The sequence below is a fragment of the Idiotropiscis lumnitzeri genome, chromosome 7 (assembly GCF_059441095.1).
Source record: "Idiotropiscis lumnitzeri isolate Australia: NSW breed Sydney's pygmy pipehorse chromosome 7, RoL_Ilum_1.0, whole genome shotgun sequence".
In the NCBI taxonomy this organism is placed as follows: domain Eukaryota; kingdom Metazoa; phylum Chordata; class Actinopteri; order Syngnathiformes; family Syngnathidae; genus Idiotropiscis; species Idiotropiscis lumnitzeri.
Window position 1 is genome coordinate 6,617,505 of NC_142397.1, and position 280,794 is coordinate 6,898,298.

Sequence of the window (280,794 nt, forward strand, 5' to 3'; positions counted from 1 at the left end):
TTCAAATTGTTAGGGTTTTGAGTCAGTTTCAATTTCGGTATTCCAAAACAAGGTTAGGGTTTCAAATTTGGGTTCAGGTTTCAAGTTAGTTTTGAAACTGGGTTAGGGTTTCAATGTAGGGCACTAAATTGGGGTTTAAAGCCATTGTCAAAGTGTCAAGGAAGTGTTGTAATGACAAGACTTCAAGAAGAGTTTGAATTCAAAATTAGGGTTTTAACATGGATTAGGGTTTCAAATTAAACCCTGAAACCTGGATTAGGGTCTCCAAAAAGGGCCAGGGATAATTTTTCATCATATTCATACTCATTGCGTCCTCATATTAACGACTGTCAATGGCACAGTTCCTAGACTGTACAAAAGCCATTCACAGGGAGGGGGGGGCATATCGAAAAACAAAACATGACATCATCGCAAACACTGGCGCCACCTAGACGACTCTATGTGGTATGACACATGATAAAACAGGAAATATTCTTGCAGCTGTCTGTACCATTTGGTAGAAGAGCTCCATTTATGAATCAGACTGAAGCGGCTTTCTGAATTTTTTATTCATCTCGCAACCAAGCATTCATCACGTGACATTTTTAGTTCTCATTTTTCACGCCCGTATTAACAAATATGTACATGGGGAAAAAAAGCATTGTAACAATAATTATTCCCCATAATAACAATTAATTTAATCATAATAAATACTCATGAGCACAAAGAGGTCGTCCCATACATATAACACACACACACGCACATATGGATTCTCACACACACACACACACACACACACACCCCCACACACACACATATATTCACACTCCCTTATTAGCACAGTAGTGCAACAAGTCCAAAGTGATTTGTCAGCTGCAAGGTGTCCACCAACAAGGCTCCTAAAGTGCCACTGGGACTGAGACGGTACCGAGGGGGATACCACGGAGAGTGGGTTGCGGGTCGTAGGGCTCTGAATGGTCTCGTGAGGTTGACGCTGAAAGTTGCGTCAGTCTTGAAAGGCCGTGATGAATCCATGCGGTCAGTTGAAGCGATCGACAGAAGAAAAGTTCCAGCTCGGGACTTTCGCCACATATTTTAATGGAATGGACGAGGACGGGGTCGTAGCGGGTGAAAAAGGCAGAAATTTTGAAGATAGTAGTTAAAATGATGAGTTGAAGTAGTACACAGGTAGAAGTTAATTTAAGAGGCGCGTTTTTAAGAAAATAAAGAATATTTAGGATAACACTGGAAAGAAAAATTGGAATGATATAAGTCGGAATTTTTCCATGAAAAAAAATCATGTGGATGTGATATCACGCTTGCTATTCATTGTCTTTTTCTCTTAGAATTGGTAACAGCATGTTAAAGATGAAATTCTTCCATTTTATTTAAAATAAAAATATTTTATTCCTGTAAAATTGTTTTCCATGTAATATTAGGCTTTTTTTTTTCAATGTAAAATTTGGACTTTCATCTTGTAATATTAGAACAATTGGGGTAAAATTATGCCTAATTTAAAACGTAATATTGCAATTTTATTCTTGTAAAATTTAAATTTTTTCTCCTCATGGTAAAAGTTTATTCTCATAAAATTACATTTTCCGCATATTTTTTTTCATGTGAATGTCGGATTTTTTTCTATTTCATTCCAACAAAATTATTTCTTAATTGCCTCACACATGACAAACGTATTTTTGCAAAAGTGTGACTTTTACTGGTACTTTTTTCATCCAAATATTATCACTCCATTCTTGAACAATTACGTTTTCCCCATGATATGGCTTCTCGTCAAACTGCCATTGTTCTTGTAATATTTTACTTCATTTTTTTTTAGAAAAGATTTTAAAACTTGAAATCGCTCTCCTCCAAAAGGATCAAAATGGAATGAGTCCATTCGAGTTCTCAGTGGCGCAATGTCAAACTTTTGTTTACCTCCAATAATCATGGTGAACACTTCACAAAGTGAGAAACTGCCTTTTCACACTCATGTATGACATGGGGGGGAGGAACTAACTTGGATTTTGCTTCATGAGCCAACAAGTCCATTGGTGGTGCCCGACCGAGAAGGTGAGTGCGGAAAGAGACGTCACGTGGATGAAGGGGAGGAATCATTTGGTTGTTGTCTTTTCTGTGTGAATGATGCAAGCAGATGCAGTGTGAGTTGACTTGTTGTCGGAATGGCTTTTTGAGGCGTTGCGGTAGTGGTCAAGTTCGTTGGGGGAATGGTCTTCACAACTTAGAAGGACGAATGACTTCCTGTAAGTGTCGTCGCTCGTTTACGGTACAAAAATCCGGCTGCTCGTCGCTATGTGTACTGTTGCCCGCAGAGGGCGGCCGGCTGCATCTTCCCGCAAAGAGGTACCGTGTTGTCCAAACTCTGCCCCTCCACGTCCAGGTCCATCAGGTTGGGCCGCGTGGCGCCGCTCCCGCCGTTCCCCGACGCTGGGGGGCTATCACAGCCGCCACCCGGCGATGAGTTCAGGGTCCCGGACAGCGAGCCCAGCCTCCACGGGTTGGCGCGCGTGCGGGTCGGGGCAGGTCGGGGACGGGCGGCGAACTCCAGTGTCTTGGGTCGCTCCAGGGGGCTGATGAGGCAGAGGGGGGCCGGCGCGGGGACGGGGGGTGCGGGGGCCTTTCGGCGCTGGGGGAGAGGGAAAAGGGTCGAGGGGTCCGGCAGGCGAGGGATGTCAAGGGTGTCCAGAACACCTGCGGTGTCACAAAGCAAAGCAGGCACTGCGAGTCATGAACAGCAGATCATGTTTCTTTTATCATGGCGGAAACCTCGTATGTCCAAATATGGTCAAAATATTTTTTTTCACAAATCACTACTAATGGTCCGGCCTCACTTCGTCTGTAATTTTTTAGAGAGTATTTATATGCAGTACATACGTACATAATTGTTTTGTATTTGATTAAACATCAAACGAAAACAATAATAAAATTTCAAAATTAAGCCAAATGACTGAATTAAATTAAGAAATGAAATCATTGCAATAAAATAAATAAATTGCTCCGGTGATTATTTTTAAAATTCCAACTTAATTCTCATAAAAATACAATTGTACGTTCATTAAAATAAAACTATTTTCTACTAATATTAGCATTCGAGGCCTCCTATGAAAATGGCATTCTCACTTTGCTGTGAAAAAAAAAAGCAAGGTTGTCCGACAAGAGTTATGAATTGAAACAAAAAATAAATGAATCATTTAAACACTGCGCTTTACCTTTGTTTGCTTTGATGACGTTTGCCCCCGGCGGAGGAGGCATGGGCATGCTGCCGTCAGACGGCGTCCTGCGGTGGACAAAAGTCTGCGCCCGGGGTCGTATGGCGCCGTCAGAAGGGGTGCGTCTGTGCCCCCTGTTGACCGCCATGGCGGCGGACACGTGGGTGGGAGTGAGCGACTGGTTGGGCTCCTTCTTGAAACTCTCTGTCCGCAAGTCCAGCAGCGGGTTGAGGGAGGAGCCTGCCGGGGGCGGGGCAAGCATTTTGCCCGGTGTCAATGGGTAGTCGTCCGGGTCAGAGGGGAGGAGGGACTTGGTGGAGTTGCAGTCAGACAGCGAGGACAAGGAGAGTAGCGTGACGGATGGGGAAGGTTCCAGGGAGGGCAGCGTAGAATCGTGATGGCGGCTGAGAGACAAGGAGAGGTTTCTACTAGGGGGCGACGTGCTGCGACGGAAACGGCCCGTGCGCTGGAAAAGATTTTCCTTCTTCTTTCTTTGCTCCTCTCTCATGTCCTGCTCGTCCTGAAGCACCTGATGAGGACAACCACAATAATTATTATTAATATTATTATTATCATTATTACTATTATGTTTGCTTTATTACCATTCGAATCATCACCCAAGTACAGTTCAGTTCTATTGAACTTTTAAGTTCAATTGCATTTGCATTTGTTTTGAAACAACACATTTGGGAATAAACAAATGCCCGATCACACACACAAAAAAATATCTATATTTTTGTTATTTTTCATGTTGCTTCAATATGTGTATTTTTGACCAACTTTAGCGGGAACAATCATAAAAAACTACTTGGAAGTGGAATACATTTGTTTTAATATACTTTTTAAATCAAGTCATCAATAAGTGGATTATTGCCCAAATTTAAATAAGAATTTGAATTCATAAAAAGTCTATTAAAATTTTTTTTATAAATAATTAAATACAAATTTGAAGGTAAATCCTTGCCTTTTATATTAGCAAAAAAAAAAAATCCTGGTTAAAAAAAATTCAACAGAAAGCGTTTTAAATTGGGGTTTTAAACTCGGGTTAGAGCTTTAAAATAGGGTTTTAATGAAGTTTGCAGTTGTAAACTTATAATTGTGGCTGTATTCACAACTAACCAATTTATCTTGGCCTAATTTTGTACATTTTTGCGTGAAGACTTTTCACATCCTCACAATGTAGATTCCTTACCTGCAGTCTGCCCAGCTGCAGCAGGTCTTGGCCCAGCCCCACGGAGGCCAGCAGCGAGGCACAACCCAACAGCAGCATGTCGCTCTTCTTCCTCTGGCTGCAGCGTCTTAGCGAGTCATGGTGGCTTAGCGCCGTCGCCGTTCCCACACAACCCTGAGTGGAGCTGGCGCCCGATGAACCCAGCGTGGCGGAAGCGGCACAGGAACCCGGGGTGCTCCACAGGGACCCCGAGTCGTCGGCCGCCCCATTGCTGCTCGTCTCGGAGGGCTGCAGGGAACCCGGCGACTCCTCTAACTCGCAGCATTCCTCTGAGGGACACAACGGAGGACGTGAGGGGGGGGGCAAGTTGGTTGAGAGCACCTCGGTTTCAAATCAAATCAGCGACTCACCCATCTCACTGAGGCTGGAGAAGCCCACCGTCATGGGTGCGTGCTTGGGGGATTTTCCCAGATTTGGGGCACTGGACGACCACACTTTGCAGCCCTCGCTTAGTGATTTCAGTCTGAAAAGAATGCAGAAAATATATCTAAAAACAAATTACAGAAAAACAATTTGAATTTGATCACAACGTACAAATAGTGTGAGATTTTTTTTCAATTGTTCAAGCTACAGCCGAAACACTTCAAAGGTGGTCTGGAAATGATCATGATGATCTGTTTTGGGCAACACGTTAAAAATAAAGAAATTAGCAATACTGCATAAAAATGCTTTGAGTGTTATATATATTTCAGAATGTAATCTAAACTCAATAATTTTAAAAACAATGGGAGTTAATCGATCCAAACTAGAGCAACAAAATTTTTTTTATGTTGTCACGTTAATTCCCGTTCTTTTGAATTCCAATAGACATCCATGGAAAGTAATTTTTGAAGAATAAATTAAAAGCTTTCATTTTCACGCGTCCAAACACTTTAGTCCACCTACTTCTCCTCTCCCCCGACCCTCTCCCTCTGGTGGGTGGAGCTGGGCCCCCACGTACGTCCTTTCTTCTTGCCGGCCGACACGTCTTCCTTTTTGCACACGGCGCTGCGGCCCCACGTTTTGCTGCCGTCACTCGGGGTCACTGTCTCAAACACACACACACGCGCACACACACACACACACACCCCGGAGACAATTTAAACACAACCACATATACACAGCCGTAATGCTCGATAATGGTGGTTGCCAAACTGCGTTACCACTCGTAGTACTCAGTGTATGGTACAGTTATTGGCAATGAATATGTGAAATCACATCTTAAAAGCCCAGCTTACAAGCAAACACTGAAGGGCAAATCAGTTGACCCAACACACCCAAGTGCCTGGATCATTGTGTACAAAAAAAGCCCAAAAAGTCTGAATGTTGGATCAAATTTATCCAAGTTGTGGATTGGTCCATTTATGACCCAAATTGTGTTATTTTTGTTTAGTTTTTTTTTTGTTTCATTTGCATTTAAATTTTTAAGACAATATATTTGCATGGAAACTGTAAGTAATGTTAAAATGGCTTAAACAAATTCTACTCTAAAAAAGAAATTGGGTAAAAAATACAACTGAAGCTTTCTGGGAAATTTTGTACAATATATTTTTTTTTAGGTTGGTTTGTGCAAAATAAGACAGCTGGTTGGGTAAATTTAACCCACGTAGTTAATTGGTCCATTTTTGACACAAAGTGGGTTATATGTAAAGCAACTGTTCTTAGAGTGTAGCAACAAAACTTGTAAAACTGTATCTAGTTAGGAAGTATTTTTTGGAGGTGGCACGAGTTGTCAAGAATTTGTGAATGACTGCTCTATAACATTTAAGTAGTGTAGAGTAGATGGTCAGGAGCTCACATCGTATGGCTCGAAGGCGAGGAATGACGCCCGGGCTGGCAGGTGGCGTGGTGCTTTCGCAGCCCTGCGTCTTCCTCTTGTCCACGCTGGGGGAGGCCTGAACCGTGATCTTGTGCTCGAAGCCTGAACAAAAATGTTACGATACACTTTTTAGAAATACAATCATTACCACACAATAAAGCCAACACAATTTCTGCAGATAAAAATATAAAACACAAGAGAAATAAACTACATCCATCCATTACAATTAAATAAAATACACTAAAACATATTTGCTAACAGCAATAAGACAGTTGTAATAAGAAAAATTAAATAAATGAGAATTGAACGCAATCAAAATTAATACGTCATGAAATGATTTACCATCAGCTTGTATTAAATTTAATTTGAGTGTATGTAAATTTGTTGACCTAATTGTATTCAATTGGTTGAATTAAATTAAGTTTAAACAAACTGAATTTGGAGAGACGATATCTATATGGGAGTAAAAATTAAATAAACTAAATGTCTTATTAAAATATAATTAAATAAATATATTCAGATTACAACACAAGAAACACAAAGAAATAAAATGAAAGTTGAATTAATCAAATTCAAACGTTGCCATTAAAAAATAAATGACATAAATATGAGGATAAATGGTTTGGATTATGGATAGATGGATAGTCCATTCTTAAAGGAACTACAATTTGTTTACTAATCAATCAAAGGAACTACATATTTTAGAAAAAACAAATTATATTTTCAGAGCTTACTGATGAAGTCAAATAAGTTATTTTAGGGATCAGGCACAAAAAATAATTTTATCAGCAATAAATTAGTGTATCGTACTAAATTTGTTATTGAACTGAAAAACTGGGAAACGGGAATTTATTCTGAGCTTGTTCGTTTTGGGACATTGCTGTCAGTCGAGATGCAATACTCGGTCACACCCACCAGAGGGCAGGCTAATACTGTTGCCGTCCCGACACAGCTTGAGCAGCCTGCTCTTCTTAAAGTGTCCCTTCCGCTTTTTCACGCTGGGCTTCTCCTGGTACATCTGGTGGATGATGATGTTGAGCTCACGCTGCACGATGTCGATCTCGCGCTCGGCCAGCTCCTGCTCTCGCCTCCTCAGCTGCTCCTCCTGCTCCCGTTGCTCCTCGGCCGCCCGGGCTAGCGCCTCCTCCCAAGACCTCAGCTCCTGGGGAGAAAGAAAAGTGCTTTTTTTTTTTTTTTTTTACCCCATCTGGACATAAATAGCGCCTTCTCTGACACCTCTGCCTGCCGATTGTTTCGCATTATGTTTCTAAAAGTGACAGGGTGAGATTTGCGGGGTTCGCACCTTCTCCTTGGCCCGAAGCTCGTCAAACATCTGCTGGATTTCCAACCTCCAGTCTTCCTGAAGGGAGTGGAAGGACTCCAGGGGCATCTGGAACATGGCGGACTGCTCGATGGCCAGCAGCCGCCGCTGGATGCTCGTGAAGGAGGGCCTGCTGTGGGGGATTGGGCTCCAGCATTCTAGGGCGCGGGGGACACAAATGCACAACTGCATTAGCTCATGTCAGGGGTGTCTAACTTGTTTTGGTCTTGGTATCTATCCATCCATCTATATATTTATATATATATCCATCCGTACATCCATCTGTCCATCCAGCTAATATTGTTGTATATTTACGGTATGGTCCATCCATTAATTCAGCTCTACTGCCATGCATGTGGTGGTGAGGTGGTCCAGCTTACCTGCTAGGAGCTGAGCAAAAGGTTCAGGGCACGTTGACGGAACAGGAAGCGTTAGCTTGTTCATGGCCACACCGTAAGCCACAGCCAGTGCATCTATTTCCTTGTAGGGAACCTCACCGGTGAGCAGCTCCCACAGCAGCACGCCAAAACTATGACAAAAGACACAACATGAAGCTCAAATGTGGCGTAAAAAGAGAAAGAGGAGTGCAACACCCACCTCCAAATGTCGCTGCTTTTGGAGAACAGGGATAGCTTGATGACTTCGGGTGCCATCCAGGCGTACGTGCCCGCTGCGCTCATCTTGGTGGTCTGGTGCCATTCTCGCGCCAAGCCGAAGTCGGTGATCTTCAGGGTCTTCCCGCTTAGGTCATCACGCTCCACCGGCTCCAGAATGAGGACTGAAGGTGAGGAGAAAATGCATATTAAAATGTACAATTTTAAATATACATATTTTTGAAATGCATAAAAATATAAACAAAACAATTAAAAAAATAAAAATACATACATTAAATACAAATGCAGAAAAACATACTAAAGAATTAAAATGACAATGTAGAAAATACATTTTGAAAAGCTTAAATGTATTTGAAAAAGAAATCAGTCAAATAAAAAATATGAAATGAATGGAATCGCCATTCATCCGCTCTAGCTTCCCCCACAAAAAATGTTTTTATAATAAGAAAAATAGAATTCTATAATATTGTGCTTTAAAAAAAATTCTATAAAATGTAAATAATTCAAATGTTTGTGTCACAATTGCTTCAATTTGACAAACAGTGTGCTGTCCTTCTGATGAGTGGCTACCTGGGGGCAGTATAATATAGAAACGAACTCCTCAGTAAGCCGAATAGTAACTGTTCTTTGCAGAGGATAAATAATACATGCCCATGAAATAAGTTATATTATCTGCCTGCTTGCACTGTTCCACCATTTGGGCACAAATATCCCCTCAGGGATTACAACACTGCCAAAGAGATGCTATTCACTAGCCCATCTATGGCGTTTTTCATTGTTTGTTAGCATTAAGCTAAACTGACTTCGCTAAGGCAAAACTATTTGGTTGTTAATAGACATTTCTCTTAGTTTTATGCTTAGTTTGACCGGAAAAATCAGCTGGGAGTGTCAATATACCGCATGAAGCCTGTTTTTGATGACATTGCATTTCTTTAATAAATAAAAAGATGACAACCAATTCATCCTTGTTTTTGTAAGTTGCAAAATAATGCTGACGCAGTACAGTTCACCACTGCAAACGGCAACGCCAAAAACAAGGACTCTCGTGTCGTGTGTTTGTATGATGTACTACCAGCTTTTCCCCCTCATCCCCTCCCCGCCTCATACTGTACACCACGGAGGACTTCTTCCTTCATTTCCGCGTGCGAGTCGGCTATGGAAATATTTGGAGTGTACACACTTGGCAAGTACTGGGAGGCAGGTGGAGGCTGGCTTCCCGCTCTCACTCTTATCTGCAGGCTTATGCAAAGGGTGGCAGAGTCTCTCTCTCTCTCTCTCACTCTCTCTCGCACTCTCTCTCTTATACACACACAAATAGCAGAATCTTTGTTTACATACACACGCTCTCCTCAACACACACAGCAAAGCCTTTACGCGATAAAAGGTGTGCCTCTCTGTCCACAAGCTCTCGGAGAAACCTGTTTTCGCTTTTGACAGTCAATCCATTGCCAGATTGTGAATCATGAAAAAATATGCTGCATGGCAAATGTACGACATTGTGCACTTGACACCTTTACCAGCATGGCAGTCATTGAGATCAACAATTGCATGTAAAATTGTATTCTGTACAGTGTGATTGAAAATTTTATTTGATTTTATTAATTTTGATACAGGGCAACACGGTGGACGACTGGTAAGCATGTTCGCCTTCCTGTGTGGCGTTTGCAAGTTCTCTCCGTGCCTGTGTGGGTTTTCTCCGGGTACTCCGATTTTCTCCCACATTCCACATTCTCCCATAAACTTAATTAGGCCTGCAATGAATGATTATTTTAATAATTGACTAATCCGTACGCCACCCACCCTAGATTATTTTGTTGATTAGTTGATAAAAATAAATACATTTCCATCCATTTATTCAAAGCAGTAAATTATTTCAAATTGACAATGCAGAAAATGCACCAAAAATGTTTTTATTATGATTCAGTTACTGGTTTGGTCAATAACATGCCAGAAAATTGGCAAAAATGTTGATTGTTTTCCAAAGTAAAATCAAATGTTTGAAAACATCTTATTTTGGAATACACACAAACACACACACCCAGAAGGCAAGCAGTCTGCTTCTATGAAGATTATTAGTCATTTATTAAATGATAAATCTAATAATAATACATCTCTATTTGTAACAAAATATGAAGATGAGCAAGATTTCTTAAGCATTCCATCTCGCTGACATAAAATATTTACAATTCGATTTTTTCAGGTGTGGCACATTAGTATAGTGGCAGGCTTTTTTGTTTATTTTTCAACTTTGGATTTTTGCTGCCAGAGTGTTTTGAACAAATACGAACTACACAAACCGGAGAAAAACCCGATGATTATGTCCTCCATGTCAGCATTTGCGAGCATCTCGTTTATTAATACCAGCAAGTCCTCCAGCCATCCTTTCTATTTTCTGCGAGAGACAGCTGATCTCCTCCTTGGGGCTCGATTTCTTGTCGTATGAGAGAGACGTGTTTGCATGTTGACAAGGGTGTGTCCACCTGCCCCGCACGCTCTGTTTGGGGAAGGATGCCCTTCACATGCACTGTGAAGAAGAAGGCGGAGCGTGTGCATGCAGGCCTCACAAGTAAGGTGATGGAGGGGGAAAAAACCTATGAATTAATGTGCGAGTCCGTGCGTGAGTCATCATTGTTGTATTTTCACACGTGGAGAAAACATATTTGCGTCTCAATACTGGAGTTTTTTTTTCCAGTTTTCTAAAATTTGTAGAGTCATTGTTTGCGCAATTAAAAAATATTCCGAGACTTTAGGCAGTTTAGGTGTGCGCGAGGGAACGACATGTCAAACAACTTGTTGTTTTGGTTAAAGTGCTGTGTCATCATTTTGTTGTTATGGTAACAAGGGCGGAGGTCACACTAGTTAAATGAGCATGCGTGTCACAGAAAGAGCGCTTCTCCTGTTATTGTTTGCTCCTTTAATTTTATGTAATGGATGTTTTGAAAACAATGTAATCAAGAATTTGGAGTAAACTATTATGAATGTTACACCCTTAATACTGGAATGACAAAAACATGAAGTATTTTCTAAATTATACAGTCACAACAATTAAATAGAATGTAAATAAACAGTTTTTGCAGCATGATTTCCTACATTTATTGTGCTGCTCCTTCTCATGTGTGCGCTTTGGCCACCAGGTGGCAGTGGAATGCATGTGCACTTAGGTAAACAAAGATTGTCATGACTGCTTAATAAGCTGCAGTAATATTAGTCTTCTATCAAAAAGATCAAAAAAATATTTCTCTGAGTATTGTTCTGTCTCATTTGTATTTATTGTATGTTTAGTTTGATAGAAAACTTCAATAGGAGTGGCAATTAACATTCTGGAGCATGTTTTTTTTTTTTAATTGTTTACTAGCTGCCAAATTGCTGCTTGTGAAGGCACTACTGTAATTGCTTTTAGATGTATTTTATTGAATATTGTAGCATTGGGTACTTGACACTGTACATGACAATTTGCTCAAAAATGGAATGCCAAGATGCTGAGCTAAAAAACCTGCTATTAAACCAATTTAAAACTAACTGAATTTAAAAATTAAAAATAAAATAATTTACATATTTTTCTTTGTTAAAAAAAAAAGTAACAAAAATGCGTTGGGTTATGAGGCTGGAACGGATTCATGGTCAGTTCATTTCAATGGAGAAATCATTATCATCAGCCTCCCCTCCCGTCAGTCGGCCCACTGCACAGATGTTGCCATCCAGGCTCCCATCAGGGCAAACCAGACAGCCAAAAACGTAGAAGGGGGTGCAAAAAAATCTAAAGAGGAGTAAAGAAGCGGTGCTCAGGTGGGAAGACGAGGATGCAAAAGAATTTGGCGGCTTGACGGCTACAATGAAGAGGATGCGAATGAAGGCTGGAGAAAACAAGGCCAAGGAAGGAGGGCGAGATATCGCAGCTGGGAATCGGGGGCGAAGCAGAGGAGAAGGGCAAGAAAAAGAAGGAATGGATGTTGAGGCAGAGAAGGGACGTGCACGAGCAGAAAGGAGGACATGATGAGGGGATGAAAAGATGCGGCCTCGCAGAGGTAAAAAGGCGAAATGACTGGAGGGAGAGCTTTTGTCCTTCTGCTGCAGTACTGAGCAAGATCGTGTCTTTGTGCCTTAATGACGCCTTTCACTTTTCTGCTCAAGCCTTTCCTCACTTGGAGTTCGAGCCGACAAACAAGCAAGAAATATATATGCCCTAGAATCAGTGGGACAAAATATCAACACGCTAAGGTCGCAAGTCACATTTTCTCATTGAAATTAATGGGGATTATAAATTTGTTCCATCTTCCCCCAAAACTGACAAAAACTTGTAGTTATTTTTAATAGGAAAAATAACAGTTTTTTATATTTTTTATATAATTGTGTTATGTAATCAAATATTTAATGTTCGCATGGTCAAAATGCTGGTGGAATTTTGTGGATTTTCAGTTTAATTAATACCCATCTGTATTATGTTGTGATTTTGTGTCTAATTGTTCTTAATTGTGAATTTTTAAATAATAATCTCTCATTTATCTTAAATGAGTTTCTTATATTTATTTTTGTATTATGATGAGTTGGATTAATCATTTAAAATTGCAATTTCAATGAGTAAAAAATAAACCGGAAACATTTATTTTCTTGCCTCTGTTGTTGTTTCACTGTCCTCTTAAGGTACACTGACCACCGAATGCGACAGAAATGGATCATGGCAAAACAATTAGTCAGCACCTCGACCAACGTGCTGCAACAGAAGAACTTTGACCCTGTAATGAGTTTTGAGGGAGCCACAGGTCTGCGGACCAAATAGTACTGGAAGTGCTGTATTGCGGTATTGTCATTACATCGTGTACTACTTCCAGACAAACCCATTAGAGGCATCTTGTGGGTCGCTTCCCATGCGGTGTGTGTTACTGATACCCAGGCTTGGCTCCACATGGACCAGCACCAAGCGCTGAGGCTCCGCTCCGGAGCGCAGTCGCTGTTGCACACTCTCGCCCTGCAGTCATTCACTTTGTCTGCACACAAATGCAGCGGCCAGGTTCGTGTGACGAGACCGCCCCCCGCTTGCTGAAGACATGGGGCTTTTAAATGAGGAGGCTTCTTTTTGGCGCTTAAAGTGATGGAGTGTGTGGTTTGGGATGGGTGAAAGGACACCACTTTCAATTGAGTTTATTCATCTTAAATTCTCAACACAGAAAAATGGAGATAGTCGATTATTTTAAGATGACAGATTACGCCAGTGAGAACTAGACTTTTTAAATTAAGTGCAGAAATTTATAAAGAAAAGGCAAATATGAAGGCAAATATATTCTATAGATTATTGTGTTCAACACCATGCCAACATCCCACAAATTAAGGTTAAGAGATTGATTCAGATTAAATTTCATAGAGTACATTTTACTCTCCAACTACTACCGTATTTTCCGGACTATAAACCGCTACTTTTTTCCTAGATTTTGAACCATGCGGCTAACACAACGGTGCGGCTTTTCTGTGGATTTTTCTTTCACCAATAGGGGGCGCTCTATAGTTTAGAAAATACGCTAAATAAATCTCAATTTTTTTCTCTTGGGTCTGTTCTGTTTTAATTAGCAAAGTTGTTGCCGTGTTAAAAGGCACCGTCAAAAAAAGTTGCTACGTCTTATATAGTGGTGCGCCGTAAAATATCATCCCGGTCTAAAAATTGTCAAATTTACACCTGAGACGAGGAAAAATATTCAGTGTAAATTGAGCCCACTGGAGTTCTCAGTAGCTCAATTGCTTTCCAAATGCCCCCATGCGTGTTGCTAAAGGTGCAGTGAGCCGGCAGGATGCCCGGCACCCGTTTGGCCTGAGTCGACACTCACCGTGCCAGGCTGCTGGCAACAAACAACAATGCCCCTCTAATAGAAGAGTAAACATTTTAATAAGGCAGGAGGTGCAACAGAGAGTGAAGGTGAAAGATCTTGTGCACCTTGCATACTTTACTGGAGAAGAATAAAGAGAACAGACTACATTGAGCATCGACAGACCTCCATCAAGGCATCAGTGCCAAATTGAACACCGTCATAAGTACCTATTTGGGGTATACTGTATAGCTTAATTCCATCCATCCATCCCTTGAAGACAATCCTAGCTGACTTTGAGGGTACACCCTGGAATAAGTCACCAGGCTACACAGAAACAATTCAATTCACACTCATATTCACGCCTGAGGGCAAATTTAAATTTTCAAGGAAATGATCTAACAGTATTGTCCTTTTAAGATGTCAAGATTGACTGAGCCAGGATTTGGACTGCCAGCCTACTTCTGTATGTCCACTAGTGTTGGACACAATCAGTTTTTCTATTTCAAAAATGGAGCATGAGAATGAAAGCAAATGTGTGTCACAATTCTTCCATGTCCGCAGGGAATCTGGTCTGCACTGCAATGCAGTAAAGAGATAGGGGGGGGTTGTTTTTTTTTGGGTTCCAATCAAATGTTTATTGACCAGTGGAGAAAATAATCACAGTAAGTGTGTGTGTGTGTGTGTGTGTGTCTGTAATGTGTTCTGCTATTGTGCACTTGCAGCCAATGACTGGTGTCAGTGTCACTCCAACACAAGTATATTCGGTGGTGTGATTCAAACATCTGTTAAAAGCCTGCTTGTGTTCACGCAGCGACAAAACATCAGGACGCGGCTTCTGAAAATTTGATGCAAGGCCAACACGGCACCAATACTAATACAATTTTCAATCACTTTTTAACTACCTACACCGCCTGGCAAAATATTAAGACCAGTGCGGCCAACGGCTTTATTTTAACTGTAGACTGAAAACAACAAAGAAGACTGAAGTCCTATAGAGCAGGGGTGTCCAAAGTTTTTTCCGTTGAGGGCCAAATAAGTAAGAAATGTGCCTTTGTCACATGGCGGCTGGATTACTGTAATGCACTTTATTTTGGAGTCAGACAATCCTCCACCAAGCGTCTCCAGTTGGTCCAAAATGCTGCCCCTACATACCTCTTAATTGACTAATTGATCATCCAAGTGGTTTTGATATAGCCCAAAACATGCCCTTATTTTTTCTTCTTCTTCTTTGAGTCCTTAAAATGATGATGAATTGTCTTTCTTTTTTTTTTAAACAATTCTTTCTCACACCGTGTCCCTCATTGTGGCCTGTGGCATGCTTCACAATGATACCCTACACACCAAAGTCAAACTGGTGTTATACATGTCCCCATTGCTGCATTCATCCATCCCTCCCCCCATCCATCCATCTCTCCATTCCCTGTCAAGCCCCCAGGGGGTTTTCTACATTCCTACATTGCTCCTTGCTTGCTTGCATCCATGCCTTCACTCTCTCATTCCCTGCCTGAAGTCGCCCATGGCTGCTTCTTCTTCCTCCTTTTCCTCCTCCTCCCCTGCAGTGACTCCTCTGCCACTGGGAGCCATGCTCTCTTTCTGTCTTGGGCTGCGGTGTGAGAATGGGGTCATTGTTGCTCAGTAGCGATGTGTACATGTGTTTGTGCTGCGTGCGTGTGTGTGTGTGTGTGTGTGTGTGTGTGTGTGTGGTATGGAGAGTGTGGGCTCCTGCTCTAGCGCCAGTGTGTCCTGCTGTCCGACCTCCATGCGCACACAAGGCCACATACTCAGTGCACTGTACTGGACAAGCGCACAGACACGCCTTAATATGGACGGTTGTGAATACACAGCTTGTCTTGTAATTGTTCTGTAATCCACAAGGACAGTGATACTAGACACTAATAGCTCACTGGGTAAAATGAAGCAGCATTCTACTCTATTGTATTGCATGAAAGATATTTAAGTCCAACCTTCATTTTTTTTTTTAACAGCAGAGGCGAAATATACAGGGAAGCTGTATATGGAAATTGCATACGAATACACTCCATATACAGTCGAAAAGATATGAAATGGTCAAACACTCAATTAAGGGGGTGGAAACTGAGGTCCACACAAGAAGGCTTAGGCCAAGATTCAAACACAGAACGTTTCTATTACTGAAATATAACTAAAATATATCTTGAGTATTTTTTCCTGGTCACATGACATGTTTTGCATGCGCCCTTGTTGCTAGGCAGAATTCACATGGCTCAATCATAACTTCCCCTGAGGCCAGTTAATAATGGCCGCACGTTTAAAACCTAAAGCACCCAATGGTGCGTTGTAAAATCTCAAAACAAAATTGAAATAATAAATAATTTTCCTGGTCACATGGTCACTTGGATGGGCCCTCCGGCATAATCTAAAAGCAGTTGGGTTAAATAATTATTAAATTATTAAATATTATTAATGATTATTATTAAATAATTATTAATAACAACATAAGGATATTATCACAGTTAATTGGAGCAAATGTGTTATTTCACAAGTGTGTATCAAACTGGTAGACCTTTGCATTAATCGGTTCCCAACGAGTAGCATTCCGCTTCAAAAGGGTTGGTCACCCCTGTTGCTATAACTTTAATCCACGACCATAAAACGGTTCCGTGTCAAAGACCGAGATGTGACAGTGGTCGCAGTCCCATCATTTCTAACTTGCACTCGTCCAAGTTAGTCATCATGTCACCCTCCGCCACTCGCCGAGGGATTAGCTGCCGGGACCGGCCACCCCCTCTAATCCTTTTCCTCAACAGCCCCACTCTTTATTCTCATAGCCACAGCCAGACGCAGCCACGGTGTATTTTATAGGCCTTTCGCCATATCTCGTCTCACTAATCTGTTTAGCAGCTAATAAAGCACTTGTTGGCACTGTTGCCGTTGTTAAGTATTAACCGAAAGAGAGAAAAACAGAAGGCGCCGATTACATTTCATTTGTGTTTGTTCCAATGAAATGACACTATTTAAAAAAAAACACACTTGACAAGCCTGCCTCGAGACATGAGGGCTCCCTCTATTCAGATGATTGTTGACTATGTAAACACGGCTCCTATTTGAAGCGGTAAAAACAGCATGCGATGTCAGCCTCGCTCGCTCGTCTAGCCTCATACGTGCAAACACGCATCTTGTTGTACACTTTGTTGTCCTAACAATTGTGCATGTTCGGACATGTGTATGTCGACAGTGACCGAAACCAAGAAAGTGTGGCCATTGTAAAAGTTTCAGTAATGGCACAGGCAAATATTAGGTAATATTTGATCACTATTTACTTAGGACGAACAAAAAAGCAATAAGGGCAAGTGCAGACACAAAAACGGAAATTTGATATTTTTATGAATATTTGAAATACGCCTAACCATCCGTTTTTTTCGAGTCGTCGTCCTCATTAGGTTCACAGGGGAGTTGGAGCCTATCCCAACTAACTGAGCTCGTCAGCCAATTATAGAACAGATATTGAGAAGCAACAATTCACATTGACGTTCGCATCTCTGGCCAATTCAGAGTGTTCTGTAAATCTAAGATGCATTCCGAATGTGCCCCTATTTTTTTTGTACAGCTCGTAGCCAGTTGACCTACTAGGCAAGATAGGCTTAAGTGCTGTGGCCTCTAGGGGGCGCCACAAAATCAGGGGCGAAATTGCATTATTTTAAAACTATACTTTCGTTGCAAATGATAACACCAAAAAAATTCAAGGGAGCCGAATTTGTTGATATGACCCAAGAAACCTTTGTAAACATTTCAAAATGACCCTAGATCGTCCAGGGCAAGGAGAAGGAAGGCAAAAAAAGGGTTGGGCTGACTGGTCCAGCTAAATGGGAAGGGTGTACCGGAATGGGCGCGTGGTGTATAATATGAATTGAATGAATATGAAGTGTTTCAACCTTTCAATGACACATATGATGAACTACAGCCATGTTGTTTGACATCCAATTCATATGAAGTAATACCGTGTGCAGGTGTGTAGCAACAACGAGAGGCCTCTTTATGCAATCTAGATGGACCGGTGCCCTACGCTGTGAGAAACCCGAGGCTGATGTGGGTTCAGGGTGACAGGTAAAGCATGACCACGGGGCCAATGACTGGCCTGCTCACAAACATGATGTGACATCACTCTAAAGAAGGTCATGGTAATCAGATTATCCCCCGGCCATAGCCTCACCAGGTTAAAACGGCAGACTATACAAACATACACTGGCATGACTTATAAACTACGAGGGGATAATTTTAGAAGAAAGCTTACTAGCGAGCCAAAAATAAAGCACAGTTAAGAAAAACACACACACACAAGCATTCAGTCAATCAGTCGTGCCATAATTGGCCTTGATGAGTTCTTTAAAGAGGCACGGAAGAAGGACGCATCAGAACACCAAGCCCAAGGAAGGTATGGGGAGAGGCTCTGGGGTTGCTCTATGAGTGGCGCACCCGTGCCAAGTGGTTGGTAGTTTCAAGAGGACACCTGAGAGCACTGCACCCGCACAATGAGCTGAGGTGTAACCCAAAACGGAGATGAACTACTGTTTACCAACTGCATTCGCCTTCTCTTGTTCTTTCCCATCAGTCGCCTCACTCGCGGTTCAAACATCCCTGCGCTCGATGGAACACAAAGACTTAGTTACCTTCTACATGGATGTTTTTTTAATATCTTAATTGATTTTTTTGGAAATATGACTTGCACCAAACTCAAATCTGAATATATGAGAGGCAAAATTGCGCTTGGCTGACTGAACCACTTGAATTCAGTTTCGATTATAGTCGGCTACAACAACAGGAATAAGGTTTGGTGTGTGGAGACGTCATATGCCCAACGTCCTCATGAGTGTCATGGGTAAAATGAGCCAATCATTGCTGATTTTGGGTGACTTAATTGGTCATCAGCCAATCGCAGGGCAAATATGGTCAAATAGTAGTGGCGGGCCGTGCATTTCACACCTAGGCCTAGAATAAATCCCCCTCATATTACCATCATTTATAACACCCCGGCTGGATGAATAATATACAGAAAGACACTTGCTCTAGAGCAGGGGTGGGCAAACTTTTTGATTGGCGGGCCACAATGGGTTCTAAAATTTGACAAAGGGGCCGGACCAGGAGCAGATGGATGGAGTGTTTTGGTAACCTCATCTCATCGGAGAAAAAACAATCATTTAATTTTAAATGAAAGTAAACAAAAGTGTTACAACAATATGTATGTCTTTGAAAAACCACAGTATTTAGAAAATTAAACATTAACAAGGTTTATTCATTTAATTTTTTTCAAGTTCGGCGGGCCAGATTAAACGTTTAACGGGCCGCATGTGGCCCCCGGGCCATAGTTTGCCCACGCCTGCTCTAGAGAAATGACTATGTTCACACCTGGCCCAAAAACGAACTGTGATTTGATTCAAATGGATCCAAACTCATAGCAGAGTGAAAGCATCCTTCATTTCGCAGTCTTTTTCACCGTCCCCGCCAGGCAATGCCAGACAACGAAGGCAAATGGAGTGGCTGTGATTCATTCTTCATGATTCACGTGTTTAATGATTACAACACACACACATTTTAAGCAAGAGCCAGGTGGGTATTTAGAAAGGGACCAAGCTCGGACTAAAAAATAGCAGCATTTCTTTTTCAAGTAGACAATAGTCGAAATCAGGGCATTGACATTTAACGCAGCGGCCGATAGAAGCTAGAAGCTGCATGACTCAGTGGCACAGAAGCAATGCCAATCCGTTGATGTCACAATGGATGCCCACCCGTGCTGTAAATGGAGCAGTTAATATGTGAAGTTAAAGAAATTTAAGAATCAAAGATGCAAATGATGCAGAGGATGGAGACCTTTTTCCCGCAGATCAGCAATTTGAGTGTTTATGCTCCTCTTCAACCGTCTCTCCCTTTATAAGGAGCCTTTAGTCAGCATCCTGTACTCTCCACCCACACTCGCACACTCTCCATCCCCCCACCAAGCACGTCAGAGGAGATCAACGCACGCCGTCTGAGACGCATATCTCTCATGCGCTTACATGCGTCCACGCTTTTGTGCCATTTGTGTGATGCACTAACAACTGCAACTGCGTCTTTAAAGCGGCAAGTAGCACAAAGGACCAAAAATAGCACAGTGAGTTGCAGAGCAGAACTGCTCTCCTTGAGTAAGAGGAGGAGGAGAAGGAGCAAGAGGAGGAGCAGAGAAAAGATGGCCAAAGGATACAAAGTCTACAAAATACACGCTTCCTGACACTTAGGAGGATGTTTCAAGATCTCCCTTATATTTGCAATATCAACATTGTGTCTTCACAAATTTACTAACGACATATTAAACACCCCATATATTTTTATTAATGTAACTAGAGTCTGTAATGGTAGTGGTAGTGTAGTGACATATACATATATACATATATATATATACATATAATAAATGTGGGCACCTGCGCGCCTATTATGGGTGCAGGCTACAGCCCTGGCATCTCACTGTGCCTATTAACAATTTATGATATGAAAATAGGTACAAATGTAGCTATTACGAGGACAAACAGAGCACATCACAGACATGATCATATCTTCACCAACAATGAGTATACCTCGCACCAGATGGCATAATACCAAGATGGAAAATAGAGACAACAAGAAAGAGTAGCGGTTGAAGATGAGATAATAGAATGAAATGGACGAAGTGAGGCCACTGCTCTTAAGAGCAAACGCTTCTTCTTGCCCTTTAGTGAATGAGTTGGGAAACAACATAATACAAACACTCCCAATTAGTTGCATTGCTATTTGCTTAACTGAAACCGTGCATTATTATCTTTGTAAAAACAGACTTTTTGATACAGCTTATATCAGATCTCAAGAATTGTGTCCAGAGAATGCAAAATGGTAAGAAGAAGGGAGTGTACATTAATGTGTGGCTCATAGGGGTCAGTCTGTGTCTGTGTGCAATTGTGACCACAGACTGGGCATCAAGACCACAAATATGTCACTAGGGCAGGAAATCAATTCAGCTATCTTGGTTGCATTGTTTAAGACTTCCATCATGTAGCCTACTAGTCAGTAGACAGTAAAATACAAATGTATATAATTCTGAGCAATCATAACCACAGATGCGCAACATAAACCCACTTTGCCTGGTTGATCTTATTGAGTTTCCCCCCATTTTCTGAAGCTTTAAGGCTTTTCTCACAACAAAGGCATGAAAAAGACAAACTGATTTGTACTCACTATTGCTGGACTTGAGGTCTCTATGGATGATGGGGACAAACGCCTGGTTGTGGAGGTAGTCCATCCCGGTGGCAATCTGCACAGCCCAGTTCACCAGCACCCTCGGGGGCACCTTCTTTCCAGCCAATGCTCGGTTGAGGGCCCCACCTCTGGCGTACTCCATGACCAAGCACAGGTTGGGCTCCCGCAAGCAGACCCCGCGCAGTGCGATGATGTTGGGGTGCCGGAGCATCCAGAAGAGTCTGGCCTCCTGGCGCACGCTCTCCGCTGTCACGCTGATGTCTTCGTCAGGGTCTTGCCTCGCAGCTTTGACCGCAACTTCCTCCCCCTGCCAGACCCCTTTGTACACCTTCCCAAATCCGCCCGCTCCGATAACCTCCTCCAGGAGCAGTTCTGAGAAGTCGACCTCCAAAGGACACTCACCCACATCTACGGTGAGCTGCTGGTAGTTGGGAGCGTCCCCCTTTGTCACGTAGTTGCAGGGAAAGATACCCACCTTATCCTGGATCTTGCCTGTCCACCAACCTTCATCCCCAGAAACTTTGGAGTCTTTGGAGAGAACTTCCAGGAGGTCCCCACGCCTCAAGGTTAACTCCTCATCTGCCGTAGCCTCGTAATCGAACACCGCCGTCCAGTAGGGATTGGGCGCCGTGCAGTCGTGATGAGAGTCCGGAGAAGCGAAGGATGAGTTCCAGCTACTGCCGTTCTCCACTTGCATGACCGGGGCAGGGCACATGAGTGGTGGCGGGGTCATATTCGGCGACATGGAGGATTCCGTGGGAGGGATGAGGCTTGGGGGAGGTGGGGAGCAGCAGCCCCCACAGTTGGTGCAGGACAAGGGGGGCGCCGTGTTGCTCACTCTGCCGTACGGGTTCATGGAGGCCGGACTGGCGTTGGACACTGCAAGCCTGACCTCTGTCAACTCAGGCACAATACACAACGCAGGCCCATCAAGCGATGCGAGGTGTCCTCGACCATCAGTAGCGGGGTAAGAGGGATCAGTGGATCAAAGAACTGGGAGTGCCGCCCCCCCATTCCCGCATCTTGTTGTTGAAACAGGGCCAAATCCCGTTTCCGCTTGTGGCTGCGCGTTGGGTTGTGCAGCGTGCGGGGAGAGCATGTATTCCCAAAAGGGTCAGGTCATTCAGGGACAATGCACATTAAGTCAAACTTGAAACCAATGAGAGTATCCCGAAAATCTGATGGATTATCTTGTAGAATTTTATTTTCTCTGTAAAAACTGCATGTGTTGATTTATAAAGGCATAACTCTTACCCCTCATAAAACTCTGGCTCGTAACGTCCTACCATTACCATTACAGTTAATAGGTTAAGCTAAATGGCAATTAGGCCTCATGTTGTTGCCTGGATGAATTTTCCAATAATTGTGAGAACCCAAATAGGGCTGTCATTAGATTGGGTTTGCAGGAGACTGACTGTGGTTAGACTACCAGTAAAAATGACAGACCCTGACAGAGCCTAGTGCAATCCTCTGAGCGGGGGTCCTCATTATCCAGTGTAGACGCTCCTCCCCCGTCAGCCATCTCTATGAATATGGGCTGCTTTCTCTCTATACAGCGCGGCATGGATGGTTAAATGGATGGATCACTTTTCAGTGGCCTACATCCCTAAAGTCCGGACCGGACTAAATCCTGCATGCATGGCCACTCTGCTCAAACGACCACCGGACAGCCTCCTTCAAAAAGGGGGTCCGCTCATATTAATTCATTCAGTCCACAGCTGGAAAAGCATGTCAGTGCGGACACAACAAACCCAGTGATGATGGCGAATAGATGGGGATGGGAGGCTTTCTCATTTTAGTGTTAGCTTATCCATCAGTGGGGGAGGAGGAGGGAGTCTTTAAATGTCTAGGGGCTTCATAAAACGGCTGACACTATCACAAGATGAAAAAAAATCATTAGCAGCATCAATCTGCACTATAAATAAAGGCCACGCTCCATAATAAAATATTTCAACAATAATAGCGATATAGGCCACATCGGAAGGGTTGCACAATGATAAAAGCAAGTATTTACTGTAACCCAACCTGCACCGTGGGCATAGCAACATCCATCGACTTGTTAAGGGCGTCAAGCTGCATCTCACTGATCCTCATCACCCGTACGTCAAGGCTCGGTGGAGACTCTTGTTTTGCCAATCATCCAGATGTCTCAATAAAGCTCCATCGGTATTTAGACACATCAAGCTGTCAAATACACCGGTCGAATCACTCGGCGTCTGATATAATCCAGTCCGGTTGACGTGCGCTCGGCACGGGGAACAAGTGTCCAGCCTGTCCTGACCCACGGAGCAGAAAGCTGTCGGCGGGCCCAGTTTGTGTGCATATAACCCATGAAGAGTGTGCAGTAGCCGGGCACACAAACCGCGGTGGAGGACGCCTTTAGTCGGCTGGAACCGGAGATACACACTGAGTCGCTGGCGCTGCTAGTGGCAATGACGTCCCGTCGCATTATGGGTAATGTAGTTCTCAAGCCACTGTCGCTGACCTACATCAACGTGACAGCTCATGAATCATTAACGTGGCACAATAATAACGGATTACTGCTAATTGGCTCGGTTCTGTTTCATTGCCAGATTGTATGAATAGAGCGTCTCGATATTGAAATGTTCGTATCATCGTTTGAAAATACATTTTTTAAAATAAAATATAATAAAAACTAAAATAAGCCATAAAATCCTAATTATTCCAATATTTATTTTAGCATAACGTTGAACGTTTGTCATATTATTTATAGACGGTATGAGTAGAACTGTATTAATAGGGTAACACTGTAAAATATTTTTGCGCGACACTGAACTCTGGTGTCTACAGAGTGTAGTACAATCTCATATCTGTACTAGACATGAGGGAATCGCAGAGTAAGTCACAACACAATATGTTTGCGATATTTTGGTAACGGGTGCTATAATATCACGATATATCAATTAGGCAATAGAAGGTTGTGAAAAGATTAAATTCTTATTTCAGGGGCAACTTCATTGTCGGGAGGTGACGTCGTCATACCGAACACAATACTCAAAAACGCATCTTTGTATATATTCGGTATGCCCTTGTTTTTTTTTTTTTTGTGATTATTAATCTTTGAACATAGATCTATTTTTAAGTGGGATACTAAGTGTGAAAAAAGGTTTGAGAACCACTGCGCTACAACCAGTAGCTTTATGAAGGCACCATGAAGCCCAACAGTGTGCCTTCCAACCACAAGATGTCGCTATTGACCGATATGAGCACTAAACGATCAATTACTGTAATTAATTCGTCGAGTGGTTCTAATACCAATCGTTCTTATTCATGTGAATAACATGCAGATATTTTTTGCACTAAAAATAACTGATGGTGCAAAAAAAGTGCAATTTCCACTTCTCATTTCACAGAAGGCCATTTATTGTCCACTACACGTCCCAGCTCATTAGTGCTGCCCCTTGGCCGTGGGCTGAGTCTGCGCATGCGCAGTGACGTCGAGCACCGCTCTGCTCCGCCGTGGTTTCGGTTGAGCATTCTTGGCAACGTCTCGCTCAGGGAACAGCAACTGAAGGCTGCTTATTTATTTTTTCTTACCATGTCAGGAGACTAAATTCAATGCCGCTCGAGCCGGAAGACGACCCTCGTCGCAATTTTATAAAGGTAAGATCTCTTCTCATTGCTCTTTATAACAGTTTCAAGTGGTCCGGCTGGGTTATTTTTAAGCGGTGAAAAAAAAGTGGAGAGCGGTATTAGCGAGCTAGGCAAACATTGAACTCGGGGAAGCTGCCCGAAGCCGCCAACTTTCAGTCAAATGATACTCGTTGCGTCTTTACCACGACTCGGACGTTCCACTTGGAAAAACGTTTCAGCGGCTCTTCACGTCACTTCACTCAACCCACAGCGGGTTACTCAAGATAATAGCCTGTCGCTTACGCCGGCGACTTTTATTAACTGCCCTCATAGAGCCACCCAGGTCGTCGTTCTGCGCATGCTCACTACGCTCTGCAGATATTCCGTTTGTAGTTCTCACCACCTGAGTTCGTCACAACCGTCAGGTTCCAAGCGGACACGGTAAAACTACAGTATCAAGACAATGGGAGCTTTGTTAGTGGTGGGGGCGCAGGCTTCTTACCCCCCCCCCCCCCCCCCATTCCCCAAACGCGGACGAGCTCTCCATGTAGAGTAGTAGCTTGTGCTGCAGTCGGAAGTTGCCTGTGGCAGTCGGCGTGGGAAATGTGGTTCGACGTGCTTGCCCAAATGTTCATGTGGTCGAGCCAAACGCGGCCCGTTTTACCTGGATGCCTTCGTGCAACATGTTTCAAATGGGGAGCATTTCTCACGCTGTGGCGTGTTTGGACGTGCACGACACTGTGCTGTTGTTGAAAGACGTCTGCGCTTATGTATACAGCATACAGAATTAAACGTGAATTTGCCAAGTTAGTCACTGACTATTATGGTGCTGCCAGCGTTATAAACGATCTATACTGGTTTATATAAATATCAAAGTCTCATTGCGACTTCATACATGCATTTCAGATCCGATGTGCGTCAGAAAGATTCCACGACTGCTGGTTTATAATCTTGGATAAAAATCGTTTCATGTATCATTCTGATAGAACTTTAGGCTTTGTAGCTTTTGCATACAACTGATGAAGCAGCGATGTAAATTGCAAGAGGTTTTTCTGTGCCACAACAGTTTATTCCAGTGCAGCTCTCTTGGATGTCTTTTGCTGGCTTTGTGCAAACGCATGCTACTATTAGGAGTTCAACGTTTATCATCAGTGGCGGTAGCCGACCTTGTGCAGCGTGGGTTTTCTGGAACAGATCCTATTTTGATTATCTTTGCCATGAATAGCATAATTTGTACTTTGTGTTGGAGTATTATGCGTCTCAAACTGGTGCTGAACTTGCATTCAGGGACAGAAAAACGTAACTAACTTTTTGAATTTTGCAACACTCATACAATGTCAGTTGGCACACCACGGTTAAGAGAATCATATGATGACAAAAACCGCAACGCCTTGGGTGTCAATTGTAAGCCTATTAACACAAGTGCCCAAGTAAAGTTGAACATTTTTGGAAACCGCGGCAGGAAAAAACAAATTCAACAATCAATAAGAGTCCGAATATTTAAATACAGAATGCCTGAGTCAAGCATACTAACCACTACTTGACCATGCTGCCTCTCCAGTAGCACGACAAGTCGTGAGTTGTGTTGATTCTTTTAAGTTACACCGCACAAGATGACTCTTTGCCTATAAAAAAAATATGGAACGTAATACACGTGCAGTTACATGAGGGAGTGCAGCAACAAGTTTGTGGTTGGAACATCAGATGAGGATGGTGGTGATGATGATACACTAGTGCAGGAAGGCTCTCTTAAACGCTATGTTCTTACTGTGAAAATTGATTTTTACTTTTTATGAAAGGAAAGTCTGTAGGCAAAAAGTATGTGTTGTTTAACGTACAGTACAGGCAATGTATTAAGCAACATTTGAACATTATCTTCTGTCTTGCAAGTAAAAGTTAACGTGTAATATTTAGACATTGGAAACTGTGAAATTGTCTCTTTTTAACATTTCCGTTACACAATTAGAAAATGAAAAACTATTACTGTAAGTAAAGCAAAGTTTTTTTTCCAAACATAACACACACAAATTACAAATACTTTTTACTGCAACAATCGAATAACTCAAATAATTAGAAATACAACCTTTTAATTTTGGTTAAACTCCCTAAATTGACCAGCTTTAATACATTCAATTTCCACTGTAGTTTTTTCCCCCATAATAGCGTTGTGTAAGTTGTTCAAATTAACACCGTGAGTGGCTCTGTTTTGGCGAGGTGACCCGGTTCTCGCAGTTACCCTGTGGAAGGTAACAGGACCCGAAGCAGCTACATGGAATTCATTCATAATTAATCCATAAATGTTAGTCACACCTGTGCTTTTTTTTTTTCGGACATGTCCAAATCTCCTCATAGAAAAAGTCTCTAGAAAGCTTTGGTTATGTAACCAGAGGGAGCAGCCATATATCCTGTAAAATATCAAACCAATGAAATAGCAAAATACAGCTGCAACGTTCACTAGTAGATATCTCTCTTGAAACAAAGCACCTTGTCATTAAGAAAATGGAAGCTGGGCCACCCAAGTTTCACCTGTAAACATGATGTGAATCACTGACATGTATGCCTGGCTGGAGGTGACTCATCCGCTTTTGACTTTTTTTTGTTCTTTACACAAGCATTTCCGTCGTTGTCATTCTGTGAGTGAGCAATCAAATCTCTCCAAAGGGGGAGCCTTGTGAGATTTTCCAAGGCACGACAGCATTTTGGCACTAGGGCCACATTGAACTTTCCCTCCCAGACCATGACTCTGGCAGACCTCCCGGTGTTTGTTAAAATTAGACTGTTTTATCCTTGGAGGAGACGTCTTAGTTAAATATTGCATCGTAGGTAAATGAAGGCTAATGGAAAAGTGATAGGGAGAAAGGCCACACACACTTAAATTCATCCGCAATCCATCACAACTATGACAAAATCTTTCTCAGGCCTCGGATGTCATCTGGACTGTGTCATTGTAAGCTGACAGCTGCATCGACTACATGTGTGTGTTGTGTTATGTGCGCGACCAAATGTGATCTGCTGTAGATATGTCATTTTAAGATTTTTTTAAAAAAGTTTTACCAGAAGCTCGGTGGACGCCTGTTTAGTACATTAATGATTAGTAAACTGATTTACAACATTTATACATACTTAGTGCAGTGAAATGACCATGCAACTTCCTTTTGGGGTCTAAGAGCACAAATGCAATACTAATCAGAATACACTGTGAAGACGTGTGCCCCGCGTAGAACATATTACGATTTATTACTTGACTTCCCTATGTTTAATAAACTTTGACAAATTGATGATGCACATACCTTTGGATAAACACCTGTCATTTACCGTCATATCCTTTCTCAAGATTTATGAAGACCATAATGTGATAAGGGGATTATTACCACACTGTTGTGAGATGTGCTTGCATGAACAATGAGGCCCACGTTGTTTTGAAATGTAACATGAAATATGCTGCAGTACCATCAGTCTAATGTGAACAGGTTGTGCCATTCGAAGCAAACGCACTTGTACAACCGAAGGTGTAATAGCTTTTGCCATTATCAGTATTGGTGCAAGCCTGTTCCCACTCTCTGTGATGTAGTCGTCCCCCTTAAGGCTCCTATCTAGAAATCAGCGTGCCCCGGTTGTGTCAACAGGTACCTGATTTACACAATGAGACGTCTCTGCTTTACAGCTTCCACTGTAACTATAAAGCATTGGCCAACCAGACAAGTCATCGATTAAGCTCTTTCAGCTGGGAAAGGCTTGAAAGTTCCTCCCATGTGTTGTTTGCTAATCTGTGTGGAGGAGGATTGAGAATATCACACTTCTTGTATGTAAGTGACCTCAACAGGCCCTTTCTTCACTAATCCAAATATAAAGGCCAGGGACGGTATGTTCACTGTGGATGTGAAAGTGAATGGCTATACCAGACGTGGCAAAAATCCCAGACTGCATCCTCCTTCCTTTGACTTCCCTGTTTTCGACTGGGGTAAATATAGCCTGTTGCACCTCGATGGAGGATAAACACAGATGTCGAAGCGGCGTTTCTTGCCACAGCTCGGCCTCGTGTCCTCCCACTGGTCAGCTCCGGCCGCAGAGTCAGAGCCCTCCATCCGTCGACAGGACACTTCAAATACAAAACCAGGACTTCTGACTGAAATATAGGGCAGATGTGCATCCAAAGCGAACATATATATACACTACCAGACGAAGGGTCATTTATTTACACAGGGCTTCCGTACAATAATGCTACAAGAAGGTCCCCATTGAACATTTCCACAGGCAGGGCAACTAATATAACGCTCGCCAGCTCCATAACGTTAACGTTTCATATCTCCATATATCGCCACATATTTCTTCATAATGCATGCCTCTATCATGTGGGAATATTGACGTCAAAGGCACCAGAGATCATTGATGATAAAAGCAGCAATTGTCCATTCATTCTGCAGGAAAGAAGCCTTGTTCTGGAAGCTTCCAAAGCATTCATAGAGTCATTGCTATGAATTGTCACAATTTGGGGGTGCATGTGTCTCTTCGCTGTCTTTTTTTCATTGGCCTGTTGAAGTACGTAAGTGTTCTACCTGCTTCAGAGCTGACCTGAGGCTTTAACAAAGAGGAAGCGGGTAACAGGTGGCCCATGTGTTTTTGTATGCATGTGAGGGAGTGTCTTGCTATTTTGCAGTTGCGACTCTATGCCAAAATAGTCCTGGAAGGAGGAAATCCTAGATGGCATCTTATTCGGCCGCCATCTGTTTTTATGGCCGAGAACAGGAGTGAATTAACCCAGAGTCGGACATGCACACGGACTCGCATCCTGAGCATTTAATCCACATTGCATCCAAAGATCACTTTCAAGCTTTAATTTTAATGTCACTATTAAACCCTGGTTACAGTCACAGACTATTCTTCTTCTTGTCGTACTCTGGTTGGTTATGAGAAATGATGCTGCTTTATTGCCATGCATAATTGCACCGTGCTTATCAGTTTTTGCTGGTTGGTTGAATAAAACAATTACGTTTGAAGAGATTAAAACAAAGACAGAGGGGGAGAGCAGAGTGTTATTCTGTTTTGTCTTTCATATATATTGGCGGCAACATTCCTATACAAGAACTGGCAAAAAAATGTAGATCCTTTATTGGTGTGGTACACTTCTTTAATATGCACTAAACTAAGGCTGTAACAATGAATCGATAAATAATAAGAAAAGCCTCTTGAATCGATCCAATGTCGTTAGATGTTATTCAATGAAGTTTTCAGTGGTTGCAGTTTGTCTAAAGTTGCAGCTCAAAGTTGTCTTACTTTGAACATGTGAATTGTTATGCTCACCCTGAACACATTTTTGTTTCGCGCTGCGAAGCAATAACGACCGCATACTTCATAGTCCCTTGGTGTGAAATAGCATTAGTGTTTTATTTCTCTTCTACTAGAGGTCAAGCTGTTGGACAGGAAGTGTGTGTGGTAAGATGTGAATCACAGGCTCTGCATTAAAGAGAGCAGAGCTGTGTCCTAAAGATTGAAGAGATTAGTCACAGCCAGTTCATGACCGGATGTGAGTAAAACACAGAAAAATCTCTTTGGTCTCTAGTGTGATACTACTCCTCAGATTCCTTTCTAAACGTTCGCTCACATCACTCTGCATTCACTCACCTACAGGCAGTCGCGGGTTGCGAGAAAATGTTAGAAAAAAAGTGCAACACCACCCGCAAATATCAAGTTGTGTGTTCAACATTTGTGTGTTTGATTGCTTTTTCGTCAGCATCAATTTGAAACATTTCATGATGCAACATTAAAATGAGTTTTCCCTTTTATTTGTGCTGGGCGTACAGTCGTATGGTCGCTTCGCCTTTTGACAATTCCCGTTGCGGGTGACTCGCAATTGCGGACTGTTAAGCCATTATTTTAGTGCTAATTGAATGTAGCATGCGCTCATTCCACAAATACCTCATGTTGAACTATGTGGATTTACTCTATAAGAAAGTAAATTCTCCTCCTTCATTTCCAAATCAGATTTGTCACTGTCATGCAGGCCTTTCCTGCCACGCTTCCACAGAAGCGCCATTGATGCACTGAAAGAGTATGGTATGTTAATGCATATGGATGTTTGCTGCTGTGAAGGCGTGCTTCCAAAGAGAGCCTTATTTAATTTCATGATCCTATTTTGAAAAGCAAGCCCATGGAGATAATGGAAAACCCACACAGCATGACAATTGTCAATGTTGTCGCCATGATTGACTTTGAAATAATTGTACGCTGCGGACATATTGTGGGAACATTGCATTCATGCTCCAATTTCACTTTAGTTCCTGTTGCGCTTCATTCATTCTATAACAAATAAGACTATCTTGAGGTTTTGTTTTCCATGAAGAAATTCACTGTGCCCAGTATTATTTTACTTCTTGGTGTTATAATGAATTTATTGAATGGTAAGAGGGATTTAAAGCCGAGAAATGCGAATAATAATCTATCACTTGGTTAAGTGGTTGTTTGGAATTTGGTCAATTGCGTGGCATTGATTGCTTATTAATTGCGTCTCAAAACAATTAAGGCTTAAGGGGGTGCAGTCGAGCACTACTTAAATAGACTACATTGTGTCGACTATGGAAAGTCCTCCACTATGACTCAAATATTTTTCAGTTGTAAACTGCTTGGTTTCAGCCTCAAAATACAGTACGTCCTCACTCCGACCGCCATAGACGTATGTTCCCCGACATTCCTCCGATTCACTGACTTAATCACATTCTGACTCATCCAGTCGTATTAGGACACCTTCATGGCTTAGTAAACAGAAGATGTAGAAGTCTGACAACAATTCACATAACACCACTGCAGGGTCACGACGTGCTACACTACTGTAATTGAAAAAGGAAATCGTCTGAGGAGGAATGCTTTTGCAATACAGTTGTACTGAACTGCAGTTATTTGATTCTCAAATTGTTCGTCCGTCTTTGTGACAGTGAAGATCCCTTAGCGTGATTTGTGTTTGGGTGAGTGAATCTACCATGGAGTGTTGGATGAAGGGTTGAAACTGAGTGAAAATATCCAGTTGGATGATTTTTTTTTTTTTTTCGGAGGCATAGTTACAGTGGAGTTGGTCAGACATAAACCGTTCCTTCTATCTTACTGCACAATGAATTCCCAACTAGACTCAAACTTTGTGCTTCTTTGAATGGGAGAAAAAGCTTTCTTAATTTCCAGCAGTGGAGGATGAAGAAACAAGTGACACAATTTTGGGTGTATCTTAATGCAACACAAGGCCTCACTATCATCGTGGGAGAAAAACTGACAATTTGGAGTCGATGAGAATGTGGTCACAGTCGGAAGCAGAGTTTCTATCCAGGCCATGTGATACCCTCCCTTCCCCCTTTTGTGTGTTTTGCCCATGAACTCTGCAACCAAGTTGTGATTAGATAACCCTCTGCTTGTGTATGTTAGGTAAAGCGTCACCTGAGAAATGACAATGACGAGACCAAACCATGGAAAAGGAGCAGGATACAAAAAAGCAGATGAAGCAGTGTGATAGAAAACACTGTGGATATGGGATTCAACCCTCTCTAGTGTTTGGTAGATCCTCAGAGGGGGGATCGAGTGTGTGGAGTTTGTGTGAGCGTGCGGGTAGAAATACACCGCCTATTGTGCGGCTGTGTCTCTGGAGATGGTGTGTATTGCTGAATGGATTTCCTCGTTGCAATGAGTTTGATTAATGAAAAGGCAAAAGGGGGGGAAAACAGTGGATGTTTTGTCCGTGCATGCTAGTTGGAGACTGTATGTTTGCTGAAGGTCATTGCTATCAGCTCACCGCTGCTACAAACCTGTTTGATCCACTTGTTGTGCCCAAAACGTCATTTTACCTTCCTTCTTTCCCCGATCAGCCCAGACATATTTCTTGTATGCAGTTGCACTTGACATACTGTGAATGTGCACACTCGCATGCAGAGGTGTCAACACTGGGCTGTTTTTCCCTATGGTTCCCACGTCGAAATCCGACAGCAATGCCGGCAGCCGCACCGGGAGCCTGCAGGCTGCATTTTTTAATTTCAGTCCAGCTTGGCTCATTCCCCTTGTTTCCATGATTGGTACCTTTTTAAAGACTATCGCAGGTCATCAAACATTTCCAGTCTATGCCTGGAGAACAAGTAGGCCAGTGTCTGCCTTCCAGAGCACACACACACACAAACACACGTGCAGCTGAATGTGGGCGTACATGCATGCACGGCTGTGCTGGAACCACACCCTGGACACGCTCTTAACCAAACACCGAGAGAATGAGAAAGGACCTCTGGATATATTGATGTATTGAGCTTGTTGTGACAGCGCCATGCAACTGGCCGGGCCTGCAAGAGAGAGATGAGTGAACATGACGGAACTCCAGCAGTGCAGCCGCTCGGAGTAGAGCCATTTTTTTTGCTCGGCTGTTATTGCTGGCCAAATTCCTCTTCAGAGATGCCTGTCTAAATGCCTGGGATAGTTTTAAAGGGCTGAGATCTGTACAACTCATTCTTAAACTCCTCTTTGTGATTGATTCGCTGACCTTGCAACCAACGAGCATACATAAATTACATCAGCTGCATTAGAACCATATGGCGCTTTTAGGCCGATATTGACCTCTGGAGTTTGATGCCTAAGAGTTAGTCGTACCTCATCCGGCATTGTCTTTTGAATAGTTGCTGCGATTTGAAAGGAACCACACCTTGCTCGTCTAGGCCTCTTTGAGATGATTCAAAGTATATTTTCTGACGAGACTGTTTTCATATGAGCACACCGCCTGCCGCACATTTGTTTTGCCTAATCCTACACGTACTACTAAAAACTAAGCCTGATATCCCGTGGGGACTGACCGATTGTATCGATTTGATTTCGATAGCTTAAGAATTTCGACTAAAAGTCCCAGTGCTGCCATAATACAACCCTATAATGCACTACTGCTGTTTTCTAAGCTTGGTACTTCTAAAGCATAAAAGTATTGGGGCACTATGATAATAGGTGTTAAATATCATGTTTCAGCGATGAAATCTTCTTGAAAGACCAGTTTGTGGATCATATGAAGTATAACAGTTACTTTACCATAACAAATAATTGATTAACGGCTTCTTTTCACAGTCAATTTACTGTTGAATGTGATCATTTTACAACACCATTAGGACAATTAATTTTGCGTAGAGCCTTAATAGAGCTTATCTGATGAGGCACCCAAGAAGCTCAAACATTTGTATATTAAAAAAAAAACATTATGCAGTGGCCTTTTAAGAATTACTCCTGGTGATATTTGCGCCGGTGTATTTCACTCTCTCCTTTCTGGCTGCTTTCTTAATCGTTTCTCTTTTCTCACAGTGTCAGTTTGTACAGTGCTGTCTGCAGCTCTGTTTCAGCGTGGTCTCAATGGACCTACTGCACTGTGTTTGCTCTTACTCGAAAGTCTTGCTGGCAAACAGCTCCTCTTTTCTCAGGGGCCCGGCACCATGCTGGATCAGAGCCCTGCTGCAGGACTGAAGTTTCAAGTCTGTGTATTAAGTGTGAGTGTGTAAAGCTCACATGCCATTAAAAATAGTGACATTGATCTAGATAGGTCATTCTTTTCTTAGTAAGAATATAAACAAGGGTCCCCACAGGCACTTTTAAGTCGTCAAGGTACCTCAGTTTTATTATTTTTTTTTCAAATGTTGAATTTAAGTTGCTTTCACTTCAAACAGCTAGACTGGCACACTGTCGCTACGTCATGTTGTGCCGTTTTAGCCACGCCCCCCCAAATCATCTTTAAAAAAAAAATCCTAAAGAGTTTTAACACCATATTGCCTAAACTTAGTCTTTGAACATGTTTTCAGCAAGTATTTTCAAACATATTATTTATTTAGAAAAACACCGCCACGTACCGCTTCAAATAACTCCATAACTTTTGAGGACCGGCAACCGCGAAGGGGGGGGGGGGTGGAGGAGTGTTGCCGAATAATAAAATGCAACAACTAACTCAAATACACTGTACATTTTTATTTTCACTTTAATATGGTCACTATGGTGATGCCATAGACGGCACAGAACAACGATAATGTGCATGAACGAGCACCACAAAAACAGGGGGTATTTTATTAACATGAAGCCACATTTTCTGACTGCAGCGTGGGACCACTGCTTTACGGGGTCTTTAAAATGTGCTGGAATATAACTCACACCGTCCATCAATGAACAAGGGCACACCTTGTACATATTGCAAGTCAATGACAGACAGGGTTTTGTTCTAATTTGACAAAATTAAGATGACACACTTGAGAGGAAAAGCTTGAAACGGTAGCCTGTAGATATACACTAACGTGGTCACATGTTAGAGGAGGTGTGTGAGGAAAGACAGCAGCAGGTCTTATAAAAAGAAAGATGCACCCCAGGGCAAGGAACACTCGGCCTGTGTGCACTGTGATTCACTGTGCTCTAAATGTCCTTTCAGATTAAGTTGCATGTCTTTTCTATTCAGTATAACCCTCATTGTTGTCCAAGTTTTCCGCGGGACTTGAAAGTGTTCCTCTTGGCTGGTGTTGGCAGACTGAGAGAGGCGCGAGGGAGGCGATTATTAGTCTTTGGGTGTGCTTTAACCCACTTAGCACACCATCTCGAGGTCTCCTGCCAAAACGGTGAGATTAGTGCTTTAAATCCTCCTCCCGGAGTGAGCTGATAGGTTGTTTTTCCCAGCTGCTCCGCCCGTCGTACTCTCCGGTAATGCTCAAGTGTCACACGGTGTATGTTACTTCAGCATGACGTTTTTATGCAAGTGTGGATCTGCACATCTTTCAATGAGTTGGGGAGATGTGCGTGAACTGAAAGCAATTTCCTGGTCATAAATAAATCACAGCAACCCTGTCTCTGTTTGAAGTGAGTGTCCCGGCACCACTGTAGCATGTTTACTTGCCCCCCCCCACCCCTCCACCCCTCCTTTTAAATTCTGCTCTGCTGGGCTTTTGACCCCCAGGGCTCTGAATGCGGTCCACTCACAACTCTCGCAAGTTCATCCTATGCCAGCGTTGCACGCCTGTTTCCCCCAAATTATTCTGAGCATGCTCCCTCCCTTAATAAAACAGGCTCATGCAGCCACGTTCCTTGCATTCTTGATGTGGTCCCCACATGGACTTGGCTTGCTCTTAAAAAAAAAAATGTAGAACGCAGCATCTTTTCAACAGGCCTACAAGTGGAAGTGAAAAGCAAAGGTGGAAGTTGCGAAGGGAAATGCTGGTGTCTACTACAATTCACGAAGTCTGAACTTAGAGTCAAAACACATGGTGGTTTTTGAAGAGGAAATCTACAAGTAAAACAAGTGATTACCTTCTTAAATTAAAGGACTCCATATTAAGCCTCGGTCTGTCAAAGAGTCCGTACTTGGAGTTAAACAACCAACATTTTTTTCTACTCTGCTATGATGTGATAGTCCATTGCATTTTTCAATACACTGCAGCTTTCACAACCTTTTGTACACCGCAGGCCAATTTTACTTGCTGTCTTATATAAAGGAACAGGCCTAAAAACCAAAAGAAATAATTTAAAAATAACTCACTATTACACTAATTGGGTTGTAATTAGTGGAAGTCATGCGCAGGTGTCTCTTTAACAAACTGAACAATCTAAGGTGTTTTTTGTGTGTATGTAAATTAACAAAGAAGAAAATGATTCCCCATTAAGACTTGGTGACTGTGTAAAAATGCCTTAAAACCTCAGAACTTTTTCTTTTCCCACTGAGAATAGTGCACCCACTTTTAACTAGTTGAAGAAGCGCACCTGCTTCTTTCGTTGAAACCATCGTGAATTGCAGTGTGTTGATTCTGTAATTGATAATAGCTCTTATCAACTGAAATGCAAACACTTAATTATTGCTACGGGGTTCTCATCATGAATGAATGAATCATATCAAGCAACTTGCCCAGAGTTAGCCTCGTATACTCATGCAAATTGCATCTCTTTCGGCTTGCTAACGGTTGAGCTGCAGGTTATCTGAACCCACTTGATTTCTCTGCTAATCGGTTTTCCTCTCAAGAACATGCAAGCTGAGTGGAAGCGGGTTGGCAGAGGGCATGATAAAGAGCCCTCGTTTCACCGTCTCTCAGTGGATGGTACAAAAACTGTCGTGATTTGTACCTATTGTGCATTCGTGTGTCAAGCCTCTACAGTTGCGGGGGTGTGATGCTTGAGCAGTGGCCCTGTCATTGTAGGTTTATGTCTGGACTAAACCACCCCTAGCCCCCCCATGACAGAGCATACTCATGGTAGAAACGGGGTCAGCCACTCTTGTCTCCATTGCTGTACTATTTGCTCTCTGTCAGATTTGTTCTGTTGTATAGCCCCATATTTCCCTGATCTACTTGTTTAAATGATTCACGTGCATTTGTCTCTTATATTCTCTCCTCATCTCAAATATTTGGTCTGGGTACCTCCCCTCCGTGTCAGTTAGGAAAATAGAATGTTAATAATTATGACGAACAAAGACTAATTCTGTCTTTTAAAGGCCGCGCATGTCTGGAAGGGTATGATGAATAACTTAGCGCTTTTACCACACACTTTATTGAAGTTGTTTTGAACCGACTGATATGTTGTTTGTGGTCCAATAAAGATTCTGTCATTCAACGGTCCCCAACCATTGGAATGTGGACCAGTACTGGGCTCACTGGGCCATTTGGTACCACGGACAGGGATAGAGACTGAACAAAGAATAATAATTGATCTGTAGAGTCTGTAAAAACTTGTATTTTCAAAATCATACAAAAACAAAATTACGGAGGAGACTGGACTTATGTAACACACTTGGGACGTCATCGTCTCCTGTTACCCCAAGATGGGACTGGCTCGTTGATGCGAAACAAGCATAATGCTGTGTTGTTTTTTTTCTATGCTAGTCCACCAAAAGATTGTGTTAGGTGAAACTGTACTACGTGAAACCAGTCCATAGGACAAAAATGGCTGAGTACCCCTATGCTACTACCATCTCATGAAAGATTTTTCTTACATTTATGTTGTAATGTTCCACACATGTCATAAAGCACGATGATGTTATATCTAATTCTTTTGTGATTTTACTCTTTTATGACTACCAAAGACATCTACACTCAATAACCTTTTCATAGACAGATTCTTGGATCTTAAAGTCAGAATAAATGTTGACTTTTTGAGACAATGGTGTATAATACTGTTGGTTTATACATACCACATGCTAGGTTCCTTGTTTACCCAAGGAAGGCCGTTGGAAATGGGGAATACAAATACTTCCCAGTCTAACTGTCGTCAGAAACTGGCCAATTGTCAGACAGGAAGGTCTGGCCTGACTATGGACCCAAACTTCCTAAAATACAGCATGTATTGCCATAACATTGAAATACATTCACTGATAGGACAAAACAGAAAACCCTTTGGCAAGAAAGTCGGCAAGCCTAAATAATTTAAAATGGAACTTTTTAACTCATTGACTGTCAGATATTTCCAAAGCAGTTCGTTCTCTGTATGGCCAGACGTTTTGGAGCATTTTGACTGATCTTTCAAGACCTTCCTCTCCATGTCACATTTTTCGACGAGCCATTGTCACTTTTCACAACTTTGACAGAAATAAATATTCTCTTCTTTCAAGTTAATTCTACCTCATACTGATGTCTCTGAAAAGTTTAAATTGGCGCTCGTGCCCTAGCCTTGGGATTTAGGTTCCAAGTATATTCATTGTCCTCAAGTAAAATCCTCCACCTTCAAAGGTTGAATGAACCCTTCTTATCTCGGGAGTTTAACAGGCCTGCACCTGCTCCTTGTACTAACACCTGATCCAACCACCTACCACACCTTCCCTCCACTTCTCAACAAAATACAACAAATTTTGTTTGAACTATTAACAGGAGACAAACTAAAGTGGAACAACAAAAAAAAGCATACACCCTTTGCTAAAGAAGTGAAGTCCACCTACCATCTGTTTAACACGTTTCAGTGTTTTTAACAGGACTAAGAAACCACAGCTCGAAGTGGTTCGTGGGTGGCTGCGGCCAAAGCCTAATAAGATGCCTACATGGGCAGGGCATACATGTTTGTGCGTGTGGGCTTGTTTGCGCATGGTGTGTGCGCGTGTGTGTGCACACAGCTCAAAGTACATTGTTGTTTGTTGTTGTGTCACACACCCAACAAACAGCTTGTACACACAGGGAGATCTGGGATTCACTGTGTGTTTGTATTTCCTGTCTGTCTGTCTGTCTTGGAAAGATGCCATGACAAAGTGGAGAGAAATTTGAAATCAGCTTCCTGTTCATCATGGAAATGGCTCTTTGAAAGAGATCGCAGCTAACATCAGTAAAGAAATCGTCCACAACTGCTTTAAAGATAGCTTTGCGACTTTGTGAGGCAGCAGGATTAGTCATCACAAGGTAGAAATTCTGTCAGCACGTCTACTTGGAAACATTATGTTAGCCATATACACATTTTTTTTCTAAAGTCTTTATATTGCCGATCCAGAACCACATGTAAGCTATCACCTGACTTATTAAGCAAACACATTCTGTACACAGGAGTTTTTGCAGTAAAGTACATTTTTGACAAATTTTACGCTAAAAAGACTAGATTTGGTCCCAGAAAACCAAGTATAATTTGAGAGTAATATATTCAGCCTTTATAATATTGTCTGCTGGGACCAAAATTTAGTCTTTTTAGAGTAAAATGTAATCTGCAAAATTTCCGTTTACATAACTATTATTAGGCACCCATCGTATGCTCAGTTGGTAAACCAAAACAACTAAAGCTGGAACTCTTTGTTTTGTGAAATCTATAATGACTCACAGCATAGTGGAACTAGCTCACCTGGTTTTCTCGCCCGCCGCCCTTCCTGTGAAGCGTATGTTGCTACAACGAAGCTGTATTTCCTGTTTTGCTAGGAGCCCGCCAACAGATAGCATTGTTTGGGGTCGTGGACGTGTATACTAACTGCTGCTTCTTCTTTTTTTTTTTTTAAATCATAATTTATTTCATCCACAAGCTTTGATCCACATTTCAGCTCGCTGCCCAAATTGATATGGTTTTGTCCTTAGTGTCCTGTCATTTGGCTGAACCTTGCTGCTTGTTGGCTCTACAATGGATCCTCTAAATTAAGCCACACAAATAACTTCATGTCGCATATGACCTCAAGCCGATGTCAGCATCAGGCTTCAGGACTACGTAAGCCGTTTTTGTGATATCATATCAGAATGGTACCAGTAAGGGTAAAGAACAAAGTTGCAATGGTGTGCCATATACATTACGCCGCCGTCTCTGATTGACCTCTATCTTTGCTGACACAGCAAATTTCCTCATTGTGGGACTAATATCTTTATCTTTATCATGGAATCTGAAATCGTATCGTTTTCCAACATCGGAATGTGTTTGACTATCATTGTTACAGTGTTGATCATTATTGCCAATTTAGAAATTGTTTATAAATGCAAAAGGATTGTTTTGATCCTCAGTGGTTTCCACTGTATGTCAATCAGTTGTTTAGGAGGCTTTTAGCCAAATCTTTGCTTTTCTGCAGGTCGACAGTAGCTGGCATCAGAGGAAACTGTGGGCCCCTTAAGTCATTTTTTTGCCCTACCTATTTACCAATAGGGTCAGCGGACATTCAGCAATATTTATGTTTCAAGTGAGGGTTACTTCATTAGGACAAGTAGTACAAACCCTCACCATCTCCAATGTCACAGTTCAGAGAGGTCCTTTCACGCTGGGGGGAGGGTTGTAAACTGATCTACCAATAATCAGCTGGTTTGTTCCTTTGAGCACTCACAGTCTTAATACAATAAGGTCCCAACTGCCTCTTGTGTCAATGGTACCATTTGTAGGGGTTGAGGGGGGGGGCGTGTCAAAATCAAATAGTGAGAGGAGAAACACTGGCTGCATTTGTGTGTAAGGCCTTCTTTGTTTAACCGCACTGTTGGTACACACATTCATGCGCACGCTCTCCTTGATCCCACCGCTCGTACAGTATGTATTTGTTGATGCATCATTCAGAGTAGGTGGCTACAACGAGGACAACCGTGTCACTTCTCATTGATCAGCAAAGATAAAAACAACTAATGGCGAAGTCATTAGCGGTGGTGCCCAAGGCGCTGCGCTTCTGTCTCATGTGATGCTTGATGAATTAGTGTTGTCCCTCACTTGCGCAGGCATCGTAATTATGTTTAGAAAAACGCCTAGTTGATTAGTTGGATGCATTCATTGATTCAGATATCATCTTTATTGTATGAAACTCATTTCTAGTGTGTGTAAAAGTGATGATTTTTCTTAGTCCCTTTACTCACCGTCCCTTGAAAATATAAATAAATAAATATGACTTCTGAATGGGACACACCACAGAGAAGAGAGACGCTTAAATACATGAAAAATAAAGCCCTTCTCTTTGCTCCGTTCTCTGTTGTGGGCGTGTCCGCTGAATGGGCTACCACCACACCCGCTCAACTGTCAACTGTAAATCAAATATGACATTGCGTCCTGGAAAACTGGGTGCTGCTTTGTTGAGCAACTTACTCATGCCTACACACAATTTTTTTGATTTACCCATGCACCAAAATCAAGAACTGAAATAATGAAAAAACTCGAAAGTCCCACAATTGAGTACTTCATTATTCTCTCTCTCTCTCTCTCGCGCTGCACATAATTTCAACAATCTTTAAGCACGTGTATAACAGCACGGCTGCCCAAGTCTGGTCTTCGAGAGCCCCCTATCCAGCCCGTTTTAGAGTTCGCCCTCTTCCAATGCACCAGATTCAAATGATCGGGATCGTTATCCGGCATCTCAGAGCTTGCTGATGATCATTTGCATTTTTTATTTTAATTATTGCATTTGTTGGTTTTATACTCAGTAACGAGTAACTAAGTTAACTAAGTGAAAGGAAATGACTGATTTGGTGGTTTGGAGTGTCTTGGACATTACTAGAGCAAGTTCTTAGCCTTAAAATCCCATTTTTGGCTCCTTTCTTTCCCTGCGCTGATTAAATAATCTGATGGGGCCGAATGAAAGATTGTGCTTTAGGAATTTTTGATTAAGGCTTGACCCTGGCTCGACCTCCTCCTTATCCGGTCCCAAGAAGTAGAGAGATGGTAGTCCCTTGCTTGGACAGTCTGAGGGAGGGGGGCCTGCTCAAGTGAGAGCTTACATCTGGTAAATCCATTGGATTGTACTCTATATCCAATTTATTTGGATTGCCCGGATCAAAATAATACAGTGCCATTAATTTTCTTTATTGGTCATTTTTTCAAGGCTGTAATTTGCGGCGCACTTGAACCGCTCAGGCCTATGCTGAAGTGTTCCATTTATCACTTCGGGTCAACAAACGATTGGGAACATCTGTCACAAGAACCCAGTATAGCGCCACAAATTGCAGCCTCCAAACAGACCGTTAAAATAAATGATGGCCTCAGTCAAGCTGATTTAATATCACCGTATTATCCTTCAGCGGTATTTCTATGTCTATGTAGTATCCAAACCTCACGTGATAATCATTACTTGACCTCTAGGTGACTTCAAATGTTCAGAAATTAAGTGTGGCTTTTAGTGGATTTGCTCATTAGTCCCCAGCCTCTGTCTCTCAAGAGAATTACGTTGTCATTCTCAGATTTCCCCAGCATCCCTCGTTTAACGTTAACATCTCCTCGTGTCCCCATCGGCGGCCTCCGCTTCCTGAGGCCTCGTCATTAGTTAGCCTCATTAGCCTGTCACTGCTCTTATTCGGTTACAGGAAGAACCTTGAAACAACTTGCAGCACCTCACACACGGACATTTCCGCTGTAAAACCATTCTTTTTTTTCTCCTTCAACAAAATAGCATGTGTTTCAACGGGCAGAACTGTTCGTTATCATAGCTTCACGTCAAGTCGCGTCACGCTGTCACATTCTTTTCGCGGTCCCGTCATGCTGATCACAAGTTAGACGATATTGTCCGGAAATACATCAGTGACGGCGGTTTGAATTTTGAATATTTTGGTGACTTTTCGAGAATATATTTACAGTTGTGCAATTTATGAGGTTTTACTGTATTTGGAAATCCCCTGGAAGGTCATTGATATTTAATGCGAGGCTGATCCGATCTGTAGCAAGAGGATGTTTTGATTCATTTCCCAGTCCAAATATGCACAATGACGTTTCTTGTAAAGTGTTCACCAGAGTTGAAGATTTATATCTTGTGTCTTGTGCAAAACAGCTGCAAAGACATTTTACATGGCTTGTTTGTTGCCTGAAATTTGATGATGCCTCCAACAGAGGTTCTCATATCTATGGGTCATTCCAGATCGACGTTTGCATTCTCATATCCAGTGCCTTGTGTCATGTCGGCATTTTTTTTGTTACCTAGAGCCTGTGAAATCAACCATCTCCTCTAATTCCTGTCAGTGTGTTGGTTTGTGAGGGAATTATGATTATCGTGCAAAGATTGCACTCTGATTATTCAAATATTATAGCAGATTACAGCTTGCGGATTTTTGAATGGTGAAGGCATTGTCGGTTTATCTCGGAACATTTTTGTTTGCTTTCAAGCGTTAATACTCTTTGATGGCTCTGCGGGGAAAAAAAATAACCAGCTTCACCATCTCCTGCTGCAGTACTTGTTGATCTCCCAAACTTGACAGAGTGAAAATGACAGCTGCATTGAAGTAGTTGTAATGCTGTCATGAACTTCCCTCAGAACGCTCATCATCTTGTCATGTGAGCTACTATAAGATCATGCCCAAATACTAATACACATCTCACGCACGGGCTTTGCTTTCCTGTCTTTTCGTGAGATATCTGTATTAACCAACAATTGGCTGTACACATGCAAATATGTTAGTCTTTGACACCCAAGCTATGTACTTGCTTACTGAATTGTGCATTTTTCAACAAATAGTTTGTTGTATTGTATTAAAAAATTTGCTCAGAGATAATTTCGGTGAGGGTTGACTGTACAATACTGTACTGTAAGAGATCATAGGATACTGTATACCTCAATCTGAATATATTTCAGGCGACATGGCCCCTACTCGACGGCCCGCACGTTTTATGTCAGGCTGATGAAGTGATGGTGGTCTCTTCGTATGAGACGACTTGTACAGGCATACAATATCAGTACAGAAAATAACGGTATCGCTGTTGGGGGATTTCCACAATTATTTACATAAATTGTGACTTCAATGCTGCCTTCGTAATAGACTGAGTCTTGTAAAGTCATTAACGGCATCTGCTTAAGACTAGAAATCTTAAAATAAACTGAGACACCCCTGTACTATTTTATCACGTGTTTATTTTTATTACACTGACATTAGATCTTTTTACTCAGCACAGCTTCACATGAAAGGTACAGTAGTTAGCATGCACTACTGGGTTTTCTTCAATGGTTGGAGTGTAAGCACCCCCACCCCCACACCCAACGTCTACCGCCACCCCGCCTACTACTCGGCGCGCAGTGGCTGGTTTGCGTCCCCTGAGACGTCTGCATGAGAGTTGCAACAGCTGTGATGGTGTACGTCGCCCCCAGCGCCCGTCAAGAACGCTGCTACGCGAAAACGCATTTAGTCCCTCCGCACAGGGGCTATGAGCACAGCTGGGGGGCTTATAGCTTGGCTCCTTTATTGTCTGACCTGCATATGTGTTTGCATTGTCAGCTGGCATTTCACTATCTGTATTATCATTATTGTCTTTTGTTTTGATCATGCTTATCTTAGCTAAGATGTTCTCGAAGAGCCTTCACTAGTCATTCAGTGAGTCTGGTCTTGCTGTGTATTGTTTAACAAGAAAGATATTTCATGGGTGGGAGCAGGAGAGTCTTGCTTTATAATTAATCAATTGTATTTTCATTTTTAGGAGCGTTTTCCAGTCTAGGGGGAAAATGGCACAATGGGAATTTCACCAGCTGCTTTTTTGATGGACGTGGGCAAAAATGAATTTTTGTGAGTTAATCGTAGCTAATTATATCCATCCATTTTCAATAGCGCTTGTCCTCATTAGAGTTGCGGGTGAGCCTGGGGGCAATACTCTGGTCTAGTTGCCACTCTAGCCAGGCACATACGCAATACAAGAAGACAAGTATTCCGACTCAACTTCAAATGTGTGTATGTACCATTTCAGAGACTTCATTGAACCTAATGTGGCTGTTTTGGGTCATTTGCTAATAGTTTTGCTACCATAATAGCCCCATATAAACTTGACATAGATTCGTGTAAGTTGATATTCAAACCTACATCCTGTTGACTGTGAAGCAGTCATGCTAATAATGAAGCACCGTGCTATGACCCTTAACTCAACTGATAGTGAAATAATTGATTTTGTGTATATATAATTGTATCCCACTTTGATATATTGCATTTTAGTTATGGTTCAAACTCTTAAGTAAAATCTCTGTTGCGAATCTTGGCAGAGATCATTTTTTTCCACACAATAATAATGATACTGCAGACTGACACGCCATTTCGTGTTGAAATAAGTTGGTGCGATGGCTCCATAGAATACTGAAAATGTTGAAATTTCGTGATTGTTCCACCATAAAAAAATAGAAGATAAATTGTTGATGTGCAAGAAAAATATTTTTGCAACAGAAACATCAATTCCACAGAGGAAGCTGATGGTTTGTCAATGCTCAGGAATGTGTCAGACGCTTGTCAGTCTTTCAAGACAGAACGTTGTTCTTACCTTCAGAAGCCACGACAGGCAGCTCCCAGACAAAATCTAGATGGTAATCACGGTCTGTCTTTTCAGCCACCTGACGCCAAGCGACTTGCTTTGATGGCCCGAGAGAGGGGTGTTTGTGTGGGTGTTCACTGACATATCTTTCTGATGACTCACGACCTTTTATGCACGTAATAATGTTGAATGGGAGGAATGAAATAATTTGCGCATCATGGTTTCATGATCCAGTGCCCATTGGTATTGTTGTGCTCACCTTGTCCATGAGGGGCTGTGTAATACAGACTTACAACCATCGAATACTACATCAAGAGTTTCACAGGTGACCTAGTTAGCTGCCGTAATATTAGCCGTTCTACACAGGGGATAAAGAATATATGCCTCTTAAGTATTATTAAATTGTCTGTCCACATTGGTTGCTGCAACATTTGTGTTCACATATCCATTGCTTATGAAGTTAAACTGACGCAACATTGGTCGTTAGCCTGTCTATTGCGTTTTTGCATCATATGTTAGCATTAAATGTAATTGTCTTGTTTTCTGTGTAAACTTCACAGGGAATTGGGAGTGGCACTAAGCGGTTTGAAGCAGCCACTGTTTATTGAATTGGTCACTATCTGCCTCAATTTAAAAAAATATTTTCTTGCAACTCAACAAAAGATTGGTCGTGTCACCTGTAGTAAATTGAGGTGCCGATGTAGTTTTTAGAAGACTGACTACTGAGATAAATGAACTTTTCCCACAATATTCCTATGTTATGAGATGCACCTTTATATGCATGATAAAGTCGCTATAAAAAATGTATTCTCGCATTTAAAAGTTTTCTTTGTAACAAACAAATTAGCCGTAATAGACAATAAACGCCCCTGGACAATTTGTGAGAGTATACTGTGAATAAGAAAATGTTGAAATCATTCACAAAGACGTACAGTCTATGGGGCGGATGTGACTGTCTACTTAGATACTGATTGGATAATTATTGGGGAGGGGAAAACGGGTGACCTCCAGACATAGCCAGGTTCCTTCCATGCTAATCCCCCGTACTTACTCTGTCAACAGGTCCACGTTGTGCAGATGTAAATTGCAAAGCCGGCACATTCAGCTGTCTGCGGAGCGTGGCATATGGCTGCCTAATTCACTGTAAGATGCGAGACAACCATCTATAGAAATGCCAGGAATTTGCAAAATTGGATTATGTTATTTGAGCAAAAACAAGTAGCAGATGCTTGCATCCCGCTGATGAGTACACGGCCCTGAGCTTTTCCACTTCTTTTAGCTCATTTAGACATGCCTTGCTGCCTTGCCGGCACGTGGCTGTGAGGAGTGTCGACCGGCGTGATTACAAGTCCTGCTCAAACTGCGTTTTTGCTGTATGTGGGAGCTTTGCCGCAGTCTGCTGCATTGTGAGATGGCCACCTTAATGTGCATCACAGCAGTGCGTCTTATAATTTATCACGCTCAGGTTGCGTGCCCCGTTTGCCTGCGGCCCGCCGCCTACACCGCACGGCCCTCCGCAGCTACCCGTTTCTATGGCGACGCTAGCGGCATAATGGTCGTACAGTGACAAGCAGCCTCTCTGAGTGGTTTTGGTGAAAGGAGCACAGTGTATTGTGGATTACTTCATCAATGCATTTATCCTCTCATCTTGCCCACAGCGCACTCGCAACCACTGGAGCTTTCACTTCATAAAATAGTAATTATTCAAAATTATGTTATGACCTTCATTTGTTTTATCAGAAATGCATACATCGCTTGGATAAAGCTTTGAAGGGTTGACCAAAATATGAAAGAGGGGTTGAGCAGATGAGGGCAGAGAACAATGAGCACAACAACAGCCTTATGATAGTTGCAACAACAATACCATAATTCCGACTTTAATACTGTGTTTGAGACGTCATGTTCCGACTAAACATACAAGTTCATTTTACTTTGTTACCAAAAATGGAACTTACTCGTAAACAGAGCCTCCATCATCCCTGTAGTTGTATTGCTCAGATTGGTTTGAGCCAACCAGACCAGTTCCTATGTTGCAATATGTTCTATTTTCCAGTTATCATTCTACCTTTTGTCTTTCACTTGTTTCACTAACGTTTCACTTTGGCCGTTGCGCTGTAATCAAAAGCATGACGTCTGGTTAGATGCAGGTTAGGTTTGCAGTGGCCTTTCCCCTCAAATGACACTCGCCTCTCTTTCCATCCTAATTTAATTTTAATGAAGCTCATCCCCACGGGGGAGCAGAGCCACGTGCCGTTCACTTACACGACTCGAAGGAAGCAAACGAGCCTCCGTCATCAGCCATTTAAAAACCAGGCTGCAATGACAATGGCTGCGGCGGAGGGGCCAGAAAAAGGCATCGGAAAGGTGTGAAAGTGTTGAGATTGTGAATGGGGTTGCCCGCCTCTCTCCATTGGGGGTTCCCTCCCCCTTTTACACGTGCTACTACAGCATAACAAGCAAACGCCGCTGCTTTATATTCACCCATCACGTTTTTTTTTTCCCAAGGCCGGAAATCAATATGCTTTTATCTTTTATCTTCCCTCTCTCTCTCGCTCACATTCACACACACACACACACACACCCACACACACCCCCACCCCCCCACACACACACACACTGGAGAGGAATACTCTAAAGAGTTGTTTGCCGAGTCTCATCTAATTCATAAACGGTGTGCCAGTAGTGTGAAGATGCAGGCGCCCTCGCTATCAAATTATTCCGTTGAAATGTGTATGCGGTAGAGATTAGTCGGCTCTGGCTGTATTATAGTTCTTTTACCCTTTTTATGCAAATGTTCCTTGACATGTACTGTCCCATAAAGAAATGCTGCAGGTTTTATTTAGACACACCTCAGCAGTAGCAGCCGCATTCTCATACCAGTAAACAAACAGCACTTCCGGAATGTGATGATTCATGCTTCGGTTTTAGGTCAATTCATTGGTATGCTGTGAGGCCCTCGACGCTAAGTGTGTCCTTGGTGAGGGGATTGCACACGATTGCAATTTAATGAGGGGCTTTCACGCGTCTTTTTTTTTTTTTTTAAGAAACCTCAAATTCAATTCAATTCGTCATAAAAAATTCATATGGTAATTGAGAAATTGTAGTCAATTTTTCTTTCTTCATGTGGTTGAACATTTATTTTGAAGGATGATGTGGTTTCCATTCTTCCTACCTTTGAGCGATTTGAATTCACACAACTGGTTACTTCTTTTCTTTCATCACAGTCCAAAAATAAACCTCAACTTTGCCAAACTACTTTTGTCTCACGTCTTATGCGCCCCAAACTAATCCAAACGCTTAAGAGGTTATCAAATTCATTGACAACTATTTTGATAATTGAGTAATCGCTTAGAGCCATAAACAACGACTACATTTTCATGTAGTCAACATTCGGGTTAAAGTCAAAATTCCGATTTCTGAAAGATTCAGAATAACGCGTTTTCATGAATGAGAGGATGGAATTAATCCTGCATTTGAATAACCTGATATGAAACGACAACGCACAAACGTGATGCAAATGGACTTCATTTCCACTTGTCAATTTCTACCGCCAATAAAACATTATATTCATGTCATTCACCACAGGAATGAAGCCGTCTTGTTTCCTCCTCACTCCAAAAGTGTGCTTTGTGATGATTTTTGAACCGTTTTTATTACACCAAGTTTTCAGTTATTGACAGTGCTTGCTTATAACTGCTTTGCGACAAGGGCACTCCCAAAATCATTGACCCCCTTAGACCTCTCTACCACAGCTAAAGACACTGTTATTAAGCTTGCTGCTCTCGGTTAAGTGAGCCCCTATTGATCAGTATTGATTGGAAGTATATTTGCCAGACACTGATGGGCCTCCCCCTCAGGCTATAATGTCTGGTGATTCCGACGACCCCCCTCGCTCTATTGTATGCCCTACTTGTATTGTGGATGTCCTCCCCCTTCTATTCATTGAGCCCAACTCAAGTTCTAAACCTGCTTCACAGTTTGCTTTACTTAGCCCTTTTAGTACTGTACAATATCAGTCAAATAAGTTGGAGTAGGCACCTTTTGATCTTTGATTTTTTTTTTTCTCCCTCATTTGGAGTTGTTTGTCGATTGCTGAATATTTGTATTCGTATTCGAAGTCCATGAAATGAAGTTTTGTGTGCAAGTCTTGTGTTTACAGAGCGTATGCAATGCCTGCCTCGGGCATTTTTGCTCAGGCCCTTTCCAAATGTCTTGTGTCTTCATATGCGTGTGCACTGTGTAGCCGCATTGTCTGGACGAGCTCTTACTCAATCTTAGTTTTTGTTGTTTATATCACCTACAGTGTTTTGTACACGCCATTAACACGTCTACTATACTTTTCAGCACAGTGGTGCCTTGAGTTAAGTGTTTAATTTGTTCTGTGACAATACTCATAGGTGAAACACTTCCATCTGAAATAATCTTTTCTTATTGAAAGTTATCGTGGTATTTACATCTAGATGTGTTAAACAACAGAGCACCTTTTGTTTGTCACCACACATTTTTCAAAAACAATAAGGAACTGACCTTGCCGTTCCAATACTTTTGAAGGGGACTGTATCGTGTGTCTACATGAGATACTGCACCATTTGTGTTCAATCCAATGTTTCTAGTCCTCCATTGTTTTTTTGTTAGCATGTCTCTGTCAATGCAAAAGCTTTCATTTTATCTCTGACTTAACAAGTAAAATGAAACGGTGCCATTGTGCATCAATACAGCATATCTACGATCTCCAACAGAATGTAAATGTATTGATGTTTGCTAATTTAGTCAAGTTAAAAGGTGTTTGAACGTCCCCACAAGTGGTCAAGAATACAACACAGTGCAATTTCAATTGCTTTATTAACACAAAAGCCAGTTAACTTGCCGCTGTCACTTTCTGACGCCCACGTCACTCACCAGACCAGCTAAGCACACCCTGTAGAATGTGAGGATGGGGACCCCAAATGGACAAAAGAAAAATGCTGGACCTCACATAGGTTGATTGTCAATAAAAATATATATCTGTATCACATCGATGATTGGCATTGGTGGAATACTAAATTCCAAAATCTTTTACCATATTCAGAATGCCAAGTTTAAAACGCATCTCTTCCTGCCTACTCTCCCACAAGCGAAGTTGGCATGAATGTTTGATGTGCAGTTGCCAGGCTGCCCGCCAACACTGTATTGTCATTTGTCATATAATCTCCTCCTGTCAAATCACCTGCGCCGCCATCTGTTCCTTAAACCAGTTGCTGGATCTTGCAATTATCATTTAAGCCTCTACACGTTTCATTTTTAGAATTTAATACTGGAATATACAGTATATTAGTTTGTGACCTCACCTGCCCTATCATTAAGGGGAAATGAAATTACATTTGACCCAAACAGTCACTCACACTCAACGATTAAGTGATTAGATTATGGTCAATGATCTTTCTGGTCTCAGATCTGGCCAGGTGCCGGATCGACGTTCCTAGCACATACAGTGGCAACCTCTGACCCCAACCACTCACATCCTCCCTGCCCCGTTCACTCCTTCCCTTTATTACTAATAACTGACCAGTGTAATTACCAGCCATGCTGGTCATGCTTGTGATGCACGGAGCCTCAAGCATGTCAAGGGTTTTGGAAGACAGCAGGAAAATGGAGGCACTTTCCTATTTGCTTTATGCCAGTAATTAAATCAAATGAATGTGCTTCATCTTGCATGTGCTCAAGTTTGGCCCAGATCTTATTTCCCTTTTGTCTTGGTTGAATGGTTTTAATATGTTACTCTGAACAAAGCATGTCATTAGACACCAACTGCCAAATTCAGAATTCCATAAGTATTTCATAACTATGATGAGAACGTCAGCATTTTCGTTTCCTTCCATAAATGAAACAATCCTTAATATATGCTTTGTGGAAAGACCCGCTCCGTTACTCAATGCACACGTCAAAGCCTCGCCACATAACATCACGCGAAGCTTTGTATGTTGGGTAGGAGCCAAGTTTTGCTTGTGTTGTTAGTGGAAGTTAAAGTTGATTCAATCAAAATAAGCAATTATCAAAACATCTGTCGACCTCGTTTTTGTCCTGTTCCCGGAGAAAGCCCACTGAAAACAGCCACACCACCTACCGAGATTCGAACCTTAGAACTAGGAGGCGGACATGCTAACCACTAGGTCGCCATGCTGCCCCGATCAGAGTCAGTTCAACCAAAATGCAATTTAATATAAATGTTAATCAAAGGTTGTGTCTTCTGAAGCAAAATAGGGCAGCCCTGGCATCCAGTAGCTATAAACATAACATAAAACATGCTTTCATTGGTTGTTCAGCTACAGTTTAACAGTACATGCAGGACAAAACAGAGAATCTCATTCTGTTGGAAATAATCATTGGCCAGAAGATTTCTTGTGTCTGACTTAATTGAGCGTGTGAAAATAACTGTCTGGCAGACAAGTCAGGTGCACTCCTCTATCATGAGCTGTCTGCTTCAAACTCCCGTGACAAGAGGTGATTGGTAAAGATGAGACCACGCTCACCCCCGTCGCCCTTCTGTCTCTCGCTCCGAGGCACATAATGAAGCCATTCTGAGGTGCCTGCAGCTGCGTTAGGATAATCTGGGATTGAGGCTGATACTGGATCACAGGACTGCTGTCAGGATGAGCAGAAAGTGTGATCAGAGTGGGAGCCTCTTGCCTTTGCTTTACCATCGGCAAAATCTTTCATCTGTAAATGACTTTTTGTTCACAATGTGCGTATGTGTTTGAGTAAAGCTGTCATGGGACCAGAAGTGACTTGGCTGTCGACACATAGAGTGCATTGCTCATCAAAGTGCACAACAAAGCTCTTTCATGTCCTTGATAAAAACACAAAGCGCACTCTTACTTAACTAGTCAACCTTGAAGTCGATGTCGGTGGAGCACACAATAACCACAGCCGAGGATTTGATAGACCTTCAATTTGCTGTTAAATGACCGGAACAAACAGTTAAGTAGACTTGTTCAGGGTTTATTTTATTGGGGATGTGGGGGGAGGGTGTTTGCCCCAAGTTGTGTTAGTTGGGGAAAAGGACTTTAAAATTGTGAATCAATGTACACCTCAGTGAAATTCAGGTTGTTCAGAGCTACTCGGAGATGTGAACTCTGCTGAGGACATGCAAGTCGAGAAGGAGACCGCCACTAAACCAATAAACGACAGAACACGCACCTCTCTCGCCTGAGTCTTAACACCTCCAGATTTTCACATACAGATGCTTAGTCACGACTACGTGCCGCGCTGCTCTTTTTGGGTTCTCTCCATGTGGATATGTGGCTGTGATAGCCGAGCGATGTTGTGCGTTCACTCTGCAGTGGGAAACCGTGCCTGTAGGGTATGTGAACGTTTTTGTGTGCGTGCACGTGCACTTGAGTGCACAGTGTGACTGATAATAACTTCCCTTGTCAGCTTCCAGCAGCTTAGTCTCGGCGGGAGAAGTCCCACGTCATAACGCTGCACCTTATCATCCTGTCTGTCTTGAGCTCACCGTGTCACTTTGTTTAACTGTCATGACTTGCTCTTTTCGGAATCGGTGCTCAGTTTTCCACCAAAAAGAATTAAGATCAAGAGAGCTATGCTGCGCTGCATTCAGAGTGAATTAAACTTGTGAATGCTTATGTTACGTGTGTTTTTCTTTCTTCAGGTCTTTATTGGACTTAAAGCAAACTAAAGAGGACGAGGAAGAGGGCTGGTCCATCACAGATCAGTGAAATGAGCCCCGTGGAACAGTGATGATTTTGGACGCTGGATGCTCTAGTGCAGACAGCACAGTGTGTGTGGCGCTCCTTCCTCTCCGTTTCTTGCATCCCTCCTGACATGGGATGCCAGCCCCCCACCCGCCTGGTCTCCATTTTGCCCTGAGCTCCCTTGGGGCACCATGAACAGCTACAGAGACAGAGGGGTGACCTGCACCTCCTCAGACCTTCTGGACGGGGGAGGTGAAGGTGGGCTGCCTCAGCATGCGGCGTATCGTCACACCGCCAATGGCCACCCGGTCCACATGGACCCGGCCATGCAGCTGCGCGTCTCGGTACCCAAAATGGGGGTCCGCGCTCGGATCGCCGAGTGGCCCCCGCGCCGGGCCCAGTCCAAAGAGTCGCTGCTTGAAAACGGCCAAATGGGCGGCCTTCATCACAACGGCGACGACTGCTCCACGTCGGTATCGTCATCGGCGCTGTCGTCGGATGTCGGTTTGGTTCGAGGCGGAGTGGCCCGATTGCCAAGGCGGTGGTCCAAAGATGTGGAGTTCCGAGGTGGAGCATTTGTCACTGAGCGAGGTTCACCTTTGAACCTTCGTGTATTCCCTCCGCTGAGACAACGCTCCAACAGTGAGGTGACGCTGAGTGAACAGGATGAAAATGAGGTGAGACTGCTTCTACTGTTCAGAGTGAGAATTTGGGATGGGCAAGATGGCCTTGATGTAAAATCTTTTTTTTTTCACTAAAATCCAATTTTAAATTAAATGCAACAAATGTCTGTGCGGTTAAGTGGTTCAGGACATCACAAATATGGTTATAAATTTTGGGTCGACCAATTTTTGCTATCATCTTAGCAGAGTTCCCCAATCTTTTATTCCCCTAGCCCTAAAATGAGCATTTTTACTTGAAACGTTTGCCGCAAACATGAATCCATCCATTATCCAAACCGCTTATCCTTATGAGGCTTGCGTGCATGCTGCAACCTATCCCAGCTGTTTTCGAGCAGTAGGCGGGGTACACCCTGCCACTCAATGGCAGAAAACATTTTAAAATAACATGAAGCATCTAACTGCATGGCTTGGCTTAAGAGTATTTAAACTGGTTAGTCTTTCGTTTTATACAAAATGGTCACAAGAGGGTTGTAAGGCTACGAAGTATGTCGACTGAATCTCGTCTCAGTTGGCAGCCATTTTGTTTGTGTAATTAGTGCCCATGATGTGCTCTGAACTTCGGAATTAGCTAAAATAAAATGTGAGCCAGCGTAGCAAAACAAAATCACACTGACCCATATTTCAGAAATGAGATTTTGGCATAATCAAAAAGAGAATGATCTCAGCTTTGATTATATATCAAGTCATCCATACTCATTACATCATTACTCACCACATTCTCGCCACAGATTGAATATGTAGATATGGCCTGCCAACCTTTAGAGTTGTGTGCCTACGCCGACGCTCAGCTAGGAGGGTCATGGTCATCCGGTGAATTCCTTGTGTGTGGATGACAAAAAAAAACAAAACAACAAGGACGCCAGGGCATTGTACTGCTTATGAAACTAGGAGTTACCTTTCATATTTTCACTTTTCACATTTTTTTTTTTTGGAACGTGAATTAATCGCTAAAATTGGTTAATAGCTCACCCCAGGTAAGAATATATTATTATTATTATTATTATTATTTTAATATTAGCTTTGCTAGCTCAAAACCAATAGGGCAGGGTTGTCAGATTCATTTTTGTCGCAGCTCACGTTGTAGTTTGGGTAAATAAATGTAAAATTGCCTCATATAACATATCTCTTTTCACTTTCCACTATCTCTTTTGACTTACATCTCATACTCCAAAATGTCATGTCTTAAACTTGAGTACCACATTTTTTAAGTTTGGGATACGAATCTCAGCTCTTTTATGTGTGGAGTTTGAATGTATTTTATTTATTTATTTTTCGTTCTTCTTAGGTTAATTAATGTCTTTACATTGTCCATATGTGTCCTGCCTCTTGCCGAAAGTCAGCTGGGAGCACTCTCTGTTCACTCGCAACCTTCATTTTGACAAGCAGTCTAGAAAATGGATACTCATGTTATAGGTGAACTATTCTCTCCCGTTTCCACTCTTAAGGTGGAGGTCCGTGGCGCCGGAGCGATGGGGACCTTGTTCAGAGAGTACGGCAGCACCTCGTCCATCGACATCCAGGGGATCCCCGAGCAGAGCTTTTTCGACATGCTCACCCAGTTCCACCAGGAGAGGCCCGACCAGCGCAGCTCAGCACCCTCACGCCTCAGAGAACTGCTGCGTACTACGGACTCCCAACCCACCGGCGCTCCTTCACCCGCATCCACGCTGAGCGGGGACGAGCGGAGGAAGGACGGCGGTGAGCGGGTGAGGAAGAAAAGTGGTGGCACGGAATCTGCACTGGGGACCTCATCGCTGTTCAGGAAGCTTCGGAGCGTTAGTCGAGCGGAGCAGGATGGCGGCAAAGGAGAGACGACTGAAGACGGAGGTCGGGGTTCATCTGATCTCCCTTACAAAGCGTGGGTGTGCCCAAAGAGCTTTGTCCACTACGATGCGCAGAGTATCCTGTTTGACCTCCACGAGGCCGCAGCTCAGCGCAGTTACGTGACCCAGAGGAGGAACACGGCTACTGGGGCATCCGCCGCCTCCGTGTCTCTTTCTGCGTCGAGGTCCTTACCTCTGAGCGGTAATGAACCTGTATATGCCAGCATTGAGGACTTAACTACGGGCCTAAACCATAGCACAACCACACCCTCTATGGTTATGGACCCCACGGATGTTCTTCCCGGGACGCATGGCTCAAGCCCGCTGCTCCTCAGCTGCCCGCACTTCCTCAACGAGACAGGGGGCCATGGGGAACGGAACATAAGCTTCCTCAGCTCATCGGCCGAGCGCGGAGAAGAAGGAGTGCGGGGTTGGTTGAGGAGGAGCAACGCCAGCGTCTCCGTGGTGGAGATGCCGATTGAATTGCAAGTCACAAGACTGGAGAGACTAAAAGAGTACAGCATAGAGCACGTTGACCTTGGGGCTCGGTACTACAGGGACTATTTCCATGGGAAAGGTAAGTCAAAGAATTGTGTTTAGAGGGACTGCAATAATAAAACATTCCAAATCATTTTTAGACGTACTTGTGAAATTTGACAGTGTCGATGCGGTTTTGTTCTGCCAGTGTTTCCCCACTGACAGCCGCACCAGCTCATCGTGTGACAGTTAATATCCAGCTGGGCCTGAGAACTGCAAAGTGAGCCAAGCTGGCAGCTCTCCCAGATTTTTTTTTTTTTATATCACACGTCAATCCACCACCAGACTGTTGGCAAACTTAAAGTTGATGATACCACCGGCACTTTTAACAGCACGATTACTGAGACAAATTAACATTGAAACTCCATTTGTTGATCATTGCAGAAAGTACTGGATGTTCCCCAAAAATTATTTTGAAAATATTTTGAAATACGAATACCTATGCGAAAGTCCAGAGGTGTCAAGATCCAGTCCTGGAAGGCCGCTTTCCTGCATGCTTTCAATCCCATCTGACTGCAACCCACCTGATTCAAATGATCAGCTAGCTCATCAGCAAGCTCCGAAGAAGCCCGATAAGTATGGTGCTTATTTGAATCAGGTGTGTTGTAGCCGGCAGAGATGGAAAACATACAGGACACCGAACCTCGAGGACTGGAATTTGACACCCCTGCTATAGACAATAATGTGCCGTGTCACAGTGGTTGGGAATTACTGCCCTAAGCAAATTACAGTGCAGTGAAAAAGCTTCATGGTGAAAAATAAGTATCAGTCAATATTTCAGCAACAATGCCAAATTGTTTTATTCGCAAGACTTGTTAAATGTTTTATATGCGCAATGCCTGTGACTCGACACACATTTTCATTTTTGCCTTCCACTTTGACTGTCCAAATCTGCTTCCCAGCTGGGTTATTTAAACTGAGTTTCCTAGAAATTACACACTGCCACATTCTAACACAAAATGCCTCTTCATTGCCAGCAAATGTCATTCTTCAAAGAGAGAAGGAAACAATCTTCAAAGACAGAAAGGAAACCATTTCAACACAAACCAATTTTAATGTCAAACTTAGTCTTTTTAGATCATTTTTTACGCATTTATTTTGTGGAACACCCAGGTTCACAGTGTGCATGCAGACATCTCTCATCATCACCCCGTATGACGGTGTGCATAAAACGTCCCCACGGCAAACATCATCTGGCAGCATCCTAATTAGTGGCAGATGTTGTTGGGAGCGTATGTGTGCGAGTAAGCGTGCGGTATATATGCGTGGTAAGTGAAACGGCACCCCGAGGCCGCGCAACCGCATAAAGGTTATCATTCCAAAAATATGTTCCTCCTCTGACTCGGCTGTCCTGCGCGTTATGTCTGTGCGCCTTGCGTGCGTGTCATGACGGCCCGTCAAAAATCTGACATTTCACCATAGGACGACTTGGAAGCTAAGCAGTTCTGACTCGTATTCAATGTGTTCACCATCCCGGTTGTCTGCTAGTCAGAGTTGTTGTGGAGGAACACTTGTCATGTAAGATTCCTACCCGACCGTCTGGAGAATTGCTCTTTCAACTCCCTCTCTGTCTGTGGTGTCGGCATTAGCGGGGCTTATGATGCCCTGTGAAATGTGCGGTAGAACAAGCCACAGAATGTTAATTTGTGTCCTGTGGCAGCACGTCTATCGTTTTGCTGGTTTTACAAGGCTAAAGACGTGTTTATTTCTCGTAGTCCAGCTTGTGTTAATTGCATAACTCGGTTGAAAAATGTGATACATTTCTCATAGTAACGTTTGGGTGTTAATACTCACTCGTTATTTGGTTACCCCAAGCGCTGTCAAAAGTATTCCTAAGTGAGATAGTCAGCCACTAACTTTTTCTCCAGGACAACACACATCATGTGTATGAGGTTACAATTATAAGAACCTGAAGTACCTTGAGAATTGTTTACACCACTTTAAACACAATTTCCTTTTTTTTTTAAATTTTCAAGGTTCTGCCATGTGTTACAGATTTCCCAAGTGGAAAATCACTACTACTAACCCCACCAAGGAAATATTTTAAAGACTTATGATGTTCTGCTCTTTGTTCTCCACCAGAAAACTCAAACTATTTTGGTACTGATGAAAAGCTGGGTCCCGTGGCCGTGAGCATCCGCAGGGAGAAACTAGATGACACCAAAGACCTGAAGGACCAGTATCAGTACCGCCTGATCGTGAGAACCAGCGAGGTAGGTGCAACCTCTATTTTTTATATTGCGACAAAACCCCAGTTTGTACTTACTGAAAGTGGAAAGGCACCATAGACTGTCTTGAAGGCAGGAGGACATTCCAAACTCATGACAGAAAAGAATTCTCCCATAAATGCATCAAACATTAACATCAGCACACATCCAGAAGAAGAATGGGGGCAAAGTCACATTGCTATTTTACTTGATTGTACAATTAGTGGTCTACCTGGTCACCTTTTGTTATAATGTAAAATTCAAATGCTTCCCTTCCTTCCATTCTGTAAATTTTCATAGTATTAGTGGTTGGGATATTAAATATTCAATGAGTTTTTATACTGGACTTAACAAATAAACATAATTTAATGTCCTAAGGCTTTTGTATCCTGCTGGATATAAAGTATATAAAATGATTGTTAGTGTTTAATATTTTTTCTAAAGTGTTTAAAATTTGTTTAGGATGTTTTTTTTTTTATTATTTCAGCAAAAGCATTCTAATCAATGTCCTTATAGAAATAGTTTGAAACAATACAAAGAATGTGAAGGTGTTTTTACTGAAGTTTTTGCCGTGGTATCGTTTCAGTGCAGGTATTGCGGTACTTTATGAAGGTGAAATATTGAAGTCAAAATTGTGATATAGTGACGCCACTTTCTGGGCCATTATCATAAAATAAAAGAATCCAATTATTGTAGTAACAAACAATATGCCTGCTTGCTTGTGCGGCGTGATCTTATATTCAAATACTGATGGGCAAACATTGAGTGTAGTTCCTCGAAATGTATGTCAGGACCATCGTGAACCCATGACCCCTTGTCACCCGAACTGGCTCACCATGGCTGTTCTTGTTATTGTCGCTTTTTTCATTGGCAAAAGCAAAGTAATTTGAGGCCAGTCATTGTTTAAGTTGTGCTAAGTCGAAACCACAGTGTGATGTAAATCAACTGCTGGGCATGCATTGTTAGAGCAGATTCTTTTGATTAGGTTACTGCCACACAATACAAACTGAAACAAAAAACATGAATGCTAACACTTCCTTTCTCTGTCACTGAACCTTAGGTTTTAAGGTTTAAATATTATATCATTGAGGAGTCAGTGTCCACTTTTCCAACGTGGTCGATCGACTCATGTCGCCTGACCTGGCGGAGCTATTCCTAGAAGTACAGTAAATAGACAAAACCCATCGTTCTCCAAAGTCTTGTCTTTTTTTGTTTTGATTTTGTGTCTACAAATGTTGGAGAATGCACACTCTGCCCACACAGGGAGGCCAGAGCCGATTCCAACTCGCTAGCTGCCACGTAGTCAATTGTAATACTAAAGAAAATATTCGCCCCACGCATGCAACCATATTGCACAAAGTGGGAGAGTACAGGTACTGCACAATGAAAATGATAAAAGAGCTGTACTGCATGGAAACGAAGCAGATCACCCAAGTACATATTTTGGAATCCTAATGTCCTTTTGCCATGTTGGTTTTCTAAACCACCTGTCGGACTGTGTCGCAGTCAAGCCAACAAACAGCGTGTTGTCCGTGTGGCGACCGTTGTGTTGTCTTTAGATGGATTACATGGCTGACTGGCCTCATCACCTTAGCTGCGCGACAATAGAGCCGCTTCGCCATCAAAGTACACAGAGCTGCAGCGGTTGCTAGTCCTGCTGTTCCCACACGCACACAAAAAAAGAGCAATAGATTGCAGACTTTATTCTTTCTGACTCGAGGCGCAGCTGCTCTGAAACATCAATCCGCCTTTAGTCTTCCGTTAAATTCTCGCTGCAGCAGCGCTGACTCAGCAAGGTGGGCCAACTTCCTCTTTTCGTCCTCGCTCGCGCCCACCTACAAACCTTTATACACGCAACCCTCTGAGCTAAGTTCCAGAGCCTCATGTGAGCCAGCCCACAGTGCATTTTTGAGGGAGAGGGAGAGGGAGAGGGAGAGGGAAAATGTTGCTTTAGGCCTGCAACGTTCTGAGCAGTTGTCAGGCCATCCGTCATCCCGTGGACCCACTTCAAGCTCCCAGGCTTCTAATCAGTCCTTTTAGCTCCTTGGGCTGCAGCTGCCCTTTCCCTCCATAAAAAACATTCAGGGGATCGATATGGCAATCCCCGTTTCATAACATCTTATACTATTGCCTTCACGTGTTGACATTCAAGCGAGGCATCACTGTAATCCATCAAAATGAAAGCAAGTCGTTGATTGAGCCAAGTACGACATTTTAGAATGTGAATATTTGCCTGCCTGTAGATACTGTAGTATAGGGATTGTCAAAAATAATTGACTAATAAGAATAGTTTGATTTATTGAATAAACACGCACGCATAAACACATACTTTACATGCACATTTATTGTATTTTCATTCATGGAGGAAGCACTTCATCACCAAGCCGTCGAGTTAAACTTGTCAATTAGTGTGCAGAACTGTGCATTTGGCGCGTGCAGTGGAAACACCACAAAAAAGAGTGTAATGTCAGTGGAAGTTTTCCTGCCAAGTATGCTAAGAAAATATGAAAGTATGTGATGTTATTTCCTGTATGCTTCATTTGCACACAGCTAGTGACACTGCGAGGATCCATCTTAGAGGATGGCGTGGCGTCAACGGGGAGGCACGGCACCATGCGTGGCCTGCCACTCAAGGAGGTCCTGGAGCAGGTGGTCCCGGAACTCAGCGTCTCCTGTTTGAGGCTTGCGGTCGGCACGCCTAAAGTCACAGAGCAGCTCCTTAAGCTGGATGAGCAAGGGGTTAGTATACTCAAAAATACTGTAAATGTGACAGTGATTGATGTTACACTTTAAAGGAACCATGGTGTTCTAAGTCAGTTCATGTAAAGCCTTTACAGTATAACGTGATATACATATTAATATTATTAGGGTGTGGTGTTTTTGTGATTGACTGTATATCAAATAAAAACATCTGGCCTTTTATTTAACAGAAGATAAATTACAAATGTATTTTTAAACAACAGTTCCTTTACTTGCAAGAATAAACCTTCAAGCATTACCAATTTTATGCTCTCATTTGTTTGCTGGCTGCGTGAGAATTAACATGTGCGTTTGTCTTCCTAGTTAAGTCAGAAGCACAAGGTCGGTGTTCTGCTGTGCCGTGCGGGCCAGAGCACCGAGGAGGAGATGTACAACAACGAGGAGGCATCACCCGCCTTCTCTGCCTTCCTGGAGTTGTTGGGCGAGCAGGTGCTCCTCAAATGTTTCAGCAAATACGCCGCACAGCTCGACACCAAGAGTGAGTACCCAGAAGAAATTCCAATTGTGCCTTCATTCAACTACACACACATTAATTTTACGTCAAATTGACACTGCTTCCTTGTTGCTGCAGCTGACTCAACCGGCACCCACTCCCTGTACACGACCTACCAGGGCTACGAAGTCATGTTCCACATATCCACCATGCTGCCATACATGCCCAACAACCCACAGCAGGTAAGACATCGTCGTGTTCTGCAGTGTCAAGATTGTGCAGCCGCCTAAACCCCTTCAAAGTTCAACTATGTCGTCTTTCGTCTTTGTTTTTATGATGTGTGACGAGCTCACACACCTTCATTCTTTTTAACTTCTGGATTTCTTTCATAGTATTTTTCTTTTGTAACGATCCTAGTTTTAGTCTGCATGTGGCTTGGCTTGCGGGTAAGAAAACAATCAGTGTGTGGTTATTTTTTGATCATTTACATAAGTGGTGTTTGCATGTCAGGCACACATGGGGTGGATGTGCTTAAGAATAGACTTTGATAGTCTATCTGGGCTTAATAACATTATGGAGAAGTGATTTGTTCCCTTTGCGTAATATTTTGCAAATGGACATTATTGTGGAGTGGAATTTGATGACTTCCTTTATATTCACTTTAAATAAATTGTTTACAGCTATTAATAATTTTGAGTTTGATATATGTGAACTATTACAATCACTCATGAGATGGTGGTGAATTTCTAAACTGATTTTACTCACAACAGAGTAAATAATTAAACACAAATTCCTTCCATTCATTATTAAAACAACTTATACCAAAAACACATTTTATTTGTGTTTCATGATTTATAAAAAGTGTTCAAGTTAATATTTTAAGAGTGCGCTTTGATTTATTCTTCTAGTCAAACAAGGTTTATTCTTTCAATAGCAGGTCCTCCCTCCACTTAAATAAATGGCACAATATCTCCATCCAGAGGCTTCCACAGTGTAGTAGCATATTCACGTTGCTTCTTCAGACCTGTAGGTGGTAGCATCTGACATGCTAAAATAATCAGGAGTGGTTGAAGACATGCTGCAAAGATCTATTTGAAACAGTGGAGAGAAAAAATTGATGATAAATTCTGATAGTTTTCTATTAATATTCTTTTAAAAAAATCCTGTGTATTTAAAAAATAATAATGGTCATTTTAGGCAAAGAAAATTAAAGAAAATCTGATTAAATGGCATTACTGAAATAAACAAATGTCAGCATCCTTCACAAATACATAAATCTAGAAACGTTATTATGGTAAAAATGGCAAAAATGACATTATTATTGTCTAAAGGATGCTTCTGTGTATGTGTATCTGTAACCAAACAGTAGGCAGCATTACATAATTGCTACTTTTACACTTCCATCGGCAGATGAACAGGGGATTGGCAAGCACCACCACAGACACAGCCTGGACGTCGTTCCGTGTCACATACACACACACAGCTAGACACAAATAGCCCACACAGAAAGTGGGAAAACAAATTACATAAAGAGCTGTTATGAGGGGATGGTGGGACCCAAGTCCCCTCGTCAGACTTGGTTCCTCCCTCTGAAATTTGCTGTGTGTAAGCTTTACATTTTTGTGGTATGTTATTCATATTTAATCTCCCGTCTTCTCCATAGCTTCTAAGAAAGAGGCACATCGGGAACGACATCGTCACAATCATCTTTCAGGAGCCTGGAGCGTTGCCATTCACCCCTCAGAATATCCGTTCACACTTCCAGCATGTTTTTGTCATTGTCCGTGTGCATAATCCCTGTTCGGAAAACACCTGCTACAGGTAACGGTTTTCTATAACAGTACATAGAATAATGTTTTGAAATGGACTCAAATTCAGTCAGTCAACAAACATTACAGACAACCAACAACATCAAAAACCTTCTACATATATTTAAATGTAATACAATTCAACAGACAAATCCAAACAAACTAAATTGATCAGCAGAAACTGAGCACAATTAATCAAAAGAGCATTGAGACATGTGTCTTTAAAAAATTCCCAGAGTGGGATAGTTGACGTTATCACTAAGATTATTCCTTAATGGTTCTACATTGTTACTTTTTCCCCCCTTTGCTCCAGTTTAGTGCACTTGTAAAATCATCATCATCATTATTTATTCGGGTGTAGTACATTCCAGATAATGCAATTATACAATATTCAGTACATAGGGGGAAAAGGAGTAGGCTGAAGCAGAAGCTTGTAAATGCCTACCCCACCACACATACTACAGGATATCAGGGGTATCTAAACTTTCTCCATCAAGACTAGCGTATTTGCATGAAAAACAAATACAAATGTCGCACATGAAGTAGAAATGAAAATAGAAAAAAGATTCATCCCTGCTGTACAGATGTCAAAAGCCATAATACAATTAGAAAAAAAAGACATTTCTACTTGGAAAAAGCCCGGAGCTATATCTTATGTATCTTTAGCATTATTATTATGATTTATATAAATAACGTATTGTATTTTTATTCAATCATTTTTATACATTCTATTAAAATATTTATAGAGTTGTTTTGATTGATGAATATTAGCATCCCTTTTAAATCAACATTAAAACCATTCCATAAATTAACACCACTTTGAGTGATGCATGTTCTTAAGGGTCATTGAACACACTGACCCTTCAAATGAAATGCTCCCCTTAAAAAAATGGTAAGTATACCCTCTCGTTAGTAAATAACTGTTGATATTTCTGGGAAGTTTGTTTCTTCTTGCTTTTTTAATATTAACAATAATTTCAGTTTTACTCGATCTTCAAGTTTTGGCAAGTATTTGTGTCATATCATTGTGAAGAAAAGACCAAATCTTGACCTCTCTACCGTTTGTCTTTCGTCAGTGTTGCTGTGACAAGAATGAAGGACGTGCCTCCTTTTGGCCCACCCATCCCGAGCAGCGTCACGTTTCGTGACTCGGACACTTTTCGGAACTTCTTGCTAGCCAAAATCATCAACGCGGAAAACGCGGCGCACAAGTCTGAGAAGTTCCACACCATGGCAACGAGGACGAGGCAGGAATACCTGCGCGACCTGGCGGAAAACTACGTCAGCAGCACCCCTATGGACTCTGCCGGGAAACTGAATAATCTCATCTCCCTGGCGTCTAAAAAACGCGAGCGTTCGAAAGCGCGAGACGCGGCCGAGCTGGGGGCCGCCGGGGCCGTCGCTTGGAGAGTCCTGGCCCAGGATTTTAGCGGTGGCGGCGCTGAGCTTCGCTGCGCCCTTGGCTTTTCCGCCGAATACGTCCTCCTGGTGGACTGCTCCACTAAAGAAGTGGTGTTCAACTGCTTCTGCGCCGACGTGATCGGCTGGACTGCTGAGCGCTTGGCTTTGAAGATCTTCTACGGCAGAGGCGACCACATTGCCGTGCGCGTGCCCGAGGGCTGCGCACAGGACATCAGGGAAATGGTGCAGAGGTTGAAGGTGAGGAATATTCCTCGAAGCATGGATGAAATTAGAGCCAGTCTTTCTTGATGTTCTTTCGTGGATCACTAAATTAAGTATTGGAGAAAAATATGGTATTCACTGAGAGATGAAAATGCACTGTTGGTTTGGAATATTGAGGCTCCAGAGTATTAATAATACAGTATGTTTTTCATCCATCCATTATTAATACGCAATAAAGAAACAGCACAAGTAAAGTCAAACATCCAAAATCAAAAGCTGTGCAAGTAACTCAATTTGGAATTGGACTAAAATAAAAGTCATGCATTTTCATTTTCTGTTTTGAAGTCACAACAAAGTAGCAGGTTGACCAGGATAGATGTGTGACCATCATTATGTTCCACTAGAATGCTTCAAAAACTTCCAAAGCCAGTTCAAACATTGTATGTTTATATCCATCCATCCATCTTGTGTTATCAATGAACAACTTAAGCCTTGAATGAATATAAAAGTATGCAAGAAGATTGAAGATGATAAGCTTCCCAGCTAATCTACATTATATACCTGGCCTGTTAAATTCATATTGAGTAACTAATTACTTAACACGAATCAAGCAATGAAAATGAAAAATAAAAAGATAGGATTTAATAGCACTCAGAATTGCGCAATTGCATGTGGACTCTGATGAGGGGCCATTTACCTATTACGATAATCCTTGCGACATTTGATGAATTTAATGGCCAGAAAAGGAGATTTCCTTGAGTTCTAATCCAACAGAAAAAGAAATTAAAGGGAAAATAAACCAAGCAAGTTAATCTTGATACAATTTGCAAATATTCGCTGATCAAGGTTACCGACAGACTGTTGACGTACGTTGCGGGAAAATGTGAAGTATCACAGTATTATGACAAAAACTGTTATTTAAATGCCTTGTTTTGTTAATTTCAAAATTAGCATGCTTCCTCTCGTCTTCAGTCACTAACTGTGGGATGCGAGACGGTGGATATGACGCTGAGGAGAAATGGACTAGGCCAACTGGGCTTCCACGTGCGCTTGGACGGCACCGTGGCTGAGGTACTTTTAGCTTAGACGTTTGCTTGTCAAGAGTCCGAACATGCTTCGGATGTAACCCCAAGTGGTGTTGCCATGCAGGTGGAGGAGTACGGCTTTGCCTGGCAGGCGGGCCTGAGGCAGGGCAGCCGCCTGGTGGAGATATGCAAGGTCGCCGCCGTGACGCTGACTCACGAGCAGATGATTGACCTGCTCAGGACGTCGGTCACCGTCAAAGTGGTCATCATCCCCCCGTACGAAGAGGGCGGACCGCGGAGGTGAGACAAGAGCATGTGTGGTGGGCTCATTTTTTTTGTTTCTAAGTTTGACGTGTGAAAATGTGCGCAATACGGACTTTACCATGCGTTGTAATTCATTGCTACGACTTTTCAGGGAATATATTATTATTACATTTTTATGAAAACCTGATGTAGAAAAAAATGGGCTGATTCAGAATCAGCACCAAAACCATCATCAAGGAAAATGAATTTGAAAAATGTAAAAAAAAAGAAATGTTGACCACTGTAAATAATAGCGTAGAATAATATTATCCAAGGTAATTTGAGCAAATTTGTAGTTTAAGAAGTGTATTTCTAAGTTATAGCCCGTCACAATAATCACTCGAGCACCGTGCTACCATTTTTTTCTGCCAAAACCACTATCAAAAATAATAATATTCACTCAATTTCAATGCCATTCAGTCCAATGCCCATCCTTACTCTTGACGCAAACACACAAAAGCGCGGCTGAGATGGTGGGCAGAATTTTGTGTGGGAGGGTGCGAAACGAGGAAGCGAGCAAACAGGCACAAACTCTGATGTGTGGAGGGAAAGCAGCAAAAAAAAAATGATTGCATTTGGCATTCACTTTAACCTTCAAGCAAGCGTATTACTTGAGTTTCTTTTAACTACCCGCATAGTTGTGTTCAACCCACATCCAGTCTGCTCTTGGTGATAATGAATAAGATAATGAGAATGAGTAATGTCTCTTGATGCTGTCAAGTGGTTGCAGGTTGAAGTAATGGCATGTGTGAGCATGTCTGCATGTGTGTGAGGGAGACTCTCGAATACAGTCATTGCAGTTTCATCGCTTTAATCTTCGAAGCCGTTTAATTACGGCAACTTTCAACCCTTCAACACACACACACGCACACACTTTGTGGCATTGGTACAGCTTGTAATTAAGAGTCTTGTATTCCACTCTTGTCTCTCTTGCTCGCTCTGCTCTGCTCTCTCTCCTCCCGCTCATTTGCCGTTATGTGCAAGCCAAGCCGATCGCATGAGATTAAGGACTCGAATCCACTGGAGGGAGGGGGAGAAAGGCAACTAAAAATAAATAATATAAGCGAGTGCGAGATGCGATTAATTAAAAAATGCTTTGCGGGAAAAGGGGGAGGAATAACGGGAGAGGAAGGCGGAGCGGCGAGAGGCGGACAACGTGTCTCAACAGCAACGAGCGATGGTGAAAGGGAGTGGGCGGAATGGAGATAGAGAGAAGAGGGAGAGTTGCCTCCGCTCTGCCTCGGCTTCTGAGGCTGACGGATACAGCAGAGGAGAAGGTGTGATAGATGGCGATAGCGGTTTTAACCTTGCGCGCATGTTGGGGGAGTGCCAGCTGTGTGGGAAGCGACCGTCGGTGCGCGCACGTGTAGGCGCTTTGGGTATGTATTTCTTGGACAAAGCAGGGTAGGGAAATATTACAATGTCGCTAGACTAGTCTTTGAAGGCATTTCTTTTTATGTAGTGCATGTTATCTTTTTTTTTTTGCATGATGCATATTAGAAGGCTTAATTTAACTAAGCACTTGAATTAATCAGGGCAAATGTCCAGCCAAATAGTGATGTGGATCACTTGCCAAATGGGATTTAAATGCATCATTTTTGGAACGATTAGGATAATCTCAGCAGAGAGAAAATGCAACTTGTTTGGTCAGAACAATCTCCACGTTTTCTCGAATGAAGTCACTTGTCGCATGTTGTTTTCGTGCCAAGCCCCTGTAATGTTCTTCTTGAGAATTGAAACTAGTTCAAACTGAATCAAGAGCACCTCTGCTTTTGCAGCCGAGAATTGCACTCCCATTTTTTTCAATTACTTCAAAGCAGCAGCACAGTGATGTGATGGTTAGCAATATCGGAATCACAGTCAAGAGGTCTAAGGTTCAAATCTTGGCTGTGGCTTTCATGTGTAGCGTTTGCATGTTCTCCACGTGCTCGCTTGGATTATCTCCTGGCCCGACTCCCTCACACTTTCCCAAAACAACGCCTGTTAGGTTCATTGAAGATGTGCATGTGATGCAAATGTTTGTCTCTTTACGCCGTCAGATTGCCAACCACTCTACGGTGCACCTTGCTTTAATCTGTTTTAAAAATATCGAAAACTCTTCCTCACATTCATTAAACTAGTAGATGACACATTAAGAGCTAAATCTCTCGAGTCCCAAACTACTACTAAATAGTTACTGCTGTTACACAATTTATGAACGAATATAAATGAGGCGTGTTCAAGCAAGGGGACCTTCTTGTTGAGATGTACAACTCCGACATGGGAGCTCTGACCGATTGTTCACAATTATTGATGAAAATCAATCTTACTTTTCTGTTATTTAACAAAATCAGCATTAGTCTGATTGTGACCATGCACACGTATGAAAAAATATCTCCTATACTGTTTATACTGACTGAAGCCTTGTGTGAAGAGCTCTTTGATTTGATTGCACCACAGTTCGCACACACATACTTGACCTCTGTCTCTCAGTAGACCAGATGGAGTCCTGTTGCGCCAATAATCAGTTTCCGCTCAAGTGTCAGGGGAGCTCATTAGTAGCCGCCATTCTGTGTCTCCTCTTTTCTACAACATGATTGTGAGTTTTAATATGCAGTGCAGGTCTTTAAAGAAAAGGGAAACAAATGGATTTGAGTGTAATGCTTATGAATGAGTCGCTCTGTTTTGGGACTGCTTCAGGGGCTGCACGGAGGAATATGAGATGAAGACCATGGAGCAGAAGCCTGACGCTGAGCCTTTGCCCGCGGGCTACCGACCCTCTCCTCGCTCGGGTTGGCGCTGGGATAGCCCGCCCGTTCCTCAGGGGCTGCACGGCACCCCCAATCCACAGCGATGGGCCCCCATGGGCCCACCACCACCGCCCCCGCTGCTGCGTTCCTCCCACAAGGCTTTGATGCCGGTTCCCTATAGGGAGTCTCAGCAATTCAACTCCAAGAGGTGAGAGAGACGCCATGATGCTACAGTAATGTTCACGATGAATGATAATAGGCAACAAGTTGAACTTAGCACGAGGACCAACATGTGGTTATGAATGGTAATTGTGTACTACTTAACAATGAAGGTTGTTGGTCTCAGTGTGAGTTGCCATTTAATTTTGGCGAGAATCCACTACAAATTGGCCTCATAAAAAAAATAACAAAATAAAACTGAAAGGCATGGTTCTGATTTGCGTGCTTGTTTTTTTGTACTATATGGATGGATGGATCAAGTAAAAAAGACTTTCCATGCTGTCACTCGTTGCAGCCAGCCACGTAACGTTATGTTATGCAACTTTATCGCACATCATGTTGAGAAACTCGAGCAGTTTTTTTTTCGGTTTTATCAATTCAATGTTTGGTTCACTTCTCCACTCTCTCTGCTGTGTGTTTGCCCAGGCCGGTCAGCTACCCGGAGAACCATTACAACATATCACCTGCAGGTGGTGACCGAATGCTGCCTTACAGAAACCCTTCTGCCAGCTTTTCGTCGCCTTCTTCGGGCCTGGTGGGCCTCTCCACCATGGGGCCACCTGGAATCACACCAGGGCCTTTTGTGCGCTACAAACCTTCCCCTGACAGGTGAGTGGATGTACACATTCTCTACACTTACATTATGTCACAAGTCAGTCAAACTAACTGCCGTGCACAGAGATGGAAAAACATCAGTTTCTAATATTGCAAATGAGTGTTATTAATTCTCTGGGGACTCGGTAAGGTACAGGTTTTATTCAACTATGATGCAAAAAGGAAGTATCCTGTATGTGTTTTGCATCAATTATATGTGTTGGCAATGTTTATGATCTTCTGTGCAGATACGGCACCGGACAGCGCGCTCTGCTGCCCTACGAGCCCCACTTCAGCATGGACATCATGTCCAGTGGAGAGTCATCGTCCGGCTTCACCAGTCAGGAGAGCACCATGGAGCGCTGCGAAACTGGTACGTTGTCCCATGGAGTTGTTGGCCTCCCATTATGAATGCAAAACAAGTTGTCGATAGTTTAATTGTATAATGTAGTCAAAAAGTCAAAGGGCAGAGCTGCAAGAGTGTCTTCTGATCACCCTCGCCTCTAAGTCTGGATTTTTTTTTGTTTTTTGGGCGGCATGCTTTTAGGTACTTGGAATTTTATTGATTTGTTGTTGTCATGTTATGACTTTATGCTTCGTTTTTTGTTTAACATCTTTCCCATAAAATCAAGATTTTCTTTTCAACTTGATATCAACTTGAAATTAGGAATGTGGTTCACTAAAACTCTGTAGTACCTGATGAAGTTCTCTTTGGTTTCATTTGATGTGGTGCTGTTTTTGTGTTTTGTGTGCAGAACCCCTTTGGCATGTTCCGGTGGCAGCGTCCAGGGTGCAGGCTGGTGGTGGTGGAGGAGGCCAGAGGAGACTCAGACAGGACGTCCCAGGGAAAGACTCACCAAACAGACACTCCAAGGTTTGATTCAATATTGTAAGAAGTCACTCTGTCACCTTCCTTCCGTCACTTCCCCTGTGTGTGCGCACCACAGGGTGAGACCCAGTACTCCAGCCCCTCCAGCAGCAACACACTGTCCAGCAACGCCTCCAGCAGCCACAGCGACGAGCGCTGGTTCGACGGTGGACCGGCGGGGGACAGAGGGAACGGGGGGTTGCCGGTCGACCCTGCCGAGCCCGATCCGGACCATCTCAATAAGGGTGGATCCAACGACAGCGGCATCGACGCGCCGGCCTACTACCACAATCACAACAATCGCCATGTTTCCAGCGGACAATCTCACAAGCCCACGCACGGGGCCGTCCTCTACAATCAGGAGCTGTCTGTGGGAAGAAGTGGGCGGGATGCCAAAAAACGGGAGGAGTCACCCGTTTCGGCTGTGGGCAATCAGAACAAAGGGTATCGCACTCGGACGTTCCCGCCTCCTAAATCCAGTGCTGAAAAAATGGATGCTTTCAAACCAAGGTAAGAAGACAAGTCACTGTGGTTTATTTGATGCCTGCCTACTCTACCTCACGCACCTACGATTGACCCTTGCGCAGATACCGATTTGGGCTTCAACGGGAAAACTGCGACCTTTGGCATTCTTAATGGTTTTAAGGCACCGCGCACACATTGGTGCAGGCCTTTACGTTCTCGTTTGGTACCCAGAAACTTTTTGTCATGAAAAATGCGGTAGGTCACATTTTTGATTGGCCGTTCCATAAGTGCTTTAAGGTTCACGTGAGATTCAAATCATATTAAAGCCAGTTGCAAACAGTTGGCCACTCAGGAAAAGTAGTTGTGGAACATTTCTCACTGTGCGACAGTTCAGTCAGTCAGCCTGGTTGATAAGGCTTGGTGTTCATTTTTACGTGTATTCAAGGTGTGGTGTTGTGTTCCAGAGCCTACACACCTCAGGGTTACAAGACGCCCGCGGCGGACAAAGCCCGGCCCATCCGTGCATCGACCACCACGCCCACTTCGGCCCACCTGAGCGCCATTCCTCTCTCTAGCTCCGCCCCCAAGGCCTTTTACGGAAAGAGCAGACAAAGCACCGTGCAGCCTGAAGACGTCAGCCCGTCACCTTCCAACGCAAACACCTCGTCCAGCTCCGACAGCAGCAACAGCAAAATGTACGTTGGTTATTCTACATTAATAACCTTCTATCTTATCAAATAACGTAAGCCACACTGTTGAATTGCTTTTGTGTGAAGGTTCGCAATGTGATGCCTTGAGATGCAAGTTTAGTCTATTTTGTGACTATGCTCGTTACTCTAAACACTGGTATCGCAAATCATCTGTCGCCACTGAAATGAATGAAAATGACATGAGGTACTCTTTTCTGGGTGTCTAGTTACTCAGCATCTGCATGTGGTTTTTGACATTTTTAGTCAGGTGGACATGAATTCGAAGAACGTGTTCGGGCAACCGCGACTGCGAGCGTCCCTGAGAGACCTGCGCTCTCCACGGCGGACATACAAGAGCACCATCGAGGACGACCTGAAGAAACTGATCATCATGGACAACCCCGGAGAGTCTCCGCAGCGGGATCCGGTGAGGACCACACACTCGTACGCACAGTTGAACCAGTCTCTAAAATATCATGCAAAGTGTGTCTTGAGAAAATTAGCTTCTGCTTCTGGATCAAATTACACAAAAGAGACAAAGCTAATTATAATAAATTGAGTGAAATTGTGACACTGTTCTCCGCCGCAGTCCCCCAGGCGGACGTTGCAGCGCACCTTTTCCGACGAGTCTTTGTGCAGCGGTCGCAGAGACGCCAGCTTTGCCAACTCGGAAAGCCAGTCCACCCCCATCGACATGCTCTTCACGTTCACGCTGCCCACACGCAAACACTCGTTCTCCTCCAACCCCACACAACCCAAGAAGGGTGAGTTGTAGTAGTTTGGGGCCTAATTGCCAGAGTTTGTTGTACTCACAGCAACATTTTCCCTCCAGTGCCACTGTCTGGGTCTGAACTTTCCCTTACTGATGTGAGAGACAAAGTCCCCCCGCTGAGGAGACTGGATCCCGGACTCATGCCCCTGCCTGACACGGCCTGTGGACTGGAGTGGTCCAGCCTGGTCAATGCCGCCAAAGTCTACGAAGGTGGATACTTCACCTGACGTAACGTTAGCGGACAACAATTTGAACTTTAAATCCAATCATTTGGTTTCTACTTACAGCACAAAGAGCCGTGTCACTCTTCTCACTGACGGAGACACTAGGAGGTAGCGTGGACATGAGGCCCGCTAGCAGTCCTGTGCCCTTTCCTACTCCTCAGACACCACGGACCACACCCACCTTCAGCAGGTACCATACATTTCTGGACGGCACTCACACTCATTGCACACATTTCTCTTCTTGACCGCTCGCTAACGTGACATACACTTTTTGTTTTTGTTTTTTGTTTTTTTTTCCCCAGCGACGAGGTGCCCAACGAATTGTCTGGGCGCCTTCACCATCTGGAGGTGATGTTGAAACAGCTCAACAACGACCTCGAAAGAGTGAGTCATTCTTTGGTACACCAGAAATGTTCACGCATCAATGATGAAAAATGACATGCATGTGAATCTTGTATGCTGTCTCCATATCATGTTGAGGTGATATTCAGTCAAATCCATAAATCCAAACAATTGAATGAGAAGCGACACTCAAGTGTTCGTCCATCGTAATACTCTATAATATCGCATATGTGTTGTCTCAGGAAAAGCACGACAAAGTGGCGCTCATGGCCGAGATGGCCAACCTGCGCGAGAACAACCATCGTCTACAGGAGGAGAGCGTGACGGCCAGCGAGCAGCTGCGCAAGTTCAACCGACTCTTCGGCCACTTGGGCGAGGGCGAGCGCACCGTGCACCCCGCCGCGCACCAGGTCCCGCCTAAGAGGGAGTGAATGCGGCTGGACTGCCTTAAAACTGGAAACATTTCCCCGGCCTCCTCCCCATTCAGCCCCATCCCTCTGAGCCTCTTATTTTTCTAAGTATTTGATGTATGGTTCCTACGTTGAAGGAGATTGTTTAAATCACCTGGAGAGGCCTAAACACTGTTCCTGCAAGCCAATCAGCCAAAAACACCATGATGGACTCCCACAATGCACTTGAAGTCCCGGAAGCTCTACACAGTCTTAAGTACTGTACATATGACGCCTGTGAGGTACATGCTCGCCTATCTCTAATTTCTATAGTGTACTGATTGTTGGACTACAGGAGTGTGTATGATGTGCGTGTGTGTTTATACGACAACTGGGTGACGGACAAACTATGGAAAAATTGAGGCCCTCATCGTTTACACTAAAGGACCATTAGTACTGTACATATTTGTAATGGATACAGAGTTCCTGGAGGTGGCAGTAGTGTGAGCGTTTCAAAGAAAACACTGAGCAGCGCTGCCGAAACGCAACTGCTAACACATTATTTTTCGCTTCTGTTTCTAACGTTTTTCTAGCTTTGAGTGCTAATTAGCCGTTTAAGTATCGCGCTAATGCATAGCCACCAAGCTAAGTGGGCGACTTTCAATGTTTTTTTTAAGGTTTTGCACTTAAACTAGCTGCCTGGTGAAACAGCAAGTCCCACTAATGTCTTTTAATTTTATTGTTGAGCAGTCTTAACATTTTCGTTGGCTTTGCGCGAAAACTAAATGGCCAGCTCAGTAACACTTCCAGCTAATGTCATGATTCTTTTTTTATGAATCTAACACAATATCACAAGCCAGACAAGGTGACTTACAGCATTTTCAATGGCAGTAAGCGCTAATTAGCATTTCCTGCTACTGTCAATTTTCATCCTTTCATCATTGAGCTTAGTGATTAAGCGCTTGCGAACGCTTTACATGATTCATTTTGCCGCGTTTCATCATCTTTTTAATCATTGACCCACTCGCTCAATGGCTGCTTGCTAGCTAGCTGCCCGATTAGTTTGCTTCCATATTAATGTCTCGTTATCTTTTCATCTTTGAGCTGAGTGGTGTTTAGCGCTTTGTTTGGCTTCGAGGGCTAACAGGCGCTCTCCGTAATGAGCATTAATCGCCAATGTCTTCTCATCCTTTTTTCCCTGATAGACGAGCCCATCTCAGTGTCTGTATGGTCGCTTAGTCAACTCATAATTGGCTGCCAGGATGGCCGAGTGGTCTAAGGCGCCGCGTTCAGGACCCAGTCTCCCCAGGAGGCCTGGGTTCGAATCTCAAATTTCCCCATTGTGGGACTAATAAAGGGAATATTATTATTATTATTATTATTATAAGCGAGTGACCGTTAGCATTACCTTAGCATTTTCGATGGCTTTACGCATTAACTCGCTTTTTAAAATCAGCATGTCATGGTAATGTTCTAAATGTAATTCTTTTAATCATCGAGCTAACACATAACTACAAAGCCAAGTGGATAACTTTAACATGCTCAGTGGCTTTGATGATAATTAGCATTTCCCACTATTGCCTCAACTGGTGATTTTTTTTTTTTTTTTTTGTGTGCTAACTAGCTGCCTGGCTAGTTAGCTTCTCCTCCAATGTCTCCTAATCCTTTAATGTTTGCGTGAACTGGGTGACCTTTAGCATTTTCAGTGTCTGAGTGCTAATTGACATTTCTTGGTATTGTCTGTTTATCACTGAGCTAATTTCAACTCCAAAGTAAGTGAACGAGTTTGAATGTTTTTCTTTAGCGTTGCACGCCATCTCACCAAGCGGTTAATTAATTAGTTTCCCACTCATGAATAATGATCATCATTTGTTAATTATTGAGCTAACATGTCAACATTAAACTTAAGTGGATGACTTGCACATTTTCTATGGAACTAGCAGCTTGGCTATCTGCTAATGTCTCTAAATTCTTTTATACATTGAGCTAATACATAACTACAATCAAGTCTTATCCTTCTATGCCTTTGAGCGCTAATTATCATTTCCCGCTAATGTGTCCGCTTTATCATCGAGTTAACGCGCCAAAACCCATGTTGATGTTAAGCTAAACTAAGCCAGGCTGTCACTTCCTTTTAAAACCTCATTCTTTCTCCTTCGTTATCTCATAGATGCATATCTTTTCTTCCCAGAATTTCAAGCTATTTCTATACTAGTCTTTGTACAACAACAGGAAAAAAAATCTCAAATTGTGCTGTTATCTTTTACTGTACACGTGGGAGACAAAATAGTCCCGTTCCATCGGTGAAAAAAAAAAAATGTATATACCTGTTGATCTATTTTTCATACAGAAAGACAAGTTTGTGTTCTGCAGCTGCCGGTACTTTTTGATAACTCCGATAAGACTGTTTGCGATGACTGGAACTGTTTGAATACTTGGCTCAGGTTCATAATGATGCTGGACCTAAATGCTACACCATCAGAGGTACTGTTAAAAAAAAAAAAAAACATGTCTCGCTCTTTATTCGCCATTGAGGCTTTCCCTTTAAGGCTTCTTCTAGCTGGAAATTTGTGAAGTTGAGTTTGCCCTTTACAGAGTGGTTTGAGACTGAGAGTGCAAGTGTAAGTGGCCCCTTAAATCAGGGGTGAGCAACCTAATCCGGCCCGCCGTGCAATTCTGAAAATCGGAGCAGGAACTGACAAAGCTCAAATGCATTGAACCCACATGCTCACCATGAATAAGTCTCGGTTCCCACCCCTGCTTTAAACTCTTTGGACGAGAAGTCAATCTTTTTTTCCTCCATTCAGGTGTCTCGTCTTGTTTTCCTCATGTAAAAAAAAAATTGTTTTTCTATATAGAATTGCTTGTTTTTATGTATGATGAAGCTATTTATAGCCTACAGCGATCCATGTTGAACAAATCAGTTATGGTTATAGTGTACAATTTTCCTTTCCGTTTTGATTATTTATTTTTGTTGTAACGCGTACAACGTTGAGGATGTGACGAGAGGGTACTACGTTTTATTACATCTTAATTTTTCTTCTTCCGTTTGCTCTGGGCTGTAATAAGTGTACATTTAAAGTGTAAATTATGTTTTCATTTTATATAAAATTCTAATTAATTCTGACATTTTTGTGTGCGTTTTCCTTGTTCCCAAACAGACATTGGCTTTATCACAATTGAAACCTGATTGGTTTTGTTTCTGTTTATAAGTTTGGTCCTCCAGCCAAAGATGCCATCAAAGAGCAGCAATTGAGATGTTCAGTCAAGTGGAGTCAAGTGAAAGTTAAACATCAAGATCATGATTCTGCACAGCTGTAGTTTTTTTTTTTCCCAATCTGAGCTAAAACATTGCTGAACGTAAAACAGCTTCCTCGATTTTAGCGCTTTGCATATTGTCAATGACATGGCAGGGTGAGAACAACTCCGGGTCCCGATTTACCTTACAATTAATAAACACAGGATCCATCCATTGTTAAATAGAAGCATTTTATTTAGTACATCTGGAGAGTATTAACACTTGAGAACAAAACTGCTGTAGTTGACCAGGAGAAGAAGAGAGGGAGCGTTCAAGAACCGCACATGAGGCACTCGTCTCTGTTCTCCAGGGAGCACACCATGGCGGCAGTGTTGCGCTCCTTGGCGTCTTGCTCAAAGGTTTTCTCGGTGGTGCCGTTGGTCAAGGAGGACGCCTCCTTCAGCTTCTCCTTGTCCAGCGTGAACTGGATTGGGTTGGCGGCAGGCTTGGTGCGCAGGTAGTACATGCCTGTCTTCAGACCCTGGGACCAGACGGATGACAAGCAGACATTTTAAAGTTCAAAGTTTCAGTTATACGTTAAAAAGACAGCATTTTAGGAGAGCTAGATCTTAAATATAATTATCTTCACTCAATGTGGAATATGGTTTTATCTGACGACTAGTTCCCCCCACACACACACAGAGCCCCGTCTCGGTGCACCTACAGAATTGGGATGTGGTGGCACCCCTGTTGGCTGCGAAAGCCTGCCCTCTGCAGGTTCGATTGTCATGCTACTGTTTTTTTTTTGTTTGTTTGTTTTTAACCTTTACGCTTCCTATCTTTAATGTTTTATCTGTGAAAATGGGCCCTGTAAAAGGTGATATGGTGGACATTCGTTTAATATCCCACTGTTGGGTCTTTGTGTTTCTATGCTTCCCAGACATTTCATTTCGTTGCACCTGTAGTACTACAAAAAGTGATTCTGATTCTCTTCTGTCACAGAAATAGGCAGTGTTCTAAATCAAACAAGAACTACGACCCAATCATGTTTCAGTTGAATGGCTCAATAAGTGTTCCCTCTGCTTCTTCATGACATACCTGCTTCCAGCCAAAGAAGTGCATGCTGGTCAGTTTGCCGTAATTTGGCTCTGCGATGTGGATGTTGAGCGACTGGCTCTGGTCGATGTAAGCCCCTCGGTCGGCGGCCATCTTGAGCACCGTCTTCTGGGAAATCTCCCACACAGTCTTGTACAGCTGCTTCAGGTCATCTGGGATTTCCGCAATGTCCTGGAAAGAGTGAAAACCCAAAACTAGGATTAGTAAAACAGTAATTCCCTTTATATATTGCAGTTTTGAGGATATTTACAGTTTTCGTACATTCCAGAACCCTCTATCATATGACACAGAATATTATAAGTAATACTTTGTGGTAACTCGTACCTGTATGGAGCCACTGTGAGCAATTAGCTGGTTCTTCATGTCCTCACCCCACATCCCCCTCTCGGTGAGGTCCTTGAGCAGGTGCGGGTTGACACACTGGAACTCGCCGGAGAGCACCCTGCGTGTGTAGATGTTGCTGGTGTAGGCCTCGATGGACTCGTTGTTGCCAAGGATCTGCGCGGTGGAGGCAGTGGGCATGGGTGCCATCAGCAGGCTGTTCCTCACGCCGTGCTTGGCGATTTTCTCCTTGAGCAGCGCCCAGTCCCACAGCGACGTTGGCGTCCGCTGCCACATGTCGTACTGCAGGATCCCCTTGCTGACGGGCGAACCCGGGTACGTCTCATAGGGGCCGTGCTCGACGGCCAGCTCGCAGCTGGCCTCCAGTGCGGCGTAGTAGAGCGTCTCGAAAATCTGGATGTTGAGCAGCTGCGCCTCAGCGCTCTCGAAGGGATGCCGCATGAGGATGAAGGCGTCGGCCAGCCCCTGGACGCCGATGCCGATGGGCCGGTGGCGCATGTTGGAGCGCTGCGCTTCGGGCACCGGGTAGTAGTTGATGTCAATGATCTTGTTCAGGTTCTTGACGATTACCTTGGTGACTGCTGCCAGCTTCTTAAAGTCGTAAGTGTGCTCGGGCGTGACGTACATGTTGAGTGCCACTGAGGCCAGGTTGCACACGGCCACCTCATCCTCACTAGTGTACTCCACGATCTCTGTGCACAGGTTGCTGCACTTGATAGTGCCAAGGTTCTGCTGGTTGCTCTTGCGGTTGCATGCGTCCTTGTACAACATGTACGGCGTGCCTGTCTCCGTCTGCGATTCGATGATGGCGTACCACACCTGTTGGGCCTTGACCACCCGCTTGACCCGTCCCTCTTTCTCGTAGCGCGTGTACAACGCCTCAAACTCGTCGCCCCAGCACTCGTCCAGGCCGGGGCACTCGTTGGGGCACATGAGCGACCAGTCCTGGTTGCCCTCCACCCTCTTCATGAACAAGTCGGGGATCCAAAGGGCGTAGAACAGGTCTCGAGCGCGCTGTTCCTCTTTGCCTGTGTTCTTCTTCAGCTCCAGGAAGTCGAAGACGTCAAAGTGCCACGGCTCCAGATACATGGCGAAAGCGCCGGGCCGCTTGTTGCCACCCTGGTCCACGTAGCGCGCTGTGTTGTTGTAGACGCGCAGCATGGGCACAAGGCCGTTGGAGTTTCCATTGGTGCCGGCGATGTAGCTGCCCGTGGAGCGGATGCAGCTGACTGCCACGCCGATGCCGCCTGCCGACTTGGAGATGAGGGCGCACTGCTTGAGAGTGTCATAGATGCCATCAATGCTGTCGTCCTTCATGGCCAGCAGGAAGCAGCTGGACAACTGCGGCCGGTTGGTGCCGGCGTTAAAGAGCGTTGGCGAGGCGTGCGTAAACCACCTCTCCGACAGCAGGTTGTACGTCTCGATGGCAGCGTCTATGTGCGTGCCGTGGATGCCCACCGCCACCCGCATCAGCATGTGCTGCGGGCGCTCCGCCACCTTGCCGTTTATCTTGAGCAGGTACGAGCGCTCCAGGGTCTTGAAGCCGAAGAAGTTGTAGGAGAAATCGCGGTCGTAGATGATGGCGGAGTTGAGGCGGTCCTTGTGCTCCAGGACAATGTTCAGCGTCTCCTTGGAGATCATGGGCGAGTGTTGGCGGTTGAGTGGGTTGACATAGTTGAAGAGGTCCTCCATGACCTCGCTGAACACCTTCTTGGTCTCCTTGTGCAGGTTCGAGACCGCAATGCGCGCCGCCAGGATGGCATAGTCGGGGTGTTTGGTTGTGAGCGTGGCGGCAATCTCTGCCGCCAGCGTATCCAGCTCCACCGTGGTCACGCCACTGTACAGGCCCTGGATCACCTTCATGGTGATCTGGGCCGGGTCCACGAAGTCCGAGTTAAGGCCGTAGCAAAGCTTCTGGATACGAGAGGTGATTTTATCGAACATGACGCGCTCTTGGCGGCCATCTGGAACACAACCATACAGTCGCCATTACAGCACAGCTAACTGATAGAAACTCAAAAATTTCCCATCTTTGCAAAGGCTTGACAACGGTCACTAATTGTTTGCAGTTATTCGTTTTATTTTTAACATTTACTGCAATTTTTCAACTTGTACTGACTTTTCATTCAATTGAACCCTGCACCTCTGCACTGTGATGCAATCGTGTTGTTAATGGCATGTGCAGCTACATCTTCGAATCATTTTCCTTAATTTAACACATTGGTGAATCGAAAATCCATTTCAGTCAAATAAACCTGATCAGGATACACAAACTTGGTAGTAGAGAGAAAAAAAATCGCTCATTTGGGACTTTGGGGTAATTTTAGGAAAGAAGTTCAAATTTGAGGTGAAAGAATGACATTTAAGGGTAAGCGCGTAAGGTTTAGTGTAAAGCTATTCCAAGGTATTGGTTTCGTGTGCGCATGCGCGTCTTTACAAAAAACAGTTTGGCGCCAAATATGACAAAGACATCGGGAAAAATGAGCGAGAACGGCGCAGAAAGGACGCATAACACCAACACCTAAACGGGTTAAGTTTGTTTCTGTTAATTTCGAGCAAGTGTTTGCTCAGCGTAATTTAAACCAAATAGCAAACTCAAATTGACTGTTGTGTAATGCTAGCAAACACTGCATACACTTTACAAGCTCGATCTTGCGTGGGACAAAACATCTTAACCGCGAAGGGACAACGATACAAAAAGATTATTTTTTGTCTCGCAAGAAGTACATTAGGGAGCAACAAAATTGAAGGCCTCGCGAGACAGCAACTAAACCGTCCGGTTGGCACTCACCTCTCTTAATCACGTGCATTTTGGCAGCGTGTGGTGTCGTTCTTCCCACAAAGTGCCAACTGAGTCGTGATGTCCACGGCGTCAAAGTTTGGTTCCGGCCGACGAGTGTCGAGGGTCCTTGTGCAGAGACAGCGCGGGAAGTTTTGGCCACTGATCCTGCAAACTCCCGCTAACGTCACCTTTGTCGAGAAGGGAAGGGGAGTGAAGGCAGGACTGGTCCAACATATTGACCAATTGCCATAGAGAAAGTCAAGGCTCGGAACGTACGCGCCAATCAGAATGGTCTTCTTGTTCGACTGGCACATTGACCAATTGACATCGAGAAAGGGGCGGTTGTTAAAACTGGCGGGCCAATCAAAACCTTTAAAATTGATTTCCAGTTCCGGTTGTTTCCCGGATTCAATTATGGCGGGTTTGAAAATAAGTAGGTCAGAAACAAAATGGAAGGGAAATGTATGCAGGATGGAAAGTGCCAAAATTAAATTCATAAATACACCATGAAATGTTTAATAGAAATCGTCATTTCAAAAATGGAATTAAATAAATCAGCTAAACAAATAAATGCGCAATCAATTAAATATTAAATAAATAATTAAATGTTTCATTTATTAATTCAATGCAAACACACACATTGATAGATAGATAGATAGATAGATAGATAGATAGATAGATAGATAGATAGATGTATTTGCATCTCTGAACATGATAGTTTAAACAAAAATATGAGGGGAGAAAAACCATCTGATATAACCGTGTCTGACTTTTTGATCATCACAAATCGGCTTATTTTATTAGTGTTTAAAATCAAATAGTGGGTGGCGGCGGACTATGCTGTTAAAAAAAGTAAAAAGTCACTTGAAAACGAATTGTAAATAAAGGTTTAAAGATAAAACTGGAATAGGACCAAAGGATACTGAAGGGAAACGTGTCATATGGCAGTCAAAGGGGCTACCTACACTTACATACCAGATGGCGGCGGTAGTGCTCCAAAAACATTGTTAGCTAACCGAAATTTATACAAAGAATAACGTCATCAAAACCCGGAAGTGACTGTATTTGAAACTCCTGCGCTAACCGTAAAAACAGTTGGATTTTATTCATTTGTTGTGGATAATTTGCAAGACGATAATGATATACCTCGACGGGAATGAGTTGTTTCTTTCAAAACAACATGTTACGTGAAGGTAAACTTGAGCGTATCACCGACGTAAGGCAAGTCCCGCCTCATATGTTACGTGCTCCCCTCACGTGCTCAAACTGCGGACACGTAGTTGTTTGACTTGAAATTCGCTGACGAGAAAACCTCCGCAGCCGCTCTCATGTCCAAATCCTCCCGGCGGCACGTGCACTCGCGGCAGGGCAATGGCCGTGACCATCTGCTGCGGCTTTGCCTCCTCGGTGTGTTTGTGGTCGCGCTGGCGCTCGGGTTATACCTGACCAGCATCCCATATACGGACCGCGAACGGGTTGCAGATCTCTACAATGATAAGGTGATCATTTGTCATTTCAAACATACGATGTGTCTTTTCTCATAACCTGAAAGTTTACTCTGAAGCTTTACTAATATAAAATGCAATATGTCTCTTAAAATGTATAAATTGCACGTCCAATCTGTCACAACAGCTGCATGATCCATGAAGGGACTAATACTTTTCCTGGTTCAATTAAAATTGTTATTTAAATTAGCTTTGTTTTTAAACTGCTTTTATTGTTGGGTCATGAAGAGACTTAAGATGACTTAGTTGTAGAATATGCTTTAAACATGATGAGCTTTGTGTCATCATCAGCTTTTAACAAAGAGACTGTAAGGGTCAATGAAAGCCACAAAAGTGGACGTCCTATTGTGAATTTTGCACGCAAATTCAGAAGATGATCAAATGCATTCTCTAGGTTAAAATATGACCTATGAAAGGCAGCTCGGGCCCTAATTAACCTTTAGAGATTATAATGTGTTTTTTGTTCATCTTGAAAACAAACTTTTTGGGGGGAAGCAAGGTTATAACGCAAAATAACAAACTAAAATTTAAAATATATTTTCGTTAACAAAATCAAAATGAAAATGCTTAAAAAATGTTAACTAAAATTGTATCTTAATTTCGTAATAATATTATTACAGTGAAAATATTTGTTTTCATCTTTGGCAATTTCATACATTAGCTTTCGTTTTTTTTTTTTTCGGGTGGCTAATACTGACTACTGTCCATCTGTAGCTACAGAAGAAGCAAGATCAAACAGTTGTTTGGTTTACTTTATTACACAATACTTAATCTTGCAAAGAGTTGTTATATACATTAATTAGTGTAATGGTAACACTCTTATGTAAATTTAATCTGACATGTTGAATTTATTCTTGTTAAATCATGTTTTGTTGCCTTTCCAGTTGTACCACAAACATACAACATTCTCTGCTTCTCAAATCCAACGACTGACCTCCCAAGTGGATGGAAGGCGCCTATGGGATGCTCACCTGAGCCCTATCCTGATAGAGAGGCTGCCCGGGTCACAGGGCAGCAAGTTTGTGCGGCGGGTAAATCTCATTGGATTTTTGTGTGGGTGAAAATCGGTTTATTTCCAGAGGTCAATATTATTATGGCATTAGTGTTTACATATTTTTTACATAATCATAAATACTGAAATATATATAGATACAAGTGCAGTAAAAAATGTTGTTGTTTTTTTGGCCATAGCACATCATAACCACGCTGTCCTCGCTGTCCGCCGAGTGGTTCATAGACCTGGACCCCTTTCTGTCTGCCACCCCAAAAGGGCAGTTTTCCTTCACCAACGTCATGGCCATTCTGGACCCTTACGCCCCTCGCAGGCTGCTGCTGTCGTGCCATTACGACTCCAAGGCGCTGCCTCCGGACAGCCGAGACCCGCGGAAGGTGTTTGTCGGGGCCAGTGACTCGGCGGTGCCCTGCGCTATGCTCCTGGAACTGGCCACAGCTCTGGATGATAAGCTGAAGTCTTACAACAAACGAGTACGGGTCACTTGTGTGTTTTTAAACATTTGTAACATTCAGGAAGTTAACCTATATGGTAATATAACTTTCTCACCCTCGGGACTGCACGGTGGACGACTAGTTAGCATGATGGTCTCACAGTTCAGAGGTGCAGGGTGTATCCAATAATGGATGGATGTCTCTCCCATCTTCTCCTTCTGTTTTCTTTCCACAGAAGCTTCCAGTCACTCTGCAGCTCGTCTTTTTTGACGGGGAAGAGTCATTCGATAAATGGACCTCCACCGATTCGCTCTACGGCTCCCGTCACCTGGCCGAGCGCATGGCTGCCACGCCCCACCCCAAAGGTGCCCCGTATACCACCCTCCTAAATTCTGTGGTGAGGAATACAGCATTCAACGCTCTAATTTGCAGTTTATGGTTTGCGCCCACATTGTGTTGCAGATGTTTTTCAGAGGTCTTTTTTTTAGAATTTTTACGATATACTGTGGTGCTTTGAGTGACCCGATTAATGTTTTTCAAGATGCTAGCCAGTGTTTGGCCCTTACTACAGTTTACTGAGGAGACGTGACCATCTCCATTTAGTTCTGTGTGTTATACTGCCACCGTGTGGCCAAGCCACACACAACACAAGGAGCCGCATAACGTCCATTGATAATAATGTCATTACTGTATGTTTTTGTAAAGTAAAATATATGATTAATTTAAAAAGAGTTCACCATAAGGAATAAAGTAACTTGTGTTTTCTTGGATTAACACAGAAATAAAGAAACAAATTGAGAGAACATGTCACTGTTTTACTTTACTTTATGTTTTAATTTTACTGTAAATAGATCTCTTTTTTTGCCTATAAAATTTTTTGAGCGGGGCGGGCGATCTTTGAATATTTGTGTACTACATTAAAGCTCAAATTGTCTTCCCAGGACCTCTTCGTGCTGCTCGACCTACTGGGTCTTCCCAATCCACTGATTGTGAACCACTTTGAAAACACGGAACGCTGGTTCGACCGCTTGATCGCTGCAGGTACACACACGAGGGGTGAGGGGGGGTCGGCAACTAATCTAAGCAAATCTAATCTATACGTACATTCTTCATGGGTCTCTTGCTGACAGAGAAGCGCCTCCATCGTCATGGTCATCTGGCGTCGCACCCCTTTGAGCAGACGTACTTCAGGAAGGACGTGCACTTTGGATTGGTTGAGGACGATCACACACCCTTCCTTCAAAGAGGTTAATGTCTATGATGCACATGTCTTGATGAACGAAATTGGTTAGAAAATGTCCAAAATGATGTCTCTTGTGACTTGACACGTTTCCGTTTGCGTCACCTGCAGGCGTGCCTATTCTCCACGTCATCCCCACCCCCTTCCCCAACGTCTGGCACACCATGGACGACAACAAGGAGAACATCCATCGTCCCACCATGGAGAATCTAACCAAGATCCTGGTCGTGTTCATTGCTGAATACCTGGGCTTATGAAGGCCACTTCTCATCAGCTCTGAAGGAAGACAATTGAATTTGCACGTCAGTGGCGAGACGCCGCTGAAAGAGGAAGTAGTCCTTAATGGAGCAACAAGGACCGGAGTGAGAAAATGATCCTGACTGGACACCAGCTAAAGATCTACAAACTGATTTGTCCTAGGTCAAGTATTTCTTCTGCTGCCTAAATGTTATCAGAGCTGAATAACAATTGTTCATTTCTTTTATCTCGATTAACCCTTGGCTTTACACTTCATCCCATGAATATGAGACGCACTAATGAAACTTTTTGGGTCAATGTCAAAACACTGAAATGCATTTAGGGGGGAAATGATGGTGCATTTTACCTGCAAGAAATTGTGAAATGCCATGATTTTTCACATTTAATCTGATTTTATTTGACCGGAATTTTCCAAACTGAGGATGGTAACTACAATACATGATAAGGCATGGGCCGATAACCTGTTTCATGGCTAAGAGTGGTTTTAAAAAGTCGAGGCTTCAATAACCGCCGATGTCTAAGCAAGGCGTTGTATTATTGGCTGCTTGTAGAGTTGAGCAACAAACCATGGGGAGGATTACAGGAGGAGCGAGGGAGCAAGACAAGCGGGACTGCGGGTACTTGTTAGCCCCAAGGTCAACATGAGTAAATCTAAAAACAGCTCACCAGTGATGAGACACCGTGACTGTGAAAACAGAATGAAAATCAAAACAGAAGAATGGTAACATTTGAACATACACCTTCCTTCTGTTATATTTTAGATTTCATGTAAACGATTAATATAGAAAAACTGCTGTTATTTTCACAAATATTTAAAGAAAAGGTTAGACTTAGTACCATGATAGCATATTTGCTCGCGGTTGTCGGACCTTTGTATCGACCCATGCCTATAAGATGTATTTCAGTAAACGCAGGGACCACGTTTCTATTTCTGGTCAAAGCTGGAAAAGTGTGGGGGACCATGGGTTCTTCAGGGTGTCGCAGAAGTCACTATACATTTCCTTTTCTGTATTTTGTTTCAGGTACATTCGAACAAACGTGAACGTCAGCATTTGACAGATTAGGCTTTGCACTGTTTAAAAGTACACCATCTTTGCCAATTGACAGTGGGCTGCCTGAAAAGTTTTTCTGTCCTCGACTGCTACGGTATTTATGTTGTGCTTTTCGCAACAGGATTGCTACTATCACTGTTGATGAAACTAGAAAAGTCAGGCAAAGTGTATTTGGAGGGTTGCACTGGAGTGAACTGCATTCGGGCACAGAAAAACATTTTTCCTGATCTCATAATGATGGGTTTACGAAAACTAAAGCTGTAAAATGCTGATTGCCTCAAATGAACTCCCTGAAATTAAATAGAAATGTAGAGTAACTTTTGGCTCATCCTGTACTACTTGTTGTATGCAGTATGTACTGTAGCGAGTATGATTTTGAGCATTCAGGGAGTGAAGTAATGTTTTGAAATAAACTTTATAAGCCGTAAGGGAAATGTAGTGGAGGTGTTTGTCTGTCAAAAGCAACACACAGTTAAAAGGAGGTCTTTACTTTCTTCTTAGCCTTGTTTGTCATTAGTCCACAGATGATGGAAATTTAGTGGTACAACGGATCGCATAAGTCACGGTTAGGATAGGATCACGGATTTTGAGTCACGGATTGTTTTTTAATATCTGCCCGCCCACCAAAGGAAAAGATGAATCAAACTTTGTCTTAATTTATTTGATAACACACTTTTGCCCATTAAAAAAAACAGCTAATGTCTAATATGGCCGTTGGATTTAAGAACGCAATATTAAGGCTGGCTACATTCTTCATATGTGGTACAGTGTATAAAATAATATAAGCTAAATAAAATAACTCAATATGCAATTTAAGGCACATTGCCTTCCTTTAAACACGGAGAGTGCATTATACAGTAATCTAGATCCACAATATTGAAAAAGTTAAAAAAAAAAAAAAAGTAAGACAAAGAACAGCTGTAGTGCTACCAGCCGGGCACTTGTTAATGCTAACAAGTTAATGCTAACAGCTAGCTGCTAGCTTCGAATGGATGAAGGTTGTGTCGTAACATACAATGACTACGTCACTCACTAGAGATTTGTTCGCGTCCTAATTTAGCGGCTGCATATGATTTTGGGATGGCGTTGTGTTGTGATTTTATCAAGACGAAATGTCAAAAACGGTAAATTCGGCATTACGCCACCACGAGGGCCAACTTCAAAGTAAAATAGATGAACTAAAATACACATTAATGGCAAGGAGAATATTTTTGATACAAGTTACGTTAAATTTGCTAATTTCACATGGCACACTGGCATTTGTTGGGAATCTCAAAGTTACAGATCATGAAAGGGGAAATTAAAGAAAATAACACTGTAAAGTCATATAAATGTACTTTATTACATCGTCGTGTAATATAAAAAATAGAATGCATTTAATACAAAAAAAGGAGAAAAGACAAGTTATCCCTTTTCAAACACTCAGATTATCAATACATTATCTTTGGTGAATCCTGAAGTTGTGTGTTTGTGTGTGTCAGGTAGAAAAGTGAAAATTCCCAGACAAACAAATGTGCATTAGCCCACACGGGCTGTCGTGTCAATGTGATTTTGGTTAGAGAAGGCTCGGAACACCAGACAAAACATATTTGACATACAAATTTATATTTCCCTTTAATCCCTTATTTCTTTGAATACTCCATTTAACAAATGATTTGTCACGCGATGCTACCAATTTCTTTTCCTAACATTTGATCTGATGGGTGACCACTTAAACTTTTGCCATTTATTTGAGCAACTGGTAAAAATTGCTATACTTTTCTCAGAAATCTGCCATTTTTACTTTTCAAATTAAACACAAAACACCGATGGATATATAAATTTTGGATTAAATGTACGGACAAAACAGCCTTTTTAAAAAAAAAAAATCTACAGACCCCTGCTCAAATGCCATCTTATCGTAAGATAAGAAAATCAACCAGACCAAGAAAAACTATTTAAAAACTTGTGGTTTATAACCTGTACAACTGAAGTCGGCTGGGCACGTGAAGTAAGAATAACAGAAATAATGTTGCGCAAGTGTATACACCCTGTGAGATGTGGATGAGTACAAAATCAATCACATTCAAACCCATGTTAAATGGGAAACTGCATACTCTTGCTTCCATTTCAAGTGCCAAATTCTAGATTTTTCTAAAAGGAATTATGGCCAAAATGTTCAACTTTTTCATCGAACAATCACAAAATTTTGCAAAAACTTGTGGGTGTGGTCCTGGGGCCTAAAGGCTAAGTGGAGGAAATTATAAACTGCTCGAAGTAGCAGATAGCAGTCAGTGTTACATGGTTCAATTGAGTTGCATAGATTAAGATCACATTAATGGTGTAAAATTTTGAAATGATTTATCTTGGTCTCATTTCTTATATCACAAAAACGTGACATTCGAAGAGGGGTACGTAGGCAATTTCCGCTGTATGTTACCATAAAAGAAAAACACGTCATCACTGTAACACAACACTTGTTGTGTTTTTCTGTGTACCATAAATGGCCAAAAGGTTCCACTGCTGACAAAGGTTCACGTGACCATTTCAGACTAGAATTGTAGAAGTTTTTCCACAATTATACGGCCCAAAGTGATCACAGCCAAACACTGTCCTAGCAACACGGCGTAAACATTGTATGAATGAAATGTGCAAAATATACAAAGAAAACAAATGAATACATTTTTACCAGAAATGAAAACCACACATGAACGAGTGTATTCTAACCAGTCCCGTTCGGTTGCAGACATGTCAAAACATTTTATTCGAAACGTATAAGCTTTAATATAAGGCACTTATCGTTGTCTTTTAGTGTCATGCAGCATCATGATGTCAAGTTCAGAAATGTAAAGCTTTCATTGTGCTCCCAAGTTTTTTTTCCAACTTGAGACACATTAGTGTCCTATAAGTGTAAAGAATTGCATAGTTAATGTTGTTAAAATGGAGGGCAATTGTTATCTAAGTGGTAAATGCAGCTCATCAAATACAACTGGACGTCCCTGGAAGCTTTAAAAACATACATATAGAGTTTCACATAAAAAAAAATCTGGACTCCTTGCTGGTACATTAAAAAAAGAGGAGAAAAAAAATTTGGGGGGGAAATTTGAAGCAACACCCAACTATTTCAAGACCTGTGCCTTTCCCAGATGGTCTGGTGAATAGTTTACTGTGCTGCCTCCAAAACTAACGAATGACGGCACTGCCAAAAAAACAAAACAAAAAACCCCCACAAACATCCACAGTGCAAGTGGAGTGAAACATTTGCACCAGCTGCGAGGTCGTGATCATTCGTTGCGCGGCATCGGCCAATAATTTAATCTGGATCAAGTTTCCAATTAGAGAGCTTTTCAAAGTGTGAGCCGCCCAAGGACTTCAGGGAAGGGAAGAAAAATACAGTATTTGAAAACCTGTTACATGAGCTAACGCAAACAGGACTTGTTTTTTAAGTTCCTAAAGTGGGAGGAGAAAATTCCAGAAAACAACGATTCACACAAGGTTAAGCCGGTTTCACGAAAAACGTCACAAACATGATTGCTATGACTTAATTGTGTTGCTAAAAGGAAACCGTATTACAAAATGGAGCAATTTCACAAATGTCCTACCATTTTAATTGTCTTGCTAAAATGATGCAAGATGCGTGCAATTATTTTGATGTTAGAGCCACTTATATATTTTAAAGAAAATTCTCAGATTTGAAATTTCCCAAACATCTAGCAATGATTTTCAATTAATATGTTCCTCCAATGAGTGGTTATGAATTTTTGTGATGTCAGAACTATATATGTTAAGGAAAATTCTTAAACTTAAATTTCACAAATGTCCTTGCAACGACTAATGAGTAGCTAAAATGAGTTGGTCCTGTATTATTAAAAACAGCAAGCAAATATATATTCAGACATTTTAAAAAGATATAATTAACTAATTGTGATTACTATGGAGAAGCAGTCACTTGGGTATTCTTTGGTTACTTGGCTAACAGAATCACAAAATTCGCAACAGTCTTAAAATGAAACAAGATTACTAAAAGCAAGCGGGGACCCCATGTTGATTACAGGGAACAAGTCCCGGTTGACGAAACTTGACAAGTATTTCTTTTTAGTTTAAAATGTCTTATCCTAACTAGAATGCTGTGTTGCATTGTAGCCAAAGGTAGAATCCTGGTCATAATTGCGCCTTTTGGTGCTGTAAGTCCTTGTTGCAGCACAAGGAAGCCATATGGTTAACTCGCGATATTTCACATTCGTTGCCATGACTACTACTATTAATGACGGTTGGCAAATATTTGTTGGTGCATTAACACCACCTTCTGGGCAAAGGTGGTAATGCACCAAAAGTATTTGCCAAATGCTCCAAGAGTATTTGACAAATACTTTTGGTGCATTACCATCACCTTCTGGGCAATGGCAGTAATGCACCAAAATTATTTGCCAACCACAAAAGAAAGCCACCATGAGTAGGGAACGGAGATTTGGGGTGCCAGTCCAAGCGCTTAATTTCAGATATACAAGTCGCCCTTGAGTATTAGTCACAGGACTAGCCTAACTATTAAAAAAGATATAGTCTGACAAAATACGGTATGACAATAGCTGTATAAATTTAGAATGTCGAGTATAATGCAGGTGGGGAGGAATGTTGTCTAAGGGGAGGCTCACGCTTTGAAAAACACTGCTCTTGAAACTCCAAAATTTTCTATCAACATGAGGACGTTGACTTTGGTGTAGCTGATGTAGGATGGCTTCAAGCTCACTCAGATTCTAGGTGCATTTGAGTGTGAATGTTTGTCTTTATGTGCCTGGTCAGTGACGGCCTATCAAGCCAGGTTGTTGTCTGCCTTTCGCCCAAAGTCACCTGGGACAGACTCCAGCTTTCACATGACCTGGATCAGCATAAGCGGTAGAAAACACACACATGGCTGTGCCATGTTGTCCATTAAAGATGCAGAAGCGTCATCTTATAAGTGCCAGCTGAGGCGGCGATGGTCATACAAAAGTGAACAGGTCAAGATAAACTAACAGGGACCATTTCATTGTTTTTGGAGACGTGTGATAGTTTTTTTTTTTTCAGATGTGGTAGGTAAACAAATCTACAAGCCCAGCTCATCATCCACGGGGACAGACTGAAGCTGAGTCAGTATCTTGGTGTCCCCGTCGATCTCTTCGGGATCCCCTAGTGGGGATCTGGTGTCCTGCTCTGGAGACGTGCTACCCAGAAGCAGCGCTTCACCACCCGGTAGACCCAACAGAGCTGGATCTACATGTAGGTCCCCCTTCCCTCGGCCATCAAACAGAGTCAGACCAGCCGAGGTGGAAAGAGGGAGGGGGCTCCAGGCCGACTGGGACAACTGCATGTTGGACGTCAGTCCCCCGCCGTACATGGGACTAAGGGCGAGCATGCTCTCCGGGGAGAGAGCATTGGGCGTGGTAGGGGTGACCGACGGGTCCAGCGTAGTCGAGGATGAAACGGCGGACGTCTGGGTGGCTCCACTTCCAGTCTCCGTGGTGTAGTACGGAGCAGGTGGATTGAGGAAGTTCAACGGAGGCGTTGCGAGTATGTTGGTGGGCTGATCTGGCGTTGTCGATAGCTGGGAGGTTACCGGAACGTTTGAGGGAGAGAGACCAAGGCTCACACCATTTGTGGGAAGGGGGGCTGGGTCAGAAACTGGTTTCAGGGGCAAACTGGTGAGTTGAAAGCCAGCCGGAATGGTCAGAATCAGCTTCCCTTGCTGGACACTCAAGTAGGGGCTTCCACCAAGAAGGAGATTACCTACCACAGATGAACATCAGAGATGGTTAGCAAGATTAAGATGACCAGCATTATTACTAGAAGTAATTATGTGTGAATACTTTTCTTTTTTACTAAGTATATGCAGTCGTGGAGGCAATTCGAAACTAGCCAATTGAACTTTTGGTACCTGGTTGTCATCAGACAGTGTGAATATGCAAGTCGCTATTGAATTGTGCGTTCACCTTGAGGTGCTGAAGGTAGCTGAATGATCCCAGAATTGAGCAGATGCATACCGGGGGTCACATTGGTTGCTGGGCCCACACTCTGAATGGGTCTTAGTTCGTTTATCCTGAGAGGACTTTGATTTAGCCCGCCTGGTGCTGAAGCCAGGATCTGCATGGGTACTCCGGCTGAGGTCACGGACAGGGTGGGACTGGCAGGAACCACCTGAGGGAATGAGATGGCGGACGGTGTGTGGATGGACGAGACCGGCACCAGCTGGGGCACAGATAGCGGGACTAACTTTGCTGGTGCGGAGGCTTTCGCCTGCGGTACTGGAACCACTTGTGTTGGGGAGGATATGGAAATGATCTGTTGTGTCTGGAGTTTTGCAGGTGAGGAGCTGATGGTTTGGGCCCCGATTTGCCGTGTTACTTGGTGTGGGAGAGGAGTACCGGGTACCTGTGAGATGGACACGATGGTTGTGGAACCATCAGCCAACGGTGTAGAAGCATCCCGCTGCCGGTTCATTGTGGGAATGCCTTGGAAGTTGATGGTTGGTGACGTGAGAGGAGAAACCGGGACTAGTTGAGAATGTTGGGCCACCTGTGCTACGGAGGAGTGCTGAACCAACTGAGATACGGGTATACCTTGGATAGAAGGTACAACCTGGGGCAAGGAGAACACCTGAGGGGTTGAGTTACTGGAGTTGATCAGTGAGCTGGAAGGGTTTATCTGAGAGGCTGCAGTGGAAAAGACAACATATTCTCCTTGCTGACTTGGGAGAGACAAGGCAGAGCTCGAGATGGGCAAGGCTGCTGATGGGAGGGCCGCCTGGCACTGGGGGGTTTGCGTAAGAACCAGCGAAGGAAGGCTGGTTGGCGGCGAGGGAGACAAAGACAAAGAAGCGCAAGCTGTGTGGCTCCTTTCTTGTTTTATGATGTCTTCTGGCACGGCGATGAAATCCATCGCATTGCTACTTTGGCTCTTGGATTGCACCGGAAGAGTGATGACTGACGTTGGGTTGGAGACTGGCGAGGTGTTGGTGCTAAGGACAACTGCTGGAAGACTGTTTGGCTTTGTGACTATCGGCAAAACCTGCTGATCTGCCAAGGGAACTGCTTGCTGAGGAGCCTCGGGTTTGGCTAGAACCTGAGCCCCGTTCAGTATCAAAGGAGAGCTAACCACCTGACTCAGAGTGACTTTCTGGCCATCCCCCACGCTCAACCCGTTGATGATGACACCAGCGCCAGCACCGGAGATGAGGGAATTACCGTTGAACAATAACGGTTGCGAAGCTGTCAGGAAGCCTCCGGAGCCATTGATGATGAGCTGACCTGCCGAGGTGCAATTGACGGCTGAGAGCGAGATGACAGAGGCCTTGGAGGCGACGGGCTCGTCCGCTTTGTCCGGGGTTTCGCCCATGGGGCTCGCCTCATCCTCACTGCTGTGATTTCCATCAGACTCGCTGAAACACCACAGGAATAAACAACGCAATTTTAGAGAGATAGGCCTAACAAGTAATGTGATTATCACTAAGGCTGGATCGAAAAAAACATGCTTGGAATTTAATAGCTTCAGATCAGAACCAGGTGCAAAACTTGACTCTCCACATACAGTACAATGTTTAGCTCAAATCTCAACAGTCATTGTAAATTAGACAGCCACTCAAATTTCCCTCAATAACTGCAATATTGTAAGTAATAATTGTTTCATAAATAGCCATTTTTGTGTAGATTTTAATAGAATAAACGTAATAACATGATATGCCAATTGTAACATATTACACTACAAATAGATGTGTTTTTTTTATTAGTGTATAACAAGAGCAAAATGTTCACAATTAGAAAATTGCAACAATGTTAGACACGGGTTTTATATTTTCCACAACAGTAAGAAAGTGTGGTCACTAAAGAAAATGAAATTTAAAAAAAAAAAAATTAAATAAAAATGAGAATAGGATGTGGTTATCTTACTACAAAAGAAAAAATCCATAAAAGGTTGCCACTTAGTAAAAACCCTGGTCAGACAACCCTTTCTTTCGGATTTTCTTCTGTTTTCAAAAAGGACATAAAATCATTTATCCAATGAATATGTGAAGGAGCATTTGCAGAGTTCCAGTGAAAGCGACAACTTCCAATCTCATAACTGAATATTGAGAATAATCTTCCGGGAGATAGATAGATACACAGATGATTTCTACTAGAAATAATGAACATGCAATTCTTATGAATGAGTCACATCATTAGCTATGTCATCGCTCCCTCTATCCATTTTCGATAGCAATGCAATAGCAATCGTCTTTAGAACTTTATGGCTGCCCATACAGGGTGTAAGAGTGTCCAATACTTGCGCTCACAGAAATTCTGCTTGTAGTGTCCAAACACACATTTAGAATAATTTAGTGCCCCAACTACAATAATGCAATCAATACTCAAAAGGTGGATTTTGTGATTCAGCTCTTGTATTGGTTCTCATTATATTATCTACCCAATTTTGTAACTTATAAACTAGTTTGGATCTTTCTAGACCAGGCGTGGACAAACTACGGCCCGGGGGCCACATGTGGCCCGTTAAACGTTTTAATCCGGCCCGCCAACTTGAAAAAATTTAAATGAATCAACCTTGTTAATGTTTTATTTTCTAAATACTGTGGTGTGTCAAAGGCATATATTTTGTTGTAATGCTTTTGTTCGCTTTCATTTAAAATTAAATTGATTTTTTTTCTCCGAAATGGTGAGGTGACCAAAACACTCCATCCATCTGCTCCTGGTCCGGCCCCTCTGTCACATTTTAGAACTCATTGTGGCCCGCCAATCAAAAAGTTTGCCCACCCCTGTTCTAGACTGTTGGTTTTGGTAAAGGATATCTTCCAGCCCACCACAAAAACCTTCAATGATAAGATAAGGTTGCTTTTATCTGTTCACACCTCACCTCTCTTACTTGGCGTAATGCATTGTTTTATTCTAACAGATCTTGGCATGTTTGGAAAGAAAAGGCGCGAAAGAGTGCTGAACTGAAAACCATGACTTGTTATTTTGTTTTAGTTTATTTGTTTGTGTTTTTTGTTTATTATTATAATTTAATTCTATTTTCAGTACAGTGTTAATATTGGAATCCATTATTGTTGACGACTATAAACTAGTTTTGATCTTTTGTTTGGAAAAGTACATATCTGCCGGACCACCACAAAAAGCTCCATATGATAAGATAATGTCGCTCTTATCTGTTAACATTCCAGTGGTGGAAAGTAACGAAGTACTTCATTACTGTACTTCAGTAGACTTCTTGTCAGTGGCAAAATGGCCGCCCCTCTGAGATGTACAAAAACTGGTGGATTTTACTGCTTAACTCATATTCCACAAACGCAATATTAATCAGAATTTTGTGCTACGACTAGTGGGGCTGCATAAAACATACTCCTGTTAAAAAATAGTTTGGGTTGACTTCCCCTTTAAGTAAAGCAGTTGAATCAGCACTCCTGATTCGAGGATCTATTAGTTCCCCACGAAGCATTTAGACCCCTCAGGTCATCCGTGACCGGTCTATTGTGCATTCACAAAACCAGAACCAAACAACGTGAAGCGTTTTTTTTTAATTTATTATGCACCTCAGTCCCCACCTGGTGAACAAACTTCCTAAATATAAATACCTGAGTTCTGCTCCTGCTGTCAGTTCATTCAAATCAGGGCTAAAAAAATTTTTGGGACTGCAGCATTCTTATGAACTTTGCTCTGATGATTGCACAATATTTTATTTGCCTTTTGTTTTTTTAATACTCTTTTATTGTCACTTATGTATTCTCCTATTTTAATTCCCATTTGTCATTTAAAAGTTCTTGTGCTTTTTTTTTTACTAATAATATTTTTGATTAATGTAGTTATTTGCCATTGATTTGTGTGCGTGTAACCCATTTTCTACCCTGTTTGTACTTTTTTACTTTCACGTGAAGGAGTTAAATCAGTACTTTGACTTACCGATACCTTTTACAAAAAATATTTGTACTTCTACATAATTATAAAGTTTTAATCAACTTACTGGTTTATAAATGTTCGGTTTTAATTTCAAATAATTATTCAAGTACATATTTTATAGATTTTTTTTGTGTGGAAGCAATTTACCAGTACTTTTATATTTCCATATTGAATCACTATGCTGAAGTTTAAACTGCATAATGTTCAGGTGGTGACAATATGAAATGATGAACACTTTGGTCTACAAGTATTTTTTTTAAGCCGATAGGTGGTGTGAAAACTTTTCTCCCCAAACATCACCTTCACTATTTGTCATGCACATGTAACGTGTGTGTGCCGGTCAGATAAGAGTGTGTTCTTCAGGACACTTGAGCCATGACGCTTCTCACATTTCATAACAAAGTAACACGCTCTGCTGTCACCTCCTCTGCCCAGCGTGTATTGACTTAAGTCGGACAGGCTTTGTTTACATACAGGAAAAAAAGGAGGTCAACATAACTCGAACTTGATATGGATTCGTGTGTGCGTGCGTGTGTGTTCTTGCCTTTTGCAGTGCGTCCCAGGCGGGGTTCTGTCTCTCTGCCGCCGGTTCTTGAACCAGTTGCTCACCTGTGTGAGGGACAGCCCGGTGACTTTGGCGAGGTTCTTCTTCTCGTCCGGCGTGGGGTACCTGTTGCTCTTGTAGCACTCCTTCAGGGCGTTGCGTGACTTTTCCTTGAAGCAGTAGACCGTTTCCTCGCCGTCCCATATGGTCTTGGGCAGCGGGAACTTCTTCCTGAGCCGGTACTTGTCCACGGCGCCCAGGCTGCGGCCACGGGACCTCTCCGCTTCCTTGTAGCGGGCTCTCAGGTAGAGGTCCTGCAGGAAGACGTGGTTGGACGGCTGGAAATCGTGGCTCTCCAGCAAAGCGTAGAGATCCTTGAAGTGTTCCCTGTGGAACGCCACCAGAGCCTGGGCCTTGAGCAGGGTCTCGTTGCCACGTAGCAGCTCGGACGAGGGATGGATGGTGGAGAGGAATCTCCACAGGCGATCCACATTGCCCGCCTGCAGGAGGGCCTCGCACAGACACGAGACCTGCTCCGTGGAAAAACTCACCGCGGAGAGCTGGAAAGTTTGGAGCAGGCGTTCGGCGACTTGCTCCGCGTCTTTCTCGTCCTCCGCGGCGGTGGGCTCTTCTGCGCTATTGTCGGATTGTTCTGTGGACTCCAGAGACAAGGAAGCCATTTTTTACTTGAACTTTTTTTTCCCCTTCCTCCTCCTCCTCCGCCTCCTCACTCCCCTTTCTCTCCTGCACCAGTGGAGCCGAGCGTTACAACCTAGCGAGGGCGCGCCCCCTTTCGCCTCTCCGCAAGCCCAACAAAAGTTCGTAAATAAGATTGTAAATCATTCATCCACCCACTCTGGTTTTGTTTTATTAATCAAAAGCGTTTTTCTCATATTCCTCTTTTTCTTTTATTCTTATTTATTACGCATAAATAAACGTTTTCATCCACTTTGCTTATTGCGCATAATTTTGCCACTTTATTCTTTATTCTAACAAGAGATTTTATTAAAAGTCCCGAGACTTGTTTTGCATCACGTTCTGTGATGTTTTAATGGTGTCACAAAATTTTCATTCTTATGTTACCTATTTGATATGGTCTTAATTTATAGCTTATATGTGTGGCCAAGTTCGTTCACGATACACGTATGTAATTCTTATGGAAATATTTAAAAGGTCAAAACAAAAAATATTTTTTTACGGTTGGTTTATTTACTATTGTAGTATTATAGAGCGCCATCGTGTGACATTTACAATAATTACATTTCTCTACTTCGATTGGGTATCAATACATCAACTACCTTGTAATGGGCGGTTTTGCATTCCACTTCCGCCACATTTGGTCCAACTGTTTGTACTCTTATGTGATTGGTTGCCTGAAGTTAAAGGGGCAGGTACATAGTGACGAAAACCGGAATTGTCATTACCAGCTAGCACTACCCGCTATCGACAGCTGACACATCGCTTGGGGAAACAACAACGTGCCCTATAGAGTCACCAGTTTTGATACACTGTACAACGCAACCGCGGGTGCGCTCAAAAGAAACATTAGTAAGTAACTATCATTAAAGTTAAACCATTTGTGCATTTTTCGTATTTCTTTGTTACCGTTGTTAGTCACCCAGCTAACACGTCCCGTGGTTTGCTGTTAAACGTAGTTTGCTATTAAATCAATACGATAGCAAAATGTAAAATAAGTACTACTATCATAACCATGTAAGAGTTGAACTATAACGTTTGCAAAAAAAGAGAAAAAGTAGGTCGTACAAAAGTACAATACAGTCAAAGTTAAAGCGCTAGCTAGTAGGCGTTGCCGTCCTTTTTACTTCATTGCGTTAAATGGAGACAGCTGCATCGTTTGGTTTTTGCTATGAAGTCTTGTATTAGTTTGCCAATTGTTATTTTTCTTATTCCAGATTCTCAGCCAGCATCTGCGTCCAAGGAGTCAAGAAGATGGATGATTCAATAAGTGTTATTACCAATCCCTCTGTTAACGTGCGCCTTACGACCACCATATCCTCCTTTGTGGTGAACCGAAGGTTTGATAGAGGGATCTCCATTGCACAACTGAAGGTAAGTGTTTATCTATGAAGGTCGGCCAAATTATCTGCCACCTAACATATTCAAATGTGTATAGAGATACTGGCATTAATTATTATTTTTTCCTATAAGGGCAAACTGGAGATGGTGATGGGGGCTCCTGCCTCCAGCATGGACCTGGAGTTGTTCAGCACGTCGGACAACTTGTTACAGAAGATGGATGATGACAACGCTTTGCTCGGCTCTTATCCTGTGGATGACGACTGCAGAATACATGTAACTGGGTTGTGCTGTGCTACCGGTGGTTGAGATGGGAAGACACAGTAGAGGATAGAGAAGGGTAAACATGATAGACGGTTTCCAGGACTAAACAACTCAAGGGAAAAAAATCATTCTTTTGCGCCGTGGTGGCTTATTTACAGTTGCACGAAAGCTATTTTCTACTAGCTTAATGAGTCTCACTTAAATAAGCCACAGTGTGGCCCAATAATGTGAAACTGTGTTATACTGCAAGCTTTTATTTTGAAGGTCTGATTTATGACAGGTTGTGTTTGGCAGAATTTGCCCAAGTGGTTGAGATTAGGCAGTGAGGGTTATTTCCTTAGTTGTTATTATTTAATATTTATTGAAAAACATTAATACCAAATATATTATAAGTAAGTACATACATGTTAATTAACATTATTTTTGAGGGGGGCAGCTAAATGATAGCATCAAATACAACAGGACTGAATGCTTGGTGAGCTAGATTAAAGAATAGAGGCAAATACCCCAAAACAATAAAAACAAAAAACAAAGTGTGATAAGAAAAAAGATTGTTGTTTTAATGACCTGATGGGATTTGGGCGATACTTATTACTCTAAGCACACTTTTCACTCTCTTCAAGCATGGGTTTTAACACTTCATGACATATAACTGTTTTAGCTTTCAACGTGTAGCTGAATATACTTTCAATTTAGGATACATGAATATAATGCTTTTTTTTCCCTTTATCTCATTTTGCTCTTCAGGTTATTGATCGAAGTGGGGGCCAGTTGGGAGAGTTTACCGATGTCACCAAAGTGGAGAAGTTTGTTATGTCAGACGAGGCTTATGAAAAGAGATCAGGCAAGTGCGCTTTCTTGTTAAAAACAAATGTCCCAGCTGTTACCTATAGCCTGTTTCACAAAAATATCATCATAATGGGTAGATCGGAGCATAACAGATTTTCAAGGCTTTATCCCCACCGTCTCTCCCTCTGCTTCAGAGACGGCAAGATCTTTCATGAAGAAGCAGTGCTTTGGCCGTTACAATGAGGAGGAGATGGCCAAGAAGAAAGCCGAGAACATCGCAAGGGAGCAGGAGCAGAAGGAGGCAGCCGAAGCCATTTCCGTGGGCAGCCGATGCCAAGTCCAAGTCCCCGGGCAGCCCACAAAGCTTGCCACGGTTATGTTTGTTGGTAAGGTCGTACACGTCAAAACGCTCAAGCTGTTTTTGTCTTTGCGGCACCATCTTGTCCGGGGGTTTGTCATGACGTATGCAGAAAGTTCAGTGCGCCTGTTGTGCCGTGCTTTTTGTCCACAAAATTAAAGGAGCAAAGGTACAATGTTGAAGTGGTCTTTTCAAATTAAGATTCTTGCAGTTGGGGCTTATGATCATTTCAAAATGAAAAAAAACAATTCAATTAAATCGCTCTGTGAAATAAAAGTCGCTGTAACAAATGGCTCCCTGCTACTTTCAGTGTCTTAGAAGAAGTAACGTACAAAATTGTTTATAGATCAGAGTCCTCAGGAATAAAGTTTATACAGTTCTAAAAATATGATTTATATTTTTTTAACAGTTTTTGTAGCAGTGTCTGAAGGTTAGTGCATAATATGAATACATTTGCGCTTCTGGTGTTTCCAGGCACAACAGATTTCAAGGCAGGCCATTGGGTGGGTGTCAAGTATGACGAGCCATTGGGGAAGAACGACGGCAGGTCGGAGCGCCATTCTGCACGCATATAACACATCTGATGCGTTGTTCATCGACTCATTTCTTTGTTTTCTTCCATCACAGTTGCGAGGGGAAGCGCTACTTTGAGTGTGAGAAGAACTATGGGGCGTTCGTGAAGCCGCTGAACGTGACTGTGGGAGACTTCCCAGAGGAGGATTACGGTTTAGATGAGATGTAGGACTGCGAGGGGGTGAGAGGATATGATGCAAAGACATTGTTGATAATCGATTTGCTTTGTTTTTTAAGAAGGATGAACCACAAACTGATATTTGAGTTGACAGCTTTTTTTTTTTTTTAAAGTTCCTCATATACTTGCCAATGAAGCAGAAATAACAGAGGCATACACTGTATGTTCTTGGTCATGCAGAATGTGACTGCGCATGGGATTCTTTACATTATTCTCTTGTGTGCATCAGCTATACCTGATAAATTGCATCATTTGAAAAAAAAATAACTTCTGTTTCTTGTCCTTTGCTTCATGCCAGTGTGTTTGAAATACATATTCCTGATATACTGTATGTGCAAATGTGAGTGTATCACAGGAAGATGTTTCAAATAGTTGTGTGTAAAGTAGTTCTGCATACATGAATTCTCCATGTAGATACATTCTGTATTTCTCTTTTTTTTGTATTAATGAATTTCTCTCATTAAAAAAAAGTTTGCACTCCCCATATGTGTTGTGTTTTTTTTTTTATTCTGTGATGGAAATATTAAATTTAACACAATTATCAAAAGGCAATAATTAGTATGTGCATGCTGGAAATTTATATTTCGTAGTTTTCTTTTTATTGTGCAAATTACATTAGGTCAGACCTCTGTTGACATAATCAGATTATCATACCTTTTACAAAATTGTTAAAATAGTTAAAATGCAGGAATGGAAAGAACATATTGGCGAACCATTTCCAGATAAGTCGCTTGACTGTGGTTCCTTGACATACATGTTTAATTTGTTTTGTGACAATTCTCATAAATCCATTTTGACCCATGCAAATGGAAATGCCAGTCACAGTCCAGCCACCCCTGAAATAAGATAATATATAATAAGCACTCTATAACGCTGTGTTGTATGATAGGAAATTAAAGGTTTTTGACAATATTTTTGCTTTAATTAAACACACATTGTGCTGCACTTAAATGTGCTGCCTTTGCATTGGTTATCTGAAGGCATTATAATACAACACGTGTTCTGCAATTATTAACGAGGATAACGACAGAAACGGTACAGTTAGAGACTATGTTCCCAAATAGGTTAGTAGCCAAACAGTGACGGATGTCTGATTATATATTTTGTTTTGTTTGGAAGCGAAGTACTGAACAGCAGTTTCAGATTCGCTGTGACTAAACTTTCGTTACACGCGAAACACGTGACAAATTTGATCAAAGCGAGCGACCAAACGTCACAACATACGTAACCAACGCCCTGGATTGACGTTGCAATTTTTCCTCTTTGGTGACGCCCACCGCGTCGGTGACGTTCCTCTCGCGAGATTTCGCAGCGAGGTAACTGTGCTTGTATGCGCGACAGAGACAAGGAAAGATGGCGACGCAGGAGAGTCAAGCGACTAAAGCGGCCGTCAGCAATGGCGAGGTAAACTCAACGACTCCCGCTTTGACATTCGCGTTCCGTTTCTCCTTTTCCGTGACAGGAGGGCCGCTTTCCCCACTACGGCGTCGAGTGTCACGCCGCTGCCGTTTGAAGTGGCCAAGTGACGTTTGTCAGTGCCGGTTGCTTTCAAAACGCGTCCCCACCTTTTCCCCCCCTCCTCTTCCTCCACCTTTCTCCGGTGTTCCTTCTGACAAATTTCACGCAGTTGGCGTGTAAGCCGAGCGGCATCAATGGAAACATCCCGACTGGGAGGGCCACTTGCTCGTGGTTAACTAGCTTCCCGATGTCAGTTAGCTATCACAAGGGCCAGGCCTCCGACTAGAGGACCACGCAGCCCTGGGACGGTCCTCACGCGTCACCTCCGTCAAAGCATCGTTCACGTGTTTCAAATGAGCGACCGAGAACGAGAGTGGGCTAGCTCAGTTTTTGTCATTTTGGTTTAAAGTTATAGAAGCAATAAAATCTGAGAGATATATGGGCAACTATTACTTATTCTGGGTGTGCTTTTACATAACTTGTGGTTTTCCTCAGGTTTGGGTGTTTTTAAAAATACTGTTTGGACTTGGGTCATATTGTTTGTACTTTTATTGTAAATTGATGTACTGTTGCCATCATCACATTAATTGGTTGGATCAGTGTCTGTGTCATCTTGGTTGCGTAAAGGAAACTAAACAAAGAGAATTAGAGGAAAAATGTGGTCTAAGTCCAAACATTTATCAAATTGGGACTGAACGCTATTGAAGATTTTTGTAATTGCAATTCCGTCCCGTCGCCCCATATTGCGATTGTAATTTAATTTGTGAATTTAATTATTAATTTGTGAGGGCTGTCTTCCCATGTCTTTTTATTAAACTGTTAAAATAAAAAAATTCTCATTTTTTAATACATAAATGTTTTAGCTTCACAGGTTACCCTTATACTAAAATAAAGGCAAAAGAACCATGAACTAATATGAAAGTTTAGCTACCTAAAACTTAATTAACACTGTCTTGCAATCCCTTAAGTAAAATTCTACCTAACAAGTGTGGCGTGAACACGATTTTTATTTATTTATTTTCACTTTTGATGCAATACTGATATCGCAGCCTCATCACTGTCCAATACAATCCAACACAACTTTATTTATATAGCACATTTCACAATATTGAGCCAATACCATATCAGCAAGAATTTTAAATTATTTTATTTTTTAGCATGAATTACATCAAGTTGTGCTATTGAACAGATTAACAATTTTCAGCAACAATAGGTATGAGAGAATATGACCCATTTATTCCAAACATTTTCGATTACATAAATTCAATCTCACACGTGAGCATGTACTGCATTTGATTAGGTTAAATACTAATGGAATGGACGGCTTGTATATGAGTGCTAATATCTGGGACTTTGAAGTTGTACCGGCAGTCAGCGCTGGTCACACACTTGGAAATTTTCTTGTCAACTAAGTAAATGCACCAGATTTATATGGCGCATTTCTGGACAACCGGATAGTCAAAGCGCTCACAATGAAGACATTATTCTTGTACTCATGCATTCACACTCTGTTGGCGGTAAACTACATTGTGTAGCCATAGCTGCCCTTGGGCAGGTAGACGGAAACTGCCAATGTGCTTCCACGACCCCTCTGATTACCACCAAACATTCACACACAGGCGTACACAAATGTGAGTGGCACTGGAGGCAACATTTTATTTCCTATGCATTTTAAGGAGAAATTTAAACCTAGTTCTCAGTGACGAACTCGGCTAATTTTAAACCGAAGAGCTGCTAGCTAGTTATGACTAGCGTTGCCTAGGGTGATAAATGACAAGTCCAGCTAATTAAATTCAAATATGAATCTGCCTGGAGGCCAAACTTGTCTGGTCTATTCTGCCCTCACAATAAGCCTTGGATTCTGTCCATTGGTGCAATATCCTGAACTGAGCACAATGGAGCAGTCAATTACATAATTATTACACAGTCATTTCCATTCGTAGGTTACTTTGATGATTTAATTTATTGGGTATAATTGTATTCATACTGAATCAGTTACTGTTAGTTTGTGAAGAACTGGTTTGTGTATCATGCCCCCTTTGTGGTCATCATTTAAACCCACATTTCCCCTGCTTTTAAAATTAAAACGTTACTATCCTGCAAAAATAGATGCGTGCTTTTGCCAAGCGCATTAACCCTTACAAGAGCGCCTTTTCTCAATTTCTCAACTTGTGGTTAATTGTTAATCCTCATGCAGCTTGTGGAAATTGCTTATTTATTGTCTTGAAAGCTCCCACAGACAACCATGTGTGTGCGCGTGTGTGCGCGTGTGTGTGTCTGTGTCTGTCTGTGCGTGCTTGTTTTGAAGCCCAACGGTGGCATGGCGGTGAGAGTGTGAAACAAAATCCATTTGCTTCACTTCAGGGCCGTAAAACATTGTATATGAAGAATCGGTGACTTATCACCAGAACTTAAAACACTCGCTTCACTCACTGTAATAATTTACCGGCTATACCTGACTGCCATGTCGCATCTCCACTTGCCAAAGGCGAATGAATCATTTTGTCTCCCATGTGTTGAAAACAACGGGGAAGATTAAACGTTGAAATAGCAAATGGGTCTCATGACTTCGCATGTGCTCTTGTCTATTGTGTCACTTGAATAGAAAAGTGACCTTGTTTGTGCTGTCGTGGACAGTTCACTTTTTGTTTTGTTTGACATCACGGGAGCGTGAAATGCAATGAAATGAGTTGTTTTACCCAAACTATCAAGACTTGTTGAATGATTAGCTCATTGTTTATTACCTAGTCGGGGTGTGCATCTCTCCAATAAGACAATTGGATATATCTTGATATACGGGGTGCGATACGATTAGACATGGAGTGATATTAGATTCTGGAGGTATGATGACCGTGAGCTAAAATTTTATTTTGATACTTAATCGTTTCTGTAGAAGCCATTTTATAAGGCTACGTTGAACATGTCGTGTTTTGTGATGCAGGTTAGCAGTAATGGAAGTGCTGCGACAACAGACGGACAGACAGTGCAGACGACTGACAATGCACAGGACCAACAACAACAACAACAGCAGCAGCAGCAACAAGCACCTAATGCCTGGCAAGTCATCAAAGGAGTGCTCTTCAGGTACGTCCATGCAATATATATTTTTTAGATAATTTTTAAGTAGAACATATTGTTTTTAATGACACAGTTTCTTTTATGGGCAAAAGTAAAATTCTTACAGGTTACAGCAGCCTTGTGTCACTTTTGATGCGTGATCAGCACAGCTTATGTGTAGAAGATAAAGACTAGGTTGGGAATCTCCACTTGTCATGTCAATTATTCGGGAAAGAAATGCCAATGTGTAAAAAGTGGCAAATTTAGGCACCTGAATCGCGAACAGAGTATGCATATGTAGGAATTCATAGTTGTGGTAGGTGTGCTATGTTTTGCGTTAGTGAGAAAAGATAACGCAGTTCATGGGAAGGAAAGAAGACTGTCACGTCAAAACGCCACTGACATTACAGTCAAGCCATGCGGGAGGGAACTCTCACGAGGCTTGTTTAACTGATTCTCTATGGTTGTTTCAGTGTGTATCTCCTGAAGAAAAAAACAGTATGTCAAACCAGTTTACATTTTGTTTGCAATGTCACTGTTTTAACACAGCTTTTACAAGAATGGTCACAATGTGAAACCGTCAATCAGATAAGCGGGATACTTGTTTTGTTTTACCGTGTTGAAATGTCCCAAATGCTTCTTGCTTTGCCTTGGGACTGAGCAATATGGCTGAAATCTAGATCGTGATACAAGTATGTCATATCGGTTGATATATATTGAATTTTTTATTTATTTATTCTACTATTGAAAATAAAAAAGGGAAAAAAAATGTGAATTCTTATTTGTTTTATTTTAAAATGTAATATTTAACCCGATGCATATTGATATCAAATTATCGGCCCGGCCCTACTTTGCCTTAAAGTGAGGTACCATTGCAGTTTTTATAAAGTCCTCCAACACCCCACACAAAATGAGTTATGTATTAATTTTTTCTTTTTTTGCATATATTGTAATTGCACTGCAGGCCGTGTCAAATTCTGTCGGTTGCCCACGCCTGCTCTAAGCCCTGTTAAATGTTGTACCTCTAGAATTTTTATCATCTGGGCCATCAGTAGCTGGTTCCGTCGAGGGCCGTCCACTCCAGACCCCAACACACCGACCGGGGCACCTAGAGTACCCAGCAGGAACCTCTTCACTAAGGACACCCTCATGGTATTCCTAATATTATTACAATGTCTTTGGAAACACGCTCATCTTCATCTAATTAGAATTTGAAACATTTAATTATAGATCCCCTTGTCACTTGTATTTGAACAGCAAAGAGTCAAAACAGTCCCCTTGTGTCTCTCAACACCCTTGTTTTCTCACCATCCCTGCAGGATATGTACGTGTACGTCTCCCAAGAGGAGGTGTTCACCGACTTCAACAACACAGATTCTCTCTTCTGGTTCCACCGGGACCTAGTCTACGGAGACTGGTCCACAGGGGACAATGAGGACGGCTGCTATGAGCACGAGAAGGAGATGACTATACCTGAGGTGAGTATTTGAGGTGGGGGTGGACGAATATTTACAGTGAACCCCCACTACTCGTGTGAAAATGAGACCAAGCGTTGCTGCAAATAGAGAAACACAAACATCTACTAGTCTCATTGTCTTGTCCTGAAAACAAAAAACTAAGTTCAGTTGATAGCATAGAACAGGTTCCAGAATAAATCAGCAAATAGGTAGATTTGTGAATACCGATGTTGTTTGATTAGCAACTTGTGGATGGTTCCATGTCAGTGGTATTTGATTAAGTCTGCGTCTGTCGACGTGTAGGCGGTGCAGCAGAATGGCTCCCTCTATATACACGTCTACTTCACGAAAAGTGGACTGCACCCGGACCCAAAGCGCAAGGGGCAGTATCGCAGACTGGCAACCGTTCATGCATCGCGGAGTAAGCGCGTGATTTGAACTCTGCATTTTCTGTGTTTGTGGTGTTGCGTTAACTGGACCTTTTTGGATTTTCAGTGCTAAACAAATTCAAGCGTAGGAAGTTCCTGAAAACCAAGAATCTACTTACAGGAGAGACGGAAGCAGATCCAGAAATGATCAAGGTGGGTCAGCGGTGCACGACAAAAGTTTTCGTTGCTACAGCGGCATCCTATCCTCAGTTTGGAATGTGCCGTTTTCTATTACCAAGCTACGCTAACACAGCAGTAAAGACAGTAAATATTTTTATGAAAAACAATTTGAGTAAATAATTGGGACTGGGGGTCGGTACGGCGTCGGGGGGCTGAAAATTCTTTGGAACAAGACCGAAGGTTTGAAGCCGGAACGGTACGGTACGGTAGATCGCTGCCGGAGGGCAGGGGACTGACTGGCAAATGAGAGTCAAACTGTCTAAAGTTTTGTGCGTTCTTGACATCTAAGCAATTCCATCTCCTCTCAGCGGGCAGAAAGCCACGGTCCAGTGGAAATCATCTCTCACTGGCACCCCAACCTCACCTTCAACATGGTGGATGACCACACGGCCTGGGTAAAAGGCTCTGTCCCACCTCCGCTAGACCAACGTACGTTTCTCCACTACAACTTCAAATGAAATGTTTTGAGATGAGTTCAGAGATGTATTGGTGACATTCTTCTTCCCCTTCTTCCACCAGATGTGAAGTTTGATGCGGTGAGCGGCGACTACTACCCAATAGTGTACTTCAATGACTACTGGAACCTTCAGAAGGACTACTATCCCATCAATGATACCCTGAACACACTGCCGCTACGTCTCAACTACTGCCCGCTGTCCCTGTGGCGCTGGCAGCTCTACGCTGCCCAGAACGCTCGCTCGCTGTGGAACTTCCTGCCCGAGGACACCTACGAGCAGTCTGACGAGGATCAAGACTCTGTCAAGGTAGGACTATATTATATATTGATGTGAGTAGTGTTACAATCTTGAGGTTTCATTGTAGTAAGACATTACTTAACCGTTATGTGGTTTGAAGCTACTTAAACCTCCTCATTTTCTTCTATGTTTAAATTTTAAAAATATTTTTAAAGGTTGCCCTTCTGGAAACCAACCCCTACCTCCTGGGACTTACCATCGTGGTCTCCATCGTGCATAGCATTTTTGAGTTTCTGGCTTTTAAGAACGGTAAATTCACAACAACGCTTACAGTCTGTGTGTGTTGACACTTCCTTGTTGGACTTTTAACGATTTTCATCCACTCTCCTTCCCAAGACATTCAGTTCTGGAACAGCAGACAGTCTTTGGAAGGCCTGTCAGTGCGCTCCATCATCTTCGGAGTGTTCCAGTCTCTGGTGGTGCTGCTATACATTCTCGACAACGAGACCAACTTTGTGGTGCAGGTCAGCGTCTTCATCGGCCTTCTTATTGACCTCTGGAAAATCACCAAGGTCATGGATGTCAAAGTAAGTCAAACCCACACACAGAATTATTTATGAATGTTGCCGTTCTATGTTAGAACTTGTTTTGTCTTTCTATAGTTGGACAAAGAGAATAAAATTGCAGGATTATTCCCAAGACTTGTTTTCAAAGACAAGTCCACGTATGTTGAGTCTTCAACCAAAATCTATGACGACGTAAGTCAAGACCATTGCTGAACTGCTAGATTTTTTTTTTCATTGTCATGTGATGCTGCTGCATGGATGTTTGTGACCTGGTCCCTCTGGCTCTGTACACAGATGGCCTTCAAATACTTGTCGTGGCTGCTCTATCCTCTGTTTGGCTGCTATGCCGTCTACAGTTTATTGTATGTCGAGCACAAAGGCTGGTACTCATGGGTACTAAGCATGCTCTACGGCTTCTTGCTAACCTTTGGTAAGTAAGCAACAATGTGATTTTTTGCTTTTTGTTTTTTCAGCCACACGTACATATGAAATTATATATTTAGTTAAATAAAATAGTAAAACAATCATTTATATTCTGTTTGGGTACTACATGACAGCGGTCGACTGAAGTTGGATTCATACCGGGAAAATGTCATTTTTGATGTGAAAGCACACATGCAGCGTGGTGACAGAGACTCTCTATGCTACGCTTTTTAGCCAAAGGTACATAGGAAATTGTAAATATACTGCGTCTGTCAGCTAAGTCCCTCCTGCTGGTGCTTTTATAGTCGCCGCACACTGAGCGATGCGGCGGAACACCACGAAACACTTACACAGCGTGTAGGCTTCTACCACAAGATTTTACAAGTGGCCAAGTCTCCGGCACTGGTTTTGCGACGATTCCAGATTTGAATCGTAGTTGCATGATGTGGTGACAAAAATTATAGCCAGTCAAAATGCACAGAAGCTTTCTCAAAGGCAAAAAAAATGAGCGGGTTATGTGCGAGCGAGACACCACGTGCAACAACAATACTATAATTTAAAACTTCGTCTCTTTTGACTGACGCTCCTTTTTTTTTTTTTTATCAGATTATAAAAAGTGATACGGTACAACATATTGTATACGGAGCCTCAGAACATAATACATACAGGCTGGCACAGTTCACATCGCAAGGAGTCCTCAATGCTGAGATTCTTGGTGTGTTTTGTCTCTCTCACTCTCACTCTCCCTTCTTCGCTCCATTTCAGGCTTCATCACAATGACACCGCAGTTATTCATCAACTACAAAATGAAGTCAGTGGCCCACCTCCCGTGGAGGATGCTCACATACAAGGCTCTGAATACGTTCATTGATGACTTGTTTGCCTTTGTCATCAAGATGCCCATGATGTACAGGATAGGATGCCTCAGAGACGGTACAACTGCTTTTTAAATCATAATTAAGTGAAAATGTCTTTTTAGGTGCGCATACGGCCACTTTATTGTGGTAGGTCTGATCAATGAATGGCAATTTCTGCTTCTGGTTATGCCATCCACTTTCTGTTCGTACTTTTACCACAAAGTTCTACGACTGATGTGGCATCTGTAAAGCTGTGCACTTCATGGGTTTATTTTATGTTGAGACATTTTAGTACTGACTAAAAATGTTATTAGTTAGATTGGGGGGAGGAGGGATTGTGTCAACTGATAAGAAGAGAGCCTTCCGTACTTTTGGACAGAAACAAAGTTGGCTAGGAGTTTGGAGTGGATTTATTTCATGCTTGACAAGAACATTCCAGTGTACACAAATATGAGAACATCAAGAAGCCTGGCGCTCTTCTGCAGCCTGTTCATTAAATGACACTTGTCTTTGCAGATGTTGTCTTTTTCATCTATTTGTATCAGCGTTGGATTTATCGAGTGGACCCCAACAGGGTCAACGAGTACGGCACCAGCGGAGTGGACCACCAGCAGGATAACACAGCAGTAGCAACTGATGCCCACGCGGCAGCCATCACAGACAAACCAGACAGGGAGAAAAAGAACGAATAAGCAGGATGATGATGACGCCCTCCCCCCATGTTCGGCCTCCCTGGCTCGCGGCGCCAGGGCAAAGAGGACTTGTGGAAATTAGGCAGATGGGGTCGGCTGTCATGGACATCGCTTAAAAAAAAAAAAAAAAAAAAAAAATTGCAGTTCAACTGTTCCCTCCGATTCCTGTATGACTCCGCAGAGAATCATCTTCAATGTAGACTTGGTAAATTTTAATTTTTCTTACCCGCCCTCTCGTTTTGCAGTTCAAGTGAAGTAAAACAAAACGTGATGTACTGTATTCTGTTTGATTTTGGGAGGGTACAGTGTCTTGGAAATGAAGCTGGCAGTTTGCGTTTAAAAATGTTTTCGTATACATGGAAGAAAGAAGCCAAGTGAAGCATTTCTTCTTTGTGTAAATCCCATGTGAAACTCTTTATTTTCATTCCACGTGAGAATCAAGTTGTTGGAGGGAAAACTGGAAAATCACCTCGGGAAGATGCCAACAGGACATCAGCGACAAGACCGTGACTACAAGTTCTGCAACCTTTAATTTTAAACAGATTGTTCATGTTCTAAACTGGAACAGAAAAAAAAGCAGCCTTGTTGGTATTAATATAAATATTAATATTGTCAATGAGCCTTGTTTTTCCATCGCCGACTCATTCTTTTTTATGTCCTCAATGTGTACAGAATTCCAGCTTGTTAATCAGTGCCAATGTCCAAGTAGTCTAGAAATATCTAATTTATAAATTCAATTCCGCCGTAACCAGCCACCCACCACAACCACTGGCTGGGTGTTTCATGTTCACACTCCAAAGCAGTTCACATGCATGCACAGTTTTCAATGTGAGGGCTGCAAATCTTACGCAAAAGATTCAGTGTTGCTGCCTATTAATTTTTCAGCATTCATGTTTCTAGTTAAATTTAAGTGTGATTGAACATTTCTACGTGAAGACTCTCTCAACTCACTGCGCCAAATACAAAAAAATAATTCTTGTTTCAAATTGGTATTAGAGGGAAAAAAGTTTGAGTGCTCATTTTATTCTTTTTATTTCATGTTATATTCTCATTTTGACTCGTCTTCAGGTTCCTTGGCAGTTTATCTTATGTCTGTCTCATTGTTTGCATTTTAAGGCAGCACATTGGAATAGTGGTTAGGACATTTGGCTGCCAGTTCTGAGATTTGCATGATTTTGCTGCTTGTGTGGGTTTGCTGTGGTTTCCTTCCAGGTTCCAATTCCTTGATGTTGTTAGGGGTGTGAAAAATGGATGGATGGCTGTTGCATCAATGGGTGGCCTGGATTTTTACCTTCAACTCATTTAGCCCCGCCAATAGCATTGTTGATGTCAAAGGTTAGGAGAAAATATTTAGGATACTGTTGAATATGCCGAGGTGTACTTTTCTTGGGAATACTTTTACTTGAATTTAATTTCGACAGTGTTTTTGGCCTACTTTTACACCAATGCTAGATCTTCGCATCGTGTGGTTGTTACACTTGCATCCTAACCAATCAACCCTTGACACGGGTTGGTTAATTTTATTAGAACGCCACTTTCAATTTCCTTGAAAAGTGTTTTTACCACACAATAACCTGGAGGTGGCTCTCCCCAATCACAATCGAGTTCACCAAAAATCCCCATCAGATTATATGAATGACGAATTCACATCTCAAATACAACAGGTAAAATAAATTTGGAACACCACTTTCACTTTCAATTTCCTTTAAAAGCGTTGCTACCGCAAAATACCTGCAGGTGTCGTGCCCTAATCACAATCTCGTTCACCAACAATCCCCATGTGTTGAAACGACAAATGTACATATCAAATACAACAGTAAATGGGCTCTCACTCGTATAATGAGCTATATTGCATTTTACTCATTCGTTTGTCACAATGGGGTGCATCACTCAAACCAACCAATGTATAGAAATGCATGATCAAAGTGCTATTTATTGTATCGCCGTTTGTCTTACTAGCAAACTGGAGTGATTTGCAACTCTTACTGACACTAAAACTAGTATTTAAATACAAAACTTTAGCTATTAAGAATGTATTCTGCAATAGTTTGGAAGTACATAATTTTCAGGTGCTCAAAATTCATATCTAAACAGGGTTGCACCGAACACAACGTTAATGACAACTAAAATATTTTGTAAGATAGTTGAGGACGACTCAAATTCTGTGTATCCGTTTAAATGAAAAATAAAACTTTAAAAACGAAGGTCCGTTTTTTTTTTTAAAGAGCAATGACAAATTCCCGCCTTGAGTACCAGAGGTCGCCTATAGATGACGTTACTTGTTACTTGTAGCCGCGCAGAAAATGTATTAAATAAAAAAGTAATGTCGAGGAAATTCGTCGTTAAAAGGTTAATTGTCGTTCCACGTTGTTGTCAACTTGGAAACCTTTTACTGTAGTCACGTTGGTTTATGGCTCGGCGCCATCGTTTCGTCTGGGACCGCCGAATAGTTGGACCATGAGCCAAGTGACGTTTGGGGATTTCCAGTGCAGTGAGCAGCCAATCGGCGGCCAGCTGCTGCGGAAACACCGAAAGTGCTGCAAACTGACTACTCGGCTCACTCTTCGTCGCCGTCATCGCTGTGCCACCTTTCTCCCTTCACATGTCTTTTTTTGGGAACCGCATTTAGACACCTGACCACACCTTGACTCACGCAGCGCAGAACTAACGTTCCTTTATTTAGATTCAAACCACCCATACCGACTGTTTCGATGCGCTCCGCCGCTCGGAGACATGGACGTTTTTCGCTGTACTCCCGGTAGGTGTCACCTCATCCAATGTTTGTGTACATATGTGTGTTGATGGCTGTGAGATGACATCATCATTTTCATACGATGTCATTTTTCTCTTCTCGATGCGACACGCCTATCGTCAACTGTCGAACACGTTTTACTCTCTTTTTTCTTGTTCATCGACTGTTTACTTTTTGTGTGTCCGGCAGAGAGAGGACTGTCCGACTTTGGTGAGTACAAGAGCGCATATGTTCTCTCCGTCCTTGTTGGTCTGGATGGCTTGAGTGAGAAGTGAAGGTTTAGCGTGCTGTGATGCTGAGGATAACTTCAATTATTGGATTTCAAACTTTTTTACACCAGGCAACACTTAAAAAAACAACAACAAGAAATTATATCTCCAAATGCTTTATCTCAAATCACCTTTCCCTAATTCAAATGAATGGAAAGGATGCAGACATTACATGAAGATCTGACGGTGAAACCAGGGCCGGGTCTAGGCAGGGGCATGAAGGCCCCCCAAATCCGCCAAAGTACATTATATTTCATGCAATGTTATTATCTCACGCCCTCTCCTCTGCTCCACTTCTTACTGCCTTCGTATCTTGTATGCTCCCTCGAATATAAAATATATCAAGTTGCCGGCTCGCTGTGAGGAATAGCTGTCTGCAGTGAACGGCGACCCAACTTCCTATCACCCTTCAGTATGCAAATGAGCCAGTGTCAGGTTTCTAATAGCAGTTTGCAGCAGTAAACTGCAAATGCGAAGCAAATTAATTTTGTTAAACTTGTTCATAGTGTTTTGTGTCGTGACATGCTTAATTGCTAATAACATACGCAAGAGTTAATATTGTAGCCTGCCAGTTACATCTGTGATTGTCTGAATGTGCGTGGCTGGAAGTTCACATTTGACGACAGATATTTTGAATGAAAGGTACGTTAATATGGAATAAATAACACTGTTGCTAGTTCTTTTTTTTTTTACGTCAATAAAATGTTTCTCAGCCTTTTTTTAATATATAGCAATATAAGATCAGCCCATGCTTGCTGTTAATTTAAGGGAAAAAACTATTTAAATAAAGTATCAGTTAAAATGTATTGCAAATAAAATATATCTAATTTACCCCAATAAATGAATAAAAAAACTCTCCTTAAAGATTAAATTCAAATGTATTGAACTTAACTTCAACACAATTGAATTGTATTTTGGGTAATGCTAAGCTTTTGTGATCCTCACATTGAGACGTATGAATATAACATTTAAGTTTAAATGAATGTCACTTTTCAACGTCATATTTTTGTAATTAAAATGTTTTGTTTTGGTGATTTAAAAAAACAATTATTTTTAAAAGCATAAATATTTTGATTATTTTTTGAGTTTTTTTAATTAATTTTCATTTATTCTATCTTGATTGTTTTTTTTTATTTTAATATGTAAGTTGGACTGGACGTCACAATAGCTACATCTGCTTTGAAGTATTTGCGGTTTCCTTGAATGAAATCACTGATGTTCTGTTGTGTGAACTGTAATACTTACTGAGGGCTCGCATCTCCTCCCAAGTGCTAACAAAAGACTCTCTTGTATCTCAGACCTCATCCAGGAGATCATCACAGAGGACCACACAGGCATATCCCTCCCCAGACCGCCACCTCCTCCTGCCGAGCTGCGCAGCCAAAACCACAGGATGCACCGGGTTTGCTCCGCCTCCTCCTCCTCATCCTCATCGCCGCCATCTCAGCCAGTGCTGGTGGCTAGAGGCGTCTCGTGTCAGGTAAGAATTTTTGTTGGCTTTGGTTGCACATTGGGAGGGATGGAAAGTTGCTCGTTGGTGCCCGGGTTCGAGAAGCCATTCACTTTCGTACTGTTACTGCATCCTGGTGCATTTTTTTTCTAAAGGACCTTTAATCGAGGGGGGGGGGGCGTTATTAGTCCTGCCCATGACATCATGTCATCAAAGTGGCATATTTTTGGCTTTCATCTCGATAATGAATGATGGATATTGTTGGAAAGTGAATCAAATCTACTTTCAGACTTTGTGACATGACAGTACGCATTCATGCAATGGTGCTGCCGGGGGAGTTCAATGAAGAAAAGGCCTTTTCATCCAAGCCCAGCGAATAATCCAGTGATTAATGGCTGTTATGGTTTTAGTTTTAAACGTTTCAGTTAAGGCTGAGAGTCTACATATCACGTCACATTAAATGCTTTGGCTTTTCACATTACTTTATGGCTTTCACTATAATCATGGTACATTTTCTAATAGGCTTGACGTGAAGGTAGCCCTAATAAACATTGAGAAAACGGAATGATTTTAGAACGATATGATACTCAGAATGCAGTAGAACCAATTCAAATTTTACGGTTTTAATTTTGACCAAAAATATGCCTTGAGAGATATGCCAAGGTTATTCTTGTCGTCATGATCTTTTCACTTGATACCGGTCGAAAAAAAAGAAATGGACAGAAGGTAAAACGAACGTGTGTAGCCACCTGTTGCCATCCATACAACAGAAAAAGTCATGGCTTTTTGCAAATATACCAGCTTTGTGTTCAGTTGAACAGCCCCGGATTTCCCAGTGAGTCGGTCCACTTGGCAGTAAATTCAGACGAGACAATCATTATTTCTTCATTGATACTTTTTCTAACATAATTGGCTTAACAAAGCTTAGGAAACACTGAATGAATCTGGCAGAAAAAATCCCGGGAACACTTTACCAAGAGCAGCAAGGCCAAACAAGCACCAGCCAATTCACTTGTTGTTTAGCGTTGGGAGAAATCATGTGACTTCTTGTGGACGCCACCACGGTACAAAGCGGTCAGGCAGGTCTATCCGTAAACCATGCTTGACTCAGCGAATAGGCTGCATTGGTGAAACAGTTTTAATTCTCGTCAGAGTTACGTCATAGTAACTTGGCTCCATGGAAGGAGTTGCTGTAACATGATTCCCACTTTCGTTTTGCCGTCCTCTAACTGGCCAAGCCCTCCCGAGAGGGTGAAAAGTCACATTCTTGGCCAGGAGCTGCTCTTCCATTGGTCGTCACTGTGAGCCGACTTCCTATTTCCTTTCGGCTCGCGCTGCTCAGCCCTTTTTTTTTTTTTTTTTGTGTACTGCTATTTGTTCAAAGCTAAATTGCCCGGCCGGCACAAGCAACAGGATCATGCTCACTTCAGACATGATCATGGCACATTGAGAGGCAGGGTCTCCGTCTTCTCCCATTCTTGCTGGTTACTGACTGTCTGCCGCCTGTTCTTTGTCCCCTGGAGGTTGGATCATTTGGATGCCTACTGCATGATGTCATATTAAGCGTACTGGTCGGTGGCTCGCTTGTTTTTTAGGTGCGTTTGACATCGTCTGGGCCCTGGGGGAATGGAAATTGTTGACTTTTTGTATGGTATCATTTTATTTACATAGGCCTGTCAAACATATCGGTAGTTTCATTTGTGATTCAGATAATAAGACTGAGGCGTGGTTCGGGATTAAGGTTTTAATTAACGTTTCATTGTATTTCTGTGGATCTGGCACTGCATTGTCCTGGCAGCAGTTTGACCATCGCTTGTAGCTACATAAGTGAATCAAAATGTCAGAAATGCTTCTCAGTGTGATGCATTCAGCTATTGTATGTGCTATATTATACATATTTGTACAAAGAGTGGCGTGAAAACGTTTTTAGCCCTTCCCTGAGTGCATTTATTTGTATGTTTGTAAGTATTATTACTATTACAAGTATTAGTCAAAGACAAAACAAGTAAACACAAAATGCAGTTTTAAAACAAATGACAAAAAGAGGTTTGGATAATGCCTGGAAGGATGTTTTATCATAAAGGGAGAAAAAAAAATCAAAACCTACATGGCCCTGTGTGAAAAAGGGATTGTGCCCGAAACCTAATAACTAGTTGGGCCATTGAAATTGTTGTTTTTCTTGTCTGATTTTTACATTTGTTTAATGATCCTAAACATTGAAGTGGGGAAACTGCTTGAAAAAAAAAAACAAGCAAAAATGTTTTCATGGACAAATACTTTTTCATGAGACTGACCTTTGCGCTCTAAAGCTATACAATACAAAAGCTGCAAAAAGTTTCCTTTGCGGTGTCAATCGGGATCATCACCATCAGAGAGTCATTCATTTCCGATGATTCTTATTGTGAATGAATTTTGCAGTGAAGTTTCATCCAATTTGAATTTTATTTCCTTTTAGTCAAGCTGCAGCTTCACCCCACCCCTGCAGCAGCTCTGCTCGCCTCGGGAAATGTCTCAACGCCCACCCGCCCATCCGCACGCCGGCCCCTCCCGCCATGGTCGCGGCCCCCCGTGCTCGCTACCATCAAAGCCCTCCAGCACCAGCGCCGTCTCCTCTAAGGGCCGGTCCGGAGTAGAGATGCTGGAGCGCAATCTGGAGAAGCCCAAGCTTGTGGTGGTGGAGCAGCCCAAAGAGCGAGGCATGAGGTTTCGCTACGAGTGCGAGGGACGCTCGGCCGGCAGCATCCTGGGCGCTTCCGGGAGTGAAAGCAACAAGACTCAGCCTGCCATAGAGGTACGGAGGATGTGACAGACACCCCTGGTAATTTCCACCCCTTTTAATGTGAAACTGAGGTTTTACTCCTTTTTACCAGACCGTATGTCAACAAGCCAGTAAAGAAAAAAAAAGTTCCCATTTATAAGAACGTTCTCACACTTGGCAATCCTTGCCATGCTCGGGTCCACTTGACATCGTCTATATTTTTGTTGGAGAAGAAATCAAACCTCTTATCGAAAAAACTCTTATTTTTTTGTGTGGCTGTCGAGAGAGGGAAAGGAAAAAAAAAAGTGTGTTCAGCAAAGCGTCTCCTCTTAGTCTTCTAAGTCACTTTTTTATACCTCGACTTGAGAGCAATGTTATTTTAGTTAACGAAATAACAAACTAAAATTGAAAAAAAAATTATAAATGAAAAGTAAGTGAAACAAAATTTTTGGGTTATTAAACTATAATTATAGCGAAAATGTCCTTCGTTTTTCAATGCAATCATCACGCGAGCCTTTGGGGTTGATTTTTAATGTATTTGTTTCAATATGACTGCACGACCTTTAGCCGGAAGGAGAGAAGGTCGAACCGTCGTCTGAGAGTTGTAGTCCTCTCGCGAGCCAGCAGATGACGTCACTCCGAGCAGGCAAAGTTGTTGCGTGGTTATTTATATTGTGGATATTTATTAGATAATGTAGTCGGACAGGACAAGAAAGTGTGAGAGAGAACTTAGAAAAATTGAACAGAAAAAAAGACAGGACAGGAGGGATGATCTCGGCAGTGCTCCTCATGTGTGCTGAGAAAGCAAAGCAAAAATCACACTTCCAGAAAGACAAGAAATAATCCACTTACAAAAGTCCACAGCATTTCCACTCCCATTGGACCAAACATGTTTTTCTTTCTTTAATTCAAATATTTTTGTTATTCATAATACAGAGCCATGAGTCACCCCCCACTCTTACGTCATCACGTTTTCAGATTCAAGGCTCCATTGAGCACTTGAAGAAAGTCGCGGTCACCGTTTCCCTGGTGACCAAAGACCCCCCACACCGGCCGCACCCCCACTGCCTTGTGGGAAAAGACTGCCGGAATGGATCGGGTATCTGCGTGGTGACGCTGAATCCTCACAGCAACCGACGCCACAGGTGCGGCTTTTTATTTTTTTCACGATTCCCTCCTTTAAACAAGTGTGCTGCAGCGTTTGTTTTAATTCGATAGTTTCGCCAACCTGGGCATCCAGTGTGTGAGGAGGAAAGAACTTGACGTCTCACTGCAAAAGAGAAGAAGCCAGAATATTGACCCATTTCTAAGTAAGACAGACGTGTGTGTGTGTGTGTGTAAAATGGTGTGTAGTGACGTTCCGTTTATTTGGTCCCATAGCTGGTCACTCCAAGGGCATTGAGGACATGGACATGAATGCCGTGCGTCTGTGTTTCCAGTGTGAGCTGGAGTGGGAGGACGGCACAACGGACAGTCTCAGCCCTGTGGTGTCCAATCCCATCTATGACAAAAGTAGGCAACACACGCAAAGAAACAACAACATGTGCCTCTGCCACAGAGTAATTCTAAAAGGATCCTCTTCAAACTTTCACACCTTGTTGGTATTGGTATGGTATTTGGTCACATGAAAGCAATCTGGTTAAATATACCAAATATAAAATACAATTGTAGATTGTAAATTGTAGACTATATTTTTATGAATCACTTTCCGGAGTGGCTCATCACCATCACCAATTTTATTTTCTGATGCTAATATCTATTTTGATGTGCTTTTCCCTGTCAGAGGCGACCACGACATCCCAGTTAAAAATCAGCCAGCTGAACCAGTACACAGGTGCCTGCACTGGCAAGACGGAGATCTACATGCTGTGCGACAAAGTCCAGAAAGGTACGACCACGTCGGCCACGCTGAAAACTCGACTCAACTAACACGACAACTCGCTTTGCTGCATGCAGATGACATCGAGATCATCTTTCGGCGCGGCTCGTGGAAGGCGAACGGCGAGTTTGCCCAGACGGACGTCCACCGGCAGATCGCCATCGTGTTCAAAACGCCTCCCTACCAGGACCAGGACATCACAGAGGAAGTGGACGTCAGCGTCACCCTGCGCCGGCTCTCCGACCAGATGGAGAGCGAGCCCGTCACCTTCACGTACCTGCCGTATAATCCGGGTCAGCATGGGTTTACAATTCATACCGTCAAAATAGGAGCGCGCCAACTACTTGAATCAGTCACATACCAAATTAAGTAGATCACAATTACAATTTTAATCTGTAACTCAGTGGTTCCAAATCTTTTTTCGCCGTGTACCCTCTTGAAATCTTTTTTTGTGCCCGACGTATTATGTGGAGGCAAGGATGTATTTTGTTTCACTAAAACTTTATTTCATGTTTTACCTTAATGTCATGCAAATACTATTGCAACACAGAAGTGTTCAAAACTAGTTAATAAAACCCCAAGAAGATCAATAGCATGATCTCACAGCCGTACAGCAAACGCAAACCTGAATCGACACATCAGAATTTAATGCGTAAACTATTGTAACACCGACGCGACGATTCAAAACCAATTCATAAGACAAATAAACAAAAAGCACAAAAACAAGATGACTTGTTTGCCTTGTGTACGGATAAACACCTTGACACTTTTTTTGTGAACTTTTCCACTTTCAGATCCGTATGAGGTGAAGCGCAAGAGAACGATCAAGTCAGACGTGAACTTCCAAGAGAAAACCAACATCACGGGTGAGCATCATGCCGCCGTTTTGACCTCAATTATTTTCCGGCTGAACAAATAATCAACATCACACGGTCGGTAGGCTTTATTTCAAAAATGTAATTAATATTAATAATTTTTCCCAATCGTTCCTTCCTACTGTGTACCAATCATTTATCATCTTCACTGGCAGCCGAGTGCGCAGCAGCCCCGGAACAGTCCTTCCATTTCGCTCACGCCATGATGTCGCCGTGCTCGGCCCAGCCGGTTCCCGCCCCTTTAGGGGAGATGTGCTACGCCGAGCCGCAAGACGCCAACATGGACAATGACGAGATGGCCCTCCTCAATCAGCTGATGGAAATGCCCTCCTTTATGGACATGTTTTCGGACCCAGCCGTCATCCCGGCCATGCCCGACGGCGGCCAGGCCCCCTTTGCCAACATGGACGCCAACCCCAACCAGAACTTCGGCCTGTACACGCAGGACTTTTCCCATTATGCCGACTTGCAGTTCAACATGCTGGTCAACGGGAACTGGGACATGCAGACTGAGCCGCCGGCCAGCCCGTCCAACGTGGTGCAGGTGAAGATTGAAGACGACCTATGAGAGCGTATGAAATTCCGGGAAATAGTCTGGACTCCAGTCACCGGTTAACCAACAACGTCACACTTTATATTTCGTTTCCGGTCACGATACGTCACAAGTTTCCACAGTGAAGTAGTTGTAAATTAAGTAGTGGTAGTAAAAAAAGACTTGTTTATGCTGTTCCACGCTTGCGTATAAAAAGACATTTTGAAAAAAATGGAAACCACATTCCCAAATTTAGACAAATCTCATCTTTGAAATGCATTACTTTTATTTATTTTTTAAATTTTTTAATACAATATAACACAGGAAAGAGACTCAACAAAAATAGGCAAGTAAAAGTGAAAATAATTTTTGCAATAAAACTACTCGGACAAGTTTGCGTTATCCCAAAAATTACTTAAGGTAATGTACCTGAGTAAATGTGGCGCATTACTACCCACCTCTGTTTTTAATGAATCCAAAATGTCTCTTTAATTTTGTATGAAATGACAGTGAAGAAGATTATTAAGTTGTTATCAAAAGAAGTGCACTTGTTTATAGCAGCCTTCACAAAACTACCTTAGCAATTTAATCAAGAAATAGCCACACCCCAAAACAGCTATACATTCATTTTTCCAATTTGTACGAAGTAATGATAGAACAGAAACTTGTTTTCGTGTGGCTACTTTTTCCAGAATAAAAATCTCATTCCCAAATCTAGCTGAATTCCTTATTTGAAAATGCATTTTCCCGTAACATTTTGCACCACATGCATTTTTAAAATTCCTTACACTGCCTTCTAATGAATAGAGAAACTAATCCGTGTACTGGTAACAACCAGCTAATTGTTACTTATACACTTTTCATTTTTTATGAAGTACCAATATGGAAAACTATTTAATAAATATCAAAAGGAGACTTTTATTTGTAGCCTTGAGATTGCTGTTTTTCCTACATAAAGGTAGCTGACCTGCTAATCCAGGACATCACACAAAAAAACATCTCCATTCACGTTTCAAATTTTCATGACTTAATAATAACGAAAGGGACTGGTTTACACATAGCTACACTAGCCTTTATTTCCAGGAAAAAAAAAAAGAATAAATCATAGTTGGCGCTTCATATACCCGCCTGCTAATTGATCCAAGAAATAGTCGATCGCTGTCACACCAATAATCATTGAAAAGGGATTTCTCCCAACGTTTTGTCATAGCGTACATTTATTTGGTTCGCATCTTAAACTGCCTACTAATTATCGAGGCGCGGTTTGTAACCCATATTTATTCACTAACGAGTTGCCAATTGTTAACGTCATACATTTTGCATGACAAAGTAGTCTAGATAGAAAATATAGAACATGATCACGTCGTAATCAACGGAACGGGATTTCTTTATCTAATAGGCCTAACGTCTCTTTCCTGGTTCATAATAATACACAATAATTCCTGTTATTGCCAAATGCCGCTAGTGAAGTGTATTTTTTTTGTTGTTGAATTTTTTTGTTTTTCGCTCAAAGGTTGACTCTATTTGAAGCATTGAAAGAGTCCATATAACTTGAAGCGCCCGCTAATTCACCCTGAAGGCTTTGCTGGTCATGGCTTCAGGGAAACAGAACTAGTCAGCATTGGCAAGTATTTGTGTGTTTGCGTGTTTTTACTGATGTTTGTGTATTCCATAAACTGTTGTGTGCCTAAAGTGTAGTTTAGATTCTGAACTTGTGTGTTATCATCATTATTGATTGATGGGAGATTTTGCATTCCATTCTTAAAAGGAAGCGTGGTGTTACTCAGTGCGCCTAAACAAACCTGTTGAACATTCCTATGTAAACACTGTGACGACGGGAACAATAAAAAAAAAAACTCTTTAGCCCAAGTGTCTCTCATCATTGGAAACTACTTCACTTTACAATTCTCAAAAATGAGAAGTGTGAACATGTTACCGTAAACATACATTGCCAAAGTTCTCATTTTGGCTTCCAAGTAGCTTTTGCTGCCTGCTTTGTGATGACTCATTTGGTCGTCTGTCTTGCATGACGTAGTCTGGATGAAATATGATATTTAATGCTCTCACTGTCCATAACTGTCAATTCTACCGTGGCAATTTGTCCTTCTACCTCTGCGTTATTTCTCACTTTCTCGATTTTAATGGGTTACTTTTGAACAGTTCTGCTTGCATTTTGTCCGCAAATATGTACAATATTTAAAATGTTTATATCTCATGTGAGGGTATATAAATAAAGTTGTATTGTGTCATCACGCAGCAAGGTGGCCTAATGCAGTGGTTCTGGAGTGACGAATTTGTAAAAAGTTTTCAGAATTTACATTTGAAAACAGTTCTCATATTTTTAAACACCACTACACTTAATTGTTCCAAGTGCATTTTGGAGCACCTTATTTAGAAACTTGTACTGTATATAATTGTTAATATTCAAATTATTCTTTATGCACTCGATTTGAAAATCATGTAGCTTTTCGCATTGACTAGTCATGAAAATAAGAGAAACATAATTTGAATAATAATTTGGAAAGACGTTTAAGTGGCTGGCAGATTTAAATTTTAAAGTCGGCTGATTGAGACGCTTTTGCATTTTTTCTTTTTTTTTTTGTAAAATGAAATACTATTTATTATACGATTGCGATTGACTCGTGATGAGATTTTAAGTCAGCCGAGCTAGAACTCAGATTAATGAGGACAAGTGCTATCAGATGGGTGACAAATTTAATGAGCTTATCTGAGACCGGCCCGAGTTGTCACCTTAGTGCATTTTCCTCTTTTTTTATTATTATTTTCTTTTTTTTTGTGACATGGTTGGCTGTGGCATGCGTGGACATGTTCTCGGAACATGTGGATATCCTGTCTTCGATGAATTGGAGCGCAGCTGGCCGTCTTTAACGGCTTCAGGAAACATTTCATGAATGGCGGTGATCACATCCTCCTTCAAAAGACTCACTTTCGAGGTGTTCTGACATAATCTGCTCATGAAAGATACGAGGGCGGAATGAGTATGTAAATTTAAATCTACATCGCAGTGTTTCAAAACCTACTTTAAAACCCTAAACCTAGTTTGAAAGCCTAATTCAAAATTGAAACCCTACATTGAAACCCTCACGCTAGTTTGAAACCCTACGTTTAAATCTTAACGCAAGTTTGATACCTTAACCCCAGTTTAAAACCCTAACCCTAATTGGATACCCTAACCCTAATCCTAGTTGGAAACCCTAACCCTAGTTGGATACCCTAACCCTATTTGGAAACCCTAACCCTAGTTGGAAACCCTAACCCTAATCCTAGTTGGAAACCCTAACCCTAGTTGGATACCCTAACCCTAGTTGGAAACCCTAACCCTAACCCTAGTTGGAAACCCTAACCCTAATCCTAATTGGAAATCCTAACCCTAATTGGAAATCCTAACCTTAATTGGAAACCCTAACCCTAATCCTAGTTGGAAACCCTAACCCTAATTGGAAACCCTAATCCTAGTTGGAAACCCTAACCCTAGTTGGAAACCCTAACCCTAATCCTAGTTGGAAACCCTAACCCTAGTTGGATACCCTAACCCTAGTTGGAAACCCTAACCCTAACCCTAGTTGGAAACCCTAACCCTAATTGGAAATCCTAACCTTAATTGGAAATCCTAACCTTAATTGGAAACCCTAACCCTAATCCTAGTTGGAAACCCTAACCCTAATTGGAAACCCTAATCCTAGTTGGAAACCCTAACCCTAGTTGGAAACCCTAACCCTAATCCTAATTGGAAATCCTAACCTTAATTGGAAACCCTAACTCTAGTTGGAAACCCTAACCCTAATTGGAAACCCTAATCCTAGTTGGAAACCCTAACCCTAGTTTGAAACCCTATTTGGAAACCCTAACCCTAGTTGGAAACCCTAACCCTAATCCTAATTGGAAATCCTAACCCTAATGGGAAATCCTAACCTTAATTGGAAACCCTAACCCTAATCCTAGTTGGAAACCCTAACCCTAATTGGAAACCCTAATCCTAGTTGGAAACCCTAGTTTGAAACCCTAACCCTATTTGGAAACCCTAACCCTAGTTGGAAACCCTAACCATAATCCTAATTGGAAATCCTAACCCTAATTGGAAACCCTAACCCTAGTTGGAAACCCTAACCCTAATCCTAGTTGGAAACCCTAACCCTATTTGGAAAACCTAACCCTAGTTGGAAACCCTAACCCTAGTTGGAAACCCTAAACCTCACGCTAGTTGGAAACCCTAACCCTAGTTGGAAACCCTAACCCTAATTGGAAACCCTAATTCTAGTTGGAAACCCTAAGCCTCACGCTAGTTGGAAACCCTAACCCTAGTTGGAAACCCTAACCCTAATTGGAAACCCTAATTCTAGTTGGAAACCCTAAGCCTCACGCTAGTTGGAAACCCTAACCCTAATTGAAAACCCTAATTCTAGTTGGAAACCCTAAGCCTCACGCTAGTTGTAAACCCTAACCCTAGTTGGAAACCCTAACCTTACTTTGAAACCCTAACCCTCGGTTAAAACCCTAACTTTAAATAACGAAAGCAGGTGAACCATATATACCATGACCACAAGTTTCCACTAGTTAGGTTAACAAAACCCACGGGAGTCCCCACAATGAGTAGAGGAAATCCCCGTCACGTTAGCTCTAGAAGTAACTCCCAAACTTAAGAACGAAAGAGAAAACATAGCGCGATATAGACGTTCGTGAACACGAGTTGAAAAACTCAGCACTCCAAATTCGAGCTTCCTATGGGGCGCTTCATGTGAGCGCCATTTAGAGGACAAATCCAAATAGAACGCGACACTTTTTTTTAATCACAAAAATGGGACATCAAACAGGGACGTGTACACAACACATCCACTTTAATTCCTCGTATTTCTACAGCTGCTATGTTGTGCATTTGCACATTATTTTATTTTCAGTTCAAAGAGACACAGTACAGAATATAAATGTGAAATTTTCAAAAATTTTATACAAACTGATAAAATGGACAGCTGTTGTATTTACACCAGTGTTGAGAGTTCTTCCAGCAAACAAAAAGAGGAAATGAGATCAATAAATGATGTTTGCATTTCCTGAGTGTCTCTCTGTCTCGCACACATGCACGGATATCTGACATTTGCTTGCTCTTCATTTGTTTTCCGTGAGATGAGGCTCGGACAGTTTTTGGATGTGCAGCTCCTCTATCAGCTTTTCCACAAACACCTTGAACAGCGGCTCGGGCTCCTGGTAGACGCACACGCACACACATTACATTAAACACGTGTACACAAGTACGACGAATTGCTTGAAGGTTTACTCATCATTGCGCAGCGTGTTCACATATGCACCGAGCTTCTTCTCAAATCACTTTTTCTTTTATTTTGAGAGAGATTTCTACATCAGAAACACATCATTTAAAAATGTATTAGGAATTTTGGCCCGGATTCGTTTAGATTTTCCGTATCCGACTTTGATTTGGCTCTAGTTTTTATTTTTGTCTTTGTTTTTCAAAATGAATAACTTATTTTATAACTGAAATGTTCATTTTATTTTTCATTTTACCATCTGTATTTTCTTCTTGTTAAAAGGTTTTTTGGAACATTAAAAACAAAAAAAACAAAAAAACTTGAAAATGAACAAATCATTCTGACTGTTTAGCTAGATTTTTGTCTTATCTGTGGGTTTTTTTTGTGCCAGAAGTAAACATGAAAATGAATAAATGTGCAACAGATTTGACTGTTGTCATTACAAATCCTTTTGTGATCAAAATTTCCTTATTGATTCTTTTATTTTTTACATCGACGCATATTTTAAGCAGTTTAAATCGATTTTAAATCAACTTTTGATTCATCGTTACATTCCTAGTGATGACTCGTCTTATTTTTAGCAAAAACCAGTAACGTTTTTAAATTGCGATAACTGTTATGTAAAGTCTTTAAGTGAGAAAATTAGAAACTCAAAATATGTATTTCCGGAAAAACAAATACCCCCCCCCCAACCGCCAACCAACAAATGTGCATTTTTTCTGCATTTAATTGTGATCACGTTACCTTGTGCTCCAGCTGCCGCTGCTTCTCCACAGCTTCCTCCAGAGTCAGCCCCACCCACTCGGCTTCCTCCTCGGGAATCTCAAACTGCTGCTCAGTGTCGTGGACAAAAGATAAATAGGAATCATTTCATTGGACTTTCAACACTGAGCCGGTAGAATAGACGACGAACAAACTGTTACCTTGTATTTGTTGTACACCTTTTCTCTTGTCTTTGGGTCGCCTGGATACAGTTGCGTGTCTTTGCGAGCCAAACGGAGTAACATGGCCCTTTTCAGGTCCATGCCCAGTTTAGAGTTCAGATCTTCTTTTGGGGTCTAGTAAGGAAAAACAAACAGACTCCAATCGAAATAGGATGTCCAGTAGGGGGCGATAATGGCCTTCAATCAAGGAACGGAGAAGGCAGAATTTCAACAGCATCAAATGAACTGGAAACATTTTTTATTTGAACTATTTTTTTAGCACTTGCGGGTTCATATTTGAAGTTTTTCAACAGCTCCTCAGAGACATTCTTTTAAAATTGTATTTATTTTTTTAATTGCATAGTGGCTCTCAAGTAAGACCTCTAATCTGAACGGAATTTGTCCGTTAAATGACATACATGCACACATGACACAAAGTAGCGCAAGAAAATGTGACCCCACGTGCTGGTTTCAGTACTGACGCATTTTGGACAATTTCAACTGACTGGTCAGCTCATAAATATCTCAATCCGAAATAGGGATGTAACGATAACAGCGATATTGCAATGTTATAATTGCTACCATATTGTCATCGCCTTGATACGATATTAAAAACAGCACAACTCCGTCCCCCCCCAAAAAAATCATGATTTTTTGTCGACATCAGCCGAACACAGCATCGTGAACTACATAAACGCTAGCCAAGTCCAGTTTTTTTTTAACATTATCATGAGTTTTTATTTTAATACCCACCAACCTCACAACAATATTGTGATTATCATTGCACCATTCAAGCCATACTTACTGTGCTTTCGAACATTTGTGTGCAGTATAAGTACCTGGCAAAAATACATGGGCAGTGTATCATGTGATTGTCAGTTATCTCTCTTACTTTGAGGATGTACAAATCAAATCCAAAGGCGGCGTCGATGAGGTCCAGGGTGCGCGGCGTGACCGTGATGGTGAACTTGTGGTCCAGGATCTCGCTGTAAAGTTCTCTCTTCAATAGCAGCGGCTTCCACGTTTTCCGCAGACGATTGGACATCTACGCAGAAGATGAAGTTAAAGTTATAAAACTTAACAAAAAAAACGATCAAAACATCCTGGTATACACTCACTTTATCGTTGTTGGCATATCTGTAGCCCGAAACCCAACCCTCACCCCCCCAAAGGCCATTCTGCGAATCGGGAGGGTAGTAGATGGGAATCGGGATGTCTTGCACTCGTTCTTTCTGCCCCGTCTTGGGACTGAGTCGGTATTGGACCCCCAGGGGCCTCCAGTGGACCGGCGTGGGGTCTTTCGGTTCCAGAGACTTCAGATAATGCTTGGGAAGCCGGGTGTAGATGCCTTCTTTTAGTTTGAGGGCATCCCAGATTTTAGGAGGGTATTTATGGAGCGGCATACTGGAATCTTAAAGGCATTACGACAGAATAAAGAATTCATTATAAAATCTTAATTCTTCACGTGTGGTACACAGGCTTCAATTAGAGGTATGCAAATAAATCCCTGCCCAAGTACAATTCTTAAGACTTATCTATCCTTTAAGTTTCACGCAGTTGCATGTAATCTTTAAAAGTTTTTGTATTGTCTTATATGTGCAGTGCATTTAAATTAAGGAGCTGGAACGTGCACGATAACACGCAATATTGATCATTATGCGTAGGTAAATTAGACAGTAAAAAGCACGGTAAACGTACCGCCGGGCAAGTTATTATTGATGAATTAACAATATAATACTATTTTACATCATGACATCGTTAAGTAAGCTATAAAGCATGAATCTTACCAAGCAAAATAATAAAGGCGTTTTAAATTCTGCGTGACAAACGCCAAGCATGCAAGGACATCGCAGCGCTCGGCTAACTTCCGCATTACTGAACTCGCGTCACAACAACGAGGATTACTATTGGCAGTAGCGAACATGCATGTCACTGGTGATTGGTTAATATTTGAACGTTTTATCATTGGTGGCGTCGCCGACTATTGTCGTTGTTTTGATTGGTTTAAAAAGAAAGAGGATGCTCATTGGAAGGAGGTCGAAAAACAGCTTCATCCGGGAAAACCGGATGTAGAATTGAATTAGGATTTTTTTCCCAATACATTTTTCTATTAACTCAGAAATAACGTAACTATCGTACTTTGTCCAAGACGAATAAACTGCGCTTATCCCACTCATTGTAACTTTTATTTTGAATCGCGGGAACCAAGTTTTGAAAACGGGAAGTAGGCTTGTCACTGTAAAATCAGCAGTGAAAAATGTAACAACAAAAACGAAAAGAGTGTTTCGGAAACCACTTTGCGCCAGACATGATTATTAACAATCGCCCGAAAGGTGGAATTGAACCACTCTGCCGCTAAGCAGCTACAGGTTTGAAGCCTGCACCCCGGACCACCGAGGGTCATCCGGGCATTTATCTCAGCCATCGGAGAGTTTTATATAGAACAGAAAGACACTATTCTTGCTAAGTGACGGTTTTAAGCTATTGTCGAACAACAACAGATTTTAGTTTGTTTTTTTTAATAGATTTCGCCTAAAAGCAACTACATGGAGTGACAGGTTCTGACTAGCATCTACGAAGCACAATTCTTTCAGAAAACGGACAAATATGTAAAATTGCTGCGTGTTGATTGGCTGTTACGGAGAGGAAAGGCGGAGTCATAACAGGTAATAGGTAATCGATTTAATTTAATGTTTAGAAAAAACCTAACTTGGGAACCCACTTTGCCATCTTAATGTCGACGTTATCGTGGTAATGAGAGACTTGTAATGTTTTATTCCAGATAAACACAAAGACACGCACACATTTTGAGTGACAGTTTTGTTTTATTATGTTCCAAAGGGCAGGTGTTAGCTTTTCATTCATGCATTGCTACAAAATCATTACATGGCTGTCTTGTTTCAATAACTGTTCCATTACAGTGTTTTGTGGCAGAGGGCAGCACACGTGTTTGTCGCAGAGTTTATCACAAGCCAATCTGCAGGCTGGCACCGGAGTTGGACAAGTTGAAACTTTAGAAAGGGCAGAAGTGGGAGCAAACTCAGGTTGCACCGTGCAGCATCTCACCCCGACACTCTGCAGCACTTTGGTGACCCCCGACATTAGATCAACATACCTGAACGTGAGTGAAAGTCATTATTAGTGCCATTCATGTGCGGAAAAACTATTGAGTCACTCCTCCACTTTTTTTTTTATGAATGGTGTGGGAATAATATAGTTTTCGTACCTCTCAGTCATTCAAATACTGACAATCAACAGTCTTAACACGACAAACCCCTGAAAATGATGGCAATAGATAACTTGCCATTATTATATTTGTATGAATGATATAAAACCAGATGATTTACTTTTGTTTCATTCTCGCTCGCTATTTTTTCCTAAAATTATTTCCCTGAATGACTAGGAGAAATCACATGACACAGTTTCCAACAAAAAACATGTCACCCTCAACCCCTCACTGCCAAAAATACTTAGATCTTCAATTGGCACCCCGTTGACCAACATTAAAATACAGTGGCTAGTAAGCCTAAGCGTTCATTAAAAACAAGGCAAAGGTTTAATCTCCAAAAAGTGCATTTAATATTATTTTAACCCACTATAAGATTACGGCACTTAAATGTTATATACAATTGAAACGGAGTTAATAGCGTACTAAGTTTTGCGCTACCATAACGTTATACACAGTTTGAACCACTAGGGGGAGTCCTGAATACACCGAGTTGCGGTAGTACGTACCTTAAAAAGAATCAGTGGATGGATACATCGCCAATTATACTGGCAGACAATGATTTTACACGGCTTTTATGATTTGAAAAGTTTCTAAATAATAAAAAAAAAAGAATCAAGTTTTTTATTTGATGCACCACTTTTTTTTAGGTAAAATGTATAGTGTTTGAATCATTATAAATAGAATAGTAAACACATTTAAGAAGTACCTAATAGAAAATATTTTATGTCTCCACGCATACGTACATTTCAGAATTTCTAGGTCTCACAGTACTTAAAAATACTTAGACTGTATAAAATGAAATAAGAATTTATAATTTACTACAATAATTTTATTATAGTAGTTATATAGTATATAGTTATATAGACACTTTACAGTATATTTTGAAAATTTCCAACTAGCCATTTTAACAGCATTTGTCCTCATTAGGGTCACGGTCGACCTGGAGCCGATCACTGCCAATTGGAGGGCACATCTAGACAATCATTCAGTCTTTCAGGAAACATGAAGCATGTTTTTACAAAGCTGGAGTACCTGTGTATCGGAAAGGCAGCATGACAGAGGACGTGGACCGATGCCACCACAAACGAATCAGACAACTCCCAGATGTGCAGCTCATGTACCTCCAGCACCCCGGGCACACACCCGATACGCTCCCTCACATCCGATAGGCTCAGGTGTGGAGGCGTGGCCTGCATCAGCAGCAGCCCGTACCTGTGCATCTGAGGAGGGCTACACATAAACGTCACACACGCTAATAAAATGATAACATGCAGTCATGACAAATTTTGTCACATGACATCAATTGAATGGCCATTGTGTTGCTCTTTCTGGCGTGTCCTTGGCCACCTCGAGGCAAATGTAATACACACAAACAGATTTACTGTTCATTGAGATGTGTCAACTCTCGGCTCATCAGTATGGGATTAGTGCTAATTGTTCTTTGCAATGGATAAAGAATATACGACTGAGCGTTGTTATATTCTCTTACATGTGTTGCTGTGAAATCAGCCTCAAGTGTACCCGTTTTCAGTCTTCATCAAAAAATGAAACAATTATTTTTTCCAACCTGAAATTCTTTGGCTTTGGCTTTTTTTCTGTGAAGAACATGGATCTAAACACATTTTCAATGCCCACATATTGAAAACTCACCCTACATATTTATATTGCATACATGGTGTTATAAAAGAGTACAAAGTCTGTCCTGTGTACCTTCACTCTGGCCTCTTCCTCTCTGGGTGGACTGATAGTGTCCTGCGCCCCTCTTGATCCCACACAAAGTTGCAATAATATTGAAAATTCAACTCCCAACATTGTCTGCGCTCACATTTTACCTTTCTCTCTCACAGGAACCAAGCAAAGAACATTTTGTGCAAAAATGGAGTGAGCCCACCCAGATTAGTTGTTAGTAGCTCACACGGTCATACCTGCGGCACGGCTCCGGCCACCAGGATGATGGCAGCCAAGATGGCCAGGCTCGGATCCAGGTACACCAGGAAGCTGCAGAACCCCGGGGAATGCGGGTTGTCGGGGCCCACCAGCAGCATCACCAAACTATTGACCAGGACTAGTACTGATGTGGCCAGACCCTGCACCCCCATCACCACGGAATGGGGACACCCAGTCAACTGCTGTTTGTTGTCTTGACGGTCTTCTTTCCCCGACTTGAGCTCCCCCGGCGTCTTCTCAGCATCCACGCCTCCTTCCGTCAAGGTCACCGGGTTGCAGAAGATTAGACCCCTGTTGTGGGGCGAGCGCTCAATCGTCATACACTGAACTCGACCGGCTTCCCGCAGGCCTCGCTCGGCCTCGCCCGCGCCTTGGGAGTTCTCCGGAGACACAGCTGAGAATAAAATCAAACAATATAAGGCGCTCTACTTCAAAGTAAAAAGCCTCACCTGGACATACACTACATTGTATGTCAAAATAATTGCACACCTGAACATACACAATACTTCAAAGGACACACATGGACTAAATTGTTGGAACCATCTTGGATGTAAGTGATACCTTTGTGATTGACTTCTATGTAAGACTCCCGCTCCCCTCTAGTACAGGTCTCGCTCCCCTGCCGCCTCAGCGTCATCGCGAGCACCGTGACGTTGTGCAGCATGCCGACCACGCCCGCCGCCACCAGCAGCCAGGGACGCTCCACGGGGTGCATTTCCACAGACGAGCTGACCATTTCCAACAGGCAGGAGACACACAAAGAGACGAGCAGCAGGGCCGAGATGAAGAGCCCCACCGGCTGTCTCCTACAATCATGGTGGGCCGCGCGGCACGCCAGAGGCCTGTCGGGATCGGATGTCTCTGAAGACCGCCAAGAGCTGGAAATAGAGGGCCTCGCTGTGTTTTGAGGAGGGGGAAGAGCCATGTGACTGAGGACAAAGAGCGTGTGGAAGCCATCCATCAGCAAGATGAAGGACCTGCACATCTGACTGGTGATCAGTTTCATAACCAGTACCAGGATGGTGATGCCAAGCTGACACCAATTTGACACCATCTTCATTTCTGCACATAAACGCATTGCAAAAAAACAAAATAACAACACAGTCAGAAGGAATGTAGAACGTAGAGAATGAAACAGGTTGTGCATCATTAATACCGACATCCCATTCATTGTGCTGCTCCTTCTGGTCTGTCCGCCTTGGTCACAGGAAGACAGTACAATACAGTCGTGCACACAAAAAGAAGAAATGTATTCCTACCACTACTTTGAGTGACTCAGATGTTTGATGATTGTAATATTAATTTTTTATGTAAGATGAAGAATATACGACAGTGAGTTGTTGGAGTCGAGTCACCGTGGAAATGAGAAGTAGTTAGTAAATCAACCTTGAAAAGCCAAACTTACTCCAATGCGTGTTCGTTTTTTTGTGCTCAAGAAGAAAAGGGTCAAATAAAGACTCAACAACTGATTAGAGTTCAGATATTTAGTTTCTTCAATTTCTGGAGTTCAGGAAATAGTACAAAGACAGATATCTGGGCGGCTTTTTCTTAATCTCACGAGAAAACTGCACTCGGGCGAGCACAGTCGAAAAATGTGCGCCATCTTTCAGCCCAGCTTCAGTTTTTATAGGAGTTTTTTATGTCAAGGGTAATGTAGGTTGAATCGGTTGAATCGGTCGTCCTCGCTCCCTCCCACGGCAAGCGAAGGTCTTCCCCAGGTTAGTCATCGTCTGGATAGTTGATGATGGTCGATTCCCGTCTGGTCCCGTAGACTGGCACGCCAAGGCTGCCCTTCTCCGGCGGGCCGTCCCTCCGTCGGCATTCTTCTGTAATCTTGTCGGTGTGCATGTGTGCGTGTGTATGTGCAGGTGTATATATCCGTGTCTGTGTGCAAGCGCGTGCATGTGCAGGTGTATGTATATGTCTGTGTGTGTGTATGCGTATGTGCATGTGCTCCGATCTCCAATTGTTATGTCTTTCGGAATGTGTTTTTCTTTTGATAGCGTCTGTGTGAGTCCTCCAGTGCCCAATTTGGTATTTTTGCATCCCTACAGCCAATGTGGAGAATGTGCTTCGTCGTATTTGTCCATGAAGTGCTGTGAATGCGAGGGCAGCTCATGGAAATGCTATGTGCGCAAATCTATTCTCACTACTGAGAATTTCAATAAAGTTCACACATTTAAACTAAGTACTATAAATTTAGCATATGAGAATAATATAATAAATCAGTAAACATCAGGACTACAATCCCAGTCATTCTTGTGACCCGTGCTTCTAGTTCCATTTGATAAACGCTTCTTGTTTCATCAATGTTTAAAATATTCAGTAAATATGAAGCTGCTAACTTTAATTATCGACATTCTGTCCCGCATGGGTTTAAAATAATGCCAGTTGTCGTAATAGAATCCTTCAGAGTATTGTCACTTTTTTTGTCACACTTGTTGCTCCACAGTTTGTGATCTAACACTTGTTTCTTCTAAAACTGACACTATTGATGTGTTAGCATGTCGTTGGTGTTTTGCATTGGTCAAAACCAATTTTCTGATGTTAAATGGACGTAAGTATTTCAAGCAATTTATTATAATATTTTCCTATTAAGCTTACACCACTTTACTTGTAAGTTAAAGATCTTCACATCAGCTAATGAGTAAAGTTTAGTTTGATCATGCAAAATGATTAGAGTAAAAGCACTTTTAATCTGTATTTTATTTAGGAAATGTGGAGCAAAAGTGAAGTTTCCCCAAAAATATATATATAAAAAAAGAGTAAAAGTTACATAAAACTCATACGTAAGCGCAGTCACAAATTATTTGCATTCAGTTACATTATAAGACCGTCCTGAACACAATTGTTTCTGCAATTTGCTCATGCTAGATGCATAATGTTGATTCTTTACGACCCTCTTCGTTTTAATGACTTTGCCACCATCTTGTGGCACTTCAAAGTTTAATAACGAATGAATTGTTCTATAATGACTAATATAATAAAAAAATAAACATGAACTCAACTTTCTACAGTTTCAGTAATTCTTAACGTAGCACAAGTTGACATGCACGCGAGGTGACTTAAATAATAGATTAGTGCTTGAAGATGCATGCATTTGTAAAAGTAGTCCTAACACCACATTGATAAACAATGAATCGAACATTCATTCTATCATTAAAACGCGAAAACGTCACATTTACCTGCGAGGAAAAGGACGTGCGAGAAACAGCTGGGTGGGTGGACGCTCGTGAGCATGAATCCGGAGTGTTTCATTCTTTGTGTGCAACATTTCCACACTCCTCCTCCACTATTACTCCCTCCTCTTCCACTCTTCTAATCTCTGCCACGTGAGACGGAGGGAGGAAGGCACAGTCCTCGTCCCTCCTTCTTTCCTTCTATCTATCTATCTATCTATCTATCTATCTATAAGAATTCATTTGAATTCATTGCATAATATTGAAATGTGTGTGTATTTTGTATATCATATGTATATACATATTAAAAAAAAAATCTAAAATTTGTGTTCGCTTCCAAATTCATCATATGAGAAAATAGAGTGTATGTAGTAGATTGTGGTGTCCTTGTAAGTAGAGAGTGTACAAACATGTTATGTACCTTTTCCAAGAGGAAAATATTCCATCCGACCAACTTTTTTTCCACATTTTTCTTTACAGGGGAATAAATATAACTTTAAAAATGTAATGACACATCAAAGTTCATTCTCATAACTATGGTGATAGTTACTCCCGATAATACCTATCCATCATTTTCAAGGAATGCGCTAAGCATAGCGTTATTTTTGTTGAATGCGATAGATCGTGTAACTTATGAGTTTGTTACCATCTAAATCACTTTTGCAGAAATAAAACATTGTGGAAGATTTTTAAGAAATTTACAAAATAGTTGAGGATTAGGAGAAGTGGTTCTAAAATGGACCCCTGAGGAATCCCGTGCTTAATCGATCCATTCACAACAATGCTCTGCATATACGGAACTGCTAAACCAGGCCATTGTTTAGACCTCTGATGTCATAGAATGTGCCGATAGTGATTGACCGATTGTGTCAAAAGCTTTTGACAAATCTAAAAACCAAATGGTAAAATATGATCCATATTCTAAAATTGGAATTGATTCCACGTATTGGGATGCTAAGTATGGAGATTTCAATATTAAAATAAAAATTTGCACCATTCCGTTCCACAGCCCACCCAAACTTCCCAACAACAGATCTTGCTGGAGTGATGCTAATAAGCTCTGATGTAATCTCCATTGTGCTACACGGTTACATCATCACATTATAAAATGCAGGGAACTTCTTTTTTGGGAGTTGAAGCTCATGTTGGGGCTAAGCAGTTTTATCAGAATACGACGTGTTTAAACTAATAGCGTCATGTTTCGGTCTCTCTGGTTATTGATGCAAAAGCACGTGTCCAAGTATTCCCAGGCTGTTCCCAGGAATGACGTGGTAGCTTTCCTTTCCGTTCAGTGGGCTGCGAGTCAACAGGTCGGATGGGGTCTGACACCGTGGATAAATCCCCACTGTTCTCCAGCCTGCCGTCACATTCCTGAAGTACAACTAAGCCCACCCGGAGACCCGGCAAGGACACTTTTGATCACTGGTCACGTTGCCCACCCGATTGGAGAGTGCACAAGATGGGCAGCATGGATGGCCCGTCAACATCCCCTTTTCCCCTGAAACCGAGACTTAAAGTGACCAATTGCAATGTGTCGTGGTACTATTTAGAGTTGCACATTAACTCTCAATATATTATTAGAAGAGCTTTAAAAGTATAAGTCAGGAGAAGGATACAAAAGAAATTCCACAGCATTAACGACCATGGAACACCGTGAAGACAGTCATTATCAAGTGGATAGTGAGAATAAATACACGTGACCAAGAACTGGATCTCCCTCCAAAATTGATGTGTCAAGAGAGCAACAGCAACAGTGAAGGACATTTCTGGCAAGTGCTGACTGGTTAGTGTGAAACCAAAATGTTTTTGTTTTTTTTCTTGCAATAATCCACAACCCTATTCATCACCAAAAGTATACCAACAATTAAGGATGGTTGTGGCAGCATCATTATTTGGAGCTGTTGTTCTTCAGGTGGAACTGGGGTTGGTGGACGGAATGAAAAAAAATTCTAAATACCAGTCAGTGTTAGCACAAAACCTCCAGGAATCTTCTAAGAGGCAAAAACAAACAAGGAAGGTGTGTGCTGACTCAGACTTGACTCGATCTTGAACCTGATTGGCTAGTTCTGAACATAACGACGTCCGCAGTTTTAAGAGGGTGTGCAAGACTATCAATTGATTTAAAATGATTTATCTTGGTTACTAGAACAGTTGAACAGGGGTGTGTAGACTTTTTATACCCACTGCATTGAGCATGGACATTGCTATTTGTTTTATGAAATAACATTGAGCGCTTGTGTCGTTGTTGTTGGCTTAAAGCATTGACCTAAAATTGTTTCATTAAAATGCTTTAATTTTGCAGAGATTTATTGCATCAAAACAAATTACATACGCACACACACAAAAAAACAACATAGGAAAATTTAATAATTATAAGTATACAGCACATTAAAGACGGTAGTTTATTAATAATATCACAGGTCCATCTGGAAATTTCAAGCCCAATATCGCTCACGTGACGCAAATCATGTAAAAATGAACCAAATAAAGTCAAAAGGTCGAGTCATTACATGCATTTATTTGAGTGGAAAGAATTTCGCCATACATAGCTTTGTGATTACCAGCACAGTTATGAATTAAGTTAACAATTTATTAAAAAGGTCTAAAAATTAAAGCATTTACAAATAGTGCGGGTGCAAAACCGAGAAGTGGCTTGCTTTGGTGGAGTCACGTGACTTGGCCAGCAGCAGTGTGTGGAAGCGGCGCCCTCTGGCGGCCACCCGGAGTTGACGACACCACGTGACGTCACTGGCCGGTTACTTTATTTGCTTTGTCAGGAATGCACCCCGACTGCGACTGAACAAGTCAACCCCTCCAAACTTGACCCCCACCTCCAATCCCCCAAAAGAAATTGTGTAAAAAAAAAAAGAAAAAAAAAAAGAAAAGAAAAAAAAAAACTTTTGCTTGAATTGAAATATACAAATCAAAAAGAGAGGGTTTTAAAAACAAATCGGGGGGTTATTTGGATAACTCCAAAAACTAATCAAATAAATACAAATGATCTGTCAAAGGTGCCCGGCCGCCTCCCAAAAAAGTGAAAGCTGTGACGAAGAGGAGGAAGAAGATATGTTCTATTGATTTGAGCAACTTGAATAGCAAGCAGTGGAGAAGTTTGGTTTGTGTTGATTCCTGAGGGGCCAAAGTGACAATCAAACAAGACGAAATCCGGGAGGTGGGGTCACTTTGGCGGAGGTCCCTTCAAACTCGGAACGATGGATGAGGAGAAAGACAAAAAAAAAAAAAAACTCTTGATGGTCACTGGATACAGTGCTGTGACATTAAAGCCGGCAGGTGTGCTCAGCAGGGTCCACAATTGTTATTTGTGTGTCGCCCAAGCCTGCGCTCTACCGTTAAAAGCTTTCCTGAAGACATGCGCGTGCACGCACGCACACAAACACACAATTGGTCTTTGGTTAGTGTTTTTTCTTTCCTGCTCCCATCCGTCCTTGTTGCCATGGAAAGAATTGCAAAAAAAAAATGTAGTGATGACAGGATGGTAAATTGGTCTTTGTTCCCCTCAAACACACGCACGCACGCACGCACACGCACGCACACACACACACGCTTCAGTGGTTGTTGTAGTGATGTCATGTTGATTTTTTCTGTGTGCATGTGTGTGTGTCCTTTGATAATCTGCAGAACTCGTTGCGATCATTAGAGTGTTGTTGACTCGTGTGTCCTTTGGAAGAGTTGCAGGCGTTTTCTAAGGTCGGAGAAATAGTTCTTGTCACAGAACCTGCGGTAGACAGAACATTAGCTGAGAACGGTATGTGGAAAGGACGCCAAGGTGAAAAATGGGCATAATTCAAGATTCTAAAATGTTTGTTTCGCTTTATACATCGTTTCATCTGTCAAACCTTCTTCATGGTGCATCTCTGCCAGTGTCCAAACTGGCTTCCAGAAGCAGCTCCTCCAGGTCTTGCGAGCAGCTCACACTCACTACATAACCAAAAACAAAACGCACGCATTAAATATTCATTCATGCGTTTGAGTATCAAGTGTCATGGCTCATGCACGCACACACCATGTTCCATGACACAGCTGCCAGGTTTGGGGCCGTCACTGTCGAGGAGGTGGAGGGAGAATTCGGGCTTCAGGCCGTTGGGCAAAAGTGAACCGGCGACCTCCGGCTCGCCCTCGTCGGCGGAGCTGTCGTCGGCGGAGTCGGCTGTTTCATCTTGGACGGCAAGGACCGATGGCGGTTGGTCGCATGGGACGGGTTGTGCTAATTCCTGTCCGCCCGGCTCAGGCTGCTGATGTTCCCCGTCCGGTTTTGGACTGCGGCTGTCGTCCTCAGACAAAGTCAAGGAGCTGGTGTTCACGTCTTTAGCGTCGTCCTGACGCTCGGGTTCTTGTGTTGTTAATTCTTGCGTGGATGCTGATGTCTCGATTTTATCTTCAGCGTCGCCACTTGGGGCTTTTGGTAGCGCTGCTTCACTCTCTTCCACTAGAGGAGCTTCTTTGAGCTTCTCACAGGGGGCCTCATGTGGGGGGTGAGCAGGCTGAGCAGACGAAGGGCTTAAAGGCGAGGCTGGTGCTTGTTGACTGGACGTGCCGTGAATGTCCTCGTGCGTCGGCTGAGTTTGCTTGGCAGATGTTGCGCTAGCTTCTGAGGTCTCCTTCAGCGGTCCAGTGGCATGGCCGGCGCCCGCCTGAGGCTCTGGCGGGCTCTCCACCCGAGTCACCATGAAGATCTTGTGACCACGCCCGGGACTGGAGACGGATATGCAGCGGCCCGGCGAAGGAGGGGTGCCCGGAGGAACCGGGCCGTCGTTGATGGCGATTCCTGAAATTATGTTCGTTGAGGGTGGAGGGTGCGCGCGGGAGGGACTCAAGGTGGGCGCTACCACTTGAGTTTGTGGGGGAGTCGGACTTTGGAGCACGTTTGACTCAGACGATGTTTTCGTCATTACTTCCTCCTCATCTTCAGTGTCGGAGTCAGAGTCGATGTTCATCGGAGAAACACTCACCTCGGTGCTTACCTTTGACTCGCTGCTCGGCTGCTCTTGACTTTCTGTTTGTTGCCCGTCATTGCTCTCCACCCCTTCTTCTTCTTCTCTTGTTCCATCTTCTGTGGCAATTTCCGCCATGGATGCTGACTGCCTCATCATCTGCTCGGTTTCCTCCTTCTCTTTGGCCAGGATGAAGTTCCTCTTGCAGCCGTTCTGGATTTCGGCCAGCAGGGCACGCTGGGTCTCAATGAAGCTCTTCACCTGCAGGACATAAACACATCTTCAAAAATGCAAACAGAGCCATGTACAGATTCAAATTTTCAAGATTCTTTAGTGCTGTGGGGAATGACAAAAAATAACCCCACCCCACTCCATTGCGGGTTCTCCTTTATTGTAGGTCGCATTTATTTTGGGTGTGATTCCACTGAGGACCACTTGAAGGCGGCACACTATAATGTTGGCAATTTGTCGGAGTACGGCATTCGACCGGGCTCACTGAAGCTTTTTGATTAGAGGTGAAATGATTGATTATCAAATTAATCAATAATTGCTGATCAATTCATCATTTAGATACTTTTTTAAATTAAAAGTTGTCCAAATCCTCTTAGTTTCAGCTTTTCAACAGTAAATAACATCCGATTTCTGCTGTCCTCCATAATTCAATCAAAGCAAAATGGACAAATGGGATACATGTTGATAACACGAGCTTGACTTGCTCAAGTGTAAATTGTATTGAGGAAAATTAATTCAAAAATATGGAAGCAACGTGAATGGCAAATATTTTGGGGCTCCCACAGTATACTCACCTTCTCTTCATACACAGTATCAAATCTTTCCACCCATTTTTAATTATTATTTATTGACGAGTATATGCTCACAGTTTCTTTCTTGGGCTCCCGGTCGAGGTCGAGACGCAGCAGAGAGGTGTTGACTTTCAGGGCGAGCGACAGCGCCATCAATCCACCTGTCTTGATCTCATTTTCTCGCAGATCCAGACGCAGCAGCCTCGGGCTCTCAGCTATAAATTCGGCCACCGCCACCGCCCCTGCATTGGGGAAAAACAAGCGTTGGGGTGAAAAATGCCTAGAAAAAGCTGAAACTGAGAAACTGGAAACGGCCTTTGTTTGTCACCTTCACAGGACAGTTTGGTGGAGGCGAGGCCCAGCCTGAGCACAGAGCGATTCGCGATCAGTCCGTCTTTCAGCTTGTGGACGCCCTCGTTGCCCACAGAGTTATGACCCAGGTTCAGTGTCTCCAAACTCTGGGTGCAAGGCTGAGAGAATGTAAAGCGAGCAAACACTTAACAAGTGAGAAGTTTGGGTTGAACAATTTTGAAAAATAATTTTATCGTGATTACTTCCCACCCCTTGGTACTGAGATTTTTTTTTTTTTTAAACAAACACAAGAAAGTCATAAACTAATTAAAGCCGTACAACATATAGAGTTAAATGTGGCATTTCAATCCAAAAGTGCGCTCCTACCAACCATGAAAGTGATAAAATCAACAAAACACAGTTTACGCTGCTGTCGGACAACCTGGCATTCAGCAGCGTCTAAATGAGGACCCACAAACGATGAGCTCCTTATTGGCCCACATCAATGTGACGAGGATGTGATGATTCATCAAAACAAACAAGACCAAAGAATTTAGTTTTTATTCACACAGCCTCAGAAGCAAATGTGAACATGTCAGGCGGCGATTTCCTCGAGTAGTGGAAGCGCTCGTCTACTAAACAATGTGTCATGCACCTTAAAAGTGCGCCCATTGTTCATGTTCTAGGGAGCGACTGTATGTGGCGTTGAGCTAAATTTCTCCGCTATATTTTCAATTAAATACAGTATTTTGACACTCATTGCTCCACTTTTATTATGTTGTCTTGCTGTCATCTTTCACAAAAACAGATATGTGTGTGTGTGTGTGCGTGTGTGTACCAGTGCAGCAGCAAGGTAGCCCATGCCGTTGTGTGTCAGCTGGTTGTTCCATAGCACCAATGTGACGAGGCCTTTCCTCTGCTCTTTTAGTCCTTCACACACATAGGCCAAACCTGTGACGACAACCACACACACACCCACAGCCACACAGTCAGGCCATTTGTGTCATGCTGAAGTGAGCAAAATATCATTAGAGGCACCTTACACGCATCAAAGTGGACAAGGATTCATTAGCACAAGGACATTGTTCTTCGGACACTCAGATGCAACGTGTGAATATATTGTAACGAATGAGGAGGAAGGAAAATGAGGAACAAGTCTATTTAAAAGCGAGAACTCCCCAACAAAAATAACTCAGGATGAATCGTTCAGACCACAAAGATAAAATTATATCATCACTATTCATATTCATCAAGCACGACTCAATCAAGTCTCAAGCTGAGAGATATTTTTGTGGTCATTGAATCTGTTACATAAATGAAGATTAAATAAATACGTGGGCACAAGAGATTTGGATGCTGATGAGCTCACGAGTCCCAGAAGTATTCATACGTATCAAAAGAGATAATGGACTGTTTTTGCCAACATGGAATATTCAGTTTTTATAGCAACATTATTATCACTTTACGCAGAAGGATTGGGATGGAGATGGTCTTTCTATATTTCAGTTTCCATTGATCATCGTGATGATGGCTGGTTAGCCGTTAGCCAGTCTGCGTGTTAGCTAGTTAGTTAGATTAGTCTCCAGTTACACTAGTCTATGTGGAAAAATGATCACCCCCCCCCCTTCATTTACCAGTAAACCGATCAATACAGTACCTGAGTCCAGGATGTGGTTGTTGCGAAGGTCCAGAATTTGGATGTTGTAGTTGAACTTGAGCAGGTTGCCCAGCTGGGCCGAATCCTGCAGGCCGTTGAGTTTGTTGTCGGCAAGGTACAATTCCCGCAGGTTCATGTTCATTTTCAGGGCCGTTGCTGAAAAAAAAAAAAAAAAAAAAAAAAAAAAAGGAAGAATGAAATGAATGAATTCATTGATCACGGTCATTGATGTAGTTTGTTGCACTCTTACCCAGCAACATGAGAGGTCTGCCGGACAGGCCGGCGTTCTCCAGGTGCAGAACCGCCAGGCTGCCGCTGATCCGGAGCGCTCGAGCCACAAAGGGAGCCGAGTGGTCCAGCAATGGCGTATTTCTCGCATCCAGGTATTGCAGAGAGCTCGTCTGCGATGGTGGAAAACAATTGCGTGACAAGACGGAAAATCTTTTTTTTTTCTGCAGATGAACACTGTTAACATGTCAGCTACTCAACTGCTGTTAAATTAGCCAGTGGTAGCATTGCGCAAGCGACATTCATTTACAGTCTGGACGGGGAGGATGGAAAATATCCTCTGGAGAGAGTCTCAGAGTCTCCAATGAAACCACATGAAGTCGACCGTCATTATTATTATTTTTTTTTAATAGTTGCCAGTGCCACAGGGGTCGTAAAATTCTGTACATGCTCTCGCTGTATTGCCATTGTATGTATGTAATGTCAGTCAAAATATTGACTTCATTATAATATTTGCATGAGCTGAATTTTTCATCCGCTCCTGTATTTAATTTAGTGAGCTATGTCCGGTGAGTGTACACTTGTGATCTAAAAAAGCTTTTCCAGGGAGGTTTTCTTCATCTCAACAGTTGTGATGACTAATAAGCTTTGTCATGTGGTCATAATTGCGCGAGGATTTTATTGTGACTAATAAACTATTAATTTAAAGACCGAACCATTTAAAATTCTGCTGCCATACACAAAAAAAAAATCACCTCTCTATATGCTGAGCATATCGAAATAATAATTTTACAGTGTGAAATATGTCAAAATACACAGCTCAACAACAATAAATACTAAACTGTTCCCTCATGCCAATTGTTCTCAACTGCACCGGTGATTATGACCAAAAGATAAATACAACTGAACTGTTAAAAAAAAAAAAAAAGAAAAATAGTACAGTCGACCACTGCTATTAAATTGGGATAGGGACTTAAATTGTCCACTCATCTGCTTGACATTCACTGCCAGCCGTTAGAGAGCATTTAAGACCCACAACATATTGTGTTCAATATTTATATATTCAGTGAATACCAAATGAAGGAATACTCTTGCCCTTCACCATGAAAAAAAAAAGATTCTGCACTTTTTTGTATTTTTTTTATTTAAAGCAGCAGTAGAATTAAAGTAAGTTGCACAAAATGCAGCTTATATTCAACACTAACAGTCCTCATGAATGACATTCAAACATATTCAAAATTGAAGAACCAGACACCATTCCTGGTACACGTCGCATTCCCCGGCCGCGTTCTAAACACGCATCTTTAACATGGTCCGAATAACGCAGTGGCCAACGCAACTAAAGCTGCGATGACGCTCGTTTCTCACCTTCCTCATCATGTGCGCGGCGGCTTGCCACCCTCGCGTACCAATGTGCTTGTTGAAGGAGATGTTGAGGTGCGTGGCCGATTCGTAGTACTCGATCATGTCAAACAGAGCCGAGGCACCCTGAGGAGCAGAGAAAAACAAAAAGGCAAACGGGAACAATTACTGGACAACGGGCAATTGACAAGTAACCGACGTTGAACAATGTTAGACAAATTTGGTTTAAGCTTTTGCAGTATGCTAGGTTTGCTGTAGTGGTCAAGGTAATTGCTGCGTGCTCGGGTTGACAGCAGCTTGCTTTTCCGGGATTTCCGAAGCTGAAGACTAGGTGAGGACCACGCACTTGTGGACCAAACTAAAGCGGTTGGGATTGATTGACGATTTAACTGCGCTTTTACTTGTAGTATTGCTGAACCTTGAAATAAATGTGCATTTCTCTTTTTGGCAGCAGAGGGTGCACTTAATTGCTACGGTTGTTATAAATATGCAGTTCTGGATTTCTATTACTCGATTTTTCTTTTGGCAGTTAAAATGCATGAGAATTGTTGGAATAACAATTAGGAAGAGTGTCAAAAACCATCTAGTATACATACAAACGCTGTAATTTATTTATTTATTTATTTTTTAAAGATTATTGATCAAGTCAACGTTTGATGAAGAAATGTGCCATGATATCATTTACAATCCCAGAAGACGAATAAAAGCCAAGTAAATCAGACGAGCTAAATCAGAGGCCTTGAGGAAGCTAGCCGGGAGGGGGGAAGCCGAGTATGTCATCGCAGCATGTGACCGAACGGACCAATCAGGAGAGAATGCTCGCTGCAATCTACGTGCATCAACCATTTCTGACACGTGCTTCGTACTGGTCGCAGACGTGTCGAGCAGCACAACGCGTCGGTCACGTGATGTAACGTAGCCGTGGTTGCCCGCGCGTACGCGGGAGTATAAAGACGCCTTTTAGGGTCAGATTACATGTCTGCGACTCCCAGTGAGTCTTTACTGGGATAATATCGAGTATTGAGTGTGTTTATCTTCAGGGCGGCTGAAAGTGAGTCACACCCAATTCAAAAGCAGACCACCATGTCTGGATTTAAAGGACGCCTTTTCAAAATCATCTATCTCTTGTACATCCTCAAATCTGACTTGCGTGTCTCATCTCATCACACCACACCATCTGAATCGGATGAACTCATCCCCTTCAATAGCGCCACTTGCTGTCCTGCCTTCCCCTTTCCTTTTAGCTTCTTATTTCAGTTGCACTCAGGCTGGCGGTGATGTTGTTTGGTGACTCATTCCCTTCCGGGGGGGTTTTGGGCCTACGTTGGGTGAAGAGGGGCATGTGCATCTGCTGCCTCCGCTGAAAGCGACGGCTTTGTTTGGTTGTCTGCATTTAGGATAAGAGTTGTGAGAGCAGCAGAACAAAAAAGGCAAGCAGTAATTAAAGCGAGGTTTCCATGCCAGTGCAACCTCAGTCTGGCAGCGAGCACGAGTTGTGTCTGCCACAGGAAATATACCGCACACTGTTTTACAGTATATTTGGCATCTTTTGACAGGATGCATCCCTCAGGTCCACACTACAGCGCCTGTCTCTTATCTGCATGCAGCCCCAAGGGGGGGGGGGGGGGGGGGGGGTTATAATATAATATATCATAATAAAAATCCCATGACACACACTCAACCCCTTGCTCCCGTCCGTTTTGAGTATTGAGAAATAAAACAACGGTAATTTCTTCTTACATCTTCATCTAAGTTGGTCTGCTCCAGGTCGATCACTTTAAACTGGACTCTCTTTAAAACTTCTTCCAGCGACTCGCATGCCTTGTAGTCCAACTTTTCACCTGCGCATAAACAAACAAAGCCGGCGTTTTATGCTGTAGCAGGACAAAATCATTCACAGTGGAACCTCCAAAGTTAACAGGGGGAGCATTACAACAACAAAAATAATAATACATAAATACAGTACATATTAATAATATGAAAAATGATAAATAAATAATACCACAGAATGGCTTGCATTCGACTTTGGAGATTGCCCGGTACTGTGTAGATTTTTTGTGAAATATAAGCAAATAATTAAAATGAAAAAATTCTGCATAGGTTTTTATGCTCACCTTTGAGATCCAAGCATTCATTTCGCTGGGTGAGGTCTTTAAGTTCCTGCAATAATATAAAAAAAAAACAAGAACAGCATAAGTGAGACACAAAGCTTTTCTTGTGAAAGCAAATCGCATTTTGAAACATCGCTACACCACACAAGCCACTGAGAAGAAAAATCTAAACAAACTTCCTCTTATGTAAACTGACAGACATTTGTTCGATAAATCTGGCGCATTCCTGTTTTGTGTGCTTGTCTGTACTTCGGCATGTCACTGCGAACGTTACTGATCCCGCGAGTTAGCAGTCGGTATGCTAGTTGAGGTGAACTGTTTTCTTTTTTTTTTTGCCTCTTGCCCCGGTGATACACTCACCCACGCAAACATTGGGAGTGCTGCCCTCGAAGCTATGTGCCAGCAAATAGTTGGCTCTCCATCCCATTCAGCATGAACTCCGTTACCTCTGCCCCCGTGCCACACTGCTGGTAATTATCTAAGCCTGGATGGACGCGCTGACGCCCCCCAGCTCCCCCCACATGACTCAACAGGTCTCAACAAGCTCATTTGACATTATGAAACATATACCCCATTACGTACATGACATAAGAGAGGGTAATAAATAGAAAGGAATATACATTAGATTAAAGTTTGGTCAATTACTTATCACAGGACCACCCAAATCATTAAATTAGCCATGTCTGTGTTGTCATGGCAACAAAGGTGCAAAGGCCAGCCCAGAGGAAGCGACTGTCCAGCCGACAGCAAAACCATACAAAATTAGATTCATTGATTAGAGCCGCAGTCTCAAACCACCGTCAAAGTCGGTGGACCATTTAGTACCACGCCACGCAGAGTGACTGAGCGAATAATATTTTAATGATCATCGCAGTCAGAAGAAGAGCTTACTCTGAGGAAAAGAAAGACACAATATTGACACGCCTGCTTCAAGTATGGGTACATCTCTACAGGTGATCCTCATTCACCAACCCATTCCTAGTTAAATGCTACTTAAAACATTGCTCATACAGTTAAAGTGTCTAGAAAGGCGGTAGTTTGAGACTGCAACAATTCATTTAATTTGTGAAAATGTGATTCTAAATATGAATAAACGGAACATAAAGTATGCTGCCCATAGACAAAACAACATCCAAAGACTCTGATGGCAGTTGCAGAGCCGAAGGCATTCACCATGCAGCTGCTAACGAGTCCTCCTTATAAACGCCCAGCGACAAAAAAACAACCGGCCCGAAATTCACATATCCTGTAGGGCCCCTGGCAAGCTGCCGCATGCATGACACAGTCTTACTAAAGACTGCACTTGGCGAGAAAGACGCAAGGCCAACAGTTGTGTCTGACGGTCTTGTTTACACGGCTGCTAAATGAAGTGATGACTCAGCATAAATTCGAAAAAAATAACAAATGTGACTAATAATTAATGAGGTGGATATATATATATATATATATATATATATATATATATATATAAATAAATAAATAAAACAGAATATGACAAGGAAGAGGGAGAAGAAAAGAGGGTCTGGTGATATCAGACGCTATACCGGGGCAGTGGAAATGTACCCAGACCATAAAGCGAAGGCCTGAGCATCATCTTAGCAGTCTTATGTGTTTTTCCTCAAGTAGGTGTGACGTTAACTCTCGGCTCATGAGGCGTGCAGGGATTCCTTTGTTGAGTCTCTCGACCGACCGGTAACCGTTTACAACTTCTTCTTCAATGAGGGGCCTTGAACGTAAGGCGAAGAAAAAAAAAAAATGCAATCAAATTCAAACCCACAGTGATCATGTGAGCTAATTCACATACAATAGAAATCCTCACCGCACTGGATTTGAGGAAGTGTTCTTACAGAGGGATTATGGGACACATGACTGCTGGCTAACCCACAAGACAAGGCTGCAAAAGAAAACAAGAGACTAGAAGTGCTCGCCTTTCTGCTGGGGATTTCAGGGCCTTATCTAATTGAGGGAGAAACATTTTTTTAGGGTTGATTCTTAGAAGTAAAATTAGCATCAGATTGTTCTGGTCCTGGTTGTAGTTGACGACCGCAGCCAGACCAGTGAATAGTTCGTCATGTCCTTTAATTGCCTTTGAGACCGAACAAAACGGCCCCAATGCAAAACACGGTATTCGGAGAAGAAGCGATCGGGTCAGCTTTGTCACATGGACATGGCCTGAAGCGGTCGGAGCCAAGTTGTACTAACACCCACATCGGTAAGCAACAAGAGAAGTTGATAGCTTCAGGACAGCAGAGTCAGCAGGAACATAAGACTAGTAAATTGCGGAAGAGTGCACGAAATTACAGAGCAAATGGAATAAAAAAAAAAGAATTAAGAAGTCAGAGTTCCGCCGGCAAGTGGGGTGTGATTACATTTAATGAGGCATGTGACATAATTCCCATTCCCTATTCATTTGTGTGGTTTCGATGTGTTTTATCGCGACACAACAGAATAGTAGTTTTGCCTCACCTGAATCTGTTTGAGCACTTTGGGAATGGGTTTACAGTTGAGCTTTTGACAGGCCTGTTTATACGAAGACAGAATGTCGTCCACCGTCACATTCTGAGCTGGAAAAGCACAAAAACAACAGAGTTTACATTTAGTTTATATTGAAGTGTCAACTGTAGTTTCGCATTGGCATGAAAAAAAAAAAAAAAGACCAATTCTAAACACAGTTGAAAATAAATCGGGATTTACAACAGACATTAAGAAATATTGGTGTAAGGATTATTTTCATCCACTTGATGTTACCATCCACAAATTCTATTGTTGTATTAGTGACTTTGAGTCTGTACGACTTTAAAAACTGGGACCTGGAGCGGTGAGTGACGTGGGCGTCAAGAGTGTAGTTGGCTGGCTAGAAACGGGCTAACGGGTCTGCGTGTTGAGTAAACATTTCTACATGCAGCGGTGCATGTGACGTAAGTAACTTGCATGGAAAAACGATCCCAGCGAAGATTTGACTTTTTTTGTAATCGTATTATGCAATTATTTGTTACAGTCCTACTTTTGAGCTTAATTATCTCTATAAAGTTTTGATGTTGATGATCTCATTATAACTGTGCAGGTCAAGCAAAAGAAGCATCCAGTGAGCACTAACTCATTCAACGTCACATTGTTTCCTAACATTCCTTCGACGACTCAGTCTAAGCATGTATAACAGTATTTTTTGATAAATATAGATGAGAGGAGTGTCAGCATGGCTCTGTTGAGGCATGAACGTCTGGACCGGAATGGAGGGGTGAGAGGTGGTGAAAGGGGATTGAGCCTATTCTGTTGCAGGTCCTTCCCTATGGAATGACCTTCCGTGAAATGTTACGCAAGCCCCCCGGCTTTGCGCATTTTTTAAACTCATTTACATTCTTATGCATTTGACTCGACTCTTCTTTTGTTTATGCTGTATTTGTGTTAAGCGGTGTGCGAAAGTTCAGACTGTGGTTACGGCGGACATGCCTGCTGTTTGTGTGTCAGTTCAACTTTCAGTTGCATTCGAGACCGTCTCGCCAAGGTGAGACTGTCTGCATCAACTTATCAGTCAGCTCCATCTCCTTTCGACTGTTAACTGACAGCGCCATCTGTCACCCGACTAATTCTGAAGTTCCACCGCTTACAGCTGAAACATGGAACCCCAACGCCTCGGAGGCCGAGAACAAACGCAATTTAAAGCTGCGGCCAATGATGAATGGGGCAGCGAAGCGGAGAGTACACAATTTGTGAGAGGTTTATCAAGAACAGACATGGAATTAAATGTTTTGTTTTATGGGGACGGGAGTCATCAATCTTTGCTGCCATCCTAACGTCTACTTGATTTTTTTTCACTGTTTCAAGTAACTCATCAGCCTAGTACAGTGAACCCCCCACTATATCGGCCATTTTTTTTCCCCCAGTATGTCGTTGAAAAAACACTGGAAATTGCTAAAATGACTCAGAGAATGTCTACTTTATGTCAAAACAGCTGACTCCCTTTTTTTTTTTTTTTTTTGTACTATTTTTGTACGTCTAATCACGATTGCCAAATTTCATGCTTTGGTGGCCGGGTTTAAAAAAATTAAATCTACCAAGCGTGTCAGATTTTCTTTTTTTAATTTTTATTCCAAGTACAAAACAGTATAGAGAAATCAATTAGGCCTCACTCCACGCAGCATAAAAAGGTTGCTCTTCATTTGCTCACACTTTTTAAAGTGTGCAGCTTTGCAAGCTTGAATGGTACAGGGTGTCCCGTCCAGCGAACACTAAGTCCTTGGAATAGAGTTATTGTGCCGAGTTGAGGTGGCGTAAGTTTGTGCAAACACTTCCAGAGGGGAGGTGAGGTGGTCTCTTGCTTACCACACAACATTTCCACACACACACACACACACACAACTCATTGATTTCGGAAGAGAGTAACGGCTTGCCAGGGGAAAGAGAACTCGTGAGTGTTTAAACCTTATGAAGGGTCAGGTACTGTGACGACTTTGGTTGAGGCTAAGTAGCAAAAAGCTAGTCGTGCTAAATAACTAGGCAGAGCTGCAGCCTGGCAGGATCATTAAAATCCAAGCCATGTTGTGCTATTTCTCAGTCTTTTGTTTTTCCCATCACTTCCTCCTGTGATGCCGGTACATGCCGAGAGGGAGTGGTAACTGGGAGGAGGGGGAAACGGCTGTTCCAAACATCTTTGAAAATCACACTCAGAGGAAGCGGAGAGGTAACGACAAACACAAAGGTCTTTTCAGATTGTGCGAAAGGTCAAGATGCTGACGGTGCCAACCAAGACTAACTGCAATCCCAGTTTAAGAGGCTTAAACTCGGGTCAACGGAGGTCTGAAGAGAAGTCCGTTGAAAGGGAAGCAGCATCGATTGATTTTTGTTCCCCCATTCACAGGCTGCCTGATTCAGCAAGGTGATATATATCTATTTTTTGTCTCCGAATTCTACTAGCACACTTCCCACCTCAGCTTTTGTTTGGAGGTTGAGGTGTTTAAAAGGAAAGCTAATAAAACAAAGTCATTTCCAGACAGTCCTCGCCTCCGTCGGATCAGAGCTGCAGAAGAACTTCGAGTCTATCGGACTGGTGTCTTCGGGCGAACAACTCTTGGCAACGAGGGAACTTGACCTGCCATAAATAATAAATCAATTACTACAACCGAGTAGCCGGTTGCAGCCACTTCTCTGCTGTATCGCAAATCTCATCAAATGACCAAAATCAGATTTACATTTAGGCAATTAAACTGAGTTATTATGCAGATAAATCCCCGTCTGCACCCCCACACTTCAATATTGCGTTTGAGTTTGAGTATCATACATCGGAGGTTGCATTTCTAATCTGTTTGGAGAGTACTTAGACCTTTACACTTTTGAAAGGTACAATAAAAGCCTTTATATAGCAGAACGGGTCACGGTTACCGAGCCAACCATCCGACCACCACTCAAGGACATGCATACATGTGATCATATAGGTGAAGTTGACGCCTGGAAATAAGCGCGATTTTTGTTTGTCAAAAAAAAAAAAAAACAAGTACTAGACTTTTCATTAATACCACTAAAATATGCTGTCACACATCGGCGTTAATTTCAATCAAGACCAACCTAATGAGAAGTGGCCATGCAACTTAAGAAAACAATATACTGTACCTTCATTTAACTAATTTGTGAGCGTGTGCTGTTCAGGGGGTTTAAGATTGTAATTACCAACATAGGATGCATCCGTTGTGCTAGTAACATGTCTTGATTAGAGAACAGACCACAGTCAAACCCCCCCCCCCCACTGCTCAGTCGTCCAAACGTCGGCCTGCAGTAGAGGGCAGCTTACCGCCTAACCTACAAGCCATTGACCTTGATTATATCCAACCAGCCACTAAACAAACACCTGGTCATGCAGCGGGTAATGCACAATTAGCAAACAATCCTCTTGAACGATCTCTGCAATGGAAAAGAATTTTGGATCTGCAAAAAGGTGGTCTTCACACATTGATTATTTGCTTAGTCTCTTCGATAGACAAGCCAGTGACCAGTGAACCAGTTGTCAATCAATGGAAGAGATTTTCAAAGGGAGCACTTACAGATAGCGGAACGTAACCAGCTTATGATAATCCACTCTGTCACAGATACAAACTCACCGGCTACTACATTGAGCCACGTTTACATCGAGCGATACGCTTCAATTCAGCTTGCCACAGTAACCAGGGGTGCACTTTGTTATTATGATTTTTGTTTTTTTAAACCGACCCACCGACCTCATATAACTTCATGATTTACGGCGAATCTGCGCAAAGTAAAAAGCCACATCCAGCCCCTCCACAGTCAAAACAAAAGGTCAAGTTAGTGCTGCTTTTATTCTGATATGCACACAAGAGCAGCGACTTGTCTTCAGTGTTGCGGAAATATTGCTTTTTTTGGGGGGGGGGTTTGCAGAGGATAAATAATTTAATAGATTTTACAAGGACACAGTTGGGTGCTTGTTTTGTTTTTGTAAAGTACAATTCTATTTGTTTTATGCTTAGTTTGACGATTAACTTCAACAGGAAGTGGCAATAAACAGCTTGGCCTCTTTTCCAAAGAATTTTTCACAATCTGTCTGTCAAACTGCTGCTTGTTGAGAAGTTTGCGCTGTCACCATCTTGCGATCGTATATTAAATTCTTGCTAATAATTCAAACCAAAAAAAAAAAAAAAAAATGGCCATGTGATGCTTTTATCTTTAAAAGCTTTATGTTTATTATTATGGCCGTACTTTCTTTTGTATGTGAAGATCAACTTGACATGTTGGTGTGTACAGGGAAATCTGACCCTTGGGCAAACACTGTTGATAGGCCAATCAGCCTTAAAAGGTCACCGAACATTCAACGGTAGTGTTGACATTAAAATGTCCTAACAGCATCAGAGGAAACGGATATCTTTCCAACGCGATCCAGACAGGGACTGAAAACTTTAATTGGCAAGTGCGACCATCTTTGATGCAACTTTCAAATTCAGCAGCTTCAAGTGAAAATTGCCTTGAAGAGACGAGTGACATCAGCTCCCGCTCAACATGCCCGTGCCAGTTTTCAAAATAGACTTCCCACTCCCAGTCGGTAGCACCGCTCCCGGGACACCAGAGCAACGTCATTCACACTTGACAGCTGGCGGGTTCGACAGAGGTGGGGCGGGAGGAGCAGTTATCGCGGCTCCGGTGCTGGGAGCTCAAACTCGTCTGAACAAAACTCTAATGAAACTGAGTTGTAAAAATGGAAATGGGAGCACATTCCAAAAAGATTAAAAAGCCAGCACGATATATAAGGAGACTACTCAGGACCCAAATCAATGCAAAACAGATTATTTCTATAGGCGGGGCTTAATAACTTTAGAATTCCATCGATTGCGTGAAACTGTTGGTTGATTAATCGTGTCTTGAAGCCATTGAGGCAAAATGTAGCGCTCATTGAGTTTGCAGGCGAAAGGAGAACAATATGACACCATTCGTGCAGACCTGCACTATGGCAATGCCCCCAGCTTGCAACATTGTGTCTGGAAACGGAGCGGAACATTCAGAGAGCTAATCCCCGGGTTCATTTTAAAAAAAAAAAAAAAAAAAGGGAAAAAAAGTTTAAGTTTAAAGTTTAAAGTTAAGTTTAAATGGATTTTTTTTTTTAATCAAGGAAGCTTATCGTTATTTATTGTAGTCTAATTAACGAAGATCACTCAAGATTTGACTTATTCCACGATACCACTCTGAACCCTGCAAAAAAAATAAATAAATAAAATTATGAGTCCTCCCATCTCACACACGACTGGTGAGTGGGACCAGATGGTACGATGAAGGGTACAAGGGTTCGATTTTTAAATGAAGAGGGTATTTAATGTGCAATGCGTGCACGCGTGGAGTGTTAAAATAATATTTGTCGGCGCACAGAGCAGGTCCAGGAGTGGGTGAGCAAGGAATTCCTGTTTGACAAGCGAGCAGAAAGGCCTACAAAGACAAGAGTATGGTTCGAGAAATCACTGCTAGACGCTTTTGGTAAAAAATAAAATAAAATAATGAATATTTTCTTTTCTATTTTTCTCTTGCATGTTCTATTACACAATCCTTTATGAAATTGTTCCCGGGGGCAAGGCGTTGAAAGGATGATTCTCAGTTGCTGACTTTGATCACAAAAACGAGGCCAATGGAGCAAGGTTATCTTTGCACAATGAAAGCACATTGTTGAATGGTTGTTGGTTACGATCAAAATTTGCGATTCCAACTGCTTGCCATAGAATGAGCGGAACAAACCTCCCGTCACTAATAACCTGAGCCGAACGTAGGCCACAGCCGAGCATTGTTTTACGTTTGCGTAAACACTATTAATAACACACCTCTCACTCAAGTAGACGAGTAATCATGCTGGGAAAGGATATCCTACTTAATGACAGCAATGAATTGTCTTGTGGTTCAGCAATACTTGCGGTGACTTCAACCTCCGATGAACAAAACGACAACAAAGCCATGTGATACTGCGCTTTCAAAAAGAACATGATTCACTGATATTGTTGTCCTGAATTAGCGTCGTACGAGGAAGCTGCGACGGATGGCCTTGCAGCTTCGTGTTCTAAGCCAAGCACAACAATATTCGGCGAGGTATACGCCAGTATTAATTAGGGATCTAATCACATAAATAATAAATCAGAAATCTTAAAAGTCCCGTTGTTCTCTTGATACACAGAACACAAACTGAAAGCATACCGAACCGTGGCCCAAAAATGTTATCTGTCCCGTCCCACCCCGAGTAATGATGTGCATGAGAGAGCCTGTGTCGCTTCTGAAGCAACTTTTAGATCCGTCCGTGTAGATTTGCAGTCACTCAGGTCATTGTAATCCCCGAAGGTTGAATTGAGGCAACTGAGCTTCTCTTGTTTGTTGAAGATGCTTGGCCTTTAATCTAAAAAGCTTCACTGATAACGTTTAGGTGTGAGAGTCACAAGAGGCATCCATAGACCACACCTCGAAGAAGCCTTTTGGATTTAAAGGTCAAACATCTTCAACGAACACGAAAAGTTCAGATGCCTCTGGTCAACATTTGCAGATTTTTAGTGTTGTTACTTGTTTAAGTTTTGGTTGTCGGTTATTAGTTTTAGTTTTTTTCCCCCTTTTGTTATTGTAGGTTTACAAATACCATGAGGGCTGAGTACAAATTGGCAGTGATTCAAAGTGGGCTTGGAAAAGCGATGAACAATTCTGAATTTTCTGACTGAAATCAGAATGAAAGCAGGTAAGGGAGTTTGCCAACCCGGGCAACTTGTGAAAAAAATATACGTACATATATTAAACTCATTCAATCCATACGACATACATTTACCTTTTCAAAAACATACTCCCCGCCTCCCAAAGACGTATTTATACGTCTTAGCCTTTTTTTCCCCGTCATAGCTCTGTTTTTATAGCATTACAACAGAATATTCTGTTGGCCTCGCAAAAGCACTCGAAATCCAGAAAAACACTGGGATTGAGGGGGTTTCCTCTCGTGAAAATGGCTGGGATTAAATGAGTTAATTTAAAAGTCAAATAAGAGACCTTTCCTATTCAGTTTTAATTGTGAAAAAAAAACTATTTCAAATTAAATTGATCCCAGTGGGAAATTTCATTTTAAGTCAACCAGGTTGGTCGATCAAGGTAACGCTGTGCAGGAATGCGTGAATGTGATGTTATTTCTGTCCATTTCTTTGAGATAGTGGAAGGTGATATTTCACCAGCAAGAAACTATTTTGCAGCAAATTGGAGCCTCACAAGTCGAAGGGCTCTGCCAATACAAGAGCCCCGACGGCAAAATGGAAACATGATCCTAGCAGGCTGACTATTGTTCCTCCTTGGCTCCAGGTTAAGGCAGCAAGTCATGATACGTCCCATTCATTCATTCATTCGCCACACCAAGCTAGGGTTGCACTTCTAGAGTTGCCTGATGAACATTTACAGTAGCCAGCCATTTATTCAGCTCTGTTCAGAACTCTGAACAGTGAGTCACTCTGTAATTGAGGGGGAAAAAAGATGGTATTTTGATCTCATGCCCAATTACAGTTGTTTTTTTGTTTTTTTTAGAGGAGAAAGTAAAATGATCGAACTTGGTTGCCAGACAAGTAGAGAAAACACATGGGCTGATACTGAACAGCATCACACAGAGCGATGTTCACATAAATAGAACGTAGTACGTTCAGTATGTAAAAGAACAGAAGCTTTTCCTGTTGCCTCTCTATCGTATCTGTCAAGGCTCCTCAATAGGTGTATAATTGTATTTTTATTTTTAGAATGTTGTGGTTTATTTTGAGAAAATTTGTCTGATTAAATACAATATTCTGGTACCTATTGAGAGAATTACAAATTGCTTAGTTAACCAAAATGCATTGTGCAGCAACTGCTGCCAGCCATTAATGCCGGCTTCAGCATTAGCAAGCGTTAAAGTACTACCGCTAAAGCGTTCCATATAAGCTGGTGAGAGCAGTCGATTACTTTTCAAAGGCACCATTCACATTCCAAATGAACACTTTTTAACAAATCATGTTTTAGCTGTTTCAGACCAAAATCCATGCCCATGGGGAGAGATTTGTCGAAAATCACATTAATGTTCCTCGAGAGGAAAATAGTGTGATGCTATTCACTGTTTGAATTTATAAGTTTAAAATGGTTAATATATAAGAATGAAAAACAGTTGGATGTTCATTATTAAGAGGGAATGTGTTCTTTTTCAGTACAAATAACCAATAATTATTAGCATTTTTTTTCATCATAATTTTCAGTTGGAAATCCGAATACCAAAATATGCAATAGCCCTACTTACCATATTTGCAAACTATAAGCCGCTACTTTTCCCCTAGATTTTGAACCATGCCGCTAATACAACGGTGTGGCTTTTCTGTGGCTTTTTCTTTCACCGCTAGGGGGCGCTCTATAGTTCAGAAAAACGCTAAATAAATCTCAATCTTTTTTTTCTCTTGGGTCTGTTCTGTTTTAATGAGCAAAGTTGTTGCCGTGTTAAAAGGCACTATTTTAAGAATCCGTTTATGTAACTTTATGTGCATTAACAGTACAAAATCGTTCCGCATATACAGTAAACAACTCAATTTTTTCAACATATAAAACTGCGGCTTATATCCTGGTGCGGCTTGTATATCTTTTTTTGTTTTGTTTTGTTTTTTTTCCCAAAGGAGTTGCTGCGGCTTATATGCGCCTCATAGTCTGGGAAATATGGTAAATCAAAATCATACTATGATTTGATGGTGCTATAGCTAGAAAAACAAACAAACCAAAAAAACGATAATGCCCAAACCCATGACAATAACGTCTCTGGTCTTAACATTCTGCTCGACTGGGCTGCTCAAGTGATAAGAACACCTCACTGGGATAAAGCGCCGTGAGCCAGCAGACAAGCATCACAGTTAAGGCTGCGCCATGTCCGGCATCAACTTCCTGGACCAGTGTTAATACAACATTCGAGAAAACAGCAAACAGCAGTGGGTTCTGCCCACAATACACCAACCGTGCTTATCTCTTTTAGCATCTAATCTTTCAGGTTCTCTGTCCGAGTCAATCAGTATGTGATAATTTCGCCAAGCTTTACTTGTATTGGATGTCATCACGCCGTCAGGATGACTAATGCTCAAGAAATAAATGCGGGATCTGAACTGTATTTGTCTTTTGAGGCTGTACTTGGCAGCTTTGGAAGAAAAAGACTAACCGTTTTGTCACGCAGTTGTTTATATTTTAATGAAAGACTTAAAGTGGTGTTTGTAAAAGGGGTGAGGACTTGGCAAGGTACATTTGCGTTTCCATAGCGAGGACACACTGTTAGGTGTAGTAAAAACAGAGGCATATATGATAAATGGTTATTAAGCATACAAAATCTATCTTTTTTTTCAGGTGGGCAAAAATGGTGGTTTGAATTGTGAAATTTTGATATTTTGACGTTATTGTAGTTATATTATAACTTGTTCTGAGCCATGTATTTTTTTTTTTATTGTAACGGTTTGACCGAAATTTTGTAATGTGATTTTTTTTTTTTTTGGTCCCGAAATTTATTCTTCTTTTCTTCTCCTAACAGGCAAGCCAGACCTGATTTTCATAACTTTTATCCCATCTGGACATGATTTTTGTCTTGTAACAGAGAATTTCATTTAGTTTTTCTTTTCAGTGTGGCCCTAATACACCTTAGTACAAATAGTACTAATGGGCCGCAGTGGAGTATTTTGAGATTCAATTCATTTCACGTGAGACAGACAAAGACTGTTATGTGACAAAAATGCAGGCGAGCTCAGAGGCATGTTCGTGCAGGTACATGGAACAAGTTCAATAGATGATAACAATCAGCTTCACACATATTAAGTAGGAAGAAAGACACACACACACACGCACACCCCCACACACAGAAACGTGCGTCCGCAGTGAGTGTATTACCATGTCTCCAGGGGTCTTTTGGTTCCACTGCTCCAGAAACAATGTCGTCATCCGAAGGGAACGTCACCCTCTTGCCACTCAGTTTGTGTTTATCGTCCTCTTCCTCCACTGTGGGATACAGCACAGCGTGGTCCGTGCCAGACGGCTCGCCTGTTTGGTGTACGTCCGACTGGCTTTCGGCCTCGCTGCCAGCCAGAACAACTTGACTCGAAGGCTCTGAAATGCCATCTGACAGCAACGTGACAGTTGTCGCCTCGGCCTCCAGCACGCCGCTCTCGTCCAAGCTCAGGTCGACACCCATGTCCATCTCCCCGCCATCGTCTTCTTCAGCAGGGTCGTTTAACTTCACAGGTTCGGTGTCATTGGGGTCCTTCATTTGATACGCAGCACCGTTGTCCTTGTGATCCCCATCGTTTGGGAAGAAGGAGTCAGTAGGGTTCTGTGACCCAGTGTGGCCAGTGCTCTGTCTATTCCCATTAACCTCATCGATTTCCAGTGTGTCCTTCACCTGGCGGTTGTCCCCTTCGGCCACCTGAAGGTTGTCAGTGAGCTGAGGCATGGATTCGACTGGGACCACAGATTGTCGATCGGCGTCTGATATCAGCTCTGAGATGCAGACCCCGTCCGTGCCGAAAGTAGTGTTATGATGACCATCGTCCATACTCGTTTTGGTCTTGACATTGCACAGATCGAGACACTGCTCTTCGATATTCATGTTTTCATGTCCAGTGAAACTCAAAAGTCTTACACGCTTACCACACAGCCTGGATAGACAAATTGACAGGGATGAGCTGCTACACAAATTTTTACTTGGACACTTTGATTAGTGCTTTTTGAATTAAAGGGCTGGTGTAGAGGTAATCAATAACACAACAGAAGATGCCTGTGTGACATGTGCAATTGCAATAAGAGTTAAGAGGCAACTTTCTGCCACTAAAGGGGAATAGATCGACGTTGACAGCAGTAATAGAGGACCACCAACCTGCCTGTCAGTCAGGGCGCCTCCATTACAATAGCAAAGTAAGCTTTTTCCCTCTTTCTTTTTTACAGTAACGAGCTTATTCATTAGGAACTAGGCGAGCTGACCTGTCGTGAGCTAGCGTGCTACAGTCGATGCCCCGCAATGACACTGAGGCCCACGTATACTCGCATACCTGCCGCGTCACGTAGCACCTCGAAGTGCATTATTCGGGACACATGGAAAGTAATCGATGGGTCGTCTCACTTCGGGTGTCGCGCAGGAACACTCGGTTCACATGCCAGCCGCTCGAACAGCACTGGCGGCTGGAAAAGAAACAGGCGTCACACCGACACACACCGAGTCCTCCTCAGCATGTCTCCGGGGCTAACGTCCGTCCAGACGAGACACCTGCTCTCGGTCCGGACGAGCATTCGGGTTTTTTTTTTAGGTAGATATGTATCCAGTAGTCGGACAATGAGGCGGAAAGTACAGTAGGTTGGACGTGTTTTTGTCTAACGCGACCATTCGCAGGGAGGCGGCAGGCTAGCTCGTGAAAGTCCAACAACCGTTTGTTGTTCACACGTCTGACGTCAGCGCGTCGTACCACCCGGGCTGCGTTCAACAGCGGCACTGTTGCCAAGTGTTGCAAAAATAGGAAACGACGTCTCCGGCATTATGCAGAGGGCGGTGGCACAAGTACTCGCGCTCAGTACTTAGGACAATTAAAAAAAATTTTTTTTTTATTTTATAGTTTATATTTTAACCATCAATATATATGGGGTAATTTTGTAATTAGCTGCAATTTTCAAACGACGTGTTCTTGCTACAAATCTACAGAAATACCAAAATGAATACATTTAGAATCAACGAAGAATCAATTATTATAAAAAAAAAAAGCACGATATATATATATATATATATAATGATTTTTTGTCATAATTGAAATCACGATTCTTCAAATTATTTGGGAGGTGCAAAATAAAAAATAATGCATACATGGAAACTATATTAAGACAAATTTTTAGTTTGTCTTGAAATTAAAAAAGGAAAAATTTGAGTGTGCTGTCCTTGTATAAACACGTTTACTTACAAAAGACTTAAATAACAAATTGCCATAGAACTGTTGTAAAATCTAAATAAACAATTTCAATAGAACGCACAAATACTGAAGTCAAGTGTCCTCACTATAGCATTAGACTTCGTAAAATGAGTACTATTTAACATTGAGTGTGTATAATAGTTTTTTACAATTATGCCGATTTTGTAATCGTTGAGTGTAATAATCGTAATTGTAATTGGAGATCGATTACTTGCACAGCCCCAGTTGAAGCTCTTGTATATTGACAAAAATAAAATGGACATTTTTGCCACAAATATATTGTAATTAGATTTGTAGACGCAAGATGTCATTTCAGTGGAACATGACAAAATCATGAACATCCAAAAATCTGCAAATGTTTGGCCATTATGGAAAGATGGCAGAGTTTCATTATTTCTAACCCGAAAAACAATCTGAAATTCATGAACAGCAACAATATTATGTACAAGTAGCCATATGGCCACGTTGGCAGAAAGTGTTGCAAATACAGCATCAAGTATTTCAATACTACAGACAAGGTGTATAAATTCCAAAAGTTGATTGGCTGGAAGAATGTAAAGACACTGGAAGAAGGTGTGCATGGTTTTTAACCAGAGGAGCTATCCGGTGGTGTAGAGGTCATCAGCCCCATGATCGAAATTTCTCCTGAACCTGCTGATCCTTTAACGGAGCACTCAATAGCTTTAAAACTAAACTGAAATCTTTAGGAAACCGGGATGAACTCATTCATTACAACTTTTTCCTGTGATCATTTAGGTTTGATGTATTGTTGTGTACTGAATTAAATAATGATGTACCATCACAATAAGCGATATTTTTCCACTATACACCATTATCGGAATACTCAATTGATAACAGGGAATATTTCATCTAGATTACTTTTTGGAAGGGGAAGAGAAAAAAAATAAAATAAAAATAAAAAAACAGCAGGTGGCAGTACAGACCCCAACTTCAGAAGACTGATTTTCTTTAAGACTTTCCTTGTAGTCTCAAGAGTTTCAAGTACTGCAACAAAGTTTGCTTTGAGCCCATTTTGTACGGCTACACATGGGTTGAGAAACGCAACACACTAGAAAATTTAACTAAAAAAACATTTATTGCATTTAAAAAAAAATAAAATAAATAAAAAAAATCTCAATTAAAAATCTTGTGATTGAACATCTTCAGCAGTGACCTTGGTCCTTTTGGGAACGAGCGCCGCGTGGATATTTGGGATCACACCACCTTCTGCAATGGTGACGCCGTCCAGCAGCTTGCTGAGCTCCTCGTCATTCTTCACCGCCAGCAGGACATGGCGAGGAGCGATGCGGTGCTTCTTGTTATCACGGGCGGCATTGCCCGACAGCTCCAGGATCTCGGCGCAGAGGTACTCCAAGATGGCGGAGAGGTAGACCGCCGCGCCGCTGCCCACACGTTGGGCGTAGTTGCCCTTCCTCAGGAACCGGTGGATGCGGCCGACAGGGAACGTGATACCGGCCTGTACCGATCGGGAAACAGTTGATTTGCTCTTCGGGGCAGCTTTCTTTCCACGGCCAGACATCTTCAGGTGTTCCTGTGCAGAGTGACAAATCAGTTAATCGGCAGAGGGGCCTGAAGACCATCCACTATTTGGATGACCTCAACAAGGGAACCTTAACTGCCTAACCGTTCAATGTTTCAGTACTTTGCTCTTCAACAAGTGATCCAAGATTCAAATTAATTTTGTGGTCATGCAAGTTTTCAGACACAATTTATCACCAAACACATGTTTGTACTTCTAAAGTCAAAACAATTGTTTGTAAACTGCTACATACCTCGCAAGGAGCTTCAGAATGCGACAGGAGCTTGAAGTTGGGTGTCAGTAAGCTGCTTTTATTCCAGAGCAACAGCCACATGTTGATTGATGACACCTGGCTCTCGCTCATTGTCAATCAAGACAATTGCATGCCTCAGAAATTATTTGCATTTCTTCTACGGGCCATACTTTTCATCGCAGTGGGTTGCATTTCGCTAATGTGGTGGTACAATGCAGCGATTGAAGATAGATGGTAGATCCAATAAAAAAATGATTTAATATGTATCTCGATATCGTATTAAAGTGGAACCATTCGATTCGGTATGATTTGGTGGACTCACATCTTGTATATCGAAACCGATTTGCTCAATTCAAAATTGTTTTTTGTGACACCTCTAATAGATAGATAGACAGATCTAAACTGCAGATGGATGTACCTGTTGTGTTTAATGAGTTAAAGCACCAGAGAATAAAAACGTGCAGTTTCAAAAGAAATATTGCAAATATATATAATGCAATTCACAGTAAAGTAAACATCATGATTGTCCTGTTTATATTTTCGGGTTGACTGGACCTATGCATTTTTTTAAATTCAAATGTACATATCAGTAACTCGAATTAGCTATATTCTCAAAATGTATCCCTTAAAGCTGGCTAAAAAAAACCTTTACAATAAAATGTTCTATCCAGCCTCATGAATCCAAATGTATTGTGAATAATATTGTATCCGTGGAATATGAATTATGCAGTAAAATCCACCCGTTTTTATCCATCTCGGAGGGCAGCCATTTTGCCACTTGCCGTCTATTGAAAATGACATCACAGTTACTCAGGGCTCATGTAACAACCAATCACGGCTCCGATTGTGACTGTCATGTGACCAAACTCAGAACTCACAGCCCTGATTGGTTGTCATGGTACTCATTGTAATATTAACCACAATGCCGTGTTTAGACTCGTGAGGGCGCATCGTATATTGTAAAGAAAATCTTTGACTTAACGTTTTTATGTTTTACACAGCTAAAACACCCTGGGCTCCAAGAAGAACAACAATACGTGTAACAACAATGCGCACAGGACAGGACAGACTGAAATATATAATTTGCTGCTATTTGAGTGTTCCCAGTGGAAATCCTATAACATCATTAAACAAGCAGAAGAACAAAAGATGCCAATCATTTATTTCAATATTTTATATATTGACAGACAGCAAAGATAAGAGGAGTGTTAAAGGGAGCCATGTGATAGCTTCTGTAGCCTATCCTTGCTTCCTCGCATCACTCTTTCCAAGGACGCCCTACTAGGGAAGGTCCTTGCTTAATTTGTCTTCTGGCTACTCTGTGATTGGCCCGATGCCATCTTTTTAAATTAATACGCGCAGTCCAAATGTCTCCCTGTTGTTCCCCGTGTCTCATTGTCGCACTCGATGGGCGGGGGGGCAAAGGTAGTGCTACCTTCAGAATTGGCAGCAAGGGACTAAATATTTTGCATTGTGGCAGCAGGAAGGAATTTCACCGAATACCCGCAGAAAACCCACGCAGGAGCGGGGAGAACATGCAAACTCCACACAGGAAGGCCAGAGCTGGAATTGAGCCCTCTGCACTGTGAGGCCATCGTGCTTACATTAAACATATGCAAATAAATACAAATTAATATAATGAACATTATAATGTGAATAAGAATTAAAAAATAAAGTAAATGGAATTAATGAGGGCCACACAACACAAAGAGCAGCTAAAAATGAGTTTCATTCTTTACATTCCATTTAATTATGACATTACTGTATATTTTCCGTACAGGCTAAAATTTCCATTCATTTCAACGAGGGCAAATGAGGTGAAAAGGTGAAATCTATATTTATGGATGCCAAAATAGTGATTTAATGTAAACCGTGATACTTTTTCCTTCTAAGGGTTGCCATCAAACAGACGAGACAGGTGTTTTGCCTGCTACTCCAGAGACACGTGCTTTTATTGGAAGGTCCTGTGTGTTTATTAGCAACAGTAGCTATGAACACTGAATGTTGCCGCTACCGACTGACGAGGTGAGGTGGCGAGGACGGCGGACGAGATCTGTCGAGCGATCCCATCAGATGGTCTAATTCAAGCCTGAAGGCAAAAGCAGATGCCAAAGTCTCAAGAAAAATGTTTTCGAAGCCAAAAGACATTTGGTCTCTGTCTGCATGTCTCACAGGGTTCTTTCGCCTTCACTCCTAGGCCAGGAGTAATAAATCTGAAAGCGGCAGCTTTTACGACGATTGTGTTGCTACTTGTAGTGTTTTCTCGACTTTATGTATCACGATGTGACTGACTGGACGGATGCTGGACGCTGAGCAACAAAGTCAATGTTCAAGAATGACGAGAAGTAACATATCAACAGACAAGCCTCCTTGAAATAAATGTAAAAAGTCGAAAAAATGTAAATGTAAAAAATAAACAAATAAATAAAAAACTACAGAATTACTATTACCCAATATCGCTTAAAAAAAAAAAATATAGAAATATATATATGTATATATATATATATATATATATATATAAATATATAATAATTTATATATATATATATATATATATATTATATATAATATATATATATCATACACATCAACTCACACCGAATCAAATCACGCCCATTTAAAAGAAATATGTATTGAATGTTTTTTTTTTATATTGGAGAAATGCACCCCAAATAAAAATGAATTCTAATCACACAGAGTGCACATGGTGGGAGACAGAATCTCGAAAGTTGCAGAGAATCGCGTCGCTTTCTTCTGATGAGCTTTTTATTTCAGACATATCCATCGAGCGTAAAGTTGACGACACTTAATACATTCTTGGGAGTTATTTTCTTCCCCAGCTAAGGTAAAGTCATAAAAAATGTCTCTGTTTCCCGAGCAGTACTTCTCGTTCTTACTATTTCGGGAAATTCTGGACGTCGGATGAGTCAAGAATAGAAGAAATATTTGACAGATTTTTCCACTCCAAGCCTCCTTCCTGGTCACTCTCCCTGCGAACATTTATCCTCCTCGCTGGTACGGTGCCAGTTGTGATGGCTCCCATATGGCGGTACCCACTTTTCAACACCAACGTGGACCTCGGGAAGCGTAAATGGCAAGGATTGGATTTGGCACCAAGCATCGTCGTTTGGGGTTTGACCAGAAGAAGGACATCATCACATCATTAGAAGGATGAAGGACAAAGAGATTTTCCATCATTCCCACTTCCATCCCACCTGTACATTTCTACCGTCCCTCCTTGCCTCAGAACCATCTGTTTTTCTACCCTTCCGCTTTGCTCCCATCCTTGCTTTTAAGCCATTAGCGAGGAACCACAAAAGCGGAACACAATCTTCTTGATTGACCTCAAATTTTGAAAATGTTTCCCATAGGAAATAATGCAAAGTCAATGAATACCACGTCCATTTTTGGCGGTTTTATAATATAAAGAAACGTGAATATGATAAAAATTAAATATGAAGAAAAAAATGACGACGGTGAAAAAAGGACAGAATTAAATAAAACAAAGTTATACTTCACAACATTTGCAGATGCATGGTGGTCGGAAACCGACAAAATGTTCTAAACAATTGTGGGAATATGAAAAAAAATGCCCCTAGTATGGTTGAAGCTCATCACCAAAAGACCACCATCCTGCAGCTGTATTTTCATGTCGAGACAAGTCTGGGAATTTTGCAGACCGCGTTGCTCCATGCTGGGTGTTCTGATGGATCAAGGGCGATTTCTGGTGACAAGACCTCAGAACAGCTAAAATCAGAATCAGAATCAGAACCAGAATGCGCTTTATTGTACTCAGTGTACAAAAAGATTGGAGACCTCCCCTCTTCAGTGCAATATAACAAATGATTTCATTAAATATATAAATTATATGAATCAAAAATTTAAAAATGAAACAAAAATAAATATGAAATTAAAGGAATAAATGATAAATAAAACATTATGTTGCAGTTCTAAAAGTAAGGGTAGTCTATATCAGGTCTAAATTGAGGTTTACCGTCCGCAAAATTTATGGACTTGTAAGAACCGGTCCGTGGCAGAAAAAAGGTTGGTCTAATGGACAGGTTCTCCCGAAAAAAAAAAAAAAGTTAGTTAGTTTTGACGTGCGATGAGAGGGGAGTAATTAATGGAATAATCTAAAGGATGAAAAATTCCAAAAAGACCCCAAGAGTGTCTCTTGACCCCATTTTAACCATGGCCAAAACATCTGGAAAAAAACGGTACATCTCCTCAATTCAAATCTGATGTACCTCGAAACAAATCCCTGAATTCACTTCACATTTGTCTTTGAGCCACATCACACCAAAATACGCCTGCAGTACACTCGCACAAAGCTTTCTATGAACTCCCACATGTCTGTGATGTGTTTCAGGGAGTTTCCCGTTCCCAGCCCTCCTGCTTCCTTGAGAACAGCCATGTAGAGGAAGTGGCAGTCCTGGCATGGGTCTCTTTTCCCAAGTGGACTCCACCCGCAGAGGTGGGTCTCCATGAAAAAAAAAAAAAGAAAAAAAAAAAAAGAAAAAAAAAAAAAGAAAGGACAGCTGGATTCTGGACTATGTTTCATGAACTGTTGTTTTCCAGACCGCGCTCTCCTCGTAACACGACAAACCGAGCCACCCTGCTTGCTAATAAACACCGTATATTGCTCGATTTCACAGCTGGACTTTTCTACAAATGTCTCTATTCTTTTGACAGGAGGAATTCCCGTGCCGTCACTCAGGAAGTTATGAGATGATTCCCGTGAGTTGGAGCTGTGTGTTCCGTACGGCACATAAAAAAAAAATATATATATATTCCTTCACGCCAAAGAATACTTCATTCACAGCTACATTGGGTTCAAGAAGTTGAATAAGTTTGTATGTCAGAGCAGAAACAGGTTACATGAGTAGTTTAAAGAACATTTATTTGCATAGGACCCTCGTAAATTAAGAGAATGCGATTTTCAAATGGCAAAGGCTGCTGAAAGGCTTAAAACGTTCACCACTGCTTACAAAGCATGGAGCAAAAATAAGTCATACTACAACAGAGACAAGTAAAATAAATGATTAATGAAGACTGCAAAAATTGCTTGTGTTTATTAAAAAAAAGAAAAACAAATGGAAGAGGACCTTAAAAATATTTTAATTTAATTTATTTAATTAATTAATTTTATTTATTCAATTAATTTTAATCAAATACATAAAATGTTGGTAGCACTGAAAATGTTTGGATAAAGACCAAATTTTTTTTTATATATAAATGTGACATTATATCTCATCACAATCATGATGCTATCAAATGTCCATGTTAGTTCAATTGAAGACGAATTGTCCACTGAAGTGGAGGTAAGTTCTTATCGTTGGATGGCCGAGTGGTCTAAGGCGCCGCGTTCAGGACCCAGTCTCCCCAGGAGGCCTGGGTTCGAATCTCGAATTTCCCCATTGTGGGACTAATAAAGGGCAAATTATTATTATTATTATTATTAAATATGCCCTGCAATTGGCCTGCAACCATCCAAGATGTAGCAAGTAAGAATAGAAAAATAAAGTACAAGTCTCACAATTTAGCATTTAAATTATATTGAAAATCTGAACAATATATTGATTTTCAATTTTGTAAAAAGGATCAGAAAATGTGATTTTTAATGCACAATAACATGCTGCGAGAGTCACGCAAGCAAGTGGAATGCCAGGAATGTTTATACAACCTGTTTTTTGCGTGTACTTTTCCCCAGAAACACAATCCACATGTGTCTTTTTCGCTCAATAAAAAAAAAAAAATACTAGTTCATATAAGCATCCTAAAATTGCTTCCATGCATTATTCTGTTAGCAGGCATCTTCAAAACACGTCTGGAAGGGACACATGTGGTGCTCATTGTTTCGACAAAAGCATTTGATGGTACGCCATCAGCACCCAGATGGCCTCTTCGTGCCTGGAGTACATGCATGTGTGTGTGCACTCGACACGCTGACACACACACACACCTGATGTTGACTCAGATCGGGTTTTGGGAAATGGCGAAAGCATGTGTTTTTTTTTTTTTTAATATATAGAGGCTGGATGTAGTTGAATTATATAGTTTACTTAGACTGGCATGCGTGTGGTCTCAAAAGTAACGGCCGATCAGTTCATTCTCACACAGGACAAGTCATTTTATATGTCTATTTTTCATAGTGCTGCTGGGAACACGCACATACACATTGATGGGTAATCGTGACACACACATGTGGTGGGGAAAAGAAACACACAGTTGGAACTCCCCTCCCCAATAAAATAAAAAAACATGCTATAGCCACCTTGTGCCTGCCTGGGTTTTCTCCGGGTACACTGTTTTTTTTCCCACATTCCAAAAGCATGCATGGTAGCTTTATTTAACCCTGAAAATCACAGGTGTCAAACTCAAGGCCCAGGGGCCAGATCTGGCCCACAACCTCATTTTATGTGGCCCGCGAAGGGCAAATCACGCGCGTCAATTTCCTGTTTCTAGCACATTTCTTTCACTATTAACAACATTGAGATATGAGGTATTGCTATTGATTTGTGACCAATCCTCCCCGTTTGAAATAAATTGAAAAATTGTTGAACAAACAATTACTTACTGGCTTGTGATTTAAAAACTGGCTATCCATCCTTTTTTTGTGTGTGTGTGAGAACGTAAGGTGATCATACATGGTGTACCCCGCCTACTGATAGCTGGGATTATCTCCAGCACCCCACAACCCTCGTGAGGAGAAGCGGAATAATATAATGGATGAATGGAAGATAATGGATGAATGGAACTCTGGGACTAAAGGTGGAAGGAATTCTGAACATTTCCAAGTAGGGGGCGGTAAAAGCACAAAATCGTCAACCTTTTTCTATAAAGACAAAAAAAAAAATGTCCGGAAAAGCCTACTTGAACATCTGAACTTTTTTTTCCAGTTAATGATCATAAAATGTAACCTTCAGATGAAGACAGTTGCTTGTGGATGCGATGTTCCAACGTTGACGTAGAAAAGAGAGGAAATGGAGTGCAAACGGGGTGGGGAGTGAGAGGTGAAAAAGAGGGGAAACAGTGAGCTCAGACACACAAACCTGTAGGGAAGCGCTAGTATGGGCCGGGACGACTTTGCAGATGTTTCATGTGCAAATCTAATCTTTATGCCAGGCCTTCTCCCTCCGCTTGTTGCCTCTTTCCCCTCCACTCTCTTTTCTATATTTATTTCCTCTTTCTCTTTGGAACCCCTTGCAGCAAGTGTTTATACATCTCAGGGGCAACTTGTGCAAGTGTTCTGGACCTATTTTTATGTATACATTCGGTTTGTATGTGTATATGTAGCAGTTGTGCGCCGCAGTGTCCACTTCGCTGCAGCGGCCCGGTTTCCTCGTGCCTCATCTTGAATAAAATTAGTTGTCACAGTCTCCACCTTGCTAAAGCAGCTTGTTTTCTGTCCTCAGTCTCTAAACATTTCATTACACATCATCTGTTTGAAAATGTGTGTTGGAGCCACAATCTCCACTTTGCTGCAGTTGCCCGTGTTCTTGCTTCCCTCAGTCTCAGCCTGAATAAAATGTGTTGCCTTACCAACAACCGCGTACCGAGAAGTACAGTAATTATTCGGGGTTTTTTTGTTTATCACCTATCACCTATCCAAGTGTCCCCAGTCTCATTTTGAAGAAAATTTGTCGCCATACCAACAGCCACAAGCCATAAAGTAATTATGTTAATCAGATATCACCTGTTAAAAAAACAACTTTTCCTTCTTTGCGTTTGTTCCAAAGTCTTCACTTTACTTCAAATTGCCCATTTATTTCTTCAATGAATTTACCCAAGTTCTAGTTAACTCATTCACTGCCATTGACGGATATAGACGTCAAAAAGTACATTCATTTTACCTGGGCTGGCAGTGAATGAGTGAAGCAGAAGTCCCGCAATTAAACCAACAACATTTTGGAGGTGTGATGCATGGACCAAGGAAGAAGTCGTCACATTCTGGAAGAGATACTCGAAAGTGCAAATAGTGCAATTTCTTTGCTGTCAATGAAAGCTTTCACGGCACCCAGAATAAAAAATACTACCACCCGCCTATTTGTAACATCTCAAGTCATCCTCCCTGAACCAGGAGTGATGTTCAAGCTGTAAATCGTCGCGTTGGCGTCAAACCTCTTCTGGTTGATTTCCTGCTTTGCTTTCTTGTCTGATTAGACGCGAGACTGTGGCCATAAATTCTTCTCTGGAAGCTGTCCTATGAGAAGAGACCTGGCTAGCGCTTGCAAACCATTAATTTAGCACAGACTCCAACTCTCATGGTGGCAAACATCTGGAGAAGAAGTCATCTTGTCCCATTCGCTACGTTTCTTGCCTTATTGACTTAACAACTATCAATGATGGCCAGACTGTAGAATGTAGAGCGGAAACACGCATTTGGACAAAAACATTGCCTAATATGGAAAGTTGTGCTCATCAATGGGAACACCTCTACTACTTCGCTACAAATGGAAGCAAGAAGTCTCAGGTGTGCACTGAAATCCAATCGGAACTTTAGCCAGATGTTGAAAAGAGGAACTTTTGTCTCCAAGCACGTATTACCTTATGCAAGCGAGTATTCTGTGGAAGTAGCCACCGGGCAGGGTGGGCCTGCTGTGATTCTCCATGTCAAACAAGGGTGTGGTGCGACATTTTGGGGGTGCCTGAAAACAGATGTTAACGCACTGTTTTGAACAGTTAATTCCACGGATCGGTAGAAGGAGGATCCAAGGTATCCCACCCTTTTGGGCAGTGTTGCTCAACCGTTACTGAGCCAAGGCACGTTTTGTTTGCCTAAGAGCATAATTGCCCAATTTTTACATTTTTGGGGTAAAACAAGAAAAAAATCCAAAAACAAATATGAGTCTAATTTGACACTTTGCAAATTCCCATGACCCGGATGACTTATAAATCGACGTAGACATAAAGGCAAAACCATTTTTTTTTAGCTTGCATGATTTTCACAATTATGCTATTAGGCTAACCATATTTTAAAACACATTAAAACGCTAAAAGAAAATGTCACAAAAAGTACTATTATTTAATTTATTAATTTATTAATTTATTAATTTATTAATTTATTAATTTATTAATTTATTAATTTATTTTACAAACACAGATTTAAAACAATATAAATGAATTTAAACACATTTAACCGTGTATATTGAGCAGTGGTCTGTAGGCGTAAAGAGCAGGATGAAATAGGATTGACTTTCAGTAATCTTCAGCAAAAAACTACAATGGGTTGAAATACTTTACCGCTGTTTTCTTTTGTAGTCAGATTTACTGTATGAACCTGGAAATAACACACATATATACCCACTTAATAAAATGTTTTTAAATAATTTTCCGACTGACTGCTGATCCATTACACTAATCTGTCAAGGCACAGTGGTTGTGAATCACTGCTTTTATTTTTGTAATCTCCAATTTAGAAAAAATATTGTTTTAAAAATTGTTGTTTCAAATTATTACACGATTATCATTTTCAAAGTCCTCAAGGAGTATTTTTTTTAACAAGCCCAAGCATTACAATCAACAATATTAGATTTATTGTAAATAAATGTTTTGGTCTTGGAGGTTAGTCTTGCGCGAAAATATACCCAAATGAACCATTAATTAATTTGAAAAACCGTTCGATATTTATGTACGACAGTAAGAGTTGATTAGTTTTATTAGTTTTCTCTATGACAACTTCACAAAATTTCACCAAACAAACAAACAATGATATGTAAACATCTGGACTGCACGTTATATTGATTAACAGACAGACCAAAATGAAGCAGTTGGCAGCTTTTGCGATTTAAAAAAAATTATTTGACCACACTGCATTGCCAATTTGAATTTGATCAATTCCCCCGCCCTTCTACAGATTGTCCACAAGATTTTCTCATCAAAAAGTGATGAAAACCTTCCAACAGCTCATCAGAACTAAATCTACATCCATCAACCTTCTTTTCAGCTTCCTCACGAAATACAGCTGTTCAGGCAAGCAAAAGGTGGAATGCACCAAATTGAGAGACACCTGCAAAAACATCATGCTTCATCCGTGAACTTTTACAAGAATAGGATGAAGGGAAGCTGGATAGGAAAAGCTGTTTTCATGAAGAATGTTGGTCGCGATCTTTGTCTGCTCCTTGCGTTCGCGTCCAGTTCGATGCTGCAGTCAATCATGGCCTGCTTCTTGGATCGTCCGAGAGGTTTTCTGGCTCGCGCCGGGGCCTGATTGACGGTCTGACTCGCTACACCTGCCTCCGTCTGCTTGTTCTTGTTCGCTTTCAGATTGGGTCGCTGTTTGTTTTATGTGATTGGGCTCCTCGGCAGCGCGCAACTGGTGGAGTCATTGACATCTGCCACAGCGATCTGGGACCCTCTTATTTTATGGTGTGACACACATACGTATCAAGATGCAATTTACTGTACTTAAGGGGTCCGTTACAACGTCTGACATCCAAGTGGGAAGCTTTTGCCACCAGCGCTAAGCCATGTCCGGCAATGAGTGTTGACATTCCCGCTTAACAAAAAGCCACAACTTATGAAAGAGCAGTTTTGATATGTAATATTGCCATGGAGCACGAACTTTTTACACAAAACCCTAAATAAATGTTTACAAACAAACCGACCTAAAATTTACTGTAACAAAAGTTAAATGTAACTGAATTCTTCTACATAGGGATATTAAAAAAAATTTGTTGATTGGCGGGCCACAATGGGCTCTAAAATTTGACAGAGGGGCCGGACCAGGAGCAGATGGATGGAGTGTTTTGGTAGCCTCAACTCATCTGGACAAAAGATGATAAATACTAAATACTATATATATATATATATATATATATATATATATATATATATATATATATATATATATATATATATATATATATATATATATATATATATATATATATATATATAGTATTTAGTATTTAGAAAATAAAACATTAACATGGTTTATTCATTTAATTTTTTTCAAGATCGACGGGCCAAATTAAAATGTTTAACGGGCCGCATGCGGCCCCCGGGCCGTAGTTTGCCCACACCTGTTCTAAATTGTCCCTTGGTGTGAGTGTGAGCGCGGATGGTCGTATGTACCTTCCGATTGGCTGGCGACCAGTTCAGGGTGAGGTGACGCAAGGCAATGAAATGGGGAGCGATAGTGTGAGCGAGAGAGAGCGAGAGAGAGAGGAAGATGAGTTGTGTTAGAAGGGGAGGAAGTGAGTGACAGATTTTGGATGGTGGAGGCGTTAGATAATGGAGGAGGAAGGCCAAAGGTCATCAACGGGCCAGTAAGTGAGCCATGATGTGTTACAGCTTATGACATGAATTGTACTGGCAGTCATCCATGATGTATTTGTACAGCAAGCCAGTTGGCATCAGTGGAAAACATTCCATATTTATATGTCACAAAGGCACTTTATGTTCATGTGCAGTTTTCATTTAATTTTCTATGACCGGTTTGGAGGGACAGTCATGGCTCTCATATCGTATTCATAAATCAGTTGATGAGATTTTAATTATTTGGATCCATTTTTTAATGAATTATTGTGCATAAACCTGATAACATGATATTCTGGATATATTGTATTTGTTTGTAATATCTTTCCAATAATATTTTGTAATATTTTTCCTTTTATTTGTTTTTTTCAGTTGCTGTGTTTTATATTATTGTACCCAATGTCGGGACCTCGTTGATTCTTATTTTGTAATGTATTTTTGTTCATTATTATCTTTACAGCACAAAATAAATCTTTTTTTTTTTAAACAATGTCTGTGAACTGCAGGCCGCAGAATACGCACCAGTGCACGGAACAGAAAAATCTCACAGGCTCTCTTCTGTTTGTTTTCTTTATTGGGAGTCATATTCTGAACATTTTACAAGCTGCTGCTGCTGCTGCGTCGATGTTTTCACAAAGAGAGAAGAGAATGCGACACTGGAAAAACAATGAGCAGGGAACACGTCGTTTTGAAAGGCACAAAAATGTGTCATCATGGTTTTTCTTTGCTGTTGGCACATGCAGACACGGCGAACAAGACTCCACTTCCGCAGTAGCGACGACACACACACACACACGTACACAAATAATTGCACAACTTTTTGTTAAGTCAACACTAATGTGATAAAATTCTAGTGAACGTCGACTATAAGGAATGCTTTGCAATAATCTCAACTCAACTTTATTTGTAGAGCACTTCAAAACAAACTTTTTTTTGCATACAGAGTGCTGCACATGGAGTAAAAATCAATCACACAGTAACAGTGAAAATAGTATATTTTTGTCAACAAAGACTGGGTGTCACTTTGTGCTGCTGCCTTCGTTCTTCGTCGCCAGTCCTGTGTTCCCACCGGTGAAAATATTTTAAGACTAATGATGATCGGAATAACCAAAGCGAACGAGGCTAACCACTTTTCTCACCGGACTATATCTGTACTCTGCGACCCACGCAGACGTATTTTGCTGCTCCACAGTGATTAGTCAACTTTAAATGTAGACGCGGGGTAGTAAAGGCAACTTGTCGACGAGTTGACTAATTGGACCAACCCCTATCAGTGACTTGTCGATGTCAGGCTCTAAACATCTTTGTGGAGGAGAACAGTCAATAAGTCAACTAACTGGCTAGACCCCATTAGTAAGTAGTCGCCGCAATGTTCTAAACCTTACTGTGGAGTAGTAAAGTGGACTCGTCGACTAGTCGATTAATCTGTTGAACCCCATTCTAAACGTCATCGTGGAGTCATAAAGTTGACTATTCAACTAATCAAGTCAACCCTTTCGCAGCGACTAGTCAATGCCATGTCATTGTGGAGTAGTAAAGTCGACTAGTCAACTAGTCAATACAACCTCTAAGTCACAAACGGCCGCACTCATTCATATACACAGACGCACACAGCTTTGTTAGTGGACACAACTTATGTTGTGAATGTTGCTCAGCTGACATGACGCACAAACAGGTAAAGTCATAATTTACTTCATGTGACTGCGCAGCTTATCTTAAATATCACCAAGATTAAATACACCGTAACGCTGCAGCCTTTAAATACATTTTAAGTTAGAGAATGGCGCGGTAGCAAATTTATATGGAATCGCGTCCGATCATCTTCACGTCTGCAAAGAAAAGTATTCTTTTAAATAAGAATGGCGTACATTCAGAACAAAAGCGCTGCGTTTTCTTACTCAGCATTGTTGATGTGTTTTGTTTTTAAATAGCTGGTGACACATCAGTGATTTCAAGGACAACCTCAGCCTTCCTCTCTCTGTTGTTTTTCATAAGGATACCTTTACGCTGTTTCAAAATAATGTAAAAAAAAAAATGGAGTGTTTTCTTGTTTTCCCATTGCACAGTACCTGATCACAATTGACACGTTTATATTGCCATTATTGTCGAACTATTGCTGGTCAGTCACTATTTAAGAAGCTCAAGTGGGGTACACACATATCAAGAGATAAAACAATTTTTAAATGTGAGTGAATTAAAAAAAGAGGAGAAAATAAATCGTTTCTGGTCCGTGTTATATTGTTGAAATTTGTAAACAGTGAACGTTTACCATTGTAAGAATAATCTTTCCGAGATATCTGATAATTCGAAATTGGTCAAGAAGTCGAGATGCCAAAAACACACGATGAGTGAATAGTTGTCTTCAAGCGATAAATGTCAATGCGGATTAGTACAGTTGACTCGTCGACTATTCGACTAATCTATTCAAGCCATATTAGTGACTTGAGACTTGTCGACGTCATGCTTTACACATTTCCGTGCAGGGGAGATGTAAATAAGTCAAATAATGAGTTAAATCACCACTGACAACTAATCGATGTTACTCTCTCAATGTCATTGTGGAGTATTAAAGTCAAATTGATGACTAGTCGATTAATTGTAAAAAAAAAAATCACTCCACTCATCACAGGATAATTATTATGGGTTCATTATCAGATATCTGATAAGCGGGCCTTTCTTGACTTTAATTATAAGGGGGTAAAAATGCTTACATTTGGTTCAAATGCCAAAAACACATGACTAGTCGACTTCAGGCATTCAACGTCAGTGCGGAATAGTATGGTCGACACATACTTTAAACATTTTTTGGAGTAGTAAAATCAACACGGCAGCTCGTTGATTAATCGCAGGTACCCCTATTAACAACTAGTTGTGGTAGTTTTCTTGACACACCTCATAATTGCTCAGGGTAATGTTTCAAAGAAGTCAGATAATAGGACCCATGCTGACTGAGGGGGTCAAAATTATCAAATGGGATCCTATTAATGAAATGTGTGTACCCTGCTTGAGCTGTTCCACTCCACAAACAATTTTGGCCGTGGTAGCCCCCTCAGTTAAAAGTTGACTGATTTTGACTCAGGCTTGTGGCACCGTGCAGTGGAAAAGCAGCACAACATTTTCTGAAGTTTACGCTCAGGCTGAGATTTCCCTCACTCATGAGCATTTGGTCATCATTCCGCCATCGTCTTCTTCCCGGGACGGTTTCGTTGAGCACGCTACCGGCACCCGCAGCCCTCCACCACCATGTCCTGGTAATTCTTCAGCACCACGCGGTCCTGGGGGTCCAGGTAGAGCAGGGCGATAGGGCTGAGCGAGGTGGGGACGCAACAGGCCCGCGGCACGGCGCCATTGACCGAGTTGACCAGTGTCTGCACCATGGCGTGGCTGGAGGAATTCATGTGGTCAGCCAGGGGGAAACGGCACTCACCCAGGCAGAAGAATGCGTCGTAGCCGCTGGGCGCGATGATCCACTTATGCCAGCCCACGTCGTTAAAATCCACATAGAGGGGATGGCGGCGGCAGCGGTTGCGAGAGAGGCGCTTCAGTTTGGCCGCGCGACCACCGTTTCGTTTCACCCTTCCCGTCTGGGCCCCCCAGCTTGGTATTTTATACGTTTTATCCCGTCCCCAGTTTTGGTCTCTATTCCAGCTTTTCCTCGGCACACTTCTCCTGCCGTGTTTAACCAAAGGCTCCCCGCGCCCGTCGTGACTATACATCACCAGGAGGGGCCTCTCCTGAGCCCAGGTGTGCTCATCCTGCCCCACAGACCTGCACACCCTCAAGTGGCCCACCTTATGTCGCTCCCCTTCCTCCTGACTGGTGCTGTTCTCCGATACCACCTCCAGGAGGAAGCCGAGGTGGTCCACTCCGTTCAGGGCCAAATCGAAGAGCTCGGCCTTCAGGCTGAATGCCTCCCAAAGGCTGCCAGTCGCACGGCTTGGAGTCTCAGCGGTGAGGAGTCTGGTCTCTAGCAGGGTGGGTCGGGGATCCTGTCGGTTCCCAGAGAGGTACAGGTTCAGTCTGTGGGGTCCGGGACCCAGGAGGGTGGTCCTGGCGGAGCGTAGGAGGCGGAGCTCAGCTGAGAGCACCTTCTCATCCAGAGGGATGGATGAGATGTTGAAGGAGATGTGCGCCCATTTTTGGTCCTCCGCTGTGAGGGGCTCTAGGGGAACAACAACAAGACAAACTTTTGTTTAAAAATAATATCAAAATCTTATAAAACAATACCATTATTTTGTTAACTTTTTGAATCTAGGTGAGGTAACTGAGAATAGATTCTGCTTTGAGCTAGCTGCAAACAATAGAGTATAACAAAGCATATACATCGACAAGTGTGTGAGTGTGTGTGTGTGTGCGTGTTTGTATACACGCACTAAAGTCACGCATCTAATCTATTGTGAATGTTGTGAACCCTATGCCATATTTTGATTGTTAAATGAGACTTGTCAACCATATCTGCACCTGTCATAAAGTAGATTTATACAACACCATTCGCTGATAAAAGAGAACAAACAAACAGCTTCCATGGTGCAGGTTAAAGGTCCTTTGCTCGCTCTCATTTTGACACTTACGTGTGGTCAGGGTGTAGCAGTGGTCTTACCGGTGTGGTGGAAGCTGCGTATGGTGTTGGCCTGCTGCACATGCTGGCTGGGGAAGCTGAAGGCGGGGTCCTCCAGCAAGTGGTACTGCTGCTGGTGGAAGCGATACAGGTCGATGAGGTACCGAGGGATCGGCACGCCGGGCCGAGGGTTGGGCTGCGACTGCAGGCCCAGGCGGCTCAGCAGGAGATTCTGGATGGTCTGAGCCAGGCCCGGCACCCGGGGGGAACCGATTGGCAGGGGGCTCGAAGTAGCCGGCAACGTGCCTGCTAGGCTGCCATTGTCGACCTCGCTGGTGTCACCCTGGCCACCGGACGAGGCTTGAGGTAGCAGCAGGACCATGAGGAGCAGGAGGTTAGCAAGGAGCATGGTGGACCTAACATGAGGAATTAGACAGTTTTGAAAGATGAGATTTGGAAATATAGTGGAAAGTTCGAAACCATTGTCATGTAAAAGTCTGAATTCGGCGAGCATGAAAGGAGTGTGTTTAGCTTTTTATTTGGCTTTTTGTGACAGGGGGAGCCAATGGGGCGGCAGTCTCAGACGTATACCTGTTGAGACTTGCACAGCAGCCCACCCATTGACAAAATAATTTCACTCAGCAGTAAAATGTCTTTTGCTGCTAATAGACCAGACACGCCAACTGGAACAATCTGATGATGAAACCAAGGTTGAACTTTATCTATTTTGACTTTTGTTTTTCAAATTCAGTTAGTTTTAGTGAGTTTTTAGAGCAGGTTGGTTAGTTTTTTTTTCCATTAAAAAAATAATTTATTTTTTAAAAATTTGTTTTAGCATTAGTTTGAGATTTTTTGGGGGGGATGGAGTATTTGTCCATTGCGTGATTAAAGAAATAAAGGTGATAATAAGTGCAGCTACAACTCCCAAACGACTGTTGAAACTTCCTTTTTCGATCAGTAATACTGAAAAAATTCATTTAAAATCCACTCTGAAAGCTCACACATGACATTGGACAACATAAAAATGGAGGACATTTTCCTAGTTAGTTTTAGATACCTTTATAAAAATAAGATGCAGTTTCAATAATTTATCGTTTCATTTGGTTATTTATTTAGATCTTATTTTTATTTCATTTCGTTCATGAAAATATTTTTTCAAATTTAATTTCTGTTATTTTGTGCGTTGACCTTGATCCTGTGAGAGCTCAGCTCACGCCACGCACACTTTCCAGAGCTTCTTAATTGCACAATCTTTTGACATTCTAAGACCACTAAGAGGTTAAGCCCATTCTCCACCAAAAAAATGATACGGATTTTAACTGCAACAATTTGCAGTCTGTCTATCTCTTGCATTTATTAATTTATTATTTACTCTCCCTTCTAATTAGCATCAAGCCTTAAAATAAACAAACTAAAATGAGAGGTGACAGACAACCAAATGATCTCCCTCAAATTTTTGGTGTGTGTGTTAGCGTGGGAATGTGACCACATACTGGGAGGTCACACAATTACGACTACGGCTAACAGCATCTTGACCCAGATGTTAATAAGTCAACCAGTCATTAAAGAGCTAACGGCCCTCCTGAGGTGAAAATTGAGGTGAGGTTTTAAAAAAAAAAAAAAAAAAGGGAAAAATGGGTGGCAAATAAAAGAAGTCAGACCAGAGGACCAGATCTGATGAAGACGCAAGGGCAAAAAAAAAAATAAATAAATAAATAATATATATATATATATATATATATATATATATATATATATATATAGTCTGTGGTTATTAAAGTTAAGAAAAATGAACAAAATAACTAAAACTAATATGGGAAAAACAAAAATGCTTTTAAGAAAATAAAAATATTGTCAGTTAATATTGTACATGAGCCTTAGCTGCTCATTTTTTATTTCGGTATTGCCGTATGTTCCAACAGAAGAAGGAAGGTCAAACAGTTTTCTTTTCTTTTTCTTTTTTTTTTTATTTTGCACTTGACAAAAACTGCATGTACTAAAAAAACTGAAACAAACAAAAAATGTACATTTTTTTTAAATTTTCTTCAAAAATAAAAAAAAAAACAGAAATAAATAATAAAAATTGACAAACTAGCTCTAAAAACTAACTAAAACCAACAAAATAAAAACAAAGTCAAAATGAAATAAAAAACAACTATAACAAAAAATCCCAAACAATTGTAATGCTGGTCTGCCTTCCTTTATCGATTTAAGAGGCATCAAATCGATTGTCAAGATAAGCGAAGTGTTTAGGGCCCAAGAGAACACATAATGAGGCCGTAATGGCCTTCTAATCTGGCCACACAGTCAGAAAAGAGGTTAAAGCGAGGCTACAGGTGTGACCGTATCAGTTTATGCTTTTATGCGTACGTGATTGCGTACGCTGAGCCGGCCAACGCGGCTTCAAAGGGCACGAGAAAAGCAGCATGGGATTGTAGCGGCCTGTCCATTACTGCGTGACAGCCGGCCCCACCCAGCAGGGAGCGTTTCACCTGAGGCGAAGGCAGCACAGGACAATTACAGACGAGACGCCTCTCCCTCGTCGCTAAAAGCGGGTTGAGGACAGAAGACATCTCTCCTGTAGTTCCCTCACCTACTAAAAGTGAGAGGTTGAAAGGTTCGCACGGCAGGGGCAAGTCACTCGCAGCTTATTCAAGGCAGACACGGAGCGGTACAAGGGAAAATAATTGACAATAGAGCTGTCATAAATAAATAAAAAGTCAATTCATGAGAATAAACGTCTTATTTTACGAGATATAAATCTTAATTTATGGAAGAAAGTTGTGAGAAAAAGTTGCGATGCATTGAGACAAGGTTGTACATTTTATATAGTATAGTATGACGTTGAAATTCTACAAAAATAATACAAATTAAAAAGTAGTCATTTTACATGGATAAAGTGGTCACGTTGAAAGAAATTACTAATATAAATAATATTACAAAAATAAAAATAAAATTAATTTCACATGTATTAAGTAGTAATTAAGTAGTATTAAACAAATAAAGTGGTAGCACCAAGAAAATGGCAAATTACGATATATCCAAGAAAAAAAGAGAGACTGTGATGAATGTTTTTGGGCCAAGGTGAAATAAAGGTTTTAAGGTGGTGTCCGCCATAAGACGTATTGGATGCGACCTGACCTCACTGAGCAGCAGACAGTGTGGCGATAAACTCCCATCCTCTCTTTTTATCTGTTTATTTCAACATGCCTTTTCCCTTTCCTCCTTCAACCGTCTTTTTTTTTTTTTTTTTTTTTTTAATATAGGGACAATGTCGCTGGTGCGGAATACAGTTTCTTTTCATGAATCGATTATCATTTTGGGTACAGCGAATCATGGGTGCATGCGTGGCAGCATGCGTGTGAAGCTCCATAAATTTCTGCATGACACCAAGAGAAGCAAAATCTGGGCAGAGAAAGTGCGCCGCTAGGATGATTGGAAAGCAAATGTCAACTCCTGTCTTTTGTGGTGTAAGATGATTCTCACTTATGCTCTCTAATGTAAGTAAGAGACAATAAATAAAAATCTACATATAAGGCATAGGAGTTAGTTTCGTGGTGGCATTTTTTGTTCGATTGTCCCCAACGCACCACAGAACCCTCGTCTGATTCAACATTCGGATTGAGTAGACAAACTGCTCAAAGGACTGGTGCGGCAAGCAAATTTGCATATTTGATGATTTTTTTTTTTTCCCCAATTTTTTTTTTTTCCCCAATTTTTTTTTTTTTAGGTATTTTTTTTCCCCTGGTTCTTCAATGATATTTTTTTCCTTCAGGGATTTACCCCACATTTTTTAATGTAAAATGTAAAATGAATCTTTATCAGCGTTTTTTTATTTAGATTTTTTTCTGGGTGTTGAAAAATAAATAAATAAATAAATAAAAAAAAAATAAAACAGTTACCCCCAACGATTTCATGACATATGCATTTATGTGACATAAAACTTTCACCCATTTTACCTCACCGGCTTCTTTTTTCACCCCCCCCCTCACCCCCCTCCACCCCATTTGATTCTGTTTTTCCGAAGCCTTATATGAATGGTGTTATTGCGGAAGAGCGCGGCACATGGATGGCCCCTAGTGTCACCGCAGCTGGCTGATTTATCCGCCGCCGCTGTCTTCATGTTACGCCTGGTCCTCAACTTTCCCTTCCTGTTGCTCTTCCCGTGTTTCTTTTCCCAAATTCCTCCTCTCTCTCTTTCTCTCTTTCTGACTTCTCAGTCCCCCTCTCCAGCTCACTTGCCGTTGTGCTTTGGAACATGCTACAGATTCCATTTGCTTCAAATCGAGCGACTGAAAACTACAGTTGGCTAACTCCATTTTTGTCATCTTTTAGATGCATATTAGTTCAAATTTTGTTCCCATTTTGATATTCAGTGTGGCAGCCATTTACTACGGTTAGCACTTATCCTGATTTATCAGCCCGACACTGAACCAACTGTGCTTTAGTTTGGGTGCCAGCGCATCTGCATGTATCAGTGAATGTTACAGAATTCACGAAAAATTGATAGATTTGATGGCTTTATTTACTTAGATCACTATTTTGCGAAACTTTTATCTCCTAACCTTTTGTCCCAAGCAACCAAGATGATGTCCTATAAATATCCCAGATTTTATTGCAGCCGCATTATTTTTAATTACTTACTTGCAAAATGACAAATTGCACTTTACCCCACCTTATTTCACCGTGGCTTAGTTTCATGTCATTTTTCATGGCGAGCTCATAAAACAACCTTTTCTGGGAGCCAAAACTGGTTCCAGGTCCTGCAAAGGACTTTTTGACTCATATTTTTCGCATTACGATCATATGTTCATGTTATGGCAATACTTGGCTGCCAGGATGGCCGAGTGGTCTAAGGCGCCGCGTTTCGGTCCCAGTCTCCCCAGGAGGCCTGGGTTCGAATCTCGAATTTCCCCATTGTGGGACTAATGAAGGGAATCTTATCTTATGATATATTTTAATATGTATGGGTCCCAAAAGTTCAACACGCATGCCCGCACAGCATGTATTGGACTGCAAACATACAAAGAAAAAGCTCCAGAGTTTGTTAACAACAACTTTGCACACCTGCACTATCAGTACAAATTATGCCCAAAGACTATCAGAGAAGTATTCATTTCACAATACTACTGCAGTGCTGTGGAAGTGTACTGCATCATACTGAGAAGCGTTCCTAATATTGTGGTCACCCTATGAGTGACCTAAAATTTTAGAAACTCAGAATGAAGCAGTGCACCTAGTCGAGCTACAGTTTCACAACATTTTTTTTTGGTCGTAGTTTGCATTGGTGCAGAAGTTTCATCGTGTTGTCCTAAAAGGTGTTCCTAATATTTTGGTTACTTTTCAAGATGGGTAAAATATTTTACTAATGTCTCAGGGTGATATAAGTGTGAGTTACTCACTGGAGACAACCATAGCAGCGACTCTCAGCGGTATTTTATTATTTTTTTTTTTTTTAAAAACTGCATTACTTTTAGTCGAGTTCAGTTGTATTTAACTTTTAAGTGCACTGCAGTTGCTTTGATCGGTTACCGTTGTTTATTTTCAAATATTAAAGTACAATTTCAAACAGACTTTATGTAATACACTTTAATTGAATCATTATTTAAATCCAGTTTTTATTTTCCTCGATTTAAGCACAGTGTAAATGTTCAAACTGTGCATTAGAGTTGATGTAACAATATCGTAGATACAATATCAAGCGTCTATATAAGAGGAAATTGTTTATATAGTGGATTTCTTTGAGTTTTTGGACAATGTATAGATACATAGATACATCTGCCAGGATGGCCGAGTGGTCTAAGGCGCCGCGTTCAGGACCCAGTCTCCCCAGGAGGCCTGGGTTCGAATCTCGAATTTCCCCATTGTGGGACTAATAAAGGGAATATTATATTATTATTACATTTGTCAATATCAAAAGACATGAATAAATGATTGCACCAGATTTAGCAGCAAGAAAGAAACCGTTCATTTTTTAACACTTTTACTGAAGACATAAATCGTAAGCATATACTTGAAGCACTGTGACGTATTCATTTTAATTCTTTGCACTTTGCTACATTCCTTGAAAAGTGATAATACAACCAGATATTTTAGGTGGCAGTTGTGTTTTTTGTATTTTTATTTCATTTTATTGTTTGATCTATGGAAAATATGTATTTTTTAAATAAATGGAGAAAGAAATGCCATAACAGGACAAATACCTTGATTGGTATATTGAACATTTTATTTCCTACATATTGCATATTTGTATGTTGCATGTTACAGTGGCCTGTAACTTGTCATCATTATTAGTCATGATGGTGTTACTTGGAAAACTAAGCATTCATTGAGGTGGTACTTGATGAAAAAAGTTTGTGACGTGTACAGTATAATGCGACATTGTAGTGAACAGAGGAGAACCCGCCCGTACGGCAAGTTTGGGTGGAAATATTGACATATCTCGCCGGTGGCTGCATGCGTCACACCGCGTCTGACAGCTCGGCACGATGTGAAAAACACAAGACTGCCTGCTTTTCGCATTAATAATGCTTCTGGCGGCGGCGGCAGCAGCTTCACAAGACGTTGGCTCAATTACCTGCTGCTCTTTGAACTCATAATGGCAACACTATTCAGGTAGCTTATAGAGCACTGGAGCTTGGATTGAGCGACTGCTGTGTTGGGGTGCACATGCGCGTGTGTGTGTGTGTGTTTTCCCCAGTGTGACTAATGTGTTCAGCAGAACACTTTCAGACCAATGGGCATATTTGGAGTGCTCGAGCAGCCCTAAATATCATCTAAGAACACCGAAAAAATACCACTGGTGGCAGTAGTTCTTAAAATCTAATGTATTCATATTTTTACATATTTAATTTTATACACATTTGGATCACAGTTTAAGAAGTAGAAAACAATGAATAAATGTTTGAGCCATGTCCCGCAGCACTGATACTCCAAGTCCCACAATGCACTGCAGCGGCTGGTGTGTTGTCACGTAAGCTGCCGTCATTATTGCATACTCAAAATGTGGTAAATATGTTCTCCAAGTGCTATGCGATAGTTTGTTAAAGAGTATTTTTGTCAAGGATTTGGCGAGGCGAAAGCGAGCCAGTCGTCACTTGGATGGAAATTTAATTTCATTTAATTTTAATTCAACACTAAAATATCAAAAGTACAAAACAACAGGGATCAACAAAACGAACATGGACACTGAACCGAGAAGAACCGAAAGCAAACAGGGAACTAAATACAAACAAATTAACGAGACAACGAGGAACACCTGGACACGACACAAAGGGTTGGAGAGAGCTGATTGGTTAACACGAGGGAATGAGACAACAAGCACAGGTGGACAAAATAGGCTGACAAGAGACACCAAACACAAGGCATGACAATAATCTGCATGCTGGTTCCTTGAGGCAAGCATACTGTTGTAGTTGAGGGTTAAAAAAAGGATTTTTGCAATAGTTCAAGGTCTTTGTCAGGTCAGGGATTCTTAAAGTATGGCGCAAGTACCATTCGTGCTTACTGGCCTCCCCTGAAATATTGGACCCCACCCCTCCAGGTGCCAGGGCAGAAAATTGACTTTTGGATATTTTTTTTTTTTTTTTTTTATTATTATTTTTTTTTTTTTATGGGATTTTTTTTCATGATTGCAGTCGGGACCATATAATGAATGTTTAGCAGCGTTTTGTTCTGAAATATCCTTGCCCCCCCCACAACCCCACCCTCAAGGCCCACCCAAGAAAAAAGAAAAATCCTAGCTCCGCCACTGCTGGACACCTGCTAATTAATCTCTGTACTTACTGTATGTGTTTATGGAATAAATGCATCTCGTGTTGTAGTGGCTTTTTTTTTCGCTGTCGCACTAGAGTGGCTCGAACTATTTGGAACAAATCCCTTGTGTGTTTTGCACAATATAGATGTTTCTGATTTAAAAGTAATACTGTCGCTAATTGAGTTGAGGTTTGCCAATGGGTTAAATTCAGTTTTCTTTAAAATAAAAAAAAAATAATTAAATCACATTTACCAATTTATTTCACAAATAAATACAACTATATTTCTGTACCAAAATGATCGCTCCCACTTTTTGCCCCTGAAATGCATCTTTGCATGCATATTTGTGTGTGTGTGTGGGGGGGTGCGTGTGGGGGTGTGTGTACGCGTGTAGTTCTCACCTCCAGGTGTGTTGGGATGCACGCAGTGTCCATGGCTTATCCTTGAGCTCCAGTGTTCCGATCCCTCGGCTCTGCCTCCTGCTCCTTTGGACAGATCGGATTGTGTCAGGTCTTGTGTGGGCTCTTGTCTACCTTCTCGTAACTAGAGCGAGTGTAAATCTGTGTCATGTAAATACTCTACGACTTTGTTGTGTAATACTCCCTCCATGTTGTATCCAAAGGTAAGCTTTCCACCTAGGTGTGCTGCTTACAACACCGTGCAGGTGCTAATGTGTGTGCAATGCAAAGAAGCCGCATGAGTGTGAGTGAATGAATCAACTCCCTGTTGGACCTCAAACCTCTTACTATATTGTCCCGCTCCCTTCCTTTGCGGTCTCCTCCCCCTTTCTCTCTCTCTCTCTATCTCTCTCACACTCTCACTCTATTTCTCTCTCACTTGCTCTGCTTGCTACCTTTTCTGGCTCAAAGTGACCACCAGTTAACTTTTTTCCCCAGTCTTATAAATGCTGTCACATTTGCTTAACCAACTAAACCAGCACATAACATTAAAAAACTGACAATTTATCTCCCCCGCCTTACCCCCAAACACACTCCCATCACAAACTCACCTGCCGCGTTTCAATAGCGCCATTGCTGTGGGACAATGGCTCCTTCATTATAAATATGTGGCCCCCATAATAACTCTGAATGGGATTCGGTTGGAATAAATAATAAAACCAAATCTATGAATGGATGAGTCAGCGGCCCGTGAAGTCAGCGCAGTTTGCGTTTGTGATTGGGCGGAAGAAGGAAAAGAAAAAAAAAAAGTAGGCAGTGCTTGTTCACGATTAGAGAGGAGACGCAAGGTGCATCCGTCCTTTCGGGAATTTGTATTCATGGAGTTGGCCCATGAGCAAACGTCTCTTTAGGATGCATCATCTCACGTCTTACCACTCAGACATGCATGCAAAACTCTCTTTATTCATCAAAGAGCACACACACACGCACACACACATACATTGTTTCAGACAGAGCTTTAAATATCAAATACATCATGCTTAGATGTTAAATTTACTGTACTTGGAGAAGTACAGACCTAACAGTAACATATGTTCTTTACTAGATTGAAAAAAAAAAGTTTAAGATTTTGAACATTAAATTCAGTTATTCTTCACATACCACTAGAGAGAGCCAGCGTGCTTACCTGTGAGCAAAACGGTAAAGTTTAATGAGAACCATAAAACCAAGAATTGAACGTAGTTGTCCTAAGAATAAATTGGCAAAATTCTATCTGTCAATTTTTTTCTATTTACCACCGTAAAAGTTGAACAGTTTGGAAAGTGACCAACATCTTTGAGAAAAATAATTCTGGAAAAAAATCACTGTAGATGATATCTTGCATAATAAGATTTTTTTTTTTTTCTGGGATGCATTATGAGGATTTTGTTTTTCATCTTAATGGATTTGATCATAGTTAAGCTTATCTTAGTTTATCTTAAATCAGCAGAAATCTTATCTTATCTTGGCTGTTATTCGGATAGCTTATCATAGTTTAGTCAAATCAGCATCACATCGTCTAGCTAGTTTTTAGCTAATTGTGTGTCTGAATTTAGTTAAGTGTAGCGTAAAGTTGTTATGTAATGTGGTACCATAGTTTATGTCCTTTGTGTAGCATCATTTCCAAAGCTATAGTTTAGGATTTGTTTTTTGTTAAATTGATATAATTTAGGTAAGCATAATTGAGCTTTGCTTAGTTTAGCTCATTTTAAATTAGCGTAACACGTCTGAGCTTATCTGATCGACGCATAGCGCCATCATTTGCTCATTTTAGTGTACTTTGATTTGCCATAGCTTAGCTGAATCTTACTGTAGTTAAGTTTGCGTTGAATTTGTGTAGCATAGCGTAGTATAGACTGGCTTTTCTTAGTTTGGTTAGTTTAGCTTTATTTTAGCGTAGAATCATTTGTCGTAGCTTAGTTATTCGTGACCAAAGTTGGGCACTTTCCCCTTTTTTGTTGTCAGTGATAATGGATAAAGTGTGGTAAAGGCAGAAAAATGTGGGTCGAATGTATAAAGGCATTGATAGCAACTAGACATTCTTTCACATGTGATCTGTGGCTTTACTGACCGATGCCTACTCCTCCTTCCAAATGAGAGGCGATTCCAGCCTCCAGGTTTCCCATCCTCTGGAAAAGACGTCTGCTGCCTTGTCCCGCTGACTTCCGCTGACGGGGGTGGAGAGAAACTTTTCAGCACCCACTTTGCAAGTCATCCATCGTTGCTGTATCCGAGAATAGAGTAGAAAATCAAAATCAACCATGAAAAAAATGTTAATATTTGGGAAAATGAAACCATTTAGTGGATCCTTTCACTATGACATCACACGGACTTACAGGTGGCAAAAGCATGTGCATTCTAAAGTAAAAAATTGTCAGTCCGCCAAGTATTATATACCAAAAACAAAGAAAGAGGTTTGGGACCACTGGATTTACTACAGATGCTAACTCTTAGCATGCCAATTGTATTTTCCATTATATGTTAGCATTAAGATAATGGGCTCATTCAATGTGGTTTGACAGCAAACATCCACTGGCAGGAACATTTACAGCTTGGAGCCTCCTGTTTGATGTTGATTATGTGCCAAACTTCCACTTATGTTGAAGCAGCACCGCCATTTTGGACTTGTACCTCAAGGCAAGGCAAGGCCAGTCACCTTTATTTAGCTAGCACATTTCCAACACACGGTAACCCAAAGTGCTTCACACAATCAAAGGTATAACATCTAGAATAAGGGTATTTTATTTTATTTTACATTAGAAAAAATCTCATCGTACACCACCAAACCACAATGTGAGAAAAAAGCGGATTTATTCTTGAAGCATTTATTCTTCTTGTCAGTCACTTGACATTGTTGGCACAGATAGCTGAATATTGATACATTATTTGATGTAAATAAATAATTTTCTGACTATATAAAATCATTCCCACGGGCACAAATGATTCTCAACACGCTAGTTGGGAATCACAGGGTCATATGACTGAGCTCAATAAATTCTGCCTAGCAACAAGCATCCATGCAAACATCTACCATGTCCACAAACATCTATTCGATGCATTTTTGGTTCTTCTAACTTGCAAAACTTTTACATGAGTGGTGGAGTTTTATAATGATCATTTTTGTGATTCAAGACACTGCAGGTGGGAGAGATACGGTTGCAAACACGGCTGTACTGTCCGCGTGCCCTTGTTGAACTGAGACAGCTATGCAAGGTTAAAGCGGTCGTCAATGCACCTTGCTCTTCCTGCTGCGCAGCACTCAGCTTCTTCCACTTTCGGAGCCAATTTAGCTCGGCTCCACCACTAAGGTCCACAACAAGCTGGTTTTAGGGATATGACAAGTTGAAATATTTTTTTTTTCAGCAATGTCACTGGAACGCGCTGGAATAGCATGTAAGAGGAAAGAGAAGCATTTTGAGTCGAGATCATAGATCATATTAAAAGCCATTTTCTGTAGTTTGACTCCCGTCTCCCTGGCGACCAGAGATTCCCACGCCATCGCCGGCGACAGAGGGCTAACTTATTTGAGTGGACGGCTCCCCTGCGTCCTCTCCCATATTCAAGTTTCGGCAACACAAATTTAACATAGTGTAGAATTTTCTTCTGTGTAAGAATTTGAGAATCCCTTTGCCTTCATGTCCCTAAAGACCTCAAAATGATGTAGTGTGTTCGATAAAAAGGTTGCAGCTAGCTTTCAACACCTTTTGGGCGGTCAAAGGTGAGTTATTCCGCAATGCATGCGATAAACTGCGATTTACTGGACGAAAATAATCAAATTTAAAATTGATTCATTCCACTGGACATCATATCTAAAACTACAAACGGAAAACACATTTTAACAAGCCAAAGCAATTTTTTTCTGAGGAGAGAAAAACGTGCGCGACATGATCACATGAAAATCACCTCATGAAAAATGGCGGGAATTAGGCCTTTGTCATGTCCATACTGTTTCTACAATTTTTAATTAATCTCTCGCACGAGTTTGTTGGATTCAGTCCGAGACATTACGCTAATGCATGTGGACGTAATGCAAACCGTTGTTTGCGTAATTTACGGATACAATGGAGATTAACGGTTGGCTCATTTGTCGTGTTTCGCCAAAATCCAATTGTCCCACCGAGGACTGCATCACAAAGCAGGGTAAGTCATGAAAGCAAAGTACCTCAATAGCCACAAAAATGAGCAAAGATTGATGTTGCAACACTTAAGATGATTAATTCCTTAGAAAGGAACGTGATGCGCTTTTAAGCCATATTTTCTTGAATGAATTATTTAATGAAAATGTCACAAATCTGTAAAAATAAAATCACTGAGGGGGAAATGAGCAGGAAGGAGATCAACCTCAGTGGAGCTGACACAAAATACCCACCAGACGCTTTATTAGGTACGCCAACATTTAGAGGCAGCGGATCACTTTATCTTTGATTTGATGTTGTCCTTTTCCCTTTTTCTATTTATTTATAAAAAGTGTAATGTTTTAAGAAATACTGTAGCCTAGCATTACGTGACAAGTGACAAGGACATTAGCAGCTAATTAGCAGTTAGCGTGAGAAGCTAACATAGCAGTCCAAATCTTGCTCAGTACTCATCAAAGATCTCAAAGAGATGGACTCAAATGCGCAAGACTAAAAAGTGGGTGTCAAACTAATTTTAGTCGCGGGCTAATTTGTAGTTACGATTTCCCTCAGAGCGTCGTTATGATGTCAAACCAAACAATTGTTTAATCATCTCATTGTATTATTACATACAGATGAATTGATAATTACTAGTTCTGAAATCAGAAATCAAGGACAATAGTTTGTTGGATTATTGTTCAAGCTACTAAAAAAGGGGTAACATAATTTTTTATTACAATTGATCATTTAAAATTTTGGTACAGATTTGATCCAGGATCCTGAAAGTTGAATGACACATAAATTTGCTATCACGGGCCACATAAAATGACATGGCGGGCTGGATCTGGCCCCCGGGCCTTGAGTTAGACACTTTTGTTTTTTTATGTTTTTGCTACTTCCAGTGAATACTTTGTGGTTCGCCACTACTTTAAGACATTATATCAAAGCTGAGATCTTAAGGAATGACTTTGCAAACAAAATGGAAAAAAAAATAATAATAATAATTGAAGTGGATGATTTGTGAGGGTTTTGGCCGGGAAGGACAAATGGATGTCTGAAAGTAGAGAAGGAGACAAAGACAAAATTGTATTAATGTTCACATACAGGGATGTGCTTCACTAGAATTATGTTCAAAGACAGACAGACTCACACAAACACACACACACGCACACACACACAAACAAGGCCTGATGTTTTTTTTTCCATTCACAACTGACAAATTCCACAGTGAGTTTTTGCACTGATAAGATGACATTCCTTTATTCTGAGCTCAATGTTTGCGGACGAGGATAAGAAGCAGTAACAAGGACCACAAATAGAAATTAAATACCGTATTTCCGGAAATATTCATTAACAGTCGGGTTGCGGCGGTATTTGCTTAATGCACTTTGAGATAATATGAAGCAATGTTTGGCATATTGATGTCAAGTGAAACTGGAGTTTAAAACTAAATGGGAAACCACTAATGAGGAAACATGCGCAACATTGCGTAGCAATCATGCTTTGCATTGTAGCCGATGGCATCTTCACACATGTTAAGATAATATATAATACTGTGGGTTGAACACTTCTTGCATTTACTCTCTCACAACGGACGCGCTGATGCTGATGAGTACTGATGGAAAATGAAGCTTCAAATTTGCTTCATGAACCAGTTGTTGTATTTTTTTTACTCCTCTAGATGGCCCTGTCGTCTTAAATAAAGGGGTTTAAGAAATGCCAAGTGAGTGTAATTTCAACCCAATGGTGAACAGAGAGTGCCACCTAGAGGAGTAAAAAAAAAAATTAACAACTGATTCATGAAGCAAATATGAAGCTTCATTTTCCCATCACTACTGATGAGAGTGACACATTTATTCATTTTACAAATACACACACATACGCAGACACACACGCCCACGATCCTTCCTGGCCACAAAATCTCATCTCTGAATGGTTAATAACCATCAAGTTTAATGGCACATGTGTCATTCTCTCAACAGTTTTTAAGAGCAGCTTGATTCGTTGAGGAAGTCAAAATCTTGGCAAAGTCTGACTGATACGAATAAGCATATTTGCCTAAACAAACTTGTAGTTTGCACATGTGTGTAAGTGACTAATGAGTCAAAATGCATGCATGAATCTATTTTCAATAACTATTGTCCTCATTTGGGTTGAAGGTGAGCCAGAACCTTTCCCAGAAGCAAGAAGCTGGGTGCAGTCTGGACTGGTCGCTAGCCAATGGCAGGGCACTTATGGGGAAAAAAAAAAACAACTATTCACTTGCATATTCAGAAATAAATATATAAATCATATTGTTTGTTCTGACATGCTAGTTTTTTGATGACTATAAAAAAACTAAATCCTACTCATGAGAACAAGCCTGTTTGTCTGATTTCCCTTGTTGTCAGTTATCAGTGTTTGCATGTTCCTTTTCCTGTAAATCAGAACTTTACAAATGCAAACGTGTGTGCGTGTGTGTGTGAGTTGTATGTAATAACAGGAAACTGACCTTTCATGTTGACACAATCTTAGTCGGCCAATTTGTCATTTCAACTAAACAAATACGCCAAGCTGTGACCCACGCAGGACACAAGCAGCTGCCTTCAACTGCACCTTCATAAGGTATCGCAACTCAAGGCCTGGTGTTTATTCCGAGCGTCTCACGACAAACCATAATCTTTATTTATAGGTCTCCTTGTGTGTCCTATAGCTGCAGATGTACGGGGCCCAGAACAAGGTAGCCCTCCGTGGGCCAGCTATGTCCAGGTGTGGTCCGTCGTCTCGGCGGATTACATGAAAATGCATTCAAGTGCAACATGTTTAAAGGCAAATAGTAAATTTTTAGACACAGCATTGGTAAAATCATCATATGAGTCCATGCACGTTGTTGCAATTTTTTGGGGCGTGTGTCTGGATGTAATCATCTGTACATCTGTTCTCTACAGCAGGGAGAGCAGGTACAGGATCTTGAAGTCTTCCCAGAACATAACAGGATACTGAGCATGAAAACGAGTGACATAGGAGCCACAAAAGCGGGACATATTGGTTGGTTTTGCATTTCATGTCGTGTATCGAAATGTAACAAAAAAGGATCAGGGGTGTTGTTTATGCACTGCGAGCAGTTTAAAAGCTAAGATGTGCTCCGCTTGCTTTGTAGCATCTCTGTTTATGCAGATTCCATCAACCAGATAACATCAGCAAATAATCTCTGGCTGCATTAAGTCAAGATGCTGTTTTCCACATCTGGCCTAGTTGTAAACACTCGTAAGTGGTACGACTGGTGGGAATTACAAGGCCTTGATACCAAAGTGAGCATATAAGTGTATAGAGAGATGATGCACAAAATGGAGCTGTGCCCCAAGACGTTGGGGGTTGGGTCTGTCTGCGCTAAGGGACAGAACTGTCTCTATATGAAATCCTGAACCTTCTACCAAGAACTCAGAAAGCTGTGGTAGGAAACAGTGCCAAGACCTTGGGTGTCTTTCCCAAGGACACCACAGGAGTGCTCAAATATTCCCTAGACCAAAAACCACTCCCGCTTTCCCAAGATTTCCCTCCGAGATGGGTTATGAACCTTCAAACTTCTACTACGTCATTGGCCTACAACACAGACTCTCCAGAAACCATTGCAAACACATATTTTTGGGGCTTCTAACGGGTCTTGAGCCTTCCACCTTCCAGTTATTATGCCAATGTAAAACAGACTAACCTGCACCCTAATAGTTGGTGATGTTACCCACCAAATACTCTCAAAGAGAAATCTGATTGAACCGTTCCATATTTCCATCACCAAGATACTTCATGCCCTGACAGACTGAGCAAGAGAAATGAGAAATTCGGATTTGGTCCCTTTGCGCAACAAGACTATCGCATGATCCTGGGGAACATGCTTTTATTCTGCCGGGCTACAATAAAGTTTAATTGCACATCCACTCCAGTAGGTGGCAATGGTGCTCTCCTTGTCCATTGTGCGCTGAGAGTATTAACTCTATGGTGTAGGTTTTTTTTGCAACAAAAATGCTATTTTTTATAATTGCAGCGGAGAGTGGATGGTGGTAGGGGGCGCAAATAGTTTTTGGGAAACCACTGATCCAACTGCCAATGTCTCCAAGAACCAGTATGTATCCGTATAGTATTTGTATTATAGATTGAGCTATGGTCCTATTTTCACTTTATAAATTCAAACTAGATGTCTAAGGTGGAACCTTAATCTAGCACCTACGCTGTTTAAAGTGGTCCATTGTACGATCTGGTCTGCTGTTCGGGGACAACATTACGGAGAGGTTAAGTGGACTTTTCATGGCTTCCCAAAAGAACTTGGATGTATGAGGATTGTTTGAAGATTTTACTATTAGCATGTAAGCATTGTACTGCCCCCCCCCCCCATCCCGTGCCCATTGACGTCCCACCACTGTGTCCACGTCTTTGTCCTCTCTGCGTGACAGAGTGATGTGACAGTAGAGAGCAGACAATGTCGGGTTACCCTGCTAATATAGGAAGGAGGACGGAAGCATCCTGGGCGGGCGGGCTGGTGGGCGGGCGCGATGGGGAGCATCCCTCCGAGTTTCGCTGCGTGGCGCAAGTCTCACGGATGATTCACCAGTCTGCACAATAAAAGGTTGGCGACCCCAATTTGAGTAAGGCAAGGAGGAGGAGAAGCGGCAGAAGAAAGCAGATGAGGAAGGGGGATAATAAGGAGGAGGGGACGCGGATGCCTACGTCAGAGGCACTTCCTAATAGGCAGATGTCCTTGTCCCGGGCACAAGTAAATCACGTCTCACGGGGAGAAGAAAAGAAGATGGAGAGATTGCTGTCTGGTGAGCGGGAACGCGGGCTGGGGACGTGAGCGCGTGGCTAAGTGGAATTAGAAGCAATTAATTCAGCCTCGGCACTCGGAGTCGACGGAGCTGTTTTGATGATGCGAAGATGGGAGAGAGCGTAGTGACGCAGATTAAGTGATTTAAGATGTGTGAGGGGTGTGTGGGCGGAGCAGCGGGGAAAACAGGTGAGCTCCAGAGTATGGGACAGAAGGAGGAATGATGGAAAAGTACTTTCAAGACATCTTGTAGGTGGCAGTTAAAAGTTGCCGTTGCTAATGAGAATACGATCCTACTGCCACTGCGAAAGCACTTGTCCAACACCACCGGAGTTCTTTTAACTTCTAATTGAACGGCTACAACCCGCTTCAGTGGTTACAATCAAATCAGAATCATGAATCAAAAATGTTTGTAGTGGCTTGACATGGACTACAACTGCACTAATCATACGTGAGATGTTTGTTTTTGTATCCATCTTGGGTTGCTAAAAGTAACAGAAAATTTGGGATCAAACGTCAGCCTCACAGTTCTGAGGATCAATGTTTGAATCTGTGTTCTACTTATTTGCAAAGTACACCGACAATATTCAATACAACGATATCCGTGGAGAGATTCTTAATACGCTAAATTGTCAAATGATTGGGCATAATCTTGTCGAGGTCACATTTTTAATACAGCTCTCATTGACTTTCATTAGATTGTGCAGCTTTATTAAACGCCGTTACTCTGTACATAAAACTCTCTCGGGCCATGACTGTTCCGCCGCAAACTCAAACCTAAAGTCACACTGCTTCCATGTCTTGGATCTTATATATCCCAGGGTACAAATATAATCGCCCAAGTGTCTGTAGGACGTCAGCAGCTCGACCGCATCACAGACACTCGTTAGCAGCATCTTCCTGTGTTTACCCCGGTGGGACAGGGAGTGGGCCATGATGGGGTCTTAAAGACAAATTAAGATAACTTTAATCGCCATCTAATTGGCGCTTCCCTTCTCCTCCCTCATCTTTATGTGACTTCCTGTCTGGAATGAAGCCGGCCGCGCATGCGACACTCTTCTTCATCGCGCACCACACACACACACAAATTGATTGGTCAAATAATTATTTCTTGAGAATTTATAAAAACTAATGTCAAAAGCCGGCACAAGGCACGACAGTTCACGTCACGTCGCTCGGTGTGCGGCGAGGTCGGAATGCTGTCGCAAAGTCAATAAATATTTGTATGAAAACTTCTTGGCCATAAATCTAAAATAATCAATGGAGTGCCATGTCACCATGCAAGTAGTTTATGACGTTCCATTCTGTGAGTGCCGTTGTAAACGGAGGACACACTGTACTTTGAATTCTTTGGCACAATCGTACAAGCAGTCTACGCCTGAAACAAAAGTTCTATACTTAATAATTGCGCTTGTACATAAACATAAGGTCAGTGTTCCAGTGTAGCTATGCTTTCTTTATCTCACCGGGTTGCTGGAGTCAGGAAGTGAGGCTGCCACACGGCTCCTGGCCCTCACAATCACTGGAGCTCCTCCAACATTCCCCGCTGATAGCCGCTCAAACAAGTCGAAAGGACTAACAGTGACTCAGCCATTCCGATTGTGGCGACCGGGCTGGCTGCCTTGAAAACACCGTCCAATGGGCAAGCACGTCACTCTTTTAAACAAGCAGCCTCAGAACTCACAACAATGTACATTTAAGACAACTCATGCATCCATCCATGGGTCCTCTCCGAGCTGGTTTAGGGCTTAAGGGAGACTACACACCGAACTGGTCGGTCGCAGGGAACATTTTGAGACAAGGAACCATTTACATTGACATCCGCATTGTCACAGAATGGAAACTGAACCCATGCTGCACACACGGAAGGAAGTAAGGTCAATGAACCACCACGCCATCAGTGACTCAAATAGCTTAAAAACGGAGCTGAAACGTGTCGGTGTAAAACGAGCTAGGGTTTAGCAATTGTCAAGCAGTTTTGAAAGTGGATTTCCGCCTCCCACAGGAATGGAGTTGACAATTTTGTTGCTTATATTGAGGCATATTCCCCGTTTGCACTTATAAGTCAGTTCTCTATTCTCGGCATCTGACATACCCAAAGAGGCATGATTCTCAGAAGTCTGAGTGTGGCCTTAATTTACGGATCGTGGCGTTTTCGTGAGAATTCCATATAGATTCATTTTGAAAACATGGCACAATTCGATTGTGAAATTAACTTTTTGTGGATTTGGAAGTCAACGTCAGTGACGTGTGCCCGGCTCATCTCCAAGTTACTTTGAAAGAACGCGCCAATAATAGCGATTGCATCCGAACTACGTAATGGCTCATTATTACGATGACTATTGTTTGTGAGTGGCACTAGAAATAAGTCCACCGGCGCTGATCCTTTACTACTATTTAATATGATATAATGTCAACGTTCAGATGTCATCGTAATGTAGTAAGGCCACATAAACAGCCGTTGGGCAGTCAGTGATCGTATATGCAACAGGTGTCCAGTAGGCTCTGTCATATAAACAGCGGTCTTGTAGTGTGCTAAATGTTCAAAAGAAACTCGCTAAAAATAAATGAAGCATGAGGTCACAGCCCAGTTATTTCAGTCCAGGTTTGGGCAAAGGATGATGAAGTGCTTCGAAAAGTTATCAGACACTGGCCGGGAAGTATGAGAGAGAGGGCCACAAACAGGAAAGAGTTCGGAATGTGTTTCCTGTCGACCGGCCGCGTGTATGGGTCAGATTCCTTGGAACATCGCGGCTGACCAACTGTACGCCAACACACACGTGCAGAGGCAGAGATGTTTTGCCTCTGAAAGTGGGGACTAGCAGGAAAGTGTGAGGAGATAACATTGACACAGTGTCTCCTTGCGTTGTTACAAATAGAAGCTGCCATAATAATTCAGCTCAGTCTTGTAAATGATCACGGAAATCGATTTAAAATAAAAAGTACATTTTCCTCCCACTGAATGAAGTATGGAAACATTATGAGACGGGTATTCGCATACGTTACCTAATTAACAGCTTATAATGTCCTCATTTAAGGGGTCTACTCAGTGCAGCACACATTTTCTCCATGTCATATACATGAAATGTAAAAAAAAAAAAATCAAGCATGGCGGCACAGGTTTTGGCAATTTTGCTGTTTAAAATTAAATTAGTAGTAGTAGCAGAGTAAACACTCGGGCTCAGTACGGTCTTCCCGTCGATGGGAGCTATTGCTCCGTTATTTGCAGCTCTGCATGAGCTGCTGCACATGAGCAGAAGGTCGTTAAGTACAGCAGCTACACTAGGGGAAAATACACACACTTGAAGAAACATTTATTTTTGACACAGGAATTCCACCGAAAGTTGGCAGTTTCCTGCTATTTTGGTCAAATCAGCAATGAATTTTGGGTAAGGGGCCGTGGATGCGGTGCTAACCGAAGAGTGGCGCAAGGGGCACTTCTGAGAAATGGGAGCTCCTACACCAGGAGTCCTCAATCCTGTTCCTCGAGGGCCAGTGTAGTGCCTGTTTTTCCATCTCTCGCTGCTGCAATACACCTGATTCAAATGATCAGGATCGTTATCCAGCTTATGTGGACTTTACTGATTATCCGATCATTTGAATCAAGGTGAGATGGATAACAGGCAGGACACCGGCCCTCGAGGAACAGGATTGAGGATCCCTGCCCTACACACTCGAATCCTCAACAAAATCACGCAAATAAAGGTTGAAGCGTGGGTATGGGGATCGGGCCCAACTCAGCCATCTGCAACATACCTGATTGAAATGATCAGGATCGTAATCCTCCTTCTGCAGATCTTGCTTATTATCTGAGCATTTGAATTAAGTTGTGTTGCAGCAGGCATGGCAGTGGCCCTCGAGGAACAGGATCGAAGACCCTTGATATAAAAGATGAACGCAGAAAAGGAAATCAAGTGATCATTAAGTATAAAGCACCTGCGCACAGCACTACTTGGTATGCAAATATAATGTGCAGCCATCACGTGGTGGACATGAGCTCTCATCACAGAGGTGAGAAGTGACAGTGTCTGAGGCTGCTGCCCACACAACAAGCATGTCTGCGTAAATAAAATTAACCTTGCTCGTCCTTGAGGGCTTCCTGATTTAATCACACACACACACAACGCACACACACACGCCCAGGTGACGTCATTGAAGTCATATTTCGGATTAGGGAGGGCGAAGAGAAGGGATGAGTCACTCCCTCATTGATGACTGTCTCCATTGAGTGGTCGGATAATTCAGGTACGGAAAAAAAAGAGGCGGAAAAAAGACGCAGGCGGAGCACGGCCGCCTAATGGCACTCAAATAAAATGACTTATTGGAACTCGCAAAATACACCTTTTAGGGAGATTAAAGAGTATTGATGTCGCCTGTTCATCAGACTGGCACAAGAATGAGAAATCCTGTAACTCGGAATGCTATATGATAGATGTGTGCTACCATGTGGAAAAAATAAGCAACTTCTCTTCATGTTAAAGGGTCACATGCTGTGGATTTTGGCTTTTTTGTAATAGTCACATTAAAATAAACCAGTAAGCACATAAAATAATTTTGAAACAGTTTACTGACAAAAATCAGTTCGTTTTCGAGCTACATTACAGGAACACGTTTGTCGTTGGCAAATTCCTTTTGTCGAAGCCTCTGATAGTAGCATATCAGAGGTTTTGAAACCAAAATAATACATATATAAAAACGCATCTATCCAAAGCATAGTAAATGCAAATAAACATTTCCTTTGACATACCTCAAGGTTAGCATGTACAGGGAGGAAAAAAAACTTTCAAGCTGCTACACGTCCTCTGAAGTTCACTGGCGCCCCCTAGAGGAAGCGTACTTGATTACGAAAACGTCTAAATTAAGAAGGAAGTTATTCTCAACGAAATAAACACATTAAGTCATTGATTAATTTGATGAGTATTTATTTGAATATTCTACAGTTGATCATTACTTTGCATTGTTGTGCTCAGAGATTCAGCCCGTAAGTCAGGCATACATTTTTGGACATTCGAATCCGAGTTTCTCATTGGTAACATGTTTAAAGTATATCATTTTTTTGAGAGAATTGTCATTTGAATTGCATTTATTTTCTGAGAAGCACGTAAAAAAAGAAGAAAACATAAAACACTAAGTCACATGATGATATAAACTGATCAAAGAACCGCTCAAATCTTTAGCAGTGCCTTAAAACGGAAACAACAAATCCAACAACAAAATGTTTTACTTAGAAAATGGCTCAGGTTCCCATTGGAAGAGAAAAACAAAAATTAAGACAACCAATTCACTTATAGGGCAGAATTTTTCCATTTAATTTAAAAATTCTTGCACCGGCAGTACAACACAGATTAATTTATCACTTTTGCTTGTAAATAAATGAAAAAAAATAAAACAAAAAATAAATGGGAAGATGACCTTGAAAAAAATATTCTCATGTGGTGGGGGGTGATTTTTTTTTATTTAACAGAAAATTGTTCATGTACACAGTACCTTTTGTTTAGAACATTTTAGGCTACGCTAAAATAACTATTTAATCCCGGTAAACTGAGTAAAATTTAAGCCTCAAATATTCAAAGTAAAATACTCTGAATATTTTACTCTGAAACTGAATTCATATGTTCCTTTTACTCACCCCCGCCCCCACACGATTTCTGCCCTGTGTAGCCTTCACGTCCAAAGAAAAACACGAGCGTATCTCGCCATCTTGTGTCCGAAAGCAAATTGTGTTTTTAGTACGCTGAAGTGTCAAACAAGGCTTAACTTCTCACACAACTGAGGTGCTTCTTTGCATGTGTGTTGGTGGAAATGCAAACGTCTTCACAAATCGAAAGAATATGACACGACGTCTTGGCATCTGATGAGCGCCTCCTTCTGTACGCCAATTGGAGTGTGCAGGTCGGAAACCTGCAGGTTGAGCACGTCGATGTCGCAGCAGCCGAACGTGGCGTCCACGGTCACGTCGCCGTGCATGAGGAAGTTCACCTTCTTGTCACGGGTGGCGAGCAGACACCTGAGGAAGCGCTCCCGTAACTGCGCACGCGCTAGCTGCTCCCGCTTCAGCTCCTCCGGGTCTGCGCACGCGCATGACGACGTCGAGGAAGACGTGATGGACGTGCTACAAAGAGCGATGTAGCGAGGGGATTTGGGGTCAAAGCCGCGGCTGTGAAGGTCCGGGGCTCTCGGTAGACGAAGCACGGGAACCGGTGTTGTCATTCTTCGGATTTAGACTTTATTTATCAACAGAAAAGAAGGGCGAGTAAAGGGTCCATAAGAGTTCAAAGTAAAAGCCACGTTTTGGACGCGGGTGGCAATACAATTGCGGTCCTCAGTATCAATTCAGCAAATAATGAACAATAGAATTTATCTAGATGAGTTTTACACTTACCGACTCGCAAACTGTTAGCAAAACAGCACTCAACAGACACATCAATGCTTGGTCTTCTTCTTTTGTAGTTCATTTGTGGCTCCCTGGCCAGGAAGTAACTTACTGCCACCCTATGGATAGAAATAAAAGTACAGCCCAGTCACACGTATTATAGTACCGTCCTGCTCTTAAGTTTGTTTTTTAAGTTTGCTTTTTTCCCCCAGATAATATGACTGGGAACCAAACTGGGACCGTCTCATTATTTTTCTTACTGCTGTAATTGTGCTGGTTTGAAATTGATTACTCATTTGTCGCCAAAGCTGGGAACAAAAATTGTAAAATACAATACTATGCATTTTTAAAAAATATAAAAAAAATTTTAACAAACGAATATTCAATATAGATTTTGCAAATGTCTTGTGAGACTTTAAATGTCCCGTTTTATACCAATTAACTGAATTGTGTTGACAAAGCACGCTACATCATATCATTTTTTAGGGTGTTTTTAATATATTGGTCACCTAATTAAACAAAATGTTAGCAACACCTCTTCATATGATCAAGTGTAGTTGTGCATCAAACTACAGAACATGTACAAAGTATAATCAAACTAATACATACTATATGAAAACTGTAGCTTTATGTTTATTATTTCATCTGACAAACATGAGCAATTGTGTCATAAGCGGTCATAACATTGTTGCCGTATGTGTGTGTTTTCAGTTGGATGGCACAGCAGCAGCCTATATGTTTATGGACTTAACATGTTTGTGGCTCATAAAAGTGGAATAAAAGCTGATTATTGAGCTGTTGATAAGCAGAAACCAACCAGCACACATCATTAAAACCCCCTATAAAGCCATCTGCAAACTCTGATGTAACCAGAACACAAATTCGATCCGGCAGTTGTTTTGTAAGTATCTGCAGAATTCATTTAATGATTAAAATAAAATAGAAATTTGCTTGTTGGGTGCATGCATCTTTAATGCAATATTTTTTCCCCATCTCATAGACAAATCCAGTCTTCAACTTTTTTTTTTCCGATGCCACCCAAGAAAGATTCCTGTCCATCCCTCTCAGTCAGTGTGGACACCGCTCGCTTCATCCTCCTCGGCGTGCTCATTGCCCTTTACATGCTGGCTGGCGCTGTCTTGTTTTCTTCCTTGGAAAGATCAGCAGAAATTCTGACCCACCAGTATTGGCAACAGAGGCTCAGGGACTTCAGTCAAGTGCATAATATTAGCTACCAAGATCTGAAATCTCTTTTGGGCCACTACGAGGAGGCCAGGATGGCGGGCGTCCGTGCAGACCGAGGCAGAGCCCTGTGGGACATTCCGGGAGCTTTCTACTTTGTGGGAACTGTGGTGTCCACCATTGGTGAGTTGAAGGCACCGGTACCAGTCCAGCAGTCAACGAGAATTTGGACAATGCCATAGTGTAGTTGATGAACATCTAGTAAAGTGCAAGCTTTTAGTTTTATTTATGACATCCACCATTTTAATAATGATAATACAATGTAAAATTGCAAAAAAAAAATACTATTGTCTGATCAAATTGCAGTGGAATATGTGATACTTTTATGTGATGAATTATTTAATGCTAGTAAAAGAAAAGCACCATCTGCCTAATTTCCAATCACGCTAAAGGAGGCTTGCACCGCACAAAAATCAAGATGCGACAGTATTTATGCCCATGAGCCTGTGAACTGTGTTTGAAAATAGAGCTCACCAAGCCCTTAAACAATAACAGAGGAATGAAAAAGACATTTGTAACATTTCCATATAAGAAAGAGTGTTTGTTGGTGATCACTCATCCCTCTTGTACAATCGAGCAAAAATATTGCAATGATACTCAATTCAAATGATTATTTCAACCTGACTAAATGCGAATCCAACACTACATAGATTCAGTCGGGCCCACAGGTCGGAGGTGTTTCGACTTCAATGACAGTCCATCAATATTCTGCCTCAATCCGTGAGGGACAAACAAGTCATTGAGATTAAAATAAAACACATTTGATCGAAGAAAAACAATTTCTTGCTTTACAACTCTTTCTGCTATCTTTAGAGTCCCTCTGTCACTGTGGAAACATTGGAGCAAACATCATTAATCACAGATCAACCCCCCCCCAAAAAAAACACACAAAAATCCAACAAAGAAAAAAATATTAAACACAAAATTTAAAAAATTAATTTGTTCATAGGTGTATCCACAACTGTGTCACACCGTGACTATGCGGGCGTCCACTAAAGGAAGCATGTTTAAACCGCACCCCCTGTCCCACTCATTTTTGAACATGTTTAAAATGATTTTTAATCAATCGAGGGGCCACGCAGAGTATCTGCATGGGCCACATGCGGCCCGTGGGCCACCAGTTGCCCATCCCTGGTCAATATCTTATGGTAGGACCCATTATCTCTAACAGAGACGACACTAGGGACTACATTTAACTCCAGAATTCTCAGCCAGCCTTCCACTTTTATTGTACCCTGCATACATTCAAAATACCCAGTGCCTGATGGAGCAAAGAAGCTCCAGAACATAAAACTATTGTGACTTCCCATACAGCTCCAGTTTAGACTCATCTGTCCAAAGAACATCTTCCCAGAAGCTTTGTGCCTTGTCAAGATGCATTTTCACCAATTGTAGTTGCATCTATATCGGTGACCAATGCATGGTTTTCTTTCTTTTAGGGGATCAACAAATGTGTACATACAGCATATTGATATTGTGAGAGTACATTGCACATTTTAGTTTAAGATACAGTAGTGCGGAGAAGCCATAAAACCATCTTCAAAACACTGCATTAAATTTCTTCTCGTTTCCCGATAGGGTTTGGCGTGACGGCCCCATCCACAACAGCAGGGAAGGTTTTGCTCATTTTCTACGGCTTGTTCGGCTGCTCGGCCGCCATGCTCCTCTTCAACCTTTTTCTAGAGAGATTTGTCACTCTGTTGAGCTTCGTCTTATTCTGGTGCCACTCCAAGAAAATCCGACACAGCAGACTTCAGTCCCGAGGCTGGCGAGATGGCCGCAGAAATGAGTGGAAGCCGCCCACGTACCAAGTGACCCTGTTGCTTTTCGTTGCCGTAATGGTCGTCGCTTGCGCTGCTGCCTCGCTTTACTCGGCCATGGAGGGCTGGACTTACCTGGAGTCTCTCTACTTCTGCTTTGTGGCCTTCAGCACAGTGGGTTTCGGGGACTTTGTGAGTGTCCAGAGGAAGCAACATGAGGAGATCCGAGCATACCAGGTGGCAAACTGTGTCTTGATGCTTCTCGGGGTATGCTGCACATACTCCCTCTTTAACATCATCTCTGTGATAACCAGACAAGGACTCAGCTGCATAATGAGGACACTGGCCAGGGCTCACAGCCGTATTCTGGAACTCAGCTGTCCATCTGGCTGTCCACATGCAAGTGATGCGTGTTGCTGTGATGAGGTTAAAGTGGAAACAATTTGCCACAGAGAACTCTCTGGCATAATCAATGAATGTGGGGAGAATTCAGACAGTAGTAAATCACTTCCTATTGTAGTCATTTGAAATCCTGCCTGGCTCACAAATGGATTCATATTATCACACATTTCACATTTTTTATTTTAAAATGACTTTGCTTGGTTTTATTGGGCATGCCTGCCTACATTGAGTGCATCTTTCGTCTCGTAAATCATTCATAAAAAAATAGTTGATTTAAAAAATGTATTATTGTGAGTATTATTTTATTGCGTCATATAGTCACTGTCAACTTTATGGATGTGCTGGAATAATTTTGTATTGCATGTATTCGTGGAACAATCTGTACAACTCTTGATATTTCTTTTTTAGTATATGTATAAATTTCGTAAGTACACAGCGAAATGTTGATGGACTGCTTATGGCTTGATTGTGTTTACCAGTTAATAGTATTGTCAGTTTTAATCCTCCATTCAGCTCCATCCTCTTTATGGCGTCCTGTGGTGGTATCGTTGCGCGTGTCGGTGCTATAGTGCAGCACTGATCTTCTTTGTTGGGGATATAAAACGAGCTAAAATTAATATGTAACAAGGAGCAATGAATTTTGTAGACGTTTAAAATACGTAAAAAATAATAACAAGGTGAATTTTAGGACCTTTTTTTCCCACACTGCGTGGAGGTCAAGCAGTGTTCGGGCGGAGGGATACATTCGTCCGAGTAGCGCATGACAGGCCGGCGTGTCTGTGGTGAGGTTTCCGGGCAACTCTACCGCAATAACGGTACACCGTCGCAACAGATTCATAGCTGTATACGTGAATAAAGCACGCTTTAGACTCAAGTACTCCCGGCAGAGTGCGCGTAATTGAGGTATTTTACGTCTCAAAGCTACCACTTGACGTCCCCCCCTTCTTCATCTTCGCGGAGCTTGAAAAGGCAAAATGGTGAGTACCAGGCCAACGACGTGGTTAGCTAGTTTAGACATGAACGTGGGTAGCAATCGATGATGTAGTCAACGCTATTAATACAGCTTCAACGAGACTCTTTTAATATTAAGACAATAACATTAAAGTCGGTTCTTTAAATTGAAATGTCTAGTTTTGGACGTTCATAAAAAAAAATCATATGAGCTTTGCTAGCTATAACGGGCTATTCCAATGTGGGCTTCACATAACGATGGCGTGAAAACAATTTGGGATTGTATTTTCTAATATATCCACTCGTTTTATTTGAATGAATTGTGTGATTCAAAAGCCTTCACTGCGCATCTTTTCTGTTGTTCTGTGTAACTAAATGAACGCCGCATCCATGGCGTCGCGGCGTAATAACACGCAAGTCATTTCGATGATTTACAAAGGCGTTTAGTTTAATCCTTTGCTTCACAGGCGTTTTTTTCCTCCCTCCCTTGCAGCCTCCTCGTAGCTCAATGTGACCAAAGAAGAGTGGGCGTGGTGGTGAAAAAGGGGCTGCTAAGAATAGACAACCCCGGCCCCGGTGTTATCTTGAAACTCATCTCGTCACTTATAACCTTTCGCGAGGAGTTAGATGCATAAAAAACGATCGCTAACGCCTTCTTAAATGTTCGCACAATAAGCCGTCTGCAGCCGTGGCCAGCGGCTCTTCCTGGTGTGCATCAACAGGGTGTTGTGGATCCACTCTAGCATGCGCAACAAACGTTTAAAAACGTATTCGCCACCCCAATTTACATTACAAAAGAGCGCGGCCCACAGGTAGTCGTTATATGCGCGTGGTGATCAGATGTATTCTTTGACAGCGTGCTTTCTGCGCCATGCCATTGAACCGCATTCTGCTCCTGCTGATTGAGCCTCCATGCCACCCCCAACCACTTTCCTCCTCCTGTGCCACCCATCCCATCCCATCCCACCCCCCCCCCTCCTCCCCTCCCGCTTCCAACCAAGCCATGCTTGGCGCAGTAGGCTGTCATCATCTGCAGTGCACCCTTCACAATGGGAAGAGACTATGCCCCGATAAAGTCTAAATTCTTTGCAGATGATCAGCTCATCGATATCTTCAAAGAAAACATAATTTGCCTTGTCTTGCATCATTCTTAGTAAACCGCATCCCCCTCTGTCCAGATGACTCAGGTACGTTGACTTGAATAATTGATTAGGGAGGCAACACTTTTTTCAGACGAAGGAATGAATACTCGCCAATACCAATACAGATAGATACTTGATAAGGCCATAATGTTTTGCTGTTTTGTTGAAAATAAATTTGATTACAATAAAAGTATTGGCCTAAACCATAGTTGAAACATTCTATTAACTGACAACTAATCATTATCAAATTAATGGGCTATTTTGACAAGTTATTTAGAGACCTTGTTTCACTTAAAATTATTCAAATCCTCTGAATTTCAGCCTGTAAGCAGTAAATATTCTCAGATTTCCATAATCCTCCTTGAAGGCAGCGCCATTATCTTTGTTTAATTCTTGTGTTCAATGAAAATAAAACATTTGAAAACAGCAAATCTGCTTTTACTTTGGAATACAATGATCAACATTTTTGTCAAATTTCTGACATGTTGCGGACCAAACCAGTAGCAGAGTCATAATTTCTGTCTGTGAATTTTCTGCATTGTCAATGTGAAATATTGACCTTTTTTTGAAGGTGGGAATATTTCAAAATATTTTTTCCAGTTCATCGATTAATCAAAACATTTCCAGATGAGTTGATCATTAAAATAGTCATTAGTTGCCGCTCTAGTCAAAACACTTTTGCTTCACTCAAATATAACACTTCTTAGATATGCAAGCAAATGTTTATAGACACAGTTATATATGCAACATTTTCGCTACAGGTTGTGATTCCCAATTCAGATTATTTATTAAATGGAATCTTTAATCGTACTCGTTAAATTCAAGTTACAAAAACAAACAACGTACACAATGTTCATGGAAGTAGGTATGGTCCAGTTTGTAGTGGCTCTTTTCAGAATGACAGAGGAGCGAGGGAGGAGGAGGTAGAAATATTTTGCGTAATTAAGATAACGCTCCCCCCAGTTAGTGTTAAGTAGTGAAAAAAAACCCTCACAATTAGAGGGTGTTTTCAAACCTCTGACGGGTACGGAATCTGATCTTGTGATATTGCAGTGTTTTTACGACCCAGAGCACCGACTTACACCAATGCAAAAATACATCATCTGTTCCGCGATAGTTCTTAACACATTTCTGATGAAACACAACTGAAATAGAGATAATCTGTACCTGTATCAAACTGTGACCATCCCCAAAAACTTTGTGAAATGTTTGGTTGGTGGGTATTACAGTGATACCGTATCCCGCGGTGTCTAAAAAAAGCAACGGTGTAACTTTCAACACGGTCAGAAAAGAAATGCAGCACATGAGGACCTAGTATGACATTAAACAAGTTAAAGTTTCCAAATTCCCGCCGAGCCATTAGTAAAGGATGTACCCATTCCCGTTTTTTGCTGCTCATCTCCTCATCCTTAATTGAACGAAGCCAGGGCTTTCTTTTGCAACAGAAAACGGTACATCATACATTTTACAGAGGTATGGCCTACTTATCAGTTAAACCAGCAGAAAAAGTCTTGTTTACTTCCTGGTAGGCTGATAGGTAGAGGTGGGCGATCTGGGGAAAAAATGATATAATTATATGATTATTATATTTATGTCACTTAAATGTAAAATAATGACAGATAGCACATTTTGAGCTGTGATAAGTGTGGTCTACCAATGCCAACCGCAACAGCTATCAGAATGAAAACAAATATTTTGTTTAATATAACGTGTGTTTTGCCATCAGAGAAATACAGCTGTTAGCGGCGTTATTGCATCTACATTTGAAGTGACTACAAATGCAGCGACAATGTTTTAAAAATGTTCCTACACATACATACTACGCATGCAATCGCTAATGTATTTATGATGCGCTGTACGAGTGTCTAAGAACTGACGATTCTCTAACAGAGAGTGACGTGGTCTTGCGTCTAGGGAGACAATCATTCATATGCGAAGCAAAAGTTGCGTCGTCTCAGCTGAGTCACGTGAGTGAATCCTGCCCGCTAATTAGGAGAATGAACACTTGTCACTCCGTCTTCCTTTGCCATCTCTGCATGCTAATTCGCCATGTGAGGATTTCGTCACTTCCTCCTACTTGGCAGCCAATCAATGGACCCGAATGGGTCTGTTTTTGTTTTAATACTCAATTTAAAATTGCACATCGTGAAAGCAACTTAAGACGGTAACATCTTGGAGGATATATATCATCGGCGAGGTGTCGCATTACACGTTTTAACCTCCTTTGGTCTTTTTCCAAATTCTAACTGCGTCTATATTGCTGAATAATGGGAAAAATACTTCATCTATAGTACATAAGTAGTCACAGGCATTGAAGCAAATGCATTATTTAGCTGTTAGGCTGTGTGAGTAATTGCTATCTGTCCATATGTGCTGTATGGAAATAAATTATAAATACTTGCGATGTTTTAGGAATGTAGTTTCCTCATTACATAATGCCTTGGTTGCATTATGACATTGAAACTAGAGTTTGGGAGAAGCAACAGGTAGGCTACACATTGCTCGCAAAGTGAACCTTACAGGGTTTCAGTTAAAGATTTAAAAAAAGGTGCTTAGTGGCGTTGATCTTCGGTGTGCTACATAGGCGACCCTATTCGCGTCTCACTCATTATAGCAGACGTGTGTATTTCGGGCTGTGGCGTATTTATACCCGGCCCTCATCACACTTTCGCGGCTTTAACTGGACACGCTGACTGACTTGGACAGGCCTAGTAAAGACCTCACGCGGGTGCCAGAGTGACACGTCAGGTGAAGTTAAAAATGAATTAAGTGTGTCGTTGCACTGGACTCATTTGGTTTTTTTATGTTTTAATCTCTGAGCTGGGCTTGGTTAAATCGGTGAGGTCAAGGGATGTCTCAAATTTGAATATGGTTGTATCAAGAAATAATGATTAGCCAGTGATGGTGTTTATTGAATAGTTGCACTACTAATGCTGAATGGCTCAAAAAGTTTACAGTTTTCTTAAAAACAAAAAAAAAAGTCTTAAAAGTTAAGTCAACACGTCACCACAGAATGATACCACAGACGCCTAATCAGCTGGCTTCTCAGTACAATATCAGCAATAAATGACATTTAGGTAGTTAAATACATTATACTAAACATGTCCTGAGCATGCTTGCGTGGGTTTCCTCCGGGTACTCCGGTTTCCTCCCACATTCCTAAAACATGCATGGCAGGCCGATTGAACACTCGAAATTGCCCCTAGGTATGAGTGTGAGTGCGGATGGTTGTTCGTCTCTGTGTGCCCTGCAATTGGCTGGCAACCAGTTCAGGGTGTCCCCCGCCTACTGCCCGAAGATACCTGGGATAGGCTCCAGCACCCCCCGCGACCCTCGTGAGGAGAAGCGGTACAGATGATGGATGGATGGATGTCCTGAGCACATTTTTTTCATCCAAAATCGTTTGTTTTAAGTATCTTCGCTCCCGAGGTTCAGTCTGAAAGTGATTAAGGTTAAGTGTACACCGGAGGCCATGATGCCCACTTTGGATGTTTTGTTCAATCCAATTTTTTCACGTACTCTACTTCACAAAAACAAATGTGACATCAAATGTGAAGTTAGCAGTCCCTGAAATGACACGCACACGCACAAAATCACGTGGCACAGTGTTTACGGAAGTAAATATGGTCCCGCGTGTAGGTGCTCAAGAGGAGCGAGGCAGGAGGAGGTAGAAATGTTTTGTGGAAATGAGACGAACGCTTCTCAGTGCCCTCATTCTTTAGATGATGTCACGTTGTTGCCGCCCTTTAACAAACGAACTGTCTGCGTGGCTCAACTAATTATTACTATTACCAGCAATCGCCACGCTTTGCTTGACGTTGCACGTGGGATTAAATTAAAGTCATAGATTAACAATGTTCCTTGTTACAATTTTGCAGATTCAGTATTTAGGGTAAAATCTGAACAATTTTACAATGAGTAGATGGTCTGTTAAACTTTTGTGGTTTGTCTCATAATGGAGAAGAGGCGACAATGGCATCAATCGTATGTCGGGTCTTGTCAGTGAAAGTGAGGCGCTAGTGATTTATCAATGTCCTCTTCTGTCAACAGGCCGACCAGCTGACTGAGGAACAGATCGCAGGTGAGTACACAGCACAGCGATGCTTTTAGCTTTAGCAGCTCTGAGGTGACAGAGAGATGATCGACTGCGGAGGATAAACACTTAGCCTGCGGTTGTCACTTGGTATTCTCTGACAAGCCGCTTGACATCATTCAGCCAAAGCGGAACTCGGCAGCGCTGTGAGTCAGTCTCCTCTGCAAAAACCTCTCATATTTATTTTGGAGTCGACGCTATAAATTCACCAAAGCTTTTACTTAGACATCCTTCCAGCTTCTATTTAAGCATTTTAAAGGGCTGAATGAGTCATAAACACACAGACACACACAAACCGTGCTCACCGCTTAACTTAGCGTGCGTCCTTGCTACTGCAAACGAGTCTCACTGTGTCACGGGGACCCGTGTGTGTTAATTGTGTCACCGTGCAGAGTTCAAGGAGGCGTTCTCGCTGTTTGACAAGGATGGCGACGGAACCATCACCACCAAGGAGCTCGGCACCGTCATGCGCTCTCTGGGCCAGAACCCCACTGAGGCCGAGCTACAGGACATGATCAATGAAGTCGATGCTGACGGTGAGCAGGAGGAATACGTATTAGGACTTGATGTACTGGACGTACTAGTGCTCACAAAATGGATGTAATTAGGAAGTTACTGTATATTTGTGATCATGTTGTTTCTAGAAGTTACCAGTTTTCATATATTCTTTACGAACAGATACTAATGGCCAGTCCTCATGTGGTCTATTATTAACATTTTTAAATTTTCATCATTCAAAGTGTTGAATATAATTTAGGAGCAAATCTATTAACCTAATTGGAAACCTCACCTGTCCCAGAAAGTTTCTTTCACTCCACCTCTGCTTGACAGAAAGGCAGACTTGCGGCATTGTCACCTCACGATTCAAAGACCGCATTTTATAATCACCCTTATTTATGGAGCGCATAAGATCACACATAAAGCATAAATATAACAATAATAATAAATTATATTTTCTCCATGTATGTATGAAGAGCTCTATTCACGTTGGCATTTTGCACACAGTAGGTCCAGAATTGTATTCGCTCCATGATTATCAACCAATGACCAATAGGAGTCTTAATAGTTTGAATGTAAACAAACAACTGCAGTTTTCTAACAATTATTTTTCAATTTGTGTAAAACACCTATGAAGGATTTTTGCGGGAGAATCACACTAATAATTGAACATGGTTATGGGGAGGTGTTTGATCGCCATACAAGATATCGCTATCATACAAATATATTGATGTGGTGTTGGTTAAGTCAAGATTTCTTTTTTTTTTTAAATAAATATATACACTCAGAAACCCTGATGCACCACTAGAGCTGAAGTGTTAAAATTGTATTTGTTATCTGAAATTGACAGTGAAGATGCATGGAATTTTTTTGGGGAGTAGGCTAATCCATCACTCTTAATAAATAGGAAGGCCATTGAGCTTGACTGACATGTAAGTGTAGCTATCGAATATGTTTGCCTTGTTTTAAAGTGCATTTTCAATTTTTCATGGCAAGTGCTCTGTGCGCCTCATCAGGTAACGGGACAATTGATTTTCCGGAGTTCCTGACGATGATGGCGAGGAAGATGAAGGACACAGACAGCGAGGAGGAGATCAGAGAAGCATTCAGAGTCTTTGATAAGGTCCGGAACACTGAAACAATAGCCACGGCCTTTTAATTCTGCCAAACGTTGGTATGTGTATCATTTGTCTCATTGTTATGCGGTCTGAACTTTTTTGAAGAAGAATAATGCAGTGGTTGAATAGCTAATTACCTGTGTTTGTCTTTAATATTTAAATAATTTATTTGCCTTTTTGGGGTGCCCTAATGCATGAAAACATATCTGCATTAATTGGCCAGGAGGGGGCAGTATAATACATATTGTACAGCCATCAGATGATACAAGTTGATAATCTCCTGCATTTTATTAAACATATTTTCTGCATGTATTTCGAGTCATACATCCATTAGTTTTTTTTTTTTGATAACTGTAAGAACTTTTTTTTTCAAAAATGTGATTTAATACCACTACTCTTATACTGCGCTCTTAATATCATGTCTGGAAAAGATACTCTCAAAGCTGAATTCTGATCCAGATTTGTACTAAGATGCCTACCTACATGGATCCAGTCCCGTTGGTATATTTTAAGAAACTTATCTAATATAGCCAGCGCAGCTTTCTAGCACCCTTTTTGGTCATTACCGTAGTCTAGAGTGTACCCATAGGAAATACACAGAACAATCTCACACATTGTTAGTCCTCACACGTGGCTGGACTCAGCATATTTTATGGTTTATTCAGATGAGCTATGCAAGTAGAACGAGTGGGTGTTTGTGAGGTGGGAAAGTGGTTTTCTTGAAATTCTGCGGCGCCAGAGTTTGAGATGCCATGACAGTGGTATTTGCATGCTCCCTCTGCAGGACGGCAACGGCTACATTAGTGCAGCAGAGCTACGGCACGTCATGACCAACTTGGGGGAGAAGCTCACTGATGAGGAGGTGGACGAAATGATCCGCGAGGCCGATATTGACGGCGACGGTCAGGTCAACTACGAGGGTAAGATCTGATGCCGATGATTCCCTCACCAAAACAGCAGCCGTTTTGTTGTGCATTGACCTGTCATAATGGTCTGATATTTAAAATCACTCAAAAGTGAAAATAAATGTCTTGAAAGAGAGAACATTGTTGCTGACAACCCCTACTTATGTCATAGTCAATTGGGCTTTTCTACTCTGCAAAAACGAGGCACTCTAAAGTGGCCATGTCAGCCTTAAGCCCCGATCCGAATGGCGGTTGTCAAGTTGCACTTTTTAAAAAAATATATATATTTTTCCTTCCCTCCTCGCTCTTTCGTCTTTCTCTGTGTGACGTGAATACGCTCACGGCCTGTACTCACAGCCAACAAGGAGGCACTCTAAAGCGACCACGTCATTGGATTCTCTGAAGGAAAGCTGTATTTTCAGTTTGTAGGCATAGCTAGCGAGTTTGCTAACTGCACAAAGCAATTTCGCACTATTTAAGATAAGATAAGATAAGATGTCCTTTATTAGTCCCACAATGGGGAAATTTGAGGTGTTAAAGCAGCAAAGATATGATGGTGATGTTTCCCTAAGTTCTTACTCGGACGGTGAGAGGGAACTCACGTTGAGGTCCAAAGTTTTTAATTGGCTCCGTTTCAGCTACGGTCCAAAAAAATCTGCAAAGTTGCAAAACAGTTTGCTGCTTCATCTCAACAATTGCGTACAAACACAGCGCTGTCTTTGTACATTTTTCGCAGTTCTTGTCAAATACGCGTAATTCCGAACCAAATCTTTGAATTAACTTTACACCTGAACTGTTTGTGTCTTTCAGAATTTGTCCAGATGATGACCGCCAAGTGAAGAGAAGGCTGATTTTTCTCTTTTAACGTTGCTTGTCCTCTTAAGATCACTGTCTTTAAGAACAAAAAGGAACAATTATCAGCTGATGAAACCCCCACCCCAACCCCCTTTTACTCCCCCTTAACAAAACCAAACCTGACATTTCATGTAGAATTTGGCCATTTGTGCTTAATACATCCAAGTACTTCTGAGGTATCTGTTAAGCATACACCTACAGACTAATCCCTGCAGAAGTTAATGGACCAAGCTTTAAGAGGGCCAACGGCCTTTTACTTCCGACCAAGATTCTGCCGAGTCATCCAGCTCATGAATAATTTAGAGGAAAGAGCAGCGCTGCCACGGCAAGGGGTGGGGGGGGTATAGGAACCGCTGCCACCCATCACTTTAGAGAAGTCGGTTATTTAAAATCTTTCCGCTTCCGCACAGAACCTCGCCTATCTACTAGCACCAGTGGTGATTCTCTCAATACCAATTTGACTACTCTTCTTGCATGCAGCCGTTCTGTGGTGGTCTCCTGTCTCGACAAGGTGGTTCTGATCTCATCAGAGGTAGTGGTCAGATATTGTACACAGTGGAGGTATATACTTTCATATATAACTATATATCTGTAAAAAAAAAAAAAAGTGTCACTATTGGTTATTTTAAGAGCAACTAGTTGAAGTCTGTGGTGTTCATTGGTGCTTGGTTGGAAATGAGCATTTCAAAAGTTTGGCTAAGAACAAGAGACTTGATTGATCCCCAGCGGGGTGTCCTCTGTTGTTTTCGAGCGGGTGGCTTTATACGTTGCAGCGGCAACCGAACGAAGACGCTAGTGTGATGTGTTGCTTGAGGCTGATTGTTGTGAAGACGCTCCGGAGGACTGCTGTTCATACATTTGTTCTGCAAATGGTTATCCTGACGGTACAATATTGATGTAATGCTTTCTAAATGTGTTCTCAAATATTATGTATTGATGACAAACTTTGGTCACAAAATATCTCTCTCTATATATATACAGTATATTGGTGTGTCGTAAAGTTTGCATTGCCTGTTGTTGATGTTGTAGTAAATTGCCTGTGCTCTGTTTTCCCCTTTGGTTTTGTGCCATAAAGCTCCCCAAATGCCTCAAGAAAATTCTTAACCGCTATGGAACTCTCACACTCGAAGGCGAACCAGTTTGCACTTGGTATTAATCATGTGGATATTGCAAAAAGAAAATGTAATTTGACTGCTGCCATAACGACTTGTTTCGCCTAATTTCTCATCCTTATTGGCTGTTCCATCTTGAGTTTGTAGTCCAGTAATTTCGTCTCCAACCTGCTTGCTTGTTTTACTCAACATATTACATATACTGTACTGTATAATTACAAATACCTAATGTAGTTGGCCTGTTATAATAAAACACGAGAAAGGGTTGTAGCACTTAATTGGACTGGTTTCAGTGTTAGAACAGTTGAGGTGAGTCATCGTTGGAGGGGATTGAAACTTAATACCACTCCTACGCATTTCAATCAGCGATAATTTGATTTTGATTCGAGGAAGTAAATGGTAATGGACTGTTAGCTTCTGATGGTGTCTCAAAAAGATGTAAAGATGTGATATATTTTCCATAAATCAATAAACTGAATGAGCTTTACTTCACTGGAATTTCCCATTTCTTTTTTTGAGGTTGAGCATTTTATTTTATGTTTCAGCAGTGCTCATGTTTTCCTCTCAAGTAACACCTGTGTAGTTTTTAAAGTGTCTTTGAGTGTCCAGAAAAGCTTAATCTGATTTTTATTATTTAGTCGTCATGCCTGCAGAACAATTTGGGGATTGGGATGTGTTGGATATTTTTTTTTTCTTGCAAGTCAAGTTTTTTTTTTCTCTACATCTTTCCAGATAAAAGTGCACTGATTAGCTGCTGTAAGGCTTGCCATCTTATTACGATTGGACTCATCTAGAGCTACGTGGAAAATTGTTTGTGCAGTCACAATTGAGACAGTGCAGTGAGAGGTGCGTGCAGCTCCCAAAAGGTCAGTGTTATCAATATCGGCAAACAAAGATGGCACAGTAGGAATTAAGAGGAGTAGTACTGCCTATTTTCAACCTGGTAACCATGGGCATCCCTTTATAAGTTGTATTTTGTTTTATGCTTTTTTTTGTTTCGATTTTGAAAATTGTAATTGTTCCATCTTATTGTTTTATTTACGTATGTACACATTTATTTCATATTAAGAAAATGTGCATCCTGTTGCTGAAAAACTTGACGTGGGCCAGATCTGGACCTTGAGTTTGACACCTGTGCCTTAGGACTAGTATCAAATAAAAACACACCCTACAGCACAGGATAATCACTTGGAGCAATCTTCCAGGGGTATCCGATAATCTTCCCCTTGATGAAGGGAGGAGAAAATGCTCAAATTTGACCCGATTGTCAGTATGTAAGTACCCAGCTTTATGCAGATCTTTCAATTACTGTCTCTGAATTACTGTTCATAATATCCTTTCCCTGTCAGTTGATTACATTTCCCATTGTGGGTCGGTCTGTCTCAAACCGGGTCCGGGTGAGTCATCCAAGCCCTTGGCTGGAGAAACCACTCAGGCAACCTGCAATTATTATAACAATATTTAAAGTGGCTCATGGCAGTGCTGCCGGAGCCATGTGTGAGAATCCAGGTCATCCGGGGCTCTTGACCCCAAGCCCCCGACGAGCTCCAAATGTGACCAAGAGAGAGCGCGACCCCTACGGCCTCCCTCCGATGGGCGGCATCCAAAGCCAATGGGACGAGGCGGCCTCGGAGGTGAGTAGATGTGATTGGACGTGTGTCCCAGCACTATTTGCTTCCACTGTGGTTAAGAAGATAGATGAGATGAATTAGGGAAGAGCTGCTCACTCAGCAGGAAAATAACAAACGCAACGTCACAGGCGGGATGATTATCCTCTGGCTATCCATGACAACTATCGACATCAGATGAACATGAAGAATACATGTAATTAAGGGAAGAAGAGGGGGGACTCACTGAGGTGGGTCGTCTTTATTAAGATCAAGCTATCCAGTTAAATTACTGTCATGTCAGTGATTGCATATTCGACACTAGGGGGCGTCATTAACATTAAATGAGCGCCTCATTTTTGCTACTCAAAACCGTGACTGGAAAAAACTGGGTTACAAAAGTTTCATACCCATGAGCAATGCTCAATTTCTCGGCACGGAACAAAAAAAAAAGTGTCTTTCACTTGTTTGCATGAAAGGACATAGCACAAACAAAACAATCCATTATTGCTTTTGTTCATCAGCACTCTTTACTGTTGAGTGATTGCATAAGTCTGAATATCATTGTTTCCCTGCTTAAGTTTCCTTGTAAACCAACCCTGCTGGTTTGTGGTGCTTACAACTAAATGTACTAAGTTCGGCGAATTGAAAAAAAAAATGCCCGAAAAGATGACTCCATTTACATCGTTTTCAAGGATCAAAGAAAGCTATAAGCGCAGTCTTTGATATAAAATACACTTCATATTTGTTGATTTTATATGAATTACAATACATTATTCAAGTAAATACCTGTTAAAAGCTTCACAAAAAATAGTAGTAGAAAAACTGAGATTAATCACAATTAATTACGGATTTATTTGCGATTAATTGGTTAAAAAAACTTTAATTGCTTGACAGCACTAATATACTATGTATATAATTGTATGTATGCGTGTGTGTGTCCGCGTGCGTGTATGTATGTATGAATGACACATGAGGAATGCCCCTTGATTAATCCCCTCTCACATCGCCAACCCTGACCACATTCTGGCAAAAGTGCAATTAATCAGAATGAGACAAGACACCTATGACAAACTCGCAAAGCCAACAGGAAGGTGAAAAAAAATTTCTCCCACTGTCAATTCACTTTCCTAACATGATAAACAAACACAGTTAAAGCTTCAACTGTGTATTTCCAATAAATGGAGAGAAACTTGGTTTGTCCACACAAATTCATAATGGTAACTTTTTATTTCATTGAAGCGTAAATGGAACCACTTTTGGATTAATCAAGTAGAGAAAATATATTCTTTTCGGCTCATTTCATCCTCACTTAAAGAGGTGTGTAAGTAACCATGAATCCCTTTCAGCAGAGAGCATCCTCAGATTCCATTAGGGCTGGAATGACCTCAAATTGAATTTGCTCTGACTGATTCGATTTACATAGTTTTTGTCTGTAAATTGTCTGGAGGATGGGGGGAGTCCTAGCTCCCTCTGGGTAATTTCCACACTACCAGTCTGCTAGTGCGTGGGTAGTGCTCTTCAAAACCATTTCACGCCAACTAAATTTAGGTCACATATCAATCAATGTTGATCCCAGATCTTTGAATACAAAATCAGAAAGCATATTTTCCATCCACCCATTTTCTACACTGCTTGTGTGGCCAGCTACATTGTTTTATGTGACCCGCTAATGCAATGGAAGTGTCTACTTGATGCCCCTTTCTAAAAAAAAAAAAAAAAAAAAACCCAAAAAAACTTTTTATTAATCAATTCCTAACATCTCTTACAAGTGTTATTTTTTCCACCAAATCCATTCATAACATAAATTGAGCAATTTTCACGTTGAGTTGTCACTTTTTTTCATGAATTTTGATTTGAAATTATATTTGCTGTTAAACAATGTCCAATAATAATCAAATGCAGCGGAAATAGTGTATAAGAAATAGAAATATGATGAGGAGTTTATAGTTTTATAATATGTGATTTTTAAAGTCATAACAGCCCTCTGAGGAAAAACAGATCTACAATATGTGCCGTGACAAAAAAAATGCAACTGTTATTGCGTCTTCAAGAATTCCAATTTACTTTTTTACGCAATAATATTTACTTTATTATGCAAGTAGTATTCATACTGTATATTTAAAATAGAAAAACTAAAACTAACACAAAACAATGCATTTGTGAATTTCCTCCAAAAGTTAATGAAGTAACTGAATTAAAAAAAAAACACAAGTCAAAATGAAATAAAAACTAAATATAATGAAAAATCTAGCCCCGTGGAACAAAACATGCAAATCCCACAAATTTGGGCAGATTTGAGATTCGAATCGTAAACCCAAGAACTGTGACTATGCTAACCGTTAGGCCACCATACTTACCATTGTAAAAACGACAACAAAACCGACACCTCTAGTCCAAAGATCAATACTTTTTGAACTTGTCATAAGCATAGAACAAATATCGGCAAGTGATATCATATGCTAGTTGAACAAATTATTTTGCTCGTTTTAGGAATTCCAGGCAGTCATCAAACAAGCAAAAAAAAATATAGAATGACATGAACAAAGAAAGTTCAAAAGCAAATTAAAACATCTCAACAACTGCAGATGGAGGTTTCCATGGCGACATAAAATATTTAATACCATCCGAAAGTGGCGCAACTTTCATGAGTCATTAAAAAGAATTCATTTATTTGATTTGTAACTCCTCACAAACACTGCTTTCAATCAATTGACCAAAGTTCATTGTTTTTCCCCTTTTATTACTTTCCATTAAATGCCATGTTGTTGTTTTTAAAAACTTGAAGAATACTTATCTTTTATGCCTATGCCAGCGATAAAAAGCTGATGTTTTAGGTGGTAAAAAAAAAAAGCCGGCCCGCTGTCCTGCGACAATGACTCAAAGCCCCAATTCCAGGCATGCATTTACTTATTATTTTTTTTTCTGCTGAAAACAACTCTGGCCTTCCAAGTAAGTTGTTCGCTTCCTGGTTCTTAGTTTGTCGAGACACACTTTCTCTCTCTGCTTCCCAGGATTTACTGCACTTGCTTTTATTCGATCTGTCTTTTAAATATACCATTAATGCTGAGCCATTACAATTGTTAAGTACATTTCCTGCCTCTGAAAGTGGACACGTTAGCTATTAACTGCATCCTTTTAGTGTCGGGTTGTGTGCGAAGCTTACCGTCTGCGTTGTAATACCGTAATGAGGACTTGTCAAGACCCACTTTAGATCCATAGAAGCCGTGTATGTTTTGAGGATGTGTTTTGGCATGCATGAGCCAGCCTGTCATCCACAACCTGGGAAAATCCACATGGAAATATTACATTTTTCAACCCATTCATCCCACAAATATTCGCATCATACTGCAAGACTTGGATGTTCATGCGGCCAGTGCAATTTAGGAAGAACCTGATCCCCATGAAGCAAATATTGGCACTGTCCTGCTCTAATTGTGTTTTTGGTCAATTACGCAAACAGAGACGGCAACGGGAAATGAGGCAAAATGTGATTACTTCCAATCATTTCTATTCATGTTTTTTTTTTTTTTTTTTCATGCCGAATTGGCTCACCCCTGCGCTTGCATTTGCTTGTCGTGAAAACCAAACAATAAGGGCGCACATGAATGGACAAGCTTCATAGGAACAGGATCTTTTGCTTTACATTCCAAATAAATGACATTCTGGAGTTGAATTTACACCCTTTAAATTCTTGTGTGATGACTTAAAACACAGCGGTGCATTTATATACGAGTGACCTAATTTAGTTTTTCGTGAGACGTCACCCGTCCGATTTCTTTACTTGTATGTGCGACCAAAATGAAGAGATTGATATTTACTGTCAAACTAAACCAAAATAAACGACAATTAAACATGAATTATTTAAAACAAAGTTTTTTTCCAATGACTTCTGTTGTGGCATTAAAAAAAAGCCCTAATTTAGTTTCGGGCCAATTAAAAGAGCTGATACGATATCTGATGTTTCATCAAAAATTTCATTGCAACCATTCTATCACATTTTTTCTTTCTTTCCAAAAAACAGCCAGGTGCACTTTGTAGTTATGTTTTATGATTTTGAGGAGCACTTTGGAAACATTTAAAAAATCCGAAAAACTTTAGTCAAGTCAATGCAATGAAATCACGCGATATTAAAAGGTTTGCATTGCACATGCTTCAATTCCTGTTCTCAGTTGTAATCTAATTTTTTTTCTCCTTTGGGTGCAACAGTGTTACAAACAGGAGGTGTGTCATGAGAGCAGGCGGGGCGAGAGAGTGACTGAGAGACGGAGAAAGAGAGAGAGCGTGACAGAGACTGCAGTGGTTTTGCCAAGCGTTGCTTTCAAAACTCAACCTTCCTTTCAGCGTGTCTCACATGTGGACCTCCCGAGAACACGAACATGGGGAGGTGAGTTATCATTTCTCTGACTTTCTGCGTTATTGATAGGAATTGTGCCGTTACCGTGCTTTTCTATCTTATATGCCTTTTTGATTCAATACAGAGCAGTGAGTAAAGTGTATAAAGAAATATTACAGGAGGACAACGTTTCAACAATCATCTTCAATCTTGGCATTCAGAAAGCCTCGTGTGAGTTTTTTTTTTTTTTTTAAATTGACTAATTTGTCAAATTTCCATACCTTGGTTTTGAGCAGAATAATCTTGACTAGAGCAAGTTTGTCAGAAAAGTGGTCTATTTTTTTGCAGCAAGATGCATCCGTCAAAGCAGTATTCAATCAAAAAAAATTGTGTAAATGCTCAATTTAATCATATTTTCTTTCGATTGCACATTTCCAACTGATCAATGTTTCAGTACTTTTTTTTTTTTTTAAATTGCTGTTCTCTAACAAAAAGCTACATAGCAAAATTCCCAAAAGGTGTTTCATCTACCCGCGACCCTTATTGTTTGGCCAATACAGGATCAATTAGAAGTAGCTTTTAAATGGTCTTCATCATCCTTTTTCTATTTTGACATCATGACACCAAATTGACACCTAACAAAAGATGAACAATACCTTGCTATTGCAAGGCATCAGACAGGATGTTGTCAGAGGGAAGTCAGCACTGAGGTTAGTCGTCTGCCTCTGAATGTCGTCAGCTATAGCAAACGAACGACTGAAGGTCACAGAAGTGGAGATCCTTGGAAAAAAAAAAAAAAACGCCCGTTTTGAATTCTCCTGTTCAGATTCTTGTGAGAGAACAGGAGACATTGAATAGTTAGACATACATAAAAGTTTTGTCGAATTCAATTCACCTGTGCAGGTTATAGTGCATTTTAGTCTGATCTTGAAACTTTGTCCGAAACCGGAATATCGTCTAATCTTGTGAGTGAGTGGTCTATCTGTGTGGTAAGGAAATGTTGTCGCTCCCACCCACAGAATGCGTTTGGTGGGAACATTCTGGCCATCCCTACGCTCCAAATGAAACCAAGACCGCCACTGTTTTGTCTTTGAACATCTGGGAGCCGTTTAGATTCTCTCCAGTGACTCATCCATAAACACAAGCATGACTTGTGACGGGCTGTGTCCCAACATCACCTGCAACGTGAGCCTCACGGTGAAGGGCGACAGCAAGCCGGCGACGAGCATCATCATGTTCTTGGCTGGCGTGGTGGGGAACCTCCTGGCTCTTTTCATCCTGGGCGTACACCGCAAAGAGCACCGCTCCACATCATCCGTCTTCTCCATCCTGGTGACGGGGCTCGCCCTCACCGACCTGCTGGGCACTTGTCTCCTCAGCCCGCCGGTCTTCATCTGCTACGCCCGCAACATGTCCCTTATTGGCCTGGGCGACGAGAGCCTGTGCCAGCTCTTCGGCTTCGCCATGAGCTTCTTCGGCCTGGCGCCGACCCTCATCCTGTGCACCATGGCCGTGGAGCGCTGCCTGGCCATCAGCCACCCGTACTTTTACTCGGTGCACATCCGTCAAAGCTTTGCCAAGGTGGCGCTTGTCGCCATTTATCTCTTTTCCCTGGCCTTCTGCCTTCTGCCATTTGGCGGCATCGGCAAGTTCAGGCAGTACTGCCCGGGGACGTGGTGCTTCATTGACATGGATGCCACGGGGGATGCCAACGCTGAGCGGGTGCAGGCCTTCTCACTGACGTACTCTTCTCTCATGGCGCTGATCATCCTGGCCGTGTTTGCCTGCAACGGCTCGGTGATCGCCAGCCTCTGCCAGATGCACCGTAGCCAGTTGATGCGGCGAGGCTCGGCCTGCTCGACGGGCAGGAGGAGGAAGCTGAGTCTGGCCTTGTTCGGATGGGGCGAGGAGGAGATGGACCACCTGGTGCTACTGGCGCTCATCACGGTCATCTTTGCTGTCTGCTCGATGCCACTCACAGTAAGATCATACGCTACTTACTCTGTGTGTGCGTGTGTGCGCGTGCGTGTGGGTGTGTGTTAGCGCGTGAATGCGCATGACCACATTTTTATCAGAAAACAAACATTGGTTTAAATTTGTCAAAGGGAAATTCTGAGAGGTTTTAGATGAATGTGTTCATATATGTCAGCATCAAGTGAAAACAAAGATGGTACAAGTAGAGCTACTGTGTAAAAAAAAAAAGGCAAAAGGACAGTGGCAAAAGTACTGATTCAACTTGTATTTAAGTCAAAGTCAAAAGATACAGACACTTAGTTGTTGACTTTTGGCGGGTTAGCCACATTTAGTCACTTGAATAATTTGTTTGGCGCGGCTTTTTGGCCCACACATTTTTTTTTTATCAGGACTCAGTAGTCAAACCTGCGCAGATTGAAAGATACTCATGTCAATAGTTGAAAAAAAGAAAACAAAAAAAAACATTTTTCTGTTAATTATACACAATACTTCAAAAAATTGGACCGAAAGTCGTTAATGATAACTGAAAAAAAACTTACCTGCATATTCTTTGAATGCCAGAAGCTGCTCTTTTTTGGCTAGCAAACACACAACGCATTCACCTGGAATCTTGCTTCTCTGTGTCTGTTACATCATCGTTGCTAATGGTTCACGTTCCTCCATGTAACAGTTCTCCCGGTTTTTCCACCTTTTAGCCGTGTCTGGATATTCAAAAAGGCTCCGTTTTAAGTGCCATCATCAAAGCAATGCCAAGACAGCACAATCACACATCGTGCATTTGTTGAGAAGAACCTTCTTCATCAACATGATACCTGAAATGCACAAATGAAATTAGATTACAACTCTGCTAACCGCAGCGTACCTACAACAAATTCGATTACTCTCTCATCAATATTTTTGTCAACATCGTAAATAGATTTTGTGGTCATCCTGCACATTATAAAAAGCTGTCAGTGTGACCCCACTTTAGATAGATATTTGTACATCTGTGTAATCGCCACATTGACACCATTCAGGGTGAGCTTTGGGCATTATGGAATGTGGGAGGATTTACCCGGTCTTGGTAGTGTTTAGGTGCTGGTGGTTGGTGTTATGTAGTGTGACAAAGAAGGGAAAAAAGGTGTGCCTTAAGAATGTCCTAGCATTCACCACACTGGCAGGTTGCCCGTTTGTGTGTGTGTGTTTGTGTGTGTATGTACATGAATCTTCTCAAGCTCTTACGTGTGTGCCATTAAAAAGTAAACCCAGGGAGGACAGGTCAATCAGGTGAATCAGCGTCGTCTCCGTGCCCCAAAACACAAACTTCATTTTGTAAAATTATTTAAATCAAAGCTGTGCTTTACGGAGGTTTACGATTAGGTCATATACGGGAAGCGTTAAAAGTGCTCGATCCTACTCCTTGTTGCTCACCCAAGGTCTGATGTTCTGCTTGTGGTAAAGACTGAAGCCGACCACCAAGCATGAGATCATACATGTCAAGTAACAGAGTCATATTTGAGGGGAAAGTCCTCCCCACGTAGTCAGCCCGTGACTTTCCAAAGCGGTTCCGTTTGCCGGACTTGCTTCACGTTATGAGCCCGATGCTTTTGTTCTCGTAATTACTGACATCCGAGACCTGTTTTGAACACTGTACCTTCGTGGCCGTAGCCCAAAAATCTGTGAGACGGCGGCGGCGAGGATGCATGTGAATACCAGCTGCAAGTTCATGACCAGCACGCAATACGTTAACACTATTGTAAACAGATGTGTGAGAAAACGGATGATTGCACTTGATGCATGATTCAGCTTATCTGGACTGCAATGAATTTATGTTAACCATTTCAGATTACAAAGGGGAATATTAATGACTCAAATACAAAGTAGTTCCCCTTCCAGGAATGGGTAATGTTGGTTTTGGGATCAAGTTGCATAGTATTTAGTGAGAAAGAAGTCTACCACAAAAGTGCTTTGAATGTGAAGCAGAAATTTGCAATGGATGACCGGAAAATTTGGTCAACCTGCACAAATAAAAACAGCAACGCAGTGTGTGCATGGCAACGTCATTAATTTTTGCAATGGAACTGGTTCCCTTGTACTTAATCTTTGTTGATGATGTGACTGCTGACAAAAGCAGCAAGATGATTGCTGGAGTGTTTCAAGGCATATTAGCAGTAGTGATTGACTGATATGCTTTTTTCGGGGCTGATACCGATTATTAGTAGTCATGGAGGCCGATAACCAATATTTGAAGCCGATATTCACTGGTTGAAAAAAGGGGGAAATGGAGTCAACATTTTAAAAAATAGCAACTCCAAAACTTAGTTTAATTGCCTTTTAGCACGTTTATGAACCAACTTTCGTGATCTACAACATGTTAAAGCTTTTTTAGAATTTAAAAAATAGACCACTTAGTTTTAAAAGTCTAACAAAAAGTGCAAGGAGCTCCCAGACTCTGCTGCATTTCTTATAGTTCAATGAAAACAAACATCTCTTTCAAGTTTACTACTGCAAATAGTTTTGTTTTAGTTGTGAGTCTCAATAGACTGATATTTATTCAAATTTTGGCAAAGTCTGTTTCCTGTCCTTCCTTTGCTAGTGGGACCTCTCCTCTAGTGCGTGTGACTCGAGGTGAAAAAGCAAACAGGCAATTTACTGCTGATTGGCTGCAACAAGGAACCAATCAGATAGTGCTGTGGACAGGATAATCTGCTTCTGCAGGCAGGGCCACGAGCACAGCAGAGAAGGCGAGAGATACGTGTTGCAGCGAGCCAAAATAAACCAGTGTTTAATTTATCGGCCTTTTAAGTTAAATAAATAGGCCGATGCCGATAATCACTATATATCAATATCACTACACCACACTGGTGGTGTAACCTGTTAATTTGGCCGAAACCAATAGTCCGTGGTTATCTAACACTACTGCGTGAGTGACGGCAAACAAATTCAGCATTTGTGGATTGGTACCAATAAGCATACCAACACATGAAAAACAATTGTCATAATGAAAAACAACTGTCACTTGCAAATTCTTAGTTCTTAATCCTAATCCTTGTTTGACTAACTGTTAACTCATCTGGTAACTGCAGTACATTGTGGTTGCAAGTGTTGTTATTTTTTTTTTCTGGGTTGGATAACTTGGAAACACACAAGTTGTCACTGAGATTTTGGAATGAAGCTCCAGAATATAGAAACAGATCCGAAGTCTCGAATCCTGGATTAGCTTCCCTGGCAACTGGAATTTTCTTAGAAAAAGACAGTTGTAAGCTTCTCTGTATTTTATGATATTGTGTTCATTTGTACTACAGTTTTTACAGCGTTTGATGTCTCGTTGGATCTGATGGTGCCAATTTGCAACTAAAGTCACGCGCAGTGCAAACCTCTTGCCTGTTCAATGGGCTGAATGACAGCTGCACATAACGTTCTATGACACATCACATTCTCAGCGTTTGTGGTTTCAATGGAATGCGTGTTAACCACTCACAGAAGCATTTGTGTTTGTGAATATTGAACAGGTTTTGCAATTGCGATTGTTGGCCATGACCGTTCTGTTTGAGCATATTCTGTAAAAAAAAAATACTCCTTGTACACCAGAATGAATCACTCAGGATAATCTTTTAGAGAGATCAGAAAATCAGGCCGTTGCTGACTTTGATCAGAAAGCGGGGAAATGCTTAAAATCTGTCCCGATTTTAAATATTTGTGTACACCACTAAGACACCCGAGTAGTTGTCGAGAAGGCAAAGCAGCAGTTTGGTTTCAGGAGAGATTCAGATATTCTCTAAGAAAAAGCTGACAACTGGTTTCCACCTGTTTAACCTGTTGCTGCTATGAAGTACTTCTCAAAAAGAAAACGTCTACAGTAACACAAGACTGATCTAGTCCTACATTCATCAGTGGTCTGATTTTCATGTGCTTGCCAATGGAGAATGTTGACATCTCGCACTTAGCACTTTGATAATGAGAGATACAATTTGATAGAAAAAAAACACGGGGGTGCATGTGTCTAGAAAGTTGAATTTTGGTAGTTGAATAAATACTATGTTTTAGAATCAATGATTACCGGTGTTTTCTAATTGTGATTACAATATTATTTGCAGTAATCGTGTTTCTTTCCCCCAACTCTAATCTGGGATCAAGATTAGGAAAGAGTTGCGTTCTTGTGGTGTCTATTTCAGGAGTTCTCGAGGGACTCTTATTTTTCTCAGGCTTGTCACATCAACAGCTCGAATGTAAAATATCATCCACTTCTGATTTAAACCAGCTTTTCTTGCTGTCAAAATAAATGACACCCACAGTGTAATTACGGTGTACTGTAGAGATAAGATAACATTGACCAATGGCCGCTGAATGTTATCATCGCAGATGGCCTGTGGAAAAAAAGGTTTGATTCGTTTGTGAAACAGGCGTGTCATTCACGCGCAACGTTTTATATTCCGTGCTATTAAGCATATACGATTATAGCTTTGTAAACCTTTAAAAACCTGTGACTACGATTGCGTTACAAGGAGATACAAATCTTCCCTTGATTTAAATTTACTCCACTGACAACTGAAGCATAACTGAAGTGTGCCCAGTGGGCAAAATAAACAAGAATCAGAATTTAATAGTGGCGGCTAATTGCCTAATGAAATGTCTCTTTCACATGCCTAATCGTAATATGTCTAGTTAATATGTTGCCTTTGTGATTATGTATTTATTGTGCTTTCAAAGGTATCGTGAAGGGACTCTGGCCCACTTATAAGAACGAGAAAAACAATAAACAACTGAATCAATAATGAAACTAAAGAGCTCTTTCTGGCACATGGTGATCATTACTATGCCGTTTATCTCTAATGAATCTGTCCTGTTACTCATCACAGTCATGTTTGGGACAGGTACACACTAATCGACCACCCACCTCCACTATCACCACCAGTGCAGTTTCCATGGCAACCACCGATCAATATTCCTCCATCCATTATCTGTTCCGCTTGTCCTCACAAGGGTCGCTGGGGGTGCTGGAGCCAATCCCAGCTGTCATCGGGCAGTAGGCGGGGGACACCCTGAACTGGTTGCCAGCCAATCGCAGGGCACACAAAGACGATAAACCATCCGCTCTCACACTCACACCTAGGGACGGTTTAGAATGTTCAATCAATCAACCATGCATGTTTTTGAAATGTGGGAGGAAAACGGAGTACCCGGAGAAAACCCACGCAGGCATGGGCGGAACATACAAACTCCACACAGGAAGGCCGGAGCCGGAATCAATCCCATGACCTCTGCGTTGTAAGGCCATCGTGCTAACCATAAAATATTATTTAAAGGGTCTGGATGCGATTATACTCATAAATCCACCCTCATCTTTGAGACTTTATTGAGGAAAGTCCTTACAAGTCATATTCTCAGCAAGTGTGATTCATTAAGATGGAAACTGACCGAATGTTTTTGTGTCACGATGAAAGGTTCCCATTAGTGTTGCTGCTGTGTGGGTGACTCAGTCAGCATGCCAATATTGACTTAATTAGAGTTGGGTGAAACAAAATTGTCCTGCTCCGAGTTAAAGTGAAAGTGCCACAATAAACAGTAACAAGATGAAATAGGATGTTTTGGTAGGATAGGTTGAGGTCAAAATATAACAAATATATATATATATATATATATATATATATATATATATATATACTTCCAAGTTAAATGCAACTGAACTGTACCCAACAAATGCCCTGTCCTCCACTACATGCCCCACAGTTTGAATATTTAATTCAGTTATTCTTTCCCCTACCACTAGAGGGAGCCCACCTACTCCACTAGAAACACTCTAATGGTACACCATGCTGTCAAAGGTAAGCGCAAATTTAATATAATGACAAAAGCCAAACAACTAACGTCCCATTAAAGGAGTGGACTCTGCAAATTCACTTCAGTGTTTCTGTAAATATATTCTTAAACAGCGCTATTATGCTATGCAGTTTTTTTACGGGACATTTTAGGGAACAGAATGTACGGAACAAATGCGGGAGAATTATTCACCCTACTCTGCTTCTTCATACTACCAACAGCATAATCCAGGATTCAGTCATTTGTTTAGAGAGTCCAAATTAAATACACGCTCTTATTTACATTGCGGTTGCTGCTGGTTCTTCTGTTACACCAAACACATCACAACCTGTGCTATTCACATCATCCTTCTTTCTCTCAGATGCTCAATCATTTAAGAATGTAAAGAAGAAAAGCAAAAACCATTTTCATGACATGAGTATGAGGTAATAATACTGGTATGGAAGAACCGTTGGGATGATACGATTGTGCAGGCGGAGGCATTAAATAGCGACCTCGAGAGAGAGTTGCACCACATAAATATGAACGACTCGACAGGCTTAGCGGAAGGCAGATGGAAACGAAAAAATGTGTGCACAGAAAAAATTGATTGAAAGAAAAATATTAAAAAAAAAAAAAAGCCAACCCTGTATAGTTTGAGGGGCCTTCAACGTACCTGTCACTCACATTTGCACATGCACTCCTCAAACTTTCTTGCGCCGACTACTGAAACCTTTTTCCAAGTGATTGTCCAAGTCCCATTTCATGTTGAAAATGTGCAACTTCAAATTAACGTGACATTTAATTAAGAATCTCAATCTCAACCCATAGAAGAAGGACTAACTGGGATTTTACTGTTGCTTTCACACACACAAGTCAGAGTTCCAGTTTCATTTTAAAAATGAGTAACTTAAATTTAATGTGACAGTTTATTAAGATACACATTCAATGAGCTACGGGCAACATAAACAGTTTTATGCTAATTTGGGGTTTGTGGCAATAATGACACCTTGCATGACAAGGGGCTGGATTCGAGTGCATTTATTTTTTTTTTTTTACATTTAAAAAAAATTATATATTTGTATTGCTTTTTTTTGGAGAGGCTGGAATTGCTTAATGGCATTTGCATTAATTTCAGACAGAGGTACTTTCCCAACCAATTGTTTTTTTGCAGAGCAAAGCGTGACGCTGACATGCAAGAGCATGAGCGTGGCTCAGGTGATAGTCACGCTACAAAAAGTCACCTTTGTTTCCCGCACTTTTGTTGTCCTGCAGCTGCTGCCTGCCTATTTTAAAAAAATAATAAAAAAAAGACACAAAAGCTTCAATGGGAGGAAAGATGATTCTCCTAATGTGTTCTAAACAATTAGGAATGCCTCTTCTTTGTGGAACGACGTTTAAGCCTCCAGCATGCACACGTTTCATGTTTGCCAAGGATAGCTGCAAACATTGACTTGTTGATACGCTTACCTGCAATTTGTCCGTTGACCGTATTGACTTCAAGAACAAATGGTTTGTGTAATAAGGTTAGGAGGCACCCAGGCTTCCATTAAATGGCGATGAAAGGCGGCGCGGGACAAATTCTGATGACGGATGAAGGGCAAAGACTGCAGCCTAGACAGCAAACTGATCCTCGGTGCTTTGGATTTACTTTGTTGAAGTAACAATAGATAAAAATGAGACCTCAGGATACCATCTTTAAAAAGATGTGCCCGGTTAACTTGCTTGGAGAAATGCAAATGCATCTTTGTTGTTGCCATGGCGATCTGGGTCACTTACTACAGTGGTACGTTGATATACGAATATACAAATTATCTTTCCACATTGTTATGAATGGTAATGCCATTAATCCGTTCCAGCCTCAGCAGTAAAAGAGACCAAAATGTCAGGTGGCAAGGCAGGATGGCTAGCTGGCTAGATAGAATAATAGAACATTCTAAATCAGGCGTGGGACCAGATGTGGCCCGTTAAACGTTTTAATCCGGCCCGCTGAACTTGAAAAAAATTAAATGAATCAACCTTGTTAATGTTTTATTTTCTAAATGTTGTGTTTTTTCAAAGACATATATTGTTGTAATGCTTTTGTTCACTTTCATTTAAAATGAAATTAATTTTTTTTTTCTCAGATGAGATGAGGTTACCAAAACACTCCATCCATCTGCTCCTGGTCCGACCCCTCTGTCAAATTTTAGCACCCATTGTGGCCCGCCCATCAAAATGGTGGCGCTATTTGCTCAATTAGATAGCTAGCTAGCTAACTAGCTGCTTGCTAGTTGGATACAGAAGCTTGATTGATATCTGCCTGGAGATGGCGCTGTGCCGTGGATGCTTTGGATTGCCCATGACAAACAAAAACTTGTTCGGCAACCTACTGGAAGCCGGAGTAACTAAATTAACTGCCACCAAATTTAAAAAAAAAACAATCCTACTACATCAGCAACGGCGATCAAAGCGTTTATTGAATAGGACAAATGATCTCAGTGTTTACTGGCATCGCTCAAATGACGGGAATGATTTTGTGTTCTCTTATGTAAAGCGTTTGTTTTCTTTCGGCTGCCAGTCATTTTGTTGGCATAGTGCGTTCAACGCAGCTGTGTCTCAACTGTGTGTTTTATGTTCAGACGTTTGAGATCCTTATTGTTGATAGCGTTTATCAATGTGGCTCATGTTCTTGCTTGCCTTCTGCTTCCTGGGTAGTTTGCCCGTGTCAACACACGTGCTTTGTAGCGAGTTTGTTTGATGAAACCCAGCTTTAGATGCCAGTCAATGCTCCTAGGCTATGTACTGTCATACATGTCTTTAAATATAATGTGGGTCAGAGAACATTTCGAAACATTCTTACTCATACTTGTCATTTCTGCATTCAAAGTGAGTTAACAGGACTCATTTTTTCCTCTAAAATTTCAAGCCAACCATGGCCGGTGGGCGTTTATCTCTACATGATTCCGAGTGTTACTTTTCTGATGAAATTATTGCGACATGTCAAATGACACTACAAAAAAAAAATCACTTATCAATGGTGTTAAATTGCTTGTCATAATTTATTATCATAGATTCAACTCCTCGGCTTTTTACCATTCACTTTAATCCTACTTTGTCTGTGACTTGATTAATAACATACCAAAAGGTGCACACTCAACTTCCTTGCCTTTATTAAAGCGATTTGTCTCCACGTAATCTCCTAACAGAAGTTTATTACTTCGGCCAATTAATTACAGCTCATTGATTAGGGCCAAATTTTTGGGCTTTGGCGCCTCTGCAGGAGATGTGGCCGGAGTAAATCTGTCATCTTTAGTCAAATGTCGTTGACAGAATTCCACTCGATTTAGGATTTTTCAATGTATAGTTAAAAGTGAAGGCGAATTCTTGGTTACTCATAAATGTGAAAGGCTCCCAGTTTGAATCACTCTTCTGAAATTACATATACCGTATGCTCAAAACACTACGAATAATTGTAATAATAATCTTCAACTATTGTTCAAAATATTACGACACATAATGGAATAATTTGTGATTATTTAACAATGTCGAAAACAAATATCAACATCCAACACTTTTAAGTCGATTCAAAAGGCCCAAGAGAGCAATGGCAACAACAACAGCCGTATCTTTTAATGTGTTCCACTTTTTACAACAATTAGTTGTACAACATTCCTAAGAAATCACAATATCTCGACGGGGTCAGCTATTTTCAAACAAAACCCACGCTCTGCGACGTGACCATCCGTCTGAACGTGCATGGGGGCAACCCATGTGGTCCTTGGGGGCTACGTCATGCCTGTGGGCATCATGTCGGTGAACCCTGTAGAAGACTTTGCGGTTTAACTCTTGAACTTCCAACTGGACCAATCATCAGAACACAAGTAAGCAAATAATTATTTTTAAGGATCATGGAGCTTAGCCATTTGGTCGATTTTTCCATAGAAGAAGGAAAAAAAGCAAGCTGTTGGAACAAATAAAAACTTTTTCCCTGAACACAGAATCTCATATTTTTTTGGGTTCCCTGCGAATTAACAGTGCCACCCAGAGGACAATTATTAGAAATTGGATTTTGTAACAAGAGCAACAACAGTGTCCATCGAGGCCCGGCCAATATTATCAGTTGTATGAGATTGAGACAATAAAAAGCTGGCAAAGACACATTGCAGTGAAATACAGCACCCTTATCTCAAATAAAAACATATGAGGAGCATAAAAATGTCCATCATGTGTTGGTGTGGCACAAATGCAATTGCCTGGGATGGACTCATGTTTACTCCAGTGCAAGTGGCATTTCAAATCATATTTTACCACTGAATTGGGATTTAATTGCAAAAGTTAGATGTGGAATTGTTTGTAATATTAAAACATGCAGAGAACCATGTTTTTAGCTCCCTTTTTTAACATCTGGTCATATTCCTGGCCTATTTCTTATCAAGTCCCCTTAGAAGATAACGGAAATGGGAATCATAAATCTGTTATTAATAACACAGATTGTTTTCCGCAACAGCGTTCTCCTTGAGTCTATATAAAAAAAAATGAAGCAGTTTGTTTTTCTCTTGTCATGTTCTTTTCCTTTTTAAATGGATTGTTTTATTGCTAACAGAAGAATAAGTACATTATTTTAAATATTCACTGAATAATTTTTTTTGCTCTGCTACCACTCAACGCTCAAATTTTTGCGCGCTCTGGGTTACATTCCAGACCATCCCTACGATAACTGAATACTCACATATGGAAATACCATGTTAGAAATACTGCCTAGGTGTCTTTTGTATCATTTATAGAAATACTTTTAAACACTTTTAATTATTATAATTTAAACAGATTCAAAATCAAATATTGTACGAACAGTAAACTTGATCCCCGTGCTTACAATAACTTAACTTATCTCATTATATACATGAATAATCATGCCAAAAGTCGTACATTATAAAACAAACATACATCCGTTGCATTCTGTCGACGTACAATGCAGGATGTTAGAGGACTGAGACATTAATCATTTCTTTCTAATCTGGTCGGCAAATAAGTTCTGTTTTTTCTTCTTCTTTCATATTGGCAATGTTGTGCATAATACTGTACCGCTACATAGTGGCCAGAAGTGGAATTGCATCTCAAAATAAAGTCGAGTTCTATCCATCCATTTTCCAAACCACTTTTCTTGAACCCGCTCACCCGTAGATGTTGTCTTTCGTTACAAATGTTCCCATTTTGTACTTTGTATTTGACCCAGATGCGAAAGCAGAACTATTGATCTAATTGTCACATAATTATGCAACTTTTGATGTTGACATCTAAAAAAATAAAAATAAAAAAAGGAATTGTTCTCAGTGCTCCAGCCTCCAACACTTAGAAGGGAGTGTCAGTGTGATTAAGCATGTTTTCTTTCCCAAATATTTGGCATGTTGCATTACTTTTGTTTTGTTTCAAAAAGTCAACTTAGTCATTCAGACAACAAAGAAGTAAAAACAAAAACAAAAGGGGGATAATTACCACCAGGCTCTATGGAAGGTTCTGTGGTTTGGGGATTATAAGGGTCAGTGAACCCTTGCTAATGTTTACCAGCTACAAGAACACGAACGGGAGAAATGACTTTATGCTTTGCTCAGCAACATCCCTCACTGTCCTGAATACTTGCACAACTTCCATTTCCCCCAAACTTCTACTGTCGGGAGGAGCACCTACCAATAGATGTCATTTCAGTCAGTCAGCATCTTGTTGCTTGCGATGAGCCATATTTTGTGCTGTTCCTGGAACTACTATTGACCAATTATTTGTTTTCAAAACCAACAAGGATTCAATTTCAGTACCATGGAAAGAAAAAAAAAATTGCATTAAGAGTTGAATTAATGTTTGAATGAATCATCTTTGAGCACTAAACTGCAACAATATTGGTTATTAGCAGAGGATAAATATATACGGCTGTGAATATTATTATATTGTATGCCTTTGTGTAGCTGAACTGTTTGAGTTGAAGTATACATTTTTAAAGGTTTTTAATAACCACAACGTTGATGCTAATTTCATTAGCCCGTCTGTGATGGCGGACAACTTTTGGAAGAGAAAGTTAATGTGCTTTGGTTAATTCTATTCGTAATTATCTGGAAATGGCAATAAATTCAAATCATTTCAATAGCCAGATAAAAACTTCTACTTGAGCAATTTGGCCAACCACAACAGCAAAACGATTAAAGATTAAAGACTTACAACACTAGTTAAAGAACATTCCAACAAGCAAAGACAGAACATTCACAACAAGTTCAAATTACTGGCAAGCACGATTGCACTTCTCGAGAAAAAGCCGCTTTCATAATCCTTTGAAATGGTCTCTGAAATTTGAGGTTGTTTTGTAGCTAATTCAGACCGAAGTACCAGCAAAGCTAAATACACAGATTCAGTTAGACCAATAAATGACTGTGTCATTAGCATAGAAATTGTGAACAGCAAAGATCATTTGTCCATAAATGGAAAATAGTAAATGTTCCCAGCATGGAACCTTGGGGTACACCCTTAAGCCCACAGAAGAAAGAGGATGAAAATAACAGCCGACTGGACCCACTGAGATCTGCCGGTCTGGTAATTTGAGAACCACTTAACTGCCTGCCCAGATGACCCAACCTTGTGAAGGCACTTTAATGAAATGGCATCTGTGTCAGTCCAATCCAGAGCCTCAAAGAGAAAATTGGTAACCATACGGGTGGCTGTAATAGCGCTGTGATAGTTTCTAAAAGCGACTGGTATCCGGAGAGCAGAGCACTTCTATTTAAGAAATCTTTAGGCTACTCAGTTATTGGTTTCGCAAGGACTGCAACAAGACTAGAACAAGCTAATTTTAATCGTAGAACTCTAAACTTCTATTTTACATGACATTTGCATTCCAATTACTAAAGGTAAACCGTATGAAGTCATGTAGTTCAAGGTAGTCAAGTCGATCCCCATAATAAGTCAAACTAAAGTCGAGTCTTTCATAACTTTTTGCTAAACAAGTTGAAAAGCCTAAAATCTGCAACTCGGATTTGACTCAAGTCCCCTACTAAATTCACATGCACAGTAATAAAAAAATGTTTTTCCCTCAAGACAAAAATTGCATGTTTTATTAATCGACGGTTTTACTAGTCTTGGCATAAACAAACAAAAGGGAAAAAAAGGAGGGGAGAAAAAAAATCACTTTTCCATAATCTCAGTGGAGCGATTGCATTGTACAATCGAGGCTGTTGATTACATAATGCACACTATTTTATATTTCTCCAGACAGATTGAACACCTCGCTTCCCTCTTCTCCTTTCACTTAACCCAGTTTCAACACAAGGTGGTTTTTCACTCTACTTGCTCTTTTTTTCCCCCATTTCCTCTTTGCTACGTTTCAGATGTGCGCACTCTGACATTTTATGTGCAAATCTTGGTGTGGTTTTCTTTTGCCGATGAACAGTCATTGTGGTGTTTTGGAATTATGGCCAAAAATCTCCCAAACGTGTGGAACAATGTTATGTTTGGCTCAAACCGATGTTGAACCATTTGACCAGAATCAGATAGATGCAGCTTCTGTATTGGCTCTCGTTCCTTTGTGTGTTTTGGAAGTAGCTGAAGTATGCCTCTAAAAGGATCTTTGTGTCTGCACACTATTGTTAATGATGCTCACTAAAAGGCCGGTAATGTGTGTGAGTGTGTGTGTTGCATAATGATTGGACAGTCAAACAGAATCAGGAAGCGGGCAAGTCAGGAAAGAGTCCTCCAAGGTCTGAGCTGGTTAATGACAGACAGTGGAACTTGTAACGTCCATTAGCGTGCTCCATTTCTTGGAATTTGTGGCCATCCTCACCAGCTTGTATGACACATCCGGGCCAGAACACACCAAACCTGCAGACTAGTACGACGTGTGCCCAGATTTGGTGGAGGTGTGAGCACAATCCAAGCGATGAATGCGATGACTCACGGCAGAAATAATTAGATGAAAACATTCATTAATGTGTTTGCTGATTGGAATGTTGTTGCAGTGCACTGTGCGCGATTTCTGTGTACAGTGACATTAAGATACACTCAGGACGCTTCATTAGGTACACTAAGCACATCCATGAGAGGGGATGAACATTTGCTCCTAGATTGTTTAATTGGGGAAGGATTTTTTTTTTTTGCCAACTGATTGATTCCTTGTTGTTTTATTTATTTAGAATATGAATGTAAAAAATAATTAAATGAATTAATTTTCTTTGCTGCTTCTTATATATTTAACAGGGGTGAGCATCTCTTCAATAAAGGACAACTTGACACGTATCTCGATAAATATACGATGCAATTCATTTGATTTGGTGGGACATTATTTTCTAGTTACTTAACAATAATTTATTATGTGAGAAAAAAATGCGGTAAAAGTTGTTGTTAATGTACTAATTTAACACATTTCACTTATGTATTATTTTTGATTCGCTTGATTAAGGGAGTGTTAGAAAAACATTTCTGTTGGATGTGGAGTAATAGTTTGTGGATGCTGCATGTTGGATGATGACTGGATGATAAATGAGTGTGCGTGAGTGTACAAAACACACTTTCCAATTGGCACTCTCCAGTCTGTCTCTCCTGACCGTGTCTTTTTGGCCTCGTGAGTTTCAGCCTTTGGCCAAACACATTCATATTCTGGTGTTTAAAGATCATCTGACATGGCAATGCTTGTATCTCCGCCGCCTTTGGCAGTTGGGATTTGTGTCCTCCTGTGCACTGCCTGGCGGACCATAAGAGGTTGGGTGGGCTGAACGGAACGGGCAGAGGCAACAGTGCAGGGTGGCACAGCTTATGAAGAGCTTTCTGCAAACACTTTATGATGGACGATGACACACACTTGTAAAACAACACATTGCTCTGTACAATGGTGGGAACTAACAGTACCACTAATCATTGATGGGCGTTGCGTTCTAGACCAATCCAGCAATAAGTAAAATCTGCGATATAGAAATACCCAATTTAAATACTCTATAGGTGTGTTTTTACAGTATTTTCGATAAACACGTGTTGAAATAGAGTACAATATTACTTTTGTTGTTTGTACACAGTCTCAAACTAAATACATAAGTATGCGGCCATCTAGTGGTTGAAAGTGGAATTACACAGATTTTCTCTAGTGTGAAACCAGCCATCCATTATGTTGTTGCTGTACTTGATTACATGCTTCCGTATCTGTACTTTGCTCAAGCATTCCCTACATTTGAAAACTGTAGTTTTGTAGTCAGTCATTTCGCTGTTCCTGGTTTTTTTGGTGACTTCGCAAATTGACGGTTAGTGTGACAGAGAAGTTTTTCTTTTTAGTTTAGAATTGTCGACCTTAAATGAGAAGCGAGTAAATCCTATTTATGGCAGCAAATTAACGACATACGACACATTAGTTGCAATGACTTCTTTCATTTGTTCTTCTACTTTCTTTTCGCGGTTGGCAAATATTTTTAGTGCATTATGACCTTCAACAACTATTTTTTGGATTTATAGCACCAAAAGTCCCAATAACTGACCGACTAAAACGAAAGGTTTTGAATCCAACCAGAACTCGTTCGCTGCCACCAACACAATTAGGGAACACGGATTTTGGGTGTGAGTCATACCTCTGCTGTTTTTGGTCTCGTTTTTTGTGGAGTGACTTACATGTTTTTTTTTTTTTTTTTCCTTCTTCATGATGCATTTTTTCAACTGCTGCGACTTTTCCAAAAACATACGCTATTTGCTTTTTCTGTGTGTTCACATGCATTAATTTACTCATTGAACCAAATCAGCAAATTGGCACACTGGTTGTGACAGCGCATCACTGCTGCTTGTGAAACTCAAGAAATTTAACACAACCTCACGTCAACACGCTAACTTCCTCAAAATGTTAAACACACATGGGGCGTTGTTTTGCTTCCACTTTTTGGGCCGTGTGACACATAGAATGACAACTCTCTTCCATGGCTTCTCCAGTTGAGTAGAGAGTTGCTGTTGTTTTGCTTTTTAACCCCACCAGGGTGACCACATCCGTGCGAGTCTCGATGAGAACTCAGAGCTGGACTTGCTCCCTCTGTCTGTTCTCTGTCATTGACTAATTCATAGTGGAGTATGGCCTTAGCAACAGGGAAACATTTACGTAATGTACTGAGAAAGAAAAAACCAATCCATTATTGAGGACTGCAGGGTTTGTCGGGTTTTTCGCAGGGATTATGAGGATTTGTTGATAGAGCAGAAAAAATGAAGTGAGAAAGTGTCTTCATGGGCCAGCTGTTATGTGCTTTTGAACTTCCAGCTGCTGCTGTCTGGCTGCATGGCCTCTGCTTGGCCACGGTTTGCGGTTTTGTTCATTAGCCACCACTTTAAGTTGGTAGGCTATTTACCAGGAAAATAACACCAGCGTCTGTACAACTGTCTGGCTTGGAGATTTTTACGGAGCTATGCACCCCAATTGCAGACTGGCCAAGTACAGAACAGAGTTCAACATTTTACAGCCTAAACTGGAAGCTAGAGTTAATTTATTTACTTCCATTAGTGTTGTTAGTTGACTAAATAAACTCTTTGAGTTGTAGTCTTTCAAGCGTTTACTGACGACTTTCATAAAATTCAAACAAGTGTTATGGAATCATAAGTTTGATTGTTCAGCCCTGAAAAAAAAAACACTGGAAAACAAAAAACAACAAGCCTTCAATCAATTCTGACACCTTTTTCACGCCTTTTCAGATCGCCGGCTTCATCAACGCCATCCACCCGTTTTGCGGCGACGAGAACCTGACCGCCTTCCGCTTCTACGCCTTCAACCCCATCGTGGACCCCTGGGTGTTTATCATCTGCCGCAAGTCGGTCCTCCGACATCTACGTTCGTTGCTGAGCTGTCGCTTCGGACAGGGTGCCGGCGTCAAGACTGCGGCTCATTGCGCCACCTCGCCCTTGCCCCTGGAGGGCAAACCTCCGGACGTGACGCAGAGCGGCTACTACTTAGGGGTACCCACATCAACCGGTACATGATGGACGCAATTGTGTGCGTGTGAGCGTGTGACATAACACCAAGGGGGAAAATGTTTGACATGTCCAAACCTACACTGTTCTACGCTGACTCTTGAAAAGACATTATGCACCTTCTATTGACTGACTGTCACAAGGTGAGACGTCTCTTGGAAGTTAGCACAAAGGAGCACATCAATGTCATGTGGCCATGGAAGGAATAGCATATAGCCATAACATTAGGTACACCTACGCAAGCTGATGACTTCTCATGCAGGGATGACCAACTTAAATGCACCATTTTTTTCATCAGTGCGACAAAGGGAGTAAATGTTATAAATATGGACAAAACATGTATTGTCCAATGCATGTCATCCACTATCCTAACCCAAGAGCAAAGGATGTGAAGCAAACTGAAAAAGAACCACATACTGTGTTTTTTTTCCAGTGCAAAGAGCTCTCTTGCATGAAAATGACCATTCAAGGACCACACAAAACACCAACATAAAGTGCAAGAGCATTAAGTGCATTTTGATCTTTTTTTTTTCATAAAAATCAACTCATTCAAAATTATAATATTGTGGTTCTGTTTGTTCTGGATGTCATTCAAAATCCACTAAAAAAAGTATGTGGCCTAGCCATGGTGTTGTATAGGGCAGTAGAAGACCCAGTGTAAGCGTGACTAAGACATGCCTGCCATCTAGTGGTGACTGGTGATATTGCAACTTAAAACAACAGTCGACCCCGTGCCTATTCGCAATTCGGAACCTGCAAATGTATTTTTTCTCTTTTTTTTTTTTTTTAATTTTAGAGTTATACGGCAGCACGGTGTCGAGTGGTGAGCATGTCCGCCTCACAGTACAAAGGTACAGAGTTTGGGTCCGGCTGCGGTGGAGTTATTGCATGTGCCTGTTGTTTGCCTGTTGTAATGTTTTTTTGTTTGTTTGAATTAGTGTTGCAACTTGGTCTTTTTAAGGTTTTAATCGCATTGATAATCATTTGGTTTACGTAATATTCACACTGAATTCAAGTGGCCTCACTTAAACTGTCAATCAAAACAAAAAGGCCCCCTTTTTTTTTTTTTTGTAAATACAGTTTCGGGAGTACATGAAGTGTCCAGTGGGTGCATATGGCAAAAATCATGCATGCATGTTTACAGTGTTCTTTCATTCTGATTAAGTCTCAAACTATGATGCAACAATACAGACATCTGTATGAATAGTTGCGAAAGAGTTGTGAAATGCGTACATTGTTAAGAGTCTGCAATTAATTCTTTGTTATCGCATGGACATTTGATTTCAAAAGAGTTTCTATAGTGTGACTTTTGCAGCTGCGCAATGTGATTTGTTGTGAGTGAGGCATTCAAACGTGTATTCGTGCCTCTTCGCTGATGTCTCACTGTGTTGTGTTTTGCACAATCGCGTTCACTTTTCAGGTTCATCCGTGCATGACGCGCACGCCAAGTACTTGTTACGACCCGTATTGAGAATGAATGTGAGATTAGATTTGTAAATGCTCATGTACAGTAAATTCAATAGCAATCCACATTTGGTTTGAAAGTGAAATTAAATGTTATAACAACATCAACAAAAAGGATTGCAATGCATGCACCTTTGCAGATTTTGACGTCAATTTGGATTTTAAATATTGATTTCAAACCAGTGTAGAAGTACATTTGTAAGGACAACCTGTTCAAATAAATGTTTTAAATTAATGTAATTTCTGGAAAAGACAAAGTGGCAAAGGATTTTACATTTATTATTGTTTTCAATATTGGATATACAATACATTTAATATTGTATATTCAATATTCGAAATGTGTATTTCATTATAATGTTTTAAATTCTGCTAAAAGGTACGAGGAAAGGAGATGCTTTGATTTTTTTTTTCAAGCTAGGGATCATTTCAGTTGGTTGGAGACTGCACCATTGTTTGGAATTCAAATGAAGCAGCTGTTGTGTCGTGTGTATGTGTTATTAAAGCCAAGGTGCTACTGACATCAGGAATGGCAATTAAAATTGTAACTCCTACTAAGACATGAAAATAGAGAAAAAAAAAGAGAGGATTTTATATATTAGTGTTTAAAATATTTACAAAAAGTCAATGTCTGTGTGTTCTACATGTTGTGCATTGCATTTCATATTAAAGTCTTAAAAAAATAAGTCAGTTATTTTTTTTTAGCACTCACAATATGTCACCGGTTTATTCCAGAAAAAAATAAGTAATATTACTTTGCATGTAGAAGTGCAAAATGAGTATTTGTCCTTCAGAATTTTGTTTTTCCAAATCCAATCCAGTCATCTTTTGTTGTGGCTCAACATTTCAATAACGTTTTTCAGATGTGAAACTTTAGTCACGGACTTTCCCAAAAAGTCTGATGCTTCTCTTTTATTGACGTGGGAATTAAATTGCGTCAATGAGCAAATCATTGAAAGTCAGGTGGTACTTTGTGCAAAGTTTGAGAACCACTCTGAGAAGCGAGGTTTTTGTCATCAACCGGTGGCATTCTCATTATTGGTTGTCAGTGGTGCTCAATGGAAAAAAACAAAGAGGTTGTGGTTAGTTTTATGAGTAATCATAACAGCTCTAGCAGGTTCTACTTCTTCCTCTAACAAAAAATAAATAATAACTTGCGACATTTCAAAGGTCAATTTTAGCACATAAAAACAAGCCAGCGATATGATCCTTTTATTTTACAGACTCAATAGCACCCGTCAAATTGACTATAGCAATAAAAAAATGTCATGTGTGTATTACGAGTAGCTTTCAGGCTCAAACAGTTTGACGATCACGGCTTCACGGGGCTGCAGCACCAGCTTGTCGGCGTTGACGGCGCCGAGGCGGTCCATTGCCGTGCTGGCCACAAAGACACCGGCCTCGGGCAGGCTGGCCGCCCAAGCGGGATCCAGGCCTTGGGGCTCGGACCCGGCGTTGAGTAGAACCAGGAAGTGAACGCAGCCCCACGAGCGCAGGAAGGCCATGAGGGGTGGCGAGGACGAGAAAGCGGCGCTGGAGGAGGCGTTGAAGGGGAGGAAGGTGAAGTTTCCGAAGACAAGAGCTTCTTCACGAGCTCGGTTGTGACTCAGGGAGCTGAAGAGGGCCAATGTGGAATGCCTCCAATGTAACTTGTCCTAAAGAAGAAAAAAATGGTACAACCAGTTTCTGTCAGAAAGCGTATAGCAGCCACTATTTGAAGGGTCTAAACCCAAATAAAGTTCAGCTGTTCTAGTAGGCATTTACTAACTTATTTTTTTTCATCTATCTCACATCATCTTTTTCTTTCTTCTCCAGGTATACTTGTGACATTCATGTTAGCTTCTTAAAAGACTGACTAGCAACCATTCCAGCGAGTACCCCACCTCTGACCCTAGTGACAAAAATGAATGACTGGATGATCTACATTGGTGAGTCTGAAAAGGTGTATATGAATTTCTGAATTAAATGTCCCAACTGCACAAATCTTGAAGTACAGTTCAGTTATATTTAACTTTTAAGTACAATACACATTTAATCATTTTGCGATCAAACAATTAGTTGAAAGATCGAGCTATAAAAGTGTTAAAATTATTGATATATTACTCACTGCAAAGTCAGAGGATTCATTGCCATTTCCTCCCTGCAATGAGCCATCATGTGGAGAAACACAAAAAGTTATATTAGAGTTCAAGTTAGTACTTTACAAATCACTTTAAAAATATGAAGTTTGGACTCAACCTGTGCAGGATACAATTGGTCGTATTGGATCACAGGTGTCCCTGGCAGCGTCATGAGCAACACCAGGAGCAGTCTCCTCAAATCATAAGGCGCTTTGCCTCCAACCTGACAATATATAAGTTGTCCTTTACACTTGCAGGCCACGATGTGTAAATTTTCAATTACCATATTTAGAAACTTGAAATTAAAAGTGGTTTAAGTCAGCTACCTCAAAACTAACACATAATGAGAAACGCTGCAGAGCTGTAACTCTTTCAGCAATCGATATTTGAACACAATATGTATACACAGACAGACAATATGACAATACTCACAGGCATATATTTTCTATCCTCGGCAAAGAATGACAAATATTACTGTGGATTACTAAAGATCAATCTTGTCTTCATGTACCACATCAGGGTACACTCACTTTACTTGAAATCATTTTTAAAGATTTTTTTTTTTTACATTTGCTACAGAACCACTCAAATTATTAATTCCACAACCTTGCTCAGGAGAAGTGTTATTTTCTACATGAATACCTTATGGTTTGTACATTTCACCAGACTGCTTTGATGTTACCAAGAATACCGTGCCAAATTGCTTCAAACTCTAAAAAAAAAATTTTAAACTAAAAAGCTCTAACCCGCATAGATTTGTATTATACTGCCCCCATGTGGCCAAGACGAGCACAAAAAAAAAAAGGAGCGGCACAAGTACATTGAATTTCAGCCAAAAAGTACGTCAGTATAATAACGCACCAACACAATATTGCTTAATACATTACAACAATTCTAAGCAATCCGCAGGTCACGTTTACGGGTCTTACCATCCAACCGAGCCATGTGTCTTCGGGCGTCTGCAGGTGAGTTTCGATGGCGTCAGCCACCTGGCGGGCCGACAGCGGGTGAGGCGAGGCGGGCAGCACGGACCGCAGGACCACGTCCACCAATGTGGCGTTGAGCTGCTGGCCGGAGACCGTCAGTGGTGGAAGTTGATCTCGCGTCTGTTTGACCACAACAATCCTGAACAAACAAACAAACATACCCAGTTATAATTTGTATAAATCAAAATGCAAAATAAACCAAAAAAAAGGTAAATAAATTGTAGCCTAGAGAAGTTATTTTATTTTTTATTATTTTAATATTTCAATGTAGTAAATTGATGCCTTGATTTATGAGTGATCCAAGTAATATGAGGGCCGATCACCTCAACTCCCCTCACAAAATTGTGTCATTTTGATATAATTAGTCCAGATTCTTCAAAAAAGAATATTCAACCTGTTTATGAACACTCCCAGTTTACATTTGCCATTAAATGAAAACATGAAACAGTGAATTATACTGTGTTTTGCCAAAGAAGATCTGCTAGCTTCATTCTAACACACAATGCAAAACACCATTAACAGGCTAACAAGTAGCATTGAGGTTTCGGTCTTAAAAAAAAACGATATTTGGACACACATATGCTACGATTTAGACAAACAATACATTCTACATTTTTAAATCTATTACTGCAGCTTACTGAGCATGAGGGTTGGAACGGATTCATGGAATTTGTATTCCTTTTAAGGGGGACGGATGATTTGAGATAAGAGTGCTTTCAGTTTACGAGCGTGGCCATGGAGTGAATTCAAGTCATAAATCAAGGCACTACTGAATTCTAACAAAGAAACAGAGATAATTACGCTTAGGTATTAGGGAAATTTGACTTCACACAGTCGGCCGTTAAATAAACAAATGACAATACCTTTCTTCATCTTCTTTACTGAACTCCTCCAAGACAGTTCTCCAATGCATCAGAGACTGCAATAGCAATATATATTTTTTTAATAAAATGTTTAATATATATAAATATTTTTTTAAAAGCTCTACAAGTGAAAAAGTAATTACCTTTTCTGTATAATCCGAATCTGTGTCACACATTACAAATCCTGCCACGCCTTGACCCAACCAGAAACGAAGTGCAAGCTGTGGGAATGCGGTCCACATTTGTACAAGTGTGGCATTGCTAAATCAGAATTTGACAATGAGAGCATTTCAGACCCGCGTATCGTTCCAGGTTTCTTTTGTCTCCAGGTCTTGGCGAGCCCCTAAAAGCTGCACATCGCACACATCCAATACCACTTTGAGGCCTGTGAGTCGAGACATAGGCGCACCCAGCATCAAATCTTCTGCATCAAATGTGGGTATTTTATTTTATTTTTTTTAGATAATGTCGAAAGCTTCAGTGCTTACGGGCGACTTCTTTCATATCATTGTCACGTGAAACACAAAAATTATGATGAAGCCTGATTTTTTTTGCATTTTTGTTGTATATCAAGGGTTGAAAAAAAATCGTGGCAATGAGATTCCTTTTCAAAATCATTAAGCCTTAGTCAGAAACCTTTGGCTCACTCACCCGCCTTGTCACACTCGACAAGCAGACGCTGGACCTGTGGCAGCGTTCCCGAGCGCTCCCCGCTCTCAGTTGCATTTGATGGGTCGAACAAGCCCCTCAGGATGACAGCGCTGATACCCAAAGACTTGAAGTAAGGAAGCTGATCACACACCGCTTCATTTAAAAAAAAAAATAGTAGGGCTTTACACATTTTCTTTTTAAATAATGTATATGCAATTAAAATATATTCTTGCTTTTTTTAACCACAGTGGCCGAAAGACGGATAATAGTGTATTTAATTGCAGATACACTTGTGGTCATTTTCAAGACGAACCTCTCAAGAGAAGCTAGGTCATCCAACACTCACTCAGTACTATAAGTGTGTTTCTGTATATTTTTTTTGTCCAGTCGTGATGTCATAAATGATGGTAAGTAATATGAGGTCGATTTATTCAAATCGGACAAAGTATGACTTCACAGAAGGCCTCGTGTGAAATACACGGCCTGCCACTGGATAAACTAAAAGCTACTTATATGGACGGTTAAAGTACTCGTTCCTTTTGCAACATTTGCAGAAAAATGTAAGCCTATCAGTCCATTATTACTAAGACTTAAATTTATATGGAAGGAGCGATTACCCTCTATTTATTTCTACCACAAATGCTAATAATTGACAATATTAGGCCAATGACAGAAAAGTTCAATTTAATGATTCATTCAATTTAGAAGAACAGAAATGTTTGTAGACAACGTTTCCAACTGTAAAGTGGCTGTTGTGCACAATCGATAATACCCCGTGGCATTCTGGGAAAAAATGCAATGTTTTTAGCATTTAGCTTACGTTTTACCAACTCGTTCGAACGACATAGCCGATAAAAAAAAAGTCTACCCGGCATTGGCAGTTCCACGCTTCCGTTGTAATTGGCTACAATATCGTGCAAAAATAGCGAATAAAATTTAAATACTGATAATTGACTGTCTTACCGTCGAAGGCCCCTGAGTCGCCAGGTGGCGTCCGGGTGAAGAGGTCAGGCTGCAGCTGAAAAAACACCGACTTCTGCCACCATTTTAGCGGCGTCGCCACGGGTCGCGGGCTGGTGACGATGATAGCCACGGCAGTAGCCAGCATGGCGAGCCACGCCAGCCAGAAGAGCACCACCAGGTAGCAGCGGAGCCTCCTCCACCCGGGCCCGCCCGCCGATTCCTCCAGCTCCTCCTTGCTCATGGGCCGCCACTCCTGCTCCCCTTCTCCTTCGTGTACGAGGTCCGGGACGAGCAGAGCGGCCGTCTCCGAGGAGCCTGCGGCCCCACTGGCCAAGAGCCCGGGGCCGGCCACGCTACCGTAGCCGGTGTCTCCGACGTTCAGAGGCATGGCGCTGGGCTGCAGGTGAGAGGGGACACTCGTGGACCGGTCCTCAGACATGTCGCCTCATCCTGTTCGATCCCCCTTTTACCGAACGTTTCCTGTCGCTGACAGGTGTTTTATGGCGAGTAACAATTTGTTTTTGAAGGCTCCTAATACGTTTGACAATGTTACTTTTAGGCTGACCAGCAAAAAATTGTTATATTTGAGTAAAGTCCAAATGAGTGCGCATAAAACAAACACTGGGTGTCACCGGAGTTTGCATAGAATTTTTCTAGGAATTTTTTTATATACTGTGCTTTATTGTCTAAAACCAGTTTGCGTCACGTCACATAAAAAAATATTGCTGTCCAAGACCAACTTTAAAAAAAAAAAGTGTTACAGTAATACTCCATTACCAATAATTCATGCTACCAACTTTACAACGGCGGCTAACGTTTGCTTGTTTTCAGTGTACAGTCAACATCTTGTGCGCGGTCATATCAGGGAGGGGCGTGGCTTTGATCGGAGGGGGAGGGGCTAGTCAAATCAGGCTATGTTCAAATGCTGCTAACATTTGAATCTTCAAACTCCCTCTTTAAATAAATTTTTATTTAAAATGTTTTGTTAGTGCATATGAACTATAGAACAATATATATTTTTAATTAAATAATTGAATTTATGAAACTGCCTAAAAAATATTTAAATAATACAATAAATGATTGATTTTTACTCCTCTTAGAGTTGCCACATGTTGAATTACACAGATAGTATGTTGCATTTATAGATTTCTTTCCCAATTTTGAATACAATTGTTTAGTTCTAATTTTAACACCTTGTCAATTTAGCCAAAAACATGCATAGACTTAATTTGTTTCTTTAAAACGTTCATACCTTGTTTTTCTGGCCCTCAAAGCTTATTCACTCACCAAACAAACTTAAATACTACTCACCTCTTCTCTTTAGTTTCAGTCGTCCTGTCGTCCAACTTTTGTCTGCGTGGGGTCTCGGCGTTCTGACTTTTGTGGAATGAGGAGATGAGATGGAACTTCCGTCCAATAAAGACTCTGCTGAGTCACTTCATACACAGGTGCCGATCTGCACCCTTACAACACATTCTGAAGACATATGACAAAGACCTTCATGTGCGCTTTCTAGCTCTCGTCTATATTGTTTGTCACACACAGAAGTTTTGGGACGATAACAGAGGTTTTAGGAATCCAAAGAGTGAATGAAATTGAGACTTTTAATTCTCTTTTGCCATTGAAATGAATGGAAATGCCAAATCAAATGCAATTAATTTATTCCTTTGCCACAAGAAACGGAATTATGCATGCTTTTAATATTTTTTTAAATAAAAATGGAAATTTATGATATTTTACCATTTTTAAAACATACAATAATAATTAGGTAAAAAGTAAAGATTTGTGCGTCATGATAATTTAGAGAAGTGTGTCCAACTCCTTCAGTTGTGCGTGCCTTGGCCGCCAGGAGGCAGCATAACACGTACCACATGCGATAACTTAGATTTGTTGATGAAACAAAGCAGAAGGCCATTGCACGGCACATGTAAGTTGTTTAAAGATTTATTATCGCCACAGCATCGAATCTAGTTTTGTTAGCCCGCCTATGCAGTTGTGTCATTTAAGTTAAATCAAACAATTGGTTTTAATTTGGAAAACAATTATCTACATTTTTTGCCCATTTTCTGACATAACCGGTAATGATGGTGATGCTTTATGATCCTCACAGTTTTAAGCGCCCTCTTGTGACATCTAAAGACAATCACAAATCCCTTTTGGGGTGGCATCAATTCATGTATTTCGCTAATCACGGGGGCGAGCTGTGATATTTGTGTTTTATGGCGTGAACAACAGTTATATAAACAGCAATGTCACTGCTCACTCTGTCTTCCAAAGTTCAGGTCAGTCTTTTAATAAAACATACGTGCTAATTCCCCGTATCTCTTTCTCTCTCTTCCCTCAAGTTCGCTTGAGCATTCTTTTATCCTGTCGTGGCTTCAGGCTCACCTTTTGAACCCTGACAGCATCGTGTCAACCTCTTTAGAGTATTCTCTCTGCTGTATGGCTTCGCAAGAGCATGCTCCACATGCGGAGAGCACAGTATTTCCGCTATACAAATAAAGTTGTATGTGCAGTGGAGTGTCAGCAATGTACACTCATGGGCCTCTTCATTAGGTTCACAATCGAATGACATCCAATACAAGAGCTGTAGCCAAAATTCAGCATTTGCAATGATAATAATTCTCGAATTTGATTGAGGAATTTCATACTGGGAGGCATTTCTTGTATTTTTATTTAGTTACACCTATTAAATATTGATATTATTTGTCCTGATATTTACATATTTCACTTCAGGAAATAAAGCACATTAATGGAAATTCCATCAAATTTACAAGTGCACACATTTATCATAGCAGTATTTAAGAAATATACTTTTAAAATTTTTTAAGAACTTGTACTTTTAAACTTTCACCGAGAAAGTAGAAGCTGACTGCATTATCCCGAGAGTGGTTCTCGTTTCAATATGTATGAACCACAATGTGGAACATTTTTAAATGAATCCCCCTCTGAATGTGTCAATCGGAAATATTTCTTTGTAAAGGCAGAACAATATAATAAGCTGCCGCATACCGACGCTTTCTAGCACATGGTACAAATGAATGACATTAAATCCTTTAAGATTTTCAGAATTGACCACATATTGTCTTAAATAAAAATGTTGCATAAAAAGTCTGTGAGCTCCTCTGAAATGTGGAAGTGCTTGGAAAAGGATGTTGATGACTGTGTTTCCATGGTGATGCCTTTAGTTGGATTCCTCTTCTGAACCGCCAATATCCTAAAAGGACGTAAAACAGCAGCATTATACGGAGCATCTAAGGTGACAAGGAAGTTAAAAAAACTAAACGAAAAATCTTTGCGTTCTCTCGCCAAGTTTGCAAGATAATTTTTTTTTTTTTTAATGCACGTTTATGCATTTATCATTTACATCCCGGTCATCTTCTGGATGAGTTTAATTGAATTACTTTGAAATTCACTTGAAATACAAAGGCATAAAATCAGTTCTTGATCTCTAGCCCAGTTTCTAAATAAGCCACAAACATCTGAAGTGAGTGCTAAACAAAAGAGGACATCTCTTGATCGCAGGAAGCGTTCCAAATCTACATGAGATGACCCAAAAGTGCATTTAAAAAAAGTTACCTTGCAAAAAAAAAAAAAAAAAACCTCGCAAAGTTTTTACTTTAAACGTTAATGTCACCTTAGGGCTCTGTAGCATTATGTACTGTAAAAAAACAAATCTAATTTTCTGATGGCTCAATAGGCAAGTTTTGACAACATATTACGTCATTCACCACTATAAAAATGACAAGAAGAATAAAATATGAAATAAAATAATATTTTGTGTCTACACTATAGCTTACCATTGGCTCGTGACTTCTGAGAGCTGCAATGTGCTTCTGGTAAGAAGAGATGATGCAATCTCGCCTGCATGGTGACAAATGTCAAATGGACGCCATTTTTCCAAGTGTTGCATCCTCACTGGGAATCCTTTTGTGTGTTTCAGTGCTTTACTTGCTGGTGATGCCGCCCCCTGGTGGAAGTCCTGGGATCTCATCCTCGGCCAGGAACTTGATCACATAGAAAAGGTCAGGATCCTCATCTTTGGACCGCATCATCTTGATGATTTCTGCCAGTAAAAATAAATTTGAAAGAGCAAACTACAAAACCAAAAAATAATAATAAAGAAAAAAAATTAACGTGCGCTTTTGAAAGTTAGAGGCGAGCACCTTCTACTTTCATGTCAATGTGTTGCTCCAGCGCCGCTTCCCGCTGCAGTGCCTCTTGGGACACCTCGGGGGCACCCGGGAGGCACACTATGATGATGCTGATGTTATCCAAGCTTCCCTGCGAGCGAAAGCAAAAAAAAAAAACATTACAATTTATTAAATTAGCAAGTTTCTTAAAAAAAAAAAAGAGAGAAAAGAGCATCTAAACCAGGTGTGGGTAAACTACGGCACGCGGGCCACATGCGGCCCATTAAACGTTTTAATCTGGCCCGCCGAACTTGAAAAAAATTAAATGAATAAACCTTGTTAATGTTTTATTTTCTAAATATTGTGGTTTTTCATAGACATATATTTTGTAATGCTTTTGTTCACTTTCATTTAAAATTATTATTTATTTTTTTTTCCGATGAGGTGAGGTTACCAAAGCAATCCATCCATCTGCTCCTGGTCCGGCCCCTCTGTCAAATTTTAGAACCCATTGTGGGCCGCCAATCAAAAAGTTTGCCCACCCCTGGTCTAAAGTATGGTATATTTCCGCCTTCAAAATGGTAAAGGTACCGCGCTGGGGCACTTTGATGCTGGTCACATCATCCAGGATGTGGATGATGATGATGATGATGTCATCACACAGCCAAGGAGGAGCAAGGCTCACAAGTGAGTGCTGCTGGACTTTAAGCTTTTCAGGTGTAATAAATAGAAAGCCATGTAAGGGTGGGATAATGCCACTGAGCTGGTGTATATTGAGCAAAGGCACGACCTCACATTCAGTGTTAATCCCAGCCACGTGTCATGCAATCTTCCAGTGTACCATAATACCCGCACATGCCTATTTATAGTGTCAGGTTGACGCTCTTGACAGGGAGGACGGACAAATCTACTTACAAATCGACGTCAGTGTAATACCTCTTGGTCATCCCTACAACACCTTCAATGTTAAGTGCTCCATTCATAAAAACAACTGTTGTAATTGTGTTAAATAATAGTGGAAGGTATCACGGTTAGGTAACTTGCACAATATATGTGTATGTATGACAAGAAAATTGTACCTTACTTAGTCATGTCGATATACAGAATACATTATCTTGATTACAGAGATTAGATTTTGTGCTGTGAGTGTCCATTCCGTTTTTGATGCTCTCCTTTCTCGTGCCTAGGGCTTTGGATTGATTAATAATCATTTTGAAAAATTAATAAATAAATTCCACGAGGTGTTCCACTATAACAGCCATAAAAAGAGTTTAAGAGTTGCTGCGGCTTATATACGGTTGTGCCTTATAGTCCAGAAAATACAGTAATTCTTCAAATGTACGATAATGTTTGCCTTTTCTTTAAATTGAAATAAAATAAAATGGCAATTGGACTTCTATGGAAAATAAGAGAGATTTCATTTTAAGGTTGTATCGCCTCACCCCTCCTCACATATTTGCGTCTCGTTTCACCTTGTAGAGACAGAGGTCGATGACTTGCGTGCAAATCTCTCGCAGGTCATCGCACACCTGCAGGCGGCTACGCACAAAAGCGCAGAGTTCCTCGTTGCCGATGGCGTCCCAAACGCCGTCGCAAGCCAGCACGATGAACTCGTCCCGGGCCGTCCGCTCCACCTCGTACACTTCAGGCTCGGGCGACACCAGCTGCTCCGTTTGCGGCCTCCAATCCACCTCCTTGAAATCAAAGTCACCTAGTGCTCTGGATACGGCCAGCGAGCCGTTGATGCGCTGCAGCGTGACGGAGCCGCCTGCGTTTTGTATGCGCTCTTTCTCCCTGGGGTTGAAGGGCTTGTGGTCCTCGGTGTAGAAGACAAGCTGGCTGTCGTTACAGAGGAGAGTGCGCGAATCCCCGCAGTTGATGAAATAGACGTACTGCGGCGAGATCATGACGGCCGCCGCCGTGGTGCCGCTGCGGTCCCAGGTGTCCTCGCGGGACAATTTGTGCATGTGGCGGTCGATATTCAGGAATCCCTCTCGGATGCCCTCCTTCACCTGCTCTGGGTCTTCGTTTGCTTTTACCCCACCTGTGTCAAATGCAGGGTGGTTTGACATTGGTGCAGGTAACCGTGAAGTTTACTCTTGGGAGCTTTGTGATGTAAAACATCTCAACTGCTTCTGGCCCACCAATCATTTCTATATTAGAAGTTCTTATTTGTTGCATTATTCTGTATGGTTGAGGTTCTTTTCTTTTGTTTATATTTTTTTTTGTATGGGGGTGGGGCCAGCTAGTGAATAGTGAACATCTGCATATAATTGACGGCTATTGACAAACAAAAACCTTTTCCATGAAAAATTAGGGTTTGATCCAGAAGGGGTTAAACAACTTGTTTTCTTAAAAATCAATCAATAAATAAAAATTTTCGAAACAGGTGGCAAACGACGAGTATGTGGGAGTCCTCTCTATATAAATGGGTAATTGACTAATATTGAAATCCATTAAAATGAACAATACACATACATATATATTTTTTATTTTATTAAAAACTTGGAGAATTAATTGTAACAAATTATTTGGTTTTTAAAGTAATCTTTGTAAACATTTTTCCATATAACTTGGCTCATGAAAATTTTTGCCTACCCCTGCATTGGATGTTGACATTTAGTAATGTAACAAGATCTAACGTTAGTGAGATCAAATCTCATTGTATTGTGTGCTTAATCTAATCAATATCCGTTGTGTCACAAGGTTATTATAGTTAATGAAATAACTAAAACAAAAATTGAGAAAGCATTTTGTAACGTGAAAACGACATCCCAGTTGCTCAGGGCTCTGCTAACGACCAATCATGGCCCAGCTTCAGAAAGCAAGTGAGTCGTGATTGGTTGTTACCTGAGCTACTGTGATGTAATTTTCAGTCGACAGATGAGACAAAATGCTTTTTCAATCTTTGTGACAAAATGGCCGTCCCCTGAGATGAGCGAAAAACGGGTGGATTTTGCCGCTTTACTCATATCGCACAAATGCGATATTAATCAGAATTCCATGCTAAGACTAGTGAAGGTGCATAGAACATTTTATTGCAAAGAGTTTTTTGGGGTTGACTTCCCCTTTGAAGCAGTGTTGAAAGTCTTCTTTGTCTTCATGATGGTTTGATACTGCCCCCGGTGGCCAAGTCATGCACTCCAGAAAATTGCGTATTTACAAAGTTATGTCCATAATTCATCTAAAAATCAGTCCCTGCATCATGATGATGTTGAGATCTAATACAATTTCGAGCCTAAAATAAATATTTGATTTTATGTTTCAGTACCTGTGGCGAGGATGTGGTCCAGCAGGTTCCTGGAGCAGTACTGAGCCACGGTGCTCCCTGCATGACCGTCAAACACGGCGAAGTAGGCCCACTCGCTCAGCTCGCCTCTCATGTGAGGCATGCAAGTGTGCGCGTCCTCCATCTGAGCCCTCCAGCCCTGCATGCTCGCCACCGCGTAGTTCAACCCCGACTGAGAACCGCCTTCGGACACGTGCTTCTCCAGAACGGGCCTCTCCAGGTACGGGCTGGGCATGTCGTCGTCATCTTCGTCAGAGTTGTCCTGCTCCTCGGGCCCCTTCTCTCTTGCGCCGCCTTTGAAAAAGAAAGTCACCATCTTCTCCGTTTCTTTAACCAGCTGACGGAGGAAGGAGGGCACCTCCACATTGCTGGCCCTGCGCGCCGTCCTCATCACGCCTCTGAGACGCTGCTCGAGCTTCTTGCTCGACCTGGCCGCCGCGTGCCTCCTCCTCCTGCAGTTGACCCTCCGGCGGCGCTGAGTCTTCCTCAGCAGGTCCAGGGCAACTGATGAGCAAGCCAAACGTAAGTCAAAAAGATGGATCTAAAATGAAACACTGAGGTCATGCAGGTTCTTGCATCCTTCACCAACGGGTTGCATTGTGTCGCTTTGTGAATTTGACCACAACTCTTTGGCTCTGTGTGTCCTTTTGCCCTCCCTTCTCAGCCTCTAGTTTCTATTGGCTTGTCTATTTCTGCGTCTTGATCCAGCTTCACTTGCACCTTCCTCCCTCTCACTGTCTGCGCAACTCTGCTGGGTTAATCACTTAGATGAATTACTTGCTCACATGCAACCATTAGAATAATTACAAAGGGAGCCGTATGAGCGCTATGACTTTGATTTTCCATTTTGCTCTCTAGTCAAATTGCATTAAGGCTGTCCTCCGTCGTTGCGTTTCATTGTGGATGACTATGTCGCATCAAAAGTAAATTATTACACAACAGCAAACTGAATAGCAGACTCACAAATAATGAAGGAATAAAATAAAGATTGAAGAAATATAATTGGGACTTTTTTATTTAAAAGTGATATCACAATGTATAGACTCATTGGATTTCCTGATATCATATAATTTAGATTATTGATGATTGAATTTTTTTTAGCTAAATACGTGATATTGTTGTCCTCTTTGTTAATTGACTCAATAAAGCTTAAAAAAGTGAATTGTTGAAGCATCGAATGACTTTTCCTTTGCGTCTATAAACAGAAGTAAACCTTTAATCAGTGTTGGTCACTGGCAGTGTGCCAAGTTAATTTAAGATACCTTTTAAATACCCAAATTAAGAGCGCTGAGACGGCAAACTGGATGCATTTGACGTTCTGAACTGTTGTGACGCACGTTAACAGCGTCAAATGCATTCGATGGACTCAACATGAGGTATAAGGTTTAATTATATCCAACACGAGAATCTTGACAAATCTAAGTCTCAGTTACAATATTAATAAAATTGGATTGGAGTGTAGACAGAGTATATCCCACCAGTGTCACATTTACTTAAACTTTAATATGTTTATATGACCTCTGAGTAAATAAGAAAATTGAATACTGTAAATTCTCCGTAGGTGGGAATGGTAATTTGTCTTTATTCGGCCTGCGATTGACTAGTGACCACTCTTGCGCAAAGTCAGGTTGTATCGACTCCAGATTGCCCGCAGCCTTAATTACGCATTAATTAAATTGAGTTTAACACAAATGCCACCACAAAATATGACATTTTCTTTTATATTGAATAGCTTCTCATGGTTTCTATTTGTGAGTGGTGTGTCTCGAATGGGTGTTGGATTCACGTGATCCTTCATGAACTGCAAGAGCTAAAGCGAAACACTCCCCCCTTGTGGTGTGTCTTTAGAACATTCTTGATTCTCAAGTCAGCGTTTTTTTGTACTTGTGTAAGTGATTATCTAATGTGACAACTTTAATTAACAAGCGTTATTCTGTAGTCTAGCGGGTGTCCAGACTTTATTTTTGAAAATAAATACTTTTGAAGCCACATATTTAATTTCTATCACTGTTTGATTGAAAATGTTTTTATACTTTTCCCCATGATTGCATTTTTTTTTGAGGGGGGAACTGTTTATATATTTTTAAAAATATTGGAACATTTTTCAATCAAAAAAACTAAATTAATTAATTAATTGAAATAATTATATATATATATATATATATATATATACACACACACACATTTTTTCCCGCCCCCAATGCATTTCAGTGTCAGTTGTACAAAGATTTTTGAGTCCACGTGCTGTATGCTCTCATCTCATTCATTATTGACATCCCCACTCTTCCTCCCATTAGATGCTCACATGACTTGTCCGTGACGACCAGACGTCCAGACCAGTCATTTGCTCATGCGTCTCGCTGTTAACTGTAGCTGCCTGCTGCAGCCGTAGCGCTGATGTGAGAGGAGGCAGAGAGTAGGAGGAAGAGGAGGAGGCCGGGGCGCTTGAGGGGGGGGATGCTGTTGTGAGGCAGGGCGGGGCGGCTGAATGTCTGAAGCAGGAAGCTGCTCACGCACATCACCGAGGACCACAGAGGCAGCGGGAGAGAAGGACCGGAGGGTTTTCCGCACGTTTCCCTGGCATTACATGAGAGTGACGGGGAGCCGGGGGGGGGGTTGAGGGCTCAGCGATGTCTTGATGGAGTATGGGCCAGGTTTTAGGATTCTCCCACTGCCGTGAGTGTGCTCTTCTTTGCTCGCTTTCTGGCTGACGCCAGAGCATATTCCTGCTTCTCATCGCTGTAGCTCAGCATCTTTCTATCGCTAGCGATAGAAAGATGTTGGCCCTCCTCTTCATCCTGGCTCTTTGACACGTTGCTAAACGGAGGGGTTGCAGCAGGACTGTTTACTGGTGTCGCACACTTACTTATACTTACATGCTCTCGAACATTGGGCTGAAAATTGCTGAATTTTTTTGCTACCGTGGCTAATTACTAGGAGCATATCAAAAAATGATTTGAATCAGAAAATAGGTTTTCATTTAAAAGATATGTATTGAAGCATCTTGTTTTGTGTGTGTGTGTGTGCATATATATATATATATATATATATATATATATATATATATATGTATAGATATATATATATATATAGGAAAATGGCACATTTACAGTACTGCGAAATTCATAGATATTGTAAAATGACGACAACCAAGTCATAATATCAAACTGACCTGTATCAAATCGGAATCCCACTGAGTAGAATCGAATCGTTCCACTTTAATATACATTTTTAACCTGCCCGTAGCTGATTGGTTAGCTTGGCGGGAGTGGAAGGAGATAGCTTGTTTTTGTGTTGGTCGGGGCACTGTAAAAAACAAAACAACAACAAAAAAAAAAACAATATGTTTTGTATGGAATCGCAATTTCGATCCAAGGATGATAAATTGTTTAGCGTTCACCTTACATTACTGTGACTGGCGGTTGCACTCTCTGTGACTTTGCATGCAAACAAGTTTACGATTGTCAGCCAGAACATAGCATAGCAACGTAGCATGTAAAAGCATTCATGTGACATTAGGCTGCTAACTAACCGACTGCCAGTTTTCAGAGGACTCATTTAAAAAAAGAAAATTCTGCCCTTTGTTGTCTTGCAGAGGAATATGGCTCTGTGGCCTCCACTCCAGATTCGACGCCCCCGTGCACCGATGGTATGAAAACGGCACACTGACACTCTGGAGTTTCTGCTTTATTTTTTGGGAAAATAATAGTGCAACTCTGACACCCCTCTCTCTCTTCTCAAAATGCCTTCACTGAAGCGCCACAAGTGATTGCTTGCTTCCTTTCTGATCTCTCACAAATGCTTTCAGCTGGCTTTTCGGATATCAAACGAAAGACACTGCTGATGTTTTTTTTTTTTTTAATCAAAAGAAATACCAAGATTGAGCCACGTGGAAATTGTATCTGCAGGAAGTAGAAACGGATGACAATATGGAGTTTGTGTCCCCACACAAAATAGGTTTGAAGTGTGGAATTGGGGTGCAGCTTTGGAAAAATAAAGAAAAAATATTTGAATTAATCAAATCACACTATTTCTTCCAGGCGGTAACGATGAATCCGAGCTGTACGAGCTGCAAACAGCGAGGGACTGGTCCGAGGACGAAGAGGTTGGCTACGATGATGACGACACGCTGGCCTCCTCATCAATCTGGGGCACGCCGCGTCAGAACTCCCTCGAGCTGACCTTCTCCTACATCACCATCGCCGAACCCGAGGGCGCGGGGGCCTCGCGCAACCACCGGGAGAGGCGCAGGGGCAGCTCGAGGGGAAGTCGCACCTCCCTGCTGCGTACGGACACACCGGAGACGCCTCTGGAGTCCCCCGACGTCGACTGGGACCCGCAAGGCTTCCTGAGTCGTGCCGATGAGGACGAAGGCAGAGTAGACGTGAGGACCACAAGCCCAAGAAGGAGGAGGAGGCAAAATGAGACCGTAACAATGCAGCCATCGCCCCAAAATGTGGACATTGATAATCAGGAAGGTGATGCAGCGATCGTAAATGAAGAGAGCAGTTTGATCCAAACTTTGTCTCAACCACCAATACTTCCAGGTACAATCAATTCCTTATAATCGGAGAGATCCATTTTTAACAAAGGCCAAAGCTGAGTTGAGGGGCTTCTTTTAGACAAACCTACTCCTTTCCAATGCAAGTGCTCACAAGGGTGTCAGGATGATAGTTATGTAGTGATGTCATGTCATGTGATGTCATCCCTTTTTTCCCAGCAGCAGCAGCATCCACACCGACCCCCGAGCCTGAGTCACCTGTCATTCCAGAGGAGCCCCCACCACCGAGCAAACCCGAGTCCTTGTCGCGGGATGCCGTTGCTCCAGATACTCAGGAAAAGCTGCTGAACCAGCCTTGGTACTCAGCCCTTTACCCCCCAGACAGCGCCACAGTGTGGCCACACATAGCAGGTACATGACCTTATAACGGGAGGGCGCTTCCAATGATCCCTTGAATGGAAAAAGATCCAATTTCACATTTATCCTTCGAGAGTAAGCTAAGATAAACGCTTACCCTTGAAAAGTCCTCCCTCTTCATTGTGTCTCCACGGCAACCATCTCTTCGGGATTGATCCGCTAATTGTGTCAAACGTACTTCCAGCTTGGGCTGATGTCTTCAACACGCCGTCACGACCTCAGTCGCTAACATTTTATTTGTAACATTTGGCTTTCGTTTTTGCAGCTTTGTGCTGTCTTGTTGCCGTATGAGATAACATCGTTTCTTTCTGCTTGGTGGCATTTTAAGTAGACTGTCACTCAAAACAGAGCTTGGCTTATTTTAGTGGCGTGTTGGGGGTTGCACTGAACCTTGGGACTGTTTGATCAGTGGTGGGCGGTCAAGGCCTTCAAGGCATAACATAACCAAAAATCACGATCACATTAAAAAAAAAAAAAATATATATATATATATATATATATATATATATATATATATATATAGTTTGAGTCTTGATGAGTAAAAAAAAAATAGAAAAAACTTTCATTGCGGTAGTGGGAGTGGGCGGTGCAGCAGGAAAGATTATTTTGGGCTGTCTGAGCTTGGGGGCTGCTGAGCGAGCAGGGCCTGGCCAAAAACAGCTCAGGGGGGTCGTGGGGAGCACGGCGGGACAGAGAGGGTAGCGAGGCGAAACGGCAGCCAAAATGGCCAGCAAAGGTGAGAGAACTTGGCTGAAAATCTGAAAAAAAAAAAAAAAAAAGAACGGAGTGGTCAACCGTCTGTATGTTGACCATGTGCTGATATTTTCTCGCAGTGTGGTTTGTGCAAAAGCAGCTTCTTTTGGTGGACTGCTTTCCATTGTTGAGTTTGATTGAGTGGCTATCTGGTTGGGGGAAATGAATGTGTGATGAATTCTCTGATCATGTCTCGGAAGGCAGCTGCTTCCTCAACTTGTGGCATGTCTGGAAATTGCGGTACAGTTTGCCATTTATTCTCTTAATTTGACGCATCATGAATAGAATGAACCAATATGTCATGGCATTGTCTGTAGCGCGTGTAGCTTATTATTGCCACTCAGACATTTCAAAATGTGTAACGCGGTAGTGATTGCAGCTGATCACAGCCTTTAATACTGTATGCTTATCATAATAATTATAATAATCAAGTGTGATACATATTTGTATGATCTAGCGTAGTACCTAGACTGACCTGTGGGAGACAGTATGGTGCCACGTTGCATCCAGACTGATGAAAAAAAAATGAAAAAGTAGAATTTCACATCACTATCAGCGTCCGAAAGTTCATTATTTGATTTTTTAAATTAATTGTCACTGCTGATGGACTAATTCCAGGAAGTGTATTTTTCTTTCAAAGCAAAGTGTCAGTTTTCAGACTGATTGATAAACACAAGCATTCCAGTATTAGTTCCCAGGAAATCCCTGAAAAATGCCACTTTGCTTGGGTTGCCAAACACCGAACGCCTTGTTCCAGTCGCTATCATCTGCTATCGTGTGCTGTTGCGCACGAAACTGCACACGCCTCTACCGCAAAATAACATAAAAAAATATATATTATGCTGTCATTGATCAAAATAGTAGGACAACATAATCAGCCACCCACCGAACCAGACAAAAAGCCATTTACCAGTTGACTGTCTGTGGTTACATCATCTTCCCAAATTTTTTCTCAAAGATTTTGGAAACATGCATGATGTCGCAAATCAAATGATGAGCTGATTAAGCAGTTTAATAAAAGCAATGACTCTGCCCAAATTTCCCTTTGTGACTGGGCATCTAGACTTTCAATCTTGATGCGATGTTGGGAAGAAACACTCTGTGACAATCACATCGTGTGTTTCATAATTCTATTACACCATGAGTGAGTCTCCAGGGCAGCTGTCGCCGGGTGATGAAGCGAGAGGAAACCAAGCGGGTGTAGAAAATGGTGCTGACGCCTGGCAGCAGGTGCCGTGAAAAGCTGTCTTTAAATTCCCCTCGACCGCTTGCTTCGCTCTGTCATCTGAGGGCTAAGTTTAGTGTCCTCTTTGCCGCTCTGGCGTCTCATGTTGGAGGCTGCAAAGCATTTGTCTTCCTCGGGTCACCCTTGCTGTTACTCTAGCTTCCGTGCTCCTCCTTAACATCTTGGGACGCATTGATCTTTGGCCATGCTCAAAATATAAAGTCATTTCTATACGGTAGTGGTTCTCAAACTTTTTACGCCTAGTATTGTTGATGGGGGGGGGGGGGTGCTTCAAAAATATTTTTTTAAGACAGTGATGATTAGAATTTGTTCAATAAATGATTCAGAGGGATTGCTTTACACTATCGTCATATGTATGAAATACATGGCGTCGACCACTCACAACTGCAGACAACCAATTAAATACACTAAAATCGCGTTAGACCACCTGCACCTCAAATTAGACCTGCTTTTTGCAAGTCTAAAATCGAGTCTACTATTTGTAACCAAATTTGCAGTTACGCTGGTGGTGATTCGGAAACGCCCAGTGAGGCATCTACCAAATTCACAAACATGCCGAACGTGCACGAAAATGACGATGCGTCCGATGACTTTCTGTCACCAAATAATCGGGTGCACCTTGTGTGAGATTGCTTTATGTGCCGGCATGCCTAGATGAGTTTCACACGTTTTTTTAGCTGAGCGCTCATGCACTCTCGAAATAGGTCCCTGAATGTTTAAAAGCAACCAATTTTTACCGTTTACCCCATATGCAAATATAAATTGAGTTAAGCATACCTGCAATGTATTTGCGAACAATTCTGTCATCTGCCACTAGAGGGAGCCCACATACTTTTTGGAAATCACTGCATCGCTTGTTTAAAAAATAAACTTTACAGTGACTCTCTTAATTTATTCCATCTCCTCTGCCCACTTTTTCTTCCAGTCATGGACCTGATCTACTGGAAGGACACAGAGCGAACAGGAATTGTCCTGACCGGCCTCGTGGTGGGCCTCCTGTGCCTGTTCCAGCTCAGCATCATCACGGTGGTCTCCACGGCGTCTCTCGCTGTCGTGTGCGTCACCATGTCAGTGCGCATCTACTACAACGTCCTCCATGCCCTCAAATGGGGTGATGGAGAACACCCCTTCAAGTGAGCGCTTTTCTTTCAATGTTGAGTCGCACGTTGGGCTGGGCAGTGTATGTGAAAAATATCTCAAATTTTGTGCTTTCTTCAAGATAGAAGAGAATTACATGTTGCATTTTTGACCCATGATTGGGGTTATTTTTTACCCTACTGTTTTGGGAAAGATGTCCATTTGTAATATCCGTTATCTTTTGAATGTGTGTGTCAGGTCATACTTGGACATGGACATCAGTCTTAGTGGAGAGCAGACTGAGTTGCACATGCAGAAAGTTATCGTCATGACTTTGAGTGCTGTGGACAGTCTGAAAAGACTTTTCTTTGTCAGCAACCTCTTTGAGTCCCTGAAGGTGAGAAAGGACGGCCAATCTAATGGCCGGCCAGTGCGCATGTCTCTGTTGATGACCTCCCATCCCCATCATTATGTTTTTTTTTACTGTCTCTTTTATTCTTTCACTTTGAATGCCATCCATCTTAACTCTCTCCACATCACTGGTTGGAACAGCAGTAGCCTTCTCATTCTGTACGCTCCAGGCCTGGTGTCAAGCTGCCAAATTTGGCCAATGCCACTGCCGGCAACTGTCACGCCGCGTCTACATATTCGCAGTAATCACGTGGCAACAATTTATTTGTCTTTGTGGTCTTTATTTTAGGGCTAAAACGAACATATTAAAAAAATGAAAAATATATAGATTAAGGCTTTGTGTGATGTATTGTGGCTGCTGGAATTAGTTGCCAAATAAATGTTAATTACTAGGTAATAAAGTCTTAATTAACTAAATGTACTCAATGCTGGCTGCTATAGTAACTCCAAATGAATCATATTAAGTTTATGTCAGTCAAAACAATTCTTCCTAAGGCTGTGTATTGGTATCAACACCAGAGATTGCCCACCTTTGATGAGAAATGAAAGACTCCTGGATATCTATTCCTGAAGTCTTTCATTATTAGGTTTTCTCTTTTTGTGAGCATAATGTAGTTCTGGTTTTGTTTGTTTTGCAATTTTATTTACACTCATGTATTTCCAGTTGTAAGCAGTGAATCTCCCTTTACTCATCCTGACCAATCGGGCGTGCTATTAACAGCATACGTTTATACATAGAGAAGACTGCAGGACATTAACGGTACATGTTGACTGAGTGTGAGCTAAGTGAGCCCTAACCTGAGGACCTTCCAATGTCAACCCTGACCTGGCTGGAATGTGACATGACACGCAGCAGCAGCAGGAGGAGGAGGAGGAGGAGGTTATACGTAGATGGCGCGGGATAAGATGGAGTCCCTCCCAGTCCGCGACTGTCGTGTCCCTTATTGGGATACACTGACTGAGGAGTATAAAGGGAGACACTGACACCATTGATGCCGCTAGTCTTTTTGTGGCAGATGATCTCACTGTAACCTTTTTTAGATTTTTAATAGGACGCATCAAAAAAAGGAAAAAAAAAGCAAGCGGTAAAATAGTATGTTTATATATATATATGTATATGTGTATATATATATATGTGTGTGTATATATATATATATATATATATATATAAATCAAGTATGATGATAAATTTTGTTGTATATGAATGTTGAATAATATAACAGCTTTCAAATATTGTTTTTTTTTTTTACCCACCTTGCTTTATAGTTGCTGGTCCTGATATATCTTGTCACATACCTGGGAGATCTGTGCAATGGCCTCACGCTGCTCATCATCGGTACCACATAACTTCTGGAATTATTTAACCTCTTTGTTTGCCCTTCTAATGCACTTCTCTTATAGCGTTCTTTCCTTTCCCTGCGCAGGCGTCATCGCTCTCTTTTCATTGCCGCTTTTCTACCGACGGCGTCAGGTAAAAACTTTTACATCCTTATCTTTGCTGTCCTGCCCTGCATTTGCGTGTTTGACCAACACATGTTTGTTTGTGTCTCAGGAGCCAGTGGATAGTTTCATTGCAAAGATCCAAGGCTTCATTGACAATATCAAGGACTTGTGAGTAAAGCGCCCTCTTGTGGCTTAGATGTATATATGTCTGGAAACGTGTGTAGTTAGTTCTTACAAGACACCTTTTGTCTCCAAATTCCAAATCCGTCATTTTGTTCCTCCCGCGCAGCTTCCTAAGACTGGCCCACGGCGGTGCCCCCCCGCCCAACCTGACCCCAGGTGATGGCAAACCTAAAATACAATAAACATTGATGGATGACAGGATCACAAGGAGCTGCGGGCCGTCACTCCGATGTCTTACCCAGCAAGCAGTCCCAGCTCCACATGAACGAGCTGCTGAGTTTCGGAAGGAAGATGGGACGTTAACTATTAGAACTGTGTCTAAGTTAATGCGGTTTTTAGAGGGTTGATTCTTAAGATGTATGGAAAGAAAATGCTTTTTTTTTTTTTTTAAATATCCAAAAGTGTCTGTTGAAAGCTGTCGTCCAAATGATGCTCCTGACACCCCCTTATGGAAACTTCATGTTGACTTGACATCATCATTCATTGCAGACTCACTGACAGTTGGTGCATGCATCATCTTTTCTGAACGCATTTTGACTGTTTCATGTGTGTGCGTGCGTGCGTGTGTACCTGTGAGTAAGGAAGTCACTCAAACAAGCAATTAATGTCACTTTTTAGACCTAACGTTTCCTTTATCTCTCCTGCCGTCAGTGTTTCCTCACATTAGCTCATCACATTGTGCATTATTGCAGTTTGACCATCAATTATGGGCCAATTACTCTATTGGTGGGGCATCATTGTGATAGAAAGGATGAGGAAGTGTATGCGCAGGTGCCTTTCTAACTGCAAGATCAAATTTATTCAGGAATGATTTTTCGCTTCTCCACACAAACAAACATCCCTTGTTTACCTGAGCCTTGCCCTACAGCGAATGGACTTTTGTACCTGTACGATGCCTTTTTGGTGACATGACAATGCTTATCTTGTAAGTAAAATCAATTTTAGAAATAATTAAATTGGTCAGGATAGTCTCCAAGATGTAAAATCTTGAACTCCTTTAATGGTATTATCGTAATCTGTCATTTACCCCAAATTGGCACTTGGCTATTTCATCTGCAGATAACTTAAGTCGATGTCTCAACATATTAGAAATAAAAAAAAAAAACATTTTTTTTATTTATTTATTATAGCAATTAGGTAGTAACTAACCATCTGAAAAGTATTTCTCTGTAATTGGTAAAATCTGGATTTATGAGTCACTTTCTCAATTAAATGTCTGATGTAGATTAACATTTGAACAAAATTCAGATGTATTGCAATGTAATACTATATAGACCCATATACATTCAAATCAAAATTCTATTTAATTTTTAACTGTTTCAACTTGACTTGACGAATTGCTGTTTTGGGGGGAATATTGCATTTTTGCTGTGATGTTATTATTGACCACTAGAGGTCAACAAAAGTCCAATGTTCAACATGCCTACCGGGTTTGATCCATAATAGACACACGCAAAACACTGTACAATTGAATTAATATATTTTTTAATTTGATAGGAGTACATTTGGGACGGTTTGCAGATTAATTGAAATAGATGTTATTTAAAAATAATATCATTCGAACGACCAATGCTCAGTATAAAATAACAAATATTGGTTTGAGGACTATTTTTTTATGAGTAGCGGGCTCCCTCTAGTGTTACTCGAATGAATAACTAAAGACATTTCCATTATGTTTAACTTTATAGTCGATTATAACACATTTGCATATCATCTTTAAGAACTATTGGTTTTAAAACTTTTATTCAGGAAAAAGTTTTATTTAAATCTATTAATTTATTTTATTTTACTCTTAAATTGAATCATTTAAGTGGTCTCCACGCCTTTAAGTGTAGGGCTAATGTTCAAACTGCATAAGTGGCTTACAATCATCATAATAAATATACTTTTTAGTTGTAAAAAGTTTGAGAACTACTGGTATAGTATGTAGTGTAGAATGCACTAGTGCTGTGCATGTACTCGTGTTAATGTTCCACACGGAATCAGACGTTAAAGTAGGTCAGTGGGTGTGAGAAGAGCTGTCGAAAATTGAATTAAAATGGACATTTGAGACGTTCACCAAGGCCTGCGTATCAGCTTGCTATTTATTACATTGGCACAGAAGCTGATGTGAAAAGTCATAAACGATACTTTGGAGTGTACTCCCACTAAAAGTTATTTTACGACATTTTTTTGCGGTTGACAATAAATCAGCCTCCCCACGGTCCAAAACACGCTGTGCACTACGTTGGGTAGGCGGGGTTATGCAAATGAGCCGAGTATTTGAAAGCCCGGCTTCGCCAGCCACTTTTAAATCCAGTTGCCTTCGCGACCTTAGCTCGTCTACTCGTTGTGATGAAGCCAAAACTTCCCTGAGATTCAACGAGTTTTGACAGCGGAACGACTCGCTTTTCTTTTTCTACTAAACGTGGAACGCCACGATCCTCATGTGGGAACTCGAAAACTGACTTTTTTTCCGCCACAATGGAATACCCTCCGACCATGGCTCCGCCGGTGCCGCCGCACAAAGTCCAAAGTGGCCGGCTGGGGCAGCTTCACGAGCGGCTGCTCAAGTGCGTCCTGCTCGGGGACGGAGCTGTGGGCAAGACCAGCCTGGTGGTCAGCTACACGACCAACGGATACCCCACTAAATATGTGCCCACCGCCTTTGACAACTTTTCCGGTAAGTACAAACGAATTAAATCTAGCTATTCCCCAAATAAGTATATTTCATATTTTTGCTAGCTATTTTAATATTACTCTCGGTTTGAAAATAAACCCTCTGCTTAAATATAGGACATTAAAAATAAACTGTACTTATATGAGCTCATAAGCTCAATAAAACGTGTCCAAAGAAATAAGAATTGCTCATAAAGTATTGAAGACAAATATTTTGAAGAGAGGAAATGCAAATGTATTGTACTTCACAAATGGACTACACGATAAATAAAATAAATAAATAGATCAATAAAAAGCCACTACATCAAAACGCACACTTTGAACATTTAATTCAGTGATTATTTCATTTTACAGTCACTTCTGTCTTTATTTGTCAGTTGTTGTCTGTTTTCAAAATATTTTTGTGTATTTAATCAAATATGTTTTATATTTATTTTTCCCAATATATGTTTATTTCAAATCTATTACGATTGTTTACTAACGGAGCTGGGTATCAATACACATTTCCAGTGTCGATTTGTCCCAATTCGTATAAATGTGTGATTCGCTTTGATTGATTTTGTGCATCAATGCCGCAAATAGTCGAAACTTCTTGCTCTAAGTTGGTGCATTCGTAAATCTATGAATATTTACATTAAACGTGAACCCACCATGCAGGCTACGTAAAGTTGCACACACACTCTTAACTCATGACCGTCACATTCCTGTGACTCTCACAAAGATTCTATTCATTCTTTTGCCCAAAGTCAGCTGGGATGGGCTCGAGCTCCCCACATCCCTGAACAGGATGTAGTATTAAACAATGGATGGATAGATGGACGGACTTTTTCATTTGTATACAAATAGTTGGGTACCTGCCCACCCATTTATTGTGAAATTATACCACAATATTTTTTTTTTATGTGCCTATATCTGAAAATGTCAAGTGAACCGCCACAGTTGGTAGCTGTGGTCATTGTGTTTCAGCATTTCACTGTACGGCCCACCAGCTATATGTTGCCCACCCCTGCTTTAATTAAGGTGACCACCAAAAACTTTTGTTTTCATGAGATCTACTAAATTAGAAACGAACTAAAAATTTTTGGCAGAAGTTGCATCAATGCGTTTCTACCTGCCTGACACGGATGAGAGCGGCACCCACCCAAATTTGTTCCACGTCCAATAGTAATAAAAATAATAAGGCGTGTTTGTTTGTACTTTTCCTGCACGTGTGTGTTTCGTTTCATGTTTGACTTCTAACTGATGTTCCCACTTTTCCAAACGTGTCCCTGCAGGCTTTTGTTTGCTGAAACATTAGCAACCCAAATGAGAGTTGATCCATGCATGAAAGTGATTCTCTGTCATAATCGCATCCAGCCAGTGTGTTCTCTGGCTTTTTTTTTTGGGGGGGGGGGTTTGTTTGGATTTGGAAGCTAGTATTTCCATAGGAAATGATGGAAATAAAAACTATGCGTTCTAGAGTCACATTATCTTTACAATAAAACCAACGGAACCGGTCAGGTATTTTTTTTTTGTCGTTCAAGCATAAAAATAGGTTTATCCTAAAAATGAGTAACTTTTATCAGCCCGGAAATTAAGTTGTGTCGTCGTCCACAAAAATAATAGGAAATCAATGGGAGATTCCAAAAGCTGCTTCACTACATTGCAATATTTAACTCTTCGTTCATTCGTTGGCGCCCACATCACTCACCAGGCCAGGCCCCGCCATTTTAACACAATATGCCTTCAAGATGCAGATAATAAAGAGAACTGTACCTGGATTTATAAGACAGATTTCAATACCTACACTTCTCATGTACAGTTTAGTTTTTTAATGGTGCAAAAATTTATTTGATCCAATTATTAATTTAGTTGTTGCAATAGTCGGCAGAATAATTGATTCTAAAACAATTTGATAGCGGCAGCCCTATTCGCCATACGGTTCAGCCATTGCGCTAATGAGGCCTAAAACCCAACCGGGCTGTCACAAATCCTCATAAAACACATTCAAGTGTGGGAAGCGAGACCACAAAGACCGACTGAGTGGTTCGCTGTCAGGTTTTGCGTTGCACAAGCGGACCCGTTGTTGTCGTGGTCAGCCTTGACCCGTGGGTGCTCTCCTCCACATCTGTCACAGAAGCTCCCAGGCACAAATTGTCTTGACAGAGAATGATTGTGCACTTGGCGTGTGTGTGTGTGTAGAAAGCAGTGAAGTGGGTCGGGTGAGGGGGGGGGGGTTATCGCTCAGGGATGATGTCATTTTTTTCAGGCTCCTCCCTGAATGAATGAGAGCGACTAAGTTTTTTGTGAAAGTTGACTGAAGAGGAGTTACGCAACATTGCAGGTGGTGGGCGAAGGTGGGGGGGGTTGTCTTGAAGAGTGCGATGGGGATGATAAGGAAGAGTTTGCAGCCGATTAGCTAAGAAGTGTCATATGTCCGATGGTAACACATTGAAATAACTACAACTGTAAAACGGAACTACAACGCAATACATTTTTTTTTTGCATTACACATTTACATTAAACAGCAAAGACCCAAAGTGGTGAAAACAATTTTATTCCGATTTGATGCTTTTTATATTTTAGCCAGCATTTTAAGATGATTAAGGCAAAAAAGTGGGAAAAAAATGACAGAGGCTATTATTTTTTATTTTATTTACTATTTACTATATTTACTTAATGTGAGTGCAAATGTAATGCGTTAATCTATAAAAACAAATAAATAAATAAAATTAATCTGATTTTAAAAGAGTTAAAATTATTCTGTCAGGCCCTAAAATACACCCACCCTAATCTTGATTATGATGTTTCGTTTATCTACATTTTGGATGTGTAGTTGGTGTTCATTAATATAAATGTCCGATAATGGGTCACGTGAAAATGTGTGCAAAAGAAATTAAAAAAAGAAAAATGTTGGGCCTTAGTGTTCTAGTTGTTCCATAATGCTTCTTTGTTAGTGCTCTGATGAAGTCGGCGCATTTCAGCCAAGGCTTTGATCAGGTGGATACAAGCGACCACACATATACGCACACGCACACACACGCACACACCCCCCCACACCCCCACACATTGTAAACGTTTCCATGTGCCCGTTGCTTTGTATTGTAAAAACAAATGACCCCGTGGTTGAAACGCGGATGACTCACTCACTTTTCAAAAATGAGGCCCAATGGAAGAGTCACACTAAACAAACAAAATCTGCTCCCACTCTTGCGATTGTGTCAAACACACTGCCGATGAGAACAAACTGTCCCAGTGGCGTGTGCGTGAATCCAATTGATCTCATTTTTGTTGTTGTTGTTGCATTCCCACAGCTGTGGTTCAAGTGGACGGAAGCCCAGTCCGACTACAGCTGTGCGACACAGCAGGACAGGTGAGTTCGACACGCACACGCACTCACACATATTCCATGACCCAAGAGGTGGTTCTAGACCTGCTTAAAAGTTCCTTATGGTACTGTGTTGATGCTAAATTGCACAATCTAACGGTATTCAGTTGCTAACGGACACTTTATGGTTAAAATTGCGCTCGCTTTTTACAATTAGGCTACACTTTAAGGAAGGCAAATTTCAAAGAATCCGGTCTCGGATCACTTTAAGAAGAACCTGGGTGGGGTGGCCATTTGCCCCAACTGGTTAAGTTATGACATGATGGATTCTTGGCGCATGCTCGTGCCATGTATCATCAGTTCACTGGATGATTCATTGCAAATTTCATGCACAATAGAAATTACATGATAAAAATCAGATTAAAATCCTGGAATCAAATAAGGAATTAGCATAATACCTTTGCTTTAGATCATGACAGCCACACTAAAAAGTCCACTCATCACTCTCACCACGTAGCCTGGCTAACGGCTAAGTCGGTTAATAAGCAGCCAATTCTACGTTCTCATTCGTCCGACGCACACGTCACTCACCAAGTCATGTCCCGCCTTTTATAGCCATGTACTCTAGGTTGCAAATACGCCAGGAGAACTTGAGGTTGGCGATTGCAATTGGATGAAAAAAAATACCTTTGATTTTTATTATTATTAATTACTTGATAACTCGCTGTGGTAATCATCAGAATACTTAATTCTAAAAATATTTAATAGCCAACTGCAACGCTCAGAATCAACGTGATCTGGTGGACTATATTGCAATAGATATTGAACAAATGAATAAATTATTACTTTTTTGAGTGTATTTTCCAAAAGGAATACAAATAAACCGCTTCATGCTTCTCCGTGTTGTGATGTGTTGTTGTACTGACATTATATTAATTTTATCATCACAGCATTGATTAAAAAATAGTGTGGGCAATGATTTATACCACGATGTCGCCACACTGCTGTCTCTTCTGAATTTAGGGATAATCGGATACAATTTTATTTATGATTCAAATGTAGTACCAAACTTTTTTTTTTATTGTTTATTAACCACTTATTTAAAAAAAAAAAGTCAACAAAAAATAGTGGGACAGATGTACTAGCCAACCTTTTTGAAAAATATTCAGTTACTTGTTCCATTATTGTTTTTGCAAAGTAAAAGCAGATGTTTACAAATGTCTTATTTTGATTAAACACAAATCATTCTGCTTTCATGAACGACTATTGACATGAGAGAATAATGACGGTTGAGAGACTTGAAATTAAAGGATTTTGACAATTTGAAGTCAAGCAATGGCTCCTACTTGAATATTAATATTGTAAAATATAGCCAATAAATTTGATAATCAATTACTTGTGAATTAATTTTGACAACTCTAAATGAATTCCACGGCTTCAAAGTCGGGGGCAAAATAGTCTGCATATCCGCTGCGGTTGTGAAACGCGACATTGTTACGTAGTGTGGAGCCAATGACGCCGCGTTGTTTCATAAGCACACTCCGATGAACTCTGCCCTGCGAGCAGCACATTTGATATGTATAAAGCCTGCCGGCCATTGCCAAGCTCTCTTATTGAGCCTCTCCTAATACCGAGCTCATAACGTGTCGTGAGCTGCAGCAACGACTCACACACACACGTTGGCGTGTAAAGGCAAATATGAGCAGATTAAAGTTGACACTTATGTAATTCCACGTGCCAGAAATGGTTGTGGGTGTCTGCGCGCTCTGCCGATGGACCAACTGGCATCATGTGAGCGACACGTTAAGGCGCAGCAGGGACACGGGGTGGATACATTTGGAAAAGCGGGATTAGTGAGCGGCCTCTGGAAAAGAGACAGAGGAGGAGGATTGGTTTGCGTTAAGGTTCTGACAACTTTAATCGGTGTGTTTAAGGGCCCTCGTCGACTCGGAGAAACGCTTAAAAGTTTTCATCGAGATTTTGATTTTTGCAGCCTTCTTGCACAGCTTTCCCCCCCCCATGTCATGTTAATCCTTTTCACACTGCACTTGGCAAGGACGACAGTGTACCAGTGCGAGCTTGCCCATATTTGTAAGTGCGTGCGTACCAGCCAATCCGGAAGACTTTTCCCGCTGGTTGGTCTATCGCTGTTAGTGCGCTGAAGTCACGCCGTCAACCCCGCCCCTATTGGACGCACCTTCTGACATCGCCGCGTCGCTGTTCTCGAATTGAGCATTTGTGCATCGCAACATTGACGACGGGCTGCGCGTTACTAAGTGCAGTGTGAAAAAGCCTTTCAGAGTTTAAAAGGGGTGGACAATTTCTGCTAAAGTACCAGAAAGTTTCCAGTCAATGTAGGGCCTGACCGTTAGATACAGTATATTCGAGTGGAATTCCGATAACCAATTAATCGATTGATTAATTTAGAAATGTATATAATTACTAAAATTACTTTTTTCCTTGTCGTTTAATGCTGCAGTGTAGATATGAATTACAGGCAGAACATTTCACTTCTGACACAGTGTTCTTTCATTTTTGTTTCACTTTGAAAGTTATTTATGTAAAATGGGTTCAAAGTTGTGTACATGCCGGATGCATGCTGTTGATGCTTTGTGATTATTCTACTGCGTCTGTTTTGTTACAAACCACAGTAAATAAATCACTCCAAATTTAATGTCATCATACAACCTCTTGCATACGATCCTAACTTGTTTGTGTCTCCACCAGGACGAGTTCGACAAGCTGCGTCACTTCTGCTACAGCCGCACCGACGCCTTGCTGCTGTGCTTCAGCGTGGTCAGCCCGGCATCCTTCCAGAACGTCTGGGAGAAATGGGTTCCGGAGATCGGCCGGCGCTGCCCCCTCACACCCGTCCTCCTGGTGGGCACGCAGTGCGACCTCCGACAGGACGTCAAGGTGCTCATCGAGCTGGCCCGGCGGAAAGAAAGGCCCGTGGCCGAGGAGGACGCCCGCGCGCTGGCCGACAAGATCGGCGCCGTCACCTACGTGGAGTGCTCGGCGCTCACGCAAAAGAACCTGAAGGAGGTTTTCGACGCCGCCATCGCCGTGGGGCTGCGTAATTGCGAGCGGAGGCTGCGGCGAGAGAGGAAGGTGCGCAGTACGGCCGATAAGATGAAGATGCTCTCCAAGTCGTGGTGGAAGAAGTACGTGTGCGTCCAGTAGAACGCGAACACTTCCGGTGACTCAGTGGAGCGCAGCCCGGTGATTTGGAAGCTGAAAAAACACGAAAACCATATGACCGAGAGAGCCATCCAACCACCCTACTGCACATTCTATGCAGCTTTCACCGCACATTGACTGCATACTCAAATGTGAGCTGGAGTTAGATGATCAGCATATGAACTGAGAACATATACTGTATATCCTAACGATATCAATGTCATCAATGTGGGCTGTACACTGTAATTCAACGTTGTTCTTAGAGTGTTCTAAACTCAAAACCTGTTTCATTTACGAGATGAATTTTGTTATCCAACCAGCATAATTGCCAAAGTCAACAAATATGAAAACTCCAATTGCCTTCGTTCAGTCTTTGTCCATAACCTTGACAAGGAGGAGTAACACTACACTGACAATTTTTAGCAAGCACATTTCTTTTTTATTGATTTTGTGACACTAAGTTTCAAATCACTGTGGCAATTGTCCATTTAGACTAATGATTTGTTAAACCAGCTGTGATGCTTTACTACCTTCACAATTGTTCACTAATGAATACCAAAACGAATTGCTTGGTAGTGTACTGTACACAAAAGCCAGTTCCGCCTGCACCTTTATTTAACTTCAATCATCCCCACTGACTGTGATGGAAATGTTTTGAATTTTGAGTATTTTTTCAAATCAAATGTTTGAAGCTGGATTTGATTAGATTTTTTTTTTTTTTGGGGGGGGGGGGTTCTTGCAAGGCTCAGCTGCTGAATGAACCACAAAGAGCTTGTTTATAAATAAGTCAAATACAGTCAACCTCACTATTGACCTGGATCAAGTCCGATCGGCAATAGCAAAAATCTGCGTTTAATTGAGGCTACCATATAATTGGCATGGGGAAAAAAGTGAATAACTTGGAGTTTCCATGAATAATACTGTTATCTGTTCCCCCAAAAATTCCCAGGTAAATTTGAAAATGCCAAACTATGACTATGCTTTTGTCAAGTTTAAATTGTCACTGTCCAAATGAGAAGCGTGCACCTCCAAATTTAAATTTTTTTATTTTTGTTTAGATTTTGTGGACAGGCACCATGCCATGCAAAAAATGGCCTTTGGACCAATGAATGCTTACCTCCAATCATAGAGGTCGCCCCAAGGAGTCATGCGTAAAGTGGCTGGGTATCAACCCTAAACTGTCTTCTCGGGCATTTGCATCCACCAAAGAGACTCACTCTAGAATTTTACTGTATGATTGCTTCTTATTGTTCAGAAGCCTGCCTGTCATTCATTCATTTACGCTCTGTCTGTTTCTTCATATCTGCTCCCTCCGGGCTTACGGCTGATCATGAACAAAGCAGATGCATGAATGTGCCATTTTCCTTTATGTATGTTACATAGTATATAAATATGTCCTATAATATGATGTTTGTAATGTCACCATAATGTAAGCGGTACTTAACAGAGCAATTTTGTTGAGCTGTTTGAATGGAACAAAATAAAATGTGAAACATTTGAACCCATCTCTCTTTGTTGATACTTTAATACAGATTATTATTCACATACATGGTGCAAATGTTGTAGTTTCTAACTGTTCTGTTTTGTTTTAAAAAAAAAAAAAAAAACATTTTTTAGGTTGATAGACAGTTGCGATAGCCAATCAGATCACGAGTTGATGACAGTAAAGGGCTTCCCACTGGTCGAACGTTGAAGGTGATGAACGCGTCTTGTGATTGGATAGTCACTCGTGAGGGGGCAGAGCGATGCGGAATCAACGCACCCGGTGTAGGTAAGAGATATAACTGGCGATAGTTGGAAAATCCTAATTATATTTTTGCTTTTTTAAACCACAATGGCCGGAGGAGGGAAAGTGTGGATTTAATTCCAGATACACTTTCGAGGGCATTTTCAAGATGGACCATCCAAGAGAAGCAAAGTCGTCCAACACCCAGTTAAGCGTAAGTGCGTTTCTGTATATTATTTCTCCAGCCGTGGTGTCATAAATGACGGCATCGTGAGGGTTTTTTCTTTAAGTCGGACTAAATAGGATTTCATTGAAGTCCTAGTCCCACGAGTGAAATGCACGGCGCTCCACTGTGCTTAACAATTGAAACTACGGGTGTTGAACATTTGCAGTTTTCGACCAGTGATTTTGAACAAATGTTATTCTAGTACATTACGTCAAAATGCTTCACTATAAAATGATTGTGGTGGGATGAGAAACCACAACCTGTCAATAACCATTGTGCCACATTTGAGTTTTTCCGAATTACAAATTGCACCACAGTCATCTTAAACTCAGACCTGATTGACTCGAATATCGCGAGAGTTGCCTTCGCAAAACATTTCTTGCGTGCATAATAGTGATCTAAAATTAAAAGTGATATGATGAGTCATAAAATGTCCGGCTCCATTGTGCAAGCGTGTTGGCCTTCTAGTCAAGTGAAGCCAAGTGACAAAGTATTTGATGTTTGTTGGAGTCCCACTGGAGACATTTTACAGTGATGTGTACAATGAGCCCACATTTTTCAAATAAATACATCTTGCTGATGTGATCAAAGTAGCTGGTATTCAGTCTCATGCTTCTTCTCCAAAACATGTCAGCAGGATTTTATTGTGAAAGTCATAAATATGCACATTTGTTTGTTCAATTGTGAAAATTAGTCAAGACTATGAGATTATGAAATACTGTTTATGAATTCTTTGGAAGATTGATGAATGTTCATGGAATGGAGTGACGACCACCACTGCTTTCTGTAAACATGAGAGGAACCTCTTGAACCATTTTCCCTAAAACCTGAATTTTATATCACTTCAACCCTTGGTCAGGAGGGTTGTTACTACAGCCTTGCTGGTATACTGGTAAGCGTAGCTTCCTTCCAAGCTGTTCACCCAGGTTCGCTTCCCAATACATAACTTTCTCCGAATTACGATTGGCCAGCTAAAAAGAAGAGTGTTATGATGCGACATATGTGCTGCAATGGATGAGCACATTTGACTTCTAGCTGTTGACAATCAAAATAATACAAAGATTGTGAGTTTGAGTACCACCAGCGTTGTCTTGTTGTAAAGCATTTTTGTACAAATGAAAACAAACATGAGTAACTTTTGTTTTAATTCATTGCATTTAGGAAACTTGAGTGGAACAGCTTGAACAAGCTCCCGTTACCTGACTTTTGAATCACATTAACTGTTGTACAAAGTAGTCATTCCTGCGGTGTTTGTGGTGTAGTGGTACGCATGCTGCCTTCCAAGCAGGTGACCTGGCTTCAATTCCCGGCCACCGCATTTTATATAGATCAGACCTCCCCAGCTTTGTATTCACCAATCTTTTGTGTGGATATTGGTCATCTCTAATAAAGAGATATATGAACCCCTTTAAGTGGCACAACAATTGTTGCGTCGAACATTCAAACTAATTTAAAGATTGCGAGTCCAATCATATTGTTGTCGAGCACATTGACAAAATTACATGAGTAAAATTTTCTTAAATCCGCTGCATTCTGTAAACTTGAGTGGCACCTCTCCTGCCATCTTAGCTATAACTTGACATTTGAATCACTCCAACCCTGGTCAAGCGGGTATCATCTACAGTGTTGGTGGTATAGCGGTTAGCATAGCTTCCTTCCAAGCAGTTGACCTGGGTTCGATTCCCGGCCGACACTTTCCTTCAAGCTCAGACGCTCCCCCAATTTTCTACCTTGTGTGTGGATATTGGCCATCTAAAATGAAGAGTGATGTGTGGGATTTCAGGTTGGGCTCTGTGGCGCAACGGATAGCCCATTGGACTTCTTCAGAGTAACATTCTAAGTAATTCAGAGGTTGTGGGTTCAAGTCAAGTCCCACCAGAGTCATCTTGTTGTAGCGCATTATGACAAAATGAAACTCGAGTAACATTTGCTAAGTCCACTGCATTCTGAATTCAAATTATTTATGACAACCTGATATTTTGAATCACGTCCACCGTTTGTCAAGGTCAGCATTCCTGTAGCGCTGGTGGTATAGTGGTTAGCATAGCTGCCTTCCAAGCAGTTGACCCGGGTTCGACTCCCGGCCAACGCAGTCCTTTAAGATCAGGCGTTCCTCTGATTTTGTACCATTTGTGTGGATATCAAACATCTAAAATGAAGAGTGATGTGTTGCATTTCGGGTTGGGCTCTGTGGCGCAACGGATAGCGCATTGGACTTCTAGCAATTGATACTCAAAGCGATTCAAAGGTTGTGGGTTCGAGTCCCACCAGAGTCATCTTGTTGTAGAGCATTATGACAAAATGTACGCGAGTAACCTTTGCTCAGTCCTCTGAATTCAAATTAAGAGCAACCTGTACAATTTTTATGACAACCTGATATTTTGAATCACGTCCACCGTTTGTCAAGGGCAGCATTCCTGTAGCGCTGGTGGTATAGTGGTTAGCATAGCTGCCTTCCAAGCAGTTGACCCGGGTTCGACTCCCGGCCAACGCATTCCTTTAAGCTCAGACGCTCCCCCAGCGTTGTACCTTGCTTGCGGATATTGGCCATCTAGAATTAAGAGTGATATGTTGAAGTTCAAGTGAGGCTCTGTGGCGCAACGGATAGCGCATTGGACTTCTAGCCATTGACACTCCAAGCAATTCAAAGGTTGTGGGTTCGAGTCCCACCAGAGTCATCTTATTGTAGTAACTTGACATCTGACATTTCGACCCTTAATCAAGCCGTTCACTTGTGCAGCGTTGGTGGTGTAGTGGTTAGCATGGCTGCCTTCCAAGCAGTTGACCCGGGTTCGACTCCCGGCCAACGCAGTCCTTTAAGATCAGACGTTCCTCCGATTTTGTACCTTTTGTGTGGATATCAGACATCTAAAATGAAGAGTGATGTGTTGCATTTCGGGTTGGGCTCTGTGGCGCAACGGATAGCGCATTGGACTTCTAGCAATTGATACTCAAAGCAATTCAAAAGTTGTGGGTTCGAGTCCCACCAGAGTCATCTTGTTGTAGAGCATTGTGACAAAAAGTACGCGAGTAACATTTGCTCAGTCCTCTGAATTCAAATTAAGAGCAACATGTACAATTATTATGACAACCTGATATTTTGAATCACGTCCACCGTTTGTCAAGGTCAGCATTCCTGTAGCGCTGGTGGTATAGTGGTTAGCATAGCTGCCTTCCAAGCAGTTGACCCGGGTTCGACTCCCGGCCAACGCATTTCTTTAAGCTCCGACGATTCCCCTATTTTGTACCTGGTGTGTGGATATTGGCCATCTAGAATTAAGAGTGGTATGTTGAAGTTCAAGTGAGGCTCTGTGGCGCAACGGATAGCGCATTGGACTTCTAGCCATTGACACTCCAAGCAATTCAAAGGTTGTGGGTTCGAGTCCCACCAGAGTCATCTTGTTGTAGTAACTTGACATCTGACATATCAAGCCGTTCACTCGTGCAGCGTCGGTGGTGTAGTGGTTAGCATGGCTGCCTTCCAA

At 41.5% G+C, this 280,794-nt stretch overlaps 21 protein-coding genes, 2 long non-coding RNA genes and 10 other non-coding genes across 41 annotated transcripts in view; 20 read left to right on the forward strand and 13 right to left on the reverse strand.

Moving 5' to 3' along the window:
• Nucleotides 1–530: 530 nt before the first annotated feature.
• On the reverse strand, nt 531–23,639 carry map3k10 (mitogen-activated protein kinase kinase kinase 10). The gene is made up of 12 exons (XM_088301073.1): nt 23,230–23,639; nt 21,184–22,267; nt 8,151–8,331; nt 7,934–8,082; nt 7,536–7,711; nt 7,148–7,394; nt 6,212–6,334; nt 5,320–5,458; nt 4,785–4,897; nt 4,396–4,703; nt 3,204–3,732; nt 531–2,685 (listed from the first exon to the last, which is right to left on the reverse strand). The coding sequence occupies exons 2-12, from the start codon at nt 22,058–22,060 to the stop codon at nt 2,285–2,287; spliced, it is 3,243 nt and encodes a 1,080-aa protein (XP_088157199.1). The 5' UTR covers nt 22,061–22,267; nt 23,230–23,639; the 3' UTR covers nt 531–2,284.
• A 1,029-nt stretch (nt 23,640–24,668) lies between these two features.
• sipa1l3 (signal-induced proliferation-associated 1 like 3) lies at nt 24,669–74,764 on the forward strand. Its single transcript, XM_088300792.1, has 23 exons — nt 24,669–24,828; nt 53,033–53,752; nt 55,204–56,158; nt 58,201–58,331; nt 60,876–61,064; nt 61,389–61,563; nt 61,657–61,760; nt 63,182–63,339; nt 64,403–64,985; nt 65,922–66,020; nt 66,099–66,274; nt 68,957–69,214; nt 69,652–69,834; nt 70,068–70,192; nt 70,575–70,693; nt 70,767–71,197; nt 71,617–71,847; nt 72,106–72,268; nt 72,431–72,605; nt 72,674–72,823; nt 72,901–73,027; nt 73,140–73,221; nt 73,422–74,764. The coding sequence occupies exons 2-23, from the start codon at nt 53,267–53,269 to the stop codon at nt 73,608–73,610; spliced, it is 5,289 nt and encodes a 1,762-aa protein (XP_088156918.1). The 5' UTR covers nt 24,669–24,828; nt 53,033–53,266; the 3' UTR covers nt 73,611–74,764.
• Nucleotides 74,765–77,038: 2,274 nt separating this feature from the next.
• On the reverse strand, nt 77,039–81,293 carry LOC148333272 (ribonucleoside-diphosphate reductase large subunit). The gene is made up of 4 exons (XM_088301312.1): nt 81,056–81,293; nt 78,247–80,228; nt 77,905–78,093; nt 77,039–77,347 (listed from the first exon to the last, which is right to left on the reverse strand). Exons 1-4 carry the CDS (start codon nt 81,072–81,074, stop codon nt 77,138–77,140), a joined length of 2,400 nt encoding a protein of 799 aa, XP_088157438.1. The 5' UTR covers nt 81,075–81,293; the 3' UTR covers nt 77,039–77,137.
• A 796-nt stretch (nt 81,294–82,089) lies between these two features.
• Nucleotides 82,090–86,975, forward strand: qpctla (glutaminyl-peptide cyclotransferase-like a). Of its 2 annotated transcripts, XM_088301557.1 has the most exons (8): nt 82,090–82,267; nt 82,367–82,545; nt 83,436–83,582; nt 83,743–84,036; nt 84,233–84,394; nt 84,939–85,038; nt 85,128–85,244; nt 85,349–86,975. In XM_088301557.1, the coding sequence occupies exons 2-8, from the start codon at nt 82,375–82,377 to the stop codon at nt 85,492–85,494; spliced, it is 1,137 nt and encodes a 378-aa protein (XP_088157683.1). In that variant the 5' UTR covers nt 82,090–82,267; nt 82,367–82,374; the 3' UTR covers nt 85,495–86,975. The 2 variants fall into 2 exon arrangements, with proteins under 2 accessions (XP_088157683.1, XP_088157681.1); XM_088301555.1 differs by having other exon boundaries at nt 82,090–82,545.
• Nucleotides 86,976–87,870: 895 nt separating this feature from the next.
• six5 (SIX homeobox 5) lies at nt 87,871–97,704 on the reverse strand. The gene is made up of 3 exons (XM_088301098.1): nt 96,988–97,704; nt 92,493–93,937; nt 87,871–92,289 (listed from the first exon to the last, which is right to left on the reverse strand). Exons 1-3 carry the CDS (start codon nt 97,665–97,667, stop codon nt 91,610–91,612), a joined length of 2,805 nt encoding a protein of 934 aa, XP_088157224.1. The 5' UTR covers nt 97,668–97,704; the 3' UTR covers nt 87,871–91,609.
• Nucleotides 97,705–98,370: 666 nt separating this feature from the next.
• Nucleotides 98,371–101,668, forward strand: tbcb (tubulin folding cofactor B). Its single transcript, XM_088299746.1, has 7 exons — nt 98,371–98,535; nt 98,901–99,057; nt 99,157–99,300; nt 100,036–100,132; nt 100,272–100,463; nt 100,910–100,982; nt 101,063–101,668. The coding sequence occupies exons 2-7, from the start codon at nt 98,938–98,940 to the stop codon at nt 101,175–101,177; spliced, it is 741 nt and encodes a 246-aa protein (XP_088155872.1). The 5' UTR covers nt 98,371–98,535; nt 98,901–98,937; the 3' UTR covers nt 101,178–101,668.
• Nucleotides 101,669–102,427: 759 nt separating this feature from the next.
• clptm1 (CLPTM1 regulator of GABA type A receptor forward trafficking) lies at nt 102,428–111,618 on the forward strand. Its single transcript, XM_088301344.1, has 14 exons — nt 102,428–102,590; nt 105,586–105,728; nt 106,730–106,853; nt 107,021–107,179; nt 107,462–107,579; nt 107,654–107,739; nt 108,075–108,195; nt 108,286–108,530; nt 108,677–108,770; nt 108,858–109,048; nt 109,124–109,219; nt 109,322–109,457; nt 110,216–110,383; nt 110,824–111,618. The coding sequence occupies exons 1-14, from the start codon at nt 102,540–102,542 to the stop codon at nt 110,997–110,999; spliced, it is 1,908 nt and encodes a 635-aa protein (XP_088157470.1). The 5' UTR covers nt 102,428–102,539; the 3' UTR covers nt 111,000–111,618.
• A 1,869-nt stretch (nt 111,619–113,487) lies between these two features.
• relb (RELB proto-oncogene, NF-kB subunit) lies at nt 113,488–123,593 on the forward strand. 2 transcript variants are annotated; one of them, XM_088301522.1, is made up of 11 exons: nt 113,488–113,757; nt 113,941–113,961; nt 115,319–115,500; nt 117,926–118,261; nt 119,207–119,373; nt 119,447–119,538; nt 119,609–119,740; nt 120,012–120,116; nt 120,185–120,400; nt 120,902–120,973; nt 121,138–123,593. In XM_088301522.1, the coding sequence occupies exons 1-11, from the start codon at nt 113,733–113,735 to the stop codon at nt 121,548–121,550; spliced, it is 1,761 nt and encodes a 586-aa protein (XP_088157648.1). In that variant the 5' UTR covers nt 113,488–113,732; the 3' UTR covers nt 121,551–123,593. The 2 variants fall into 2 exon arrangements, with proteins under 2 accessions (XP_088157648.1, XP_088157649.1); XM_088301523.1 differs by lacking the exons at nt 113,488–113,757; nt 113,941–113,961; nt 115,319–115,500 and adding an exon at nt 116,789–117,065 and having other exon boundaries at nt 121,138–123,592.
• A 2,706-nt stretch (nt 123,594–126,299) lies between these two features.
• On the reverse strand, nt 126,300–129,630 carry mrpl28 (mitochondrial ribosomal protein L28). The gene is made up of 6 exons (XM_088300788.1): nt 129,507–129,630; nt 128,838–129,130; nt 128,612–128,764; nt 127,720–127,854; nt 127,541–127,627; nt 126,300–126,734 (listed from the first exon to the last, which is right to left on the reverse strand). The coding sequence occupies exons 2-6, from the start codon at nt 129,120–129,122 to the stop codon at nt 126,639–126,641; spliced, it is 756 nt and encodes a 251-aa protein (XP_088156914.1). The 5' UTR covers nt 129,123–129,130; nt 129,507–129,630; the 3' UTR covers nt 126,300–126,638.
• A 412-nt stretch (nt 129,631–130,042) lies between these two features.
• trnastop-uca (transfer RNA opal suppressor (anticodon UCA)) lies at nt 130,043–130,129 on the reverse strand. Its single transcript has one exon. It is a non-coding gene; the product is annotated as a tRNA-Sec (tRNA).
• A 395-nt stretch (nt 130,130–130,524) lies between these two features.
• On the reverse strand, nt 130,525–136,185 carry LOC148333280 (proton-coupled zinc antiporter SLC30A1). 2 transcript variants are annotated; one of them, XM_088299800.1, is made up of 5 exons: nt 136,081–136,185; nt 133,457–133,957; nt 132,874–133,289; nt 131,981–132,168; nt 130,525–130,834 (listed from the first exon to the last, which is right to left on the reverse strand). In XM_088299800.1, the coding sequence occupies exons 1-5, from the start codon at nt 136,151–136,153 to the stop codon at nt 130,591–130,593; spliced, it is 1,422 nt and encodes a 473-aa protein (XP_088155926.1). In that variant the 5' UTR covers nt 136,154–136,185; the 3' UTR covers nt 130,525–130,590. The 2 variants fall into 2 exon arrangements, with proteins under 2 accessions (XP_088155926.1, XP_088155925.1); XM_088299799.1 differs by lacking the exon at nt 136,081–136,185 and having other exon boundaries at nt 133,457–134,081.
• Nucleotides 136,186–138,458: 2,273 nt separating this feature from the next.
• Nucleotides 138,459–161,425, reverse strand: ppp1r37 (protein phosphatase 1, regulatory subunit 37). Its single transcript, XM_088301323.1, has 13 exons — nt 159,851–161,425; nt 149,945–150,042; nt 147,482–147,527; nt 147,108–147,208; nt 145,374–145,493; nt 144,028–144,178; nt 143,778–143,933; nt 142,959–143,071; nt 142,158–142,299; nt 141,905–142,071; nt 140,099–141,287; nt 139,932–140,013; nt 138,459–139,810 (listed from the first exon to the last, which is right to left on the reverse strand). Exons 1-12 carry the CDS (start codon nt 160,563–160,565, stop codon nt 139,937–139,939), a joined length of 3,075 nt encoding a protein of 1,024 aa, XP_088157449.1. The 5' UTR covers nt 160,566–161,425; the 3' UTR covers nt 138,459–139,810; nt 139,932–139,936.
• A 1,562-nt stretch (nt 161,426–162,987) lies between these two features.
• Nucleotides 162,988–163,813, reverse strand: LOC148333282 (histone H2A-like). The gene is made up of 2 exons (XM_088301129.1): nt 163,704–163,813; nt 162,988–163,462 (listed from the first exon to the last, which is right to left on the reverse strand). The coding sequence occupies exons 1-2, from the start codon at nt 163,782–163,784 to the stop codon at nt 163,049–163,051; spliced, it is 495 nt and encodes a 164-aa protein (XP_088157255.1). The 5' UTR covers nt 163,785–163,813; the 3' UTR covers nt 162,988–163,048.
• An 11,705-nt stretch (nt 163,814–175,518) lies between these two features.
• Nucleotides 175,519–188,002, reverse strand: bmp16 (bone morphogenetic protein 16). Its single transcript, XM_088301318.1, has 3 exons — nt 187,677–188,002; nt 179,563–179,936; nt 175,519–179,124 (listed from the first exon to the last, which is right to left on the reverse strand). Exons 2-3 carry the CDS (start codon nt 179,927–179,929, stop codon nt 178,178–178,180), a joined length of 1,314 nt encoding a protein of 437 aa, XP_088157444.1. The 5' UTR covers nt 179,930–179,936; nt 187,677–188,002; the 3' UTR covers nt 175,519–178,177.
• A 9,314-nt stretch (nt 188,003–197,316) lies between these two features.
• On the reverse strand, nt 197,317–200,830 carry LOC148333284 (uncharacterized). Its single transcript, XR_015844248.1, has 3 exons — nt 200,703–200,830; nt 200,382–200,503; nt 197,317–197,568 (listed from the first exon to the last, which is right to left on the reverse strand). It is a non-coding gene; the product is annotated as an uncharacterized LOC148333284 (long non-coding RNA).
• Nucleotides 200,831–201,530: 700 nt separating this feature from the next.
• gemin7 (gem (nuclear organelle) associated protein 7) lies at nt 201,531–203,134 on the reverse strand. Its single transcript, XM_088300753.1, has 2 exons — nt 203,008–203,134; nt 201,531–202,849 (listed from the first exon to the last, which is right to left on the reverse strand). The coding sequence occupies exon 2, from the start codon at nt 202,833–202,835 to the stop codon at nt 202,440–202,442; it is 396 nt and encodes a 131-aa protein (XP_088156879.1). The 5' UTR covers nt 202,836–202,849; nt 203,008–203,134; the 3' UTR covers nt 201,531–202,439.
• A 582-nt stretch (nt 203,135–203,716) lies between these two features.
• LOC148333286 (potassium channel, subfamily K, member 13) lies at nt 203,717–206,619 on the forward strand. Its single transcript, XM_088300903.1, has 3 exons — nt 203,717–203,899; nt 203,999–204,363; nt 205,819–206,619. The coding sequence occupies exons 2-3, from the start codon at nt 204,030–204,032 to the stop codon at nt 206,526–206,528; spliced, it is 1,044 nt and encodes a 347-aa protein (XP_088157029.1). The 5' UTR covers nt 203,717–203,899; nt 203,999–204,029; the 3' UTR covers nt 206,529–206,619.
• A 520-nt stretch (nt 206,620–207,139) lies between these two features.
• calm3a (calmodulin 3a (phosphorylase kinase, delta)) lies at nt 207,140–217,568 on the forward strand. Of its 2 annotated transcripts, XM_088301539.1 has the most exons (7): nt 207,140–207,379; nt 208,446–208,540; nt 212,546–212,576; nt 212,981–213,124; nt 214,103–214,209; nt 214,989–215,124; nt 215,920–217,568. In XM_088301539.1, the coding sequence occupies exons 2-7, from the start codon at nt 208,532–208,534 to the stop codon at nt 215,946–215,948; spliced, it is 456 nt and encodes a 151-aa protein (XP_088157665.1). In that variant the 5' UTR covers nt 207,140–207,379; nt 208,446–208,531; the 3' UTR covers nt 215,949–217,568. The 2 variants fall into 2 exon arrangements, with proteins under 2 accessions (XP_088157665.1, XP_088157666.1); XM_088301540.1 differs by lacking the exon at nt 208,446–208,540 and having other exon boundaries at nt 207,141–207,379.
• Nucleotides 217,569–217,699: 131 nt separating this feature from the next.
• On the forward strand, nt 217,700–243,805 carry ptgir (prostaglandin I2 receptor). 4 transcript variants are annotated; one of them, XM_088301535.1, is made up of 6 exons: nt 217,700–217,942; nt 218,282–218,350; nt 218,426–218,710; nt 222,893–223,070; nt 224,039–224,999; nt 241,440–243,805. In XM_088301535.1, the coding sequence occupies exons 5-6, from the start codon at nt 224,166–224,168 to the stop codon at nt 241,722–241,724; spliced, it is 1,119 nt and encodes a 372-aa protein (XP_088157661.1). In that variant the 5' UTR covers nt 217,700–217,942; nt 218,282–218,350; nt 218,426–218,710; nt 222,893–223,070; nt 224,039–224,165; the 3' UTR covers nt 241,725–243,805. The 4 variants fall into 4 exon arrangements, with proteins under 4 accessions (XP_088157661.1, XP_088157664.1, XP_088157660.1 ...); XM_088301538.1 differs by adding an exon at nt 223,165–223,250 and having other exon boundaries at nt 217,700–218,710; XM_088301534.1 differs by having other exon boundaries at nt 218,146–218,710.
• Nucleotides 243,806–244,375: 570 nt separating this feature from the next.
• Nucleotides 244,376–249,594, reverse strand: LOC148333289 (amino acid transporter heavy chain SLC3A2). The gene is made up of 9 exons (XM_088300248.1): nt 248,760–249,594; nt 247,797–247,949; nt 247,442–247,530; nt 247,289–247,366; nt 247,146–247,201; nt 246,226–246,421; nt 245,415–245,519; nt 245,284–245,316; nt 244,376–244,831 (listed from the first exon to the last, which is right to left on the reverse strand). Exons 1-9 carry the CDS (start codon nt 249,196–249,198, stop codon nt 244,454–244,456), a joined length of 1,527 nt encoding a protein of 508 aa, XP_088156374.1. The 5' UTR covers nt 249,199–249,594; the 3' UTR covers nt 244,376–244,453.
• Nucleotides 248,612–252,928, forward strand: LOC148333290 (uncharacterized). The gene is made up of 4 exons (XR_015844212.1): nt 248,612–249,162; nt 250,084–250,207; nt 252,555–252,598; nt 252,703–252,928. It is a non-coding gene; the product is annotated as an uncharacterized LOC148333290 (long non-coding RNA).
• On the reverse strand, nt 251,416–256,863 carry ppm1na (protein phosphatase, Mg2+/Mn2+ dependent, 1Na (putative)). Its single transcript, XM_088300251.1, has 6 exons — nt 256,164–256,863; nt 254,365–254,936; nt 252,926–253,043; nt 252,711–252,825; nt 252,560–252,623; nt 251,416–251,976 (listed from the first exon to the last, which is right to left on the reverse strand). Exons 1-6 carry the CDS (start codon nt 256,570–256,572, stop codon nt 251,944–251,946), a joined length of 1,311 nt encoding a protein of 436 aa, XP_088156377.1. The 5' UTR covers nt 256,573–256,863; the 3' UTR covers nt 251,416–251,943.
• Nucleotides 256,864–258,682: 1,819 nt separating this feature from the next.
• On the forward strand, nt 258,683–266,912 carry rtn2a (reticulon 2a). 2 transcript variants are annotated; one of them, XM_088300249.1, is made up of 10 exons: nt 258,683–258,857; nt 259,777–259,830; nt 260,222–260,728; nt 260,902–261,093; nt 264,024–264,231; nt 264,434–264,572; nt 265,853–265,922; nt 266,011–266,057; nt 266,139–266,197; nt 266,319–266,912. In XM_088300249.1, exons 1-10 carry the CDS (start codon nt 258,827–258,829, stop codon nt 266,392–266,394), a joined length of 1,383 nt encoding a protein of 460 aa, XP_088156375.1. In that variant the 5' UTR covers nt 258,683–258,826; the 3' UTR covers nt 266,395–266,912. The 2 variants fall into 2 exon arrangements, with proteins under 2 accessions (XP_088156375.1, XP_088156376.1); XM_088300250.1 differs by having other exon boundaries at nt 260,905–261,093.
• A 1,569-nt stretch (nt 266,913–268,481) lies between these two features.
• On the forward strand, nt 268,482–276,858 carry rhoub (ras homolog family member Ub). Its single transcript, XM_088300232.1, has 3 exons — nt 268,482–268,874; nt 272,164–272,222; nt 274,905–276,858. The coding sequence occupies exons 1-3, from the start codon at nt 268,676–268,678 to the stop codon at nt 275,358–275,360; spliced, it is 714 nt and encodes a 237-aa protein (XP_088156358.1). The 5' UTR covers nt 268,482–268,675; the 3' UTR covers nt 275,361–276,858.
• A 2,471-nt stretch (nt 276,859–279,329) lies between these two features.
• trnag-ucc (transfer RNA glycine (anticodon UCC)) lies at nt 279,330–279,401 on the forward strand. Its single transcript has one exon. It is a non-coding gene; the product is annotated as a tRNA-Gly (tRNA).
• Nucleotides 279,402–279,493: 92 nt separating this feature from the next.
• Nucleotides 279,494–279,585, forward strand: trnar-ucu (transfer RNA arginine (anticodon UCU)). Its single transcript is given in 2 exon segments — nt 279,494–279,530; nt 279,550–279,585. It is a non-coding gene; the product is annotated as a tRNA-Arg (tRNA).
• A 146-nt stretch (nt 279,586–279,731) lies between these two features.
• trnag-ucc (transfer RNA glycine (anticodon UCC)) lies at nt 279,732–279,803 on the forward strand. The gene has a single exon. It is a non-coding gene; the product is annotated as a tRNA-Gly (tRNA).
• A 92-nt stretch (nt 279,804–279,895) lies between these two features.
• Nucleotides 279,896–279,987, forward strand: trnar-ucu (transfer RNA arginine (anticodon UCU)). The gene is given in 2 exon segments: nt 279,896–279,932; nt 279,952–279,987. It is a non-coding gene; the product is annotated as a tRNA-Arg (tRNA).
• Nucleotides 279,988–280,048: 61 nt separating this feature from the next.
• trnag-ucc (transfer RNA glycine (anticodon UCC)) lies at nt 280,049–280,120 on the forward strand. The gene has a single exon. It is a non-coding gene; the product is annotated as a tRNA-Gly (tRNA).
• A 92-nt stretch (nt 280,121–280,212) lies between these two features.
• On the forward strand, nt 280,213–280,304 carry trnar-ucu (transfer RNA arginine (anticodon UCU)). Its single transcript is given in 2 exon segments — nt 280,213–280,249; nt 280,269–280,304. It is a non-coding gene; the product is annotated as a tRNA-Arg (tRNA).
• Nucleotides 280,305–280,450: 146 nt separating this feature from the next.
• trnag-ucc (transfer RNA glycine (anticodon UCC)) lies at nt 280,451–280,522 on the forward strand. Its single transcript has one exon. It is a non-coding gene; the product is annotated as a tRNA-Gly (tRNA).
• A 92-nt stretch (nt 280,523–280,614) lies between these two features.
• On the forward strand, nt 280,615–280,706 carry trnar-ucu (transfer RNA arginine (anticodon UCU)). Its single transcript is given in 2 exon segments — nt 280,615–280,651; nt 280,671–280,706. It is a non-coding gene; the product is annotated as a tRNA-Arg (tRNA).
• Nucleotides 280,707–280,756: 50 nt separating this feature from the next.
• The window catches only part of trnag-ucc (transfer RNA glycine (anticodon UCC)), a 72-nt gene continuing 34 nt past the window's right edge, over nt 280,757–280,794 (forward strand). The window contains exon 1 of the tRNA in view: nt 280,757–280,794. This exon is cut by the window's right edge and continues 34 nt beyond it. This is a non-coding gene — a tRNA (tRNA-Gly).

What these genes read in the sequence shown, in the direction of transcription:
- map3k10 (XM_088301073.1), bottom strand. Translation starts at nt 22,060, where the DNA reads ATGAACCCGTACGGCAGAGTGAGCAACACGGCGCCCCCCTTGTCCTGC. An exon ending in AGACCTCAAGTCCAGCAATA is followed by an intron (nt 8,332 to 21,183) that starts GTGAGTACAAAT and finishes CCTCACCTTCAG; the next exon opens with TCCTCATTCTGGAGCCGGTG. An exon ending in CAGTATTAGCCTGCCCTCTG is followed by an intron (nt 6,335 to 7,147) that starts GTGGGTGTGACC and finishes ATTTTTGTTCAG; the next exon opens with GCTTCGAGCACAAGATCACG.
- sipa1l3 (XM_088300792.1), top strand. Translation starts at nt 53,267, where the DNA reads ATGAACAGCTACAGAGACAGAGGGGTGACCTGCACCTCCTCAGACCTT. An exon ending in CACCAAACAGACACTCCAAG is followed by an intron (nt 70,694 to 70,766) that starts GTTTGATTCAAT and finishes TGCGCACCACAG; the next exon opens with GGTGAGACCCAGTACTCCAG. An exon ending in AGTCTCCGCAGCGGGATCCG is followed by an intron (nt 72,269 to 72,430) that starts GTGAGGACCACA and finishes TCTCCGCCGCAG; the next exon opens with TCCCCCAGGCGGACGTTGCA.
- LOC148333272 (XM_088301312.1), bottom strand. An exon ending in CTCACAGTGGCTCCATACAG is followed by an intron (nt 78,094 to 78,246) that starts GTACGAGTTACC and finishes CACTCTTTCCAG; the next exon opens with GACATTGCGGAAATCCCAGA. An exon ending in ACTTCTTTGGCTGGAAGCAG is followed by an intron (nt 77,348 to 77,904) that starts GTATGTCATGAA and finishes GTCTGGTCCCAG; the next exon opens with GGTCTGAAGACAGGCATGTA.
- qpctla (XM_088301555.1), top strand. Translation starts at nt 82,375, where the DNA reads ATGTCCAAATCCTCCCGGCGGCACGTGCACTCGCGGCAGGGCAATGGC. An exon ending in CCACCCTCCTAAATTCTGTG is followed by an intron (nt 84,395 to 84,938) that starts GTGAGGAATACA and finishes TTGTCTTCCCAG; the next exon opens with GACCTCTTCGTGCTGCTCGA. An exon ending in CACACCCTTCCTTCAAAGAG is followed by an intron (nt 85,245 to 85,348) that starts GTTAATGTCTAT and finishes CGTCACCTGCAG; the next exon opens with GCGTGCCTATTCTCCACGTC.
- six5 (XM_088301098.1), bottom strand. Translation starts at nt 97,667, where the DNA reads ATGGCTTCCTTGTCTCTGGAGTCCACAGAACAATCCGACAATAGCGCA. An exon ending in CCTGGGACGCACTGCAAAAG is followed by an intron (nt 93,938 to 96,987) that starts GCAAGAACACAC and finishes GTGGTGTTTCAG; the next exon opens with CGAGTCTGATGGAAATCACA. An exon ending in GCTACCTTCAGCACCTCAAG is followed by an intron (nt 92,290 to 92,492) that starts GTGAACGCACAA and finishes CATCTGTGGTAG; the next exon opens with GTAATCTCCTTCTTGGTGGA.
- tbcb (XM_088299746.1), top strand. Translation starts at nt 98,938, where the DNA reads ATGGATGATTCAATAAGTGTTATTACCAATCCCTCTGTTAACGTGCGC. An exon ending in TGCCACGGTTATGTTTGTTG is followed by an intron (nt 100,464 to 100,909) that starts GTAAGGTCGTAC and finishes TGGTGTTTCCAG; the next exon opens with GCACAACAGATTTCAAGGCA. An exon ending in TTGGGGAAGAACGACGGCAG is followed by an intron (nt 100,983 to 101,062) that starts GTCGGAGCGCCA and finishes CTTCCATCACAG; the next exon opens with TTGCGAGGGGAAGCGCTACT.
- clptm1 (XM_088301344.1), top strand. Translation starts at nt 102,540, where the DNA reads ATGGCGACGCAGGAGAGTCAAGCGACTAAAGCGGCCGTCAGCAATGGC. An exon ending in AGGATCAAGACTCTGTCAAG is followed by an intron (nt 108,531 to 108,676) that starts GTAGGACTATAT and finishes ATATTTTTAAAG; the next exon opens with GTTGCCCTTCTGGAAACCAA. An exon ending in GTTTCTGGCTTTTAAGAACG is followed by an intron (nt 108,771 to 108,857) that starts GTAAATTCACAA and finishes CTCCTTCCCAAG; the next exon opens with ACATTCAGTTCTGGAACAGC.
- relb (XM_088301522.1), top strand. Translation starts at nt 113,733, where the DNA reads ATGGACGTTTTTCGCTGTACTCCCG. An exon ending in GAATATTGACCCATTTCTAA is followed by an intron (nt 119,539 to 119,608) that starts GTAAGACAGACG and finishes TTGGTCCCATAG; the next exon opens with CTGGTCACTCCAAGGGCATT. An exon ending in GTACCTGCCGTATAATCCGG is followed by an intron (nt 120,401 to 120,901) that starts GTCAGCATGGGT and finishes TTCCACTTTCAG; the next exon opens with ATCCGTATGAGGTGAAGCGC.
- mrpl28 (XM_088300788.1), bottom strand. Translation starts at nt 129,122, where the DNA reads ATGCCGCTCCATAAATACCCTCCTAAAATCTGGGATGCCCTCAAACTA. An exon ending in TTGATTTGTACATCCTCAAA is followed by an intron (nt 127,855 to 128,611) that starts GTAAGAGAGATA and finishes TTTCCTTACTAG; the next exon opens with ACCCCAAAAGAAGATCTGAA. An exon ending in AGCGGCAGCTGGAGCACAAG is followed by an intron (nt 126,735 to 127,540) that starts GTAACGTGATCA and finishes TGCGTCTACCAG; the next exon opens with GAGCCCGAGCCGCTGTTCAA.
- LOC148333280 (XM_088299799.1), bottom strand. Translation starts at nt 134,066, where the DNA reads ATGAATGGGATGTCGGTATTAATGATGCACAACCTGTTTCATTCTCTA. An exon ending in CATAGAAGTCAATCACAAAG is followed by an intron (nt 133,290 to 133,456) that starts GTATCACTTACA and finishes TTTTATTCTCAG; the next exon opens with CTGTGTCTCCGGAGAACTCC. An exon ending in GCTGCCTTTCCGATACACAG is followed by an intron (nt 130,835 to 131,980) that starts GTACTCCAGCTT and finishes ACTCACGTTCAG; the next exon opens with GTATGTTGATCTAATGTCGG.
- ppp1r37 (XM_088301323.1), bottom strand. Translation starts at nt 160,565, where the DNA reads ATGAATATCGAAGAGCAGTGTCTCGATCTGTGCAATGTCAAGACCAAA. An exon ending in CAACCACATCCTGGACTCAG is followed by an intron (nt 143,072 to 143,777) that starts GTACTGTATTGA and finishes TTGTCGTCACAG; the next exon opens with GTTTGGCCTATGTGTGTGAA. An exon ending in CACCAAACTGTCCTGTGAAG is followed by an intron (nt 142,072 to 142,157) that starts GTGACAAACAAA and finishes TCCCCAATGCAG; the next exon opens with GGGCGGTGGCGGTGGCCGAA.
- LOC148333282 (XM_088301129.1), bottom strand. Translation starts at nt 163,784, where the DNA reads ATGTGGCTGTTGCTCTGGAATAAAAGCAGCTTACTGACACCCAACTTC. An exon ending in ATTCTGAAGCTCCTTGCGAG is followed by an intron (nt 163,463 to 163,703) that starts GTATGTAGCAGT and finishes CACTCTGCACAG; the next exon opens with GAACACCTGAAGATGTCTGG.
- bmp16 (XM_088301318.1), bottom strand. Translation starts at nt 179,929, where the DNA reads ATGCTCCTTGCTAACCTCCTGCTCCTCATGGTCCTGCTGCTACCTCAA. An exon ending in ACGCAGCTTCCACCACACCG is followed by an intron (nt 179,125 to 179,562) that starts GTAAGACCACTG and finishes TTGTTCCCCTAG; the next exon opens with AGCCCCTCACAGCGGAGGAC.
- gemin7 (XM_088300753.1), bottom strand. Translation starts at nt 202,835, where the DNA reads ATGACAACACCGGTTCCCGTGCTTCGTCTACCGAGAGCCCCGGACCTT.
- LOC148333286 (XM_088300903.1), top strand. Translation starts at nt 204,030, where the DNA reads ATGCCACCCAAGAAAGATTCCTGTCCATCCCTCTCAGTCAGTGTGGAC. An exon ending in AACTGTGGTGTCCACCATTG is followed by an intron (nt 204,364 to 205,818) that starts GTGAGTTGAAGG and finishes GTTTCCCGATAG; the next exon opens with GGTTTGGCGTGACGGCCCCA.
- calm3a (XM_088301539.1), top strand. An exon ending in CAATGAAGTCGATGCTGACG is followed by an intron (nt 213,125 to 214,102) that starts GTGAGCAGGAGG and finishes GCGCCTCATCAG; the next exon opens with GTAACGGGACAATTGATTTT. An exon ending in CATTCAGAGTCTTTGATAAG is followed by an intron (nt 214,210 to 214,988) that starts GTCCGGAACACT and finishes CTCCCTCTGCAG; the next exon opens with GACGGCAACGGCTACATTAG.
- ptgir (XM_088301538.1), top strand. Translation starts at nt 224,166, where the DNA reads ATGACTTGTGACGGGCTGTGTCCCAACATCACCTGCAACGTGAGCCTC. An exon ending in TCTGCTCGATGCCACTCACA is followed by an intron (nt 225,000 to 241,439) that starts GTAAGATCATAC and finishes ACGCCTTTTCAG; the next exon opens with ATCGCCGGCTTCATCAACGC.
- LOC148333289 (XM_088300248.1), bottom strand. Translation starts at nt 249,198, where the DNA reads ATGTCTGAGGACCGGTCCACGAGTGTCCCCTCTCACCTGCAGCCCAGC. An exon ending in CGACTCAGGGGCCTTCGACG is followed by an intron (nt 247,950 to 248,759) that starts GTAAGACAGTCA and finishes TTTTAAATGAAG; the next exon opens with CGGTGTGTGATCAGCTTCCT. An exon ending in ATGAATCCTCTGACTTTGCA is followed by an intron (nt 244,832 to 245,283) that starts GTGAGTAATATA and finishes TTTCTTCTTTAG; the next exon opens with GACAAGTTACATTGGAGGCA.
- ppm1na (XM_088300251.1), bottom strand. Translation starts at nt 256,572, where the DNA reads ATGAGGACGGCGCGCAGGGCCAGCAATGTGGAGGTGCCCTCCTTCCTC. An exon ending in GGACCACATCCTCGCCACAG is followed by an intron (nt 254,937 to 256,163) that starts GTACTGAAACAT and finishes CATTTGACACAG; the next exon opens with GTGGGGTAAAAGCAAACGAA. An exon ending in GGGGGCGGCATCACCAGCAA is followed by an intron (nt 252,624 to 252,710) that starts GTAAAGCACTGA and finishes GTCACCATGCAG; the next exon opens with GCGAGATTGCATCATCTCTT.
- rtn2a (XM_088300249.1), top strand. Translation starts at nt 258,827, where the DNA reads ATGGGCCAGGTTTTAGGATTCTCCCACTGCC. An exon ending in GACGCCCCCGTGCACCGATG is followed by an intron (nt 259,831 to 260,221) that starts GTATGAAAACGG and finishes TATTTCTTCCAG; the next exon opens with GCGGTAACGATGAATCCGAG. An exon ending in AGTGTGGCCACACATAGCAG is followed by an intron (nt 261,094 to 264,023) that starts GTACATGACCTT and finishes TTTTTCTTCCAG; the next exon opens with TCATGGACCTGATCTACTGG.
- rhoub (XM_088300232.1), top strand. Translation starts at nt 268,676, where the DNA reads ATGGAATACCCTCCGACCATGGCTCCGCCGGTGCCGCCGCACAAAGTC. An exon ending in CGCCTTTGACAACTTTTCCG is followed by an intron (nt 268,875 to 272,163) that starts GTAAGTACAAAC and finishes GCATTCCCACAG; the next exon opens with CTGTGGTTCAAGTGGACGGA. An exon ending in TGTGCGACACAGCAGGACAG is followed by an intron (nt 272,223 to 274,904) that starts GTGAGTTCGACA and finishes TGTCTCCACCAG; the next exon opens with GACGAGTTCGACAAGCTGCG.